This window comes from Grampus griseus, assembly GCF_964374135.1.
Source record: "Grampus griseus genome assembly, chromosome: 2".
NCBI classification, from domain to species: Eukaryota; Metazoa; Chordata; class Mammalia; order Artiodactyla; family Delphinidae; genus Grampus; species Grampus griseus.
Window position 1 is genome coordinate 172,308 of NC_139018.1, and position 287,705 is coordinate 460,012.

Genomic DNA, 287,705 nt, shown 5'->3' on the forward strand with positions numbered 1-287,705 from the left:
GTGTCCTGTCCACTGCGGGCATTGCCTCTAGACCCTATCAGCTAAAAGACCTGGAAATATATCTGTGTGCTCTACCCCACGTATACACACACACGTCTGCAACTATCTCTGTATCTCACCTTCTGACCTGTGTGAAGGTAAAAGTGAGATCATTTTTACATCTCCGATCCTAGTGCAACATCACTTGGGGAAATCCAGACTTTCCCCCTTGCTTCTCTGTTACTTTCCATCCAACAGTGAGAAGCCTGGCTCCACCGATGCCATCCTGCTACTAATTGTTCAATTCCACATGCACAGTAGTAACAGAATTCTTAGCCTGACTCCTGATGGAAATACCGTTATCCACCAGACTCTAGTGCTTATGTGCAGTGGCTTAGAACTTAGCCATCAGACTCCACTCATTTCCAAAGTCCCTTAGGTCAAAACCTATTTTTCCACCTTCTTCAGAAATGCTAATTCATAGATTCACTATGATATTAGGTATCATCTATACAGTGTGCATCGTTCCATCCTTGAGTCTCTGACTTATAAGTGAAATTAATATTTATATTCAATAAGGTTCTCTCTTTCTGCTATTACTTTATATATTGTGACAAGTTCATAGTGCAATGTCTCCACCACTGCAATTTCATAGAGAAGAATTTCACCATCCTTAAATATTGCCCATGTTTCACATATCAAACATCTTCTCCCCAATTCCTGCTAAATGCTCATCTTTTTGATTTATATATAGACTTGCCTTTTCCCAAATGTGAAATAGGTGAAATTGAACGTTTTCAGACCGATTTTTTAATTATCAATATGCATTTAGGATTCCCTCATTTCTTTTCGTGGTATAATAGTTTAATATTTAAACTGTTGAATACAATTCCACAGCATGAATGCATCACTCATTGTTTATGTACTAATTTATGGAAGAACATATTTGTGGCTTCCATTTTTTCTCAGTTGTAAAAGAAGAGACCACCGTAATTCATGGGCAGTCTGTGATGGAGATATAACTTTCAAGTCAGTTATGTAAATATTATGAGCATGACGTCTGGTGTCTTACGTTAAGCTCTGTCTAGGTGTCTACGTGACTGCACTGAGGAAGGCTCTGATGCAGAGACCACTCAGCTGACCCAGCCATCGTGCTGCAAGGATGTCAGAGCCCAGGCAATGTCCACACGAGGTGGACCCAAGGCCCAGCCCTCAGACCCGGCTGAGCCCCCAGCCAAAGGTCAGGGTCACCCTCCCTTACACGTGAGTGTGCATCAGAGGAGCAGGTCCTGCAGGTGAACTTGAGCCTCTCACAGCGATCCTGCATGGGGCAGGGTGGGCTTCTCCTCCAGGCCCTCCCTAAGCAGAGACGGTGAACAAAATAAAGAGCTGCTGTCAGTGTAAACTGTCAGGGGTTGTGGCAGGGTTTTGTCCATCATTCAGCACCTGGAACATAATTATTCATTCTCCCGTGTGATCCTATTCCATATGTGGTAAGTATATGGCACAGTGGGACTGGATGAGGGGACAAAGGCCACACTGTGAGCAGAGATGCTATGAAACAGTGCAGATCCAAGTCCAGGGCCAAGGTCCTCCCCAGGATGCAGGAGGACCTAAGAGCTCAGGCAGGAATCCTGGGCTGTCCCAGGTAGGAAGACATACCTGTGTGGATAGAGGTAACACCATCTGACTCACAGTTTAGCAGGACCACGCTGACACTGGCGAGGTAGTTAGGAGACGTTGGGACACTATTACACCCTAACCACACTTGACCTCAAAGCATCCATTTCTAGTTTAATCTTGTAGTAGTTTTTATTCCATTCAGCAGCCTATGGCAGGATTAACAATCTTAGTCTTTGTGATTCTGTGAGCACTTGTCTCTCTCCAAGCTTTAAATTTGTTGCTGTCTTCGTTCTATAATTATCTGATAAATTGGTGAGATTTTGATAATGTGCAACTTGCCCCATTTTGAGGCTGTTTTAAGAACATTAAATAAGAAGCATTTTCTCAGCTTCTCATCTCTCTGCGTCTCCAAGACGAGTATCAGCTTTATTGTAACACCCAGAAGCTGGAAAGAGTTCCAATATCACACATCACCTTAATAAATAAGCCAATCATGCTATGATCATTCTTTAAATGCAACCTGTTATTAAAACCAGGATTCTTGGTACACACGAAAACATGAGAGTATTCACAAATATTTGTGCTGAGTAAAATAAGCCATAACAATAAAAATATATATATTTTTCTGTTTTGAACTTATGTTCACAATTTTATAAATTCTAGAAAATGAAAAGTAACCTGCAGTAGCAAGGGAAGATCAACAGTGATGTGGGGACAGGATGGAAGATAAGAAGTGAGAGGAAGGCGGAAACCCAGAAACTACTGAAAATAATGAGAGGAACTGATTTGTTCTCTCCTGATAATGCTGACGGCTCCGTCAGTATTCATCACAGTGTTCATTCTGAGTGTGTGCGCTTTGTTACATGTCAAGAACCTCATTAAAGTAATTACAAATGAAGAAATGCATGACTTGGGAGGGAAGGAGTGAAGGGAAGATACTGAAACATAAGAAACTCCTGAAAATACTTCTCATCAACCCTAACCTCCTCCATATATTTTAGGTAAACACGAGAATAGAGCAAAGTCATCATGACCTCATTACAGGAGGGGGATCTGCAAACCTCACCCGGAAACTCCAACTCTGTCCTGTAGTAGCTTCCAGAGAGCAGCCTGGCCCAGAGCTCAGGTGCAGATGCTGGATCTCACGCTCACCTCATGTTTCTCCTTGGACACTACACACACCCTCCATTCCTCTGGGTGTAGTTTACACCTCTAACATGAGGGTAACAATGACAGCTACATCACGGGATGTGAGTGCATATGTAAGATGACATATGGGTCCTAAGTGTTTACTCTGGAACAATCACACAATGAAAGTTATATTTCCCAAATGCTATCAACACCACAAAATCCAAGACTCTCACACCTGCTCTGAGACCCTGCCCTTTCTGAGGACATTCAACGACATAGCCTCTTATATACTAGAAGGTCATGCAAATAGGGTCCTTCCTCTGCTGATATAAAGCAGCCCCAGCCCTGACCCTGCAGCTCTGGGAGAGGAGCTCCAGCCCGGGATTCCCACGTGCTCCCACTCAAGGCTCAGGACAGAACACTCACCATGGACTTTGGGCTGAGCTGGGTTGTCCTTGTGGCTATTTTACAGGTAATTTATGGAGAGCAAGAGACACTGAGGATTTGAGTGGATGTGAGTGAGGGAATCAGTGGATGGGTGACAGTCTCCTGACCAGGATGTCTCTGTGTTTGCAGGTGTGCAGTGTGAGGTGCAGCTGGTGGAGTCTGGGGGGGGCTTGGTGCAGCCTGGGGGGTCTCTGCGACTGTCCTCTGCAGCCTCTGGATTCACCTTCAGTAGCTATAGCATGAGCTGGGTCCGCCAGGCTCCAGGGAAGGGGCTGGAGTGGATCTCAGGTATTAGTAGTGGTGGTAGCACATACTGTGCAGACTCTGTGAAGGGCCGATTCACCATCTCCAGAGACAACTCCAAGAACACGCTGTATCTGCAAATGAACAGCCTGAGATCTGAGGACACGGCCGTGTATTACTGTGCAAAAGATACACAGTGAGGGGAAGTCAGTGTGAGCCCAGACACAAACCTCCTTGCAGGGAGACAGGAGCGGGGATGCAGGGGGAACTCAGGACATACAACTGCTGTGTGGTTCAGCCCCAGGAGCAGCTGCAGATGGTAGTTAAGGGCTGCTTTCCTCTAAGGGTCTGGGGTTTCCTCTCCATATAGCAGTTTTCCCTGGGGAACCTCTCTGTACTCATCCATGGTTCTTCAGTTACACATTCAGTCTCTCAATTAGAAAGACTTTTCGAAATAGGGGAAACAATGTCATATATGAAAGGCAGAGACTCAAATTTCTATGTTCAGGTTTTCCCTTGTCTAAATAATGTCTAAATTGATCGGTTTCTAAATGATTCCGGCAGATGTATAAAGAGTTGAACATATTCTTCCCTCCTCATTGTGGTATCTCAGCCCTGCCCTACTGTAGACCAGCTGTCCCTGCCAGGATGCCGGCTGTTGACTTGCTGCTAACCTCTTGCATGAGAAGCATAAGTGCGCTGAGCAGCCCCGGATCCTCAGGGGGTCGCTGGGAAAGATGCCAGTTAGAGGGACGTGGGTGGGGGTGTTTCTACATGTGCGCCTTGCTTCCAGGCCCAATAGAATCCCTATACGCTTAGATCATACCTGCATCCTCTTCTACTGCGCAGTTTATTTTATGTGAAATATTCACCGTCACAGCTATTACCGATAGACACATATGTAGTTAGTAGGGAAAGTTTATAGTCAGGTGGATAATAACATGAATTTTCACAAGCTGCTGAAAACAGATCTATTCTCCTTTCTTCTCCACAGCATCTTACGTGAGCACTAAAATGCAGGAAAGTCCCACAGCTTCTCCTTCCAGGAAGAGTCCTGCAGCCTCACTATGCAGGCCCACCTCCGTCCAGGAACCCCTGCAGGAGCGAACATAACCAGGGTGGAGACGCCCAGGCCTCGACAGGAGGCCTCGCTGTGTCCTGATGTGTGCTCTCCAGCACATCACCTGCCAAGTCCAGGCTGCACTTTAGCTTCACATCTGTAAGATGCAGGTAAACCGACACCTACATCACATGTTTGGTGTGCATATGTAGAAACAAAATAATAAAAGAGGCCCTGAGTGTTGGGGTCCAGGGTAGGGCACCCCTAAATATGCCTCCAAGTGACGTAAGACTCCAAGTGACGTAAGACGTAAGACCCACTACAGTGACACTCTGAATTTCCTCCAAGTCGTCCTGAAACGAGAAATAAACCTCCCATGTGAAAGGTGCTCTCCGCCATTTAAGTGTGGAAGTGAAACGGTCCTTCACCTCGTGCTCTCCACCTGCCTTTTTTCTGTAGAAACAGTTTAGCCAAAGAATAAGTTTAATCTGAGAAGTGAGCAAATGCAGAAAGAAAGGAAAACTCTCCAATAACACTAAATAATAATAGTTTGGTCATTCAGCAAATCAAGGACCTTTAGTTCCTCCTCAAGGGCTATTGATAATATTCTTGTCCATGTCCCCTGAGCCGTCTTATAGATACTGAAACTCCCACCAGGAGGAAGAAGTTAACTCCATAATGACCAGACTGTAGCCATGACATAAGCTGCCACAATTGCAAGAACTGGCCTCAAGAAATGGGAACAAACCGACCCTGGACCTGAAGATTAACTCTACTTAAAACAATCAAGAGGAGGCTGATCAGACCACCACATGACCAACTGCAAGACGACTGTCACAGCTGACTGCCGTTTCTGCCTGTAGCCCCTCCTTCCGCCTATAAAAGTGCTTTCCCACAGATGCTCAGTGCAGGGTGGCCTTTGGAGAGAATTCTGTCCCCCACCCCCGGGTGCAGGCAGCCAAAATAAAGCAAACTTTCCTTTCACCAACTTTGCCTCTTTATTGGCTTTTCAGGACCCAGCAGCCGGACCCTGCTTTCCTTTGCAGAGGGACACTCTTATCACCAGGAATGGGGAATTCAGGCCTGGAAGCGTCTATGAACAAACCTTGTTCCTTTTTTTTTTTTTGCGGTACACAGGCCTCTCACTGCTGTGGCCTCTCCCGCTGCGGAGCACAGGCTCCGGACGCGCAGGCTCAGCGGCCATGGCTCACGGGCCCAGCCTCTCCGCGGCATGTGGGATCTTCCCAGACTGGGGCACGGACCCGTGACCCCTGCATCGGCAGGCGGACTCTCAACCACTGCGCCACCAGGGAAGCCCAGAGCTCTGCTTTGTTAAGGGGCCCCAGGGTGACTTCTTATTTTGGCAGGACCTGTTCTGAGGAGTGGCTGGAATCTTTGCATTATTGTCATCTTGTCTAGAAGACTGCTGTGTTCTAGAGAGAACAAACTAAACAAGTTGGTTAAAAGAAGGCAGGGGTCAAAGATCAGTAAAGGAATTATTGTAACCAGGGGCCCAAGGAGGAGTAAGAACCAGGTTATGTTTCATAGCAGTTTTTGATGGTGGTCCAGGTGCTGTCAGCGCTTGGGTTACCCTGTCCAAAGTTAGAATGACCATATCGTAACAATAAAGTTTACCCGTGACGGATCTGAGTTTATGAATGATCGTAACTCGAAACATTCAATGGATTTAGCAACGGTTGGAAACACAATCAATACCTTGAATTTTTATTAATAATTTTAATTTATTTTGCCCATAGAAGAGTTTGACAATTACAATTTCAGTAACACATTTCCATAATTTTGACTTATGCCTCTTAAAAATTAGGTACCACGTTGTTTCATAACAAATGTTTCATCTACATCCCTCACATTTGAAACTGGATTCCAAGTGGATCTAGAAGACGTAATGTGAGGACAGCGAATGTCTCTACAGTCAGTAACATCTAAGGCAACAAACCTAACATCACACGAGGACGCCGCTGATTTCCAAGTATAGTTCCTGCTTCTTCATTGCTCAGTGATTCCAGCAAAGGTACAAAATGACCTAAACCATCTGGTCTCAATGTTCCTGAAGTCCACACCTCATTCTGAGCTTATACCCTCAAGATTTTATGAGGGAAAACACAGAGACCATCAGAAGGACCTGTCCACGTGGCCCCCATGAACCCACCACCATCAGCCCTTCTCCCTCCCATCACGATGGTCAGGCCCTTTTGCTGTGACCATCACTGGTAACCAGCAGAGCAATATGACTTAAGTCTCCCCACTTCATTTCCCATCACCCACTGGGAATCTCTAATGGATATTCCCTCCAGAATTACCATATGATCTCGTCTCCAGACATAATTCCTTCCAATTAGCTCCACAAAGGAAAAATAACTTTTTTTTAGTCCGGGTGCCCTAACACGTTTTTCCTACGGTTCAATAGACCCTAACAACACATCCTCACCCACTGAAAAATAAAGACACCTGTTATATATCCTTCTATGTTAACATGAATTTGGATGGATCTCCTCTAATCCACCAGCTCAAGAAGGGCAGGTCAGATGCTGGGGCATCTGTACAATGCAGGCCCTTCTTCCACCTGTTGAATAATGGGCCCACCTGGTTCTAGGTTTTAGATGCCATCCCTTCCGCTCCCCTATCCCACAGCGTATCAGCTCAATTTTCAGGTCCTGGCAACATGGTCCAGACTTGTCCTGTGATTCTTGCCCATATTACGTTTGTTGGTTCTCCTATTATTGACATTCAAGCAGGCAGATTCTTTAGAATTTAATTTACTCTACAAACATTATTGGAAAAGCTAGAAGAAGTATAGTACTCTGTTCATGAAATTGTATGGAGTAAATATCTTCTCACAGACAGCAGGCTCGACATCAGTCAGTGTACAGGTGAAATCCCCGGGCTGTGGGAGACTGACCTGCCCCAGAGCCACAGGTGTGACCTCGCAGGGCAGGAGTGGAGCCAGAGCTACATGTACAGGGTGTCAGTCAGAGATGGGGACTCACATTGTTCTTTCTGGTTCCCAGGAGAAATAACATCACTGATGACACTGAGGTCAACATTCAGCACCCCTGGCAACCCCACTATAAATTTCAGACATACCATTACCATCGTGACATGCTGTTACTATCGTGATCCGCAGTTTACATCCTTGCACACTGAAATGCAGATGGTGAGGCCACATCCTCAGTACCCACAGCGAGATGTCATGGAGCTGTGCTCTGCTCTCCAGCACCACTTACTGATGTGACCTCAGACACAGTCCCAGGACTCACTGACCCAGGGACTCGGGAGAGCTGCTCTCAGGTGGACTTTTCAAGGGAACCTGCTTCCTGAGGTGGGAACTTTCCTCTGACTCTGACACCCTCATACTCTGCAAGCCATTCACTGTGAAGGTTTACTTCCAAGAATCATGCATGTTCTCTCACCCAGTGCAGTGGGAACTGTGTTCCCTGAGCTCCAATGTCACTGGCTGTGACAGAGTTACAAATGAACACTTCTACAAGGAGTGAGTCTGTGCACTGTGACCGGGTCACCTGCCCAGCATGTTGGAGTCCTGAGGAGCTTCCAGGAGCTGTCTGTTCTTAGACCTTGCTAGCCCTGGGGATTCCCCAACGTCCACCCGCAAGGAAGGAGCCCTGAAGCTAACAGTGTTCCTCCAGACAAACAGTTGTGCACAGGAGACAGACAGCTCAGGCTACAGGCCATGTCAGCAGTGCTGGGATCCACGACCATCTCAGCAAGAATGACTACCTTGTCCACAAAATACACTGTGTGTATGGTTGTTAAGAGTAAATCAACCTCCAGAGCAAGTCTTGATAATATTTAAACTGTTTCAGGTGAAGAAGTGTTCACCCAAATTAAGGGAAACACAAAATCCGTTGTGAATTATGATAAACATCAAATTTTACCTCACTCTGTCTGAATTCAATGTCATTATTACATGTATGGTTTCTCTCAAATACCTGCGCATCCAGCTAATAAACAGGAGGTAATGCAGAAAGGAAAAAACAAGAGTCTGTGTCTGACATCTTGGAGGACCCAGAATGTGTGATGGGTATTTATGTGAAATATATACCTCCACGGGATTAAAGTCTATTCCCCAAACCTGCCGTTAATCCTTGAGCACAGCTGACTTCCTGACTAGCCCTTCAGCATCATTTCATTCCTGGACACAGAGTCCCCCAGGCATAGGGAGGGGACCCCAGGTGGGGCTGAGTTCTCTGAGGGCACAGTCAGCACCCTCCTCAGGTGGAGCCCCAGAGACTGGGACCTCCCTTCACTACTTTCTGCTTTTTATAGACTGGTCCCTCCCGTATGCAAACATCCCCTTATGTCACAAGGTAAAAACAAAGTACCAGTTCACTTAAATTCGGGTTTCTCCTCATGCTTGAAGAGAATTTCTGGGCTTCATGAATCCCATCTGCAAGAAGATGAATCCACTGTGGTTCTTCCTCTTTCTGGTGTCAGCTCCCAGAGGTGAGTTTCTCAGGGACTCAGACGTGAACACATGGGGAAGCTGATTCTGAGCCCATGAGTCACCGTGTTTGTATCTGTCCACAGGTGCCCTGTCCCAGGTGCAGCTGCAGGAGTCGGGACCCAGCCTGGTGAAGCCCTCACAGACCCTCTCCCTCACCTGCACTGTCTCTGGATTCTCACTAACCAGCAGTGATGTATCCTGGGTCCGACAGGCTCCAGGAAAGGGGCTGGAGTGGGTTGGGGGGATGGGTTATAGTGGAAGTGCATATTATAACCCAACTCTTAAGTCCCGGCTCAGCATCACCAGGGACACCTCCAAGAGCCAAGTCTACTTATCGCTTAGCAGCCTGACAACTGAGGACACAGCCGTGTATTACTGTGCGAGAGACACAGTGAGGGGAAGTCAGTGTGAGCCCAGACACAAACCTCCCTGCACGGAGGTCCGTTACCACGAGGGGGCGCACAGGACCCACCAAGTACAGGGCTGAGGCCTGTGGCAGGTGCAGAGAGGGGCTGGGAGGGAATTCTTGTTAGAACCTGTACTTTCCCCTTCCAGCCCAGGACCTCTACCAGAGACCCTGTTCTGTATCCTAATGTTTGTTTGTTGTGGATTATGAAGTGTCTAGAAAATTTTGTGTGCATGTACATATTTGCTTAATTTTTATTTTTATTATAGTTGTGTATATATATATTCATATGCACAGACACATTTAATACTCAAGAATTAAGGTTGTTTTTCATTTCTTTATTTACCTTTTTCTCAAAGGAGCTCAGAACAACCCTGCGGCTCACCATAATTTTCAATTTCAGCCTGAAGTTTGTGAAACGTGTAAATATCCTGAGAGTGCACATGAGACTTTTAAACAGTATTAATTGTTGTTTTGCTTTTGTAGATGTGGAAGGAGAGACACACCGTCCTACTTTCAGGCGACCTGCACAAGCATTCTGAATTCTGCAGCAGGCAGTGTTATAGACTGTAACGCCAGAGTGCTCCAATACTGCACGTGCAATTATCCTCGTTATTCACAGATTCCATAACTGCAAATTCACCTACTTCTAGCTTTTATGAGCACCACAAAATAAATACTGTCATTTTGTGGTCATTCACGGACATTAAGAATGTGGCCAGTTGTTTGAATCACACAACACACATGCATGCACACACACACACACACACACACACACATTCCCAGCTGAGATCAGTCAAGGTGATGCTCTCTTTTCTTGTTTCAACTCCCATCCTGTAATTGACCACTTTCTGGGGTCAAATTAGTGCCATGCTTTTCACATTTCTGTGATTCTTGGCGATTCTTTAAACTAGTCCTAGGCATAGGGCTGAGGAACAGTCTAGTGTCTCTACGCACAAATGGCTGTGAGTGGACTTAGGGAAAATGTACATGAGACATCAGCTTCATTCAGGCATGCGTTATATGGCCATGGGTGGTGAAATGATACTCATGTCTCCAATATGCAGCTCACCCAAAACCTGAAGACAAAACTCGCTGCTGCATATGGGATGCAGCCTTGGAAACTTGCCTTAATTCCAAATACAGCCTGGCAAGTGGGGGCTTATGGTCAAAAAGCCAGTGGGGTGGAGTGCACTCGAAATTATGAACAGAAGAAATAGAAGCCAAGGGGATTCTGGTTACATAGACTCAAAAGGATTCTTGCTAAAGGGAGACCAGGGTGGTCAGATACCATGTGGGTGATAGGAGGTTTGATGGCTTTGATCAAATACTGCGGGGGATCAGAGTTCAAGGGTAGGGGATTCTCATTATTCTCACTTAGCAGGGCTGCTGACAAAACCTGGCCATACACATATAAACACAGAAGCCCACAGGGCAAGACTACTTGAGAAGAGAATTGCAAGGAGCGTGTTGGCTAAGGGGTGGTCAGGGGTCTTTGTCACACTTAAGAAGAGGAATAATGAACAGACAAGTAAACCAGGGATGCACACAGACACACAGAGAAAAGACCATCTGAGGACTCAGTGAGAAGATGTCCATCTGCAAGCAAAGGAGAAAGGCCTGAGAAGGACCCAAACCTGCTGACACCGTGACCTTAGACTTCTTGCCTCCAGGCCTGAGAGGAATCCATTGCTGTTGTTTAATCCACCCAGTCTGTTATTCTGTAATGGCCACACTAGCCAACGAGTACACCTATAATATAGACGCAGATAGACATATATGGAAATGTAAGTATCGTATTGGAAAAGAAACATCACCCATTCTTCAGAGGTGACATGAAGCGGTGTCCACCCTGGATCTCAGCCAGCATCCTCCTCCACAGCCCTAGAGAAGGACCAGCCAGGACCATCTTTATATGGAATCATGCTTCCACCGGCACATCACACCCAGGCTCAAGGGGAAAGCACAGCACCTGTGCTACTCAGAGTCAGGGTTCTCATCTTCACTGACATAACTCTCTTAGAGTCAGAGCATTAATCAAAATGAACATGAAAATCTTCTGGTCATTTCTCCTCTTGCGGGCATCCCTCAGCTGTGAGCATCTCCTGGGTCTGAGGAAGGTGGAGTTATGGGATGACATCTGTGAAGTGGGTGTCTCCTTGATTCTCCTTCGCAGGCGTACTGTCCCAGGTGCTGCTGTAGGAATCGGGCCCAGGGCTATTGAAGATCCTCTCCCTTACCCACTCAGTCTCTGGATTCTCCATCACAAACGTTGCTGACTGCTGGGACTGGATCCCTCAGCCCCCAGAGAAAGGGCTGTGGTGACTGGGGTATTTTGGTTTGGGGAATAGCACAGCACACAGGCTGTCTCTCCAGAAATGACTCTCCACCTCAGAGACAGCTCACAAATTCTGTGTTTCCTGCAGCTCAGCTCTGTGATGACCTAGGACACAGCCCTGTGTTACTGTCCCAGGAGGCCCAGTGAGAAGTCAGGGTTAGTCCAGACAGGACCCTCCCTGCAGGGGCCGCTCCAACCACCAGTGGGCGATCAGGGTCATGAGGAAACAAGAGGACCCATTTCAGGGCAGGTGCAGAGGATGTCACGGAGGGATTTTCTCTCAGAAGCTGTGGTTCTCCACTGGACCATTGCCGCCCTTGAAAGCCTCATCCACAATGATTCCAGGGAACTTTCTTGTCTCTAATCTTGAGACTTTTTCATGGAGTCAGGCTTGTCTGTCTTTCCTCATCTATCTTAGGAAGAGCCACACAGAAATATTTCTCCAAGAGACCTTTATTTGAAGGTTAGGTCACTACTTTCTGTTAATAGTTGTCAAGTTTTTAATCGTTTAATGACATAAATAATTTTTACTGTTGAACTTTAAATCTGCTTTCCGCCATCAGATGGATTTCCAATTCCTCTCATCCTGACAATCTCTCCAGTCCTGTCTGATGCAATGCCTTTCACTTGAATAGAATGAGTCATGTTGATATTCGGAAATTGACGTCCATACAGCACTGCAGGCATTCTCTGCTCGGGGGACCTTTGGAAACGTCGGGACACAGGCTGGGCTGTAACATGTGGGCTGTGTTGCCTGCACCTTGTCATCTAGTGTGGAGATTGATAATAGAAATTTAGATAAAATAGAGAGATAGATAAAAGGGAACAGAAACAGGTATATAATCATCGTATGGAAAATAACCATAAAAACTGACTACATAACCCTTTTTTAGGGAGTGGTAAAGGCTCGAAGCTGTAAGATGATACAAGCACCCGTTTGAAGTTATTTGAATAAACATAAATATTCAGACAAATTTGGTAAATACTTTTCCAGCGCACTCCTCAATCCCATGGTGAGTGTCTGGTTTTCTCTCTGAGAAATTGACAAATATATTCCAATTGGCGGACACTGGCATCCTTCCAGCAAGCGGATGAGGGCCTTTCGCTCTACATCATCCCCAATCTTTGAATTGCTTATTAGTTTGCCTTTAACTGTTGTAATAAGTGAGTAGCAGTATCTTGTCATGGTGTTATTTTATGTTTCCTTAATGAAGAATCTTGTTCAAACCTTTTATCTCTTCTTGCGGAAGTATCTTCAGATCACTGGCACAGTGTTCATTATTTTCACTTTTTGTTACTGTTGTTGAGCTGTGAATTTGCTGTATATTCATGATACAAGTCCTTTATAAATATGATATTAGAGAGCACATTCTCCAAGTCTGTGCCTAATTCCCTTCTCAGTGAAGTTTTTGTTACTGTTACTGTTGTTGGTTTCAGGACAGAAATTTTAATGGATACAGAAAAAATACAAATTGATTTTACGAATGATGTTTGGGATATTATACCTAAAAATTCATCATGAAACTCAAGGACACTCTTTTGTTTTTACCACATCCCTATGCCAGGCCTCGTTCTGGGATGGAGGGTTAAGTGCACCTTCTTGAAGGGAGGATGACCATGATGAGGTTCCTGAAGTTATTCCTTACGGGAGATTTATCCTACCTTCCCCATTAGATATATTTATTCAATCTCTTTATATAAGTGTGAATCAAGATACTTGTTTCAGAACTTCTGTTAAGGTTATATACTAAGGCATTTTCTTTGCTTCTGTAATTGTTACAGCTTGTCAGCCATGAGGAGCTCTTTCAGATTGTCTCCTGTATCCTCTTTACGGCACCCATACATTGGTGTGAACACTTCCTTACTTTCTGGTGCCACAAGAATCTGCAGGATAAGCCTGTGTATTCTCTTCTGTGGCCCTGGAATTAGCCAGGCCTCACATGAGTCGTGGATCCTTTTCTGGAGAATAGCATTAGCAACCAGAAGGGTGGGTATTAGGACACTAATGCTGGTGTCCTGTCCACTGGCGGCATTGCCTCTAGACCCATAAGCTAATTAATAGACCTCGGAAATATATCTGTGTGCTCTACCCCACGTATACACACACACGTCTGCAACTATCTCTGTATCTCACCTTCTGACCTGTGTGAAGGTAAAAGTGAGATCATTCTTACATCTCCGATCCTACTGCAACATCACTTGGGGAAATCCAGCCTTTCCCCCTTGCTTCTCTGTTACTTTCCACCCAACAGTGAGATGCCTGGCTCCACCGATGCCATCCAGCTACTAATTGTTCAATTCCACATGCACAGTAGTAACAGAATTCTTAGCCGGATTCCTGATGAAAATACCGTTATCCACCGGGTTCTAGTGCTTACGTGCAGTGCTTACAATTTAGCCATCAGACTCCACACATTGCCAAGTGACCTGGGTCAAAACCTATTTTTCCACCTTCTTCAGACATGTTAATTGTTCATGTTGATTGTTTACATGTTAATGTTACATGTTGCATGTTAATGCAAATGTTTACATGTTAATTGTTAATGTTAATTGTTAACATGTTAATTAACGTGTTATATGTTCATTCAAAAATTCACTAAAATATTAGGTATCATCTATACAGTGTGCATCGTTCCATCCTTGAGTCTCTGACTTATAGATGAAATTTATATTTATATTCAATAAGGTTCACTCTTTCTCCTATTACTATATATATTTTGACAAGTTCATAGTGCAATGTTTCCACCACCGCAATTTCATAGATAAGAATTTCACTATCCTTTAATATTGCCCATGTTTCACATATCAAACATCTTCTCCCCAATTCCTGCTAAATGCTCATCTGCTTGCTTTATATATAGATTGAAGTTTTCCCAAATGTGAAATAGGTGAAATTGAAAGTTTTCAGACCGAATTTTTAAATACCAATATGCATTTAGGATTCTCTCATGTCCTTTCATGGTATAATAGTTTAATATTTAAATTGCTGAAAACAATTCCACAGCATGGATACATCACACATTGTTTATGTACTAATTTATGGAAGAACGTATTTGTTGCTTGCATTTTTTCTCAGTTGTAAACGAAGAGACCACAATAATTCATGGGCAGTCGATGATGGAGCTCTAAGTTTCAAGTCAGTTATGTAAATATTACGAGCATGACTTCTGGGGTCTTACATTAAGCTCTGTCTAGGTGTGTGAGTGACTGCACGGAGAATGGGCTCTGATGCAGAGACCACTCAGCTGACCCAGGCATCGTGCTGAAAGGATGTCAGAGCTCAGCAATGTCCACACGAGGTGGACCCAAGGCCCAGCCCTCAGACCCGGCTGAGCCCCCAGCCTACAGTCAGGATCACCCTCCCTTACACGTGAGTGTGCATCACAGGAGCAGGTCCTGTATCTGAACTTGAGCCTCTCACAGCGACCCTGCATGGGGCAGGATGGGCTTCTCCTCCAGGACCTCCCTAAGCAGAGACGGTGAACAAAGTAAAGAGCTGCTGTCAGTGTAAACTGTCAGGGGTTGTGGCAGGGTTTTGTGCATGAGTCAGCACCTGGAACATTCTTATGCATTTCCGCCTGCGATCCTATTGCATATGTGGTAAGTATATGGCACAGTGGGACTGGATGAGGGGACAAAGGTCACACTGTAGGCGGAGATGCTATGAAATAGTGCAGATCCAAGTCCAGGGCCAAGGCCCTCCTTCCCAGGATGCAGGAGGACCTAAGAGCTCAGGCAGGAATCCTGGGCTGTCCCAGGTAGGAAGACACACCTGTGCGGATAGAGAGGTAACACCATCTGACTCACACTTTAGCAGGACCACGCTGACACTGGCGAGGTAGTTACTTAGGAGACGTTGGGACACTATTACACCCTAACCACACTGGACCTCAAGGCATCCATTTCTAGTTTAATCTTGTAGTAGTTTTTATTCCATTCAGCAGCCTATGGCAGCATTAACAATCTTAGTCTTTGTTATTCTGTGAGCACTTGTCTCTCTCCAAGATTTAAATTTGCTGCTGTCTTCGTTCTATAATTATCTGATAAATTGGTGAGATTTTGATAATGTGCAACTTGCCCCATTTTGAGGCTGTTTTAAGAACATTAAATAAGAAGCATTTTCTCAGCTTCTCATCTCTCTGCGTCTCCAAGACGAGTATCAGCTTTATCGTAACACCCAGAAACTGGAAAGGGTTCCAATATCACACATCAGCTTAATAAATAAGCCAATCGTGCTATGATCATTCTTGAAATGCAACCTGTTATTAAAACCAGGATTCTTGATGCACACAAAAACATGAGAGTATTCACAAATAATTGAACAGAGTAAAATAAGCCATAACAATAAAAATATATATATATTTTTTGTTTTGAACATATATTATGTTCCCACTTTTATAAATTCTAGAAAATGAAAAGTAACCTGCAGTAAAAAGGGAAGATCAACGGTGATGAGGGGACAGGATGGAAGATAACAAGGGACAGGAAGGCGGAAACCCAGAAACTACTGAAAATAATGAGAGGAACTGATTTGTTCTCTCCTGATAATGCTTATGCCTCCGTCAGTATTCATCACAGTGTTCATTCTGAGTGTGTGCGCTTTGTTACATGTCAAGAACGTCATTAAAGTAATTACAAATAAAGGAATGCATGACTTGGGAGGGAAGGAGTGAAGGGAAGATAATGAAACATAAGAGACTCTTGAAAATACTTCTCATCAACGCTGACCCCCTCCATATATTTTAGGTAAACACGAGAAGAGAGCAAAGTCATCATGACCTCATTACAGGAGGGGGATCTGCAAACCTCACCCGGAAACTCCAACTCTGTCCTCTAGTAGGTTCCAGGGAGCAGCCTGGCCCAGAGCTCAGGAGCAGATGCTGCATCTAACGGTCACCCCATGTTTCTCCTTGGACACTACACACACCCTCCATTCCTCTGGGTGTAGTTTACACCTCTAACGTGAGGGTAACAATGACAGCTACATCATGGGATGTGAGTGCACATGTGAGATCACATATGGGTCCTAAGGGTTTACTGTGGAACAATCACACAATGAAAGTTATATTTCCCAGTTGCTATCAACACCACAAAATCCAAGACTCTCACACCTCCTCTGAGACCCTGCCCTTTCTGAGGACATTCAACGACGTAGCCTCTTATATACTAGAAGGTCATGCAAATAGGGTCCTTCCTCTGCTGATATAAAGCAGCCTCAGCCCTGAATCTGCAGCTCTGGGAGAGGAGCTCCAGCCCTGGATTCCCACGTGCTCCCATTCGGGGTTCAGGACAGAACACTCACCATGGACTTTGGGCTGAGCTGGGTTGTCCTTGTGGCTATTTTACAAGGTAATTTATGGAGAGCAAGAGACACTGAGGATGTGAGTGGATGTGAGTGAGGGAATCAGTGGATGGGTGACAGTCTCCTGACCAGGATGTCTCTGTGTTTGCAGGTGTCCAGTGTGAGGTGCAGCTGGTGGAGTCTGGGGGAGGCTTGGTGCAGCCTGGGGGGTCTCTGCGACTCTCCTGTGCATCCTCTGGATTCACCTTCAGTAGCTATGGCATGAGCTGGGTCTGCCAGGCTCCAGGGAAGGGGCTGGAGTGGATCTCAGCTATTAGTAGTAGTGGTGGTTACACAAACTATGCAGACTCTGTGAAGGGCCGATTCACCATCTCCAGAGACAACTCCAAGAACACGCTGTATCTGCAAATGAACAGCCTGAGATCTGAGGACACTGCCGTGTATTACTGTGTGAAAGATACACAGTGAGGGGAAGTCAGTGTGAGCCCAGACACAAACCTCTTTGCAGGGAGACAGGAGGGGGGATGCAGGGGGAACTCAGGACATACAACTGCTGTGTGGTTCAGCCCCTGGAGCAGGTGCAGATGGTAGTTAAGGGCTGCTTTCCTCTAAGGGTCTGGGGTTTCCTCTCCATATAGCAGTTTTCCCTGGGGAACCTCTCTGTACTCATCCATGGTTCTTCAGTTACACATTTAGTCTCTCAATTAGAAAGACTTTTCGAAATAGGGGAAACAATGTCATATATGAAAGGCAGAGACTTAAATTTATATGTTCAGGTTTTCCCTTGTCTAACTCTTGTCTAAATAGACCCGTTTCAATACTATCCCAGCGGATGTGTAAAGAGTTGAACATACTCTTCCTTCCTCATTATGGTATCTCAGCCCTGCCCTACTGTAGACCAGCTGTCCCTGCCAGGATGCTGCCTGTTGACTTGCTGCTAACCTCTTGCATGAGAAGCATAAGTGCGCTGAGCAGCCCCGGATCCTCAGGGGGTCGCTGGGAAAGATGCCAGTTAGAGGGACGTGGGTGGGGGTGTTTCTACATGTGCTCCTTGCTTCCAGTCCCAATAGAATCCCTGTACGCTTAGATCATACCTGCATCCTGTTCTACTGCGCAGTTTATTTTATGTGAAATATTCACCGTCACAGCTATTACCAATAGACACATATGTAGTTGGTAGCGAAAGTTTACAATCAGGTGGATAATAACATGAATTTTCAGAAGCTGCTGAAAACAGATCTATTCTCCTTTCTTCACCACAGCATCTTACGTGAGCACTAAAATGCAGGAAAGTCCCACAAGTTCTCCTTCCAGGAAGAGTCCTGCAGCCTCACTATGCAGGCCCACCTCCGTCCAGGAACCCCTGCAGGAGCGAACATAACCAGGGTGGAGACGCCCAGGCCTCGACAGGAGGCCTCGCTGTGTCCTGATGTGTGCTCTCCAGCACATCACCTGCCAAGTCCAGGCTGCACTTTAGCTTCACATCTGTAAGATGCAGGTAAACCGACACCTACATCACATGCTTGGTGTGCATATGTAGAAACAAAATAATAAAAGAGGCCCTGAGTGTTGGGGTCCAGGGTAGGCCACCCCTAAATATGCCTCCAAGTGACGTAAGACAGAGCCTACTACAGGGACACTCTGAATTTCCTCCAAGTCACCCTGAAACGAGAAATAAACCTCCCATGTGAAAGGTGCTCTCCCCCATTTAGGTGTGGAAGTGAAACGGTCCTTCACCTCATGCTCTCCACCTGACTTTCCTCTGTAGAAAAAATTTAGCCAAAGAATAAGTTTAATCTGAGAAGTGAGCAAATGCAGAAAGAAAAGAAAACTCTCCAATAAGACTAAATAGTAATAGTTTTGTCATTCAGCAAATAAAGGACTTTTAGTTCCTCCTCAAGGGCTATAGATAATATTCTTGTCCATGTCTCATGAGCCGTCTTATAGATACTGAAATTCCCACCAGGAGGAAGAAGTTAACTCCATGATGACGAGACTGTAGCCATGACATAAGCTGCCACAATTCCAAGAACTGGCCTCAAAGAAACGGGAACAAACCGACCCTGGACCTGAAGATTAACTCTCCCTAAAACAATCAAGAGGAGGCTGATCAGACCACCACATGACCAACTGCAAGATGACCGTCACAGCTGACTCTGCCGTTTCTGCCCGTAGCCCCTCCTTCCGCCTATAAATGCCCTTTCCCACAGATGCTCAGTGCGGGGTGACCTCTGGAGAGAAGTCTGTCCCACACCCCCGGGTGCAGGCAGCCAAAATAAAGCAAACTTTCCTTTCACCAACTTTGCCTCTTTATTGGCTTTTCAGGACCGAGCAGCCGGACCCTGCTTTCCTTTGCAGAGGGACACTCTTATCACCAGGCGTGGGGAATTCAGGCCCCGAAGCTTCTATGAACAAACCTTGTTCTTTTTTTAATGCACTAGTCACCCCCAAACCCTGCTTAGGTTCTTCACTAATTGAGCACCAAATGCACACATTGCCTCCTTCTACCAATTCCTCACAAATATTGCATCTTTGTCTAAACATATAAAAGCTGCCTGCTTTGGTCACTTCTGGGTCCATTTCTATGGCACGTCCATGCCTATGGTTAAAATGATTTTCTTTTCTCCTGTTAATCTGTCTTTGCTAGTTTTATTATCAGTCCAGCCTCAGGAACTCTAGACAGTGCAGAGGAGGAGATTTCCCTCCTGACAAATCCAAGTTGTCTTCTGTTCAGCCTCACGCTGTACAACCTCTTAGGAACCTCAGTCCTCACGGCCACTGTCACTCTGCTGACGTCACCTTGCCAGGTGTGTTCTTCTGGAATCTCTACTTTGCATTTCCATCTCACCATTCGATATTTCTGCAAATCGGTATGAGATTTCAGTGTCCATTGTATGGATATACACAGTTTATTAGTCATTCTCTATGAAAGGACATGTCGCTTTGTCCAAATTTCGGCAGATATCAATAAAGCTAACTAAGCATCGTGTGCAGGGTTTTCTCTGGACCAAAGTCTTACTGTCTTTCACATACGTACAAAGGAGCACTACTGCTGAAACATAGATAAGAGTATGTTTAGTATTGCAGGAAGCATGCAAAATGTCTCCCAAGGTGCACCCCGTTCTGCATCCCCACCAGCTGTGAATGGACCCCCTGCTGCTTCACATCCTGCAGGTGTTTAAGGTTCTCAGAGTCCTGATCTGATCCACTCTGGTAAGTTTTCAGGGATATGTCCTTGTTCAGAATGCCACTTCCCTGTGACATATGTTCTCCCACAGCCTTATTTGCGAACTCTTTGTCTTTTTGGTCAGGTGTCTGTTAAGGATTTTAGCCCATTTTTTAATCCTTTTGTTTCTTTCTTATGGTTGAGTTTAAGACTTCTTGGTACATATTAGATAACATTCAGATATACTAGATATGTCTTCTGCAAATATTTTCGGCCAATCTCTAGCTTACCTCTGGGTAAATTTCAAATGTATTTTTTTTTTTGCTTCTCAATTATTAGTTGTTATGTTTCTATTACAATGAAAAGTGAAGTTAAACTTTCACTTCCTAAGCCATGGGAACTTCATGTGGGAACATGTCACAGTACACTCAATGCCTCATTCAGATACCACAAGGAGGGAATGAGAAAACAGAGGAGGGACTTCGTCAGAGATGCTCTTCTGGTAAAGAGAAATGTACCAATGTACCCTCCTTCCTGTGTTGCTGCTGAGAACTGTGCTGCGTGTCCACAGAGACACAGATCCTTGATGAGAGAGTGAGATTTCATCAGTAAGGTTGACCGTGTCCTAACAATAAATTTTACCCGTGATGGATCTGAGTTTATGAATGATTATAACTTGAATGATTCAATGGATTTAGCAATGGTTGAAAACAAAATCAATACCTTGAATTATTATTATTAATTTTAATTTATTTTGCCCCAGAGAAGAGTTTGACAATTACAATTTCAGTAACACACTTCCATAATTTTTACTTATGCCTCTTGAAATTTAGATACCACGTTGTTTCATAATAATTGTTTCATCTACATCCCTCACATTTGAAACTTGATTCCAAGTGTACCTAGAAGATGAAATATGAGTATCGGGAATCTGTCTACATTCAGTAACATCTAAGGCAACAAATCTAATATGACACCAGGACGCCGCTGATTTCCAAGTATAGCACCTGCTTCTTCTTTCTCAGTGATTCCAAAAAAGATACAAAATGACCTAAACCATTCGGTCTCAATGTTCCTGAAGCCCACACCTCATTCTGAGCTTATACTCTCAAGATTTTATAAGGAAAACACAGAGACCATCAGAAGGACCTATCCACGTGGCCCCCATGAACCCACCACCATCAGACCTTCTCTCTCCTATCACGAAGGTCAGGCCCTCTTACTGTAACCATCACGGGTAACCAGCAAAGCAATATGACTTAAGTCTCCCCACTTCTTTTTCCCATCACCCACTGGGCATCTCTAATGGATATTCCCTCCAGCATTATCATATGATCTGGTCTCCAGACTGAATGGACCCCAATTATCTCCACAAAGGAAAAATTACTTTTTTTAGTTCCGGTGAACTAAAACATTTTTCCTAGGGTTAAATAGACCCTAACAACACATCCCACCCACTGAAACATAAAGACACCTGCTATATATCCTTCTATGTTAACATGAATTTGGATGAATTTCCTCTAATCCACCAGCTCAAGAAGGGCAGGTCAGATGCTGGGGCATCTGTACAAATGCAGGCCCTTCTTCCACCTGCTGAATAATGGGCCCACCTGGTTCTGGTTTTAGATGCCATCCCTTCCACTCCCCTATCCCACAGTGTATCAGCTCAATTTTCAGGTCCTGACAACAGGGTCCAGACTTGTCCTCTGATTCTTGCCCATATCACTGTGGTTGGCTCTCCTACTATCAACATTCAAGCAGGCAGATTCTTTAGTATTTAATTTACTCTGCAAATATTATTGGAAAAGCTAGAAGAAGTATAGTACTGTGTTCATGAAAGAGTATGGAGTAAATATCTTCTCACACACAGCAGGCTCGACGCCAGTCAGTGCACAGATGAAATCACTGGGCTGAGGGAGAGCTGACCTGCCCCAGACCCACAGGTGTGACCTCTCAGGGCAGGAGTGGATCCAGGGCTACATGTACAGGGTGTCAGTCAGAGATGGGGACTCACATTGGTCTTTCTGGTTCCCAGGAGAGATAACATCACTGATGACACTGAGGTCAACATTCAACACCTCTGGCAACCCCACTATAAATTTCAGACATACCATTACCATCGTGATCCCCAGTTTACATCCTTGCAGACTGAAATGCAGATGGTGAGGCCACATCCTCAGTGCCCACAGCGAGATGCGATGGAGCTGTGCTCTGCTCTCCAGCACCACTTACTGATGTGACCTCAGGCACAGTCCCAGGACTCACTGACCCAGGGACTCGGGAGAGCTGCTCTCAGGTGGATTTTTCAATGGAACCTGCTTCCTGAGGTGGGGGCTTTCCTCTGACCATGACAGCCTCATACTCTGCAAGCCATTCACTGTGAAGGTTTACTTCCAAGAATCATGCATGTTCTCTCACCCAGTGCAGTGGGAACTGTGTTCCGTGAGCTCCAATGTCACTGGCTGTGACAGAGTTACAAATGAACACTTCTAGAAGGAGTGAGTCTGTGCACTGTGACCAGATCACCTGCCCAGCATGTTGGAGTCCTGAGGAGCTTCCAGAAGCTGTCTGTTCTAGACCTTGCTAGCCCTGGGGATTCCTCAACGTCCACATGCAAGGAAGGAGCCCTGAAGCTCGCGGTGTTCCTGCAGACACTCAGTTGTGCACAGGAAACAGGCAGCTCGGCTACTGGCCATGTCAGCAGTGCTGGTATCCATGACCATCTCAGCAAGAATGACTACCTTGTCCACAAAATACACGGTGTGTTTAGTTGTTAAGAGTAAATCCACCTCCAGAGCAACTCTTGATAATATTTAAACTGTTTCAGGTGAAGAAATGTTCACCCAAGTTAAGGGAAACACGAAATCCGTTGTGAATTATGATAAACATTAAATTTTACCTGACTTTGTCTGAATTCAATGTCATTATTACATGTATGGTTTGTCTCAAATACTTGCGTATCCAGCTAATAAACAGGAGGTAATGCAGAAAGGAAAAAACAAGAGTCTGTGTCTGACATCTTGGAGGACCCTGAATGTGTGATGGGTATTTATGTGAAATATATACCTCCACGGGATTAAAGTCTATTCCCCAAACCTGCCGTTAATCCTTGAGCACAGCTGACTTCCTGACTAGCCCTTCAGCCTCATTTCATTCCTGGACACGGAGACCCCCAGGCATAGGGAAGGGACCCCAGGTGAGGGTTGAGTTCTCTGAAGGCACAGTTAGCACCCTGCTAACAGGGGGAGCCCCATATACACAGACGTTCCTTCACTACTTTTGGCTTTTTATAAAAAGGTCCCTCCTATATGCAAATATCCCCTTAGACCACAAGGTAAAAACAAAGTACCTGTTCACTTAAATTCGGGTTTCTCCTCATGCTTGAAGAGATTTTCTGGGCTTCATGAATCTCATCTGCAAGAAGATGAATCCACTGTGGTTCTTCCTCTTCCTGGTGTCAGCTCCCAGAGGTGAGTTTCTCAGGGATTCAGACGTGAACACATGGGGAAGCTGCATCTGAGCCCATGAGTCACCGTGGTTCTCTCTGTCCACAGGTGCCCTGTCCCAGGTGCAGCTGCAGGAGTCGGGACCCAGCCTGGTGAAGCCCTCACAGACCCTCTCCCTCACCTGCACTGTCTCTGGATTCTCATTAAGCAGCTATGCTGTAGCCTGGGTCCGACAGCCTCCAGGAAAGGGGCTGGAGTGGGTTGGGGGGATAAATACTGGTGGAAGCGCATATTATAACCCAACTCTCAAGTCCCGGCTCAGCATCACCACGGACACCTCCAAGAGCCAAGTCTACTTATCGCTGAGCAGCCTGACAACTGAGGACACAGCCGTGTATTACTGTGCGAAAGACACAGTGAGGGGAAGTCAGTGTGAGCCCAGACACAAACCTCCCTGCACGGAGACCCGTTACCACCAGGGGTCGCACAGGACCCACCAAGTACAGGGCTGAGACCTGTGGCAGGTGCAGATAGGGGCTGGGAGGGAATTCTTGTTAGAACCTGTGCTTTCCACTTCCTGCTCAGGACCTCTACCAGACACCCTCTTCTGTATCCTACTAGTTCATTGTTGTGGATTATGTTGTGTCTAGAAAATTTTGTGTGCATGTACATATTTGCTTAATTTTATTTTTATTATAGTTATAGATATATAAATATATCTATATCTATACATACACACACACATATAGTATACAGGAATTAAGGTTGGTTTTCATGTCTTTAGTTTTCTTTTTCACAAAGGAGCTCAATGCAACCCTGAGCCTCACCGTAACGTTCAGTGTGAGAGTGATGTTTGTGAAACTGGTAAATATCCCGAGAAGGCACATGAGACTTTTAAACATTATTAATTTTTGTCCTCTTTTTGTACATGTGGAAGGAAGAGACACACCATCCTCCTTTCAGTCAAGCTGCACAAGCAGGTTGAGTTCTGCAACATGCAGTGTTACAGACTCTAGTGCCAGAGCGCCCCAACTCTGCACATGCAATGATCCTCGTTATTCACAGATTACATATTTTCAAATTCAGCTACTTGCTAGCTTATTAGCACCCAAAAATTAATGCTGTCATTTTGTGATCTTTCACGGACATTTACAATGTGGCCGGTTCTTTGAATCACCCAACACACACACACACACACACACACACACATTCCCAGCTGAGGTCAGTCAAGGTGATGCTCTCTTTTTTTTTTTTTTTAACATCTTTATTGGCTATAATTGCTTTACAATGGTGTGTTAGTTTCTGCCCCACAACAAAGCGAATCAGTCATACATAAACATGTGTTCCCATATGTCCTCCCTCTTGCGTCTCCTTCCCTCCCACCCTCCCCATCCCACCCCTCCAGGCTGTCACAAAGCACCGAGCCAATATCCCCGTGCCATGCGGCTGCTTCCCACTAGCTATCTAACCTACTACGTTTGTTAGTGTGTATATGCCCATGACTCCCTCCTGCCCCGTCACAGCTCACCCCCCTCATAACCTCAAGTCCGTTCTCTAGGAGGTCTGCGTCTCTATTCCTGCATTACCCCTAGGCTCTTCATGACATTTTTTTTTCTTAAATTCCATATATATGTGTTAGCATACAGTATTTGTCTTTTTCTTTCTGACTTACTTCACTCTGTATGACAGACTAGAGGTCTATCCACCTCATTACAAATAGCTCAATTTCGTTTCTTTTTATGGCTGAGTAATATTCCATTGTATATATGTGCCACATCTACTTTATCCATTCATCCGATGATGCTCTCTTTTCTTGTTTCAATTCCCATCCTGTAATTGACCACTTTCTGGGCTCAAATTAGTGCCATGCTTTTCACATTTCTGTGATTCTTGGCGATTGTTTAAAGTAGTCCCAGGCATAGGGCTGAGGAAAGTCTAGTGTCCCTACGCACAAATGGCTGTGAGTGGACTTAGGGAAAATATACATGAGACATCAGCTTCATTCAGGCATGCGTTATATGGCCATGGGCGGTGAAATGATACTCATGTCTCCAATATGCAGCTCACCCAAAACCTGAAGACAAAACTCGCTGCTGCATATGGGATGCAGCCTTGGAAACTTGCCTTAATTCCAAATAGAGCCTGGCAAGTGGGGGCTTATGGCCAAGAAGACGGTGGGGTGGAGTGGACTGGAAATTATTAAGAGAAGAAATACAAGCTAAGGGGATTCTGGTTACATAGACTCAAAAGGATTCTTGCTAAAGGGAGTCAAGGGTGGTCAGATACTGTGTGGGTGATAGGGGGTTTGATGGCTTTGATCAAATACTGAGGGTGATCAGAGTTCAAGGGAAGGGGATTCTCATTATTCTCACTTAGCAGGGCTCTTGACAAAACCTGGCCATGCACATATAAACACAGAAGCCCACAGGTCAAGAGTAGTTGAGAAGAGAATTGCAAGGATCCTGTTGGCTAAGGGGTGGTCAGGGGTCTTTGTCACACTTAAGAAGAGGAATAATGAACATACAAGTAAAGCACGGATGCACACAGACACACAGAGAAAAGACCATCTGAGGACTAAGTGAGAAGACGTCCATCTGCAAGCAAAGGAGAAAGGCCTGAGAAGGACCCAAACCTGCTGACACCGTGACCTTAGACTTCTTGCCTCCAGGTCTGAGAGGAATCCATTGCTGTTGTTTAATCCACCCAGTCTGTTATTCTGTAATGGCCACACTAGCCAACGAGTACACCTATAATATAGATGCAGATAGACATATATGGAAATGTAAGTATCGTATTGGAAAAGAAACATCACCCATTCTTCAGAGGTGACATGAAGCGGTGTCCACCCTGGATCTCAGCCAGCACCCTCCTCCACAGCCCTAGAGAAGGACCAGCCGGGATCATCTTTATATGGAATCATGCTTCCCACCTGCACATCACACCCAGGCTCAAGGGGGAAGCACAGCACCTGTGCTACTCAGAGTCAGGGTTCTCATCTTCACTGACATAACTCTCTTAGAGTCAGAGCATTCATCAAAATGAACATGGAAATCTTCTGGTCATTCCTCCTCTTGCGGGCATCCCTCAGCTGTGAGCATCTCCTGGGTCTGAGGAAGGTGGAGTTATGGGGTGACATCTGTGAAGTGGGTGTCTCCTTGATTCTTCTTCGCAGGCGTACTGTCCCAGGTGCTGCTGCAGGAATCGGGCCCAGGACTATTGAAGATCCTCTCCTTAACCGCTCAGTCTCTGGATTCTCCATCACAAACGTTGCTGACTGCTGGGACTGGATCCCTCAGCCCCCAGAGAAAGGGCTGGGGTGACTGGGGTGCTTTGGTTTGGGGAATAGCACAGCACACAGGCTGTCTCTCCAGAAATGACTCTCCACCTCAGAGACAGCTCACAAATTCTGTGTTTCCTGCAGCTCAGCTCTGTGATGACCTAGGACACAGCCCTGTGTTACTGTCCCAGGAGGCCCAGTGAGAAGTCAGGGTTAGTCCAGACAGGACCCTCCCTGCAGGGGCCGCTCCAACCACCAGTGGGCGATCAGGGTCATGAGGAAACAAGAGGACCCATTTCAGGGCAGGTGCAGAGGATGTCACGGAGGGATTTTCTCTCAGAAGCTGTGGTTTCTCCACTGGACCATTGCCGCCCTTGAAAGCCTCATCCACAATGATTCCAGGGAAATTTCTCGTCTCTAATCTTGAGACTTTTTCATGGAGTCAGGCTTGTCTGTCTTTCCCCATCTATCTTAGGAAGAGACACACAGAAATATTTCTCCAAGAGACCTTTATTTGAAGGTTAGGTCACTACTTTCTGTTAATAGTTGTCAAGTGTTTAATCGTTTAATGACATAAATAATTTTTACTGTTGAACTTTAAATCTGCTTTCCGTCATCAGATGGATTTCCAATTCCTCTCATCCTGACAATCTCTCCAGTCCTGTCTGATGCAATGCCTTTCACTTGAATAGAATGAGTCATGTTGATATTTGGAAATTGACGTCCATACAGCACTGCAGTCATTCTCTGCTCGGGGGACCTTTGGAAATGTCGGGACACAGGCTGGGCTGTAACATGTGGGCTGTGTTGCCTGCACCTTGTTATCTAGTGTGGAGATTGATAATAGAAATTTAGATAAAATAGAGAGATAGATAAAAGGGAACAGAAACAGGTATATGATCATCGTATGGAAAATAACCATAAAAACTGACTACATAACCCATATTTAGGGAGTGGTAAAGGCTCGAAGGTGTAAAGATGATACAAGCACCCGTATGAAGTTATTTGAATAAACATAAATATTCAAACAACTTTGGTAAATACTTTTCCAGCGCACTCCTCAATCCCATGGTGAGTGTCTGGTTTTCTCTCTGAGAAATTGACAAATATATTCCAATTGGCGGCCACTGGCATCCTTCCAGCAAGCGGATGAGGGGCCTTTCGCTCTACATCATCCCCAATCTTTGAATTGCTTATTATTTTGCCTTTAACTGTTGTAATAAGTGAGTAGCAGTATCTCATCATGGTGTTATTTTATGTTTCCTTAATGAAGAATCTTGTTAAAACCTTTATCTCTTCTTTGCGGAAGTATCTTCAGATCACTGGCACAGGGTTCATTATTTTCACTTTTTGTTACTATTGTTGAGCTGTGAATTTGCTGTATATTCATGATACAAGTCCTTTATAAATATGATATTAGAAAGCACATTCTCCAAGTCTGTGCCTAATTCCCTTCTCAGTGAAGTTATTGTTACTGTTGCTGTTGTTGGTTTCAGGACAGAAATTTTAATGGATACAGGAAAACTACAAATTTATTTTACGAATGATGTTTGGGATATTATACCTAAAAATTCATCATGAAACTCAAGGACACTGTTTAATTTCTATCACATCTCTACGCCAGGCCTCGTTCTGGGATGGAGGGTTAAGTGCACCTTCTTGAAGGGAGCATGACCATGATGAGGTTCCTGAAGTTATTCCTTACGGGAGATTTATCCTACCTTCCCCATTAGATATATTTATTCCATCTCTTTATATAAGTATGAATCAAGATATTTGTTTCATATCTTGTATTAAGGTTATATACTAAGGCATTTTCTTTGCTTCTGTAATTGTTACAGCTTGTCACCCATGAGGAGCTCTTTCAGATTGTCTCCTGTATCCCCTTTATGGGCACCCATCCATTGGTGTGAACACTTCCTTACTTTCTGGTGCCACAAGAATCTGCAGGATAAGCATGTGTATTCTCTTCTGTGGCCCTGGAATTAGCCAGGCCTCACATGAGTCGTGGATCCTTTTCTGGACAATACCATTAACAACCAGAAGAGTTGGTATTAGGACACTAATGCTGATGTCCTGTCCACTGGGGGCATTGCCTCTAGACCCTATCAGCTAAAAGACCTTGGAAATATATCTGTGTGCTCTACCCCACGTATACACACACACGTCTGCAACTAGCTCTGTATCTCACCTTTTGACCTGTGTTAAGGTAAAAGTGAGATCATTCTTACATCTCTGATCCTAGTGCAACATCACTTGGGGAAATCCAGCCTTTCCCCCTTGCTTGTCTGTTACTTTCCATCCAACAGTGAGAAGCCTGGCTCCACCGATGCCATCCAGCTACTAATTGTTCAATTCCACATGCACAGCAGTAACTGAATGCTTAGCCTGATTCCTGATGGAAATACCGGTTATCCACCAGGTTCTAGTGCTTACGTGCAGTGGCTTAGAACTTAGCCTTCACACTCCACTCATTTCCAAAGTCACTTAGGTCAAAACCTATTTTCCCACATTCTACAGGCATGCTAATTCATAGATTCACTATGATATTAGGTATCATGTATACAGTGTGCATCGTTCCATCCTTGAGTCGCTGACTTATAAGTGACATTTACATTTATATTCAATAAGGTTCACACTTTATTCTATTACTATATATATTTTCACAAGTTCATAGTGCAATGTTTCCACCACTGCAATTTCATAGAGAAGAATTTCACTATCCTTAAATATTGCCCATGTTTCACATATCAAACAGCTTCTCCCCAATTCCTGCTAAATGCTCATCTGTTTGATTTATATATAGACTTGCCTTTTCTCAAATGTGAGATACGTGAAATTGAACGTTTTCAGACCGATTTTTTAATTAGCAGTATGCATTTAGGATTCCCTCATGTCCTTTCATGGTATAATAGTTTAATATTTAAATTGCTGAATACAATTCCACAGCATGGATACATCACTCATTGTTTATGTACTAATTTATGGAAGAACGTATTTGTGGCTTCCATATTTTCTCAGTTGTGAAAGAAGAGACCACAAAAATTCATGGGCAGTCGATGATGGAGCTCTAAGTTTCAAGTCAGTTATGTAAATATTACGAGCATGACTTCTGGGGTCTTGCATTAGGCTCTGTCTAGGTGTGTGAGTGACTGCACGGAGAATGGGCTCTGATGCAGAGACCACTCAGCTGACCCAGGCATCGTGCTGAAAGGATATCAGAGCCCAAGCAATGTCCACACGAGGTGGACACAAGGCCCAGCCCTCAGACCCGGCTGAGCCCCCAGCCTACAGTCAGGGTCACCCTCCCTTACACGTGAGTGTGCATCAAAGGAGCAGGTCCTGTAGCTGAACTTGAGCCTCTCACAGCGACCCTGCATGGGGCACGGTGGGCTTCTCCTCCAGGCCCGCCCTAAGCAGAGACGGTGAACAAAATAAAGACCTGCTGTCAGTAGAAACTGTCAGGGGTTGTGGCAGGGTTTTGTGCGTCAGTCAGCATCTGGAACGTTCTTATGCATTTCCGCCTGCGATCCTATTGCATATGTGGTAAGTATATGGCACAGTGGGAGTGGATGAGGGGACAAAGGTCACACTGTGAACGGAGATGCTATGAAACAGTGCAGATCCAAGTCCAGGGCCAAGGTCCTCCCCAGGATGCAGGAGGACCTAAGAGCTCAGGCAGGAATCCTGGGCTGTCCCAGGTAGGAAGACACACATGTGTCGGTATAGACGTAACACCATCTGACTCACACTTTAGCAGGACCACGCTGACACTGGCAAGGTAGTTACCTAGGAGACGTTGGGGCACTATTACACCCTAACCACTCTCGACCTCAAGGCATCCATTTCTAGTTTAATCTTGTAGTAGTTTTTGTTCCATTCAGCAGCCTATGGCAGCATTAACAATCTTCGTCTTTGTTATTCTGTGAGCATTTGTCTATCCAAGATTTAAATTTGTTGCTGTCTTAGTTCTATAATTATCTGATATATTGGTGAGATTTTGATAATGTGCAACTTGCCCCATTTTGAGGCTGTTTTAAGAACATTAAATAAGAAGCATTTTCTCAGCTTTTCATCTCTCTGCGTCTCCAAGACGAGTATCAGCTTTATTGTAACACCCAGAAGCTGGAAAGAGTTCCAATATCACACATCAGCTTAATAAATAAGCCAATCGTGCTATGATCATTCTTTAAATGCAACCTGTTATTAAAACCAGGATTCTTGATGCACACGAAAACATGAGAGTATTCACAAATATTTGTGCTGACTAAAATAAGCCATAACAATAAATATATATGTATATATATTTTGTTTTGAACTTATGTTATATTCACAGTTTTATAAATTCTAGAAAATAAAAAGTAACCTGCAGTAGCAAGGGAAGATCAACAGTGATGTGGGGACAGGATGGAAGATAACAAGGGACAGGAAGGCAGAAACCCAGAAACTACTGAAAATAATGAGAGGAATTGATTTGTTCTCTCCTGATAATGCTTATGCCTCCGTCAGTATTCATCAGAGTGTTCATTCTGAGTGTGTGCGCTTTGTTACATGTCAAGAACCTCATTAAAGTAATTACAAATGAAGAAATGCATGACTTGGGAGGGAAAGAGTGAAGGGAAGATACTGAAACATAAGAGACTCTTGAAAATACTTCTCATCAACGCTGACCCCCTCCATATATTTTAGGTAAACACGAGAAGAGAGCAAAGTCATCATGACTTCATTACAGGAGGGGGATCTGCAAACCTCACCCGGAAACTCCAACTCTATCCTCTAGTAGATTCCAGGGAGCAGCCTGGCCCAGAGCTCAGGAGCAGATGCTGGATCTAACGGTCACCCCATGTTTCTCCTTGGACACTACACACACCCTCCATTCCTCTGGGTGTAGTTTACACCTCTAATATGAGGGTAACAATGACAGCTACATCACGGGATATGAGTGCATATGTAAGATGATATATGGGTCTTAAGGGTTTAATCCGGAACAATCACACAATGAAAGTTGTATTTCCCAGTTGCTATCAACACCACAAAATCCAAGACTCTCACACCTGCTCTGAGACCCTGCCCTTTCTGAGGACATTCAACGACGTAGCCTCTTATATACTAGAAGGTCATGCAAATAGGGTCCTTCCTCTGCTGATATAAAGCAGCCCCAGCCCTGACCCTGCAGCTCTGGGAGAGGAGCTCCAGCCCGGGATTCCCACGTGCTCCCATTCGGGGTTCAGGACAGAACACTCACCATGGACTTTGGGCTGAGCTGGGTTGTCCTTGTGGCTATTTTACAAGGTAATTTATGGAGAGCAAGAGACACTGAGGATGTGAGTGGATATGAGTGAGGGAATCAGTGGATGGGTGACAGTCTCCTGACCAGGATGTCTCTGTGTTTGCAGGTGTCCAGTGCGAGGTGCAGCTGGTGGAGTCTGGGGGAGGCTTGGTGCAGCCTGGGGGGTCTCTGCGACTTTCCTGTGCAGCCTCTGGATTCACCTTCAGTAGCTATGGCATGAGCTGGGTCTGCCAGGCTCCAGGGAAGGGGCTGGAGTAGATCTCAGTTATTAGTTGGAGTGGTGGTAGCACAAACTATGCAGACTCTGTGAAGGGCCGATTCACCATCTCCAGAGACAACTCCAAGAACACGCTGTATCTGCAAATGAACAGCCTGAGATCTGAGGACACGGCCGTGTATTACTGTGCGAAAGGTACACAGTGAGGGGAAGTCAGTGTGAGCCCAGACACAAACCTCCTTGCAGGGAGACAGGAGGGGGGATGCAGGGGGCACTCAGGACATACAACTGGGTGTTTCAGCCCCAGGAGCAGGTGCAGATGTTAGTTAAGGGCTGCTTTCCTCTAAGGGTCTGGGGTTTCCTCTCCATATAGCAGTTTTCCCTGGGGAACCTCTCTGTACTCATCCATGGTTGTTTACTTACACATTCAGTCTCTCAGTTAGAAAGACTTTTCGAAATAGGGGAAACAATGTCATATATGAAAGGCAGAGACTTAAATTTATATGTTCAGGTTTTCCCTTGTCTAACTCTTGTCTAAATTGACCCGTTTCAAAACTATCCCAGCGGATGTATAAACAGTTAAACATATTCTTCCTTCCTCATTGTGGTATCTCAGCCCTGCCCTACTGTAGACAGCTGTCCCTGCCAGGATGCTGCCTGTTGACTTGCTGCTAACCTCTTGCATGAGAAGCATAAGTGCGCTGAGCAGCCCCGGATCCTCAGGGGGTCGCTGGGAAAGATGCCAGTTAGAGGGACGTGGGTGGGGGTGTTTCTACATGTGCGCCTTGCTATATAGAATCCCTATATGCTTATATAAGACCTGCATCCTCTTCTAGTGAGCAGTTTATTTTATGTCAAATATTCATCATCAAAGCTATTACCAATAGACATATATGTAGTTGGTAGGAAAGCTTATAGTCAGGTGGATAATAACATGAATTTTCAGAAGCTGCTGAAAACAAATCTATTCTCCTTTCTTCACCACAGCATCTTACGTGAGCACTAAAATGCAGGAAAGTCCCACAAGTTCTCCTTCCAGGAAGAGTCCTGCAGACTTACAGGCAGGCCCACCTCTGTCCAGGAACCTTTGCAGGGGAGGCCAGGTCCAGGGTGGAGAAACCCAGGCCTCGACAGGAGGTCTCACTTTGTCCTGATGTGTGCTCTCCAGCACATCACGTGCCAATTCCAGGCTGCAGTTTATCTTCACACCTGTAGGATTCAAGTAAATCGTTACCTACATCACATGCTTGGTGTGCATATGTAGAAACAAAATAATAAAAGAGGCCCTGAGTGTTGGGGTCCAGGGTAGGCCACCCCTAAATATGCCTCCAAGTGACTTAAGACAGAGCCCACTACAGGGACACTCTGAATTTCCTCCAAGTCACCCTGAAACGAGAAATAAACCTCCCATGTGAAAGGTGCTCTCCCCCATTTAGGTGTGGAAGTGAAACGGTCCTTCACCTCGTGCTCTCCACCTGACTTTTTTCTGTAGAAACAATTTAGCCCAAGAATAAGTTTAGTCTGAGAAGTGAGCAAATGCAGAAAGAAAGGAAAACTCTCCAATAAGACTAAATAATAATAGTTTTGTCATTCAGCAAATAAAGGACCTTTAGTTCCTCCTCAAGGGCTATAGATAATATTCTTGTCCATGTCCCATGAGCCATCTTATAGATACTGAAACTCCCACCAGGAGGAAGAAGTTAACTCCATGATGACGAGACTGTAGCCATGACATAAGCTGCCACAATTGCAAGAACTGGCCTCAAGAAATGGGAACAAACCGACCCTGGACCTGAAGATTAACTCTACTTAAAACAATCAAGAGGAGGCTGATCAGACCACCACATGACCAACTGCAAGATGACTGTCACAGCTGACTCTGCCGTTTCTGCCCGTAGCCCCTCCTTCCGCCTATAAAAGCCCTTTCTCACAGATGCTCAGTGCGCGGTGACTTTTGGAGAGAAGTCAGTCCCCTACCCCCGGGTGCAGGCAGCCAAAATAAAGCAAACTTTCCTTTTTACCAACTTTAACTCTTTTTTGGCCTTTCAGCACCGAGGGGCGGACCCTGCTTCCCTTTGCAGAGGGACACTCTTATCACCAGAGATGCGGAATTCAGGCCTGGAATCTTCTATGAATAACCTTGCCTCTATGAACAACCTTGCTCCTTCTTTAATGACTACGCCAGCCCAAACCCTGCTTAGTTTCTTCACTAATTGAGAACCAAAAGCACACATTTCCTCCTTCTACCAATTCCTCACAAATATTGCATCTAAACATATAAAGTGCTGCATGCTTTGGTCACTTCTGGGTCCATTTCTATGGCCCATCTATGCCCATGGTTAAATTTTTTCTTTTCTCCTGTTAATCTGTCTTTGTCAATATTTTATCAGCCCAGCCTCAGGAACTCAGGAGGGGCAGAGGAGGAGATTTCCCTCCTGACATGTCCAAGTTGTCTTCTCTTCAGCCTCACGCTGTATAACTTCTTAGGATCCTCAGTCCTCACGGCCACTGTCACTCTGCTGACATCATCTTGCCAGGTGTGTTTTTCTGGCATCTCTTTTCTGCATTTCCATCTCACCATTCGATATTTCTTCCAAATCGGTGTGACATTTCAGTGTCCATTGTCTGGATGTATACAGTTTATTAGTCATTCCCTATGAAAGGACCTCTTGGTCTTTTCCAAATTGTGGCAAATATGAATAATGCTAAGTGAGCATCGTGTGCAGGGTTTTCTCTGGACTAAAGTCTTACTGTCTTTCACATACATACAAAGGAGCACTATTGCTGAAACATAGATAACAGTATGTTTAGTTTTGCGAGAAGCCCCCAAAATGTCTCCCAAGGTGCACCCTGCTCTGCATCCCCACCAGCTGTGAATGGACCCCCTGCTGCTTCACATCCTGCAGGTGTTTAAGGTTCTCAGAGTCCTGATCTGATCCACTCTTGTAAGTTTTCAGGGATGTGTCCTTGTTCTCATTGGCACTTCCCTGTGACATATGTTCTCCCACAGCCTTATTTGCGAACTCTTTGTCTTTTTGGTCAGGTGTCTGTTAAGGATTTTAGCCCACTTTTTAATCCTTTTGTTTCTTTCTTATTGTTGAGTATAAGGCTTCCTGGTACATATTAGATAACAATCAGATATACTAGATATGCCTTTTGCAAATATTTTCTTCCAATCTCTAGTTTACCTCTGGGTAAATTTCAAATGTGTTTTTTATGCTTCTCAATTTTTAGTTGTTCTGTTTCTATTACAATGAAAAGTGAAGTTAAACTTTCACTTCCTAAGCCATGGGAACTTCATGTGGGAACATGCCACAGTACACTCAACGCCTCATTCAGATACCACAAGGAGGGAATGAGAAAACAGAGTAGGGACTTCTTCAGAGATGCTCTTCTGGAAAAACAGAAATGTACCAACGTACCCTCCTTCCTGTGTTGCTGGTGAGAACTGTGCTGCGTGTCCACAGAGACACAGATCCTTGATGAGAGAGTGAGATTTCATCAGTTAAAATGACCGTTTGCTAACAATAAATTTTACCTGTGATGGATCTCAGTTTATGAATGACTGTAACTTGAATGATTCAATGGATTTAGCAATGGTTGAAACAAAATCAATACCTTGAATTATTATTATTAATTTCAATTTATGTTGCCCCAGAGAAGAGTTAGACAATTACAATTTCAGTAACACATTTCCAAAATTTTTACTTATATCTCTTAATACTTAGACAACATGTTGTTTCATAATGAATGTTTCATCTACATCCCTCACATTTGAAACTGGATTCCAAGTGGACCTAGAAAATGAAATGTGAGAACAGCGAATGTCCCCACATTCAGTAACGTCTAAGGCAACAAATCAAACATCACACGAGGACGCTGCTGATTTCCAACTATAGTTCCCGCTTCTTCTTTGCCCAATGATTCCAGGAAAGCTACTAAATGACCTAAACCCTCTGGTCCCAATGTTGCTGAAGCTCACACCTCATTCTGAGCTTATCCCCTCAAGAGTTTATAAGGTAAAACACAGAGACCATCAGAAGGACCTGTCCACAAGGTCCCCAAGAAGCCACCACCATCAGCCCTTCTCCCTCCCATCACGATGGTCAGGCCCTCTTGATGTGACCATCACTGGTAACCTGCAGAGCAAGATGACTGAAATCTCTCCACTTCATTTCCCATCACCCACTGGGCATCTCTAATAGATATTCCCTCAAGCATTATCATATGATCCAGTCTCCAGACACAATTTCCTCCACAAAGGAAAAATAACTTTTTTTAGTGCTAGGGAACTAACACATTTTTCCTAGGGTAAAAGGGACCCTAACAACACATCCCCATCCACTGAAACATAAAGACACCTGTTATATATCCTTCTATGTTAACACGAATTTGGATGGATCTCCTCTAATCCACCAGCTCAAGAAGGGCAGCTCAGATGCTGGGGCATCTGTACAAATGCAGGCCCTTCTTCCACCTGCTGAATAATGGGCCCACCTGGTTCGAGGTTTTAGATGCCATCCCTTCCGCTCCCCTATACCACAGCGTATCCGCTCAATTTTCAGGTCCTGACAACAGGGTCCAGACTTGTCCACTGATTCTTGCCCATATCACTGTGATTGGCTCTCCTATTATCGACATTCAAGCAGGCAGATTCTTTAGTATTTAATTTACTCTGCAAATATTATTGGAAAACCTAGAAGAAGTATAGTACTCTGTTCATGAAATAGTATGGAGTAAATAACTTCTCACAGACGGCAGGCTCGACATCAGTCAGTGTACAGGTGAAATCACTGGGCTGAGGAAGAGCTGACCTGCCCCAGACCCACAGGTGTGACCTCTCAGGGCAGTAGTGGAGCCAGGGCTACATGTACCGGGTGTCAGTCAGAGATGGGGACTCACATTGGTCTTCCTGGTTCCCAGGAGAGATAACATCACTGATGACACTGAGGTCAACATCCAGCACCCCTGGCAACCCCACTATAAATTTCAGACATACCATTACCATCGTGATCCCGAATTTACATCCTTGCAGACTGAAATGCAGATGGTGAGGCCACATCCTCAGTGCCCACAGTGAGATGGGATGGAGCTGTGTTCTGCTCTCCAGCACCATTTACTTATATGACCTCAGGCACAGTCCCAGGACTCAGTGACCCAGGGTCTCGGGAAAGCTCTCAGGTGGATTTTCCAAAAGAACCTGCTTCCTGAAGTGGGGGCTTTCCTCTGACCACGACACCCACATACTCTGCAAGCCATTCACTGTGAAGGTTTACTTCCAAGAATCATGCATGTTCTCTCACCCAGTGCAGTGGGAACTGTGTTCCTTGAGTTCCAATGTCACTGGCTGTGACAGGCAGAGTAAAAATGAACACTTCTAGAAGGAGTGAGTCTGTGCACTGTGACCAGGTCACCTGCCCAGCATGTTGGAGTCCTGAGGAGCTTCCAGGAGCTGTCTGTTCTTAGACCTTGCTAGCCCTGGGGATTCCCCAACGTCCACATGCAAGGAAGGAGCCCTGAAGCTAACAGTGTTCCTGCAGACACTCAGTTGTGCACAGGAAACAGACAGCTCAGGCTACAGGCCATGTCAGCAGTGCTGGGATCCATGACCATCTCAGCAAGAATGACTACCTTGTCCACAAAATACACTGTGTGTATAGTTGTTAAGAGTAAATCCACCTCCAGAGCAACTCTTGATAATATTTAAACTGTTTCAGGTGAAGAAATGTTCACCCAAATTAAGGGAAACACGAAATCCGTTGTGAATTATGATAAACATTAAATTTTACCTGACTCTGTCTGAATTCAATGTCATTATTACATGTATGGTTTCTCTCAAATACTTGCCCATCCAGCTAATAAACAGGAGGTAATGCAGAAAAGGAAAAACAAGAGTCTGTGTCTGACATCTTGGAGGACCCTGAATGTGTGATGGGTATTTATGTGAAATATATACATCCACGGGTTTAAAGTCTATTCCCCAAATCTGCCGTTAATCCTTTAGCACAACTGATTTCCTCACTAGCCCTTCAGCATCATTTCATTCCTGGACACAGAGTCCCCCAGGCATAGGGAGGGGACCCCAGGTGGGGGCTGAGTTCTCTGAGGGCACAGTCAGCACCCTCCTCAGGTGGAGCCCCAGAGACTGGGATCTCCCTTCACTACTTTCTGCTTTTTATAAAAAGGTCCCTCCCTTATGCAAATATCCCCTTAGCCCACAAGGTAAAAACAAAGTACCTGTTCACTTAAATTCAGGTTTCTCTTCATGCTTGAAGAGAATTTCTGGGCTTCAGGAATCTCATCTGCAAGAAGATGAATCCACTGTGGCTCTTCCTCTTCCTGGTGTCAGCTCCCAGAGGTGAGTTTCTCAGGGATTCAGATGTGAACAGATGGGGAAGCTGCATCTGAGCCCATGAGTCACCGTGGTTCTCTCTGTCCACAGGTGTCCTGTCGCAGGTGCAGCTGCAGGAGTCGGGACCCAGCCTGGTGAAGCCCTCACAGACCCTCTCCCTCACCTGCACTGTCTCTGGATTCTCATTAACCAATTATGATGTACACTTGGTCCGCCAGGCTCCAGGAAAGGGGCTGGAGTGGATTTGTGTGACCTGGGATGGTGGAAGCATAGGCTATAACCCAACTCTTAAGTCCCGGCTCAGCATCACCAGGGACACCTCCAAGAGTCAAGTCTACTTATCGCTGAGCAGCCTGACAACTGAGGACACAGCCGTGTATTACTGTGGGAGAGACACAGTGAGGGGAAGTCAGTGTGAACCCAGACACAACCCTCCCTGCACGGAGGCACGTAACCACCAGGGGACGCACAGGACCCAACAAGTACAGGGCTGAGGCCTGCGGCAGGTGCGGATAGGGGCTGGGAGGGAATTCTTGTTAGAACCTGTGCTTTCCTCTTCCTGCCCAGGACCTCTACTAGAGACCCTGTTCTGTATCCTAATGTTTCATTGTTGTGGATTATGAAGTGTCTAGAAAATTTTGTGTGCATGTACATATTTGCTTAATTTTTATTTTTATTATAGTTGTGTATATATATATATATATATATATATATTCATTTGCACAGACACACTTAATACTCAAGAATTAAGGCTGTTTTTCATTTCTTCATTTACCTTTTTCTCAAAGGAGCTCAGAACAACCCTGCTGATTTCCATAATTTTCAATTTGAGCCTAAAGTTCGTGAAACTTGTAAATATCCTGAGAGTGCACATGAGATTTTTAAACAGTATTAATTGTTGTTTTGCTTTTGTAGATGTGGAAGGAGAGACACACCGTCCTGCTTTCGGGCAACCTGCACAAGCATTCTGAAGTCTGCAGCAGGCAGTGTTATAGACTCTAACGCCAGAGTGCTCCAATACTGCACATGCAATTATCCTCGTTACTCACAGATTCCATAACGGCAAGTTCACCTACTTCTAGCTTTTATGAGCACCACAAAATAAATACTGTCATTTTGTGGTCATTTATGGACATTTACAATGCAGCTGCTTGTTTGAATCACGCAACACACATGTGCGCGCGCGCGCGCGCGCACACACACACACACACACACACACACACACATTCCCAGCTGAGGTCAGTCAAGGTGTTGCTCTCTTTTATTGTTTCAACTCCCGTCATGCAGTTGAGCACTTTCTGGGGTCAAATTAGTGCCATGCTTTTCACATTTCTGTGATTCTTGGCGATTGTTTAAAGTAGTCCCAGGCATAGGGCTGAGGAACAGTCTAGTATCCCTACGCACAAATGGCTGTGAGTGACTTAGGGAAAATGTACATGAGATATCAGCTTCATTCAGTCATGAATTATATGGCCATGGGTGGTGAAAATGATACTCATGTATCCAATATAAAGTTCATCCAAAACCTGAAGACAAAACTCGCTGCTGCATATGGGATGCAGCCTTGGAAACTTCGCTTAATACAGCCTGGCAAGTGGGGGCTTATGGCCAAGAAGACGGTGGGGTGGAGTGGACTGGAAGTTATTAAGAGAAGAAATACAAGCTAAGGGGATTCTTGTTACATAGACTCAAAAGGATTCTTGCTAAAGGGAGACCAGGGTGATCAGATACCGTGTGGGTGATAGGAGGTTTGATGGCTTGGATCAAATACTGCGGGTGATCAGAGCTCAAGGGCAAGGGATTCTCATTATTCTCACTTAGCAGGGCTCTTGACAAAACCTGGCCATGCACATATAAACACAGAAACCCACAGGGCAAGACTACTTGAGAAGAGAACTACAAGGATCCTGTTGGCAAAGAGGTGGTCAGGGGTCTTTGTCACACTTAAGAAGAGGAATAAAGAACATACAAGTAAACCAGGGATGCACACAGACACACAGAGAAAAGACCATCCGAGGACTCAGTGAGAAGACATCCATCTGCAAGCAAAGGAGAAAGGCCTGAGAAGGACCCAAACCTGCTGACACTGTGACCTTAGACTTCTAACTTCCAGGCCTGAGAGGAATCCATTGCTGTTGTTTAATCCACCCAGTTATTCTGTAATGGTCACACTAGCCAACGAGTACACCTATAATATAGACGCAGATAGACATATATGGAAATGTTAAGTACCGCATTGGAAAAGAAACATCACCCATTCTTCAGAGGTGACATGAAGCTGTGTCCACCCTGGATCTCAGCCAGCACCCTCCTCCAGAACGCTAGAGAAGGACCAGCCGAGATCATCTTTATATGGAATCATGCTTCCCACCTGCACATCACACCCAGGCTCAAGGGGAAAGCACAGCACCTGTGCTACTCAGAGTCAGGGCTCTCATCGTCACCGACATAACTCTCTGAAAGTCAAAGCATTAATCAAAATGAACATGAAAATCTTCCTTCTCTTACTTGCATCCCTCAGCTGTGAGCATCTCCTGGGTCTGAGGAAGGTGGAGTTACAGGGTGACATCTGTGAAGTGGGTGTCTCATTGTTTCTACTTCCCCAGGTGTCTTGTCCCAGGTGCTGGTGCAAGAATCGGGCCCAGGACTATTGAAGACCCTCTCCCTTACCAGCTCAGTCTCTGGATTCTCCATCACAAACAGTGCTGACTGCTGGGAATGGATCCCTCAGCCCACAGGGAATGGGCTGGGGTGACTGGGGTGCTTTGCGTCTCGGAATAGCACAGCACACAGGCTGTCTCTCCAGAAATGACTCTCCACCTCCAGAGACACCTCACAAATTCAGTTTTCCCTGCAGCTCAGCTCCGTGATGACCTAGGACACAGCCCTGCGTTACTGTCCCAGGAGTTTCAGTGAGAAGTCAGGGTGAGTCTAGACACGACTCTCCCTGCAGGGGCCTCTCCAACCACCAGGGGGCGCGCAGGGTCATCAGGAAACAAGAGGACCCAATTCAGGGCAGATGCAGATGTCATGGAGTGATTTTCTCTTAAAGCTGTGGTTTCTTCCCTGGTTCACTGCCGCCCTTGCAGTCTCCATCCGTAATAATTCCAGGGAGAGACTTCCCTGGTGGCCCAGTGGGTGGTAAGACTCTGAGCTCCCAATGCAGGGGGCCCGTGTTCAATCCCTGGTAGGGTAAATAAATCGCACATGTATGTCACAACTAAGAGTTCGCATGCCACAACTAAGAACAATGATTCCAGGGAAATTTCTTGTCCCTAAACTTGAGACTTTTTACATGGAGTCAGGCTTGTCTGTCTTTCCCCATCTATCTTTGGACGAGCCACACAGAAATATTTCTTCATGAGACCTTTATTTGAAGATTAGGTCACTACTTTGTGTTATTAGTTGTCAAGATTTTAATCGTTTAATGACAAATAATTTTTACTGTTGAACTTTACATCTCTTTTCCACCACCAGATGGATTTCCAATTCCTCTCATCCTGAAAATCTCTCCAGTCCTGTCTGATGCAATGCCTTTCACTTGAATAGAATGAGTCATGTTGATATTCGGAAATTGATGTCCATACAGCACTGCAGTCATTTTCTCCTCAGAGGACATTTTGAAATGTCGGGACACAGGCTGGGCTGTAACATGTGGGCTGTGTTGCCTGCACCTTGTTATCTAGTGTGGAGATTGATAATAGAAATTTAGATAAAATACAGAGATAGATAAAAGGGAACAGAAACTGGTATATCCTCATCGTCTGGAAAATAACCATAAAAACTGACTACATAACCCATTTTTAGGGAGTGGTAAAGGCTGGAAGGTGTAAAGATGATACAAGCACCCGTATGAAGTTATTTGAACAAACATAAATATTCAAACAAATTTGGTAAATACTTTTCCAGCGCACTCCTCAATCCCATGGTGAGTGTCTGGTTTTCTCTCTGAGAAATTGACAAATATATTCCGATTGGCGGCCACTGGCATCCTTCCAGCAGGCGGATGAGGGGCCTTTCGCTCTACATCATCCCCAGTATTTGAATTGCTTATTATTTTGCCTTTAACTGTTGTAATAAGTGAGTAGCAGTATCTCGTCATGGTGTTATTTTATGTTTCCTTAATGAAGAATATTGTTCAAGCCTTTTATCTCTTCTTTGCGGAAGTATCTTCAGATCACTGGCACAGGGTTCATTATTTTCACTCTTTGTTACTGTTGTTGAGCTGTGAATTTGCTGTCTATTCATAATACAAGTCCTTTATAAATATGATATTAGAAAGCACATTCTCCAAGTCTGTGCCTAATTCCCTTCTCAGTGGAGTTATTGTTACTGTTGCTGTTGTAGGTTTCAGGACAGAAACTTTAATGGATACAGAAAAATTACAAATTGATTTTACGAATGATGTTTGGGATATTATACCTAAAAATTCATCATGAAACTCAAGGACACTCTTTTGTTTTTACCACATCCCTACACCAGGCCTCGTTCTGGGATGGAGGGTTAAGTGCACCTTCTTGAAGGGAGCATGACCATGATGAGGTTCCTGAAGTTATTCCTTACGGGAGATTTATCCTACCTTCCCCATTAGATATATTTATTCCATCTCTTTATATAAGTATGAATCAAGATATTTGTTTCATATCTTGTATTAAGGTTATATACTAAGGCATTTTCTTTGCTTCTGTAATTGTTACAGCTTGTCACCCATGAGGAGCTCTTTCAGATTGTCTCCTGTATCCCCTTTATGGGCACCCATCCATTTGTGTGAACACTTCCTTAGTTTCTGGTGCCACAAGAATCTGCAGGATAAGCATGTGTATTCTCTTCTGTGGCCCTGGAATTAGCCAGGCCTCACATGAGTCGTGGATCCTTTTCTGGAGAGTAGCATTAACAACCAGAAGAGTTGGTATTAGGACACTAATGCTGGTGTCCTGTCCACTGGGGGCATTGCCTCTAGACCCTATCAGCTAAAAGACCTTGGAAATATATCTGTGTGCTCTACCCCACGTATACACACACACGTCTGCAACTATCTCTGTATCTCACCTTCTGACCTGTGTGAGGGTAAAAGTGAGATCATTTTTACATCTCTGATCCTAGTGCAACATCACTTGGGGAAATCCAGACTTTCCCCCTTGCTTCTCTGTTACTTTCCATCCAACAGTGAGAAGCCTGGCTCCACCGATGCCATCCAGCTACTAATTGTTCAATTCCACATGCACAGTAGTAACAGAATTCTTAGCCGGATTCCTGATGGAAATACCGTTATCCACCAGACTCTAGTGCTTATGTGCAGTGGCTTAGAACTTAGCCATCAGACTCCACTCATTTCCAAAGTCACTTAGGTCAAAACCTATTTTTCCACCTTCTTCAGAAATGCTAATTCATAGATTCACTATGATATTAGATATCATCTATACAGTGTGCATCGTTCCATCCTTGAGTCTCTGACTTATAAGTGAAATTAATATTTATATTCAGTAAGGTTCTCTCTTTCTGCTATTACTTTATATATTTTGACAAGTTCATAGTGCAATGTTTCCACCACTGCAATTTCATAGAGAAGAATTTCACTATCCTTAAATATTGCCCATGTTTCACATGTGAAACATCTTCTCACCAATTCCTGCTAAATGCTCATCTGCTTGCTTTATATATAGACTGAAGTTTTCCCAAATGTGAAATAGGTGAAATTGAAAGTTTTCAGACCGAATTTTTAAATACCAATATGCATTTAGGATTCCCTCATGTCCTTTCATGGTATAATAGTTTAATATTTAAATTGCTGAAAACAATTCCACAGCATGGATACATCACGCATTGTTTATGTACTAATTTGTGGAAGAACATATTTGTGGCTTCCATTTTTTCTCAGTTGTAAATGAAGAGACCACAATAATTCATGGGAAGTCTATGATAGAGATATAAGTTTCAAGTCAGTTATGTAAATTTTACGAGCATGACTTCTGGGGTCTTACATTAAGCTCTGTCTAGGTGTGTGAGTGACTGCACGGAGAATGGGCTCTGATGCAGAGACCACTCAGCTGACCCAGGCATCGTGCTGAAAGGATGTCAGAGCCCAAGCAATGTCCACACGAGGTGGACACAAGGCCCAGCCCTCAGACCCGGCTGAGCCCCCAGCCTACAGTCAGGGTCACCCTCCATTACACGTGAGTGTGCATCACAGGAACAGGTCCTGTCGCTGAACTTGAACCTCTCACAGTGACCCTGCATCGGGCAGGGTGGGCTTCTCCTCCAGGCCCTCCCTAAGCAGAGACAGTGAACAAAATAAAGAGCTGCTGTCAGTGTAAACTGTCAGGGGTTGTGGCAGGGTTTTGTGCGTCAGTCAGCACCTGGAACATTCTTATTCATTTCCGTCTGCGATCCTATTCCATATGTGGTAAGTATATGGCACAGTGGGACTGGATGAGGGGACAAAGGTCACACTGTGAGCGGAGATGCTATGAAACAGTGCAGATCCAAGTCCAGGGCCAAGGCCCTCCTCTCAAGGTTGCAGGAGGATCTAACAGTTCAGGCAGGAATCCTGAGCTGTCCCAGGTAGGAAGACACACCTGTGTGGATAGAGAGGTAACACCATCTGACTCACACTTTAGCAGGACCACGCTGACACTGGCGAGGTAGTTACTTAGGAGACCTTGGGACACTATTACACCCTAACCACACTCGACCTCAAGGCAAACATTTCTAGTTTAATCTTGTAGTAGTTTTTATTCCATTCAGCAGCCTATGGCAGGATTAACAATCTTAGTCTTTGTTATTCTGTGAGCACTTGTCTCTCTCCAAGATTTAAATTTGCTGCTGTCTTCGTTCTATAATTATCTGATATATTGGTGAGATTTTGATAATGTGCAACTTGCCCCATTTTGAGGCTGTTTTAAGAACATTAAATAAGAAGCATTTTCTCAGCTTCTCATCTCTCTGCGTCTCCAAGACGAGTATCAGCTTTATTGTAACACCCAGAAGCTGGAAAGAGTTCCAATATCACACATCAGCTTAATAAATAAGCCAATCGTGCTATGATCATTCTTTAAATACAACCTGTTATTAAAACCAGGATTCTTGATGCACACGAAAACATGAGAGTATTCACAAATATTTGTGCTGACTAAAATAAGCCATAACAATAAATATATATATATATATATATTTTGTTTTAACATATGTTATGTTCCGATTTTTATGAATTCTAGAAAATGAAAAGTAACCTGAAGTAATAAGGGAAGATCAACGGTGATGTGGGGACAGGATGGAAGATAACAAGGGACAGGAAGGAGGAAACGCAGAAACTACTGAAAATAATGAGAGGAATTGATTTGTTCTCTCCTGATAATGCTTATGCCTCCGTCAGTATTCATCACAGTGTTCATTCTGAGTGTGTGCGCTTTGTTACATGTCAAGAACCTCATTAAAGTAATTACAAATGAAGAAATGCATGACATGGGAGGGAAGGAGTGAAGGGAAGATACTGAAACATAAGAGACTCTTGAAAATACTTCTCATCAACCCTGAACCTCTCCATATGTTTTAGGTAAACACGAGAAGAGAGCAAAGTCATCATGACCTCATTACAGGAGGGGGATCTGCAAACCTCACCCGGAAACTCCAACTCTGTCCTCTAGTAGGTTCCAGGGAGCAGCCTGGCCCAGAGCTCAGGAGCAGATGCTGGATCTAACGGTCACCCCATGTTTCTCCTTGGACACTCACTACACACACCCTCCATTCCTCTGGGTGTAGTTTACACCTCTAACATGAGGGTAACAATGACAGTTATATCACGGGATGTGAGTGCATATGTAAGATGACATATGGGTCCTAAGGGTTTACTCTGGAACAATCACACAATGAAAGTTATATTTCCCAGTTGCTATCAACACCACAAAATCCAAGACTCTCACACCTGCTCTGAGACCCTGCCCTTTCTGAGGACATACAACGACATAGCCTCTTATATACTAGAAGGTCATGCAAATAGGGTCCTTCCTCTGCTGATATAAAGCAGCCCCAGCCCTGACCCTGCAGCTCTGGGAGAGGAGCTCCAGCCCGGGATATCCACGTGCTCCATTCGGGGTTCAGGACAGAACACTCACCATGGACTTTGGGCTGAGCTGGGTTGTCCTTGTGGCTATTTTACAAGGTAATTTATGGAGAGCAAGAGACACTGAGGATGTGAGTGGATGTGAGTGAGGGAATCAGTGAATGTGTGACAGTCTCCTGACCAGGATGTCTCTGTGTTTGCAGGTGTCCAGTGTGAGGTGCAGCTGGTGGAGTCTGGGGGAGGCTTGGTGCAGCCTGGGGGGTCTCTGCGACTTTCCTGCGCAGCCTCTGGATTCACCTTCAGTAGCTATGCCATGAGCTGGGTCCGCCAGCCTCCAGGGAAGGGGCTGGAGTGGATCTCAAGTATTAGTAGTAGTGGTGGTAACACGTACTATGCAGACTCTGTGAAGGGCCGATTCACCATCTCCAGAGACAACTCCAAGAACACGCTGTATCTGCAAATGAACAGCCTGAGATCTGAGGACACGGCCGTGTATTACTGTGCGAAAGATACACAGTGAGGGGAAGTCAGTGTGAGCCCAGACACAAACCTCCTTGCAGGGAGACAGGAGGGGTGATGCAGCGGGAACTCAGGACATACAACTGGGTGTTTCAGCCCCAGGAGCAGGTGCAGATGGTAGTTAAGGGCTGCTTTCCTCTAAGGGTCTGGGGTTTCCTCTCCATAGAGCAGTTTTCCCTGGGGAACCTCTCTGTACTCATCCATGGTTCTTCAGTTACACATTCAGTCTCTCAATTAGAAAAACTTTTTGAAATAGGAGAATAAGTGACATATATGAAAGGCAGAGACTCAAAGTTATATATTCAGGTTTTCCCTTGTCTAACTCTTGTCTAAATTGACCCGTTTCAAAATGATTCCAGCTGATGTGTAAAGAGTTGAACATATTCTTCCTTCCTCATTGTGGTATCTCAGCCCTGCCCTACTGTAGACCAGCTGTCCCTGCCAGGATGCTGGCTGTTGACTTGCTGCTAACCTCTTGCATGAGAAGCATAAATGCGCTGAGCAGCCCCGGATCCTCAGGGGGTCGCTGGGAAAGATGCCAGTTAGAGGGACGTGGGTGGGGGTGTTTCTACATGTGCGCCTTGCTATATAGAATCCCTATATGCTTATATAAGACCTGCATCCTCTTCTACTGCGCAGTTCATTTTATGTCAAATATTCATCATCAAAGCTATTACCGATAGACACATATGTAGTTAGTAGGGAAAGTTTATAGTCAGGTGGATAATAACATGAATTTTCAGAAGCTGCTGAAAACAAGTCTATTCTCCTTTCTTCTCCACAGCATCTTACGTGAGCACTAAAATGCAGAAAAGTCCCACAGCTTCTCGTTCCACGAAGAGTCCTGCAGACCTACAGGCAGGCCCACGTCTGTCCAGGAACCTTTGCAGGGGAGGCCAGGTCCAGGGTGGAGAAGCCCAGGCCTCGACAGGAGGTCTCACTGTGTCCTGATGTGTGCTCTCCAGCACATCACGTGCCAATTCCAGGCTGCAGTTTAGCTTCACATCTGTAGGATTCAAGTAAATCGTTACCTACATCACATGCTTGGTGTGCATATGTAGAAACAAAATAATAAAAGAGGCCCTAAGTGTTGGCGCCCAGGGTAGGTCACCCGAAAATATGCCTCAAAGTGACTTAAGACAGAGGCAGTGCAGAGGGACATGCTGACCTTCCTCCCTGTCACCCTGAAGCCAGAAATAAACCTCCCATGTGAAAGGTGCTCTCCCCACATCTAGGCGTGGAAATGATATCGTCCTTCATCTCACGCTTTCCACCTGTCATTTTTCTGTGGAAAAATATTTAGCCAAAGGATAAGTTTAATCAGAGAAGCGAGCAAATGCAGAAAGAAGGGAAAACTGTCCAACAAGACTAAATAATTATAGTTTGCTCATTAAGCAAATCAAGGACCTTTAGTTCCTCCTCAAGGGCTATAGATAATATTCTTGTCCATGTCTCATGAGCCGTCTTATAGATACTGAAACTCCCACCAGGAGGAAGAAGTTAACTCCATAATGACCAGACTGTAGCCATGACATAAGCTGCCACAATTGCAAGAACTGGCCTCAAAGAAATGGGAACAAACCGACCCTAGACCTGAAGAGTAACTCTACTTAAAACAATCAAGAGGAGGCTGATCAGACCACCACATAACCAACTGCAAGATGACTGTCACAGCTGACTCTGCCGTTTCTGCCCGTAGCCCCTCCTTCCGCCTATAAAAGCCCTTTCCCACAGATGCTCAGTGCGGGGTGGCCTTTGGAGAGAAGTCAGTCCCCCACCCCCGGGTGCAGGCAGCCAAAATAAAGCAAACTTTCCTTTCACCAACTTTGCCTCTTTATTGGCTTTTCAGGACCCAGCAGCCGGACCCTGCTTTCCTTTGCAGAGGGACACTCTTATCACCAGGAATGGGGAATTCAGGCCTGGAAGCGTCTATGAACAAACCTTGTTCCTTTTTTTTTTTTTTTTTTTTTTGCGGTACACAGGCCTCTCACTGCTGTGGCCTCTCCCGCTGCGGAGCACAGGCTCCGGACGCGCAGGCTCAGCGGCCATGGCTCACGGGCCCAGCCTCTCCGCGGCATGTGGGATCTTCCCAGACTGGGGCACGGACCCGTGACCCCTGCATCGGCAGGCGGACTCTCAACCACTGCGCCACCAGGGAAGCCCAGAGCTCTGCTTTGTTAAGGGGCCCCAGGGTGACTTCTTATTTTGGCAGGACCTGTTCTGAGGAGTGGCTGGAATCTTTGCATTATTGTCATCTTGTCTAGAAGACTGCTGTGTTCTAGAGAGAACAAACTAAACAAGTTGGTTAAAAGAAGGCAGGGGTCAAAGATCAGTAAAAGAATTTTTGTAACCAGGGGCCCAAGGAGGAGTAAGAACCAGGTTATGTTTCAGAACATTTTTGATGGTGGTCCAGGTGCTGTCAGCGCTTGGGTTACCCTGTCCAAAGTTAGAATGACCATATCGTAACAATAAATTTTACCCGTGACGGATCTGAGTTTATGAATGATCCTAACTCGAAACATTCAATGGATTTAGCAACGGTTGAAAACACAATCAATACCTTGAATTTTTATTATTGATTTTAATTTATTTTGCCCCAGAGAAGAGTTTGACAATTACAATTTCAGTAACACATTTCCATAATTTTGACTTATGCCTCTTAAAAATTAGGTACCACGTTGTTTCATAATAAATGTTTCATCTACATCCCTCACATTTGAAACTGGATTCCAAGTGGATCTAGAAGACGTAATGTGAGGACAGCGAATGTCTCTACAGTCAGTAACATCTAAGGCAACAAACCTAACATCACACGAGGACGCCGCTGATTTCCAAGTATAGTTCCTGCTTCTTCATTGCTCAGTGATTCCAGCAAAGGTACAAAATGACCTAAACCTCTGGTCTCAATGTTCCTGAAGCCCACACCTCATTCTGAGCTTATACCCTCAAGATTTTATAAGGGAAAACACAGAGACCATCAGAAGGACCTGTCCACATGGCCCCCATGAACCCACCACCATCAGCCCTTCTCCCTCCCATCACGATGGTCAGGCCCTTTTGCTGTGACCATCACTGGTAACCAGCAGAGCAATATGACTTAAGTCTCCCCACTTCATTTCCCATCACCCACTGGGAATCTCTAATGGATATTCCCTCCAGAATTACCATATGATCTCGTCTCCAGACATAATTCCTTCCAATTAGCTCCACAAAGGAAAAATAACTTTTTTTTAGTCCGGGTGCCCTAACACATTTTTCCTAGGGTTAAATAGACCCTAACAACACATCCCCACCCACTGAAACATAAAGACACCTGTTATATATCCTTCTATGTTAACCTGAATTTGGCTGTATCTCCTCTAATCCACCATCTCAAGAAGGGCAGGTCAGATGCTGGGGCATCTGTACAAATGCAGGCCCTTCTTCCACCTGCTGAATAATGGGCCCACCTGGTTCTAGGTTTTAGATGCCATCCCTTCCATTATCCTATCCCACAGCATATCAGCTCAATTTTCAGGTCCTGACAACAGGGTCCAGACTTGTCCTTGATTCTTGCCCATATCACTGTGGTTGGCTCTCCTATTATTAACATTCAAGGAGGCAGATTCTTTAGAATTTAATTTACTCTGCAAATATTATTGCAAAAGCTAGAAGAAGTATAGTACTGTGTTCATGAAATTGTATGGAGTAAATATCTTCTCATAGACAGCAGGCTCGACATCAGTCAGTGTACAGGTGAAATCACTGGGCTGTGGGAGAGCTGACCTGCCCCAGACCCACAGGTGTGACCTCTCAGGGCAGGAGTGGAGCCAGAGCTACATGTACAGGGTGTCAGTCAGAGATGGGGACTCACATTGGTCTTTCTGGTTCCCAGGAGAAGTAACATCACTGATGACACTCATGTCAACATTCAACACCTCTGGCAAACCCACTATAAATTTCAGACATACCATTACCATCATGATCCCCAGTTTACATCCTTGCAGACCGAAATACAGATGGTGAGGCCACATCCTCAGTGCCCACAGTGAGATGGGATGGAGCTGTGCTCTGCTCTCCAGCACCATTTACTTATATGACCTCAGGCACAGTCACAGGACTCACTGACCTAGGGACTCGGGAGAGCTGCTCTCAGGTGGAATTTTCAAGGGAACCTGCTTCCTGAGGTGGGGACTTTCCTCTGACCATGACAGCCTCATACTCTGCAAGCCATTCACTGTGAAGGTTTACTTCCAAGAATCATGCATGTTCTCTCACCCAGTGCAGTGGGAACTGTGTTCCCTGAGCTCCAATGTCACTGGCTGTGACAGGGAGAGTAAAAATGAACACTTCTAGAAGTAGCGAGCCTGTGCACTGTGACCAGGTCACCTGCCCAGCATGTTGGAGTCCTGAGGAGCTTCCAGGAGCTGTCTGTTCTTAGACCTTGCTAGCCCTGGGGATTCCCCAACCTCCACCCGCAGGGAAGGAGCCCTGAAGCTCGCAGTGTTCCTGCAGACACTCAGTTGTGCACAGGAAACAGGCAGGTCAGGCTTCAGACCATGTCAGTAGTGCTGGGATCCATGACCATCTCAGCAAGAATGACTACCTTGTCCACAAAATACACGGTGTGTTTAGTTGTTAAGAGTAAATCAACCTCCAGAGCAACTCTTGATAACATTTAAACTGTTTCAGGTGAGGAAATGTTCACCCAAGTTAAGGGACACACGAAATCCGTTGTGAATTATGATAAACATTCAATTTTACCTGACTCTGTCTGAATTCAATGTCATTATTACATGTATGGTTTGTCTCAAGTACTTGCGCATCCAGGATATAAACTTGAGGTAATGCAGAAAGGAAAAAACAAGAGTCTGTGTCTGACATCTTGGAGGACCCTGAATGTGTGATGGGTATTTATGTGAAATATATACATCCATGGGATTAAAGTCTACTCCCCAAATCTGCCGTTAATCCTTGAGCACAGCTGATTTCCTGACTATCCCTTCAGGATCATTTCATTCCTGGACACAGAGTCCCCAGGCATAGGGAGGGGACCCCAGGTGGGGGCTGAGTTCTCTGAGGGCACAGTCAGCACCCTCCTCAGGTGGAGTCCCAGAGACTGGGACCTCCCTTCACTACTTTCTGCTTTTTATAAAAAGGTCCCTCCCTTATGCAAATATCCCCTTAGACCACAAGGTAAAAACAAAGTACCTGTTCACTTAAATTTGGGTTTCTCCTCATGCTTGAAGAGAATTTCTGGGCTTCATGAATCCCATCTGCAAGAAGATGAATCCACTGTGGTTCTTCCTCTTCCTGGTGTCAGCTCTCAGAGGTGAGTGTCTCAGGGATTCAGACGTGAACACTTGGGGAAGCTGCATCTGAGCCCATGAGTCACCGTGGTTCTCTCTGTCCACAGGTGTCCTGTGCCAGGTGCAGCTGCAGGAGTCGGGACCCAGCCTGGTGAAGCCCTCACAGACCCTCTCCCTCACCTGCACTGTCTCTGGATTCTCATTAAGCAGCTATGCTGTATCCTGGGTCCGGCAGGCTCCAGGAAAGGGGCTGGAGTGGGTTGGGGTGATATATGGTGGTGGTGGAAGCGCATATTATAACCCAACTCTTAAGTCCCGGCTCAGCATCACCACGGACACCTCCAAGAGCCAAGTCTACTTATCGCTGAGCAGCCTGACAACTGAGGACACAGCCGTGTATTACTGTGCGAAAGACACAGTGAGGGGAAGTCAGTGTGAGCCCAGACACAAACCTCCCTGCACGGATGCCCGTTACCACCAGGGGTCGCACAGGACCCAACAAGTACAGGGCTGTGACCTGCAGTAGGTGCATATATGGGCTGGGAGGGAATTCGTGTTAGAACCTGTGCTTTCCTCTTCCTGCCCAGGAGCTCCACCAGAGACCCTGTTCTGTATCCTAATGTTTCATTGTTGTGGATTATGAAGTGTCTAGAAAGTTTTGTGTGCATGTACATATTTGCTTAATTTTTATTTTTATTATAGTTGTGTATATATATATATTCATTTGCACAGACACATTTAATACTCAAGAATTAAGGTTGTTTTTCATTTCTTTATTTACCTTTTTCTCAAAGGTGCTCAGAACAACCCTGTGGCTCACCATAATTTTCAATTTCAGCCTGAAGTTCGTGAAACTTGTAAATATCCTGAGAGTGCACATGAGACTTTTAAACAGTATTAATTGTTGTTTTGCTTTTGTAGATGTGGAAGGAGAGACACACCGTCCTGCTTTCAGGCAACCTGCACAAGCATTCTGAATTCTGCAGCAGGCAGTGTTATAGACTCTAACGCCAGAGTGCTCCAATACTGCACATGCAATTATCCTCGTTATTCACAGATTCCAAATCTGCAAATTCACCTACTTCTGGCTTTTATGAGCACCACAAAATAAATACTGTCAATTTTGTGGTCATTCACGGACATTAAGAATGTGGCCGGTTGTTTGACTCAGGCAACACACATGCGCACACACACACACACACACACACATTTTCCCAGCTGAGGTCAGTCATGGTGATGCTCTCTTTTATTGTTTCAACTCCCGTCATGTAATTGAGCACTTTCAGGGGTCAAATTAGTGCCATGCTTTTCACATTTCTGTGATTCTTGGCGATTGTTTAAAGTAGTCCCAGGCATAGGGCTGAGGAACAGTCTAGTGTCCCTACGCACAAATGGCTGTGAGTGGACTTAGGGAAAATATACATGAGACATCAGCTTCATTCAGGCATGATTACATGGCCATGGGCTGTGGGATTGATATTCATGTATCCAATATAAATCTCATGCCGAACATGTAGACAAAACTCACTGCTGCATATGGGATGCAGCTTTGGAAACTTGGCCTTATTCCAAATACAGCATTTCAAGTGGGGGCTTATGGCCAAGAAAAGGGTGAGGTGGAGTGGACTGGAAATTATTAAGAGAAGAAATACAGGCTAAGGGAGACCTTAAGCTGTATTTACATAGACTCAAAAGGATTTTTGCCAAAGGCTGACCAGGGTGGTCAGATACCATGTGGGTGATAGGAGGTTTGATGGCTTTGGTCAAATACTGCGCGTGATCAGAGTTCAAGGGTAGGAGATTCTCATTATTCTCACTTAGCACGGCTCTTGACAAAACCTGGCCATGCACATATAAACACAGAAGCCCACAGGTCAAGACTAGTTGAGAAGAGAATTGCAAGGATCCTGTTGCCTAAGGGGTGGTCAGGGGTCTTTGTCACACTTAAGAAGAGGAATAATGAACACACAAGTAAACCAGGGATGCACACAGACACACAGAGAAAAGACCATCTGAGGACTCAGTGAGAAGAGGTCCACCTGCAAGCAAAGGAGAAAGGCCTGAGAAGGACCCAAACCTGCTGACACCGTGACCTTAGACTTCTTGCCTCCAGGCCTGAGAGGAATCCATTGCTGTTGTTTAAGCTGCACAAACTGTTTTTCTGTAATGACCACATTAGCGGATTATACACAACTGATATAGATGTAGATAGACATACATGGAAATGTAAGTATCGTATTGGAAAAGAAACATCACTCATCCTCCAGGGATGACTTAATGATCATCCTCAAAAAGACGTGTAAGTGTCCAGTTTAACATTCTTTAGAATTCATAATAGAGTGCGGAATGATTTCTGGATAAATTAATGTCAGAAGTATTTCTTCATGAGACTTTTATTTGAAATTTAGGTCACTACCTACTCTTATTAGTTGTCAAGTTTTTAATTGTTTAAAGACATAAGTGATTCTTCTGTTGAACTTCAAATCTACTTCCAGCTTCAGATGGATTTCCAAGTTCTTTCAGCGAGAAAAATCTCCCCAGTCCTGTTTGATGCAATACCTTTCACTGCAATAGTATGAGTATTGTTTATATTTGGAATTTGTTGTCCATATAACACTGGAGTCATTTTCTTCCCTAGAGGACATTTGGAAATATCTGGACACGGGTTGGACTGTAACATTTGGGCTGTGCTCTCAGTACCTAGTTATCTAGTGGGTAGAGTCCATCCGTGCTGACACACATCCTACAATGCACACAACATTATGAGCCACATGCAAGTCCCCAGTAAAAATGGAGAGAATAACTCTTTTATCAAGGGAAAAGTGAGGTCGAAAGGGCCATAGAGAACTGAGTCCATGGTTTCTCTTTGGCTGAGTTCTTGCCAGAAAATTAGAGGTAAACTTTCTTCTTCTTGTTGGATTCTGAGATCGTCAAAGGGCATGAGAACCTCCCTTCTGTTAACCCAATTTTATTTGAGTTTTCTCTTCATTATTACTATTATTGTTGTCATTGTTTTTATTTTACTTTTTCCACTTTTTTTACAACTATCTTCTAATTTTAATCGGAGTTAAAGGTTGGACTAGACAATAACATTTGGAACCAATTAAATATAATTTTACCATTTTCTCTCCATGACTTGTTATAATTATCCCACCATGAGGTAATGAATGTTATTGCAGAGAAAAGCTTATTTTTTACTTTCTAAATTTTATTGTTTTAATTAGTTATTTTTATTGAAGAATATTTGATTTATAATGGGTTAGTTTCAGGTGTACAGCAAACTGATTCAGTTATATATATATATATATATATATATATATAACAAAATATTATTACAAAATATTGTTACTTATTGCAAAATATTGAGAATGGTACCCTGTGATATATAGTAGGTCCTTGTTGATTATCTATTTTATACATAGTAGTGTGTTTATGTTAATCCCAAATTCCTAATTTATCCCTCCCTCTCACCTTTCCCCTTTGGTAGCCATGAATTTTATTTTGAAGTCTCTGAGTCTGTGTCTGTTTTATAAATAAGTTCATTTATATCATTTTTTTAGAATCCATATATAAGTGATTTCACATGTTATTTGTCTTTCTCCATCTGACTTGCTAAACCTAGTATAATAATCTCTAAGTCTATCCACGTTGCTGTAAATGGCATTATTTCATTCTTTTTTTTATGTCTGAGTAATATTCCATTGTAGGCATGCACCATATCTTCTTTATCCATTCATCTGTCAATGGACATTTAGGTTGCTTCCATGTCCTGGATATTGTAAATACTGCTGCAGTAAAAATTGGGGTGCATGTATCTTTTCGAATTATATTTTACTCTGTGTATATTCACAGAAGTGGGATTGCTGGATCATATGGTAGCTCTATTTTTACTTCTTTAAGGAACGTATATACTGTCCACCACAGTGGCTGTAGCTATTTACATTCCCACCGACAGTGTAGGAGGGTTCCTTTTCTACACACCACCTGCAGCATTTATTATTTGTAGCCGTTTTGATGATAGCTATTCTAACTGGTCTGACGTGATGCCTCATTGTAGTTTTGATTTGCATTTCTCTAATAATTAACGATGCTGAGCATTATTTCATGTACATTTTGGCCATCTGTATATCTTCTTTAGAGAAATGTCTATTAAGTTTTCTGCCCATTTTTTGATTGTATTGTTTGTTTTTCTGATATTGAGCCTTATGATCTGTTTGTATACTTTGGAGATTAATCCCTTGGTTGTTGCATTGTTTGCAAATATTTTCTTCCATTCAGTAGATTTTCTTTTTTTTTCTTTCAATTTCCTTTGCTGTGCAAAAGCTTTTAACTTTAATTAGGTCCCAATTGTTTATTTTTGGTTTTATTGCCATTACTCTAGGAGACAAATGCAAAAAGATATGGCAGTTATGTCAAAGGATGTCTGCCAACGTTTTCTTCTGTTTCATAGTATGCATTTATACAATGGATACTATAAAACTCTTAGTTAGTATCCATTTATATATATTTATAGTACACATTTAGATATTTAATCCCTTTTGAGTTTGTTTTTGTGTATCGTGTTAGAGAATGTTCTAATTTCTTTCTTTTACATGAAGCTGCCAATTTCACATCACCACTTATTGAAGAGACTGTCTTTTCTCCATTGTATATTCTTGCTTCCTTTGTCATTGATTAATTGACCATATGTGTGTGGGTTTATCTCTGGACTTTTTATCCTGTTTCATTGAACTATATTTCTGTTGTTGTGCCAGTACCACACTCTTTTGATGACTGTAGTTCTGTAGTATAATCTAAAGCTAGGGAGCCTGATCCCTCTAGCTCCAATTATCTTTCTCAATATTTCTTTGGCTATTTATTTGGGGTCTTTTGTGGTCCCATAGAAAATTTTTTTTAATTTCTTCTAGTTCTTTGATAAATGTTAGTGGTAATCTGATTGGGATTGCATTTAATCTGTAGAATATGTTGCATAGTATCCTCATTTGACAATATTGATTATTCCAATCAAAGAACATAGTATATCTTTCCATCTGTTTGTGTCATTTTTTATTTCTTTCAGCACCATCTTATAAATTTCAGAGTACAGACCTTTTCCCTCCTTAGGTAGGTTTATTCCTAGGTGTTTTTTTTTTCATGCCATAGTAAATGGAATTGTTTCCTTAATTTCACTTTCTGATCTTTGTTTTTAATGGGTAGAAATGCAACAGATTTCTGTGTATTAATTCAGTATCCTGCAACTTTACCAAATTCATTGAGAGTTCTAGTAGTTTTCTGGTAGCACCTTTAGGATTTTCTATGTATAGTATCCTGTCATCTGAAAACAGTGACAGTTTTACTTCTTTTCCAATTTGGATTTTTTTAAATTTCTTTTTCTTCTCTGATTGCCATGGCTAGGACCTCCAAAACTATGTTGAATAAGAGTGGTGAGAGTGGTCATTCTTGTCTTTTTCCTGATCTTAGTGGAAATGCTTTCAGTTTTTCACCATTGAGAATGATGTTTGCTGTGGGTTTGTCATATATGGCCTTTATTATGTTGAGGTAAATTGCCCATTTTCTGGAGTGTTTTTATCATAAATGGGTGTTGACATATACATGGAATCTAAAAAAAAAATGGTCATGAAGAACCTAGGGGCAAGATGGGAATAAAGACACAGACCTACCGGAGAATGACTTGAGGATACGGGGAGGGGGAAGGGTAAGGTAGGACAAAGTGAGAGGGTGGCATGGACATATATACACTACCAAATGTAAAATAGATAGCTAGTGGGAAGCAGCCATGTAGCACGGGGAGATCAGCTCGGTGCTTTGTGACCACCTAGAGGGGTGAGATAGGGAGGGTGGGAGGGAGGGAGACACAACAGGGAAGAGATATGGGGACATATGTATATGTATAACTGATTCACTTTGTTATAAAGCAGAAACTAACACACCATTGTAAAGCAATTATATTCCAATAAATGTGTTTAATAAATAAATAAATAAAATATGTGTTGAATTTTGTCAAAAGCTTTCTCTGCATTGATTGAGATGATCATATGGTTTTTATTCCTTAATTTGTTAATATGGTGCATCACATTGATTGATTTGCGTATATTGAAGAATACTTGCATTCCTGTGACAAACCCCACTTGATCATGGTGTATGATTCTTTTAATGTGTTGATGGATTCTGTTTGCTAGTATTCTGTTGAGGATTTTTGCATCTATGTTCATCAGTGATATTCGTCTGTAATTTTCTTTTTTTGTGATATTTTTGTATGGTTTTGGTATCAGGGTGATGGTGGCCTCGCAGAACCAATTTGGAAGTGTTCCTCCCTCTGCTATATTTTGGAAGAGTTTGAGAAGGATAGGTGTTAGCTCTTCTCAAAATGTTTGATAGAGTTTACCTGTGCAGCCATCGTGTCCTGGAATTTTGTTTGTTGGAAGATTTTTAATTACAGTTTCATTACTTGTGTTAGGTCTGTTTATATTTTCTAATTTTTCAGGTCAGTCTTGGAAAATTGTTTGTTTCTGTGCTGTCTGTTGTGATTTCTCCTGTCTCATTTCTAATTTTATTGATTTGTGTCCTCTCCCTTTTTTTCTTGATGAGTCTGGCTAAATATTTATCAATTTTGTTTATCTCCTCAAAGAACCAACTTTTAGTTTCACTGATCTATGCTATTGTTTTCTTCATCTGTATTGCACATATTTCTGCTCTGATATTTATTATTTCTTTCCTTCTACTTATTTTGGTTTTCTTTGTTCTTTTTTCTTTAATTGCATTAAGTGCAAAGTTAGGTTGTTTACTTGAGATTTCTCTTGTTTCTTGAGGTAAGATTGTATTGTTATAAACTGATGAAAGAAATCAAAGACGACACAAACAGATGGAGAGATATACCATGTTCTTGGACTGGAAGAATCAATATTGTCAAAATGACTATACTACCCCAAGCAATCTACAGATTTAATGTAATCTCTATTAAATTACTGAGAGCATTTTTCAAAAATTAGAACAAAACATTTTACAATTGGTATGGAAACACAAAAGACTCTGAATAGCCAAAGCAATCTTTAGAAACAAAAATGGAGCCAGAAGAATTAGCTTCCTGACTTCAGACTATACTACAAAGCTACAATCATCAAAACAGTATGGTACTGAGCACAAAAACAGAAATATAGATAAATGGAACAGGATAGAAAGTCCAGAGATAAACCCTCACACCTATGGACACCTAATCTATGACAAAGTAGACAAGAATATACAGTGCAGAAAAGACAGTCTCTTCAATAAGTGGTGTTGGGAAAACTGGACAGCTACAGGCAAAAGAATGAAAGTGGAACACTCCCTAACACTATATACAATAATAAAATCAAAATGGATCAAAGACCTAAATGTCAGGCCAGATACTATCAAACTCTTAGAGGAAAACATAGGCAGAACACACTTTGACATAAATCACAGCAAGATATTTTTTGATCCACATCCTAGAGTGATGAAAATTAAACAAAAATAAGCAAATGGGACCTCTTTAAACTTAAAAGATTTTGCAGAACAAAGGAAACCATGAAAGAAACGAAAAGACAACCCAAAGAATGGGTTGAGAAAATATTTGCAAATGAAGCACCTGACAAGGAATTCATCTCCAAAATATTCAAACAGCTTGTGCACCTCAATATCCAAAAAAAAAAAAAAATGCAAACGACTTAAATAAATAATGGGTGGAAGATCTACGTAAATATTTATCTAAAAAAGACATACCAATGACCAAAAGTCCCATGAAAAAAAATGCTCAACATCACTAATTATTAGAGAAATGCAGATCAAATCTACAATGAGGTATCACCTCACAAAGGTCAGAATGGCTGTCTTCGCAAATCTACAAACAATAAAGCCTGGAGAGGGTGTGGAGAAAAGGGAACCCTCCTACACTCTTGGTGGGAATGTAAATTGATACAGTGACTAAGGAGAACAGGATGGAGGTTCCTTAAAGAACGAAAAATAGAATTACCATATGACCCAACAATCCCAGTCCTGGGCACATACTGAGAGAAAACCATAACTCAGAAAGATACATGCTCCCCAATATTCATTGCAGCACTGTTTACAATAGCCAGGACATGGAAGCCACCTAAATGTCCATCAACAGAAGAATGGATAAAGAAGATGCGGTACATATATACAATGGAATATTGCTCAGCCATATAAAGGAACAAAATAATGCCATTTGCAGCAACATGGGTGGACATAGAGATTGTCATACTAAGTGAAGTAAGTCAGACAGAGAAAGCCAAGTATCACATGAAATCACTTATACGTGGAATCTAAAAAACTACAAAACAAAACAAAACAGGGTACATATGAATTTATTTACAAAACCAAAGTAGAATCATGGAAGTAGAAACAAATTTATGGTTACCAGGGATTAAGTGGGGGAGGGATAAATTGTGAGATTGGGACTGACATATACACACTACTATATATAAAATAGATAACTAATATGAACCTGATGTATAGCACAGGGAACTCTACTCAATAGTCTGTAATGGCCTATATGGGAAAAGAATCAAAAAAAAAAGAAAGAAAGAAAAGAGTGTATGTATATATATGTATAACTGATTTACTTGGTTGTACAATTGAAACTAATATAACATTGTAAATCAACTATATTCCAATAAAAATTAAACAAAAAATAGTGTAATCACTAATTCCAATTAGCAGCTATTCAAAAGTGAAATAAAAAACTAAGTTGCCATTATGGCTATATAACCATCTGAGTCCTTAGAAAAATATAATGATAAATATATGTAAGTACATAATAATAGTAATAATAACAATAAAGTCATAAGAGATTTTGAGCTCTTAGTCAAACATTTTGGGTGGAAACGGTCCACTCTCTAAGGTCATCAGCGGGTTCTGAAGGTCTTACATCAGCAGTTTTCTAGCAAAGATCAGAGCTTCTATAACATCCCTGAGAATCTTCAGTTTGAGGGGCTCACCTGGGGAGCCTTCCAATTGTGTGGAATTATGAATTGATTCCTTAGTTACTGTGATCAGTTCAGTGTTTTTTTCCCAAAAAATACACATGCTGAAACCCAATGCCCAACATGATGGTATTGGGAGAAGTGCCCTTGGGGAAGGGCTTAGATCGGGAGGGTGGAGACCTTCTGAGTGGGACCAGTGCCTTGTAAAGAGGACAGGGAAGCCCCCTGTCCCATGGCACCAGGTGAGGCATCAGGGAACAGTCAGCCATCTAGGTAGCAGTTTCTCTCCAGGAATCATGTCTTCCAGACCCTGATCTTGGACTTCTCAGACTACAGAAATATGAGAAATAAATGTCTATGGTTATAACCCACCCAGTCTATGGTACTTTGTTTGTGGTGCCAAATGGACTAAGACAGCTGTGAAACAAATACCCAAATGTCCACACTCAGGAGGTTCACAGCTGTGTTTGTTGTTAAAAGTACCTGATATGGTCCCTCAATGAGGTTCAAGGGCAATTTTTCTCTGATGTCTCTTTCAATAGATAAAATTAACTGGTTGAATATCCTAGAAGGCTATTGATTAGATGTAGTGAGCAGGCAGCCTTTGTCTTGGTGCCAGGAGTGGATGTTATACATGAATCCTTTCCATTATCTTGTGTGTCTGACTGCAATAGGGCAGGGATGGTACTGCAGGGACGTGTCTCGAAATGCGTGGTCCTTCCAGTTACCACCTCACAGGGCGAAAATTGATTTTTCTTTGAGGTAGTTGATAATGACGTCACTAGTGCTGAGGGGGGGACCTTTGGCCAAGGTTTGGAAATTTTGGATAATTTTAATTTAGGGAGCTACTTTTTCAACCTTTCCAGAAGACTGTGGATGGTGATGACTGTGTAGTACTGAGTCATAGTGACACCTTACAGGGTTGTTTTATAAAGATTCCTGTAAGGTGAGCACCTCAGTCACTCGGTATGAATGTTGCTACACCACAAGTGGAACACAAATTCAAGAATCATTCTATGAACTCTAAGGGCTGTAGCCTTCTGGCAAGGAATTACTTCAAGAAAGCCAGAAATTAGACATAAAATAAATAAAATATATTCAAATTCCAGACTCTGGAGGCTGAGTTAAATCCATCTCAGTGTGTTCAAAGGGCCCTAGAGGATTGTCTCTGTGTGTCTCCTTTACAGTTCCACAGGATTTCGTTGTTGGCTGCTTACACAGAACTGAGAAATTACCTTAGTTGTATTTTTTATGATTTTTGTGGGGGTTTTTTGTTTATTTGTTTGTTTTTAGTTTCCACATGTGTTGATTTAAGATAGTCACCAGTTTGTCTGTACTGAATTCACACTCCTTCAGATGGGGCATGTACCCACCACCTCTGACTCAAGAGGGGACTGGAACCCACTGTCATCTGATTGAAACAGCTAACCTGGTGTCCGGACTCTCTGGAGATCGGGTTCTATTGTCCCATCTCAGAAAGAATTCAGCCAGCGGCAAAGCTATAGGCAAAGTCTGAGTTAATTAGCATAGGATGCTTGTGAGAGACACAAGTGGGCAGCCAAGCCCAGAGAACAAAGAGGGCCACATTTTTTTTTTGTGTGTGGTACGCGGGCCACTCACTGTTGTGGCCTCTCCCATTGGGGAGCACAGGCTCCAGACGCGCAGGTTCAGCGGCCATGGCTCACAGGCCCAGCCGCTCCATGGCATGTGGGATCTTCCCGGACCGGGGCACGAACCCTTGTCCTCTGCATCGGCAGGCGGACTCTCAACCACTGCGCCACCAGGGAAGCCCGAGGGCCACATTTTTATAATCAATGAAAAAGTGGGAGGGGTGAAGAAAACCTTCTTTGTCATTGTTGGGTAGACATCAAGTCTTACATCACCAATTCCTCCTTTAACCCTGTATGGTTTAACCCGGAAGGTCATGACACTATTTAAATCATATGTATATTAGCAGAAGGGCGGCAACATATACTAAAATATGGTAATTCATCTCAGGTTTCTGTATAATGTCCCCTCTCACTTATATTTCTGTCCTGGCTACATGCAGACATGCTACTCTTCAAGGATTATTAACTCCCTGCCTTCATGTAACAAGATTCCAACCACACGTCTATTGTGCTTTAACTATCAGGATTTGTGGCTTGAGTGTGTCTGGCACTTGGATGCGCCTGGTCTTCCTTCTAGGTAGAGCAGATTGTTGCTTGGTTACTGGATTCTTTTCTTGAGTGGTCATTAGCTTACAGACGTCTCCCAAACTCCTATAATTCCCTTTCTGTCTTTAATCCCCTCGTGAGATTTCTAAACTAATTGTTCAAGTACCCTACTCTATGCCTATCAGTACCATGTAGAGAAGATTAACAGAGAAGTTTAACTTATATTTATTTGAAAATATCCGATGTCACAAAATGTGAGATTGCAGATTACCTGAATGAAGTTGCTAACTCGAATTTTTCTATTATTTTTTACATAAAATCAATTTCTTATTTAAGACTGTATATCTTATGACTTTCTTGGATGCCTCCAGAATTTTTTTTTTTTTTTTTTTTTTTTTTTTTTTTGCCACACTGCATGGCTTGTGGGATCTTAGTTCCCCAACCAGGAATCAAACCCGGGCCCTCGGCAGTGAGAGCGCAGGGTCCTAACCACTGAACCACCAGGGAATTCCCAGAGATTTATTTTTCAGGGTCTAGAAAAGTGAGAACAAGATTAAGGCCACTCTTGGGTAAATGATCTGCTACAGGATTATCTACAGCTTTCATAGTATCTAATTTTGCACTGCCTTCCCCTTTATATGCCAAGTCTCTAGGGTGTAGGCCTGTCTAAAAGTTCCTTACCCTGTTGTTCATCTGATGATGTTTCCAGCAGATGTGAGACGACACCCTGCTTTGTTTTCAAAACAATCCAATACCTTGCGCTACTCCCCAAACCTATGTGTTTATTCTCTGGTCTTCGCCAATTGACAAGCTCTAGTAACTGCAGTAACTTCTATCATTTGGGTGGACTTTACATCAGATAGAGGAATATCTTCTAAAGCAAAGACTTTGCTAGTAATACTAATTCCTGGTTAATAATCTCAGTTTTAATTTTGAGGTGTGGTCCATGAAAACATTACACCAGGTCAAGGTTATCAGTGAGAGAGCCTAACACATCTAAGGAATGTACAGAATTTTCCCTGCTGAAGATGAAACCATTGTGAGCACCATCTTGGTGGTCAGCCATGTCTCATGACTGTCTAATGCAACAAACGCTGACTTTGAGCTCAGTGGAACTTAGTGATTTTCAAATCACTTTTTATCTTAATGGCTTTAGATAATTATGTGAGGCTATTTCAGCAGATAGTGTAGGAAGACAGATTGAACTGAGTAAACAATGAGGAAAATCACAAACGAATGAAACAAGAGCCCAGATGTGAGTGTTTCCAGGCTTGGGAGATTCAGCAGTTCATGTACCCAGAGAGGGGGTTTGAACAATCTTCCACATGGAACACGCACATGTCAGCTTCACCCCCAGTTGACCCACACCCCGTATGGAGGTGGTGACAGCATTCCCAAGGCCACATGCAGACATGGAAAGGGACTGGGGGTAGGGGGATGACTCCTCCCCTAAATTAGCTTCTCGGGAACCAGGGGTGCCCCATGAGACACTCTCTCCTGCCTTCTGAGTAGAACTTTGTCACCAGGGACATGACCCAGCTCACCTATTGTACTTTTTGAATTCCAGCCTTTGGGGGAGAGGTTTGGAATCTGAGACTTTTATGTAAGAGTCTTGCTGTGACCTTCATCCCTGTCTTCCTATGTTCAGTTATGTCTGTCCAAGATCCTCTCACACTTAGTGACATTAGATTCCTCCTTTTACTAACAGGTCAAAGATGACCTCTGCTGGTACTTCTGGTTTCTGCATCAACAGGTAACACGTTTGGAAATGGTCATTTCCGTCCTTAAAGCAAGAAAATTCTGAATAAACTGAATACGAATAATCTCCCTGAACCTAACAGAGTCCTGACATTGCAGGGGAAACCCCCACCCCAAAACTAGAGAGGTGGGCATGTCCAGAATCCAGGTGAGATCTGCCCACCTGGAAGAGAAGCTGCTGGGGGAACACCTATTGTTGAATAATTATGCAAGTCTGCAGGACCAGGGTGGACCAGTGTGAGGATGAGAATTTCTGGGGTCCACACTCCATAATTTGTGGGATTTAACCCCAGAAACATCCAAGTGCTCACAGTAAGGGTCCATATTTATCCCTTCATGACATCTGATAGAGGGAAGCAAAGACTAACAACCGAGAAATACTGAAACATACCCAGAACTTCCATCAGGCAGACCCTCCAGAGGAAGAACTATTCCACAAGCTTCTCCTAGGAGGTGAGTAGGAATTCTTGTCCTCTCCAGACCCAGGGAGGGGGCACAGCTATCAGGTTAAGAGATTAAAAAGGAATAGACAGGGGACACTGCAGCCTGGGAGGGAGTAGGGGCAGGGGATGAGCCACAACACTGGAGACCCTTATGGAGGTCGCAGCCCAGACCCAGTTCCACTGAACCACAAGTATTAAGCCTTAACAATGTAGAAAGCCCCCTTCTCACACATGACCCCCACCTCAGTGTCCTGGCAGTGGATTAACACCGAAAGATTCACGATGTGCAGACTGTCTCTGGGGAGGGGAACTAGTGATGCACCGAGACCACATCCAGGACATCAGAGCACTGGGGCTTCGGTACCTGCAGCTGGAGACCAGGCTCAGAGCACCTCACTCCTGGACCTCAGATTCCATTGTCTCTTGTGCCCTGATGGTCATGGCCAAAACGTCTGTCCTGCTCTTGGGTATTTGATATGTTCAGGAATACCTATGAAGACTTCACCAGAGACTCAGAACCAGAAAGGGAAGCAGGTTTGTCACAGGGACTTGGTGGAGTGGACGTGGTTGACTAAGTAGTGGGCCTGTCTCCCCATCAGATGCCAGGTTCTGAGGTCCTCGGGGCAGGTGGTCAGGAGGGGAGGTGACCAGCAGGATGCAGCCCAAGGATGGAGGTACCTGTGGCCGTCCTGGTGAAGAGGTGCCCTGCCAGGGTACAACTCACACAGCCGACCTAGCTCACCTGCCCAGCGCTGCCTCCTCATGCAGGTGACCCCACAGGTGAGCATCACCTGAGCCGGGTGACAGGGGCTCTGCCTTCTCCTCCTTCGACCTCTCAGGGGTCTCCCCTCCACAGGTGCTGTCACTAGGGGACCCACAGCTGCACTGCTTTGAGTTGTCCAGGGGGTGATTGCACTGGTTTCTGACAATGTGGGGCAAAGCCTGGTCCCTTCTTATGGGGCCCCTGCAGGGTTCCAGGTGCTGCAGAAACAGGCAAGCCCAATGTGTGTGCACCTTTCTTTGTCTACTTGCATTTGTTCTGTTTGTCAAGTCAAGTCACACACCTAGGCTTAGTGCCAGTGGGAGGGGCACAGCCCCTGTGCTAGATTCAGGGAAGAAAGACAAATTTGGGATCATTGCTGCCAACATCAGGCTGTGTGTGTGTGTGTGTGTGTGTGTGTGTGTGTGTGTGTGTTATGGGAATAGTAGAGGGTGAGTGGGCATTGAGCCACATGATTTCTATGCTCAGCTATTCTCTGACATAATATTAGACCATAGGAGCCTCCAGGAGATGAGAGGCCCCCAAAGTCCTTGAGAGTGTCTGGACTCACTATAAGTGTCAACTGCATCAGTGCATCCACAGATCCAGGGAAGCGGCTCCCTGGTGTTTTCATAAAATGCTTGTTTGGGGTCTCCCTACGGAGTATGTGGATTTATTGAGGCTATTTCTAGAGATGATTAAAAATAATATGTTGTCTCTAAAAGAATATTCTGAAGGCAGAAAACAGCCATTTAATACTGGACTAGAGACGCTGGAAGGTAACTGCCCTGTGAGCCCAGGCAGGATCCTCCCCTGCAGGGTATGCGCTGGGCTGCAGGGGGCGCTCAGGACCACCCAGCACAGGGTTGCAGCCCAGGCGCGGGCGCAGAGGGGACGGGGGAGGGGTTTGCTCTCAGAGGCTGAGTCTCCTCTTTTCAATTAAAACAATAATTAGGCTCACACCCGGCTTGAGATGGCGGCGGCGGCGGCGGCGGCGGGGGACTCCGACTCCTGGGACGCGGCCACGTTCTCCGTGGAAGACCCGGTGCGGAAGGTGGGGGGCGGCGGCACCGCCGGCGGGGACCACTCGGAAGGCGAGGACGAGGACGAGGACGTCAAGTTAGAAGAACCTGGAGAACCTAGAGTGCTAACACCAGAGCAATTAGCAGATAAACTGCGGCTAAAGAAATTACAGGAAGAGTCAGACCTCGAAGTAGCGAAAGAAACTTTTGGTGTTAATAATACAGTTTATGGAATAGATGCTATGAACCCATCTTCAAGAGATGCCTTCACAGAGTTTGGAACGTTACTAAAAGATAAAATTGCACAATATGAAAAATCACTATATTATGCCAGTTTTTTGGAAGCCTTAGTTTGAGATGTGTGTATTTCATTGGAAATTGATGACTTGAAAAAGATTACCAATTCATTGACTGTACTTTGCAGGGGAAAACAGAAGCAAGAAAAGCAAAGCCAAAAAGCAGAAGAAAGGCGTGGTGCCCAGAGGGGGATTAAAGGCTACCATGAAAGACGGTCTGGCAGATCATGGTGGTTATGATGGAGGTTATGTACAAGACTATGAAGACTTCATGTGACATTTTATCTTCTCCTGGTGTCTTCTTTCACTTGCCCACAATCCCTTCAACATGTAGCACAACTTCCTTTCCTTTCAGTTCTGCCAAATGCTACAATCAGAAGTGCGGTATCTTTTGTGCTGGTTATTTAAGCCCTTGACACTTAGGTGCTAACGTGCAAATGAGGGAACTTGGAACTTGCTGCCAAGGGGTTAAAATTGGGAACCTCCATTGCTACTAAATCATAGTTTAAAAACACAGACCTAATAATGTTGTTGCTGCTATCTGATTCCATAGCAGCAGTCACTAAATTGGAAACAAAAGTTGCAACATGACAAAAAATTGTGTAGTATTTACCAGCACCATTCAGTAATACAGCCTTAACCATACCTCCTTGAACTACTTCATAACTTGTCAAGAAAAGCAGTCTGCTGCAAGGGCATGGGGTGTGCACCTAGTATTAAAATTGCTTTGTCTTAAAATTGAGCGTGAGAATATTAAAAATACATTGTGAAGAAGACTGCTTATCTCAGAGTGAAGATACTGCGGCTGAAAAGCACGAGTTTGATACTTAAAAATTAAATGACCAAAACCCTCCAACCTTGAAGCTGAAGAAGATAAACCTCTCCATTATTGCATTACCAAGTTGTGGAATCTCTTGGACGCATAGACTGTCTAGTTTCTATTTATCAGACTGTTCTACTGATGGAGTGCTTCAGATGGGGGAGGGAAGCTCCTCACCTGCTTTGTTTGCCTGATTTCAGTGTCTGAGAAACAAATCTCCTTTGTTCTCCAAGGCTGCAGTGGATAAGCTTTAATAGGGTTTTGGCATTTCCTTTCCTTTATAAAACGTGTTCAGCAAACTGCGCCACGTAACTACAGTTTGGTAAATTGTTATGTTAACAATTATGACATCCGCAATGTTTTTTTGTTTTGTTTTGTTTTTAACATAATTGGTTTACAATGGTGTGTTAGTTTCTGCTTTATAACAAAGTGAATCAGTTATACATATACATATGTTCCCATATCTCTTCCCTCTTGCGTCTCCCTCCCTCCCACCCTCCCTATTGGTATGCGGGCCTCTCACTGTCGTGGCCTCTCCCGTTGCGGAGCACAGGCTCCGGACGCACAGGCTCAGCGGCCATGGCTCACGGGCCCAGCCGCTCCGCGGCATGTGGGATCTTCCCGGCCCGGGACACGAAGCCGTGTCCCCTGCATCGGCAGGTGGACTCTCAACCACCGCGCCACCAGGGAAGCCCTGCAGTGTTTTATAAAGCAACTAGTTTAATAAAATCACTATTGTGAGGACTTAAGTTTTGTGTTACCTCCTAAGAGATATTTTTGGAGAGTATAGAACAAAGCTTTTGGGACTAGAGTTCTCTGTATATTTATAAAGCTTAATCAGTGCTTGATGAGTAGACGCAGTTTTAAAACAAAAATGATTTGCGAGGCCCTTAATAGTGTCTCCCGAGAGCAACGACGGTACGGGGCTGCCTTCCTCTTCTTGTTTATTTGGGGAAATTGCTTGGTTGTGTAGGTACTAAGGCCTAATTAAGTACCTAGAAGAACTATTTATTTGGAGTAATTGAGCTTATAACTCAGGTTGTGGCTGTAAGCAGAGATTGGGTGATCTTCTCTGTTATATATTTTCTTTTAAGCAATTTAACCAAATCTGTGGCTGGAGTCTTATTTTGAAACTGCCACAGAATAAAAAGTAGGGACAGAGCAAAAAATGTTTTAAATTTCTCTTACACAGGAAGTAGGAGCCTCAGTCAAATCTCTGTAGACCGCTAAGTGGAAGACAGGACCATCTAAATGATTTGAGGAATTAACCGAAAGCAGTGACTACACAGCAATAATTACAGCCAATAAAGATTGTTTTAAGGCAGACAAGGGCTAAGATTTCCTTAGCAGTAATAATGACATACACTGAATTTAAAATCTATTTTATTATACAGGTCAGTTTCTAATAAATGGAAATGTATCATCTGTTCCTTAGCTATGTAAATAATATTAAACTCCTTTGAAACTGGGGGAAGAAAACAATAATTAGTAGGACAAGGACTGCTGAAGTGTTTAATATTGGATCCTATTGAAAACACTTACCTAACTCAATAAGACAATGAGAAGCAGGGCTTCAAGATATGTATGTATGTATGTGTGTGTATGTTTGTTTGCCTGTTTACCCAGTGGTTGCAGATTTTGGGGACACACTGATTCCAGAAATAGGATATTCAGACATGAAAGCCCAGAACAGGTTCAGGCGTCTGTGCCATTCAAAGGCTGGTTCACAATGAGGACCTTGTCCTAAGTGGGCGGGTCCCTCAGTGGGAGGAGCTCTGCCTGTACAGTGTTTACGAACATGGCAGGAGATGCATGTCCTCAAACGAGGGTGAGGATGTGGACTCTCAGCCTCCCACTAAGCATGGTTTAGGGGTCATCAGTCTGCTTCTTGTAAGATGGTCCATGTATTAAATACAAAATTTTCAACTTCATGAATATGCAAATGAGCTGGTGTGTCCTAGGTTAAATATGGATGTTCCGAGCCCTGAGAACATCACCTAACAACCACACCCCTTCCTCCACAAGAACCCCAAGAACACAGCCCTCACCATGGACTGGGGCTGGAGAGTCCTCTTCCTGGTCACAGTGGCTACAGGTAAGGGGCTCCCTGGTCTCTGGGTTGAGGAGGGATCTAGGATCAGTGAAGGGACGTTCCGTCTACTTCTGTCTCTTGTCCACAGCTGTCCACTCCCAGGTCCAGCTGGTGCAGTCTGGGGCTGAGCTGAGGACCTGGGGTATCAGGGAAGGTCTCCTGCAAGGTTTCTGGATATGCCTTCACAAGCTACGCTATGATCTGGGTGCCACATGCCCCTCAACAAGGGCTTGAGTGGATGGACAAATCTCCCCTAACGATGGTGACACAGGCTATGCACTATAGTTGAAGGGCAGAGAAGCCTTGACTGTGGACACTTCCACCAGCACAGCCGACATGGAGCTGAGCAGTCTGAGATCTGAGGACACAGCCATGTCTTACTATGCAAACATACAATGTGATAACCTGTATCCTGAGTGTTTCAGAAGCCTGAGGGACAGGGCAGCTGTGCTGGGACTGAGGAAACACAGGGATGATTGGATTAAAGCCTTCCAGAGAAAACGGGGTTAGAAACATGTGTTTACTGGTATAGGAGGAATGTTCCATACAATAAACACCCTGTAAGCAAAATTTAGGGACTACAGAGAAGCTCTAGTGAATAACGCAGGTATGAGCCTTCCCAGGAGGCTGTTGTGTGGACCTGAGTCTTTAAGTGACTTGGGGACCTAGCTGAGAGCAAACTGCTCCACCCCATGGGCAGTCCAGGTTTATCTTCATGGAGAAGCGCTAACACGTGTTGCAGGTGCTTTAGCCACATTACACCCCCAGCCATGAGCGAGCGCTCCTGTGGCCCAGGTCCTCACCAGAGCCTGGTGCGTCCATGTTCTGCGTTCCAGCCTCTCAGCGTGCAGTGGTACCTCACAGTTGTTGCAGCTTGCGGTCCCTGATGACACGTGACATGGCGCACCTTTCCAAGTGCTTATTTGCCATCTGTCCATCTTTCTTGGTGAGTTCAGAAATTCGGTCCACTTTTAATTGGCTTGCTTACTTTCTTCGGTTCAGTTATGAGTGTTCGTGTGCATTCACAGCACAAGTTCTTACCAAATATGCTATTTGAAAATATATTTTTCCAGTCTGTGGCTTGCCATTAGATTCCCTTAACAGGGGCTTTCAGAGAACAAATGTTTTTCATTGCGATGCTTTCTAATGTATCAATTCTTTCCCATGGATCGTGCTTTCGGTCTTATGTCTAAAAACTTGTTGACAAATTTAAGGACACCCAGAAGTTCTCCTAAGTTTCTGAGTGCAGGCCACCCTCAACGGGCAGGGTCGACGCTCCTTAACCTTGAAATGGAAGAACGGGGAACATGGAATTATGTGGGATTCTTCTCTGGGGGAGATTGGTCTCTTCTCCTCCACATGCTTTATTCCTTCAATCATTTATTGATATCTGTATGGACTCTTGGATACTTATTCTGCACTTTGAATTAAAACTAAACAGAAGGGAGAGACCTTCAAGACGGCGGAGGAGTAAGACACGGAGATCACCTTCCTCCCCACAGATACACCAGAAATACATCTACACGTGGAACAACTCCTACAGAACACCTACTGAACGCTGGCAGAAGACCTCCCAAAAGGCAAGAAACTTCCCACGTACCTGGTTAGGGCAAAAGGAAAAAGAAAAAACAGAGACAAAAGAATAGGGACGGGCCCTGCACCAGTGGGAGGGAGCCGTGAAGGAGGAAAGGTTTCCACACACTAGAAGCCCCTTCGCGGGTGGAGACTGCGGGTGGCGGAGCGGGGAAGCTTGGGAGCCGCGGAGGAGAGCGCAGCAACAGGGGTGCGGAGGGCAAAGCGGAGAGATTCCCGCCCAGAGGATCTGCGCCGACCGGCACTCACCAGCCCGAGAGGCTTCTCTGCTCACCTGCCGGGGCAGGCGGGGCTGGGAGCTGAGGCTCGGGCTTCGGTTGGAGCGCAGGGAGAGGACTGGGGTTGGCGGCGTGAACACAGCCTGAAGGGGTTAGTGCGACACGGCTAGCCGGGAGGGAGTCCGGGAAAATGTCTGGACCTGCCGAAGAGGCAAGTGACTTTTTCTTCTCTCTTTGTTTCGTGGTGCGCGAGGAGATGGGATTAAGAGCGCTGCTTAAAGGAGCTCCAGAGACAGGCGCGAGCCGCGGCTAACAGCGCGGACCCCAGAGACGGGCATGAGACGCTAAGGCTGCTGCTGCCGCCACCAAGAAGTCTGTGTGAGACCACAGGTCACTCTCCACACCCCCCTTCTGGGAGCCTGTGCAGCCCGCCGCTGCCAGGGTTCTGGGATCCAGGGACAACTTCCCCGGGAGAATGCACAGTGCGCCTCAGGCTGGTGCAACGTCACGCCGGCCTCTGCCGCCGCAGGCCTGCCCCTCACTCCGTGCTCCTCCCTCCCCCCGGCCTGAGTGAGCCGGAGCCCCCAAATCAGCGGCTCCTTTAACCCCGTCCTGTCTGAGCAAAGAACAGACGCCCTCAGGTGACCTACATGCAGAGGCGGGGCCAAATCCAAAGCTGAGCCCCGGGAGCTGTGCGCACAAAGAAGAGAAAGGGAAATCTCTCCCAGCAGCCTCAGAAGCAGCGGATTAAAGCTCCACAATCAACTTGATGTACCTGCATCTGTGGAATACATGAATAGACAACGAATCATCCCGAATTGAGGAGGTGGATTTTGGGAGCAACTGTACACATGGGGTTTGCTTTCTGCATCTAATTCCCTTCGGTTTTATGTTTATCTTAGTTTACTATTTAGAGTTTATTATCATTGGTAGATTTGTTTATTGATTTGGTTGATCTCTTCCTTTTTATATATAGATAGATAGATAGATTTTTTTTCCTTTTTCTCTTTTTGTGAGTCTGTATCTGAATGCTTCTTTGTGTGACTTTATCTGTATAGCTTTGCTTTTACCATTTTCCCAGGGTTCTGTCTGTCCATTTTTGCTTGTTTGTTTTTTGGGCGTATTTTTTGTATAGTTTTTAGCGCTTGTTATCATTGGTGTATTTGTTTTTTGGCTTGGTTGCTCTCTTCTTTCTTTCTTTCTTTTATTATTACTTTTTAATTTTTTAAATAATTTTTCTTATTTTTTATTTTAATAACTTTATTCTATTCTATTTCATTTTTTTCTTTCTTTCTTTCTTTCTTTCTCCCTGTTCTTCTGAGCTGTGTGCCTGACAGGGTCTTGGTGCTCCAGCCTAGTGTCAGGCCTGTGCCTCTGAGGTGGGAGAGCCGAGTTCAGGACATTGGTCCACCAGAGACCTTCCGGCTCCACATAATATCAAATGGAGAAACCTCTCCCAGGGATCTCCATCTCAACGCTAAGACCCAGCTCCACTCAATGACCAGCAAGCTGCAGTGCTGGATGCCCCATGTGAAACAACTAGCAAGACAGGAACACAACCGCACCCATTAGCAGAGAGCCTGCCTAAAATTATAATAAGGTCACAGACACCCCAAAACACACCACTGGATGTGGTCCTGCCCACCAGAAAGACAAGATTCAGCCTCATCCACCACAACACAGGCACTAGTCCCCTCCACCAGGAAGCCTACACAGTTCACTGAAACAACCTTAGCCACTGGGGCAGACACAAAAAACAATGGAAACTACAAACTTGTAGCCTGCAAAAAGGAGACCCCAAACACAGTAAGTTAAGCAAACTGAGAAGACAGAGAAACACACATTAGATGAAGGAGCAAGGCAAAACCCCACCAGACCTAACAAATGAAGAGGTAATAGGCAGTCTACCTGAAAAAGAATTCAGAGTGATGATAGTAAAGATGATTCAAAATCTTGGAAATAGAATGGAGAAAATACAAGAAAAGTTTAATAAGGACCTAGAAGAACTAAAGAGCAAACAAACAATGATGAACAAAACAATAAATGAAATTGAAAATTCTCTAGAAGGAATCAGTAGCAGAATAATTGAGACAGAAGAACGGATAAGTGAGCTGGAAGCCAAAATAGTGGAAATAACTACTGCAGAGCAGAATAAAGAAAAAAGAATGAAAAGAATTGAGGACAGTCTCAGAGACCTCTGGGAAAACATTAAACACACCAACATTCGAATTATAGGGGTCCCAGAAGAAGAGAAAAAGAAAGAGACTGAGAAAATATTTGAAGAGATTATAGTTGAAAACTTCCCTAATATGGGAAAGGAAAGAATCAAACAAGACCAGGAAGTGCAGAGTGTCCCACACAGGATAAATCCAAGGAGAAACATGCCAAGACATATTAAATAAACTATCAAAAATTAAATACAAAGAAAAAATATTAAAAGCAGCAAGGGAAAAACAACAAATAACATACATGAGAATCCCCATAAGGTTAATAACTGATCTTTCAGCAGAAACTCTGCAAGCCAGAAGGGAGTGGCAGGACATATTTAAAGTGATGAAAAGGAAAAACCTACAACCAAGATTACTCTACCCAGCAAGGATCTCATTCAGATTTGATGGAGAAATTAAAACCTTTACAGACAAGCAAAAGCTAAGAGAACTCAGCACCACCAAACCAGCATTACAAAAAATGGTAAAGGCAATCCTCTACACAGGAAACACAAGAGAAAGAAAAGACCTAAAACAACAAACCCAAAACAATGAAGAAAATGGTAATAGGAACATATGTATTGATAACTACCTTAAATGTAAATGGATCAAATGCTCCAACCAAAAGACACAGACTGGCTGAATGGATACAAAAACAAGACCCGTATATATCCTGTCTACAAGAAACCCACTTCAGACCTAGGGACACATACAGACTGAAAGTGAGGGGATGGAGGAAGATATTCCATGCAAATGGAAATCAAAAAAGAAAGCTGGAGTAGCAATTCTCATATCAGACAAACAGACTTTAAATTAAAGACTATTACAAGAGACAAAGAAGAACATAACATAATCATCAAGGGATCGGTCCAAAAGAAGATATAACAATTGTAAATATTTATGCCCCCAACAGAGGAGCACCTCAATACTTAAGTGCTAACAGCCGTAAAAGGGGAAATCAACAGTAACACAATCATAGTAGGGGACTTTAACACCCCACTTTCACCAATGGACAGGTCATCTAAAATGAAAATAAATAAGGAAACACAAACTTTAAATATACATTAAACAATTTGGACTTAATTGATATTTATACGACATTCCATCCAGAAACAACAGAATACACATTTTTCTCAAGTGCTCATGGAACATTCTCCAGGATAGATCATATCTTGGGTCACAAATCAAGCCTTGGTAAATTTAACAAAATTGAAATCCTATCAAGTATCTTTTCCAACAAGAACACTATGAGACTAGATATCAATTACAGGAAAAAACATCTGTAAAAAATACAGATACATGGAGGCTAAACAATACACTACTAAATAAGCAAGAGATCACTGAGGAAATCAAAGAGGAAATCAAAAAATACGTAGGAACAAATGACAATGAAAACATGACAACCCAAAACCTATGGGATGCAGCAAAAGCAGTTCTAAGAGTGAAGTTTAGAGCAATACAATCTTACCTCAAGAAACATCTCAAATAAACAACCTAACCTTACACCTAAAGCAATTAGAGATAGAAGAACAAAAAAAAACCCTAAGTTAGCAGAAGGAAAGAGATCATAAAGATCAGAGGAGAAATAAATGAAAAAGAAATGAAGGAAACAATAGCAAAGATCAGTAAAACTAAAAGCTGGTTCTTTGAGAAGATAAACAAAATTGATAAACCATTAGCCAGACTCAACAAGAAAAAAAGCGAGAAGACTCAAATCAATAGAATTAGAATTGAAAAAAGAGAAGTAACAACTGACACTGCAGAAATACAAAGGATCATGACTGATTACTACAAGCAACTATATGTCAATAAAATGTAAAACCTGGAAGAAATGGACAAATTATTAGAAAAGCAAAACCTTCCGAGACTGAACCAGGAAGAAATAAAAAATATAAACAGACAAATCACAAGCATTGAAATTGAGACCGTGATTAAAAATCTTCCAACAAACAACAGCCCAGGACCAGATGGCTTCATAGGCGAATTCTATCAAATGTTTAGAGAAGAGCTAACATCAATCCTTTTCAAACTCTTCCAAAATATAGCAGAGGGAGGAACACTCCCAAACTCATTCTACGAGGCCACCATCACCCTTATACCAAAACCAGACAAGGATGTCACAAAGAAAGAAAACTACAGGCCAACACCACTGATAAACATAGATGCAAAAATCCTCAACAAAATACTAGCAAACAGAATCCAACAGCACATTGAAAAGATCATACACCATGATCAAGTGGAGTTTATCCCAGGAATGCAAGGATTCTTTAATATATGCAAATCAATCAATGTGAAACAACATATTAACAAATTGAAGGAGAAAAACCATATGATCATCTCAATAGATGCAGAAAAACTTTTGACAAAGTTCAACACCCATTTATGATAAAACCCTCCAGAATGTAGGCATGGGGGAACTTACCTCAACATAATAAAGGCCATATATGACACACCCACAGCCAACATCATCCTCAATGGTGAAACACTGAAACCATTTCCTCTAAGATCAAGAACAAGACAAGGTTGTCCACTCTCACCACTATTATTCAACATAGTTTTGGAAGTTTTAGCCTCAGCAATCAGAGAAGAAAAAGAAATAAAAGGAACCCCAATTGGAAAAGAAGAACTAAAGCTGTCACTGTTTGCAGATGACATGATACTATACATAGAGAATCCTAAAGATGCTACCAGAAAACTACTAGAGCTAATCAATGAATTTGGTAAAGTAACAGGGTACAAAATTAATGCACAGAAATCTCTTGCATTTCTATACACTAATGATGAAAAATCTGAAAGAGAAATTAAGGAAACACTCCCACTTACCATTGCAACAAAAAGAATAAAATATCTAGGAATAAACATACCTAAGGAGACAAAAGACTTGTATGCAGAAAACTATAAGACACTGATGAAAGAAATTAAAGATGATACAAACAGATGGAGAATCATGAATCAAATGAATTGGAAGAATCAACATTGTGAAAATGACTCTACTACCCAAAGCAATCTACAGATTCAATGCAATCCCTATCAAATTACCAATGGCATTTTTCACAGAACTAGAACAAAAAATTTCACAATTTGTATGAAAACACAAAAGACCCTGAATAGCCAAACAATCTTGAGAAAGAAAAACGGAGCTGGAGGAATCAGGCTCCCAGACTTCAGACTATACTACAAAGCTACAGTAATCAAGACAGTATGGTATTGGCACAAAAGCAGAAATATAGATCAATGGCACAGGATAGAAAGCCCAGAGATAAACCCCCGCACCTATAGTCACCTTATCTTTGATAAAGGAGGCAAAATATACAATGGAGAAAAGACAGCCTCTTCAATAAGTGGTGCTGGGAAAACTAGACAGCTACATGTAAAAGAATGAAATTAGAACACTCCCTAACACCATACACAAAAATAAGCTCAAAATGAATTAGAGATCTAAATGTAAGGCCGGACACTGTAAAATCTTAGAGGAAAACATAGGCAGAACACTCTATGGCATAAATCACAGCAAGATCCTTTTTGACCCACCTCCTACAGAAATGGAAATAAAAACAAAAATAAACAAATGGGACCTAATGAAACTTAAAAAAGTATTTGCACAGCAAAGGAAACCATAAACAAGACCAAAAAACAACCCTCAGAATGGGAGAAAATATTTGCAAATGAAGCAACTGACGAAGGATTAATCTCCAAAATTTACAGGCAGCTCATGCAGCTCAATATCAAAAAAAACAAGCAACCCAACCCAAAAATGGGCAGAAGACCTAAATAGACATTTCTCCAAGGAAGATATACAGATTGCCAACAGACACATGAAAGGATGCTCAACATCACTAATCATTAGAGAAATGCAAATCAAAACTACAATGAGGTATCACCTCACAACAGTCAGAATGGCCATCATCAAATCATCTACAAACAGCAAATGCTGGAGAGGGTGTGGAGAAAAGGGAACCCTCCTGCACTGTTGGTGAGAATGTAAATTGATACAGCCACTATGGAGAACAGTATGGACGTTCCTTAAAAAACTAAAAATATAACTACCATAGACCCAGCAATCCCACTACTGGGCATATACCCTGAAAAAACTGTAATTCAAAAAGAGTCATGTACCACAATGTCATTGCAGCTCTATTTAAAATAGCCAGGACATGGAAGCAACCTATGTGTCCATCGACAGATGAATGGATAAAGAAGAAGTTGCACATATATACTTGGAATATTACTCAGCCATAAAAAGAAACGAAATTGAGTTATTTGTAGTAAGATGGATGGACCTAGAGTCTGTCATACAGAGTGAAGTAAGTCAGAAAGAGAAAGACAAACACCGTATGCTAACACATATATATGGAATCTAAAAAAAAGTTCTGAAGCACCTAGGGGCAGGACAAGAATAAAGATGCAGATGTAGAGAATGGACTTGTGGACACGGGAAGGGGGAAGGGTAAGCTGGGACGAAGTGAGAGAGTACCATTGACATATATACACTACCAAATGTAAAATAGATAGCTAGTGGGAAGCAGCTGCATAGCACAGGGAGATCATCTCGGTGCTTTGTGACCACCTAGAGGGGTGGGATAGAGAGGGTGGGAGGGAGATTCAAGATGGAGGGGATATGGGGATATATGAATACTTATAGCTTATTCACTTTGTTATACAGCAGAAACTAACACACCATTGTAAAGCAATTATACTCCAATAAAGATGTTAAAAAAATAAAATTAAATTAAGAACTTGAGTAGTGTTAAAAAAAATTAAACACGACATTTTAATTTTGTTCCAATTGTTCCAGTCTTAGCCTGAAGCTGGCTAAACTTTGGGGTTGGCTCCTGTATCCTTTTGAAATTCCTCTGTGGTTTTGTGTTTTGGAAGATTCTTTAGGTTGTGGAACTGTGTACAAAAGATGCCCTAGCCTTGTCTTGCATGCTCCTTCTCCAAGCCCTGGAATTAGCCTTTTCTCTAATGAATTCTGTTTTCTTTGGTCATGGAATGTTATCAGAAACCAGGAGTTTGGTGATAGATGTGCTCAACCTACTGGGCTATCATTACTTCTATGATGGCTTAGCTGACAGAGCACGGAAATGCGGGTGTCCCGCCCCAGGTACACACAGGTGTCTACCAGTATTTCTGAACCGAGTCTTCTCTACCTATATGCAACTAAACTTGAGAACACAGCGGTGTGTCCAGCCCTAACCCAAAGCCTCACGGACCTCTCTAGCCTTCCTCCCTGTCGTCTGGAACCTCTGGCCCAACAGCGAGAAGCCCGTACCAGGTGCCTCCCGGTACCTAGTGGTTGGGTCCCAGGATGCACATGCGGTGGTTCCGAGCAGTCAGCGCGTGTCCACGTGGACACACTGAGGTCAGCATGGCAGCCCCAACAGACGCTCATCTACCTTGCAAACTCCATGCGTTTGGAAAGTTACCTAGGATGCCACCGCCAGTACACTGTATCAAAATGTGTAATGTCAGTAGACAGGTTTTACAGTCTGTATTCCATCCTGAGATTCAGGATCTCCTAAATGATTTTTTAAATGGATGCGTTAAGGTTCACTCTTTATGCCATAAAGCTCTATGGCTTCTGACAAAGGCATCGTGTCGTGGGCCCACCGTTGCATATCATACAGAATAGTTTCACCACCCTTAAAAATCACCTGTGCTTCACCTGTTCAACACCCTTCCCCCAATTCCTGGATCCACTGACAGCATTATCTTAATTATAGTTTTGCCCTTTCCAGAGTGGCTTATAAATGAAGTCATACAGTATGTGGCCCTTTAAAACTGGATTCTTTCACTTGGCCATATGCATTTAAGGTTCATTCACACCATCCAGGGACACTCCAGAAAGGAAATGAAGAAAGTATTCCATTTAAAGTTGCATCTAAAAGAATTAAATGCCTAGGAATAAATTTAACGAAGGAGAGGAGAGACACATACACTGAAAACTACAAAACACAAAACATGAAAGGAAATTAAAGACACCCTAAATAAATGTAAAGACATCTGTGTTCACAGATAGAAAACTTTTTCATATTGTAGGGTGACAAGACTCCCCACAATAGTCATCCATATCTTCAGTGAGGGGTCGGAAGCCACTGCTTAAAGGGGGCAGGGCTTGCTTTCGGGGTGATGGGAGGGTTTGGGAACTAGAGAGAAGAGCACAGCATTGTGACACTAAATGCTATTCAGCTGCTCGGTGTAAAATGGTTAATTTCATGGTATGTGAAGTTCCCATCCATTAAAAAAAAAAAAAAAGATTCATGGATGACTCTTCAGGTTCGACAGCTCATTCTTCCAGCACTCGAGAGTGTCCCCGTGCGTGTGTGGACCACAGAGAGCCCATTCATCCCCTGTGAAGGGACAGCTTCCTGCTTCCAGCTTCAGCCGTTATGAATGAAGCTACTGCAAGCATTTGTGTGCAGCTCTGTGTGGACGTGGATTTCCAGTTCAGTCAGGTAGATACCTAGAAGCATGATTGCCGTTCGTAGTGTAGAACTACGTTAGCTTTATATGAAAATGTCACACTGCCTTCCGAGGTGACTGTATCAACCTTCATTCCACCAGCCATGACGAGCTTTTCCATTGTCCTCCATACTGGTCAACAGTGGGCGTTGCGGGACTGGCGGATTTTAGCCATTCTAATAAGCCAGCAGCAGCGGGACTGGGGGTGGGCGGAGCTATCGAGGAGGGTCTGGATTTTCTCTGGTCCTGATGCTCTCAGACATGTTGACTCCAGGCCTGTGGGGACGGACCCTCACTCTCCTGAAAGGCCACTGCACCGTGACCCTTCACGGAAGGGGAGTGGGCCCACATAGAGCACAGGTTACAAGCACGGGGTTCCAGACCCTCCCGCTGAAGTCCAGCTCTTTCATGCATACGCCAGAGTGGACCGAGAGGCCCTTCCCGCCACAAAGGCCCCCTATCATGGTCCCAGGACACTCTCTGTCACCTCAATAGCAGCCCAGGGGGGGACAGAAGGATTACGAAGTCCCCTCTGCCTGAGGCACCTGCACGGAGCAGCCGCCCGAACTTTGGCAACTTGGGCACGGGGCTGGTGCAGCATGCAGTGTCCGTGGAGGCTGCACTGTCCTCATGTGCTGTGCTGCTGAAGCCGAAGGGGCTGGCTGGGGGTGGGGGGCACGAGACACAGCTCCCACATGTCCTCATGTGTGCTGTGCTGCTGAAGCCAAAGGAGCTGGCTGGGGGTGGGGGGCCCCACAGACCCTCACCCTCCTCTGCTCCAGCTCTGCCAGTGTCCAGAGAAAGGTTGGAGGTCAGGGGGCAGTGGGGCAGCATGGCCCACCCTGGCTTGCAGATTTGAACCTGTTAAAGAAAAAATGATTTGTGACACTTGTTGAAGATGGTAAGACAGACCTTATTCCAGAGAGAACATCACGACAGGTGGAGGGGCCACGCAATAGGGGTCCTGAGTGGGACCAGCTCCACATACAGCTTGGGCAGGTGGATACTGACAGCCAAGAAGCTGGTGGGGGTTGGTGGGTGGAAAGTTACGAAGAGGAAGCATCAGGGTAGTGGGCTCTGGCTAAACCGACCTCACAGGATTCCTGCTGAAGGTGAGACAGGGTGCTTGAACATGACCTGGGGGTGTCAGGGGCTGATGAACCTGGTCAGGTATGAAGGTGATCAGATACTGATGTATCTGATTGAGGGCAATTCTGATTGAGCTGACTCAGCAAGATTCCTGCCAAAATTGTACCATGTGGAAAGGAAGTGCAGAACAAGAATGCCGAAAGGAAGTCCAGTCCAGAATGTGGAAAGGAAGTCCAGAACCAGGCCCAGTTGAAAAAGAGCTCAGGGGACCCTGCGTGGAGTTTGGTGGAGGAGACAGTCTTTGTCAGCTCTCAGCTCTATGGCCAGTGGTTTCTGGCCCTGTGTCCCTTGGTGACAATCCCAGGGAGGGAGGGAGAGCCCAGAGGGCACAATCCCTGCCCAGGCAGCTGGCACCCCGTCTGAGAGGTCCCCTGAGAAATAGCCCCTGTCCCCCGAGTGGCCGCTCAGAGTCAGGCTGGGCGTGCCCCCCACATAGGTCACTTTGGATGATCTTGAGGCGAAGGTGATGGAGAATCAGCAGAGGCGGGGACAGCTCTTGACCCCCCCAACTGTCTAAACACAGAGCATCCCATCCCATGTTTGCAAATGATATTCAGTTATAAAGGAAATGCAGGTTTGTAAAGCCACCTCCGTACCAAGCGGAGAGCTTCTCAGGAGACAGCACCCGTTGCCCGGCAGCCTCTGCCCCAGAGACAAGGCTTCGGCACATCCCCCGCCTCACCTCCCCAGAACCACTCCCCACCCAGAAGGCTTTTCCTCTAGCAGAGGGTGAGACCTCAGCCTCCGTGTCCTGGCTGCCTCTGCAAGGCTCATTTCTGTGTGAAACTCCCACACGTGGGTTGTGAATGGCCATTCACCCTCTAACCCCTCTTTGCACAGAGAGAAGGGGCATGTTCTAGGGCTTGTGCAAGTCTCTGTGCAGACTTTTCTTTAAAAAAAAAACTTTTTATTTTATATTGGAGTACAGTTGATTAACAATGTTGTGTTAGTTGGTGGGAACATAAATTGTTGTAGCCACTATGGAGAACAGTATGAAGATTCCTTAAGAAACTAAAAATAGAGCTACCATAGGACGCAGAAATCCCACTCCTGGGCATATACCTGGAGAAAAACGTGGTCCGAAAGGACATATTCACCTCAATGTTCATTGCAGTGCTGTTTGCAATGGCCAAGACATAGAAGCAACCTCAATGTCCATCGAGAGAAGAATGTGCAGACTTTTCAAGGGCTGCATGGAAACCCGAGGTCCCGGGGCACTGAAATCATTTAATTTCTGCTGAGCCAGAAACCTTGTCTCCGATATAAAGAGGAAAATCCAGAGACTGCTCTTGCATGGTCAGGACAATCTCCCAGTGATATTATAGATGCTCTCACGCAAGTCTTTCCAAATAGCTTGCAGGGGAAGAAGAGGGAATAGGGCTTACAACTTGAGTCTCTGCAGAAACAGAGGTGTGACACTTGGATTAAGTCCAAGCCTATCCTCTTCTCTCAATAACCAGAGAGCCTCCCAAGCCCTCCAAAAGTACGCAGGTACTGTGAAAGCCAGAACATCGAAAAAACAATTGTCCTGCGTTCCGTCCTCATATGAGAATGCAAACTTGAAAATCAGTCTCCCTAGACACCAGCTCCTTCAGAGGGTCCATTTCTGCTCCTGAGGGACAATTTCCCACCAGTTGACAGGGGCAGCTGGTCCTCAGTTGCACCCCAGAACCCACCATCAAACTTGAAATAGAGGATTGGGAACTGGACGTCTTGACTGAGGGACCACGCCATGCGATCAGAGGACTTGTCTCTACCTGACACCTCTGGCTCCGATCCGGCTGTCGGGGTCTCTCGACCTGCAGATCTCAGCCACCCGGTACCGATCGGCCTTCTGAACACCCATCCCTACTTTGTAGCCCAGCAATCCTTGTAGGTAGACCTGTGCCGTGTAAATCAAATGCCGTCACACGGAAGGAGAAGAAAGCCCTCGTTCTTACTGTCCTTGAAGGAGACGCCCGCCTGGTCTCCGGCCTCACGGGCAGGCGGTGCCGGCGGCTGCGGAGCGCGGAGCCCAGCACACGCTGCCTGCACCGGGCCAGCCCCTCTCTGTGCAGAGCCAGGACGCGAACCCTGGCGACGCTTTCACAGCCGTGTTCTCGTCTTGACTTCCTCACCCGGTAACACCCCCGCCTGCCACCAAACACACAGGGGGACTGAGCCAGACGGAATCACATCGTAAGGGCCCTGTACTCTCCTGCCGCGCCTCCCATCTCGAGACCCCCTCCAGGCGCCGTCCGCACCTCAGTTCCTGCTGCCGCAGCGAGCGGGCTTCCGGGAACAGCCCTGCGCGCTCGCCTTCGCTCCCGCGGCCCCGACGCGCAAGCTGCCTTCGCACTGGCGTTGGGAGCAAGGCGGTCCCCACGGACTGGTCCACCTCCGGGTACCGGGGGCCCTGTCAATAGCGTACAGACCCTCGAAGCCGACTTAGACTCTGCAGCTTCCCCCAGGGTTCCACTCTCAGTCGGCGTGTGGCTGACAAGTTCCCCGGAACCAGACTGGGCAGGGTGGTCCTGGAGACCACCTCCTTCTCCTGGGTCTCCAGCTAAAGGAGGCCATGAGCCCCTGGATCCGCCCTTCAGCGGGTGAGAACAGCTGGTACCTAGTAGGACACGGGGTGTCTCCGGGCACTCAAAGGCTCGCCCCAAGGCCTTGAGTCAATTTCGTCCTTCCCTGTCCCCACGAGAAAGCAGCCTTGTCGAGCTCTAGGGCTGGCTGGCTACTGCACCCGGGCCCCCTTCCTCTGCTGCTGTTGCCGATCTCCGGTACGCCCCACCCGAGACGCCCCCTCGGAGTCTGTTTCCTGGCCCTCGAGGCTCTAACCCGCTCTGAAGCCTGAACCCCGGCAGGGTCCACACCCCAGCTCTCAGCTTACGCTTAAGGCTTGCCTTTCTGCATTGCCATGAAAATGAGGGCGTGGCCGCAGGTGTCCTGGGACAACCTCCGCCTCTCGGTATGTCCTGCGTCTCCCTCCCCACGTCCGTTAGGCCCGTGGCATCCGGCGCACCCTCTGCTAGCACCTCCACGACCACTGCCGTGAGCGGCCAGGCCTGGACCCACCCCCGAGGCCGCCCCGCTCCCCTCTGTGCCCCCCACGCTGTGCCCGCTCCTGGGCAACGCCTCCCACGCCCACCTCTGCTCTCGGGGCGAGTGACCCAGGAGCAAGCCCCCCTGGCCCACGCCTCCATCCTCTTAGGTCCCCTTCACCCTCTTGATCCGCGACTCCCGTCCCTACTGGGGAGAGAGACCCAGCCCCTTCCACAGGGCTCCTTGCAGCCACAGAAAGGGTCTCTCGGACACGCCTCCGTCAACCCCGACTTCTCTTTTGCAACCGCTAATGTAAACAACATTTGGGGGAAACATAATAGCCGGTTACGCAGGCCACAGGTCCCCACATGCACGTTCTCAGCACGCTCTCTGCCCCAGACCCTGAGCTCCCAGCCCTGGGGCTCACGCATTGGCAGAGGGAAGGCGACCACTGTTTACAGTCGCTGCAGACGTGCCTTTGGAGTCTGCCCTGCTGTGGGCCCATCCGGAAACCCCACGGGGCCCTGGCCTCTGCTGGTTCTCCTATCGCCCATGGGCGTGTGATGGCTGCCCTGTTACAGGCTGTTCAGCTCCTGCTAATGTTACTACAGTTCCCTCTCCAGCACATACTCGGGAGGCTGACACTGAGTCTCTAGGGGCCCAAGGAGCCGACAGGGCTGCTAAACACACAGCCAAGAATGGACCCCCATCCTTTCCCACCCAGTTCCAGAACCTGCCCGTATCCCTGACGGAGAGCACTGGTGAGCAGGCAGCTTCCCCACACGCTGAAAAGACAAGGGCGTACGTTCAGAAGGGTGGAAACAATGATCAGACGCATTACACCTGAGCCGAGGGGCTTCCTGTGGCTCCCTGTCTTCTGACGTTGTGTCTGGCACTTATCCTGAGCGCGGGGGACCCGTGCAAATGGGGAAGACAAAGAAGCTGTAAGACAGGGGGCTCTGCCTGGCACCCACAAATGATCACTGTCCACAAACCCCGGGCCACACTCTTTGCCAACACGTGGTGTGTGAATCTGAGCACATCACTGCAGGAAGCCAGCCTGCGTCAGGGAGCCCTCCTGGGCCCGCCCTGGCCCTGCGGCACTCCAGCTGGATCTCATAGACTTGGCTCCAGCTTTATCCAAGACTCCCACCTTTGGGGGACGCTCTGATGCTGAGGGCCTGGACCGCGTGCCATCCAACTAACATGCGATGCCACGACGTGGTAAAGAAATGCACAACTGAGATTATTCCTTGCCGGGTTGGATCAGACCCAGGAATCACCCTACAGCAGAGATAAACCACTTGCTTCCATAAACTCTGGGGTACTCATTGGAACGTCCTACGCTACCACCCTCCATCATCAGGGTGACTGCAGCATTGCCATCTAGACCTAAAAGGGACTCAAGGAAACATCTGTCAAGAAAGTGGACTTGGGTCTTCCCTGGTGGCGCAGTGGTTGAGAGTCCGCCTGCCGATGCAGGGGACGTGGGTTCGTGCCCTGGTCTGGGAAGATCCCACATGCCGCGGAGCGGCTGGGCCCGTGAGCCATGGCCGCTGAGCCTGCGCGTCTGGAGCCTGTGCTCCGCGACGGGAGAGGCCACGGCAGTGAGAGGCCCGCGTACTGCAAATAAATAAATAAATAAATATAAACAAGAAAGTGGACTTACATGGCCAGAATCACTGCCCTTGGCCCTTAAAAAAGTAAGGCTCCAAAGACGAAACATGCATTAACCCCCTTTGACATCGTTTTTCCAAAGGATTCTCTAAACCTTCACTCCTGGGTTCAGTGAACTTTATGGGACTTAGGGGAACAAGCTGACGCTGTGAGTAGCCACACGCAACGACTAACTCGTGTTGTCCTGAAGCAAATGCTCTGCCAGGCATTTCTCCATCAAAGATGGATTTCTTCGGGATCAGCAGACAATTGCAGTTTGGGGTCTGCAACCCCAGGGAGACAGGTTCAAGTCCGCAGGCGGCAAGGAAGGGCGAACTCTTTCGTGGAGGGGAAAGGAAGTCAGGAGGCCGGTAGTAAACGGGCTCACCCCTCAGCCCTGGTAACCAGCACGCTACTCTCTGCTTCTGCAGGTTGGATGTTTTCTGATCCCAGGTACGAGCGAGGTCTGCAGGATATGTCCTTCTCTGTCTGACCTATTTCACAAAGTATAATGCCCTCGGGGTCCATCCATGCTGTCACAAACGGTAGTACTTCCTTTTCACCGATGGAGAAGCTTCCATTGTGTGTGTCGACGTATTTTAATTCATCTTTATTCACTCATCGACAGAGACAAATTGTTTCGGTGCCTTGGCTATTGAGAGCACTGTTGCGATGACTGTGGGCTGCTGACACCTCTTGTAGATGCTGGCTTCATCATCTTCACACATATACCCAGGAGCGGGCTTGCTAGATACTGAGAGGCTTTTAAGTTTACTTTTGGGAGGAGTCGCCCTATTGCTTGCAGCCCACTAGCATCTGCCACCTCTCCTTGTTTTGCTGACAGCCATGCTAACAGGTGAGGTTCCCCCGATGCTGACTGATGTTGAGCACTTATTCATGTCCTGTTGGCCAACTGCATGTCTTCTTTGGAAAGGTGTCTATTTGAGTCCTCTGCCTGCCTCTTTTGGAATAGCATCCCTTGTTTGCTTGTTTTGCTTTTGAGGAGTATGTCTTCTCTATTATATTTTGCATAGTAACCTCTTGTCAGACATATTTTTTGCAAATACTTTTCCCCATTCTGTAGGTTGCCTTTTTGTTTTGTTGATTCTTCCTTTTGCTGTGCAGAAGCTTTCTATTTTGAGGTAGTCCCACTTGTTGGTATTTGCTTTTGTGGCTTACGCTTTTGGTGTCATGTCCGATGGCTTCACTGGTGAATTCCAGCAACATTTGAAGAGAATGAACGCCAAACCTCCTCAGACTCTTCCAAAAAATTGGAAAGGAGAAAACAGTCCCAAACTCATTTTATAAGCTGAGGGTACTCCAAGGAAACTGCTGATCAGTAGCCCCGATGAACACAGATGCAACAATTAACAAAACACCAGCAAACTGAATTCCACAGTACGTTAAAGATATTATACACCGTGACCAAATGGGATTGATTCCTGAGATGAAGAGATAGTTCAGCGTGTGGAAATCAACGAATGTAATACACCACATGAATAAAACTAAAGTCGAAAATCGCATGACCGTTTCAATAGATGCAGAGAAAATGTTTGACAAAAGTTAACATTCCTTCACTATAAGAACACTCACCAAATTGGGTAGAGAAGGAAAATACCTCAACAAAGTAAGGGGCATACAAGACACAACCACAGCTAAGATCATACTCAATACTGAAAGGTTGAAAGCTTTTCCTCTAAGATCAGCTTCAAGACAGGGGTACCCACTCTCACCACCCCTATTCAACAGAGTATTGGGATTCAGTATCCCACAATCAGGCAACCAGACAAGAAAAAGAAATAAAAGGCATCCAGATTGGAAAGGAAGAAGTGAAGCTGTTTCTGTTTGCTGACGGCACGAGCTTGCATGTAGAAAGTCCTAAAGACTCCAGCAAAGAAATACTGGAATGAATAAACGACATAATTAAAGCTTCGGGGCAAAAAAATAATCTACATACAAAAATTGGTTGCGTTTCTGTACACTCACAATGAACTTCCTAAGAAAGAATGAAAGAAAATCATTACTTTTACAATAATATCAAAAACAATAAAACGCTTAGAAATAAACTTAATCAAGAAGTAAAACATCTAGATGCTGAAAACTATAAAACATTGAGGAGAGAACCTGAAGAAGACGCAAAAAAGTGGAGAGACACCCCACATTCATAAGTGTGAAGAGTCGGTACTCTTGTAACATCCTTACTACATAAAGCCATCTATGGATTCAATGTCATCCCTGTCCAAATTCCAGTGGGATTTTCAACAATGTCCAAAAAATTCCTAGCATTTGTACAGACCACAACGCCCCCCAAATAGCCAAAACAATCTTGAGAAGGAACAAAATGCGAGGCATCACAGTTCTCAATTTCAAACTTACTACAAAGCTCAACTAATCAGAACAGTATGGTACTGCTATAAAAACAGACACAGACCAATGGAACAGAATGGAGAGCTCAGAAATACACCCACATATATATGGTCAGTGAATACTGGACAAGAACGTCAAGAATACTCAGTGTGGAAAGAATATTCCCTTGAACGAATGGTGTTGGGAAAACTGATATCCACTTCTCAGAGAATTAAATTAAATTAAATTAAACCCCTCTCTTACTCCATTCACGACAGTTAATTAAGGACTTAGGCATAGACTGGAAACACTCTCCTAGAAACACACAGGAGGAAAGTTCCTGGTTATCTTGGTGTAGGTTTTTTGGACACTGTTGGCCACAGACCGCAGGACCTGGAGAGTCGTCCGTCCGGACCCAGCGGAGGCTCTGTCATCCACACTCCGAGCCTGAACACACCGTGAACCCTGCCCTGGACTCCAGACACCTCTGCCCACTGTCCTGCTCCATCCCTGGCCAGAGCCAGCTCTAACCATCTGCCCGCACTACCATCTTCACATCACAGCCTCCATTCTTCCATGGAGACCTGGCTCGGTGGGCAGCTGGTGGGCGACCTTGTGCTGGGTCCTTCGCTGCCTGTGCCCAGCCTGTGGAATAATTAATCACCATAGCAATCACGGCTCCATGGGGATTCATGGTGAGGACCCAACAAAGTGACCCACAGGCACTGGGCGTGGTGTCCAGCCTGCACCGAGCACTCAGCCACGCAAGCCGTTCTTTTTAAATTACTGCCACCACATTCCTCCACCCTGAGCATCCTTTGTCTGTTGCACCTGACATAACCCAAAGCTTCGGAAGCTGTGCACCCACCCCCAAGAGGGTCCATGCCTGTGGAGCCAAAGCCCAGCCTTGGGATTCACCCCAGCAGTCGCGCCCCTCTAGCAGGACACAGGAGGACACAGCACACATCTTCAAGCTGGGGTCGACCTGCTCCTCTGGTCTTGCTTCACTGCGGTCCACAAGGCGGTGCTTCACCAGGCAGCCAGCAGCCAGCAGCCTGTCCATCCACCTGTGTCTACAGTGCTGTCCCTGAGACTCCGCCCCCGCTCCTGGGCTCTCCCGCCCCTTCCCCACCCACCCCCACCCAGCCCCCGCGCCCACTCCCACCCGGCAGGCTCTGCTCCTGGTGCCCTGGACACAGTGTGTGCTGGGAGGACCAAGCAGGCACAGAGCACAGTTGCTAGCACAGCACACTGACAGCGTCAATGACGTCTCCCGGAGCGTTCCTTTTCTAGCAATAAAACTTAACAAAAGCGACTCAGGAAGAAGTGGAAATCGTAATTAGAGCGCTAACCCTCAGGAAAGCATTCAGATTATCGGGTGTGTGACTACCTGCACAGGCCACTCCAGGCCCAGGTGGCTTTGGGGTGAGCTTTCAGACTTTCACAAAACTGGCCTCAGCCACGTGTATGAACCCTGCTCCAACGCCCCCAAAAGGAGGAACACGGGCTGGTTTACAGACCGGCCAATAGCCAGAGGTCATAAACGCAATTCTAGGAAGCTGAATTCTGTCCGGTTCATTGAACAGACTCAGACCAGACGTTAGGAACCACGTCTAGCTCATTCCAGCATTCAGGCAAATGATGGCCTGCAATCTTCCCAACGGAAAGTCCCCATCAGACAGAAGCCCTGCGGGCCCACGTGGACGCCATGGGGGTCGCCCCTCTCCTCTCCACACTTGAGGTGACCCTGAAAAGTTGATGAGATAAATTTTGTATTTTAGACAGGGCAGGAAAACTTAAGCATGGTGTGTTCCCGACCCGTACTAGGCCCTCCACGAATGTGTGCATCTGCGTCACACCGTAGCCAGAGCTCCTCAAGGGTGGGCCTGCCTGCCCCCCTGTAGAGATTGATTTTTCCTTTCTTCTGACGCTGGCAGTGCAACTTCGTAAAGAATAGCGTTCCTTCCCAGCTCTGTAGGGTCACGGTGACCCGCTGCCCACTTTGTACGTGCTTCCCTGGGCTGTGCCTCCTTGGGGACCTTTATGTAAACTGCCGCATGTCATTCTGACGTACGATCTTTGTCTCGAACATGTGCGTGACTGTGCCTTCCACTCCGAGCGAGCAGGGCCGTCCTCAGAGCGTCTGAGGATCTGCTTCCCCAGTGGGAATCCTCAGTTGGCTTGAATGAAGTTCGCTTTTTGCTTTTTAACTTGATAGTTCCTTGAATTTTCATTGACAAAGTCCAGAGAACAACTCGGAGCCCCCCAGCTCTGAGCCCCACGGCCCATCGGGAGACACCCGGGCTCTGCTCCCCGAGGCCCCCCAGCTCTGAGCTCCACGGCCCATCGGGAGACACCCGGGCTCTGCTCCCCGAGGCCCCCCAGCTCTGAGCTCCACGGCCCATCCGGGAGACACCCAGGCTCTGCTCCCCGAGGCCCCCCAGCCAGCTGGGCAGAGGGGGCGGCTCACACCCTAGAGACGGCAGGTGGGACAATGACCCTGTGTCCATGCCTTGAGGACAGCTGGTGACACAGAACTCCCAGGGAGAGCCCGGAGCAGCTGTGGCCGTGGCAGCAAAGTCAGGTTCAGTCAGGCCCGGTTCAGGCCGGAGGCTCCCGGCGGGCCACCTTCTCCCGACGCCACCCACTGCGGGCGTGAGTGCCGAGCCCCGACCTCACAGCATCACCTCCGAACCCCAGGAGAAAGCTGGCGACACCGTGCACCCAAGAGGAGGTTCTTTCCAAAGGGTCAGCCTGCCGGGCTGGGTTCCTGGTCAGTCCCTGACCTGCAGCCCCACACGATGCACGGGCGTCCCGAGTGCCTGCGGGCAGCAAACACAGGAGCCCACGTGGATGCTGGGCCGCGTCCAGCACACCCAGGGCCTGGCTCCCCCGCCCCCGCCCCAGACGTGAGGCCCCCGCCCCCTTGCAGCCTCACAGCACACCGACTCCCAGGTCTCACCGCAGGCAGAGAGCCCTAACTCACCGCTGGCCCATCTCCTCGCGGCTCCCAGGGGCCCGCAGTGGGCAGCAGCTGCACTTCGCCCTCTGACTCCTTGACTCGCCCACCAGCGGCCACGCTGCTTTCCCGCCTGGAGCTCCCCAGCTGCCCCACGAAAATGAGAGGCAGAAGAGCGGGCGCCCAGCTCCTCGATCCTGCTGGCTGCTCGGTAAGCACAGCCGCTGGGAGGACCCGGCTCCTAACCAGGTGTGTCCCCCCCCGCCCCAAGAATGCAGGGGCGGCCCAGCACCAGTGGCAGAGAGCCTGGTGTTGAGATGCCTCTGTCATGCTTCCGCTGCACTGCATACCCACAGGGGTTGTCTGTCAGTGGTCCTGGCCGTGACCTTCCCCCAGAAGCGCTGGAGGCTCAGCCTTGCCAGTCCTCAGCTGCCCAACGCCCCTCAGCTGCAGAGAGACACGGAGCCCTCTGTGAGGGCGGAGTCCTGACCCATCCCTGCATCCTTGCCGGCTGGCGGGCACAGCGGCCTCATCGCATCTGCACGGCCACCCTTCCTGGTCCCTCACCAGAGCCCCTGGAGCCCCACCCCTGCTCTCCTGTGACACACTGGTCACCTCTGCTCACAGTGGGTGGACCCAGCTCTCCCCTGCTGTCAAGAGTGACTGAATAAAGGCCGTTTCCACCACTTTCACGTTAAAGGCCCATGGACAGCAGCTGCATGAACGGCTGGCCGGGACAGTGAACGCGGAGCCCATGCTGTTGAGACCCCTCACAGGCCGGCCCTCAGGCCGAGCCCAGCCTGCCGCGGCTCAAAGGCTGCAGGCCAGGCCCTGACTCACCTGGACGTCCGGCCTCCTGGGGGGGCAGGTGCCCTCGTCAGGGGCCGTGAGGAACCCCAAGGAGGAAGAGCACCTCTCACTCGGAGCTGGGGGACAGCACTGCGGAAAGCTGATCTCCAGAGACACCCCAACCGACCGCGGAAACACCCACGTCACACCCGGGGAGGGCCCCCCGCGGCAGGTGCTGAGAGGCGGAGGGGGGACCACTCCACGCGCCCACAGACGACAGACAGCCTCTCACATCCAGTCAGCTGTCCCCGGGCCCCAGTCGACCGACAGATGTCACAGGTTTGACCCCAAACCATCGGCAGCTTCCAGCAGATGCAAGACAAGGGCAAGGGGAGGCCAGACCCTCACTGGTCACACCGGGGACAGAGAAGCTCTCTGAGGGGGGCCCAGAGAGCAGGACAGACACAACCAGAGCACCCTTGAGCCAGGCAGACTGGCGGCCACATGGACCACGGTGGCCAGCAGGGTCGCCTGGGCTGGAGAGGGGGTGCCATGCAGGTTTGGGTCAGACCCCGCCCCCTGCTCACCCCCCAAACCCACCGGAAACGCAGGGTCCCCTCCTCAGAGCCGGCCCGAGCCAGCAAGGGCAGCCCCGGACACACGGCCGCGGGGGGAGGATTCTGAGGGGCGCGTGTCACCGTGATGGTACTGTAGTAGCGGTGACTGCTACACCCGCAGTGACACGGCCCTTGTCCGAAAGCCCCACCTGCACTCGCTCACAGGAAGTGGAGCTTGGCGCTGCGCCCCAGCGCCTGACCGGGAAGTCTCACCCATGGGGTCCGAAGGCAGAGGTGAAGGACACCGAGCAAGATGGAGGGGGTGGGGTGCGAGGGAGGGGGCTCAGCCTCGCTTCGTGCGGGAGTGCATGCGCAGACCCGGCCCAAGAGCACGGCAGGGGCACGGGAGGGGCACGGCAGGGGCATGGGAGGGGCACAGGAAGGGCACAGCAGGGGCACAGGAGGGGCACGGCAGGGGCACGGGAGGGCTGCCGTGAGGACAAAACACCTGCACGCTCTCCCTCCTCGGCGGTTACCACCTGCAGACACTGCCTGCATAAGGGGGGTTTAAACTGATGCAAATGTATTCTTAAAACTCAACGCCTAACGGTGCTAGAAATAGCACCAAGTCCGGGACCTGCGGCTTCTGCCTCCTTCGGGGCCGGGGCCTGGGGCTCAGCCCACTACCAGGGGACACGGGAAGGGCCTGGGGCTCGGCCCACCTGCTGAGGCCTCTGAGCAGAGGCACCGCTGAGGCCCCTTATGTGGGGTCACCAAGGTCCAGATGAGGCAGCAGTTGCAGAGAGCACCCCCGGGGCCTGAGACTTAGGATGCCAGCAGGGCAGGGGTGCCAGTAAAGGGCCAGCCCTCCAGCCCCGGCCCCGGCCCCAGGCCCGGGCACCCCCAGCAGGTGGTGCTGGCACCCTCTCGATGCCCCGTGGTACTGAGGTGGGACCAGGTACAGAGCAGCGTCCACATTCCAGAGGGGACACCGCAGAACTCGCCAGAGCTTTCAGGCCTGGTGGCGATCAGTCACCCCTAGTCACCCCGGAATGGATGCCCAGAGGCCACTGACTCGGCCGTGCTCCAAGGCCTGGAGCTGTGAGGACTCAGAAGGGATGCGTGGACTCAGGGAAGGAGGACCCTGGGCCACCGCAGTGAATGTCTTCCCCCAGGAGCTCTGGACGCCCCGGTGGTCAGGGCAGGGGGAAGTGGGGCCCGAGAGGAGAGGCCACTGGGCACCCCTACACACCTGCTCTAGGTCCTGCTGCAACCAAAAGGCCTGAAGCTGCTCAGAGTTGCATCTGGGGACAGGCAGGCACACCTCGGACCCGGAGCCCCAGGGTTGGCGTCAGCAGGAACGACCCCTGTTTTGCTCCTGGCCTTCCTGGCAGAGAGTGGAGGGGGAGGCACCTGCTGGCCCCAGGGTTACCAAGGGCCCCAAGGTGACCCATACACTGTGTGCAGACAATTTGTCAACCCAGGAGACCGTCACAATGGGTTTGGCTTCCAAACCAGACGCTGACACCAGCTCACTCAGCAGTGCCCTGCCTCAGAGCCTCAGGAAAGAGCTGGGCGTGGTCACTGACCACCGACGGGAGAGGCCTCCCACGTGCTCCCAGCAGGACACGTGCAGCGGCAAGACCGTCCCACAGCTTTCCGGGCCCCTGCTTCCACCTGACAGCCCCCCCGCCCCGGCCCCCGGCAGCAGGGATTGGGAGAGGGTCTGTGGCACTGTGGTATGGTTACTGCTCGGGGTATGGCTGTTATACCCACAGCATCACAGCACCCATCAGAAACCCCACCGGGGAGCCCGAGCCATGGCCCTGTCCCCAGGATTTTGAATGGGGCCACATCACCATGGGTACCACGGCGACCACAGGGAAACAGCCTGTAACACAAACCCACTGGGGCGGAAGCACAGGGAAGGCCCCCAGCACCGCGCCCCCCTCACGCCACAGGCAGACTAGTCACCATCCCCTGGCTCCCATCCAAGCCCATCAGACCATGAAGCCACCCAGGTCTCAGCCAGACACGCTCCAAGGACTGCGACCCCGCTGGCCCTCCCAACACCAAGAAGGTCTCAAGGCCACTGTCCTGGCATCCGGCCAACAGCTTGGGAGCTTCCTCCCTGAGTCACCTGGGGGCCACAGCTGGAGACACAAAGACCCCACTCTGCAAGGACCCTGTGAGCCCCCAAGTCTGGGCAGGCGTGTCACAAGGGAGGGGCTGGCCTGGTGGGCTGGCACTGCCCCTGCCACTCGGAGACTGGGCCTCCTGGCCACACCACCTATGCCCACAGCACTGTGCGCCAACCTGCCCCACACCCCACTGCAGCCCACATCCGCACCACCTGCACCCCACTGCAGCCCACTCTCCACATGTTGCTCTGAGCAGGCTTGGCGCCCTGCCCTGTGGATACAGGAATATGGGCAGGGTCTCTCCCCTTCGGGGGCAGCTGATTGAATTTGGTTTTGGAGCCATTTCTTCCAGGAGAGTGGACCCACCTGCCCATGTCCCTGGGACTGGCCCGGCTAAACTGTCTACCCAGAGCCCAGCAGTGCTCCTGGCCTAGCACCTCCCCCTGCGGCCCACCCAGGACCCTCGCTGCACACGGGCACACAAGAAGCCCTCCAGAGGGGTCACCTCCCAGACACCCTCCCCCGCCCATGCTCAGCCAGATTCAGGTGCAGACCGCGAGCCTGTGTGAGACACCTGCAGGAGTGGGGCCAGCCCCCCGCGAGCCTGTGTGAGACACCTGAGGAGAGGGACCAGCCCCCCGCGAGCCTGTGTGAGACACCTGAGGAGAGGGACCAGCCCCCCACGAACCTGTGTGAGACACCTGCAGGAGTGGGGCCAGCCCCCCGCGAGCCTGCGTGAGACACCTGAGGAGAGGGGCCAGCCCCCCACGAGCCTGTGTGAGACACCTGAGGAGAGGGGCCAGCCCCCTGCGAGCCTGTATGAGACACCTAAGGAGAGGGACCAGCCCCCCGCGAGCCTGTGTGAGACACCTGCAGGAGAGGGGCCAGTCCCCCGTGAGCCTGTGTGAGACACCTGAGGAGAGGGGCCAGCCCCCTGCGAGCCTGTGTGAGACACCTGAGGAGAGGGGCCAACCCCCCGCGAACCTGTGTGAGACACCTAAGGAGAGGGGCCAGCCCCCCGCGAGCCTGTGTGAGACACCTAAGGAGAGGGGCCAGCCCCCAGGGCAGCCCCTCAGCCCAGTGCACCTGGACCCCTAAAAGGACTTGGGGTGCCCCCACTCCCGTGCGCCCACTCCACAGAGGCTTGCTTCTGCCCACGCCTTCAGTGGGGGGCACTGCGTCCTTCCTGGGGAGACGGTGCAGACCACCCCCCGACCACGCTTGCAGGGGGTGCGGGTGGGAGGATGTGCTGGGCACCAGTGGAGACAGCCTGCCAGACACCTGCATCCGGGGCCTCCAGCAGGGAAGGGCCTGTGACCACAAGCAGGGCTTTTTGCCGAGGTCCCTGCTACTGTGATACTATGACAGATACCACAGCGACAGACGGGGCAGCAAAAACCCGCTGGTCAGGACAGCCGGGCCTCAAGGCCCAAGGGTCACAGCCCAGGCCTTCAGTGTCCAGCGCCACTCCTGGCTGGCTTGGCCCACGGCCCTGTGTCCAGGCATGGCAGCCGGAGGCTTCAAAGGGCTCTAGGCGACTACACTGACCCACAGAGCCACAAGTCCAGAGCCCAGCCAGCTGGCAGAAGCCCCCTGACTATCAACACCCGCACCCAAAGGAACCAGGAAGGACAGAGCTCACACTGGGCAAACCATCAGGTCAAGTTCCCAGTAGGCAGGACCCCTAGATACCCTCCTGACTCTGCTGGGAGCTCAGAGAAACTGACAGGAGTGGACGCTGGAGCTGGGCCTGTACTCAGTTGCCTAGGAGCTCGCTGGTGAGCACAGTGGGTAGGGTTCAGGGCAGGTGGGAGCACCTTCCAGCCTGCTGCTGGTCCCGAGTCAGGTGGGTCCGCTTCCTGGCCTGGCCCAAGGGGGGTCCAGGGGCCTCTCCCTGGGAGCGGGGCTGTACAGGCTGCTAGTGTAGCCGAGTGTCTCCTAAGATCACGGCCAGGAGGTGCGCTGCACCGGAAGCCCGCCCAGAGCGAGCAGCCTCTGGGGAGAGCCCCTCGGAGGAGCCGGCCCACCTGCGTTTCCCTCTGAGCCCACAGCACGGCTGCCCGCCTGACCCCACAGGCCCTGCCAGGGCGCTTAAGCTGGGCTGGCCTCCCCCCCCCCAGGTTCCTGGTGCAGGGCGCTGTCCAGGGCCGCCCCTGCTCTGGGCCTCTGCTGCACTTCCTGCGGTCCCCCGGCCCATCCGCTGCAGGCTCTACGTCCAGGCTTCCTCAGTACGGCACCTCCGGCCTGCCCTTCTGGGCAGACTTTCCTGGAAGGGCGGCTGCAGGGACTTTTGTCACCGTGGGGGTGTGTCTCCGTGTCCCCTACGTGACTTACAGACGTGGCAGCGAAGCTGGAGCCCAGACCCTCCAGAAGGGCAGCCCGAGTCAGGCCATGTCACAGGCCCAGGCTGCTGGCCCTCAGGTGGCAGCAGGGGCACTAGGGACTGTCCCTCCCCCGGTGCCTATCTAGAGCCACGACTTTCCCCTACTGCCCAGCCCTGGGGCCTCCCTCTGCCCAGGCTGGGGGTACCCTGCTCCCCTGCCCACTGCCCCACCTCTGCTCCTCCGAACCAGACAGCTCCCCCCGACAGGACATGCTTCCCAAACCTCCCCGTAAAGGCAGGCGCGGTCCCGGGGGACAGCCCAGCCTCTCATGTGGCAAACACAGGGTCCCTCAGGGGTTGCCCGCCCCACCCAATGCCCCTCAGACCCTGCACGCAGGGCATCAGGACGCCACCTAGATGGCCACCCAAGCCCTGAGCCCAGCCGTGAGCCCCTCCAGCCCACCCCAGGCTCCCACAGGCAGAACGGGTCAGCCAGCGAGGAAGGAGGCTGGCAGCCCGGGCAGGCAGGTGGGGGCCAGGGCCCTGGCGGGACAGGGTGGGCTGTTGTGTGCGCCCCGCCCCAGGGCCGGGACCCAGCCTCCCCTTCCGCCCGTCTGCCTGCCCCTCCTCCCCTCCAGATGCACCAGGGCGCCCTCCGTGGGGAGGGGAAGTCATGGAGGGTCTGGGAGGAGGGTCTCTCGTGGTGAGACTGCAGCCTGGGCACCACTGCTGCTGGCTGCACAGCCAGACCAGCCGGCGCCTCGGGGAGCTGAGGCCCAGTGGGGACCGTGCAGGACCCTACCCGCTGACCCCAGGGCACCGTCCTGCCGCCAAGGCCCAGCTCCCCTCACCCAGCACCTGGCAGGGCGGGTGTGGGCGGAGTGGAGTGGCTGGGGCGGCTGGGGTGGGGAGGGGAGTTCAGCTGCAGATGCTACCCCGACCCAGGAGCAGGCTTGGGGGTGGGGGAGCGCAGAACTCTCTCACGGCGGGAGCGAGCCCCACGTCAGCCCTCTGACCCCTGCCCTCAGGAGTCCTCCCTCTGCCGGCGTGGTGACCGGCCAGCCGAGCGGCAGAACCCTGGCTTCAGGTCGGACCCCACGCCCCAAGGAGGCCCGGAGCCCGAAGGCTGCCAGCCCGGGGCTCGGGCAGCCGCTCAGGTCCGGGACGGCCACGCCTCGCGCCTGAAGGGGTGGCGTTCCGTGGCCGCAGGTGGGCAGGGGACAGGGGCATCTGCCTCAGAGTCCACCCCCCGTGGGCTCGTCCCGACGTGGACCAGGCTGAAAGCACCCAGGGGCTCCACGGGACACCACCCTGCAGCATACAAGACCAGCGGGGCGCTGAGCGCCCTGCAGCCAGGGGGTTTCTGCACCTGTCTGTGCCACGGTGGTACGGTAGTGGCTGGGACCACGGCGACACGCTCAGGGACAGAAACCCCCGCCCCCAAGTGGCCCGTTAGCAAGGAGCCTACCCTCTGGATGTGGGGCACAGCCCTGCCCTCCCGGCCAGCAGACACCCGCACACCCTCACCCTGCATTCGCAAGGGGCAGCAGCAGCCTGAGGAAGGGTCCTGGGCCCAGAGGCGGGCTGCCTGAGAGGAGACGCAGCGGGTCTCCCAGCAGCTTCCCGCCACAGGGCCCCTGGCAGAATGGAATCTGCGCGGGCCTGATGCAGGGGGCCCTCTGGCTGGAGCTCACACTGCCTCGGGCCCGCAGGGGGAGTCCGCAGGCTCAGAGGCCCAGGCCCTCGGCCCCGCCCTGACAGGAGACCCCCCCAGCCCAGCCCAGCAGCGCACCCTTCATGGCAGAGGCCTCGAGGCCCAGAGTGCAGCCGGGGATATGCTGAGCAGCCCTGGGTCACGCTGGAGCTGATGGGAACGACACCGTGAGAGAAGCTGTGGCCAAACCGGCCCCCAGGCCTCCGGGGACCCAGACCCAGGCCAGAGGGCAGAGGGCAGAGTGCAGCCGGCCAGGCGCTGTCCTCGGACCCTGGGGCGACTGCAGCACATGCCCCCCAGTGCCCCGTTTCGTGGTGAGGTCGGGGAGCTGGGCTAGTCCATGGGGTCCTGGACCTGTCCCCGCCCTCCCTCCCACCGTGGCTCCGGAGCCCCTGGCCAGAGCTGCCGAGGGTCACATCCTGCCACCACTGACCCCTCACAGACACCCCAGGAGACCCAGAGCCGGACTGGCCCCGTGCGTCCACCAGGACCACAGCCCTCCCACGTTCTGCCTGCTGCCCGGGGTCAGCAAGGGTGCCGGCTCACGGGGAGCAGACTTGGAGGACACAACCATGGGCTGGAGGCCAGCCAGCACTCAGGCCCCGTTTCAGAAAGTGGCCCCAGGAAGACCACCCCAGAAAGGGACCGCCCCGCCCTCCACGCACCCACAGCCGAGCCTCCGGGCTTCCCCTGGGTGGGGACCTTCCTCCAGGCGACGCCCTCCACAGAAGCCCCACGACACGGCCCCTCCCAGGTCCTCACGGGCCTCTGTCCCAGCCCTGGGGACTCAGCCATGCCAGGCAGCCGGGGTACCCCAGCCCACAGCAGGACCCCCAGAAGCCTGAGCCCACCGTGGGTCAGGGCAGGGTGGACCCTACATTCACAGGTGTGCCCACCTACCTGCGCCCCCCATCACCCCCGAGCCTGTCTCCAGGAGGGTCTGGAGCCCCCCTCATGGTGGGGCTCAGGGCAGCACTCACCGAGCTCCCCTCCTGGGTGAAGGCCGCGAGCCGGGCCCCAACGGCCAGCACTGGTCACCGGTGGGAAGGCAACCTGAGGACAGCCAAGCCCCAGGCAGACTGTTCCCTGTGCGGCAGCCCACGCCCACCTGGCTGCCCGGCATGCAGGAAGCAGATAAACTCCGGGCCAGCTCAGGTGTCCGACCACAGAGCCCTTTCCTGCCCCCCGCTTCCTGCCCTGCCCCACCCGCGATACACACAGACCTGGGAGGTTCTCAGATAGTTTCAACATAGGGCTGGGATTGCCCTGAGCAGATTGCCCTGTTTTCCTTCATTCTTCGCTCTTCCATTTATTCGTCATCCCAGGGTGCCTGAGCGGGGCCTGGGGTGTGGCTGCAGGCAGGCACAGGCCACGCTGCAGTCTGCGCATTGGTGCAGCACAAGGCCATGAGCGGAGGCGCAGGGATGGCTTGGAGTGTGGGTCTCCCTGCCTGATCTGGTCTGGGGTCAGTCAGGGTGACTTCCTGGGGGAGGCGGCACTCTTAGCTACAGTTGGAGAGAAGGAGTATCTAGGACTTGGTGACAGGACAGAGGGATGCACAAGGACACGCCAGAGCTCTGCCTGCACAGATGGGCCCTGGGGAGGACGAGGAAACTCAGCTGGCCGCGCCAGAGGTTCACAGCTCCAAGACCCTACACTCAGCCAGAAAGAGTCCCCAGCAGGGCAGGGGCTCCTCAGACCAGAGCAAGCCCGTGCTCCTGACCCTGGGCGGTGGGAAGGGCCCGAGGGAGGACTGGGACCGCAGGGGGGACGCCTAAGCTTCCCCACACCCGCTCCAGGTCCCTAAGATCCGCACCGGAAAGATTGAATGCACCAGGATCACCCAGAATCTCCTCGAAATGCAAAAACAGATGCAGCATTCGGGCGGGGGCAGCCCGGGCGACCCTGAGCCGCTGGTCCACAGTGAAGGGGACTCCAGAGAGTCCTGGACGCACGTGGACAAGGACACACTGCTTGGACAGCGAGCATGCCGGGAAGGTGGCTGTGGAGGGCACCATTCCCCACCCGCCCCAGCCAGCCACCGGGAGGTCCCCGCCACCCCCCAGAAGACGCGGCCCCCACCCAGACTTCACACCCCACAGCAAAGCCCCGAAATCTCCCTCCCTGGCCACACAACCATTCGCCTGGAACCGCACGCCGACCTCCCAGAAGTCCAGACAGTGACCCCCACCCGGAGGAGCCAGGGCACACGGCTGCCCCTTCCCTCCTGTCCGAGAGCCCCACCCTCCCTGGAAGCCACGGCCTCAGAGCAACACTCACAGTCACTCTCACACTCACATGCACGTGCACACACACACACACAGACCCGCACACACGCTCACACGCGCATGCCAGTCGCCCGCCCCCTCCCTGGGCCCTGGAGGGTTGCTGCTCTGCTCTCCTCCCCGTCACCCACATGTACGCCCTCAGGTCCTTGCCCCGTCTCGCCAGTGCTGTCCTCCTCTCCCTCTTGCCTGCCCCAGGCCAACCTCTGGACCCCTCAGCACCCACCGCTCTGTTCCCAGAATCGCTGTTTGCATCATCCGACCCTCGCCCGCCCACTCCCCTCTCTCCAGCTCCTTCCCTACAGCACCCGTGACCCTCAGCCATTCACCTTTACCCTCGCCACCCCTCACGTCCTCACTTTTCTTTCCCTGAACCGCCTCCACTGCCACTCCCCTCCCTACCCCGGTCCTGGGGTCTCCCTGCCCAGAAAGGCCAACGCTACTCTCCCCACCGCCCCAGCTCAGCGTGGTCCACACCAGGGGTCCTCACCCCACCCACAGATCCTGCTCTGTCTGTCTCTGGGGCAGACTATCCTAGTGCCCACCCGATACCCGTCCTCCCCTCACCCTTCCCAATGCAGACCAGACTCCTTGGCAGCTAAGGGCAGCCACATGACCCTCGTCTTGATAGTGAGCTGCAACTGGGGTCCAAGGGTAGGGCTTCCAGAGTGTGGTTTGCTCTCTGCCCATCCTGGGATGCAGATGCAGCGTCTGGAGATGAGCAGCCCCTTTGCACACCAATGAAAGACAGCAGACCTAAAATATAGACACAACCTTGGTCCGTGATAGTGTTTTGAGATTCCTCTGTTGTCACACAGGAGGAATAAGCTCTATCTGGGTCTGCCAGAGTAGCAGGGCTTCTGCTTTGCCCACCCCGACTGAACCCCACTGAAGAGCTTCCCAGCCACCATCCCCACAGGAATTATACTTTACGTCCCATCAACCCTCCCCAGTCCCAGGCGGCCGTGCCTGTTTGCCCGGCTGAGGCCCTCTTCTAGTTGACCAGAATAATAGAAAAGGGTTCCCCACCCCTACCACCTCAGCCACAATGTGCTTGCGCGTGTGCAGGGCCCCAGGGAGGTCGCCCTTGCAGGCAGCCAACAAGGTCACAGCCACACCAGGCAAAAGATAACGTGATTCTGTGAGAGTACAGTAAGTCTCCTACATACGAACCTTCAAGCTGCGAACTTTCAAAGGCGGGAATGTGCGTTCTCATGTCCCATCACGTAAGTTAGCTCACGAGACTGGCATACGATGTCACGTGCGTGCATCCTCTAGAAGTGGTTGTGCTTTTGTGTACTTTACTGTATAGCACTGTATACAGTACAGTAGTACAGTATCCTTATTTCAAGCCCAGGATGTCTGGGAGCAAGCGTAAAGGCAGCATATAGCCAATTGTGTTAGTTGGGTACCTAGGCTAACTCTGTTGGACTTACAAACAAATTGGACTTACGAATGTGCTCTCGGAACGAAACTCGTTCGTATGTAGGGGACTTCCTGTCCTTGCAGATGCACACACCTGTTATCACCGTAACACAGAAACAAGGGTGGGCATCTATTTGAACTTATAGATTATGTGGTATTTGTTTCCTTTTTGTTAAATGAATGTTATTATTTAATCAAAACACTAGGACTAGTGCCAATTAGTGGTACTAGCAGGACTAATTAAACAAATGGTATGTATAAAAACATAACAGTATTTTGTCACGTCTCTTCCGACCTCTGAGGTACCAGTTTATCGTAACGGTTTTGTTTAACTCTCTAGAGCTTCATTTACATTTTGCAAGCTATATTAGTGTATGTTCTTAAGACACCTAAACGCAAGACTTTTTCAAAGCAGAAAGTAAATACGATAGGGTTAATTAGACAGATATTATGTACATTTAATAAAAATAACAAAGATGTGTTTCTGTCCCATGCTGACAATTTCACCCTCTCTGTTTCCTTTTCCCACAACATTTCTGTGCTGCCAGCCCCAGGGGACCCGCTTCTCTCTCTGCAGCACTAAGACTGCAGGTGGGCAGCCATCAGTCTCACGATGACTTGACCCTCCGCTGGTACACAGCTCAGTTGCCCCGATGCCCAGGGCATCCAGTGTGCTGACGACGTCTAGCCTCCTGGCCAAAGCGTCTGAGTGCGCAGCCCTCAGGTCCCGACTGGCTGGCATGGCAGGTCCTTGGAGCTGCAGAAACGGTTTCCAGCTCTTTGTGTCCAAGGCTAGCATTGGTGCCAACTGCCCATCGGCCAGGTCCTTTGCATTATAAACGCTTCGTGTTGGCTCCCTCCGTCTGCATGCCCATCGGGCATCTTCCCTAATTAGACCCCTAGAGCTTCTCAGAACAAATAGGTCTAAAGCACAGAGGTCCCTTGAACCTCTGAAATCCAAGTTGGATCCCAAATAAGTCATGGTTTTGGTAAAAGATTCTGGGACGTTCAAGTACATGAGCTGCAGACAAGTGACCCCTCCTGCTGCCTGCTAGGTCCCGGCCTCCATGGCATCTGCTCTCTGACCCCATCCCCCGTGGCAGGTGCCCTCTGTCCCCTCTACTCCCTCTCTCGTCCCCGATGCTGACCAGGCCATGCCTAGGACAGCACGTGCCCTCTTTCCTCTCTGCAGGCATCCCTGGTCCTCTGACTCTAATGCCATTTACAGACTGATGAGTCCCAAAGAGAGAGCTCCAGCCCCGAACCTGGTGGACTGGACACCACACACCTACCCACTGTGCTCCCGGGCAGCCGGGGCAGAGCTCGCCATTCCCACTGCCGGCCGCCTTCTGAGGACCCGCACGGCTGTCTGCAAACAGACTGCCTGTCCACCCCACACCACCCAGCTCTTCATGACAGCACAAAGGGCCTTCCAAGTCACTCACCTGGCCGCCGGCCTCGGGTCCCTGCAGCGCCTCCTTTCTCAGAGAAAACCCCACACACCCTCCTAAGGCCCATCACGTGTCCTGCCCACACTGGCCACAGTGCTCTCACCTCTCCCAGAAAAGATCCTCCCGGGAGTGTGACACTGGACACTGGTCACACCACCTGCCAATTGCAGGGAGAGGCAGCCAGGAACCCAGAACCAGTATTCTGAGATGCAGCTCAAAACAATGTTTCAGAAATTGCTGAAAATCCCCAGAAAAAAAAACAACCAGAGCAATCCTAAACAAATGGATTTTATTGGAGTTACTTGACTTCAAAATAAGCCAAGCAAACACCTACACAGGATCAGACCACGCGTAAGAGGGGAACATTCTGGCACCACTTCTTTAAAAAAATGTATCAATGCCTAGAAAACCCTGTTGGAGAGAAAATATAATCCAAGACCCTTACGCCCAAAAAACTAGCAGCTAGCATTCAAATATACTTTCCACAGGCATGAACTTGGGAGATTGTCCCCTTCCCAACTGAATAAACTATATATATGTTCAGTTACAATAAAATATAATTTTATCTTCAGTAGTCTATATTGTACATATCGAATATATATGAATACGTGTATATATACACATACATTCAATATTCAGTAAGTATAATGTAGACTATTTAAAATTAAAATTATTTATTTTAATAAAGACAAACATTATCCAACCAAGACAAAAATGGAAAGACTCTGACACAAAAGAAATAACCATTTCAAGTACAACTTAAGAGCCAGCACTGTGGTGTAAGGAAGGGAGAGGGCCGCTCGCGGCCTGGGCACACGAACCTGCCATCTCCACACACGGCAGCCGGGTCTGGGTGACCAGGCGCATTATAGCCTCTAGAGCAAGTGCTCGCAACAGCACGGAAGGAGCAAAGCCAGCGGGAAAGCGGAAGAGAGGCCCAGGTGTGGGGAGAGCTCTCGACAGTGGTGCAGACAGAGCCCGGGGGCCACGGCCATCCCCAGGACCACTGCATCCGAGCCTGAAGGAGCAGCAGGGTGTCCTGGGCTGGGCTACCCAGAGTCCCCCACTCCTTGCCAGGGAGTGAGGCCAGAATGTGGGACCGGCCTGGCCTTGAGATCCACACCCCAGCCACAAGCAGCCTGTGCTCGGCATGGCACCTCCGGCTGCCGAGCAGGCCAGAGAAGGTGAGGAGGTGGGCTGAGTCACAGAAACCCCTGGGGGGCTCGAGACCTCCTCCAGGCCCACCTCCCCACACAGCAGTTTCCCCTTTCGTTCTCAGAATTTGTGCAAAAGCAAAATGTAGAATTTTTTAATGGAAACTTGCATTTTTTATGAAATTAGGAAAGCTGATATAACCCACAGAATCCAAAACGTATATTAAGGAGCAGATATCACCTGACACTGTCAGAATGGCTATCATCAAAAAGGACCACAGGTAACAAGTGTTGGCGAGGGTGTGGAGAAAAGGGAGCCCTCACACACCGTCGGTGGGAATGTAAACTGGTGCAGCTGCTGTAGAAAACAGTATGGACGTTCCTCGAAAAACTAAAAATAGAACTACCAAATGACCCAGCAACTCCATTTCTGGGTATTCATACAAAGAAAACAAAACTAACTTGAAAAGAGATCTGCACCCCAGTGTTCACAGCAGCACTATTCACAATAGCCAAGACATGGAAACAACCTAAATGTCCATCGACAGATGAATGGATAAAGAAGACGTGGTACGTATATATACAGTGAAATATTACTCAGCCATAAAAAAAACCTTATCTTTTGTGACAACATGGATGGACCTAGAGGGTTTTATGTGAAGTGAAATAAGTCAGAGAGAAAGACAAATACCACATGATCTCACTTATATGTGGAATCTAAAAAACACAAAACAAATGAACAAACATAATAAAATGAGAGAGACTCAGATACAGAGATCAAAAAGGTGGTTGCCAGAGGGAAGGGGAGTGCGGAGGAGGCCAAACAGGTGAAGGGGAGTTAGAGGTACAGACCTCCCGTTACACAATAAGTAAGTCAGCACAAGGAATATGGGCAGTAGTACTGTAATAAATAAATGGGCCCAAAGCAGCTGGCATCAGGCAGAGGCCACACAGGAGGAAGTACAGTGCTTCCCAGGAGTCGCCTTTCTGGGTGGATCTTCTCCAGCTCCCGTGTCCCACCCAGTATGTGGATGGAGCCAAGCGAGTGGGTTCCTTGGAAGGCCAAGCAGAGAGAGGCTTCATAGCCGCAGCCAAGCAAGGAGACAGGAGGCAATGTGTTCAGCTTTGTCTCCGATCGCTTGTGAGACGTGGGGAGGGGGAGGGAAGGCGCTCGAAACAACCGGTGGAAAGTAAAGGTCAGTTTCACGGGTTCTCTGCACAGGTGTGGCCGCACTGCACGCTCTCTGTGGGTCCAGGTGCAATCTGGGGGTTACGTGAGCAGCCATGTGTCACGCGTGGTGGGTTTTCGGCCTGCGATGTCCAAAGTTCACCATCAGTCATCCTAGCCCCTCAGGATGCTCCGTCCGAGGGGCTGTCAGCAGATTTCCAGATCTGCGGTTTGCTTTCCCCCATGTTCTGCAAACCAAGCTTGAAGGTCTCCCTTAATCACTTGGTTTCTACCTAAGGGCCTTGAGTGTTTAAAGCACAGGGCGTGGTTTTGAAACTGAGTCCCCCTAAAACCGATTAAGCTCTCTATCCAAAATATCGTTCCCTTTCTTGTCCAACACCTGCTCCCCTTAAGATTGATGAGTATCCAGAAAAAGTGGGATTAAAACCAAGCAGGACCCTGTGGGGCACTCCTGGATCCAAAACCCTCTGCGCCCCCATTTCTGGTTTGTAGGGAAAAGGCTTCAGACTCCTATGCCTTCCCTGAGCCCAAAAAGGCAGATTCAGTTACTAACCAGGGAAGTAAGAGAATGCAGGAACAAAGGAGGAACAGTCAGGAAACAACAGGGTCCTGGCTCCTCCTCCGGGGACACACAGAACGATATACCCTTGAGCTCTTCTGCAGGAACTAAGGCCCCCACCCAGGTGGAGGATGCTAACTCCACGCTGAGCACAGACTCCAGAACACCAGCCTGTTCCCTCACCACCAACGAATCAGAAGAAAGCCACACACCCTGCAGCCCTCCCCTAAATTTTGCCTATAAAAATGCTTCCCCGAGAACCACTGGGGACTTCGGGCTTTCTGAGCACGAGCCATCTCGTCTCTGTGCACGGCCCTGCAATAAACCTTTCTCTGCTCCAAACTCCAGTGTTTCAGTTTGCTTGGTCTCGCTGTGCGTTGGGCACACGAACTTGGGTTCGACGACAGTTTCAGGGCTAGTATTACCTTACTTCAGGATGGAGAGAATTGGAAAGAATTAATTTAGGCAGCATTCAAAACGACCAAATCATCCATAAGAGAGAAGACTGGCTGGTCCTGGATTTCTCAGCAGCCACATTCAGCACCATTGAGCCGTGAACAGCGCCTGAAGGATACTCAGGGGAGGGGGCGTCTAGGAGTTCATATATGCTGGTCTGTCCTCCAAGCATAAAGACCCCTGAAGATGTGGACACAACCCACAACACATCCAGCAGCAGATGAATGATACGGAAGCGGTGGCATGTGTGTGCAATGGAATACTATTCAGCTGCAAGAAAGAAGGACGTCCTGCCATTCGTGACAACATGGATGGACCTTGCAGGCATTATGCTGAGTGAGACGAGTCAGACAGAGAACGACAAATACTGTATGATCTCACCAATACGTGGCATTTTAAAAACCAAATTTGTAAAAACAGAGAGTAGAAAGGTGGTTGCCAGGGACTGGGGGGTGGGGGAAATGGGGAGATGTTATTTAAGGTACAAACTTGCAACCAGTAGGTGAGTAAATCCAGGAGATCTAATACCCAGCGTAGAGATTATAGGCAACAATGATGTGTTATAGTTTTGAGGGTTGCTAAGAGACTGGATCTTAATTGTTCCCACCACAAAAAATAGCAATGAAAATTGTGGAGGAAAAATTAATTAGTCAATCTGAGAAAGAAGTGGAAATTTTTATTCGAGCCAAATTCAAGGATTATAACCCAGGAAGAGCATCTCAGAAAGCTCTGAGAACTGTTCTGCCCATTAGAAGTCAAGGCACAGTTCTATAATTTGTTGAGACAGAAGGCTGTACGTCAGATGACGTATTATTGACAGTTTACATAATCCAGATCTAAGCGGCATCCTGGTGAGTCATGTGACCCCTTACAAGATCAAGAAGGAATGTGACCATTGGAGGAGTTGTCTTGTCGACGCTAGGAGAAAGTTCCTCTTCACGGTTGAGCAGGTATTCCTGCTGATGGGGGAGGGGGAGGTCTGGTCGACGCCTAACGCAGACACGCAACGCACGGTGCGGGAAGCGAGGAGGCCAAAGGGCAGAGAAGCGTTTTTATGTTCACATTTTTCTTGTCTCGCCATAAAATCTGAATTTTATTGCACATAATTATGTGAGGTGATAGAGGTGTTAGCTAAGACTACGGTGGCCTCATTTTGCACACATGTAAATGTCTTGAATCCACACGTGTGGCCCTTAAACTTCCCACAGTGCTGCAAGTCAGTTACATCTCAGTAGGTTTCCATGACCCCTGCATGGTGCAGCCACCAGTGGAAAAACTTCGGCCACCAAAGATGCCCAGAGAAGCTGGGGCCAAAGGACCTGCAGTGGGTACCCAGTGCAGTTTAACTCTGAAGTAGAGCAAAAAGGAAACGGTATAACGCTCTGACAAGGCAGAAGGTTCACAACTGTCAAGAACTGGGAGAAGGGAAAGGAACGTGGGCGTTAGAGGTCTTGTTAATTGTTGCCTCACTGCTAAGAGCCAGGCCTCAAACATCAGTAAAGCGAAACCATGGGCTAGCAGCCAAGCACGTGAGGCGGTGTAAACACGCACTGAGAACATGGCCTCGCGGATTGGACCCACATGGTGGGAGGGATGGGGAAAAGGGACGAAGAGGAGCCCACCCACTCACATGTCACATTTGTTGGGCACAGACCCGTGCGTGCCATCTGAGGAAGCAGCGCAGAGGACACCGGGGAGGTGGCCGCTGCACACACAGCAGCAAAGAAAGACAACCTGAAGCGCACAGCTGCTTTGGAAAATTTACAAAGAGAAAGCATGGGGACTTCCCTGGAGGTCCAGTGGTAGAGAAGCCACCTTACAGTGCAGGGGATGAGGGTTCAATCCCTGGTCAGGGAACTAGGTTCCCACAAGCCGCCGGGCAACGGGGCCCATGTGCCACAACTACTGAGCTTGTGCGCCTCAACTACAGCCCACGCGCCACAACTAGAGAAGAGAAAACCCGCAAGCCACAACTAGAGAGAAGCCCGCACACCGCAACAAAAGATCCCACATGCCTCAACAAAGATCCTGGGTGCCACAACTAAGACCCAATGCAGCCAGAAATACATAAAACAAATAAATAATAAATAAATCTTTAAAAAATACAAATAGAAAGCATGGCATAAAATGGTAAAACAGGATTGACACCAAACATACCCTTCTGTCTTATCAGTACATGTGAGTGGTCCTAACACGCCTATGAAAAGGAAGAGACATTCAAACTGGACCATCAAACAAAACCCAACTCTGATAGCACATGAGCATGCCACAAAAAATGAGAAAAGTTGGAAGACTTGAGTAAATGAATGCCAGGAAACTTCGGCTGTTTTCTCTGTGATAAAATGGAACGCTCCATGTCCTGGGCAGGTGACACTCCTTGGATCACCTCCTGCCTCTCAGGAGAGGAAGTCTGTCAGAAGCACCCCCGCTTTTGTACCAGGTCTTTCGCTTCCACTTTTAATTCCACAAGATTCTGGAAAGCAGGACACTGTTATCTGTCTTTTTTAAAATATATAGTTGATTTATAACGTTGTGTTAATTTCTGCTGAACAGCGAAGTGATTCAGTTATACATAGATATACATTCTTTTTCACATTCTTTTCCAGTATGGTTTATCACAGGATACTGAATATAGTTCCCTGTGCTCTACAGTAGGACCTTGTTGTTTATCCATTCTATTATACTGGCTTGCATCTGCAAATCCCAAAATCCCACTCCATCCCTCCCCCACCTGCCCTCCCCCTTGGCAACCACAAGTCCTTCTCTATGTCTGTGAGTCTGTTTCTGTTTTGTAGATTAGTTGATTTGTGTCATATTTTAGATTCCACATATAAGTAATATTGTATGGTATTTGTCTTTCTCTTTCTGACTTATTTCACTTAGTATGATAATCTCTTAGTCCATCCATGTAGCTGCAAAGGCATTATTTCATTCTTTTTGATGACTGAGTAATATTCCAGAGTATACGTGTACTACATCTTCTTTATCCATTCATCTGTCGATGGACATTTAGGTTGCTTCCATGTCTTGGTTACTGTGAATAGTGCTGCTATGAACATAGGGGTGCATGTACCTTTTGGACTATAGTTTTGTCTTGATATATTACCAGGAGTGGGATTGCTGGATAATATGGTAACTCTATTTTAGGTTTTTTGAGGAACATCTATACTGTTTTCCATAGTGGCTGCACCAACTTACATTCCCACCAACAGTGTAGGAGGATCCCCTTTTCTCCACACCCTCTCCAGCATTTGCTATTTGTAGACTTTTTAATGATGGCCATTCAGACTGGTGTGAGGTAGGATCTCATTGTAGTTTTGATTTGCATTTCCCTAATAATTACCGATGTTGAGCATCTTTTCATGCACCTGTTGGCCATCTGTATACCTTCTTTGGAGAAATGTCTGTTTAGGCCTTCTGCCCATATTTTGATTCTGTTCTTTGTTTTTTTGGTTGTTGAATTGTATGGGCTGTTTCTATATTTTGGAAATTAAGCCCTTCTCAATCATATCATTTGCAAATATTTTCTCCCAGTCTGTATGTTGTCTTTTCGTTTTGTTTACGGTTTCCTTTGCTGTGCAAAAGCTTGTAAGTTTTATTAGGTCCCATTTGTTTATTTTTGCTTTTATTTCTCTTATCTTGGGAGACTGACCTAAGAAAACATTTGTACAATTTATGTCAGAGAATGTTTTGCCTGTGTTCTCTTCTAGGAGTTTTATGGTGTCATGTCTTATGTTTAAGTCTTTAAATCACTTTAAGTTTATCTTTGTGTATGGTGTAAGGGTGTATTCTAATTTCATTGATTTACATGCAGCTGTCCAGCTTTCACAGCACCACTTGCTGAAGAGACTGTCTTTTTTCCAATTATATATTCTTGCCTCCTTTGTCAAAGACTAATTGACCATAGGTGTGTGAGTTTATTTCTGGGCTCTTTATCCTGTTCCTTTGATCCATATGTTTATTTTTGTGCCAATACCATGCTGTTTTGATTACTGTAGCTTTGTAATATTGTCTGAAGTCTGGAAGGGCTATGCCTCCTGCTTTGTTCTTTTTCCTCAGGACTGATTTGGCAATTCTGAGTCTTTTATGCTTCCATATAAATTTTACGATTATTGGTTCTAGTTCTGTGAAAAATGTCATGGGTAATTTGATAGGGATCCCATTAAATCTGTAGATTGCTTTTGTTAATATGGCCATTTGAACAATATTAATTCTTCCAATACAAGAGCGTGTGATTACTTTCCATTTCTTTGACTCATCTTAATTTCCTTTATTAATGTTTTATAGTTCTCAGCATATAAGTCTTTCACCTCCTTGGTCGGATTTATTCCTAAGTATTTTATTTTTTTGGATGTGATTTTTAAAGGTATTGGTTTTTTTTACATTCCCTTTCTAATATTTCATTGTTAGCATAAAGAAATGCAGGCAACTTCTATATGTTAATCTTGTATCCTGCTACTTTGCTGATTTCGTTATGAGTTCTAGTAGTTTTTGTGTGGAGTCTGTAGGGTTTTCTATATATAATATTATGTCATCTGCATATAATGACAATTTTTCCTCTTCCCTTCCAAATTTGGATACATTTTATTAATTTTTCTTATTTGATTGCTGTAGCTAGGACTTCCAATACTATGTTGAAGAGAAGTGGTGAGAGTGGGCACCCTTGTCTCATTCCATATTTTAGTGGGAAGGCTTTTAGCTTTTCACCGTTGAGTATTATATTGGCTGTGGTTTTGTCATAGATAGCTTTTATTACGTTGAGATGTGTTCCCTCTATACCCACTTCTGTAAAATTGTTTGTCATGAATGGATGTTGAATTTTATCAAATGCTTTTTCTGCGTCTATTGAGATGATCATGTGGTTTTGTCATTTCTTTTGTTGATGTGGTGTATTACATTAATTGATTTGTGTGTGTTGAGCCATCCTTGTGAACTTGGGATGAATCCCACTTGGTTGTGGTGTATGCTCTTTTTTATGTGTTGCTGGATTTGGTTTGCTAATATTTTGTTAAGAATTTTTGCATCCTTATTCATCAAAGATATTGGCCTCTAATTGTCTTTTTATGTAGTGTCTTCATCTGGTTTTGGTATCAATGACTTTGGGAGTGTTCCCTCCTATTCAATTTTTTGAAAGAGATTGAGAAGAATTGGTATAATTTCTTCTTTGTGTGTTTGGTAAAATTCACCTGTGAAGCCATCTGGTCCTGGACTTTTGTTTGTAGGGAGTTTTTTTTTTTTTAATTAGCAATTCTATTTCAAATCTAGTAATTGGTGTGTTCAAATTATCTATTTCTTCTTGATTCAGTTTTGGTAGGTCATATGTTTCTAGAAAATTGTCCATTTTTTCTACGTTGTCCAATTTCTTGGCATATAATTTTTCATAGTATTCTCTTCTGGTTTTTTGTATTTCTGCAGTATCAGTAGTGATTTCTCCTCTTTCATTCCTTTTTTTTAACATCTTTATTGGAGTATAATTTCCTTACATTTTTATGTTAGTTTCTGCTGTATAACAAATTGAATCAGCTATACATACACATATATCCCCTCCTTCTTGCATCTCCCTCCCACCCTCCCTATCCCACCCCTCTAGGTGGTCACAAAGCACCGAGCTGATCCCCCTGTGCTATGTGGCTACTTCCCACTAGCTATCTATTTTACATTTGGTAGTCTATATATGTCACTGCCACTCTCTCACTTTGCCTCAGCTTACCCTTCCCACTACCCATGTCCTCAAGTCCATTCCCTACACCTGCGTCTTTATTCCTGTCCTTCCCCTGGGTTCTTGAGAAACTTTTTTTTTAGATTCCATACATATGTGTTAGCAGACGATATTTGTTTTTCTCTTTCAGATTTACTTCACTCCGTATGACAGACTCTAGGTCCATCCACACCACTTCAAATAACTCAATTTCATTTATTTTTATGGCTGAGAAATATTCCACTGTATATATGTGCCACATCTTCTTTATCCATTCATCTGTCAATGGACACATAGTTTGCTTCCATGTCCTGGGTATTGTAAGTAGGGCTGCAATGAACATTGTGGTACATGACTCTATTTGAATTATGGTTTTCTCAGGATATATGCCCAGTAGTGGGATTGCTGTGTCATATGGTAGTTCTATTTTTAGTTTTCAAAGGAACATCCATACTGTTCTCCATAGTGGCTGTATCAATTTACATTCCCACCAACAGTGCAAGAGGGTACTTTTTTCTCCACACCCTCTCCAGCATTTATTGTTTCTAGATTTTTTGATGATGGCCATTCTGACCAGAGTGAGGTGATACCTCATTGTAGTTTTGATTTGTATTTCTCTAATGATAGTGATATTGAGTATTCTTTCATGTGTTTGTTGGCAATCTGTATATCTTCTTTGGAGAAATGTCTATTCAGGTCTTCTGCCCATTTATGGATTGGGTTGAGTTTTTTTTTTATATTGAGCTGCATGAGCTGCTTGTAAATTTTGGAGATTAATCCTGTGTCAGTTGCTTCATTTGCAAATATTTTCTCCCACTCTGAGGGTTGCCTTTTTGTGTTGTTTATGGTTTCCTTTACTGTGCAAAATCTTTTAAGTTTCATTAGGTCCCATTTGTTTATTTTTGTTTTTATTTCCATTTCTCTAGGAGGTGGGTCAAAAAGGATCTTGCTGTGATTTATGTCATAAAGTGTTCTGCTTATGTTTTCCTCTAAGAGTTTTATAGTGTCCGGCCTTACGTTTAGGTATTTAATCCATTTTAAGTGTATTTTTGAATATGGTGTTAGGGAGGGTTCTAATTTCATTCTTTCACATGTAGCTGTCCAGTTTTCCCAGCACCACTTATTGAGGCTGTCTTTTCTCAATTGTATATTCTTGCCTCCTTTATCAAAGATAAGATGACCATAGGTGTGTGGGTTTATCTCTGGGTTTTCTATAGTGTTCCATTGATCTGTATTTCTGTTTTTGTGCCGGTACCATACTGTCTTGATTACTGTAGCTTTGTAGTATAGTCTGAGGTCAGGGAGCCTGATTCCTCCAGCTCCGTTTTTCTTTCTCAAGATTGCTTTGGCTATTCGGGGTCTTTTGTGTTTCCATACAAATTGTGAAAGTTTTTGTTCTAGTTCTGTGAAAAATGCCAGTGGTAGTTTGATAGGGATTGCATTGAATCTGTAGATTGCTTTGGATAGTATAGTCATTTTCACAATGTTGATTCTGCCAATCCGAGAACATGGTATATCTCTCCATCTGTTTCTACCATCTTTCATTTCTTTCATCAGTGCCTTATAGTTTTCTGCATACAGGTATTTTGTCTCCTTAGGTATGTTTATTCCTAGGTATTTTATTCTTTTTGTTGCAATGGTAAACGGGAGTGTTTCCTTAATTTCTCTTTCAGGTTTTTCATCATTAGTGTATAGGAATGCAAGAGATTTCTGTGCATTAATTTTGTATCCTGCTACTTTGCCAAATTCATTGATTAGTTCTAGTAGTTTTCTGGTAGCATCTTTAGGATTCTCTATATATAGCATCATGACATCTGCAAACAGTGACAATTTTACTTCTTCTTTTCTGATTCGGATTCCTTTTATTTCTTTTTCGTCTCTGATTGCTGTGGTTAAAACTTCCAAAACTGGGCTTCCCTGGTGGTGCAGTGGTTGAGGGTCCGCCTGCTGATGCAGGGGACACAGGTTTGTGCCCCGGTCCGGGAAGATCCCACATGCCACAGAGCAGCTGGGCCCATTAGCCATGGCCGCTGAGCCTGTGCGTCCGGAGCCTGTGCTCCACAGCAGGAGAGGCCACAACAGTGAGAGGCCCGCATTCAGCAAAAAAAAAAAAAAAAAAAAAAACTTCCAAAACTATGTTGAATAATAGTGGTGAGAGTGGACAACCTTGTCTTCTTCCTGATCTTAGAGGAAATGGTTTCAGCTTTTCACCGTTGTGAACGATGTTGGCTGTGGGTTTGTCGTATATGGTTTGTTTGTTCTTCTTTTTCTAATTCTCTTAGGTGGTAAGTTAGGTTGTTTATTTGAGGCTTTACTTGTTTATTGAAGAAGGTCTGTATTGCTCTAAACTTCTCTTTAAGAACTGCTTTTGCTGCATCCCATAGATTTTGTATGCCTCTGCTTTCATTGCATTTGTCTCAAGGTATCTTTCAATTTCCTCTTTGATTTCATTGTTGACCCACTGGTTTTTTAGTAACTTGTTGTTTTGTTTCCACATAATCATTTTTTTTCTCATTTCTTTTCCTGTCATTGATTTCTAGTTTCATGCTGCTGTGGTCAGAGAAGATGCATGAAATAATTTCTATACTCTTAAATTTGTTGAGCCTTGTTTTGTGCCCTAGTATATGATCAATCCTAAAGAATGTTCCACGTGCGCTTGAAAAGAATGTTTATTCTGGTTTTTCTGGATGTAATGTCCTGATAATATTAATTAAGTCTAACAGTTTTATTGTATCATTTTGGATCTCTGTTGCTTTATTGATTCTCTGTCTAGAAGATCTGTCCATTGATGTGAGTAGGGTGTTAAATTCTCCTACTATTATTCTGTTCCCATTGATTTCTCCCTTTATGTCTGTTAGCATTTGTTTTATGTATTTAGGTGCTCTTATATTAGGTGCATATATGTTGATGAGTGTAATATCCTCTTCTTGTATTGATCCTTTTATCATTATATAGTGTCCTTCTTTATCTTTCTTTATGGCCTATGTTTTAAAGTCGATTTTGTCTGATATGAGTATTGCAATCCCCACTTTCTTGTCATTTCCTTTTGCATGAAATATCATTTTCCATCCTTCTCTTTCAATCTATGTGTGTCCTTTGCCCTAAAGTGGGTCTCTGGTAGACAGCATATTGTTGGATTTTGGTTTTGTAATCCAATCTGCCACTCTATGTATTTTGATTGGAGCAGTTAATCCATCGACATTTAAGGTTATTTTTGATAGATATGTATTTATGGCCATTTTAAACTTCATTTTCCAGTTGATTCTATATTTCTTCTTTGTTCCTTTTTTTTCTTTTTGTCTTCCCTTTTGTGGTTTAATGATTTCCCTTTATATTATGCTTGTGTTCTCTTCTTTTTGGTTTTTGTGAACCTACTGTATGGTTTTGACTTGTGGTTGCCCTGTTTTTTAAATATGTTAACCCCTTCTTATATCTACTTTCTTTAGACTGATATTTATGTAGGCTCAAACAACTTCTTTTAAAAAAAATCTGCATTTTCTTACTCTCCTCCTCCATATTTTATGGTTTTTGTTTTGTTTTGTTTTGTTTTGTTGCGGTACGCGGGCCTCTCACTGTTGTGGCCTCTCCCATTGCAGAGCACAGTCTCCAGACGCGCAGGTTCAGCAGCCATGGCTCACGGGCCCAGCCGCTCCACGGCATGTGGGATCTTCCTGGACCAGGGCATGAACCCATGTCCCCTGCATCAGCAGGCAGACTCTCAACCACTGCGCCACCAGGGAAGCCCCATATTTTATGATTTTGATGTCCTCTTTTACATTTTCATACTTATCATTTTGCTGTTCATTGTGGTTATCATTGCTTTCACAAAAATTTTTTGATTTTTTAATCTGTATACTTGCTTAAATAATTTGCTTTCCAATTGTGATTTTTCTCTTTCCTATAGCTTCTTACTTCTTTTCTATTTAGAGAAGGTCTTTCAATATTTCTTTTAGGATAGGATTAGTATTGCTGTATTCTTTTAGTTTTTCCTTGTCTGGGAAATACTTTACCTCTCTTTCTATTCTAAATAATCTTGCTGGGTAGAGTATCTTAGGTTGCAGGTTTTTCCCTTTCAGAACTTTGAATATAACTTGCCACTCCCTTCTGGCCTGCAGTGTTTCTGTAGAGAAATCAGCTGATAGCCTCATGGGGGTTCCCTCATAATTAACTCTTTGTTCTTCTCTTACTGCCTTAGAATCATCTCTGTATCTTTAACTTTTGTCATTTTAATTATATCTTGGTGTAGGTCTGTTTGTTTTCATCTTGTTTGGAACCCTCTGTGCATCCTGTATCTGGAAGTCTGTTTCCTTCTTTAGGTTTGGGAAGTTTTCAACCATAATTTCTTCAAATACAACTTCAATCCCCTTTTCTCTTTCTTCTCCTTCTGTAATCCCTATTATGTGTAGATTGGCCTGCTTACATTATCCCATATGTCTCTTATATTGCTTTCATTATTTTCATTTGGCTTTCTGTCTGCTGATTTGGTTGGGTAATTTCCACTATTCTGTCCTCCAGGTCACTTATTCTTTCTTCTGCATTATTCATTCTGCTCTTCCTTGCTTTGAGCTCAACTTTCATCTCAGCAAATGAATTTTCTAATTTTTCTTGGCTTCACCTTTTAGTTTCTAGTTCCTTTTTACAGTAATCTGCATTTCTGTCAATAGCCTTTCTTAATTCCTTCAGTATTTTCATTGCTGACTTTTTGAACTTGGTGTCTGTTAGACTGAAGAAGTCTGTTTCATTGTTTGTTCCTCCAAGGGAATTCTCTTGGTCTTTTACCTGAGAGTGGTTCCTCTGCTTCATTTGCCTTATATTTCTCTTACTCTGTGAGTTTAGGAGAAACAATTATCTACTGTAGTCTTGGAGGGCTATATATGTGGAGGCGTCTCTGTGTAGCTTGTGTGGGCTTAATATTTTTTGGTACAAGGGCTGTTTTTAGTGTGGATACCTGCCACCTCTTTCCTCAGTGAGTGTTGGCTATTTTCTCCTTGATAGGAAGAGTGACTGGTGTTGTGGTGACCAAAGCCTGCACTGGATGTTGAGCAGGGCTTCCTGTTTTTGCTCTGTGGTTGTCCCAGCCCTGTTGGGGGAAGGGCCTGCTCCCTAGTTGTTGGAGTAGAAGCCCCAAGATCTGTTTCTGAGCTGCAGTCTAAGGTAGGAGGTATTGGAGTGTGCCCACTGCGAGAGGAGCCGCTGAGTATTTCTCCACTGGAGCTGTCCACCAGTAGTGTGCTCTGTGGTGTCACCTGTCACCTGTTGTGATGGCTCACAAAGTACACTGTTGCTGGCACTGCCCTTGGCCCCACCTCAACTGTGGGGATGCCAGCAATCAGCCCTGGGGTCGCTTAGGCATTGTTTTCATAAGGTCACCAGCACAGATCCACTGAAGTCAGGTCCCAGGACCACAGTGGTCATGCACCTGGACCCACTGTGAGTGTTATGGAGGCAGCTCAGACCCAGACCCGGCCCAGCCCCCGTGTGCATGTGCCCACAAAGCCCACAGCTGCTAAGGCCAGACCCACCCCAGCCGTGGGAACACCTGTTGTCTGCCTACAGGCACCGAGTTTACAAAGCTGGTGGTGGTGGTAAAGTCACAGCTCACACAGCCACGGGAAGAGGTTTCAGCCCTGCTTCCTACATCGTGCAGCCCCTGGGGTTCACCTCTGTGAGGGGGCAACCTGTTGGCACACACTCCTGGAGCCCACTGAGGTGGCGTCCTGTCTAGTGCATGGAGAAAGAGGCTGCTATGGAATATCCCGCCCCACTCTTCCCTTCACGTCCCACTTAACAATGGTACTTAGCTTCTATGGCAGACCCAGTCTTCTTCCGCATACACCCTGGTTGCAGCCGTACCACACTCCAGCCCCCTCAGGCTGTCTCCACACAGCCAACACCAGTCCTCTCCCCGGGTCTGACCTCCGAAGCCTAACCTTCAGCATCCAGCCCCTGCCTATACCAACAGAAGTACGTCTCAGACTGGGACACTCAGAGCAATGGCAAGTTCTGTCGGTACAGGTCTCCCTCTGTTCTGCCTGCCACAAACCAGTTGCTGCACTCTCCTCCAAACCTCTGAAGCACCCCCCACTACCTGCCAGCTGATCTCACTGGTGAGGGGTCTTCCCAGGGTGTGGGAACCTTTCCTCTTTCACAGCTCCTTCCCAGGGGTGCAGGTCACATCCCGCTTCCTCTTTTTTTCTCTTCTTTTATTCTACCCGGTTATGTGGAGGTCTTTCTTGTCCGTTCATGTGTCTGAGGTCTTCTTCCAGTGCTCAGTAAAGTGTTCTGTGAGAATTGTTCCATATGTAGGTGGTTTTGATGTATCTGTAGGAGGAGGTGGGCTCCACATTCTTCTACTCCACCATCTTGATTCCCTCTTTGTTATCCGTCTTTTTATAGACGAGGGAACTCAAGTCTCAGGGCATTTATGTGAGTTTTCCAGGGGAAGGCTGTAGTAAATGTGGACCCGGAGTTGACTGTGACTCTGCAGACACAGAAGTCCTGATCCTTCCTGCTGCAAGAGGAGTGGGTCGGGTCCACGCACTGCAGGGGCTGCAGGGAATTTGTGTGGCTCAGAGCAGATGCAGCACCACCAGCAGGAAAGCAACTCACCATATGTGGGCTAACTGCAGTGAGTCAGTGATGGAGGGGGCGGCGCATTTGGATATGAAGGCCAGCACATCATCAGGTCTTCAGAGGGGGCTCTTCCTGTTCTGGAATCTGAGGGAGCCATGTTTCCTGGTTCTGTTCATCCCTAGACCTCATCCACAGAAAAGCCACTTTCTCCAGCACAGTGTGGGTGCCAGAACCAACGGTCATTGGGAGCCTTCCAAGAATTCCAAGGGCGATGTGCTCTTCTCCCTTCCTTTCACCTTCAGCTGGAAATTTACGATGGCAGGGGTCTGTGGGAACAATGTGGAAGGAGTTCATGGCAGGAAAGAACCTCAAACTCCAAGTCAAGAAAGCCCTAAGGAGAAAAGCTGGCAAACTGCCGCAAACATGCATAAGGCTTGGCAGTGCCAACAAATGCATGCAAGCAAATGCACACAGCGATGACGGGCCATTTGTCGGGCACCCCTCCCTGTCCCGTATGGTGAGGGGGATTGCCTGACACCCTTGGCCCCACCTAAGGCTATGGATGCCCCCTCTGGGGACTGTTGGCCAAGCACTGACCTTGACCTGATGTACTGTAACCTTAGGGCAAAGGAGGGGTGAAGGGGGTGTCATGATCCCTGAGACTTTGTTGAAGATCCAGGTCACTGTACTGAAGGGACAGGCATGTCCCTCTGTCAAAGGCATGCTGCCATCAGGATCTGAACCCCAGGAGCTCCTGCGCCCATCACTGAAAACCCACTGACGTTGCTCACCCCCTTTCCTGTGGCAGCTCCCAGGGGCAACCAGCCTGTGCCAGGCAGAAAGAAGAGGCTAAAATGAAGTGCTCGTAGAGCAGCTCAACCTCCCCAGATCTCCCAGAGGAGGGTGTTCCCGGGTGCAGGGACTGCACAGTCAGGGGAGGCTGTGGACGCAGCATCGTTCTTGACATGGAGGTGTGGGAGCAGCCGGGGCTTCTCTTCTTGCATAAAAGGCCAGGCTGCAATGAGAGTGCATTTGTTCCTGCCCTTCCTTCCTGCCGCAGGTGCTGTGGGAGCCCTTCATGCTTCTAACCATGGCAGCAACTCTGCAGTCATGAGGGAACGGCCAAGACATCCTCAGAGACACAGCCCGCCACCCCCGTGTCCTCAGCACTGAGCAAGTTCCCACCCCAGCTCCTCGTTCTGTGGGGAGGCCAGCCAGCTTTGGTTGTCCTGTTGAAGATCAGGCCTGCTGTCCCCTGTAGCTGGAGGTGTCCTTCCCGTAGAGTGTGGTGACACTCCCAGTCAGTGTCCTCCTCCCAGGACCGTGGGGGAACTTAGGAGACTTCTCAAAACTTTAACCACCCCCCCACTGCCTCTTCTGGGTTGTAGGGGTGGAGGGGGGAACAGGCCAGCAGGCACTAGAATCTTTTGTTCATTTTTTGACTACTGCCTTTTGAAATTTATAGCATGTGTTGGTGTCCCCCCACACTTACTAAAAAATTTTTGTAAGTTGTTACCTTTGTCTCTGGTTTTTACCCTTTTTTGCTCATGTCCTTGGGTATTAAAAGAGGTAATTCCTGTTTCTTTTCCTTTTTTTTAAGATGTTTCTTTTATGTGGACAATGTTTAAAGTCTTTATTGAATTTGTTATAATGTTGCTTCTGTTTTATGTTTGTTCTTTTGGCCGTGAGGCATGTGGGAATCTTAGCTCCCCAACCAGGGATCAAACACGCACCCCCTTCACATTGGAAGGTGAAGTCTTAACCACTGGACCGCCAGGGAAATCCGCCTGTTTCTTTTCCCTTTGGTAACGTCTTGCAACTCTTGATTTGTTGACTGAAGCAACCACGTGCGTTGTATGCCTTCTGAACTGATCAATGAAGCACCAAGCACTTTTTCCTCTTGTGTTTTTGCCCATAAGGACCTTCCTTCTGGAGCAAAATGTCCAGAGACCAGTTTCCCAAGGGTGGAGGCCGTCAGAAGCCGAATCTCAGATACAAAGCACTCCCAGCACAAACGTGAGGAAGGTCCTCCTCACTTGCCAAAGTGCACCCGCATTCTGGCCATCTGGTCTACCACAGTGCCAGCTCTAGGAAAACAGGACCCTGGAGTGGGATTAGCTCACCAAGGCTGCAGGGCCATGGAGAGCCCTGGGCCCAGCCGCAGCCCCCGCCCTTAAGCAAGACCTCCGATCACCCAAGCACATGTCATCTCTGACTTCTCCATCTCCTGGACACTGTGATCCAGAAGTTCAAGGAGCACAGGGAATGTTGTTCCCACCTGCCTCCCGTCACGGACATCAAGGCCAAGAGCCATCTGTAGCTCACTGGCTATTTACTGAGGTAATTGCATGGATGTGTCCTGACTCTAATGAGGCAGCTGAGTGACCAGGGCACCCTGGCCTCAGGGGTCCAGTCCTCAGCTTGACTGCAACTCCTGCTCAGGACAGCCCAGCTGTCCTGGGAGATGCCAGCCCGGTTGTCCTGGGAGATACCTTCCCAGCCACCTGCTCCAGAGTAGGGTGGGGGCACCTTATGGGACACAGCTGCGGGCAGAAGCTGGGAGACTGACTCAGCATGGCCAATGGGCCCAGTTCTGGCCACCCCATTACAGAGACCCAGACGCCTCACCTGGCACTCGCTGGGGCACACACCTGTAACACACATGTCCTTTCTCTGGCACATGCTTGAAGTGGGTGGGGGCAGGAGCAGCATCCCGGGACTTGGCCATGGGATGCTATAGCAGGAGCCCAGCCTGGGCATGAGCACAGCCAGCCATGTGGCCTGCAGGCTCCAGACCCACCACTGCTGCCCTGACCCAAGTTCTGCACACCATTGCCAGGAAGGGGGGCCGGGGCAGCCTTTCTCTGAAGGGCTCAAAAAGCTCTGCCGAAGCCAGATCCTGCCACACCTGGGGGCCAAGGGGACATGCCAGCCCCCAAGGGCAGAGCTGCACTCTCCACAGGGTACACGATATTGCAGACTGGCTGATCCTCTGCTGTGCTGAAGAGACAGGGCCCGGGCTGGGTGGGGCCTGAGACACGGGGCTGGAGGAGAGGGGCTGGCAGGGCACGGTGGGCACCTCCCCTCCCCCAGGCAAAAAACCAGATGCCTGGAAGGCCAGAGCAGACATTTCCTGGAGGGCCGGGCACAGTCCCACCCCCCATTTCCTTAAAGGGAGATCAGAGGCCCTGGAGCACAGGGAGAGACTCTCAAAAAGGCTCCCCATCCTTCAGCCTCTTTGCTGAGCACACAGGCCACCTTTAAATCAGGCTACATCCAACCACCTGCCATTCTCCTCCAGGCACAAGGCCCAGCCTCTGGGTCTTGGGGTCAGCTGGACTCGCACACACACACACACACACACACACACACACACACACACACACACATACACACACACAGACTTCCCCACATGCTATCCACTGACACCTCCCACAGCAAGCCTCCAGGGCATCATCACCCCCTCCCAGTCCCCAGCCATGTCTGTGCCCTTCTGTCCACCCCTGGCAGTGGTCCATGGGCGAGCATGCCTACCACACTTACACCTGGCCTCTGTGAGCATCTCCCCTCCGTGAGGGCCCACACTTGGCACACCTGTGGGTCCTGGCACCCCAGCCCCAGGTTCAACGCTGCTGAGTGCAGGCCTCCTTTTCCCCTCCCCTGGGACCCCCCAGGGTTCACGCAGCTCTGGGAGGGGGAATCCACTCCTTTAGACCATCATGCCCCTCCCCTCGCACCCTCCCTCCAGCCAGGGCCATCAAAAGAGCTGAGACCCTCCCCGAGGACCAGCAGCCAGGGGACATGGCAGGGATCCGACCGTGTGGGCACACAGTGGTCCAGCATCAGCACAGCCCCAGCCCCCCTGGAGCCCCGTTACCACAGAGGGCAGCGAAAGTCCTCACAGTGCTAACAAGGGGGCTGCTGCCAGCGCCACAGCTGCGACCAGAGAGACCCTGACAGACCCCCCAGGGCACGCCGGCAGGAGCCAGCCACCTTGCGGTCAGCAACGGCCCAGGACCCCGCCCACTGCCATGGCAGGGCTTTCTCCACCTGAGAACCTAGGTCCAGTGCAGGTGGGCGCGAGACAGCCTTGAATATGCTCTCATTTCTAAAAGAAAAAGGAAACCACGCAGGCAGCCTTCAACACTTGCAGGATTATTAGCAGAGCGGCAAATAATCTGTAACCAGCCCAGGAATGAGTGTGGGGACTGGTGGGCAGGGGTCTCCCGTGGGCCCTGTGGCTGACCTGCCCCAGCTCCACCTCGCCCGCTGCCCGCCCTTGGGGCTCTGGCCGAGCCAGGAACCACAGTGCTAGCTGGGGCCACGGTGACTGACAACTTTACAAAACCCCTGGGCAGAGAGGCCCCAGGGCAGCTGGGTCCTCGCCCTGAGGGCTCACAGTTGGGTGCACAAGGGGGGCGGGTAGGGAGCCCGAAGAAGGAGTGTCACATGTGCCACCTGGGAAGGTGAAGGGACTTTCCAGGAGGGCACGAGATGGGACGCATTCCAGTCAAGGGACTGGGTCTCTGAGGCCTGGGGAAGGGGTACCGGGTTGAGGGGAGCCCAGCTGGGAATTGAGGAGGTCTGGGCGGCCCTGAGCCTCCGAGCAGCAGGCTGCACAGAAGGCCAAAGGGAAAACGTGACCTCGTGGGAGCAAAGCAAGTCAGGGGTCTGGAGGATGTCCAGTCCCAGACCACGGGGTTCTGGCGGGAGGGTGCTTGCAGGGGCAGGGGCTGGGCGGTCTCTTCAAGCAGGGAGCAGACCTTCCAGCTCCTGGGGGCTCCCTGGGGAGCCTGGGTGCAGGTCTCTGGGCCCCCCAGCACAGGGCCAGCTCACTGTGCCTATATGCTAACTTTGACCTCTGGGGCCAGGGGACCCTGGTCACCGTCTCCTCGGGTGAGGGTCCCCCACGGCTGCTCCGCCTGAGCCGTGGGCCAGGTCCCTGGGGTCTGTGGCTGCACCACCACTGCCTGTGGTCCCATTCGGGACCAGGCCTGGGAGCTGACAGAGCCCCTGGAGGTGAGCCAGCTGAGAGCTGGGCCGAGAGGCCCTGGGACAGGGGCGGCTGGGAGGGAGGAGCCCTGAGCAGAGCTTCCCCAGGGCCGGGGCCTGTGTGCGTCAGGGCGACCAGAACCGCTTCAGCGCTTGGGGCCAGGGCACCCAGGCCACCATCTCCTCGGGTGAGATGGCTCTCTGCTTCCTCTGTCCTGGTCCAGGGGAAAACCTCCAGAGAGTCCTTGACCCGTGTGGGACGCTCGGGGGTCCCCGGGGGGAGGCTGCTCCTGAGGCCATCTGCCTCCCCGTCCTGCGGAAATGGGACCTCTGCTGGTGGAACAGTCTGGACGGAGCGAGTTCTGCGCCCGGGGCCGCAGAGACCTGGGGGTAGGGCTTCGGGTGGGACCAGGAGGCTGCCAGGGGCTTGGGTTTTTGTACACCTCCCAACGGGGCCCATGGCATTGTGACCACTGGATACCTGGGGCCAGGGGCTCCTGGTCACCGTCTCCTCAGGTGAGTCCTCACCAGCCCTCCTGCCTCACTTTCTCTGAGACTTTTTTGCTGCATTTGGGGGGAAAACGAGGCTGTTTGGGTCTCAGGTCTAGAGGGCCTGGGGGGCTCGGAAAGAGGGCTGAGGGGGCCCAGGCTCACCCCAGCAGGGAGCAGAGGTTCCAGACGCCCTCTCTGGATGGGCTCTGCAGCCAGAGCTTTCCCTGGGGGTCTCAGCCACCCGGGGGCTCTGGGCTCCCAAGGTCCCCAGCCCTGCCAGCCACAGTAGGTGCTGTGCGAGGTGGCCCGGCGGTCTTGGCCGGCCACCAGTTATTGCTCGGGGTCCCGGCATAGTTGTCACAGTGTGACAACTGGTATGACCCCTGGGGCCAGGGGCTCCTGGTCACCGTCTCCTCAGGTGAGTCCTCAGCCCCTCCACACTTCCACCGCACTTGGGGAGACCCGTGGTGTCAGGGTCTCAATGTCAGAGGCGCGGGGCACTTTGGAGGACCGGAAAGGGAGCCAGGGGGAGGGTCCCCATAAAAGGGGCCCAGAGATGGACCTCCCTGCCCCAAGGACGCCGCAGTGCAGGGACAGCCAAGGCAGCTCCTTTGGCTGGTCTGGCCATTTGATTCGAGCACCACCGCGTCACCAGGGGCTTCCGTCAGCTTTCTGGGGCAGGCGGCTGGCTGTTTGATGTTGATTGGACTTCTGAGTTTGAGTTAAGGATTCGTGATTCGTGGTCAGGCAGCCTAGGCGGGCAGTGGTCTGGCTTCTGGGCGCCAGGCTGGGATGTGGGGTCTCCGGGTCAGCCTGGAGGGGGCAGGGCCATCAGAGGGTTCCGGGGCCCTCCGGATAAGTGACTCGGGCCGTCGGCTCCCCGGGCGCCATGGGGCCGTGCCGGGCCCCCGAGGTTTTTGTGAGGTGAAGCTGGAGATCCCACCACAGTGATTACTACGGTATAGACGCCTGGGGCCAAGGGAGCTCTGTCACCGTCTCCTCAGGTAAGAATGGCCCCTCCAGGGCCTTTATTTTCTGCTCCTGTCTCTGGGGTTTCTGGGCATCGCCGTCTGGTCCTCAGGACGTGTCTGTGTCCGCCGGGGGACTGGGCAGACTGGCCAGGAGGGGACCAGGACCAGGCGCCCTAGGGATTTCAGAGCCTCTGGATTTTCTGATGTCTTTCAAAAATCGGAATACTGCCGGCATTCAAGAGGCGGCTGCAGGCGGGAAGGGCCACCTGTGGGGGAGTCCCAGGACCCCCTCGGCGGCAGGACAGTTTGGTCTATGGCAAGAGATAATTTGGCTGCTACAATCATAGAGTCAGTTGAGGACTGTGCCTTGATGATTGTGTTTCTAGAACCACAGGAATGCCACATGTGGAAGGCATAGTGAAATATCCTCTTCAGATATGAGGTGTGCTCTGCGCTAGATTGTAATTCAAATTCTTTATTGGTTAGGATTAGAATTGTCTGGGTGAGGATGGACGTGTAGTGTCCCGATCTTGGTGAGAGCGGGGTGCCCCAGCCCCCCGAAAGGAAGAGCCTCGGGAGGTTACAGGTACCGGGCATGTGGGGAAACTTGCTAAGAGAAAGATACATGTTCATCGTAAGAGGCACGCTTACGAAATACTAAAAGGCAGGATATGCTTCAAGGGGGTCCTGATGATCAGGAAAATTGTGACTTTAGAATGTGAGAGACTGTTAATGTATTTTAAATTTTATCATTCAATTAACAACTGTGAATCCTGTCTTTGGGGAGTTGATAGGGGTGCAAGTTTGGCCGAGGAGTAGTAACTCGGTACTGTCGGCCCCCTGCCCTGTTTCAAGGCTGAGTTTTGGCAACAATAAATTCGGCTTATTTTTTTAATTAATTGGTGGTGCTGAGTTAGTCAAGATGGCCGCGTGTGGGGCTGGCCCCCTGCAGCAGGTGGCAGGAAGCAGATGAGCCGAGAGTCTATTTCAGGAAGCAAGAAAACACAGTTGGTACATTTTTAGCTCATGGCCACCAAGGTGTGGTTTGGTGAGGGTGTTGCGCGGCCCACAGAACTGAAAATGTTCCACTGAACGCAACAACACCTGGAAAATTTGCATTTCTAAATTAAGGCAAAGATGTTGACAGAAACTAGAAGGTTCCCCTTTTCACTATTTGAATCTATTTCAGTTTTAGCTTATCAACTGCTCGTTTATGTTCCTTTTCAAAGTAAATATTTAAGAAAGTAAATAGTCTTAGGTGCATTTTATCAATGCATTCATATAATGTTCTAATGGGGTATTCCTTCAAGGTAATTAATCCCAAACCATCCTCCGATGCCCTGAAGCACTGTTTTCACTATGAGTGTGCCCACAGTCTTTAGCCGGTCGATTTTCTCTTCGTGACTAAGAAACACTCTGGTATTCTGATACGGTTGCCCTCCTTTCAGTATTTTTCAAGACCACTTTGCAGGTATCCAGCTCAGGACAGATTTTAGGTGAAATGTGTGCATTCGTCATGAAGTATTTCAGTTAACCATGTTGGTTGGTGGATTGAGGAGACGCAGGCGGGTGTGAGTCCGGAAGGACTCAGGACGCTTTGGAAGGGCCGTCTCTGTTCTGAGTCATCGGCCCAGCCAGCATCTTAGTGGAAGGAGCTCCCGTGGAGGGTCCGAGAGCGGGTGCCTCCAGGCCCGCCGTGGCTGGGGGTCTCCTGGGACCACCCGGAGCAGGGGATGGCAGTCCTGGCTTCTGCCACCGGCCAGTGGGCTAGTGGTGAATCAGCCGTTTTTAAGGGATTTGGAGGAATTCTTCCAGGCCAAAGACCCCCCGGGACTTGCCCGTGACCGGGAGCCTGGAAAGGTAAGAGGAAGGCTGCCAGCGCTGCCGGATGTGCTGCTCCGGGAAATCTGTATGAAACGGTTTTGTTTTCGCTCGAAGGGGAATCAGTCTTTGACTACTGCCTGTGTGGGCCCGGGTGCTTCACACACCAGGGCACCCCTTACCGTGTCCTCGCTTAAGCGGGAAAGGCGGCTCTGGGTTTTAGATCGTTGCTGTGCACTGGAAAGCAGCCTCCGCAGAGCTTTGGGATAAAGAGCACAGCTGTGCGCGGCAATTCACAAAAAATGCGTTTCCCGTCATTGTTAATGAGGATTTTTCCTGGAGGGGATTTTGTCAAGTCGGACTCATTTGAGACTCGGGAGTGAGAGGAACTGGGGCCACGGGCACGTGCCCGGGAAGGCCAAGGCGCCGAGGGAAGCGTCCCCGAGGCTCTCCTCTCCCCGGAGAAGCCACGCTGCCCATTCCAGAGAGGCTGGGACCGTCCTTCTGATGAGGGCAAATGCGCCTAGGCTCTTGCAAGATGCTTTAGGGAGTGTAAAGTCGCCAGCAAGCATTATCCCAGGGAGCCGAGGAAGGTGGTGGCTGACACTGCCGGGAGCCAAAGCCGGCCGGGCCCGGGGCAGGCACGGAGGAATCGGGTGCCCAGTGGGAAGGGGAGGGCAGGGACTCCGGGGAGAGGAGAGAGCAAGGGGCACAAAGGGACCTGACCCCGGGCCCAGCCCAGCTGTGCGGGATTCCTGGACCGGGTGCCTTAGCCGAGGCAAGTGGGTCTGGTGCTTTCTGGCTAGAACCACTGGGCTTTCAGGGCTGTGCAGGGCTACCCTGGGCTGCCCATAGCAGGCCTGAGCTGAGCTGGACAAAACCGGACTGAACCGGGCTTTCTGAGCTGAGCTGGATTGGACTGAGCTGAGCCGGGCTTAGTGGGGCTGAGTGGGGCTGAACTGGGCTGAGCTGAGCTGGGCTGGGCTGCGCTGAGGTGGTCTGAACTGGACTGAACTGGGCTGAGATGGGCTGAGCTGGGCTAAGCTGGGCTAAGCCGGGCTGAGCTGAGGTGGATTGGACTGAGCTGAGCCTGGTTTAACGGGTGTGAGTGGGGCTGAGCTGGGCCGAGCTGAGCTGGGCTGGGCTGAGCTGAGCTGGGCTGTGCTGGGCTAAGCTGGGCTGAGCTGAGTTGGGCTGGGCTGAGCTGGGCTGAGCTGGGCTGTGCTGAGCTGGGCTGAGCCGGGCTGAGCCGGGCTGAGCCGAGCTGGGCTGAGCTGGGCTGAGCTGGTCTGGGCTGGGCTGAGCTGGGGTGAGCTGGTCTGGGCTGAGCTGAGCTGGGTTGAGCTGGGCTGAGCTGGGCTGAGCTGAGCTGAGCTGGGCTGAGCTGGGCTGAGCTGAGCTGGGCTGGGCTGTGCTGAGCTGGGCTGAGCTGGGCTGTGCTGAGCTGAGCTGAGCTGGGCTGAGCTGGGCTGAGCTGAGCTGGGCTGGGCTGAGCTGAGCTGGGCTGGGCTGAGCTGGGCTGTGCTGAGCTGGGCTGAGCTGGGCTGAGCTGGGCTGGGCTGGGCTGGGCTGAGCTGGGCTGAGCTGAGCTGAGCTGGGCTGAGCTGAGCTGGGCTGAGCTGGGCTGGGCTGAGCTGGGCTGAGCTGGGCTGAGCTGGGCTGAGCTGGGCTGAGCTGGCCTGGGCTGAGCTGAGCTGGGCTGAGCTGAGCTGGACTGAGCTGGACTGTGCTGAGCTGGGCTGAGCGGGGCTGGGCTGGGCTGGGCTGGGCTGGGCTGAGCTGGGCTGAGCTGTGCTGGGCTGGGCTGGGCTGAGCTAAGCTGGGCTGAGCTGGGCTGGGCTGTGCTGAGCTGGACTGAGCTGGGCTGGGCTGAGCTGAGCTGGGCTGTGCTGAGCTGAGCTGGGCTGGGCTGGGCTGGGCTGGGCTGAGCTGGGCTGAGCTGAGCTGGACTGAGCTGGGCTGAGCTGAGCTGAGCTGGACTGAGCTGGGCTGGGCTGAGCTGGACTGAGCTGGGCTGGGCTGAGCTGGGCTGAGCTGGGCTGGGCTGAGCTGAGCTGAGCTGAGCTGGGCTGGGCTGAGCTGAGCTGAGCTGAGCTGGGCTGGGCTGTGCTGAGCTGGGCTGAGCTGGGCTGAGTTGAGCTGGGCTGAGCTGGGCTGTGCTGAGCTGGGCTGAGCTGGGCTGAGCTGGGCTGGGCTGAGCTGGGCTGAGCTGGGCTGAGCTGGGCTGGGCTGAGCTGGGCTGAGCTGGGCTGGGCTGGGCTGGGCTGAGCTGAGCTGAGCTGGGCTGGGCTGAGCTGGGCTGAGCTGGACTGAGTTGAGCTGGGCTGAGCTGGGCTGTGCTAAGCTGGGCTGAGCTGGGCTGAGCTGGGCTGTGCTGAGCTGTGCTGAGCTGGGCTGAGCTGGGCTGGGCTGAGCTGGGCTGAGCTGGGCTGGGCTGAGCTGGGCTGAGCTGAGCTGGGCTGTGCTGAGCTGTGCTGAGCTGGCCTAAGCTGGGCTGAGCTGAGCTGAGCTGAGCTGAGCTGGGGTGAGCTGGGCTGAGCTGGGCTGAGCTTGGCTGGGCTGAGCTGAGCTGAGCTGGGCTGAGCTGGGCTGAGCTCGTCTGGGCTGAGCTGAGCTGGGCTGGGCTGAGCTGGGCTGAGCTGGGCTGAGCTGGGCTAAGCTGGATGGGCTGAGATGGGCTGAGCCGGGCTGAGCTGGGCCGATCGGGGCTTAGCTGGATGGGCTGAGCCGAGCTGATCCAGGCTGAACTGGATGAGCTGAGCTGGGCTGAAATGGGTTGAGCTGGGTTGATTTGCACTGAACTGGGTTGAACGGGGCTGAGCTGGGCTGAGCTGGGCTGAGATGGGCTGAGCCGGGCTGAGCTGAGCTGAGCTGGATGGGCTGAGCTGGGCTGAACTGGGTTGAGCTGGGTTGAACTGCACTGAACTGGGCTGAGCGGGGCTGGGCTAACCAAGGGGGACTGAGATGGGTCCCGCAGAAGTGAACTGGCTGGGCTGGCTCGACTTGGACGAGCTGCTTTGGGAGGGTTTAACCTCAGCTGAGCCCTGGGAGTCATGCTGGGCCGTCCTGGCTGCTCTGGGCCGACCTCAGTGACCTGCTTGTGCTGAGGACCGGTGGAGTTGAGTCTGCATCATCCTCACCGATGACCTTCAGACCCTCCCTCCGACCCCAGACCCCCAGCCTGGGCCCAGTGTGGCTGAGCCAGGGGCAGTGAGGCCGCGCCGGCTCCACTGTCCCAGAGGGAAGGCGGGTCGCCCGAACACCCGACCTACCGGCAGGGCACGAGAGACACTTCTCACGCCCCCTTTCTCTTTTGTCCTCCTCTCGGGTCCTCAGGGAGCCCGTCTGCCCCGATTCTCTTCCCCCTGGTCTCCTGCGTGAACTCCCAGTCTGATGAGAACCCGGTGGCCCTGGGCTGCCTGGCCCGGGACTTCTTGCCCAGCTCCATCAGCTTCTCCTGGAGCTACAGTAACAGCACCAGCATCAGCAGCCTGAACATCCACAGCTTCCCGGCCGTCCTGCAGGAGGGCAAGTACGCGGCCTCCTCCCAGGTGCTCCTGCCTTTCTCAAGCATCCCCCAGGGCTCCGAAGAGCACCTGCGGTGCAGCGTCAAGCACCCCAACGGCGACCGGTCCCTGTCAGTTGTCCTAGGTGAGCCGGGCTCCTCTCGCGGCCGGGGGCGGGGTCAGACCAGGCGCAGCTGACGCCTTGTCCTTCTCTGCAGGGCCCATAAGTAAACAGCCACCCAACGTGGTCGTCTTCATGCCCCCCCGAGACGCTTTCTCCGGCAACCCCCAGCGCACGTCCAGGCTCATCTGCCAGGCCACAGACTTCAGACCCAAGCAGATCTCCTTTTCCTGGTTTCGTGACGGAAAGCGGGTGGTGTCTGGCATCAGCGAAGGCCCAGTGGAGACTGTACAGTCCTCGCCCGTGACCTTCAGGACCTACAGCATGCTGACCATCACGGAGAGCGAGTGGCTCAGCCAGAGCGTGTTCACCTGTGAGGTGGACCACAGCGAGGGGACCTTCCAGAAGAACGTGTCCTCTGTGTGCGGCTCCCGTGAGTGCAGCCCCCGGGCTGGGTGGGGACCCTCACACAGGTCTGCATACACCGCTCCCGACGTGCCAGCAGCGTCCTGAGCCTTGGCTTCTCAGAGCGGCCCAGGGCAGGGAGGGGCTGTGTGCGGGGCAGCTGAGGGGACCCTGGGCTCACGAGGGACGCAGCCAGCTCGGCGCCTGCTCTTTGGGCCGCACTGTTCCTCCGCCTGATTTCACTCCAACCAACTCTCTTCCCACCTCCAGCCCTGCCCTCCCACATCAGGATCTTCACCATCCCCCCGTCCTTCGCTGGCATCTTCCTCACCAAGTCAGCCAAGCTTTCCTGCCTGGTCACAGACCTGACCACCTATGACAGCCTGAGCATCTCCTGGACCCGCCAGAATGGCGAGGCCCTGCAGACCCACACCAACGTCTCCGAGAGCCACGCCAATGGCACATTCAGCGCCGTGGGTGAGGCCTCTGTCTGCGTAGAGGAATGGGAGTCTGGAGAAAGGTTCACGTGCACGGTGACCCACACAGACCTGCCCTCGCCACTGAAGCGCGACATCTCCAGGCCCACAGGTGAGCCTGCACTGGCCTCCTTCCCTCCGCCCCGGGCTCTCCCACGGCTTCTGGGGTCTGAGGACAACGAGGCGGGACCAGGAGAACCCCTGCGCTCCCCGTCGTCCAGGACGGATCCCTCTCGCCCACGACCCGATCTCACCACCGTGTCTCCCCCACAGAGGTCGCCAAGCACATGCCGTCCGTGTACGTGCTGCCACCAACACGGGAACAGCTGAGCCTGCGGGAGTCCGCCTCCGTCACCTGCCTGGTGAAGGGCTTCTCGCCCGCGGACGTGTTCGTGCAGTGGCTGCAGAAGGGGCAGCCCATGTCCTCCGACAAGTACGTGACCAGTGCCCCGGCGCCCGAGCCCCAGGCCCCTGGCACCTACTTCGTGTACAGCATCCTGACGGTGAGCGAAGAGGACTGGAACAGCGGGGAGACCTACACCTGCGTCGTGGGCCACGAGGCCCTGCCCCACATGGTGACCGAGAGGACCGTGGACAAGTCCACCGGTAAACCCACCCTGTACAACGTGTCACTGGTCATGTCCGACACGGCCAGCACCTGCTACTGACCACCCGGCCACCCGCTCAGGCCGGGGCCAGAGCCCCTGGGTGACCGTCGCTGTGTGTGTGCATGCGTGCGTGCAAACTAACCATGTCAGTGGGTGAGATGTTGCATTTTATAAAAATTAGAAATAAAAAGATCCGTTCAAAAGACGCTGGTTGTGAGTGAGCGGTGCTCTCCCCGCAGGGGCCATGGCTGTGCTGCCCCCCCCCCAGCAGACCGCCCTCCCCCACCGCCCTCGCCCCCGCCTCTGCACGGGCCTCCGACCCAGCCCTGGAAGCCCTGGTGCCCCTTGCAGAATGCTCACAGCAAGCCAAGCCTATACTCACTGCTCCTCTAGCTGCTTCTACAGCTACACCGGGGGCACACGGGTGTGCAACACGTGCATGCGCATGCACACACACAGCCACATACATACACGCAGAGACACACATGCATGTGGGCACGCACACAGAGAGACACGTGTGTGCGTGGACACACAGGCACGGACACACAGGCAGGCACACACATGGACAGAGACATGGATGCACGTGACACAGACACATATGTGATGGACACGGCACACACACAAAGACATGGACACATGCACACGTGGACACACAGAGACCTACACAGATACACAGGTACACACACACACGCACGCACAGTCACAGCACACATAGGCACGTGCACATGGGCTCACACACAGACACACCTGCATGCTCGTGGACAAGTCGTGGGCACGCAGACACATGCTGAGACATGCACACACAGACATATGGACACACACACACCGATGTGCTTGTGCACACACACGAACCACGGCACACGCACAGGCTTGCACACACGGACACAGATGCCAACCCTCGCACAGCCATCACCACACGGTGCCTCTTGGCAGACGCGCCCGCCCCCGCCGGCGGTGTTCCTCTGCACCACTCTGGCTGCCGGGCGTCGCGCCCAAGCTCTGCTTGTCCTTCTGTCTCAGCTTGGGGGTGTGTCCACGGGCCGGCCCATCCTGGACTCCTGCCATGGCCACCGTCCCCAGCCCCAGGGTAGCGGGCTCCAAGGCCCACCATGGCCCGGCCAGCTGCAGTTCCTCAGGATGGCGCGGGCCCATGCCCCGGAGGGGTGCCTCTCCCGCTCCCGGTCCAGGCCCTTGTGAGGGCGGCAGCGCCCCCATCCCCTCCCCCTGTGAAGAGGCAGCGGGAGGCTGTCCCAGGAGGGGCCTCCTTGGAGTAGGAAGCTGCAGGGGCCCTGTCTGCAAACACTGGCCTGGAAATGGTGGGCACAGAGCCGGGTGGGCAGGGAGGGGAGCGGGGGCCGAGCAGGTCTCCTGGGTCCAGCTCACCACCGCCCCTCCAGGCTGCCTCCCGACCCTCCTGGGCTCCTGGCCCTTTAGGGGCCTGAGCCCCAGAGGACCCCAAGGTCTCTCAGTGCGGGGGCTGCAGACCCCACAGAATGTCCTCCGCCTGTCGTCCTAATGTCTCCCTCCCTGGGGGCTCAGGGTCTGTCTGGCCCCTTGGTCCCCCAGCCTTGAGTGCTGGTGGGGCAGACAAGCCAGCCAGCGCCCCACACGGCCTCTCCCGTGTGCCATTGGCCCCAAGAAGGAGAGGGAGGGAGGCTGGAAGGACGGGCCTCTCAGCACAGACAGCTGCCTGCCCCCGGGGCTGATCCTCACTGGCCGCGGGGCCCACCCCAAACCGCAGGGGACAGGACGCCCACCCCCTGCCTCTCAGCCCCAAGTGGCCCTACGACATCCAGGGGAGTCCAGGACACCGGGGGCCACTCCACCGGCCCTGGCACAGGCCGCACCCCGTGCGTACTGTGCTGCTCGGTCATGCTCTCTGCCACCCCAGGTCTCCTGGGACAAGGTGCTTGGGGTCGCCTCTCTGCTCAGCTTGGGCCACGCCCTGCGCCTGCCCGGCCTGGATCGGGTGGTCAGTGGCCTGCCGTGCCTGCCCGAGACCCCGCCTGGCAAGCCCAGGAGCTCCCAGCCCCACAGCAGGGCTGGCGCGGGAGAGCACGTGCCCTCCCGCCCGCCCGCCTGCTTCTGCCATGCCCCCAGCGCTCCCGGTGGCCGCACGGCCGAGGGGCAGCCAGGGTGGGCCCTGCGGGCGTTGCGGCCGAGCTGACCCACTGTGCCATGTCTCCTGCAGAGGGCGAAGTGAGCGCCGAGGAAGAAGGCTTCGAGAACCTCAACACCATGGCCTCCACCTTCATCGTCCTCTTCCTCCTGGGCCTCTTCTACAGCACCACGGTCACCCTGTTCAAGGTGGGCTGCCTGGCCGTGAGGAGCGGGTGGCACACGACCCCCTGGGACCCCCACCCCCACTCACGTGGTCTCTGTCGCCTGCAGGTGAAGTGACGGCCAGCCAAGGACATGGGGGACCAGAGACGGAACGAGAGGGGAGCCGCCTTGGGGCCAGGGGGTCTGCGTGGCTTGTCCACTTGTACTGAAATCTTCCCCGTGTCCCTCTCCAGCTTCGAGCTCTAAGCAACCGGCTTCTTCCGACGTGGCCAAATGCCGTGGCCAAGCATGGAGCCCGCAGCTGTGGGCTGTGCCCGGCCCTGCTTTGCAATGTCTCGCTTGTGGCCTTGAAATAAATACGTACATTTTACCTTGTGACGCTGCTTCCTCGTGAAGGGTTTTCCTCAAGCCATACTCCTGTGTGCTGTGTATCTCGAGAGCTGACCCCAATTCCAAAGGGCTCTTTGGAAAGGGCCGTGCGTCTCCTCCCAGGCCCATAGGGGACATGCCGGGCTGGGTCTCAGGGCTGTTCCAGAGGAAGAAAGACAGCTGAGCTGGAGAGGACCCCCGGCCTGGTCTCCCAGCGCAGCCTGAGCTGGGGCCCCTGTGTGCGTCAGCGGGGACGCCGCTACGAGCCCCGCGTGAGGCCTTGTCACTCTGTCTCTGTTCCTAGCAAGCCCAGCCACAGGAGGGCTTGTCCGACCTTGGGAGTGCCTGGTGTGTGCGGGTGGGACTCAGGAGGGGCGCCCGGCGCGTGTGCAGCCACCGTGTGCTCTGCAGGAGCGCGGGCCCTCACCCACTGCCCAGCAGACAGTGATGGAGCTCGGAAGCGGGCGCAGAGGTCTCGGGTGAAACGGCCGGGAGAGACACAGAGGAAAGGCCCAGAAAGGGGGACAGCTGGCAGGAGGTAGGGGAGCCAGGGATTAGTGCTCGGAGAAGGGAGCTGAGCCAGGCGATGCAGAGAAGTCCGGGCCAGCTGTGGCAGCAGGCGGTGGGACAGGAGAGGAGGCACAGGGACCAGAGGAGGTGGCCCAGGTGAGGGCGGTCTGGGAGCCATCTCCCCTGGGAGGCAATTTCAGGGTGCTGGGGGCCCACAGGGGTGGCAGGGGCTTGAAGAGGCGACTGCCTAAGAGAGCTGGCAGTGGACACGGGTCCCCAGAGAAACCCTTCCCCTGGCAGTGGGCTCCCGGTGCATATTTCTGATTAAACGGTGCCCTTTGCAGCCCACCCTGTCAGGCTGTGGGACATTCAATGAGGGGTCCCACAGAGCACAGCCACCCCCAGTGAGGATGGGGGGGTTCTCATGCAGGCCACGGGGCTGACAGCTCAGGACAGCACCTGTAGGAGTGTCTGAGGGCTGTCACAACAAAGAACCACAGGCCAGGCTTAAACAACACAAGTTCATTCTCTCACAGCCTAGAGGCTGGAAGCAAGATCAAGGTGCCGGCAGGGCTGGTCCTTCCGAGGCTGTGAGAGGATCCGTTCAGTGCTCCTGGGGTTGCCAGCTCCTACTTCCTATTTGAACTATTTGAATCTATTTCAGTTTTAGCTTATCAACTGCTCGTTTATATTCCTTTTCAAAGTAAATATTTAAGAAAGTAAATAGTCTTAGGTGCATTTTATCAATGCATTCGTATAATGTTCTAATGGGGTATTCCTTCAAGGTAATTAATCCCAAACCATCCTTCGATGCCCTGAAGCACTGTTTTCACTATGAGTGTGCCCACGGTCTTTAGCCGGTCGATTTTCTCTTCGTGGCCAAGAAACACTCTGGTATTCTGATACGGTTGCCCTCCTTTCAGTATTTTTCAAGACCACTTTGCAGGTATCCAGCTCAGGACAGATTTTAGGTGAAATGTGTGCATTCGTCATGAAGTATTTCAGTTAACCATGTTGGTTGGTGGATTGAGGAGACGCAGGCGGGTGTGAGTCCGGAAGGACTCAGGACGCTTCGGAAGGGCCGTCTCTGTTCTGAGTCATCGGCCCAGCCAGCATCTTAGTGGAAGGAGCTCCCGTGGAGGGTCCAAGAGCGGGTGCCTCCAGGCCCGCCGTGGCTGGGGGTCTCCTGGGACCGCCCGGAGCAGGGGATGGCAGTCCTGGCTTCTGCCACCGGCCAGTGGGCTAGTGGTGAATCAGCCGTTTTTAAGGGATTTGGAGGAATTCTTCCAGGCCAAAGACCCCCCGGGACTTGCCCGTGACCGGGAGCCTGGAAAGGTAAGAGGAAGGCTGCCAGTGCTGCCAGATTTGCTGCTCCGGGAAATCTGTATGAAACGGTTTTGTTTTCGCTCGAAGGGGAATCAGTCTTTGACTACTGCCTGTGTGGGCCCGGGTGCTTCACACACCAGGGCACCCCTTACCGTGTCCTCGCTTAAGCGGGAAAGGCGGCTCTGGGTTTTAGATCGTTGCTGTGCACTGGAAAGCAGCCTCCGCAGAGCTTTGGGATAAAGAGCACAGCTGTGCGCGGCAATTCACAAAAAATGCGTTTCCCGTCATTGTTAATGAGGATTTTTCCTGGAGGGGATTTTGTCAAGTCGGACTCATTTGAGACTCGGGAATGAGAGGAACTGGGGCCACGGGCACGTGCCCGGGAAGGCCAAGGCGCCGAGGGAAGCGTCCCCGAGGCTCTCCTCTCCCCGGAGAAGCCACGCTGCCCATTCCAGAGAGGCTGGGACCGTCCTTCCGATGAGGGCAAATGCGCCTAGGCTCTTGCAAGATGCTTTAGGGAGTGTAAAGTCGCCAGCAAGCATTATCCCAGGGAGCCGAGGAAGGTGGTGGCTGACACTGCCGGGAGCCGAAGCCGGCCGGGCCCGGGGCAGGCACGGAGGAATCGGGTGCCCAGTGGGAAGGGGAGGGCAGGGACTCCGGGGAGAGGAGAGAGCAAGGGGCACAAAGGGACCTGACCCCGGGCCCAGCCCAGCTGTGCGGGATTCCTGGACCGGGTGCCTTAGCCGAGGCAAGTGGGTCTGGTGCTTTCTGGCTAGAACCACTGGGCTTTCAGGGCTGTGCAGGGCTACCCTGGGCTGCCCATAGCAGGCCTGAGCTGAGCTGGACAAAACCGGACTGAACCGGGCTTTCTGAGCTGAGCTGGATTGGACTGAGCTGAGCTGGGCTTAGTGGGGCTGAGTGGGGCTGAACTGGGCTGAGCTGAGCTGGGCTGGGCTGCGCTGAGGTGGTGTGAACTGGACTGAACTGGGCTGAGCTGGTCTGAGCTGGGCTGAGCTGAGGTGGATTGGACTGAGCTGAGCCTGGTTTAACGGGTGTGAGTGGGGCTGAGCTGGGCCGAGCTGAGCTGGGCTGGGCTGAGCTGAGCTGGGCTGAGCTGAGCTGGGCTGGGCTGAGCTGAGCTGGGCTGTGCTGGGCTAAGCTGGGCTGGGCTGAGCTGGGCTGGGCTGGGCTGAGCTGGGCTGGGCTGAGCTGAGCTGGGCTGGGCTGAGCTGGGCTGAGCTGAGCTGAGCTGGGCTGAGCTGAGCTGGGCTGAGCTGGGCTGGGCTGAGCTGGGCTGAGCTGGGCTGAGCTGGGCTGAGCTGGCCTGGGCTGAGCTGAGCTGGGCTGAGCTGAGCTGGACTGAGCTGGACTGTGCTGAGCTGGGCTGAGCGGGGCTGGGCTGGGCTGGGCTGGGCTGGGCTGGGCTGGGCTGAGCTGGGCTGAGCTGGGCTGGGCTGAGCTGGGCTGAGCTGGGCTGAGCTGAGCTGAGCTGGGCTGAGCTGAGCTGGGCTGGGCTGAGCTGGGCTGAACTGGGCTGAGCTGGGCTGAGCTGAGCTGAACTGGGTTGAGCTGGGTTGATTTGCATTGAACTGGGCTGAGCAGAGCTGAACTGGGCTGAGCGGGGCTGGGCTAACCAAGGGGGACTGAGATGGGTCCCGCAGAAGTGGACTGGCTGGGCTGGCTCGACTTGGACGAGCTGCTTTGGGAGGGTTTAACCTCAGCTGAGCCCTGGGAGTCACGCTGGGCCGTCCTGGCTGCTCTGGGCCGACCTCAGTGACCTGCTTGTGCTGAGGGCCGGTGGAGCTGAGTCTGCATCATCCTCACCGATGACCTTCAGACCCTCCCTCCGACCCCAGACCCCCAGCCTGGGCCCAGTGTGGCTGAGCCAGGGGCAGTGAGGCCGCGCCGGCTCCACTGTCCCAGAGGGAAGGCGGGTCGCCCGAACACCCGACCTACCAGCAGGGCACGAGAGACACTTCTCACGCCCCCTTTCTCTTTTGTCCTCCTCTCGGGTCCCCAGGGAGCCCGTCTGCCCCGACTCTCTTCCCTCTGGTCTCCTGCGTGAACTCCCTGTCTGATGAGAACCCGGTGGCCCTGGGCTGCCTGGCCCGGGACTTCTTGCCCAGCTACATCAGCTTCTCCTGGAGCTACAGTAACAGCACCAGCATCAGCAGCCTGAACATCCACAGCTTCCCGGCCGTCCTGCAGGAGGGCAAGTACGCGGCCTCCTCCCAGGTGCTCCTGCCTTTCTCAAGCATCCCCCAGGGCTCCGAAGAGCACCTGCTGTGCAGAGTCAAGCACCCCAATGGCGACCGGTCCCTGTCAGTGCCTCTCCCAGGTGAGCCGGGCTTCTCCCGCGGCCGGGGGCGGGGTCAGGCCAGGCGCGTCCCCACTACATCACCCTGCTCGCCCCCCACCCCCTGTCCTTCCTGTTCACCTTGCGGCCCCTCCCCCCAGTACACACTGCACTCTGACCCTCACCTGCTCACTGCTTCCCTGATTTCAGCATCGAAGCAGACTCCAAACCACTTGGTGTCCTCTGTGATGTCCCAGTCAGAGGACTTCACCCTAACCACTCCAAGGATCACAGGTCAGCAGCCCCCGCCCACGCACACCCCCACCTGCCTGCCCGGCCCCCAGCTGCCTCCCTCTGGCAGCCCTCCATGACTTCTCCCATGAGTCCTTAAGTCACAGCCTGAGCCAGGAAGTCAGGGCACTGACCTGAGGGGTACCTACTGCAGAGACCACCTCAGGTCCCCGTGTGGCCATCAGCCCCTCATGAATGTGGTCAGGTCACAACGTGAGGGGTACTGTGAGAGGGAGAGCCCACAGGCCAGCTCCAGGCTCACCTGGCCCAGCAGACCCGCTGACCGTGAGCTCGCCGTGGAGCCTCACACGGGCACACGTTCCCAAGGCAGCCAGGAGTATGGAACTGAGCCCCGAGACCCTCACAGAAGCAGGGTGCCACCCACAGGGCCGGGGAGCCGTGGCAGCCGGCGAAAGCCGACTTCACCCCCAGTTCCACCCGGCTCCAGGCTCTCTGAGTGCTGGGGGCCTGGCTGGGGCCCAGGGTCACACCTCACCCTGTCTGCCACCCTGGGAAGCGTGTCCTCGCTCTGAGAAGGGCAGAAACCACTGGAGGTGTGCTGGTCACACAGAGAATGGCAGCCCCCTCTCCGGCCCTCTGGAGTGCTAGTGCAGCTCCAAGCAGAGGACAGCGGCCGCGACCCGAGGTGGCATCTCCGTGGGGGCCCTGCCCAGCTCATTGGTCAAGACGCTCACACCCCAGGGCAGAATCTGCTCCCGCCGTGCGTGTCCCCCAGGCTCGGGGTGGCCTGGTCGGGCACACAGGGCGTGGGGAATCAGGAGATAGTTCAGTCCTCCAGATGAGAAGGTCACCGCGGCAGGGCTGTGCACACCCACAACCCTCCCAGCGTGTGTCAGCACTCAGCCCCAGCCGTGATTCCTGCAGCCGGACCATCCACCCGGCAGCCTTGGCGGGTAGAGGGCGGAGCTTCAAGAGGACAGGCTGGGCCCTCCTGTTCTGGGGCCGGACTGCCCTCCCGTGGAAGATGACCCACCTGGGGCCTAAGGTGTGCTGACCGCACGAGCCAAGCCCTCCGAAAAGGGAGGGCCCCCTGACCCAGACGCTGCCCGGCTCTCGCACGGCCCACAGGCCAGATGCGGCCCAAAGCCTGATCTCTACAGCCTAGGACTGGCCTTTCCAGTTCTAGAGGGATGGACCAGGAGGAGGAGGGCAAGAGGACAGACAGAAACCCCGTGCAGCTGCAAAGCCTAAAGATATTTGCTCTCTGGCCCTTGACAGAAAAGTTGGCTGACCCCTGGGCTGTCGCAATTTATGGCCCAATAACTTACTGGTCACCATCACCCTAAACTGTTGAGGTGGCTGTCTTGGGGACGGTCCTTGAGCACTGAGCACAGGTACTCGTGACCAGCAGCAGACAGCCAGGGTCCCGCCAGAGCCTGGAGGTGTACTCGGGGAGGGCTGATGGAGACGACCCCCAGAGGGCGGGAAGGGGGCCGGCAGTGCGGGCAGGCCACAGCGCCAGCCGTCTGTGGAGCTGGGAGGAGACCCTGACTCACCCCGTTCCCCCACAGTGCTGTCCACCAGTCGCACCCAGACAGAAGCCCGGATGCCAGAAAATCCAAAGGACCCCTGCAGAGGTCAGTCCTTGGGGCAACCAAGTGTGGGGGTGGGGAGAAGGGTGGAGAACTTTCAGCGGCCGAGAGAGCCTGCCTGCAAGCGAGACCCCAGCCCGGCTGTGGGCAACGGGAGGTCACCGGCCCACTGCCCTTCTGAAAGCAGCAAGGGCCGGTGGCTCTGGGGAGAGGGCAGGCCTGGGGCTGGGCGGTGACTAAAGACACCAGGAGCTGCTGGCCACCCCTCGACCCCGCTCCCATCCACTGCGCCAGGGACCACCACGCACCCTCGCCAACCTGTCCCTGTCCCCTGCAGAGTGCCGGAACCACACCCAGCCCCCCAGGGTCTACCTGCTGCGCCCTCCCCTGCAGGGCCTGTGGCTCCAGGCTCAGGCCACCTTCACCTGCCTGGCGGTGGGAGGCGACCTGCAGGCAGCCCGCTTGTCCTGGGAGGTGGATGGGAAGCCCCACAGCGGGCACACGGAGGAGGAGCCCAAAGAGCACACCAACGGGTCCTGGAGCCAGAGCAGCCACCTGCCCCTGTCCAGGGCCTTGTGGGCCAATGGGACGTCCGTCACCTGCACGCTGAGTGGCCCTGGCCTGCAGTCCCTGGTGACTCTGGCAGCACAGAGAGAACACGGTGAGGGCGGCTCCCAGGCCGGGGAGACAGGGCAGCCGCGGGCCCCCTGCGTCCCACACCGCAGCCGGCAGCACCCCTGGCCACCTCCTTCCACCAGGGGACCCCGGGGGGTGGGACCCAGCGTCCCCTGGCCGCCTGGCTTCTCCCGATGCCCCCGGCCCAAAGCGTGACCGGGCTTCTCGCTACAGAGGCCTTGGCGCCCAGCAAGCCTGCCGTCCGCGTCCTGACGGCGCCCAGTCCACTGCCCGCTGCCGAGGCAGCCACCTGGCTGCTGTGCGAGGTGTCCAACTTCTCACCGCTGGGCATCCTCCTCGCCTGGCTGGAGGGGCAGCGCGAGGTGGACCCTTCTTGGTCCGCCACGGCGCGCCCCGCAGCCCAGCCTGGGAACTCCTCGTTCCGCACCTGGAGCGTCCTGCGCGTCCCCGCCTTCCCGGGCCGTGCGGCTGCCACCTACACCTGTGTGGTCAGGCACGAGGCCTCCCGGACGCTGCTCAGCGCCAGCTGGAACCTGGACACTGGTGGTGAGTCACGCGGGCTGGGGGCTTCCATCCAAGCCGGTGGCAGACGCTGGGCCGGGGGCGGAGGGGCAGCCCCGGAGGAGCCGGGCAGCGGGGACCAGGCTGCTGCGCGTCTGGAGTGCACGCCTCCCTGCCCTGGGGGCTCTGGGTGCCCTGGAAGCTGCCCCATCAGGCCCGGCCCCGTGTCCACACACCATGTGCTGGCCCAGGAAGGGTGGGAGGTGGGCCCCCCACCCCAGTCCCCGAGGAGCAGCCATCTCCCTCCAAGGTGCACCCACCTCTGGGTGCAGAGCAGGGCCTCCCCTGGGCTGGGTGTGAGGGTGATCACCCCAGACAGCGGCCCCCCGGGGGCGTCCAAGCCTCCCCAGCCCCCAAGACCTCCGCCCATCCGGGAGCACGGTCAGCACCTGGGAAGCCAGATATGCCCGGAAGCGGGGGCTGGGTTAGGGCACCCAAGGGAGTCAGACCGGCACACACCCACGGCAGGCCCTGACCACACGCCACTCAGAGGGGAAGAGTGCACAGACAGCGCCAGAGAAGAGGGACAGTGGTGGGCACCCTGGGCCGGGCAGGAGCTGTAGCAGGGGCCCAGGCCCCAGGCCACCCGACAGGAGCCAGGCAGAGGAAGGTGTTGGCAGCTGGGGGGCCCGAGTCGGCAAGGCGAGGGGGACAGGAAGGCTCCTGCTCTAGTGGAGGAGACGCCCGGACAGCAGCCCTCACACAGACGGGCCTGGCAGCAGCGGCCTCCTGGTGGGCAGTGCCCCCGCTGGCCCTGCAGGGTCCCCCGGAGAGCGGCTGCACCCCCGGCCCACCTACCTGTGCCCCAGCAGGTGTCCTCCTGAAGTGCCCGCCTGGGGCACAGCCCGATTCACAGCACTGCCCCTCCCCATCCAGGCGCCGTCTGTGCTGGGCCACCTGTCACGGCTCACGCCCCTCCGGCCTGTCTGTTCCTGGGTCACTGAAATGGCCTCCTGCCCCTGCCCCTCTCTCTTCCCCTGGGCAGACGGGCCCCCAGGCACAGCGCAGGCTCTCCGTGGTCTCATGTCCCAGGAGACCCTGGACCGAGCACCTTCAGAGCCTTGACCCACACCTCCCACAGGGGCCAGAAATATGTCCACCCGCCAGGGCCACACACTCTGGAGACAGGGTGGGCGGCAGAGGCGACAGGAGGCCTGGCCAGTCCGCAGGGCCCCCTGGGAGTGAGGGGAAGAAAGGCCTCGTCCAGGAGGCCGCGGCCCGCACCATCTCACCCCGGGTCTGAGCCGGCAGGCAGCTGGGCCTTCCCTGCCCCGACCCCTCCTCCCGACCAGTGGAGGGCAGCCAGGACGGCTCCCTGCTTAAGGCAGCCTCGGCCGCCCTCTCCTCAGCCCCTGCACAGCCTGGATTGCAGCCTCTCTCTTCGCTGGGCCAGCTGCATGCCCCCCAAGTCGTGGCTTGCTGCCTCGACGGGTCCTGCTGCTTTCCTCCAAGGACCCAGTGTCCCCCCGGTCCTCCATCCGTAGGCCCGCCATCCCCCGCCGCTCTAGGGTCAGCCCACCACCATCCGCCTCTTCCCAAAGGAGGGGAGACTTGCAGCGTGCTCAGCCTAGGCCAGCACCTGTGGTCCTCGTTATTGTTACAAAACAGCAGCTGGAACGCTGCCTCCCATGGGGCGCCTCGCCTCTCCCTCCTGGCCTGCTCTGCGGCCCCAGCACTCCTCAGCCATGCGTCCCATCCCCCAAAGTGAAGCCAAGGGACCTCGGCCCTCCGCCACCCTCGCAGCCAGGCAGCCCCCCAACTCCTGAATACCTCGAGTCCTCACGCCTCTCTCTGTTGACCCCACCCCAGACCTCCGCGCTCCCTGCCGGTCTCGCTGCCAGCGTCGCCCCCTCCACAGCCCATCCTTCACTCAGCAGCCGAGGTGATCTTTAAACATCCATCGAGGTTCTGCTTCCACTTAGGATGCAGAAGCTAGTGAGATGGTCACTCGCGCGGTGACGGGACAACATCGAGTAAGCAGCAGAAATCAGATTTATGTAAAGCCTCTGCAGAGCTGAGGACTCAGCGTCCAGCTGACCGAGATCCCTGGGCCAGAGGAGCTGCTGGCCACTGAGAGGCCTGGGCAGCCGTGAGAGGGGAGGGCCGCGAGGGAAGCTGCCAAGGCGCAGCGGCCGTGGGCTGGCCTGGGAGTGGGGGCACAGGTGGGCCCAGACAAACCTGCCCCACCCGCCGCTTCCCCCACCCAGGGCTTCTGCTGAGCGAGCAGTGTCTGGGAGCAGAGCGAGGCAAGAGATCTCCAGCCTTGGACGAGGCTTAGACCCCAAAGCCCCACTGGAGGGGCCGACCCCACCCAAACATTCAGACCCAGGAGCCAGCGATCCTGCTACCCAGCCCAGCTCAACTCCTGGTGAAAACAATGAGCCCCTCACCCTCCCCGCCCAACAGAGGAGGTGTGTGCCCACTTCATGGAAAATACACATGGATAATCTACCTCAGGCTCCCTGTCTGTCTGTGCACAACGTCCACATGCAATCAAAATCTCCTAGCATGCACATAAGCGAAAACCTTCACGCATCATCAAGATTTAAACTAGCAAACAGAATCAGACCCACAGGTGACACAGATGTGGGGACTGGAAGCAATGCCAGTCACGTCGCCCCTCGGCTCAAGCTCTTTTCATGGCTTCTTTTGCCCTAAGGAAAACTTCCAGATCCTGTCCCTGTCAGGACAGGACAGAAACCCTGTCCCAGGGTTTCTCAGACTGTGCCCAATGGGCTGCCCGCTGACACATTCCTGCCCCGCTCCAGAGGGGTGAATGGGCATGACCTCTCTCACCTGCAATTCTTCCCAACGCTGCTTCCCCCACCCTAAATCTTTCCCACCTTCTCATCCCGCCAACTTCTGCTTATCATTCACACGAGCTCTCTTGTGTAACTGAGAAGACATCCCTGACGCCAGGGCTGGGTCATGGGGCATCTGGTACACCTGGTCTTTAACTGGATGGAGCAGGTCCATGGGAACCTGTCGTCATGTTTACCCATCTCACTGACCCCCGGCCTGCTCACCCCTGCGTTCCATGTGTGTAGAACAGGCTCCTTCAAGTTTTCTGTGGCAAAGGGCTGCTGCCTTTTAAATTTTTTCCAATGAATCATGGACCAATACCTTTGCAGAATACAATATGAACTAATTACTAGAAATCTGAGACAAACAGAAACCAAGATGTGCTGATTTTTTATTATTAGATTCAACAGACTGCTATAAAAATTTCCAATGCACACAATTTCCATACCTATTTCCTGTGCCCTGTGACCAGTGGTTCCCGGCCAGTACCACGTACAGACCCCACTTCCAGTAACTCTGGTCAAGCACGAGGAAGACCCTCAATAAACATTCATGGAATGAACGACTAGGGAAGTCCGGGGCATGAGATGGGTCCCAGGACCCAGTACTTCCTACCTGCCCCCGGGGTCTCCCTCCGGACTTTGGGGCGCTTTCCGCACAAGTGTGTTAACCTGGGCTCGGACGCTAGCAAGTTCCTCTCATCCTGCCTTGCACCCCAACCACTCCAACTCCAGCAGGAATGACTTTTTGATATTCAAACTTGGCCTTCACATGCCCTTGCTTAAAGCCCTTTGTTCTCAGGATAAAGTCACCAGCAGGGCCCGGTCCCAGCCCCACTCTGGCCTCCTCTCCCGCCGCTTGGCCCCAGGTCCCCGCTGCAGGCACACGGAGCTCCCGTCCACTTTTCCGCGTCAGGCTCTCTTGAGACAGGGCACTCGTCATGCTGTTCCTCCTGCTTGGACGCTGTTCCCAGCTCTCTCTGCCTGGCTGGCACCATCTTATCTTTCACCCCGTCACAGAGCTGCCACTTCTGAGGGAGGCTCTCACGGTCCAGCCTGGCCGGGCCGGGCCCCCTGTGTCCACATCGGTGTCAGTGCCCCCCACTCGCTGTGCCCAGTCACGCTGGCATGAACTGAGCTGTGAGTCAGTTTGGTTCCAGACCGTCAGCCCCACCAGGCACAGTGACCCGGCGGGCCCTGCGGAGCGCCAGCGGCCAGCGCGGCCCGGCAGGGAGCAGGCCGTTTGCGTGTGCGCGTTGGGGGCCCACCGTGTGCCGGCGCAGGCGTGGTCTCAGCGGCACTGGCGTTTCCCCAGGTCTGGCCACCCTGCCCCCGCGGAGCCAGGACGAGAGTGGTGACGACTACTCAGAGCTGGAGGACACGGGCCGCCTGTGGCTCACCTTCGTGGCCCTCTTCCTTGTCACTCTGCTCTACGGCGGCTTCGTCACCTTCATCAAGGTAGGGTGGCCCAGGCAGCCGGCGCCCCGTGAGCAGGGAGCCCGGCAGGGCGGCTCCCCTCCCTCCACCCACAGCCCTAGCATAGGACAGGCATTTGGACCTGCGCTCGTGGGGGTCAGAGAGGTGGGGTCCCTGACTCAGCTGGGCGGGGGGGCCCTGACCTGGGGGCCTGCACCCTGTCCTCTGGGACCCCGCCGCCTTCCTGACCCTGGGGCTCTTGCTGCAGGTGAAGTAGTCCCAGAGAGCTGGTGCCGGCACTGCAGCGGGGGAAGCTTGGCCTCCACGCCGCCCACTGCTGCCAGAGGGCAGGACTCCACCCTGTGCACAGAGGCCTCCAGCCCCACCCCTGACCCCCACTCACTCTCCTCTGCCCACGGCAGAGCCCAGCCCCCGACACAGAGAGGAGGGCATCATGATACAGGGAGGTGGGTGGCTCCCCCAGCTGGCCCTGAGCCAGCGGTCCTGACTGTGGCCCCCTTACCTTCCCGCCCACCGTCCAGCCCCATAAACAGCTTTGGCTCACGTCACCTGCCTCCTGTTTCTGTGTCCCAGCCTTTCGGGTATCCCCAGGTCAGAGAACCCAGAAGGCTGAGGGCAAACATCCGAGGACGGGGGCCGGCAGGGTCAGGGCATGCATCGGGGAGCTGCCGCGACAAGGAAGCTGGGAGAGCTCCCTGCACCAAAGGCCCTGCTGCCCACACCAGACATGTGCCCGTCCACACAGGCAGGCACACGTGCACACATGCATGTGCACATGCATGCACTCCTCACACACATGAGCATGTGTGCGCCTACACATGCAGTGCACACGTGGGTCCGCACCCTGCAAGCACAAGCACACGCACGTGTGCAAACACATGCAAAAGCAAGGGCATATGCACGTGGGCACACGTGTGCGGGTCTGCAGCCACGCACACACACGGATTCACACTCACACAGGCACACGTGTGCTCATGCAGTGCACACACGCACACGCACAGGAGACAGCACTGAGTGGTGGTGGCGGGAGCAGCTGGGCGCACAGAGCCGCCCTCACCATCTGCACGGCTCGGGCAGCCCCCGAGCCCTCCATGCATCCACCCCTCCGTCGGACGCGGCGACAGCACCCCTCACGCAGGGCGGGCTGGGGAGTAGACAAAGTGCTGCCCCACAGGGCTTGGAGAAGACGCTGGTCCTGCCCAGCACCTGGTCACTCCCCGCCACTGCCCAGAGTCCCCGTGGCAGGCGAGGGGGTGGACCTGGCCCCGATCAGCCCAGGCTTTCTCGCCCCACCAGGAGGGGCGGCCAGCGTGGCGGACACCTGCCCGGCTGCCAGCCTCGGGCATGTTCTCCCTGCTTCCCCACCCGCGGACCAGGGCGGGGGTGAGGGGTTGGTGCCGAGGCCGTGCCCTCCCTGGCCGGTCTGCGTGTCGGGCGTCATGCTCTCGCCCCCCTCGCTGGCTCCTGGACACCACGCTGCCGGCTTCCCCTTGTCACTGGTTGTGCCCTGCAGCCCCCAACCCAGCCTGTGGTCCAACAGCATTTGTCCACAGCTGGCATTCCTCTCTTGTCCCCAAATGTGGACCTCATTCCACATGTTGGCGCTGGAAGTCAACAACACGTCTCACCCTCAACACACCTGCCACCAAACATCTGGCTGGTGGGCTGGACACGGTCCTGAAGATGTCCTGATCCCTGAAGCCTGTGAGTGGAGACTGTGCAGATGACTACGCCCAGGACCCTGAGATGCGCGAGGGTCCTAGCCTCTCGGCCCAGCGTCATCACCAGGTCCTCACGAGGGGGAGGCACGGGGGACCTGGCACAGAGAGGAAGGGCCTGTGACACAGAGGCAGGGTCGGCTACCCTGCCGGCTTCGAAGACGGAGGACAGGGCCACGGGCCAAGGGATGCCGCTCGGGCGGCTGGAAAAGGCCAGGAGCAGGCCCTCCCCGCGCAGCCCTGCCCTCACTTGCTCGAGGCCCAGTGAGACTGTTTCAGACGTCTGGCCTGCAGACCGTGAGCAGACACGTGTTTGTGGTAATTTGCTGCAGCCGCAGGAACTAAGACACCGACAGTCCCTCCAGACCAGCCCATCCCCAGCATCCTCCCCGTCCCAGCCAAGGGTGCCCCGCCCTGCCAGTGGCTTGGGTGCAAACTCTGGGAATTGACTCCCTTCTTTCTCTGCAGCCTGCCCCAGTCGAGCAGCAGACCTGTGCTCTGCCTGCCACACCCATCCAGGAAGCCTCATTTCCCACACTGGCCGGCCCGCCGCCTTGGCCAGGGCAGTCGCCATGCCTGCAGGCTCCTTGGTGGCATTCTCTGCACCCCCTTGCCTTCTGCAGCCTTCTCAGCCCGGCAGCGAGGGCAGCCCTGTCTCGAGATCTTGGATGAGGCCTCAGCTGGTCCACAGCCCGAAAGGGCCTCACATTTGATCAGAAATTCACCTGCAGGTCCTGGGGTCCTCGTGGTGGCCCCGCCCTGCCCCAGCCTCCCGTCCCTCCACCCCACCTGCTCCCTCCTCCGGGCAGGGCCTCCCCACTGGCTGTCCCCTCGAAGAGACCTCTTCCCAGGCTCTGGAGGGTCCCTCCTTCACCCCCTTCAAGTCTTTGCATGAAGCCCACCCCATCTGCCCTAATGAGAACAGCACCACACCCATCCCCCTTCCCTGCCGAGGTCTCTTCTTTGGCCCTTCTGGCACGTTCTACGGCTCACGTACTCATGACACTAGCTGGCTGTTTCTTTGTCCTCACCCAGAAAGTTTACCCCAGAGCACAGGGTTTTCCCTTGCTCCCGGAACAAAGCCCGCGTGCAGGAGGTGCCGACAGACATTCACTGAGGGGATGGAGACCGGGGCTGCCCCTGGCACAGAGCAAGTCCCAAGGTCACAGGTGGACCGGATGGAGCGGCCCCAAAGTAACTTCCCTTCTGAGATCGACCCCTCGCCCCCTCTCTCCCACCTCAGTAAATGAACACCTGCCAAAAAGACACCTCAGGGTCATCTCCAGACGACTCCTGCTCACCCGCTCCCTGGCCCGCAGCCAGGGCGGTCTTTCAAAACTCGCATCTGTCCCGGCAGCCCCAGCCCAAACCCAGTGATGGGCTCCTGTCACATCAAGAATGAAATCAAAACTTCCACGCCTCACCCGGCTGACCCAGACCGGCCAAGCCACCCTGCCCCACGCCCGTGTCCCACTTTCACAGCACCTCCCCACCTCTGGGGCCCCTGGTGCTGCCTTATCTCCAGCCTGGACAGCCCGGATGGTACAGCCCCGGCGTGCACAGCAGCTAAGCAATGTGTGAAGGAAGGGAGGGGCAGTCTGGCTGGGGGGGTGAGAGGCCTCAGAGCCACCAAGGAGGGCACGCACGTGGGCCCCCAGCCGACATCTCCACGGAAGGCCCCTGTGTGGCCACAGCATCTCCCGGCTGCCCCCAGGACCGCGCTCCAGGCTCCCCGCCCTGCCCTGGGGTTTGCGCCGTGGGACCCACCCGCAGGCCCTGGGAGGCCAGAAGGGCTGTCAGCACCAAAGCCTACAGCCGCGATCCCCTGAGCATGGTGGGTGCTGGTCTGGGCCAGGGGGTCTGCACTTGAGCTTCCTTCTGTCCAGGAAACACTTCCACGAAAAGCCCCAAAATAAGGCATGAAGTGCGCTGTCACCCACAAACGTCCCTGCACCCCGCCTAGCGGCCGAGCTCCCCTGACCGCAGCAGCCCTCAGCCCTCGGCGCCTGCCAGGTGGACTCCGCACACTTTCACCCAGTTCTTCAACAGAAAGACCCAGCGAGCCGCCTGTCCGCAGACTTCCCCTTTTTATCTTAAATAACCATCAGTCCACCTCTGTCACTCCAGAGGCCTCTCTGCAGGAGGCATGTGACAGCCCTGGGGCCCCGGGCTCGGCCATTTCCCCCGACAAGGCTGTGTTTGTGGCCTTCCTGGCACCGCAGCCCCGGCCGCCGCTCAGCCCTGTGACATGCAGCCGAGGGCCGTATTCCCCCCTTGCTCTGCAGCTCACCCGAGTCCCCGCAGCCCCACCTGCCTGGACACCCTCCTCCCAGGGCAGAAACATCTGTTTCCAGCTGTGGTAACAAACAGCACACATCCGCCCTCCCATACTTAAATCAAGGCCTGACAATCCTGGCCCCGTGGTGTGGGATTCACTTCCCAGCCCCTGCCTGGGGCCCAACTGCCCGCCCCTCCCTTGGTGCTTGGGGAAAAGGGTCTCCGCCATTCCTGCTCCCCAAGGCTTGGGAATGAAGCCTCCCCAGACCTGGGCAGAAACCAGGCTGTGCTCTCCAGCCACGGCCCATGTCTGTTCCTGGCCCACAGCAGGCCCTTGTTTGTTGAGTTTATTCTAGAAGACATATGACCAGGACAAGACCTCAAAAGAGTTGGGAGATGGAAAGAGCAAAGAGACAGGACACCTGCTCTCACCGTCAGGACAAAAGCAAAGTCAGGACCAGCATTTGATGCAAATCAAAACTCAGACCAGAGGAAATTATGGGAAATTATTTTTGCTCTGCCAGGGTGAATAGGCGTTTTCTCAGAATGACACCACAGCCAGGAACTTTAAAAATAATATTGATAGATTTGCCTACAGAAAGAAAAAATTTTAATCTATGAGGATAAAATCACAATAAACTAAATACTATGGGAGAGAGAGCGGCTGAAGTATATAACATGCAAAAGAGTCTGCATCAGTCAGGGTTCTTCAGAGAATAAATATACGAGATAGAGAGATAAATGTACATGCGTATACTGATATACAGATAGCGGGGAAGAGAGAGTCTAAGGAATTGGGTCCTGTGATTGTCAAGATTTGGAGAGTCCAAAACCTGTAGGGTGGGCCAGCAGCCCAGAGACCCAGGGAAGAGTTGATGCCACAGTTTGAGTCCAGAGGCAAATCCCCTCTCCCTCAGGGAACCTCGAGCTTTTCCTCTTAAGGCCTTCACCTGATTAGATGAGGCCCACCCACGTAGGACAATCTGCTTTATGCAACATCTACTGATTTAAATGTTAATCCCATTTTCAAATACCTTCACCGTTTGGACTAGTGTTTGGCCAAATATCTGGGTCCTGTGGCCGAGTCAAGTTAATCCATAAAATTAATATTCACAGAGTCCAACTAAATGAACGTTGAAAAAAACGTGAATGGGACAAACTTCAAGGAAAAGTTTTCAGCAGAAGGTGAGGAAGGGGAGATCATTTCCAGCGAGTTGTAAACAACAAATAACCAATAAAACACGGGAAATTGTCAAAAGTCACAGGTAATCAAAGAAAAGCGACTATCAACAGCAGACCATCCGTCAGGTGGCAACTATTCAAGCCGACCCACTGCGTGCCACACAGGTGTTAAGGTGGAGACACACACGTGTGACTGCACATGGCACCACTGTCCTGATGGGGGAGAACGATATAATTAGAAACTGATCAACGCCCTACGAAGGGCAAGGTAGCCAGGCAAGGACGGGCACCTCAGTGCCTGGCGTGGTCTGAGAGGATGCACGGTCTGCATGGGGTTGGGGAGGTGCATCCTCGCAGAAGGAGCAGAAGGTAAAAAGTTCCAGGGGCAGAAATGGCTTGGCAAGTTCAAGGAGCAGTGGGAAGGCCAGCGGGGCTGCATGAGCAGATGGAAGTCTGGGGAGAAGGAGGTCAGGAGACAGAGCAGGGCTGACCTCAGGGGCCATGCCAGCCCTGTTTGAGCTCCGGGCTTTATTCTGGGTCGATGGGAAGCCCCAGGAGGCATCTGGCGGGGGGGGGGGGGCGGTGCTTTTCAATCTTGCACTGGACAGCAGGCTGTGCAGGAGGGAGGGTGGAAGCCAAGAGGTCCTGAAGGGAGGGGGTGTGCACCGAGAGAAGCACTCAGATCACACACGTGTCTAGAGAAGGCTGAGGGCCTGTGGAGATAGAGTGGCCCCAGGGCCTCCTGCATCACAGCATCGATGCAGCCAGGACTTAGGGGCTTGGGAAGCACTCAGAGGCGGAGGACCCAACTGGGGACCAGCACGTGGCAGGGTCGGCGCCCAGGACTGGCGGGGACACCACGAGGGGTGCCGTGTGGAGGGAGAGCTGCACTGCATCCCTGCTCCTGAAGGGTCTGGGCAGAGGCTGAGGGGATCCAGGTGGCCTCCCAAGAGCAGTCTCAATGGCGAGGTGGCAGGGACCTGGCTAGACTGGGCTCCAGACCTAAGAGCAGGGACCACCAGCGCGGTCCAGCCAGCCCCACTCTCCCCGAACACATAGCCGACCTGTAAAGCTCAACACCTGTTGGGCCACAGGTTAAACTGCAAAATATTAAAGGCACAGTGTCAAGTTCTCTGACAGCACTGCAAATGAGAAAGACATCCAGGACAAAAGGATAATTGAACTCCACATGTCTCGTGGGTCAAATCAGAAGAGAAATCCATGGCCTTAAATGTCTGGAAAGGAGAAAGCACTGAATTAATAAAGAATCCAAGTTTTAAAGTTGGGAAAAGAGCAGCAAAGTAAACACAAAGAAAGAAGGAAGTAGATAATAAACATATAAACAAAAAAACAATGAAATATAAGAAGTGAAGCAACAAAGAGGGACAACAAATCCAAAATTGTTTCTTAAAAGGGACAGACCTCTGAGGAAACTAGACAAGAATAAAAGAGAGATGGCAAAAAACAAAAATAAAAATATATGTAATAGGGCTTCCCTGGTGGCGCAGTGGTTGAGGGTCCGTCTGCCGATGCAGGGGACACAGGTTCGTGCCCCAGTCCGGGAAGATCCCACATGCCGCGGAGCGGCTGGACCCGTGAGCCATGACTGCTGAGCCTGCGTGTCCGGAGCCTGTGCTCCACAACGTGAGAGGCCACAACAGTGAGAGGCCCACGTAACGCAAAAAAAAAAAAAATTGTAATAAAAAGAGGGACTGGGACTTGCTGGTGGTGCATGGTTAAGAATATGCCTGCCAATGCAGGGGACACATGTTCAAGCCATGGAAGATCCCACATGCTGTGGGGCAACTAAGCCCATGTACCACAACTACTGAGCCTGTACTCTAGAGCCCGTGAGCAACAACTACTGAGCCCATAACTACTGGAGCCCACGTGCCCTAGAGCCCACGTGTAGCAACTACTAAGCCCGTGTGCTGCAACTACTGAAGCCCACGCACCTAGAGCCCATGCTCCGCAACAAGAGAAGCCACGGCAACAAGAAGCCCATGCACTGCAACGATGAGTAACCACTGCTCACCGCAACTAGAGAAAGCCTGCGTGCAGCAATGAAAACCCAACACAGCCAAAAATAAATTTAATTTTTTAAAATATATTAAAAAAGAGGGATTAAAATTAGTTATTGATAAAAAGTAGTAAGAGGATATAATAAATAAATGTATTGCACTAATTTTTAGATAAAATTTTAAAATACTAGAAAAGTATCTTATCAAAAATGACTCAACAGAAAAGCTCAATAGTACTATATTAATTAAATAAGTTGAAGTAGTTTAAAATCTTTTCAAATAAAAATACCAGGGCCATGTTTCATCAAATTTTAAAAAATCATTCAAATTTTATAGAAACTCGCAAAAAGTGAAAAAGCGGGAATAATGCCCAATTCATTCTACAAGTCAATGTAACCTTAATCCAGAGCCAGACAAGGATAGCATGGGAAAGAAAGTTGCGGGACGGTCTCATTCATGAAACAGATACAAATATTCCAAAGAAAATATTAGCAAATAATTTTGCTCCTTATAAAAAACAGATAATTCACCATGACCCAGTCAGGTTTATCTCAAAAAGACAAGGATAGTTTAACATTACAAAATCTATCATTGTCATTCAAAGCACTAACATATTAAAGGAGAGAAAATTTAAGATCATCTCAAAAGTACAGAAAAAAAAAGTTGAAAGAATTTAACACTCTTTTATGATATAAAACTTTTGGCAAATTAAAAATGCAATGGAATTCTTTGGCCTGACAAGGTTTATCTACCAAAAACCTTTAAATATTTTTTCTTAAAGAGAATTTGTTGGAAGCAACATTGTACTAGAGGTCTTGGTGGATTCAGCAAGACCAAAAATATGTTAAAGCATGATAACTTTCTAAGTAGAAAAAAATGCAGAATATACAAAACTAATAACTATTAAAAATAACAGGAGAGCTTCAAGATGGCGGAAGAGTAAGACGCGGAGATCACCTTCCTCCCCACAGATAACACCAGAAATACATCTACACATGGAACAACTCCTACAGAACACCTACTGAATGCTGGCAGAAGACCTCAGACCTCCCAAAAGGCAAGAAACTCTCCACGTACCTGGGTAGGACAAAAGAAAAAAGAATAAACAGAAACAAAAGAATAGGGACGGGCCCTGCACCAGCGGGAGGGAGCCGTGAAGGAGGAAAGGTTTCCACACACTAGGAAGCCCCTTCGCGGGCGGAGACTGCGGGTGGCGGAGGGGGAGAGCTTCGAAGCCGCGGAGGAGAGCACAGCCACAGGGGTGCGGAGGGCAAAGCGGAGAGATTCCCGCACAGGATCGGTGCCGACCGGCACTCACCAGCCCGAGAGGCTTGTCTGCTCACCTGCTGGGGCGGGCGGGGCTGGGAGCGGAGGCTCGGGCTTTGGTCGGAGCGCAGGGAGAGGACGGGGGTTGGCGGCATGAGCACAGCCTGCAGGGGGTTAGTGCACCACGGCTGGCCGGGAGGGAGTCTGGGGAGAAGTCTGGACCTGCCGAAGAGGCAAGTGACTTTTTCTTCTCTCTTTGTTTCCTGGTGCGCGAGGAGAGGGGATTAAGAGCGCTGCTTAAAGGAGCTCCAGAGACGGGCGCAAGCCGCGCCTAACAGCGAGGACCCCAGAGACAAGCATGAGACACTAAGGCTGCTGCTGCCGCCACCAAGAAGCCTGTGTGTGAGAACAGGTCACTATCCACACCCCCCTTCCGGGGAGCCTGTGCAGCCCGCTGCTGCCAGGGTCCTGGGATCCAGGGACAACTTCCCCAGGAGAATGCACGGCGCGCCTCAGGCTGGTGCAACGTCACGGCGGCCTCTGCCGCCGCAGGCCAGCCCCGCATGTGCACCCCTCCCTCCCCCCGGCCTGAGTGAGCCAGAGCCCCCAAATCAGCGGCTCCTTTAACCCCGTCCTGTTTGAGCGAAGAACAGACGCCCTCCGGCGACCTACACGCAGAGGCAGGGCCACATCCAAAACTGAACCCTGGGAGCTGTGCAAAGAAGAGAAAGGGAAATTTCTCCCAGCAGCCTCAGAAGCAGCGGATTAAAGCTCCACAATCAACTTGATGTACCTGCATCTGTGGAATACATGAATAGACAACGGATCATCCCAAATTGAGGAGGTGGATTTTGGGAGCAACAATATATATTTTTTTCCCTTTTCCTCTTTTTGTGAGTGTGCATGTGTATGCTTCTGTCTGTGATTTTGTCTGTATAGCTTTGCTTTCACCATTTGCCCTAGGGTTCTGTCTGTCCGTTTTTTGTTTTTATTTAAAGAATTTTTTTCTTAAGAATTATTTTTTATTTTACTAACTTCATTTTATTTTATTTTATCTTCTTCTTTCTTTCTTTTTTCCTCCCTTTCATTCTGAGCCGTGTGGAGGAGAGGCTCTTGGTGCTCCAACCAGGAGTCAGTGCTGTGCCTCTGAGGTGGGAGAGCCAACTTCAGGACACTAGTCCACAAGAGACCTCCCAGCTCCACGTAATATCAAACGGTGAAAATCTCCCAGAGATCTCCATCTCAACACCAGCACCCAGCTTCACTCAACGACCAGCAAGCTACAGTGCTGGACACCCTATGCCAAACAACCAGCAAGACAGGAACACAACCCTACCCATTAGCATAGAGGCTGCCTAAAATCGTAACAAGTCCACAGACACCCCAAAACACACCACCAGACGTGGACCTGCCCACCAGAAAGACAAGATCCAGCCTCATCCACCAGAACACAGGCACTAGTCCCCTCCACCAGGAAGCTTACACAACCCACTGAACCAACCTTAGCCACTGGAGATAGACACCAAAAACAACGGGAACTACGAACCTGCACCCTGCAAAAAGGAGACCCCAAACACAGTAATTTAACCAAAATGAGAAGACAAAGAAACACACATCAGATGAAGGAGCGAGATAAAAACCCACCAGACCTAACAAATGAAGAGGAAATAGGCAGTCTACCTGAAAAAGAATTCAGAATAATGATAGTAAAGATGATCCAAAATCTTGGAAATAGAATAGAGAAAATGCAAGAAACATTTAACAAGGACCTAGAAGAACTAAAGAGCAAATAAACAGTGATGAACGACACAATAAATGAAATTTAAAATTCTCTAGAAGGGAACAATGGCAGAATAACTGCAGCAGAAGAACCGATAAGTGACCTGGAAGATAAAATAGTGGAAATAACTACTGCAGAGCAGTATAAAGGAAAAAGATTGAAAAGAATTGAGGACAGTCTCAGAGACCTCTGGGACAACATTAAATGCAACAACGTTCGAATTATAGGGGTCCCAGAAGAAGAAAAGAAAGAGAAAGGGACTGAGAAAATATTTGAAGAGATTATAGTTGAAAACTTCCCTAATATGGGAAAGGAAATAGTCAGTCAAGTCCAGGAAGCACAGAGAGAGTCCCATACAGGATAAATCCAAGGAGAAATATGCCAAGACACATATTAATCAAACTATCAAAAATTAAAGACAAAGAACAAATATTAAAAGCAACAAGGGAAAAACAACAAATAACACATAAGGGAATCCCCATACGGTTAACAACTGATCTTTCAGCAGAAACTCTGCAAGCCAGAAGGGAGTGGCAGGACATATTTAAAGTGATGAAGGAGGAAAACCTACAACCAAGATTACTCTACCCAGCAAGTATCTCATTCAGATTTGATGGAGAAATTAAAACCTTTACAGACAAGCAAAAGCTAAGAGAATTCAGCACCACCAAAGCAGCTTTACAAAAAATGCTAAAGGAACTTCTCTAGGCAGGAAACACAAGAGAAGGAAAAGACCTAAAATGATAAACCCAAAACAATTAAGAAAATGGTAATAGGAACATACATATCGATAATTACCTTAAAGGTAAATGTTTTAAATGCTTCAACCAAAAGACATAGATTGGCTGAATGGATACAAAAACAAAACCTGTATATATGCTGTCTACAAGAGACCCACTTCAGACCTAGGGACACATACAGACTGAAAGTGAGGGAATGGAAAAAGATATTCCATGCAAATGGAAATCGAAAGAAAGCTGGAGTAGCAATTCTCATATCAGACAAGGTAGACTTTAAAACAAAGACTATTAGAAGAGACAAAGAAGGACACTGCATAATGACCAAGGGATCGATCCAAGAAGAAGATATAACAATTGTAAATATTTATGCACCCAACATAGGAGCACCTCAATACATAGGCAAATGCTAACAGCCATAAAAGGGGATATCGACAGTAACACATTCATAGTAGGGGACTTTAACACCCCGCTTTCACCAATGGACACATCATGCAAAATGAAAATAAATAAGGAAACACAAGCTTTCAGTGATACGTTAAATGAGATGGACTTAATTGATATTTATAGGACATTCCATCCCAAAACAACAGAATACACATTTTTCTCAAGTGCTCATGGAACATTCTCCAGGATAGATCATATCTTGGGTCACAAATCAAGCCTCGGTAAATTTAAGAAAATTGAAATCATATCAAGTATCTTTTCTGACCACAACGCTATGAGACTAGATATCAATTACAGGAAAAATCTGTAAGAAATACAAACACATGGAGGCTAAACAACACACTACTTAATAACCAAGAGATCACTGAAGAAATCAAAGAGGAAATCAAAAAATACCTAAAAACAAATGACAATTAAAACAGGATGACCCAAAACCAATGGGATGCAGCAAAAGCAGTTCTAAGAGGGAAGCTCTAGCAATACAATCCTACCTTAAGAAACAAGAAATATCTCAAATAAACAACCTAACCTTACAGCTAAAGCAATTAGAGAAAGAAGAACAAAAAAACCCCAAAGTTAGCAGAAGGAAAGAAATCATAAAGATCAGATCAGAAATAAATGAAAAAGAAATGAAGGAAACAATAGCAAAGATCAGTAAAACTAAAAGCTGGTTCTTGGAGAAGATAAACAAAGTTGATAAACCATTAGCCAGACTTATCAAGAAAAAAGGGAGAAGACTCAAATCAATAGAATTAGAAATGAAAAAGGAGAAGTAACAACTGACACTGCAGAAATACAAAGGATCATGAGAGATTACTACAAGCAACTCTATGCCAATAAAATGGACAACCTGGAATAAATGGACAAATTCTTAGAAATGCACAACCTGCCGAGGCTGAACCAGGAAGAAATAGAAAATATGAGCAGACTAATCACAAGCACTGAAATTGAAACTGTGATTAAAAATCTTCGAACAAACAAAAGCCCAGGACCAGATGGCTTCACAGGTTAATTCTATCAAATATTTAGAGAAGAGCTAACACCTATCCTTCTCAAACTCTTCCAAAATATAGCAGAGGGAGGAACACTCCCTAACTCATTCTACGAGGCCACCATCACTCTGATACCAAAACCAGAAAAAGATGTCACAAAGAAAGAAAACTACAGGCCAACACCACTGATAAACATAGATGCAAAAATCCTCAACAAAATACTAGCAAACAGAATCCAACAGCACATTAAAAGGATCATACACTATGATCAAGTGGGGTTTATCCCAGGAATGCAAGGATTCTTCAATATAGGCAAATCAATCAACATGATACACCATATTGACAAATTGAAGGAGAAAACCCATATGATCATCTCAATAGATGCAGAGAAAACTTTCGACAAAATTCAACACCAATTCATAATAAAAACCCTCCAGAAAGTAGGCATAGAGGGAACTTTCCTCAACATAATACAGGCCATATATGACACACCCACAGCCAACATCATCCTCAATGGTGAAAAACTGATACCATTTCCACTAAGATCAGGAGCAGGACAAGGTTTCCCACTCTCACCACTATTATTCAACATAGTTTTGGAAGTTTTAGCCAGAGCAATCAGAGAAGAAAAAGAAATACAAGGAATCCAAATCGGAAAAGAAGTAAAGCTGTCACTGTTTGCAGATGACATGATACTATTCATAGAGAATCCTAAAGATGCTACCAGAAAACTACAAGAGCTAATCAATGAATTTGGTAAAGTAACAGGGTACAAAATTAATGCACAGAAATCTCTTGCATTTCTATACAGTAATGATGAAAAATCTGAAACTGAAATTAAGAAAACACTCTCATTTACCATTGCAACAAAAAGAACAAAATATCTAGGAATAAACCTACCTAAGGAGACAAAAGACCTGTATGCAGAAAATTATAAGACACTGATGAAAGAAATTAAAGATGATACAAACAGATGGAGAGATATACCATGTTCTTCGATTGGAAGAATCAACATTGTGAAAATGACTCTACTATCCAAAGCAATCTACAGATTCAATGCAATCCCTGTCAAACTACCACTGGCATTTTTCACAGCACTAGAACAAAAAATTTCACAATTTGTATGGAAACACAGAAGACCCCGAATAGCCAAAGCAATCTTGAGAAAGAAAAACGGAGTTGGAGGAATCAGGCTCCCTGACTTCAGACTATACTACAAAGCTACATTAATCAAGACAGTATAGTACTGGCACAGAAACAGAAATATAGATGAATGGAACAGGATAGAAATCCCAGAGATAAACCCATGCACATATGGTCACCTTATCTTTGATAAAGGAGGCAAGAATATATAGTGGAGAAAAGACAGCCTCTTCAATAAATGGTGCTGGGAAAACTGGACAGCTACATGTAAAAGAATGAAATTAGAACACTCCCTAACACCATACACAAAAATAAACTCAAAGTGGATTAAAGACCTAAATGTAAGGCCGGACACCATGAAATTCTTAGAGGAAAACATAGGCAGAACACTCTATGGCATAAATCACAGCAAGATCCTTTTTGACCCACCTCCTAGAGAAATGGAAATAAAAACAAAAATAAACAAATGGGACCTAATGAAACTTAAAAGCTTTTGCACAGCAAAGGAACCCAAAAACAAGGTGAAAAGACAACCTTCAGAATGGGAGAAAATATTTGCAAATGAAGCAACTGACAAAGGATTAATCTCTAAAATATACAAGCAGCTCATGCAGCTCAATATAAAAAAAAACTCAACCCAATCCAAAAATGGGCAGAAGACCTAAATAGACATTTCTCCTAAGAAGATATACAGATTGCTGACAAACACGTGAAAATATGCTCAGCATCACTAATCATTAGAGAAATGTAAATCAAAACTACAATGAGGTATCACCTCACACCAGTCAGAATGACCATCCTCTAAAAATCTGCAAACAATAAATGCTGGAGAGGGTGTGGAGAAAAGGGAACCTTCTTGCACTGTTGGTTGGAATGTAAATTGGTACAGCCACTATGGAGAACAGTTTGGAGGTTCCTTAAAAAACTTAAAATAGAACTACCATATGACCCAGCAATCGCACTACTGGGCATATACCCTGAGAAAACCATAATTCCAAAAGAGTCATGTACCACAATGTTCATGGCAGCACTATTTACAATAGCCAGGACATGGAAGCAACCTAAGTGTCCATTGACAGATGAGTGGATAAAGAAGATGTGGCACATATATACAATGGAATATTACTCAGCCATAAAAAGAAATAAAATTGAGTTATCTGTAGTGAGGTGGATAGACCTAGAGACTGTCATACAGAGTGAAGTAAATCAGAAAGAGAAAAACAAATACTGTATGCTAACACATATATATGGAATCTTAAAAAAAAAAATTCTGAAGAACCTAGGGGCAGGACAGGAATAGAGACACAGATGTAGAGAATGGACTTAAGGACACGGAGAGGGGGAAGGCTACACTGGGATGAAATGAGAGAATGGCATGGACTTATATATACTACCAAATGTAAAAGAGATAGCTAATGGGAAGCAGCTGCATGGCACAGGGAGATCAGCTGGGTGCTCTGTGACCACCTAGAGGGGTGGGATAGGGAGGGGTGAGAGGGAGACCAAGAGGGTGGAGATATTGGGATATATGTATATGTATAGCTGATTCACTTTGTTATAAAGCAGAAACTAACACACCATTGTAAAACAATTATACTCCAATAAAGTTGTTTTAAAATATCCCAATTACATTTTTTTCAGAAAATTTTTTTAAACCCATCCTAAAATCTATACGGAATCTCAAAGGACCCCCAAATGATGAGAATGATCATGAAAAATAAGGACAAAGTTTTAGGACTCACACTTCCTAATTTCAAAACTTACTACAAAGCTACAGTAATCAAACCAGTTTGGTACTGGCATAAAGACAGACACAGCCCAATGGACTAAAATATGGTCCAGAAATATACCCTCACATATATGACCTAATGATTGTTGACAAGGGTGCCAAGAGCATACAATTGGGAAAAGGCAATCTTTTCAACAAATGGTACTGGGAAACTGGATATTCACATGCAAGAGAATGAAGTTGGACCTTGTCTAATACTGTGTACAAAAACTAACTGAAAATGGATCAGACTTAAATGTAGGACTTTAAACTATAAAACTCTTAGAGGAAAACATAGGGCAAAAGCTTCACAACATTAAAATTGACAGTGATTTCTTGGATATGACACCAAAAGTATAGGTAACAGGGCTTCCCTGGTGGCTCAGTCATTGAGAGTCCGCCTGCCGATGCAGGGGACACAGGTTCGTGCCCCGGTCCAGGAGGATCCCACATGCCACGGAGCAGCTGGGCCCGTGAGCCATGGCCACTGAGCCTGCGCGTCCGGAGCCTGTGCTCTGCAACAAGAGAGACCACAGCAGTGGGAGGCCCGCGTACCAAAAAAAAAAAAAAAAAGTATAGGCAACAAAAGTAAAGAAGAGACAAATTAGACTTCATGAAAATTTTTGAATTTCATGCATCAAAAGACACTATCCCCATATGTATACATATAGCTGATTCACTTTTTTATAAAGCAGAAACTAACACAAAATTGTAAAGCAATTATACTCCAATAAAGATGTTAAAATAAAAAAAGACACTATCCACAGAATAAAAAGGCAGCCCAGGGCTTCCCTGGTGGCGCAGTAGTTGAGAGTCCACCTGCTGATGCAGGGGACAAGGGTTCGTGCCCCGGTCCGGGAAGATCCCACATGCCGCGGAGCGGCTTGGCCCGTGCGCCATGGCCGCTGAGCCTGAGCGTCTGGAGCCTGTGCTCCACAATGGGAGAGGCCACAACAGTGAGAGGCCCGCACACCGTAAAAAAAAAAAAAAAAAAAAAAAAAAAGGCAGCCCATAGAATAGGAGAAAACATTTGCAAATTCCTGATAAGGAATTAATACCCAGAATATACAGAGAACTCCTAAAATTCAACAACAAAGAAATAACTAACCTGATGCAAAAATGGGCAAAGGACTTGAATTAACATTTCTCCAAAGGAAATATATAAATGGCCAACAAGCACATGGAAAGGTGCTCAGTATCACAAATCATTAGAGAAATGCAAATCCAAACAACAATGTGATACCACCTCACACACACACACATAGCTATTAGAACAGCTATGATTTTTTAAAAAACAGAAAATAACAAATGTTGGCAAGGATATGGAGAAACTGGAACCCTTGTGCACTGTTGGTGAGAATGTAAAATGGCATAGCTGCTGTGCAAAACAGCTTGGAAGTTCCTCAAAAAATTTAAAAAAGAACTACATATGATCCAGCAATTTCACTTCTGGGTATATACCCAAAAGAATTGAAAGCAGGGTCTTGAAGAGATACTTTTATACCCATGTTCACAGCAACATTATTCACAATAGCTAAAATGTGGAAGCAACTTAAATGTCCATGGATGAATGAATGGATAAGCAAAATGTGGTATATACATACAATAGAATATTATCCCCCTTAAAAAGGAAAGAAATTGTGACATACATTACAACTTGGATGAACCTTGATGACATTATGCTAAGTGAAATATTAGTCACAAAAAGATAAATACTGTATGATTCCACTTATATTTAGGTACTTAGAGTTGTCTAATTCACAGAAAGAGAAAGTGGAACAGTGGTTACCAGGTGGGAGGTGGGGGGAGAATAGGGGATTATTGTTTAATGGGGATAGAATTTTGGTTTTACAAGATGAAAATAGTGATGGGGATGGATGATGGGGATGGTTGCACAATATTATGAATGAATTTAACATCATTGTACACGTTGAACTGTACATAGGTTTTAACAGGGTAAATTTTGCTATGCGTATTTTATGACAGTTTGTTTTTTTTAAAATTTTAAGTAGAGGAAAGCAAGAGAAAACTAACCCATAAAGAAACTGAAACCCTTCAGGAAAATCTGGAGCCTGTGTCTCTCTCACACCTGTGACCCTCAGGATGGAGCTGCACTTCTGCCTGGCCCAGGACTCAGACAACCTGAAGGGTATCTGCGGGGCTGCAGAAGCAGCTTCTCCACACTAACAAAGTGAGTGTGCAGGTCAGTGACAAGACGCATGGGCCTTGGCTGCACTGGGGCTCTGCACCAGCCTTCCAGGACTGCTGCTTCATGCTTGCTTTCCAAAAACTGTAAACTTTTTAAGACCAACCCTAATCTAGGGGGACACACAGGGAAGGGAAGTCTAAGAAATCCAGTTAGATCTTAGAAACTTGACACAGACCAAAACCACCACAAACCACTCCTTGTCAACCACTTTGGACCACTTTTAGTTTCCAAATTAGAAAAAGAAAAAGCAATATTATCTTCCACCTAATCCAGTGAAATTATCTCGCATTCGACTTAAAACTTGCCTCCAGAAAGAGGAGATGAAGTCCAACATATCAGTTTAAATATCTTTGGGGGATGTTCATTTCTCTTCTTGATGAATAACACTCAACTTTGGGTATCCTGCATCTTATACACTGTGATACAGTAAATCACCACTAACACATCTTATGTCAGATGGTAGGGGAGTGGGAGGGTGGAAAAAAGAAAAGAATTGGTTAAGGGAGGAGGAGATGGAGATGGTGGGGTAGGAGGACCCTAAGCTCCCCTCCCACCACGAGCACATCAAAGTCACATGTACGTGTAGAGCAGTTCTCACTGAAGACTCACTGGAGGCTGGCGGGATGTATAACCAAGGCTGCAAGGAAGGTCCACACGGAGTCAGGTAGGAAAGGAAGAGGAGCGACGGGGTCGGGAACCACTCCTTAGAGGGACACAGAAGAGGCGGAGGCTTGTACAGTCTTGGAGACCCTCCCTGGGGAGTGAGCACTTCAAGCCACATGTTGGGCTCCCCAGCCCTGGGGTCCACCACCAGGAATATGAGTCCCCTTAGCTGGTTTGAAAACCAGTGGGACTAAGAGGAGGGCTGTAAGAAGCCTAGACTCTGCTCATGCAGAGCACGCACACACCTGCTTACTCCTGGGAACAAGGTGGAGGGAGGAGACTGGAAACATCCAGGGCTCTGGCCAGTTTCCAGCGACAGCCCCACTGCAGGCCCCGCCCGCACTGGGCACATGCTCCAGCCTCTCTTGCTTTGGCGCAGCTCCCCACTAGGGCAAAGGCTGCTGTTGCCAAGGAGGGCGTGAGGTTGGGGGGACAGGGCCGGCTCCGCATCTGAACGGGCTGAGAACGGCCACTGCTCGCACTTGTGGAGGTGGTGGACTGGGAGCTGTGTCGGGTCTGCTGGGGTGCAAGGGCTGTCCCAGCGCACACCCTGGCCCACAACGGGCACCCACTCTGGCCCCTCTTGTTCCAGCTCTGCTCTCCTCGAGGTGAAGTTGCCATTGCTGGGAGGGGGGAGAGTGCGCCCTTAGAGGGACCAGAACCAGATCAGACCCGACCCTCAGGGCTTCTGCCCCAGCAACTTGAGACCTGACCCTTCCCCAGTAGGGGGTTGATGACCCCTGAATAAAGGAGAAGCTCTGGCTCACACTTGGCTTGGGCTCCAGCCCCTCCATCTCCAGCCTCACCACCTACCAAGGTGGTAGCTGCCAGCACACCCTGGGGGCAGATATGACCGGTGCTCACATCAGAGCCAGCTCTCCCACCAAAGGCTCTGGGCACACACAGACCGCATAGGGACACTCCCACACAAGGACACCCCTTCCAGACCAGGATAGGTGACTGCTTCACCTAATCTCATAGATACAGAGAAAGTTAAGCAAAATTAAAAGACAGAGTAACTGGTCTCAATTGAAAGAGCAAGAGAAAACCCCTAAAAAAACAGCTAATGAAACAAATAAACAATGTACCAAAGAATTCAAAGCATTAGTCATAAGAATGTTAACTGAACTTGGGAGAATCAACTATACTTTAACTTAAATATATTTATATTAATATATTTATATATAGATACAAATTTCACATCAGAATAAGGAACCATCTTAGAATTCCGCCTACCCTACTCAGGATCAATCTGTTCTTCTCATGGTCCATGCATGCATGACTCCAAGAACTTGGGCCGTCAGGTTACAAAAATGGACATGGTTTACGCCCTAAGACACATGAGGTCATGGGACGATGGTCCAGAATGCTTTCTTAATCTGAAACTACCTCACATAAGGCTACTTTGCTGTGCACGATGCTGCATTTTCCACATCAGACGATGGCTGTGCCATGTTTGTACCCAAGGCCTTCGAGGCTGCTGTCCGTGGTGCTGACTTGTTCCGGCCGTCTGTTTACGCCACTGTCCATGGTTCTGCTTTTGCTTTTCTGCACAGCATAATGATATTTTTTAAAAAACAGACTTTGTTCTTTTAGAATAGTTTTAGGTTAACAGATAAATTGAGCAGGAAATACAGAGTTCCCTATACTCCAGTGCACCCCACATACACCCACAGTCTCACCTATTATTAATATGTTGAATCAGTGTGCTCTATTTGTTATAAATGATGAACCAATATTAATATATTAATATATTATTATTAACTGAAGTCTATAGTTAACATTATGGTGTTACAGTAGTTACTTTATGTGTACAACTCTATGAGTTTTGACAAATGCACAATGTCATTTGCATCCAGAGGCCCCCAGACTACTGTCCATGGAACTGCCTTGGTCAGATATGCTGTTTAAGCTGCAGACCATGTAGCCACAAATTCAGCATCATACAGTATAATTTTACTGCCCTGATGATCCCCTGTACTTCACCTATTCATTCCTCACCCCTCCCCTGCAAGTGCCTGGCTACCAATGATCTTTCTTCTGTCTGTATAGAGGTGCCTTTCTGAAAATCATACAGTTAGAATCACACAGCATGTAGCCTTCTCCAATTGGCTTCTTTTACTTAGCAATATGCATTTAAGATTCCTCCATGTGTTTTTGTGGCTTGATAGCGTATTTATTTTTTATTAACTTCTTTTTTAACAGCTTTATGGAGGTATAATTGATATATAAAATACCTGCATGTATTTAATGTATACATGAGTTTGGACACATGCATACACCTATGAAACCATCACTACAATCAAGGTAACAGACATATCCATTACCTCTAAAAGTTTCCTTGTGCCTTTGGGTTTATTGTTTTGGAGGGGTGTGTGTGTGTGTGTGTGTGTGTGTGTAGAACACTTAACATGAGATCTTCTCTCTAAAAAATGTTGAGGTGCACAGTGCAGTGTTGTTACCTCAGGTACTATATCGTATAGCAGATCCTAGAACTTAACTCATTTTGCATTTCTGAAACTTTATACCCATTGAACAGCAAAGGAATCAAAAACTATCACCACAAAAAAAAATCAATGAAACACAGGGACTTCCCTGGCAGTCCAGTGGTTAAGACTCCCTGCTTCCAGTGCAGGGGGCGCAGGTTCAATCCCTGGTCAGGGAACTAAGATCCTGCATGCAGTGTGATGCAGCCCAAAAAAAAAAAAAAATCAATGAAACACAAAGTAAGGGAACAAGAAAGAAAAAGAGGAACAAAATAACTACAAGACAGAGAGAAAACTATTAACAAAATGGTGATAGTAGGCATTTTCCTACCAATAGTTACTTTAAAAGTAAATGGTTAAATTATCCAGTCAAAAGCTTTAGGGTGGCTGAATGGAGGAAAAACAAGACCCAGCTATGTGCTGTCCACAAGAGACTCACTTTAGATTTAAACACACACATGGGCTGAAAGTGAAGGGATGGAAAACAGTGTTCCGTGAAAATGGTAAACAAAAGAAGGCTGGGACGGGCACATTTAGACAAAACAGACTCTAAAGTCAAAAACAGTCACAGACTAAGAAGGACATTATACAATGATGAAAGGATCCATTCAACAGAAACAGATAGCTCATTTCTCTTTATTGCAAAATACTATCCCATTGTCTGGATGTACCACACTATTAATCCAACTCACCTACTGAGGGACATCTTGGTTGCTTCCAAGTTTGGGCAATTATGAGCACAGCATCTATAAACATTTATCAACTATAAACATCTGTGTGCAGGTTTTGAGGAGGACATAAGTTTTCAGCCATTTGGATGAATATCTAGCAGTGCAGTTGTCGGTTTGTATGGTAAGATTATGTGTAGATTTTTAAGAAACTGCCAAACTGGCCTCCAAACTGGCTGCGCCATGCTGCGCTCCACCAAGAGTGGGTGAGCGTTCCCGCGGCTCCACCTCCTCTCCAGCGTTTGGAACTGTCAGGATGTTTGTTCCTTGTTTCCAGATTTCCACCATTTTAAAGCTGTGTAGTGGTATGTCACTGCTGTTTAAATTCGCAGTCTCTAATGACATGTGATATGGAGCATCTTGTCATGTACTTATCTGTGTCTGTAAGTCTCCTGCGGTGAGAGGTCTGCTCAGATCTTTTGCTCATGTTTAAATTGGGTTGTTTGTTTCCTCACTGTTGGATTTTAACAGTGCTCTGCACATTTTGGACTCAGCTACGTGTTTTGCATGTTTCTAGACATCTGTGGCTTGTGTTTTCATTCTCTTGACAGTGTCTTTCACAGGCAGACACTTTTCATTTTAAGTAAGTTCAGCTAATGAATTTTTCTTTTTCATGAAGTGTGCTTTTGGTGTTGTATCTAAAATCTCATTGCCATCACCATGATCACCTAGATTTTCTGCTATTTTCTAGAAGTTCCATAGTTTTACGTTTTATATTTTGGTCAATGAGTTAATTTTATGACTGCTGTTAAGTTTACACTTAGGTTCATTTTGTGCATGTGGACATCCAGATGTTTCAGCACCATCTGTTGAAAAGACTACCCCTTCTCCATCAAATTACCTTTGCTCCAGTCCAGCACTTGGAGGTGGACCGGGGTGGGGAGAGGTCACCCCTTACCTGAGCTCCTTAGGTGATTCTAGAATGTTCTGTCGCTGAGGGGGACGTGCAATCAGATGGCCTAAGCTATGCGAAGAAAAATTATTTCTAACAGAATTCTGCACCCAAACTGATAATAAAATGTAAGGGTAGAATAAAGACATTCTCAGACATGTGGGATCTCAAAAACCTTTCCCTCCAGACATCCTCTCTCAGCAAGCCAAAGCAGACGGCCCTCAGATCTGAGCTCTCCACGTCAGCTCCCCTGGGTCTCCAGCCTGAGGGCCGCCCTGCACATTGTGGATTACCATCGTGTGAGCCACGGCCTTATAGTAAATCTCCTTCTAGATACAGATGAGACAGAGACAGAGACAGACACAGGTACAGACATAGGTGCATCCTATTGATTCTGTTTCCCTGGAGACTAATATGTCCTGAGACACAATGGAGTTTTCTTCCAACCCAAAGGAACCAACTGACTCCAGAGAGGATGGGAGGGCAGGTCCAATGCACTTAGCAGCAGTCCTGAAGAGGGGGTCAAAGTTGCACTGGAAAGCCAGATGGAGAGCCCAGCACCAATGCCTGATTAAGTCTAAAGGCCATGTTTCCATACGTACAATGTGAGAATGCTAAGTTCTAAGCATTGGGTCCGTTCTGTTCCCTGGCGGCATTTTTCTTTCTAAATGGTGCGTAAAGTAATAGAGCACCGTGCAAGGCACTGCATCTTGGATATGAAGGACGATGGGTGTCACAAACCTGCTGAAAAGTGGGGCGGGCACTTGTAATCTGCAGTGGGTGCCCACCAGGCACACGAGCTTCTCGAGAAGGTGGCCTCCATGTGGTCCTGCTATGGGCAGCCGGAGCCCTTCTCCACCTTTAGAGACAAAATGTAGAGACTCCCCCTCGGAAAGAATTCTTTCTCTAGGATTCTTTCTCTAGGAAAGAATACTGTGTTACCGGGGCTCTTGCACTTGGCTCGGCTGTGAAGGTGAGTCCCGCCGTCGGGAGGAATGTGGCAACCTTCCACGCTTGAGGCAGAGGAAGGGGACCAATCAACGCCCCACGCCCACGCCCAGACACAAAGGTCACAGCCAAGGGGCTGCGTTCTCCTCCTGGTCACCGCTGGTCCTGCACCGCGACACGTGTCACAGTCTTCACGGCAGCTGCGCCGTCTTGGGGAAGGGCTCACACATCGCGGAGCCACTGTCCTAACAACAGTGACACGCCTGACAAATTCCAGCTCAGTTAGCTGGGCGGGAGCCTCCACCAGGCGATGGCGAGTGCTCTGAAGTCACCAGACAACAAACCTCAGCGTGCAGAGCCGTCTGTGAGCCCCCAGGGAGGGGTTAACCCACATTCTCTCCCGGAACCTCCCCCGGCCACTGCTCCTTCAGTCCTCGGGAGCCCCTCCCACGCCCACACCTTCCTTCCCAGTGAGCTGCGGGCCCCCTCTGCACCAGGAGAGAGCCCCCACCCCCAGGGAGCCGGGGGAGCAAGACCCAGGCAGCAGCATCTGGCCAACCTTTGGCCCATTCCACCTGCAGCTGCTGCCGCTGGGCGCGCAAGAACACAAGCGCCGAGTCTCCTTCTGTAAATGCGCAACCGCCCTGCTCGCGCCTGCACGTCTACGGGTCCCACCGCGGACTCAGCAGCCTCGCTGCTCCAGGACAGAGCCCACCCACCGTGCGGCTGCCATCGCCCACCAAGCAGCCTGCTTGCGTGTCCTGGCGGGTCTCAGCCCAGGGTGGACTCTGCCGCGGGGGCCGCTGCCCCATCGTGGGAGGCGGGGTGCAGCGGGGGTCGGGGAACCAGGCCTAACTCTGCCTCGGCCGCATCCACGTGACGGGCGGAGGGGCCGGCCCAACGGGGTGCTAACAGCACCCTGGTCGTCAGACTCTACAGGGATGGGGCGGGGACGGGGTTTTCTGATTCTCAAGACTCTGGGTGCGGCCCAGCGGGAGCCCCAGGAGCCGGCGCCCACCCACGCTTAGTGGATTGAGAGCAGTCGAGAAGGACGCAGTGGGGGGAGTGCTTGCTGACACGGGTGTGGGCCGAACGTGGGGAGCCCCAGATGTGCCCCTCTGAGGTAAGAATTATTCTGAGCCATGGGCAAGTTAAAAAGCAAACAAGAAAAACCCTCGCCTCCCACCTTCCACCGGGAGGGGCAGGGCGATTCCTCAGGGCGCAGCAGGCCCTTATCAGCCCGTCACCACTGGAGGGTGTTCAGGTTAAGCCCGACTCATGCCTCCCCACACCCGCATCTGCCTTCCCACGTACCCGGGCCCAGGAGCTCAAAGTCCCCTTCCTCTGTCTTGTCACCTGTCTGGAACAGCGCCAACCTTCCTGCCGGGACTTACCCTGAGCTCCGTGTGCACGCGCGCGCGTTCTTAAATTTCTGGCCGCTCCCTCTGGGTGACCTGTCAGGTCACGATGGTCCAATGCCTATTAGAAGGAAAGAGAAAGTACTTTAGGAAGCCAGTCAGCCATGGAAAGGTCAAGGAAGTGACCCAAGAGAAAGAAGAAAACGCAGCTCTTCATGATGCCTTGTGGAGGTGTTTGGAAAGTTTACTAACAGAGGCCCCTTCACTCCTGAGGGGCAATCCCTGCTGGGACAACATTTCATCAGCCAGCCTGCCCCTGATATCAGGCAAAACCCCAAAAGTCACAGTTAGGCCCACAAACCCCTATGCACCAGCTCGCAGAGGTGGTCTTGCGGGTATTTAATAATCAAGATCAACCGGAGGGGGGAGAAGGAACTCAGCATGAGTAGAGGCATGTCAGAGCTCAAGCTCAGCTGATAGCCCAGCTGTCAGCCACGTTTTGCAAACTCGGGAGAACCCAAAGGACACAAGAAAGTTCAACCATCAGTCCAGAAGTAAGACCAGAAAAGGGGAATGCTTCAAATGCAAGCCGACTGGCCATTGGGCCCATGAATGCCAGAAGGAGCCCCTCAGGCCATGCCCAGTCTGCAAGCAGACGGGTCAGCAGAGTGGGACTGCCCTCGGTCCCGAAGGGGAAGGGGGGTTCCTGCTCCTGGGACGGCCATGCTGGACGACGGAGTCAGCCCGGGGATTCTGGCAGCCCCCCCAACGAGATGTCCATCTCCATCAAGGGGCCCCGGGCGTCCTTGACGTGGCAGGTAGCAAGATCGACTTTTTAGTCCATACGGGAGCCTCTTACTCTGTCCTGATTTCTCACACTGGCCTCTTTCCTCTAAAAGCTGCACTGTAACTGGTGTCGACGGAAAGCCCCTCACCCGTTACTTCACTGGGCCTCTCGTTTGCCGGCTTCAACAGCCTTTGAGCTCGCATGCCTTTCTGCTTGTCCCCGAAAGCCCCAGCCCACTGCCGGGGAGAGAGCTTCTGGGATCCCTTGGGGCCATATTATGAGTAGGAGACCCTGAGCAACCCCTTATTTTGACCCTAACTGAGGCTAATGAGAAGAGGGAGCTAGATCCTATCCCTAAGCACATCTCTGCAGATACGGTGACCCCTGAGAAGGCCATCAACGTGCTAGCTGCTGCCCAAGGGGGAATGTGCGCCATGTTAAAGGAACAACGCTGGTTTTGGGTAAACCAAACAGGTCAAGTCCAAAAAGGTACTCAGGGCTTCTTATCTGAGGCCTCTCACTCAGGGAGCAGGCAGCCCAGGGGTGGCTCTCACCTGGCCCTTGTTCTCTCGGTTCCTTCCACTCATAGGACCTTGAACCTCTATCTTTCCTCTTCTCCTCTTTGGCCCATGTCTGTTTATCCTCTTAGAAAGATTTGTCTCCTCTAGATTATGGCAATTCCATGTGAAGATGATGGGATGCAGGGATTCCAGCCGCTCCCTGAAACAGATCCTGTCAGGGTGGCAGCGGAACTCAGCCTGGGGCCCAGTAACAAGGCAGGCAAGAGTTCTGTGGCCCCAGTTAGGCAGGGTCCATGAGCCCAATACCAGCCTGAAGAAGCTACGGAAGAGGGGCCATCGCCCTGTATCCTGCCAATAAAGGCTTCTTGGGCCCACACATCTCAGGGGCGATGTGAGGTAGGAGATGGACGGGCCCAGCACAGGAATCAGTTCAACCTCTGTCTCCTAACTTTTCCTAGTAAAATTCATTAAAGAATCCCTTGCCACCTGAGCACACCTTGGGGAGGTGCCTGTGGTCCCTGGGGAGCAGGAGGTTCCCCACCCCGAGGACGTGGACAAGGGGCCAGAGGGAAGGGGGCAGAGGGCAGCTCTGGGCCCCAAGGTCCCAAGTGTCCAGCCAGGCTCTGCCTCAAGAGTCCTTCAATTCCCACTGAGACCCCGGTTCAGGCTCCACCACGCCTGCGCCACTGGCCTCCAGCCCAGACTCACCGCCCCTCCGCACATGAAGGTAAAGGCAACAGTCCCCATCCCCGTGGGCAAACTCTGAGGGGCTCATTCAGTGGTCAGTGCAGGAGGCCGCAGGAACACAGCTGCACAAGCACCAGGGTGGAGGCCGGCATCAGCCTCCTGGGGCCCCAGTCACCACCCAGCCGTCCACCCACTGAGCTCACGCAGACAGGCCAGTCCTCAGGCCCCATCCCGCCAGCCTGCCCGGATGTCCCGATGAATAAGCGATAGCTGTCTGGGGCTGGCCGCCACCGTCCTCGAGAAGAAAGCTGGGAGCCGCGCAGGCAGGAGCCACAGGCACCAGGGAGAGGGCCGGCTGGCCAAGCACAGTGGTGGGCATGGGCTGAGCCTCCTCCTGAGGGTAAAGAGCTGGAGAAGCCCACCCACAAGGGGCTCTGAAGTCCCATGGAAACGGGGCAGAGCACATGTGACACAGGGCAGGACTCCTTCATATACGAAGAGCACTCGGCAACCAATGACAAGAAAGAAATGTGAGCAGTGGGTCCTGCACTGTAAGGAAAAACCGAGTGGCCAATAACAGGAAGAAAAGGTTTCAATTATTAGGAAAGGTAAAATAAGGAGGAAACTAGGGGCAGTGAGTGACCTTCTTGGCCTCTGAGGGCCTGTGAGCAGTTAAGACCATTCTTCAGGGCCCGGTGGCCTCCTTCCCAGCATACGAGTACCCAGACTCTGTTGACAGGAGAGTCCACTTGCGGCAAAGGCCCTTCTGAGAGCCGCCATCTGCGCTGGGAGACCAGGCGTCCCAAGGACTCCGACACGGACCATGCAACCTGCTGGGGTCGGGCATAGAAAACCCAGGATTGGGCAACTCTGAGGCTTGTCCAGAGAGCCTGAGTGTTTGGTTCCAATAGAACATGAGAGGGGCAGTAGAGCACTTCACACAAGGTCAAGGGCGCAGCCCTGCTCTGCTCTGCCCCCTCACACCGACACTCCCTGGGGATCTGCTCCGGAGGCGGGCAGGATGTCCTGGGGATCTGTGCTGGGGGAGGTGGCTGTGGTGCCCATCAGAGTTCAGAGGCCCAGAGGGCTCAGGCGAGGGGCCTATTACCCAGGGTGCTGTGGGCCGAGCAGACATATTCCCTCAGGAGGGTGGAGCCGTGATGGCCGGGGTTCCCACTCTGTCCCCTGGGTCCCTGGGCCCCACTCACCACACCACAAACACCAAAATAATGCATCTCTGTGGCATCTGGACTTCCCCAGGCCCTCTGAGACAGAAAACACCAAAAGAAAAGGGAACTTCAGGAAGCAAGCCATGCCGCTGGGTTTCAGTCCTGTTCTTAGTATTTGCAGGGTTGTGGACAAGGAGTTCACACTTCCAGGAACTGGTTACCAGTCCTAGGAAGCAGGGCTGCAGACACAGAGCACAGCCCTGAAGAGCCACATGTGCCTGGGGCCAGAGCAGGGAGGGGGTGTGGAGCCCTGGGCTGCAGGGGAGCGAGGCCAGCAACCCAAGCCTTGGTGAGTGGGGTCTGAGAGGACCAGGGCAGGCAGTGGAATGGAGCCACGGAGGGAAGACTGGCCTCGGGGACCCACAGAGCGGCGGGAGCAGCCCAGCGGGCACGGGGAAGGCGGGCTGCCCAGGGCTCACGTGCTGCCCAGGGCAGGGACTAGGGAGCCCAGGCAGGGGCGTGTCCACACCAACAGGGCTGGAAACACAGGGGCGGCAGAGCTCGGTGGGGCTGCTTGGCCTTCGAGGACCGTGATGGGCTGGGGGACGGGAACCTCAGGGCTTCGCTCAGCCAGATGTGCTGCAGGCACAGGGCTGGGCTGGGGCTGAAGACAAGGCCAGGATGGACAGGTGGCTCTGAGCGAGGACAGAGGGAGGACGCTGGCTAGCACAGGGGAAGGAAAGCCCCCCCCATGGCGGGGGGCTGAGGGTCCGGTCCAGGACAGTGGGGCCGGCTTGAGTCTCAGGGCAGTGGCAGGCAGGGTGGCGGTGGGCTCTGGGCTGGGGCCGGGGCCCAGGACAGCAGGAGCGCCGGGAGCACAGCAGGCAGGGCTGGCCTGGGCTCCTGTGTGCCCCGAGCTGGCCGCACAGGGGAGGGGCTGAGCACGCAGCTGCACAGGCTACAAAGGGGCAGGGGAAGCCAGGGCCTGAGGGCCGGGAGCAGGGGCTGGGGGCCGGGAGCGGGGAGGCAGAGGGCAGGTGACCCGGCAACTGGAGGGAGAAACGACCAGAGCAGGATGCCGGGGTGGTGGGAAAAAGAGGGTGAAGCTCGGAAGGCCAGGAGCTCCTCTGGGAGGGGCCCACGGTGCGACAGGGGCTCTGCCAGGGAGAGGGGTTGAACACAGGGTGGGCACCTAGCGACTCCAGAGAACAGAGCTCAGCCCTGGGAACGAAAGGAGGCAGGAGGGAAGCTGCACTAGGGTGAGGGCTTGGGGATGGGCCAGAGGGGCAGGGGTGCTGAGGGCCAGAGCTCCAGGGACAAGTGGCAGGGAGGCAGCAGGTGAGCAGGGGGCTGGGAAGGCAGGGGGCTGCCTGGGAGCTTTGGGCGAGCAGGTAGAGCTAGTGTAGGTGAACCTGGGGCAGGGAGGGCAGGGGGCTGCCCGGGAGCTTTGGGGGAGCAGGTAGAGCTAGTGTAGGTGACCTGGGGCTGGGAGGGCAGGGGGCTGCCTGGGAGCTTTGGGGGAGCAGGTAGAGCTAGTGTAGGTGACCTGGGGCTGGGAGGGCAGGGGGCTGCCCGGGAGCTTTGGGGGAGCAGGTAGAGCTAGTGTAGGTGAACCTGGGGCAGGGAGGGCAGGGGGCTGCCCGGGAGCTTTGGGGGAGCAGGTAGAGCTAGTGTAGGTGACCTGGGGCTGGGGGGGCAGGGGGCTGCCCGGGAGCTTTGAGGGAGCAGGTAGAGCTAGTGTAGGTGAACCTGGGGCTGGGGGGGCAGGGGGCTGCCTGGGAGCTTTGGGGGAGCAGGTAGAGCTAGTGTAGGTGACCTGGGGCTGGGAGGGCAGGGGGCTGCCCGGTAGCTTTGGGGGAGCAGGTAGAGCTAGTGTAGGGGAGCCTGGGGCTGGAGGGCAGGGGGCTGCCCGGGAGCTTTGGGGGAGCAGGTAGAGCTAGTGTAGGGGAGCCTGGGGCTGGAGGGCAGGGCGCCAGGGGCTGCCTCAGGGCTTCTGGGGAGCAGGTAGAGCTAATGTAGCTGAGCCTTGGGCTGGGAGTGCAGGGACCTTCCTGGGAGCTTTTGGGGAGCAAGTAGAGCTTCTGCAGGTGAGTACGGGGCTGGGAAGGTAGGGGGCTTCCTAGTAGCATTGGGGGAGCAGGTAGAGCTAGTGTAGGTGAGCCTGGGGCTGGGAGGGCAGGGGGCTGCCCTGGAGCTTTGGCGGAACAGGTAGAGCTTCTGCAGGTGAGCATGGGGCTGGGAGAGCAGGGGGCTGCCTGGGAGCTTTGGGGGAGCAGGTAGAGCTAGTGTAGGTGAGCCTGGGGCTGCGGGGGTAGGGGGCTGCCCGAGAGCTTTGGGGGAGCAGGTAGAGCTAGTGTAGGTGACCTGGGGCTGGGGGGGCAGGGGGCTGCCTGGGAGCTTTGGGGGAGCAGGTAGAGCTAGTGTAGGTGACCTGGGGCTGGGGGGGCAGGGGGCTGCCCGGGAGCTTTTGGGGAGCAGGTAGAGCTAGTGTAGGTGACCTGGGGCTGGGAGGGCAGGGGGCTGCCTGGGAGCTTTGGGGGAGCAGGTAGAGCTAGTGTAGGTGAACCTGGAGCAGGGAGGGCAGGGGGCTGCCCGGGAGCTTTGGGGGAGCAGGTAGAGCTAGTGTAGGTGAGCCTGGGGCTGGGGGGGTAGGGGGCTGCCCGAGAGCTTTGGGGGAGCAGGTAGAGCTAGTGTAGGTGAACCTGGGGCTGGGAGGGCAGGGGGCTGCCCGGGAGCTTTGGGGGAGCAGGTAGAGCTAGTGTAGGTGACCTGGGGCTGGGGGGGCAGGGGGCTGCCTGGGAGCTTTGGGGGAGCAGGTAGAGCTAGTGTAGGTGAACCTGGGGCAGGGAGGGCAGGGGGCTGCCTGGGAGCTTTGGGGGAGCAGGTAGAGCTAGTGTAGGTGACCTGGGGCTGGGAGGGCAGGGGGCTGCCTGGGAGCTTTGGGGGAGCAGGTAGAGCTAGTGTAGGTGAACCTGGGGCAGGGAGGGCAAGGGGCTTCCCGGGAGCTTTGGGGGAGCAGGTAGAGCTAGTGTAGGTGAGCCTGGGGCTGGGGGGGTAGGAGGCTGCCCGAGAGCTTTGGGGGAGCAGGTAGAGCTAGTGTAGGTGAACCTGGGGCTGGGAGGGCAGGGGGCTGCCTGGGAGCTTTGGGGGAGCAGGTAGAGCTAGTGTAGGTGAACCTGGGGCAGGGAGGGCAGGGGGCTGCCCGGGAGCTTTGGGGGAGCCGGTAGAGCTAGTGTAGGTGACCTGGGGCTGGGGGGGCAGGGGGCTGCCTGGGAGCTTTGGGGGAGCAGGTAGAGCTAGTGTAGGTGAACCTGGGGCAGGGAGGGCAGGGGGCTGCCCGGGAGCTTTGGGGGAGCAGGTAGAGCTAGTGTAGGTGACCTGGGGCTGGGAGGGCAGGGGGCTGCCCGGGAGCTTTGGGGGAGCAGGTAGAGCTAGTGTAGGTGACCTGGGGCTGGGAGGGCAGGGGGCTGCCCGGTAGCTTTGGGGGAGCAGGTAGAGCTAGTGTAGGGGAGCCTGGGGCTGGAGGGCAGGGCGCCAGGGGCTGCCTCAGGGCTTCTGGGGAGCAGGTAGAGCTAGTGTAGCTGAGCCTTGGGCTGGGAGTGCAGGGGCCTTCCTGGGAGCTTTTGGGGAGCAGGTAGAGCTTCTGCAGGTGAGTACGGGGCTGGGAAGGTAGGGGGCTTCCTAGTAGCATTGGGGGAGCAGGTAGAGCTAGTGTAGGTGAGCCTGGGGCTGGGAGGGCAGGGGGCTGCCCTGGAGCTTTGGCGGAACAGGTAGAGCTGCAGGTGAGCATGGGGCTGGGAGAGCAGGGGGCTGCCTGGGAGCTTTGGGGGAGCAGGTAGAGCTAGTGTAGGTGAGCCTGGGGCTGCGGGGGTAGGGGGCTGCCCGAGAGCTTTGGGGGAGCAGGTAGAGCTAGTGTAGGTGAACCTGGGGCTGGGAGGGCAGGGGGCTGCCCGGGAGCTTTGGGGGAGCAGGTAGAGCTAGTGTAGGTGACCTGGGGCTGGGAGTGTAGGGGGCTTCCCAGGAGCCTTGGTGGAGCAGGTAGAGCTAATGCAGTTGAGCCTGGGTCTGGGAGGGCAGGGGGCTGCCCATGAGTTTTGGGTGAGCAGGGAGAGCTTCTGCAGGTGAGCCCGGATCCGGGATGGCAGGGGGCTGCCTGGGAGCTTTGGGGAACCAGGTAGAGCTAGTGTAGCTGAGCCTGGGACTGGGTGGGCAGGGGGCTGCCCGGGAGCTTTGGGGAACCAGGTAGAGCTAGTGTAGGTGACCTGGGGCTGGGAGGGCAGGGGGCTGCCCGGGAGCTTTGGGGGAGCAGGTAGAGCTTGTGCAGGTGAGCCTGGGCCTGGGAGGGCAGTGGGCTGCCCGAGAGCATGAGGGAGCAGGTAGAGTTTCTGCAGCTGAGCATGGTGGGTGGAAGGGTAAGGGGCTGCCCCAGGAGCTTTGGGGTAGCAGGTATGCCTTGTGCAGGTGAACAGGAGCCTGGGAGGGGATGGGACTGCCCTGGGAGCTTAGGGGAGCAGGGAGAGCTTGTGCAGGTGAGCAGGGGTTTGGGAGGACAGGGACCTGCCCAGGACCTCAACAGACCAGGTACTGGGGTGAGCAGGTGAGTAGGCAAGTGTCATAGGGTGCAGGGACCGTTGGTGCTGTGGGCCCAGCGCTCCAGGGACGGTAGGCAGTCCGACGCCAGCTGAGCAGATGACATGAGGGTACAGCATCCCTGAGCTGAGCCCAGAGACCTGAGCCTAGGGGACTGGCAGGGCAGGACGCAGGGCAGCTGGCAGTGGGGGCAGAGCAGGGAGTCCTACAGGAGAGCGGGCTGGGGGCCCCCCTGGGGTGTGCGGAGGGCCCAGGGCAGGAGAGAAGGGACACAAGGGCAGGGACGACTCAGGCCTGAGACGGTGAACCGGAGCTCAGATGGGCAGAGGCTAGACACTCGATGGACAGGAAGCCCGGGCTCAGCTGAGGGGCCAGGATGAGGGGTGGAGGCAGGTGAGGGAGCATCTAGATGAGGGGAACCTGAGTGCCCTGAAAAAGGAGAGCAGCCTTTCCGCTGGAGCTCAGGGGGCTGGTAAGGCCGGGCGCAGGGGGCTACCCCAAGTACTCAGGGGAGCAGGCGGGGTTGTGCAGGGCAGCAGGGGGCTGCGAGGGCAGGGGCTGCCCACGAGCCCTGGGGTCAGGGGACGAGGGCCTGAGCTAAAGGTGCTTTGGTCTGGTGGGAGGGGCCAGGCGGACGGCAAGGCCGGGTGGAGAGAGGACCATGGGAGGGAAGGTCTCTGGGGCTGAAGGGGCACGGGCGACCCTGAGGGGACCCAATGGGCCGCAGTTCTTGTACCCAGGGTCCCAACCCTGTTCCAGGAGACTGTAGGAGCTGGGACAGGAGGGGTGAATGTGCAGAAGTGAGGTGGGGTTGACAGGGCAGTGGACCTGGCAGAGGGGAAACGAGGGGCTCTTTAGGGGCTCAGACGGGTCTGCATACCTGGGCTGCGCAGAGCAGGGTCAGAGGGGACAGGTCCAGCCGGGGAATGGGGCTTGGGATGCCAGCACCCTGCAGGAGGAGAAGGCCAGGGGCAGTGCAAGGCTCCCGGGGATGCCAATGGGCAGAGTGATCCAGAACACACAGGCCCTGGGTGGCAAAGAGCAGGCCAGGACAAGGGGACAGGAGCAGAGCAGGGCAGTGGGCTCAGGGAGCAGTAGCCACTGGTCAGGGCTCAGACCGAGGGCCTGATCAGGCCAGACACCCACAGGAGGGTAGGGACCCCGGGGATCTGTTAGACCCTGGGCTCAGTGGTCACCCAGCACTGGCCCCCAGCTGTGTCTGGGGCCCACAGCTGCAGACGCAGGGACCTGGTGTGGGAGACAGCCATGCTGGGCCACTGGTCTTCAGACACGCTGGAAGCACAAGGTCACTGGGCTCAGCAATGGCCCAGGCCTGCACGCCTGATGCCCTGCCTGGACCCTCGCAGGGGTGAGGCCCTGGCAGTCACACGGCCTCCTCCCTCACAGTCTCCGTCAAGGCCCCGGAAGTCTACACTCTGGATTCCAGCTGTGGGAGCACAACCGGCTCCACAGTGGTCGTGGGCTGCCTGGTCTCGCGCTACATCCCTGAGCCAGTGACCGTGACCTGGAACTCGGGCATCCTACCCAGCAGCGTGCACACCTTCCCATCCGTCCGAGGGTCCTCGGGGCTGTACTCTCTCAGCAGCACTGTGACCGTGCCTGCCAGCACCCCGTCCGGCAAGACCTTCACCTGCAACGTAGCCCACCCGGCCAGCAGCACCAAGGTGGACAAGCACATCGGTGAGAGGACGGGCCGCAGGGAGGGTGTCCACTACAAGACAGGCCCGGGGTCAGCCCTCCCACCTGAACGGACCGCACACCAGGGATGGTGAATCCCGCCCAGGGTGTCAAGGAGGCCTGTCTCTCTCCCTCACCTGAAGGCCTCCCAGGCTCAGGGAGGGGGTCCTCTGGGCATTTCCACCAGGTCCAGGGTGGGCACAGGCTGGACGCCTCCCCCAGCCCCTGGGGCCACAGAGTGGGCACAGGTCTCACCTGCCAAAACCTGCCCCTGCCCTAAGCCCAGCCCCAGGCCGTCCCCAACCCCGGTAACCTCCAGTCTGTTCTCTGCAGAGTTCAAGGTCCCCAAAGATACCACATGCCCCAAGTGTCCCGAATGCCACAAGTGTCCCGAATGCCAAAAGTGTCCCAAATGTCCACGTAAGTCAGCCGGCCTCATCCTACGCACCTCGGGGGTGGACCTCGCCCAGGCGTGGCCTTGGGGCTTGGGGGAAGGGGATGGATGGGTGCCCAAGAGGAGGTCTACCCAGGGGCTGACTCCCTACCGTGTCTCCCCAACCAGCCCCTGAGCTCCCAGGAGGACCGTCCGTCTTCATCTTCCCCCCGAAACCCAGGGACACCCTCACAATATCCCAAACTCCCGAGGTCACCTGCGTTGTGGTTGACGTGGGCCACGAGGACCCCGATGTCCAGTTCTCCTGGTATGTGGACGATGTAGAGGTGCGCACGGCCAAGACGAAGCCAAGGGAGGAGCAGTTCAACAGCACCTACCGTGTGGTCAGTGCCCTGCCCATCCAGCACCAGGACTGGCTGAAGGGAAAGGAGTTCAAGTGCAAGGTCAACAACAAAGGCCTCCCGGCCCCCATCGTGAGGACCATCTCCAAGGCCAAAGGTGGGTCAGGTGGACGGGCGCAGGAGGGTCCCTGGGGGCCAAGAGCAGTGACCATCGTGCTAACAGCCATACCTCTCCCCACAGGGCAGCCCCGGGAGCCGCAGGTGTACGTACTGGGCCCAGCGCAGGAAGAGCTGGCCAAGAGCTCGGTCAGCGTCAGCATAACCTGCATGGTCACCGCCTTCTACCCGAGTGACATCGACGTGGAGTGGCAGAGAAACGGGCAGCCGGAGCCAGAGGGCAACTATGGCACGACCCCACCCCAGCTGGAGGCCGACGGGTCCTTCTTCCTGTACAGCAAGCTCAGGGCGGACAAGAAGAGCTGGCAGCGGGGAGACACCTACACGTGTGTAGTGTTGCACGAGGCTCTACACAATCACAACACGCAGAAGTCCATCACCCAGTCTTCGGGTAAATGAGCCCCACGGCGTTGTTGCCCCAGCGAGCCCTCCCTCCCCTTGGGCTCTCAGGGTCCAGCGAGGACGCCTGAGCCCCAGCCCTGTGTACATGCCTCCCGGGCGCCATGAAATAAAGCGCCCAGCGCCGCCCTGGGACCCGCAATGCTGTCATGGTTCTTTCTGAGCAGAGCCCTGGGGCACGCGGGCCTGCGTGGGGCAGGGGGGGCCCGGCTCTGGGTCACAGTTTGTCACCACCAGTGCGGGAGAGCTGACCCCCTCAGGGCCGGACCCAAGTGTGCGGGCCTGCGCAGGCCGCTTGGGGGCTGCCCGAGGCCGGGGAGGGCCCCTCCCGGAGGGGACAGCTGCTCCGGCCGCCCTCCACCCCGCAGCTGCTGGGGCTGGAGTGTGTGCCCGGAATGGGAGAAGCCCACCAGGGACCCTCAGGAGAATGAGTGCCCACTTCTTCCCGCCCCTGTTCCAGTCCAAGCTGTGGGACACTGGCCGTCCTCGTCCCCACATTCCTGTCCCCGGCTCCAGTGTCCGCGTGCTGGCTCTCTGCCCTCACGGGGGCCACACACAGCCCGGGGTGGGGGGACGGCCCTGCTGCACTGTCAGGCACGGGAGATCAGGACCCCCCCTCAGGCCAGGTGGCTCTGCCCTGCTTGTCCCTGCCAGGGCCAGGCCTGTGCACTCGTGGGGACACTCATCCCTGTGCCCACAAGGGGCAGAGGCAAGCAGCCCTGAGTGCCCAGGGAGGGACCCTCCATACGCACCCGTGGACACTGAGCCCAGAGCCATTGAAAACAAGCCCCCCACTGAGCCACACCAGCCGGCGCACCACCGCCTTCATCCACATGCACTCACCTGCCCGCGTACACACGTGTGCAGTGCACCCACCACAACACCCACATGCGTGCACACACGCGGGCCTTGCACACGGGCCCTCCCACAGGGCAGCCGCACAGACGCACACCCGACCACAGAGCTGGGTCTCATGAGCCCTCACCGTAGACCCCAGGCTGGTCCCCACCCTCCAACGCCCACGGGACAGAGACCAGCACTGTGCTGCCCCTTCCCTGGGCCAGGGCCCACAGCCCACACGCTCTGCTGACACTCCCGCCCTCCGGGTCTGGCCCCCAGCGGGAGAGGCGGCCGGGGCCTGAGCCACTGTCCTGCGGGGGGTCCGGGCACCCTCCCCGCAAGCGCCCCAGCTCAGCGCACAGCACAGGGGAGGGAGCAGGACCCACTGGCCAGGCCGAGACGGGGGCCCAGGCTGGAGGAATGGGGGGCTGGGGCCGGTGCTCAGCGGCTGTCCTCAGGTGCCTCTGGCCCGGCCCACCGGGGCATCCCGCCACCACCGCGCCGCACTGGGAGCCGCGCTGCGAGGCCCCATGAGCCCAGCCCTGCCCCCGGGGGCAGGCACAGCACTGACCCCACCCTCCCTGTGCAGAGCTGCTGCTAGAGGAGGAGACCTGTGCTGATGCCCAAGACGGGGAGCTGGACGGGCTGTGGACGACCATCTCCATCTTCATCACCCTCTTCCTGCTCAGCGTGTGCTACAGCGCCACCGTGACGCTCTTCAAGGTGGGCGGGCCGGCCCCGCAGCGCCCTCGCTGTCCCCACTGTGTCTCCTCCTGGCCCCCGGCCCCTCACTGTCCCTCAAGTCCCCTCACTGTCCCCTCACAGACCCTCACTGTCCTTCACTGCCCCTCACTGTCCCCTCACTGCCCCTCACTGTCCCTCACGGTCCCTCACTGTCCCCTCACAGTCCCTCACTGTCCCTCACTGTCCCTCATGGGCCCTCACTGTCCGTCATGGGCCCTCACTGCCCCTCACTGTCCCTCACTGTCCCTCAAGGGCCCTCACTGTCCCTCACTGTCCGTCACGGGCCCTCACTGTCCGTCACGGGCCCTCACTGTCCCTCACTGTCCCCTCACAGTCCCCTCACAGACCCTTCACCTTCCCTGACTGTCCCTCACTGTCCTTCACTGTCCCTCATGGCCCCTCACTGTCCCTCACTATCCCTCACTGTCCCCTCACTGTCCTTCACTGTCCCTCACTGTCCCCTCACAGTCCCTCGCTGTCCCTCACTGTCTCCTCACAGTCCCTCACTGTCCTTCACTGCCCCCACGGGCCCTCACTGTCCCTAACTGTTCTTCACTGTCCCCTCACTGTCCCTCACTGTCCCTAACGGGCCCTCACTCTCCCTCACGGGCCCTCACTCTCCCTCACTGTCCCTCAAGTCCCCTCACTGTCCCTTCACAGACCCTTCACCTTCCCTGACTGTCTCTCACTGTCCCTCACTGTCCCTCATGGCCCCTCACTGTCCCTCACTATCCCTCACTGTCCCCTCACTGTCCTTCACTGTCCCTCACGGTCCCTCATGGTCCCTCACTGTCCCCTCACAGTCCCTCACTGTCCTTCACTGTCCCTCACTGTCCCCTCACTGCCCCTCACTGTCCCTCACGGTCCCTCACTGTCCCCTCACAGTCCCTCACTGTCCCTCACTGTCCCTCATGGGCCCTCACTGTCCGTCATGGGCCCTCACTGCCCCTCACTGCCCCTCACTGTCCCTCAAGGGCCCTCACTGTCCCTCACTGTCCGTCACGGGCCCTCACTGTCCCTCACTGTCCCCTCACAGTCCCTCACAGTCCCTCACTGTCCCTCACTGTCCCTCACGGGCCCTCACTGTCACTCGCTGTCCCTCACTGTCCCTCACTGTCCCCTCATAGTCCCTCACGGTGTCTCACTGCCCCTCACTGTCCCTCACTGTCCCTCACTGTCCCACACTGTCCCTCACTGTCCCTCAAGTCCCCTCACTGTCCCCTCACAGACCCTTCACCTTCCCTGACTGTCCCTCACTGTCCCTCACTGTCCGTCATGGCCCCTCACTGTCCCTCACTATCCCTCACTGTCCCCTCACTGTCCTTCACTGTCCCTCACGGTCCCTCACGATCCCTCACTGTCCTTCACTATCCCTCACTGTCCCTCACTGTCCCCTCACAGACCCTCACTGTCCTTCACTATCCCTCACTGTCCCCTCACGGTCCCTCACTGTCCCTCACAGTCCCTCACTGTCCCTCACTGTCCCTCATGGTCCCTCACTGTCCCTCACTGTCCCTCAAGGGCCCTCACTGTCCCTCACTGTCCCTCAAGGGCCCTCACTGTCCCTCACTGTCCCCTCACAGTCCCTCACAGTCCCTCACTGTCCCTCACTGTCCCTCACGGGCCCTCACTGTCACTCACTGTCTCTCACTGTCCCCTCATAGTCCCTCACTGTCCCTCACTGTCCCCTCACAGTCCCTCACGGTCCCTCACTGCCCCTCACGGGCCCTCACTGTCCCTCACTGTCCCTCACTGTCCCACACTGTCCCCTCACAGTCCCTCACTGTCCCTCACACTCCCCTCACAGTCCCTCACTGTCCTTCACTGCCCCTCACGGGCCCTCACTGTCCTTCACGGTCCTTCACGGTCCCTCACTGTCCTGCACTGTCCCTCACTGTCCCTCACTGTCCCCTCACAGTCCCTCACTGTCCCTCACTGTCCCTAATGGGCCCTCACTGTCCCCTCACTGTCCCTCACTGTCCCTCACAGTCCCTCACTGTCCTTCACTGCCCCTCACTGTCCCTCACTGTCCCCTCACAGTCCCTCACACTCCCTCACTGTCCCTCACTGTCCCTCACGGGCCCTCACTGTCACTCGCTGTCCCTCACTGTCCCTCACTGTCCCCTCATAGTCCCTCACGGTGTCTCACTGCCCCTCACTGTCCCTCACTGTCCCTCACTGTCCCACACTGTCCCTCACTGTCCCTCAAGTCCCCTCACTGTCCCCTCACAGACCCTTCACCTTCCCTGACTGTCCCTCACTGTCCCTCACTGTCCCTAATGGGCCCTCACTGTCCCCTCACTGTCCCGCACTGTCCCGCACTGTCCCTCACTGTCCCCTCACTGTCCCTCACTGTTCTCCACTGTCCCCTCACTGTCCCTCACTGTCCCTAACAGGCCCTCACTCTCCCTCACGGGCCCTCACTCTCCCTCACTGTCCCTCACTGTCCCCTCACTGTCCATCACTGTCCATCACTGTCCCCTACTGTCCCTCACTGTCCCTCCCTGTCCCTCACTCTCCCACACTGTCCCCATCATGGCCTCCTGTCCCCCCGGAACTCCTCGCTGTCCGTCGGCCCGGGGAATGGGGACAGGCCCTAGGGGGCGGCCTGGGTGGTTTCCAGCCTGCGCTCACTCCCGCTGCCCCTCAGGTGAAGTGGATCTTCTCGTCGGTGGTGGAGCTGAAGCGGACGATTGTCCCCGACTACAGGAACATGATCGGACAGGGTGCCTAGCGCTCACTACGGGCTGCGTCCTGGGCCGCCCCTGACCTATAGGACCACGTCTATCCCCCTGTGCCGCTCAGCCTGCGCCAGGCCTCTCCTCCGCCCGCTGACCTCGCCAGCCTCTGAGCTCACGAGCACCCTCACCTGCACCCCCGGCCTCTGGCCTCGTGGCCACCACAACCTGCCCCCCACCCCACTCACAGACCCGAGGGGACCGCAGGTGATGCCCAACCTGAGCTGATGTCCCCGCAGGACACCTCCGGGACCCCAGGGACCACCGGGAACGCCCGGGTCGGCGTGGGGGTCCCCCTCGAACAGGAGGAGGAGGCCGGCATCTGGGCCTCTGCACAGGGCCTGACCCCTGCGTCTTGTCCCGGCCGAGCTCCAGACGCAGGGTCCCCGGGAGGAGGGCCTGTGCCAGATGCTGGAGGGGAGCCGCCCGCCTCTCCCAGCAGGAGAGCTTCTGCAGGTGCCGCTAACGGTCCCTCAGGTCACCTCCACCGAGGACGCTGCTCAGAGCAAGGCCTGGACCCGAGGCCGCTGCAGGAGCCCCAGCGCGGGAGGCGGTGAGGTCCAGCCAGACCGGCCTCCCGGGGAGCACGCTGTTGACCTGGTGCCCCGCGGGCTGAGCTGGAAAAGAGGGCAGAAGGCGCGGCCAGCCCATCCTGCAGCCAAAGGCCTGAGGCACGTACAGCAGGAGCTCCGCCTGCACCGGGGTGGGGGTGAGAGACGCGACCCGCGTAGGGCCAGCCTCGGACCCCGGGCCCCCGCCTCAGGGCCCAGTACCAGCTCTCCGGTCTCTGCGGAAAAGCGCAGTCAGCATGCGCGTGTGGTGGAGCTGCTCCCGGACTGGAGAGAAGGGCCCCGTGATCGCAGCTCGGGAGGCTTTTCTCCTTCTGAACGTGGGGCCCGTCGATGCTCTTCGCTGTGTCTTCATTTTGTTACGACAATAAAGCGTTCTTTACAGTCGCCTAGCTCGCTGAGAAGTCTCCCTGGGTTGACACGCCGCCTACCCTCGGGAAATCCACAGCCAGTCTCCCTCATGCCACCACCCAAGCCTGGGGTTCCCACCTGGCCTGTGGGTGCAGGGGCGAGCCAGGGGCCTGGGGGAGCCATGGGGAAGCCGCACGTGTTGGGTGTGTCTGCACAGGCGGCTGTAACAGACACCACAGGGGGCCTTTGACCACAGACGTCACTGTCTGACACCCTGGAGGCTGGAATCCCAGATCCTGGAGGTGCAGGGCTGGCTTCTCCCGAGGCCTGGCTCCGTGCCGCGTAGACGCCGTCTTCTCCGTGTCCTCACGTGGTCGTCCCTCTGTGCGTGTCTCTGTCCTAATGTCCTCCTCTTTTAAGGACGCCGGGCAGACTGGATTAGGACCCACCCTAGAGACCCCAGTTTACATCACCACATCTTTACAGACCCCATCTCCAAATACAGTTACATTCTGAGGTCCTGGGAGTCCGGGCTTCAAAGCTGGAATTTGGGGACACAATTCAGCCCAAAACAGCCGAGCTGGGTGCGAGAAAGGAGGACCGGGGGGACGCCAGGACCCCAGGCCAGGAGGGGCAGCGGTGGGGAGGGGCTGCCAAAGGGGAGCAGAGCCAGACCCGGCTCACCGCTCAGGACAGACGGCAGTGAGAAGGACCGCAGGAGGGGAGGGGGTCGGGTGGCACTGAGCTCAGCTGGCTGCACAGAGGTGACCAGTGTGTCACAGGAGAAGCAGGAGTGGGGCTCCAGGGGCTCTGGTGAGGGACCAGGAAGGGTGGCCGTGCAGAGGCGATGAGGCCGCTGTGCCCGCCGGCCGGCAAGGATGCAGGGATGGGTCAGGACTCCGCCCTCACGAAGACCAGGGACCCATCCCTCCTGGTGATTCCACCTCAGAGGAGACACACCCCTCCCAGAGGGCAGAGTCGGGATCCACAGCTATCAGCCCTTCTCAGTAAAACCTCCAAATCAGTGGGCCGGGGTCTGGGTCGGGTGCTGGCCGTGCTGGGCGCCCTCAGGCCGGCGTTTCAGGGGGCTGGCTCATCCCGGGGACGCGGCCTTGGGCTGCCGGAAGCCACGCTTGTGTTTGTTGCAGCCTTTCAGGGCGAGGGGACTAGCAGGACAGCCCCCCAGACCGGCAGCCGGAGTCTGCTCAGCAGGGACGCTGCACCCCAAGGCCGTCCGATGTGCCGGTGCAGCTTCCTGTGGGGGCACAGAGACAGACAGAGGCAGAGACAGAGAGAATGGTATGCAGGGAAGGGACTGCATCGCTCAGCGGTCCCTGCACCAAACGGGGAGGCCGGGAGGGGCGGCAAACAGGATGGCCGAGGGGTGCACAGCAGTGTCCGGGAGAACACCTGGCCCTCGGGGACCCTGCCAGCACGCTGGGCACGCCGGCACAGGACCCCCTCTGCCTGCTGGGCTCCATGGGGGCTCCCGGTGACGGACCTGGGGGTCAGCCCACACCCTGCGTTTCCCTCCCCCGAAACATGTGACCGAGAAGCTGAAGTTGCCTGAGGGCAGCACCGCCTGCCCAGCCCTGGGCCCTGCCCCTCGCTTCCATCCCCCAGACCAACGAGCAGCCGCTAGCCGGCCCGCCCCGCACGAACGCCAGGGTGGTCACACGAGGGCTGGCCCCACGGCCTCCTAGCTGAACCCCGTCCCTGGCACGGCTGCCTCTGGGCCCCTGGAGAACTGCCCCACACTGGGCCCCAGGGCTCCCACCCTCCCCCCCAGCAGTGCCACACCACACGGCATCCCTCACCTCTCCACGCCCCCCGAGCACCCCGAAGACAGTGGCCGACGCCTGCCCTTGAGCCCCTCGGGCTGCCCCTGTGTGCGCTTGAGATCAGCCTCCTGCTGCGTCCTGACCCCCTAGCGCCCCCCAGACCATGAGCTCCGCACACACCTGTCAGTGCCTCACCTCACCACCACACACCTCCATCTGTGTCTTACACACACACACGGGCGCCCAGAGGTTCCAGCCTAGCCCCAAGGTCGAAGGCAACAGGGGGCCCGCCTATCACAGCCCCACACCACCCCACTTTGGGGCAAGTCCCAGAAGAGCATCTGTTCCCTTCACAGAGAGACCTGGGCTGGGCGTGGGTGCTGACCACCCCAGGCTTCTCCCAGGCCCCTGGGCTCGGGCCCACACCGGTTCTGACTGAACAACCCCTGAAACACAGCGACGGCCTTGAGCCCATGGCCCAGCCCACGCTGGAGCCCAGAGCCAGATCTAGGACTCAGAGTCCCCACCAGCCCGATCCAGCGTCTGAGTCCAGCCCAGCCGAGCCAAGGGCTCACTCCCCAGGCTCAGTCCCGCCCTCAGTGCCCCCAGGGCCAAGTGCGCTGCCCCCCATGCCCTGCTCCTGTCCCCTGCCCACCCTCCCTGCTGTCCACCCCCAGGCCCCGTTCGTGCAGAATGAGGATGCAGAGAAGACCTTCTGGGGAAGGTCCAGGGGAGTTTCCAGGGCTGCAGGCAGGGCCCTAGGCTGTGAGGCAGGGTCCCACAGCAGAAGGCGCTTCCCAAGGGGTCCGCAGTGTGACCACAGCAGCCCTGCAGCACCCACCCACATCCCCTGTGCCCTCGTCCTGACGTAGGAGATAGATGGGCTCCAGGCTGAGCAGCTGCAACCACTCTCCTGCTGACACTTCGAGATGATTGGCCAGAGACCACCTGGAACACCGTCCGCATGTAAGAAACCTAAGCCACCCCTACGGCACATGACTCACTGCAAGTTCCCCGTGTGCTCTTCCACTCTGACCTTCCTCCTAGTAAACACTGTCTCTATTTCACAATCTTGGTCTCTTTCCTAAATTCTTTCTTCAAAGAAGCAAGACAGAAGTCCATCTTCCACCTGATCCACTGCCAGAATCAGGTCGGCCCCTCCTCTTTACTTTTCCTTTTAAAGTTCCTTAAAGTAAAGAATCCCTTGCCACCTGAGCATACCTTGGGGAGGTGCCTGTGGTCCCTGGGGAGCAGGAGGTTCCCCACTCCAGAGGATGTGGACAAGGGGCCAGAAGGAAGGGAGCAGAGGGCAGCTCTGGGCCCCGAGGACCCAAGTGTCCAGCCAGGCTCCGCCTCAAGAGTCCTTCAATGCCCACTGAGACCCCGGTTCAGGCTCCACCACACCTGCGCCACTGGCCTCCAGCCCAGACTCACCGCCCCTCCCCACACGAAGGTAAAGGCAACAGTCCCACTCCCCGTGGGCAAACCCTGAGGGGCTCATTCAGTGGTCAGTGCAGGAGGCCGCAGGAACACAGCTGCACAAGCACCAGGGTGGAGGCCGGCATCAGCCTCCTGGGGCCCCAGTCACCACCCAGCCGTCCACCCACTGAGCTCACGCAGACAGGCCAGTCCTCAGGCCCCATCCCGCCAGCCTGCCCGGACATCCCGATGAATAAGCGATAGCTGTCTGGGGCTGGCCGCCACCGTCCTCAAGAAGAAAGCTGGGAGCCGCGCAGGCAGGAGCCACAGGCACCAGGGAGAGGGCCGGCTGGCCAAGCACAGTGGTGGGCATGGGCTGAGCCTCCTCCTGAGGGTAAAGAGCTGGAGAAGCCCACCCACAAGGGGCTCTGAAGTCCCATGGAAACGGGGCAGAGCACATGTGACACAGGGCAGGACTCCTTCATATACAAAGAGGACTCAGCAACCAGTGACAAGAAAGAAATGTGAGCAGTGGGTCCTGCACTGTAAGGAAAAACCGAGTGGCCAATAACAGGAAGAAAAGGTTTCAATTATTAGGAAAGGTAAAATAAGGAGGAAACTAGGGGCAGTGAGTGACCTTCTTGGCCTCTGAGGGCCTGTGAGCAGTTAAGACCATTCTTCAGGGCCCGGTGGCCTCCTTCCCAGCATACGAGTGCCCAGACTCTGTTGACAGGAGAGTCCACTTGCGGCAAAGGCCCTTCTGAGAGCCGCCATCTGCGCTGGGAGACCAGGCGTCCCAAGGACTCCGACACGGACCATGCAGCCTGCTGGGGTCGGGCATAGAAAACCCAGGATTGGGCAACTCTGAGGCTTGTCCAGAGAGCCCAAGTGTTTGGTTCCAATAGAACATGACAGGGGCAGTAGAGCACTTCACACAAGGTCAAGGGCGCAGCCCTGCTCTGCTCTGCCCCCTCACACCGACACTCCCTGGGGATCTGCTCCGGAGGCGGGCAGGATGCCCTGGCGATCTGGGCTGGGAGGGAGGGGAGATGCACTGTAATGTAAGCTGGATGCGGAGAGGTGCACTGGGGATCTGTGCTGGGGCAGGGGAGGGGGGATGCACGGGATAAATCCCAAGGGGGCCTCATGAACATTCTCATTCACAAGACACTAAGGCCAGGGCTGTGGTGGGATACTCAATTTACACCTGTACCTGGCCAACCATATATAAAGATGGAACTCTGACCCAAGAATGAAGCCAACAGCCCAGGACACCCAGCCACCATCACAGGATCCAGCCCAGAAGCAGCCTGCTCCCTCCATGCTAACCTAAACCTAACCCTCCACACTAGACCTGCAGGAAGTCAGACCTCCATCTCTAGTGACAGCCCAGGAAGCCCTACAACCGCCCTGTGACATCCCCCACAATGGCCTGGCTTGATCAGTAACCCACGGCGCCCATGGTCTTTGTTCTCGTTTCTGACTGAGGACCAACCAGAGAAAACCGGACGTGTCCCAGCCATCGCAGGGGTGCCTGCGTCTTGTTGGCCGTCCAGCTTCCCCAGCCACGCAGCCCCCATCAGGACACCAGAGGCACTCTTTTTCCTATAAAGAAGCCTTCTATACACAGAAAATATTTTAACATGCTAACACACACATGATATAATAAGTATGTTATAGGCCCTTACATGGGCATAGTGTTATATGTATATAGTAACAATTAAGCCACATACGCATAAGAAAGCCTCAAAGCCACCCACTCTCCTGCTGCCCGAGTCGCGGCCCAGCCAGCTGGGCACGGCTCCCTGGCTGCAACAGCTCAGATAAACAGCCTCTGCTTTTCCCGTTAAAACGTTTCCAGTGTTTTAGGAGACACAAGGTCTAAGGCCTGACAATAGCTCAGGGTCACAGTGACAGCCCCAAATGCATCCCGAGACCTGGACACAACAGAGACAAAGGTGAAGCTGGCGTTCGGGCCTGGGCAGGGAGGTGATCGCCCATGGAAATGAGCAGAGAAGGGGTTGGCAGGACAGCCACGAGGCCAGAGCAGCACCATGGCAGGTAGCGCCGTGCTTGACAGCTGTGCTCGACCACAGTGCTCTACCACGCAGACGTGGATGCTGACAGAGGGTCTCGCCCTCCTCTTCCTCACAGGACCGGTCACACAGCCAGGCCTGCAGGCACCCTGAAGGGCACCCAAACCACAACACGAGGAGTGTCGGGGCATTTCTTTTTTTTTTTTTTTTGAAATATAGCTGATTTACAATGCTGTGTTCGTTTCAGTTGTACAGCAAAGTGATTCAATTATACATATACATGTATCTATTCCAGATTCTTTTCCCTTATAGGTTATTATCTATTCTATATAGAGTAGTGTGTATATGTGAATCCCAAACTCCTAATTTATCCCTCCCCTCCCCTCTCCCCTTTGGTATCCATACGTTTGTTTTCTATGTCTGTGAAGTCTATAACTGTTTTGTATGTAAGTTCATTTGTATCATTTCTTTTAGATTCCACATATGAGTGATACCATATGATATTTGTCTTTCTCTGTCTGACTAACTTCACTTAGTATGGTAACCTGTAGGTCCATCCATGTTGCTGCAAATGGCATTATTTCATTCTTTATTAGAGCTGAGTAATATTCCTTTGTATATATGTACCACATCTTCTTTATCCATTCATCTGTCGATCGGCATTTAGGTTGCTTCCGTGTCCTGGCTATTGTAAACAGTGTTGCAATGAAAACTGTGGTGCGGGTATCTTTTTGAGTTATGGTTTTCCTGGACATATCCCCAGGAGTGGGATTGCTGGATCATATGGTAGCTCTATTTTTAGGTTTTTCCATACTGTTCTCCATAGTGGCTGTATCAATTTTCATTCCCACCAACAGTGTAGGAGGGTTCCCTTTTCTCCACACCCTCTCTAGCATTATTGTTTGTATAGTTTTTGATGATGGCCGTTCTGACCGGTGAGAGGTGGTGCCTCATTGTGCTTTGATTTTGCGTTTCTCTAATAATTAGTGATGTTGAGCATCCTTTCATGTGCCGTCTGGCCGTCTGTACGTCTTCTTTGGATAAATGTCTATTTAGATGCTCTGCTCATTTTTCTATTGGGTTGTTTCTTTGTTCTTTATATTGAGCCATATGAGCTGTATATACATCTTGGAGATTAATTTCTTATTGGCTGCATGGTTTGCAAATATTTGCTCCCCATCTGTAGGTTATCTTTTTGTTTTGTTTATGATTTTCCATTGCTGTGCAAAAGCTTTTCAGTTTAATTAGGTCCCATTTGTTTATTTTTGTTTTTATTTCCATTACTCTAGGAGGTGGGTCAAAAAAATCTTGCTGTGATTTATGTCAAAGAGTGTTCTGCCTATGTTTTCCCCTAGGAGTTTTCTAGTACCCAGCTTCACACTTACGTCTTTAATCCATTTTGAGTTTATTTTTGTCCGTGGTGTTAGAGAATTTTCTAATTTCATTTTTTTACATGTAGCTGTCCAGTTTCCCAGTACCACTTATTGAAGAGACTGTCTTTTCTCCACTGTATATTCTTGCCTCCTTTGTCATAGATTAATTGACCGTAGGTGTGTGGGTTTATTTCTGGGCTGTCTATCCTGTTCCATTGAGCTATATTTCTGGTTTTGTGCCAGTACCATACTGTTTTGATGACTGTAGCTTTGTAGTATAGTCTGAAGTCAGAGAGCCCGATTGCTCCAGCTCCATTTTTCTTTCTTAAGATTGCTTTGGCTATTCAGGGTCTTTTCTGTCTCCATACAATTTTTTAAATTTTTGGTTCTAGTTCTATGAAAGATGCCATTGGTAATTTGATAGGGATTGCATTGAATCTGTAGATTACCTTGGGTAGAACAGTCATTTTTACAATGTTGATTTTTCCAATCCAAGAACATGGTATATCTCTCCATCTGTTTGTGTCATCTTTGATTTCTTTCATCAGTGTCTTATAGTTTTCGGAGTACAGGTCTTTTGTCTCCTTAGGTAGGTTTATTCCTAGGTATTTTATTCTTTTTGGTATGATAGTAAATGGGAGTGTTTCTTTAATTTCTCTTTCTGATCTTTCATTGTTAGTGTATAGAAATGCAACAGATTTCTGTGTATTAATTTTGTATCCAGCAACATTACCGAATTCATTGGTGAGCTCTAGTAGCTTTCTGGTACTGTCTTGAGGATTTTCTATGCATAGTATCATGTCATCCGCAAATAGTGACAGTTTTACTTCTTCTTTTCCAATTTGGATTCCTTTTATTTCTTTTTCTTCTCTGATTGCTGTGGCTATGACTTCCAAAACTATGTTGAATAAAAGTGGTGAGAGTGGACATCCATGTCTTGTTCCTGATCTTAGAGGAAATGCTTTCAGCTTTTCACCATTGAGAATGATGTTAGCTGTGGGTTTGTCACATGTGGACTTTATCATGTTGAGGGACATTTCTTTGAAACTCTGAGTGAGTGTTCCCGTCCAAGGTCTGAGCAACCTCTTGGGGCAGAAGATCATGAGCTTCCTTGGGCCCCCTGAGCCTCAGCGACCATCTCACCTGATAGCACTTTGCCTGCTCTTGTTACAATTTTATACACGTTTGGTTTCCTGGGTGACATCAATTCCCGCCTGAAAGGCCTCCAGGGGCTTGTGTTTTCTGGATTCAACCTGGACTTGCCCAGCAATAAGTAAAAAGTCCTTCTGGAAGCAGAACTTCAACGGTGGAACGGGCACCGTGTCTCTGCCCTGCAAGTAGCAACCATCACGATCCCGGGACAGTGGGCGTGAGATCCGGGCACATGGAGGCCACACCAGCACCTGGAGAGAAAAGGTGTGGGTGTGTCCTCCGCAACAACAGAAGGAAGTGCCAAATAGAGAGGTGAGCAGGGGTGGGCCCAGGAGACTCAGTTGCAACAGGTCGGGTCAAGTCAGGATTGAGCCAGGTCATGGGCAGGTTTTTTCCAGACTCTTCATTAATGCAGAGTTAAGCAGAGCTTACATAGATCCATGTGTTTTGTGGGCAACACCAGGGAGTCGTGAGTGCAGCTTGCAGAGCCAGTGACTGACTGTCCAGATGGTGACACCGATCCTGTTCCACATCTAATGGCTTCTCCTACAATGTTTACTCCCTCTGGTGTTGTCAGACTTCCTGTTTTAGCCTTTGGGCTGAAATCCATCTCAGCAAGAAGATGCACATGCTTATCGGAGAGGGTCCTAGGACTGGTCAGATGTGGGAAAATAAGCGAGATAATTGGCCAGAGGAGAACAAAGACCTGAAAGCACTGTCCAGTGTAAGTGATTTAAATCACTTTTTACGGCTCTCCTCCTCATTAGGGAGGACGCCCACACCCTTCCTCTCCAGGTGTGTATTTCTGCCTTGCTTCTGTCTTAATAAATAAACTACTTCTCTATGAGCTCTCCCTCATGTTGTGCTGTGTCTCTGACAATAAACTTTGTACCTCTTTTCATAGTTTTTCCTCCTTGAAACACTCTTGCTTTCAGAGGGTGCAAGAACCAGGGCAACTTTGTTTCTAGCCTCTAGCCCTGCTGGACTAGCAGCTAGGATTCCTGGTTTTCATCCAGGATACCCAGGTACAATTCCTGGGCAGGGAACTAAGATCCTGCCTCAGGACCACTCACTGGTATCTCTCCAAAACCCGGAAGTTCAAGGTAAACTGCGGGTCTCGTCCAAACTGCTGGCTGGAGACTCCTGACTTTCACTGTCTCTCCCATGCTTCTCTGATTTTCTTTCCCACCTTACTTGCACAGCAAGGTTTCTTTTTTACCTAATACTTTAACACCCGCTTCAGGAAGAACTCACTGCACCCTCGCCGCAGGCAAGCCCACTGTTGTCAGTGTCAGATAAAATCCTCAAGTCCTGACCCCCACGGCACTTTCCAGAGTGGCCACCTGCAGTTCCTCCAGGAGTTCCCCCTTCACTCCAGGCCTTGGAAGCCCATACACCGCGATGCTCAGCCTATTAGTCTGGCCACAGTGCTCAGTCCAAGCCGCAGTGCTCAGACAAGCAGGCCGCAGTGCTCAGTCTCAAGGATAGACAACAGATCCCCACCCACCACCACCAGAAACATCACGGCAACTGCTCTACACTGGTCCAAATGTCCTCTCCAGGTAATAAAGGAGGACACCTTGTGCAAGGTACCAGGGATGACCAGAGACATCTTGTTAGAAATCAGTGGGGGAAGGAGCAGAGTCAAGATGGAGGTGGGGGAATACGCAGAGTTAGCATCTCCCCACAACAAGGGCTCCTGCCAGCAGCTTCTGGGGGACTGTGACCCCCAAGGAGACGGGAGGAACCCCAGAGTGAACCAGTAGGATGGACGTAGGGGGACCGGGGTGGGAGGAGAAGTGGAGGCCAGACAGGCTCTGTGCCCCTGAGGTGGGGGAGATCAGGAGAGGCAGGCGGGAGGGGCTCTCCGGGAAGAGGAAGACGGGAGAGGAGCGGAGGGCGATCGCCTGGCACACTCGGCCGGGGAGCCTGCTGAGCTCCCAGGTGAGCTCCCCTGCCCTCCACAGCCCCTTCCAGGCCGCGTGGGTCCTGGGGGCATAGGAGGGAGGCCGGGGGATCAGGAGAGGCAGGCGGGAGGGGCCCTCCAGGAGGAGCAGGACAGGAGAGGAGGGCGATTGCCCCGCCCACTCGGGCCCAGGAAGCCTGCTGGGCTCCCAGGCGAGGTCCCTGCCCTCTGAGACCAGGGGTGGGGAGCACACCTGGGCCCCTTCTGTTCCTTGAGCCTAAGCCCCACCTCCCACAGCCCCCAGGGCGTTTTCCAGCCCTGTGGGTCCTGAGCATTGGCCCCGCCCACTGCCCAAACATCACCCTTGCTTAGGCCCCGCCCTCCACAGCCAAGGTCTCCCCCACCTTCTTTTTTTCCCCTCCTCCTCTTGTTTACTATTGTGGTACTGTTGTACATTCCAGTTGTTGATTCATCTATATTTTTATTGTTATATTCTTCCCAACGTATCTGTTAGTTTCCTAGCCTAATTTTATTTTTTACTTTGTTATTGTTTTTGTTGTTGTTGTTGTTGTTGTTTCATTTTTTGCTGCCCCAGGTGGCTTGCGGGATCTTGGTACACAAGGCTGGGGTCAGGCCAAAGCTCCTGCAGAGGGAGCCCCGTGTCAGAACCACTGGACTAACAGAGAACCTCAGACCCCAGGGAACATTCATCGGAGTGAGGTCTCACGGAGTTCCTCATCTCAGCACCAAGACCCAGCTCTATCCAATAGCCTACGAACTCCAGTGTTGGAAGCCTCAGGCCAAACAACCAGTAAGAAAGGAGCACAATCCCACTCATTAAAAAAAAAAGAGAGAGACGGCAAAAGGATATGTCACAGATGAAGGAGCAAGGTGACAACCTACAAGACCAAATAAACGAAGAGGAGATAGGCAGTCTACCTGAAAAAGAATTCGGAGTAATGATAGTAAAGATGATCCAGAATCTCAGAAATAGAATGGAGGCACAGACTGAGAAAATACAAGAAATGTTTACCAAAGATCTAGAAGAACTAAAGAACAAGCAGAGATGAGCAACACAATAACTGAAATGAAAAATACACTAGAAGGAATCAATAACAGAATAACTGAGGCAGAAGAACGAATAAGTGAGCTGGAAGACAAAATGGTGGAAAGAACTGCCAAGGAGCAGAATAAAGAAAATAGAATGAAAAGAATTGAAGACAGTCTCAGAGACCTCTGGGACAACACTAAACACACCAACATTCAAATCATAGGGGTCCCAGAAGAAGAAGAGAAAAAGAAAGGGTCTGAGAAAATATTTGAAGAGATTATAGTTGAAAAGTTCCCTAACTTGGGAAAGGAAATAGTCACCCAAGTCCAGGAAGCACAGAGAGTCCCATACAGGATAAACCCTAGGAAAACACACCAAGACACATATTAAGCAAACAAACAAAAATTAAATTCAAGGAAAAAATATTAAGGGAAAAACAAAAAATAATATACAAAGGAATCCCCATAAGGTTATCAACTGATTTTTCAGTGGAAACTCTGCAGGCCGGAAAAGACTAGCAGGATATACTTAAAGTGATGAAAGAGAAAAACCTGCAACCAAGATTACTCTACCCAGCAAGGATCTCATTCAGATTCAATGGAGAAGTCAAAAGCTTTTCAGATAAGCAAAAGTTAAGAGAATTCAGCACCACCAACCAGCTTTACAACAAATGCTAAAGAAACTTCTCTAAGCGGGAAACACAAGAGAAGAAAAAGACGCACAAAAACAAACCCAAGGGCTTCCCTGGTGGTGCAGTGGTTGAGAGTCCACCTGCCGATGCAGGGGACACGGTTCGTGCCCCGGTCTGGGGGGATACCACATGTCGCAGAGCAGCTGCACCCGTGAGCCATGGCCGCTGGGCCTGCGCGTCCAGAGCCTGTGCTCTGCAACGGGAGAGGCCTGCGTACCGCAAAAAAAAAAAAAAAAAAAAAAAAACACACAATTAAGAAAATGGTAATAGGAACATACATATTGATAATAACCTTGAATGTAAATGGATTAAATGCCCCAACCAAAAGCCACAGACTGGCTGAATGGATACAAAAACAAGACCCTTATATATGCTGTCTACAAGAGACCCACTTCAGACCTAGGGACACACACAGACTGGAAGTGAAGGGATGGAAAAAAATTCCATGCAAATGCAAATCAAAAGAAAGCTGGAGCAGCATACTCATATCAGATAAAATAGACTTTAAAATAAAGACTGTTAAAAGAGATAAGGAGGGACACTACATAATGATCAAAGGATCAATCCAAGAGGAAGAAATAACGATTATAAGTGTTTATGCACCCAATATAGGAGCACCTCAATACATAAAGCAAATAATAACAACCATGAAAGGAGAAATCGACAGTAACACAATAATAGTAGGGGACTTTAACACCCCACTTACACCAACAGACAGATTATCCAAACAGAAAATAAATAAGAAAACACAAGCTTTAACTGACACAATAGACCAGATCAATCTGTTTCATATTTATAGAACATTCCACCCAAAAGTGGCAGAATACACTTTCTTCTCAAGTGCACACGGAACATTCTCCAGGATAGATCACATCTTGGGTCACAAATCAAGACTCATAACATTTAAGAAAATTGAAATTGTATCAAGCATCTTTTCTGACCACAACACTATGAGATGGGAAATCAATTACAAGAAAAAAACTGTAAAAAAAAAACCCATAAATACATGGAAGCTAAACAGTGCACTACTAAATAACGAAGAGATTGCTGAAGAACTCAAAGAAGAAAGTTTTAAAATACATAGAAACAAATGACAATGAAAAGAAGATGACCCAAAACCTATGGGACGCAGCAAAAGCAGTTCTAAGAGGGAGGTTTATAGCAATACAATCTCACCTCAAGAAACAAGAAAAATCTCAAATAAACAATCTAACCCTGCACTTAAAACAACTAGAGAAAGAAGAACAAAGAAAACCCAAAGTCAGTAGAAGGAAAGAAATCATAAAGATCAGAGCAGAAATGAAGAAGACAATAGCAAAGATCAATAAAACTAAAAGCTGGTTCTTTGAGAAGATAAACAAAATTGATAAACCCTTAGCCAGACTCATCAAGAAAAAAAGGGAGAGGATGCAAATCAATAAAATTAGAAATGAAAAAGGAGAAATCACAACTGACACTGCAGAAGTACAAAGGATTATAAGAGACTACTACAAACAACTATATGCCAATAAAATGGACCACCTCGAAGAAATGGACAAATTCTTGGAAAGTTACAATTTTCCAAGACTGAGCCAGAAAGAATTAGAAAATATAAACAGACCTATCACAAGTAATGAAATTGAAACTGTAATTAAAAATCTTCCAACAGCAACAAAAAAAATCTTCCAACAAAAAAAAGTCCAGGACCAGATAGCTTCACAGGCAAATTCTATCAACATTTAGAGAAGAGCTAACAGCCATCCTTCTCAAACTCTTCCAAAAAATTGCAGAGGGAGAAACACTCCCAAATTCATTCTATGAGGCCACCATCACCCTGATACCAAAACCAGAGAAGGATGTCACAAAGAAAGAAAACTACAGGCCAATATCACTGATGAACATAGATGCAAAAATCCTCGACAAAATACTAGCAAACAGAATCCAACAGCACATTAAAAGGATCATACACCATGATCAAGTGGGGTTTATTCCAGGAATGCAAGGATTCTTCAATGTACGCAAATCGATCAATGTGATACACCATATTAACAAATTAAGGAATAAAAACCACAAGATCATCTCATTAGATGCAAAAAAAGCTTTTGACAAAATTCAACACCAATTTATGATAAAAACTCTCAAGAAAATGTTCATAGAGGGAACCGACCTCAACATAATAAAGGCCATATATGACAAACCCACAGCAAACACCAATCTCAATGGTGAAAACCTGAAAGCATTTCCTCTAAGATCAGGAAAAAGACAAGGATGTCCACTCTCACCACTCTTATCCAACATAGTTTTAGAAGTCCTAGCCACAGCAATCAGAGAAGAAAAAGAAATAAAAGGAATACAAATTGGAAAAAAAGAAGTAAAACTGTCACTATTTGCAGATGACATGATACTATACATAGAGAATCCTAAAGATGCCACCAGAAAACTACTAGAACTAATCAATGAATTTGTTAAAGTAGCAGGAAACAAAATTAATGCACAGAAATCTCTGGCATTCCTATACACCAACAATGAGAAGTCAGAAAGAGAAATTAAGGAAACACTCCCATTTACCATTGCAACAAAAAGAATAAAATACCTAGGAATAAGCCTGCCTAAGAGACGAAAGACTTGTACTTGGAAAACTATAAAACACTGATGAAAGAAATCAAAGATGACATAAACAGATGGAGAAATATACCACATTCTTGGATTGGAACAATCAACATTGTGAAAATGACTGTACTACTCAAAGCAATCTACAAATTCAATGCAATCCATATCAAACTACCAATGGCGTTCTTCACAGAATTAGAACAAAAAATTTTACAGTTTTTATGGAAACACAAAAGACCCCGAATAGCCAAAGCAACCTTGAGAAGGAAAACCGGAGTTGGAGGAATCAAGCTCCCCAACTTCAAACTATACCACAAAGCTACAGTAATCAAGACAAGTATGGTGCTGACACAAAAACAGAAATATAGATCAATGGCACAGGACAGAATGTCCAGAGATAAACCCATGCACATATGGGCACCTAATTTACGACAAAGGAGGCAAGCATATACAGTGGAGAAAAGGCAGCCTCTTCACTAAGTGGGGCTGGAAAACTGGACAGGTACATGCAAAAGAATGAAATTAGAACACTCCCTAATACCGTACACAAACATAAACTCAAAATGGATTAAAGACCTAAATGTAAGACCAGACACTATAAAACTCTTAGAGGAAAACATAGGAAAAACACCCTTTGACATAAATCACAGCAAGATCTTTTTTGACCCACCTCCTAGAGTAATGGAAATAAAAACAAAAATAAACACATGGGACCTAATGAAGCTTAAAAGCTTTTGCACAGCAAAGGAAACCATAAACAAGACAAGACAACACTCAGAATGGGAAAAAATATTTGCAAATGAAATAAAAAAGGATTAATCTCCAAAATATACAAACAGCTCATGGAGCTCAATATCAAAAAATCAAACAATCCAGTTAAAAAATGGGCAGAAGACCTAAATAGACATTTCACCAAGGAAGACATACAGATGGCCAAAAGGCACATGAAAAGATGCTCAACATCACTAATTATTCGAGAAACGCAAATCAAAACTACAATGAGGTGTCACCTGATGCCAATCAGACTGGCCATTATCAAAAAAATCTAGAAACAATAAATGCTGCAGAGGGTGTGGAGAAAAGGGAACCCTCCTGCACTGTTGGTGGGAATGTACATTGATACAACCACTGTGGAAAACAGTATGGAGGTTCCTTAAAAAACTAAAAATAGAACTGCCATATGACCCAGCAATCCCACTACTGGGCATATACCCTGAGAAACCCATAATTCAAAAGAGTCATGTACCACAATGTTCATCACAGCACTATTTACAATAGCCAGGACACAGGACAACCTAAACGTCCATCGACAGCTGAATGGATAAAGAAGAAGTTGCACATGTATACAATGGAATATTACTCAGCCATAAAAAGAAACGAAATTGAGGTATTTGTAGCAAGGTGGATGGACCTAGAGTCTGTCATACAGAGTGAAGTAAGTCAGAAAGAGAAAAGCAAACACCATATACTAACACATATATAGAGAATCTAAAAAACAAAATGGTACTGATGGACACAGTTTCAGGGCATGAGTAAAGAGGTAGATGTAGAGAATGGACTTGATGACATGGGGTGGGAGGGCGGAGCTGGGGCGAAGTGAGAGTAGCATCGACATGTATACACTACCGAGTGTAAAACAGTTAGCTGGTGGGAAGCAGAAGCATAGCACACGGCGATCAACTCGTTGCTCTGCGATGACCTAGAGGGGTGGGATAGGGAGGGTGGGAGGGAGGCTTAAGAGGGAGGGGATATGGGGACGTGTGTATGCATATGGCTGATTCACTTTGTTGTGCGACAGAAACTAACACAGTGTTGTGAAGTAATTATACTCCAGTAAAGGTCTATTTAAAAAAAAAAAAACAGAACAGAAATCAGTGGGGGAGTAGAGGACACTTCACATCCCATTAGCGCTGAGGTCAAAGGAAATCCAGACACTCTGAGTCCCCTTCCGGCGCCTCCTACTAATGTTTCCAGGATGCTGGACTTCATTTCTAGGAGCACTGTTCTCGGTTGCAGGCTATTCAACATGGGAGGATCCCCTTTCTAAGCCAGATGGGCTGAGAAAGGGGAAGCTTAGGTTTTGCTGTAACACTGCCTGGCCTTTATATAAGTTGGGGGTTGGGAAAATGGCCTAAAATGTGTCTCTTACAGTTAGATCTTTTTGCCACAGGATGGCAAAATGTACTGAGGTTCCCTATGTTCAGGCCTTTATGGCCCTTTATCATAACCCTGCTCAATGTGGCTCCTATAATCGAACGCCTGAGAAATCAAAAAAAAAAAACAACTCTCCTGACATTCTAAACGATCCTCTTTTAACCACCACCACCCTGCACCCAGCTCTCAGGGGGGAAACCAAGCTTCTCCCACTCATGCAAATTCCCTCCAGATTCTTCGGTCAAACTAAGACCCCCACCTCCCCAGAGGGACAACCCCTGATGGGACAGTGTATCAGCCAGCCTGCCCCTGTTATTAGGGCCAATCTGAGCAATATTTGGTCTATATTTTAGCTATGAAACTATGATTACAGAAAAAGAAAGACGATTTTTTTGACAGGATGGACACAATATTCTTTAGACTCTGGAGAAAGTTGGTTAAGGTAAAACTCATTTGAAATTACAAAACTGGTTCTTTTTGCATGTGCAGTTAGAGAAAGCTAGCTTGTTAAAACACTTTTTTTCGGAATTCTGACCCTGAGAGAACAAAAATATGCCTAGGGGAAAACTTGAAATTAACTCTTATGCTGTCCTTGAAATATAGACGTAGCCCACTTTGCCTGAGACTTCGGCCTTGGATTAATTAGTAGAACTTCAAGCCAAGAAAAAGAAAGAGAGAGACAAAGAGGCATTTAAACCTCAAGTGGAAACTATGAGATCTCTGTCTGGATGTATTTATGCCTCAGTTACGCGTCTTTGTCTTTGGACAATATCGCGGAGGTTAATTTGTAAATGAGCTCTATTTACTTGGCTTTTTTTTTTTTTTTTTTTTTTTTTTGCGGTACACGGGCCCTCACTGCTGTGGCCTCTCCCGTCGCGGAGCACAGGCTCAGTGGCCATGGCTCACAGGCCCAGCCACTCCGCGACATGTGGTATCTTCCCGGACCGGGGCACAAACCCGTGTCCCCTACATCGGCAGGCGGACTCCCAACCACTGCGCCACCAGGGAAGCCCTACTTGGCTTTTTAAAAGTAAGCACTTACAAATCAAGCAATTCTAAATAGAAGAGGTACTAAGCTAAATAAATTTCAGGTTCACATGACCTGGGAAATATTCAGTGTTGAATCTCTTACAACGTTTGTACACTTTGGAAATAATTATGTTTCGGTTTTTCCAGATTTTTGGCAACTTGAAACTTTAGAGCTTTGCTAAATCAGGTCAAATGAGAAGAACTCATTAAAGGTCTAAATCATTTTTAAGATAAAATACTGGAATATTGATTGCTGAACAAATCTAAATTTACCTTTTGTCTTCTTACAAGAGGGGAACTAAAGATGTTTCGCTTTATTAGACACATGCCTTGTACCACACTGAGAAAAGAAATTGTGAAAGTGCATGTTTTTAGAGGTTATGGAATACGTTCTTAAGGTCGCTAATCAGAAAATGCCAACATGACAAACAGTTCACAATTGCTTTCGTCTTGGTTTTCACTAGAGATTAAGGTTTTTAGGGGTTAAAAATTATAATACATCATTAAAGCTACTAAAAGGATAAGGGAGGGACTTCCCTGGTGGCATGGCGGATGAGACTCTGCGCTCCCAATGCAAGGGGCCTGGGTTCGATCCCTGGTCAGGGAGCTAGATCCCACATGTATGTCACAACTAAGAGTTCAAATGCCACAACTAAGGAGCCTGCCTGCTGCAACCAAGACCCCACACAACCAAATAAACAAATAAATAAATATTCAAAAAAAAAGGATAAGGGAAACATTTCAGTGTGTGAAGCAAGTAGAATATATGTTGTCAGTGATAGAAGATATGAAGACTGGAATTTGGTTCTCTCTCTGTTAAGAGAACAAAGTTTCCTTGGAAAGCTGCCCTTGGTGACAGATTGTATGAATTTATTTGACTTTAAGTGATTTATATTTGCTTTTAAAATCTTTTGTCACTTTGGTTGAGTAAATAAGAATTATTTCACAATGACCTATGATTCTATTTGACTAAGTGTTTTAAAACTTTTTGATATTTTTAACAAACTTCCCAAGAGTCAAATTCTAATTAAAGTTCTTCTGACCTCCAGCTAACTTTGAGGTGCTTCAGAGGGCCCCTGGAGCATCTCCAAAAATATATATTGAACTAACTGGGATTATTTGACAGATTCAATTACAGGAGAAACATTGTCAAATAAAAGGTAATAATAACAGAATCTGTAAAGATTATGGCACGTGCAGACAAAGTTCATTCCACTTCTACAAAAAGATTAACCCCTCATTGTCAGACTTCTGCCATCCTGATGTCCTTGTAGCATGGCAGTGGTCTACTCCAAAATCAGAGAAATTGAAATGGGTCAACAGTAAGTGTAAGTTAAACAGTCAGGGCTATGGGGAATCCAAGATGGCTGGCTGCTTGGCTTTTCCCGGCTCCCTGGCAAGCCTCATTTTTTATTTGATGGGTTAAAGCCTTCGCTGGCTGCAAGGCTGATGCCCTCACAATGAAAAAGGAAATGGTTAGAAAATGTGTTTTCCACTGGGGGTACACTTTCTATAATCTCCGGTGATCAAGGCACCCACTTCACTGGACAAATCATACAAGCCTTAACCAAAAACCTTACAAATTTCTTAAAATTATCACTGTCACTATCACCCTCAACCATCAGGCAAGGTCAATAAAACTAATGGAAAAACTGGACTCAAACAAAACCAAAACTAATTACATGGGATCCAACGAACTGCTAACTAGGATTATAATTTTTATGACTTTTCTCTGACATCTTACTGGCTTCTAATCTTTGTTTTTCAGATAGAGAGAAACCCTTCTCCTCAAGCTACTTATGGTTTACAGCAATTAGGTGATTTACACCTGTGGGGAAAATGAAAACGTTTTTCTTTTCTCTCTGCCTTGTCCCTCCAGAAATTGCAGACACTTGGTTATGAGCAGACTTGTCAGGTAAATTAAAGAAAGACTGTCTCCTGACGTGTACAGGAATCTCCAAATATTTGGGGGACCTCTAGAAGAGAGACATCCACCAGGCAAAATGTGACGGCAGGACATTGGCATGGCTTCCTTGGCCTTGAGGGGCCTTTTGTGAATTTAGTCTGGACTCCTTCTGAGGAATTACACCAGAGTCAGTATGGAGGAGCCTATGTGGTCAATGGGCCAGACTTATTTTAAAAACAAATTAGTCTTGAGTTGGCTGTGTTTAGTGGAGATGAGGGTACTTTAGGGGGGGAAGAAAAAGAGGATTATGTTTCACTAAATATTAAATTCTAGATTTGTTAACTAAGGTGTTTACTAAAACCCGCTTCCCAGATGGTCCCTTGATATTATGTTATATTGCTACAAGATTTAATTAAATTATTAAGAGGACACTCTAAGTTTGTTTCTGAAGCTTAACTTCTGTAATCAGTCTTTGGATAAAGATCTCCACTATCTACAAACAGGAGATTAACACCAGGCTATGGTCATTTAAGTTTAAAGGAACCAGCCTAGTAATACTAGAAAAAACAGACTAAGTGAGGCAACCTGGGGATATACTGGGCTGCACCTAATGAGAGTTCTTGACCTACCTTCTTACTTATGACCTTACTAATAAGTACTGCTAGCTATTTTATTTTTATTGCCTGTTTTACAAAATCATTCTTTCTTACATTACCAAATGTGTGACTGAGCCTCTGATAAGATGATAATATAGAGTCCCATATGAGGTCAATGATTGTAATGGTGTAACTCTAGGTATGAGAAGAAACACAAAGAGGGAAGAGTTTCCTGGACCACAAGAGACTAGGGAGACAGGTGGTCCAGAGACTTTGGGCTACTGTTAATAAGGCCTACTCCAGTGACAGCACATTGAGTGGCCTGTCAAATAAATCTTTGCCAGAACTGGGAATGAGCATTCCTAGCGCTGTAGGACGAAATGGTCATGAAATGCCCCCCAAACCTTGGTCAGATTCATGACCATGAAGGGACCCTGCCAGCTGGAGACTGGCGCTTGTTGCCTGCCTCTGCCAGGATTAAATCATGAGCCATTACGGCTGCCAACCGTCAACAGCCCCTGCATGTAGTTCAAGGTGGAGCTCAGGAAAGAGGCACTCTGTGCTCTGGGAGAAACTGACGGAACAGGCCTTCAGATAGATGTTCCCAGGTAAGGATTTTTAAGAACCAAAATTCTTGCATCTTCTCATACTAGAAAAACACTAAAGTCATTAATGGTGACAACTGTTTGGGCTGTTAAGGAAAAAACTACAATTAAAGGTCGAGATGGAAGAACTGTGGTTCAGACATCCAAGGTAATACTAGGTGACACTATGGGTGTGATTTCAGACAGTCCGTGTATTGCTGAGAACTTAAGTTTTATGAGCTGTGTCAGATGTGAGGCCATCAGCTATTCTCAAGACAACACCAGCTGGCAGCTGGTAACTGCAACCTTACGTCTGCAAGGTCTCCTCTCGTACCTGCTACATTTTAGACAATGAAATTGCTTTAGATCAGATGGTAACAAGATGAAAAAACATGTATGATGACAAATTATGTGTTAATACCACACTAAGCTTTAAAACCCACTTAGATAAAACCAGATAAGTGGCCACCTGGCTACAAGTATCTTCGAAATGCCAGGTCCAGACTGGTTTTCAGACTTATTCTCCTGAAAAGAAAGGAGATTGATTTTGTCTATTAACATTCAGGTGGCCCAACTACTTCTAACTGGGTCTGTTACACCTACATCAATCACAATGGGCTAATAAAAAAGACGTTGTGGCCAAAAGACCAAAACAGAAGCAGTATTGTAAGAAATTCAATACAGACTTTAAAAATAGTCCACATCAGAAAAAAAAAACTTTTAAAAAAACGTATATAACCATGCCAAATGCTCCATTCCTTTGGACAGGGGAACCCAAGCGCTGACAGTACCTGGACCACCAGCAAAAACTGCTATGAAGCATAACCTGGTTCTTACTCCTCCTTGGGCCCCTGGTTACAATAATTCCTTTACTGATCGTTGACCCCTGCCTTCTTTTAACCAACTTGTTTTGTTTGTTCTCTCTAGAACACAGCAGTCTTCTAGACAAGATGACAATAATGCAAAGATTCCAGCCACTCCTCAGAACAGGTCCTGCCAAGATAAGAAGTCACCCTCGGGCCCCTTAACAAAACGGAGCTCTGGGCTTCCCTGCAAAAAAAAAGAAAAAGAATGGAGCAAGAGCTCCATGACCCCCAACTAGGTAGCATCTGGGAGCCCCATGCCAGCCTGAAGAAGCTGCAGAAGACAGACGTTCACCCTTCATCTTCCCAATAAAATATCACGTGGTTCACGTCTCTCAGGGGAGATTTGGGGTAAGAGACAGATGGGCCCCTGGGCTGAGCCACTGGAGCGTGCCAACAGAGGAAGCTGGAGCTCTGTTTTCCCTGACACTCCAAGGACAAAGTCAGTGGCAGGAGCTGAGCCCTGCTGGAGTAAAGAGATAAGACGACCACGTCTATCGCTCCTGAGGTCAGGGAAAGCTCCCCGACTGCACATGCGCAGGAAGCCTCCTCGGGGGTCAAAAAGGGAGGGCGTGCCAGCCCATAATGTGTTGTCAAACTTCCCGCTAGCCTTTGCGTTGGAATCTTTTTTTTTTTTTTTTTGCGGTACGCGGGCCTCTCACTGCTGTGGCGAGGTAATGGTCCAGAGGAAGACAGAGATCCAGGAGAGCCGCGCTGTACAGACGAGCCGAGCACCCCTTCACTTCTCATCAGGGAGGACACCCACACCCTCTCTCTCCAGGTGAGTATTTCTGCCTCCTCCTGTCTTCAATAAGCTACTTCTCTAGCCCACATGTTGTGCTGTGCTTCTAATAAGAAACTTTATACCTGCTTTGTAGTTTTTGCCTCCGTGAAACATTCTTGCTTTCAAACAGGGCAAGAGCCAGGGCAACTTACCTTCTAGCCTCCGGCCCCTGGTGGTCTAGCAGCTAGGATTCCTGGCTTTCATCCAGGATACCCGGGTTCGATTCCTGGGCAGGGAACTAAGTTCCCGCCTCAGGACCGCTCACTGCTGTCTCTCCGAGAACAAGACCTCCACCCATGGCACTTCCGGGTTGGGGGCTACAGTGTCTCTCGGGATCCCCAATCCCAGACTAATGCTGAAGGTACAGGACAGCCCAGGGGGCGCCCTCAGGGTATGAGGGTCAGTGTCCCCCAAAGATGGGACGACCAGTCTCAGCCCACACACAGCAGTGGACAGGCTGCACGCTCTCTCTCACCTAGAGGGCCATTTTCGGGCCCCAGTGACCATCGTGAACTCTGTCCCCCGGGGAACAGCTGTGGCCGGAATAACAACTGCCCGCTGACCGTGCACGTTACACTGGCCTTTGGTCAGATATCAAGGCCACGGATGGAGCCACGGAGAGGAGGAGGGAAGAGGTGGAAGACAGAGGTCTGGAGGGGAGGTCACCACGGCAGGTAGGCAGGACGAGGCAGGGGCTGGGCTGCAGGCTGCGCCCAACCACACACTCTCCAGGGTCAGGAGAGGTGCCCACCAGGGTAGGGACACCCAGAGGGCTCAAGCGAGGGCTGCGGTGGGCAAACCAAGCACAATCCCTGCAGAAGGTGGAAAGCCACGACAGCTGGGGTGCGCACCCTGTCCCCTGGGTCCACCACACCCCACACACCCACAAGAGACACCCCGGCTGCATCTGGACTCCCCCAGGCCCTCTGAGACAGAAACCACCCAGAAGAAAAGGGAACTTCAGGAAGCAAGTCGTGCCACACGGTTTCAATCCACTTCTTAATATTTGCAGGGTTGTGGGCAAGGAGTTCACACTTCCAGGAACTGGTTACCAGTCCTAGGAAGCAGGGCTGCAGACACAGAGCACAGCCCTGAAGAGCCACATGTGCCTGGGGCCAGAGCAGGGAGGGGGCGTGGAGCCCTGGGCTGCAGGGGAGCGAGGCCAGCAACCCAAGCCTTGGTGAGTGGGGTCTGAGAGGACCAGGGCAGGCAGTGGAATGGAGCCACGGAGGGAAGACTGGCCTTGGGGACCCACAGAGCGGCGGGAGCAGCCCAGCGGGCACGGGGAAGGCGGGCTGCCCAGGGCTCACGTGCTGCCCAGGGCAGGGACTAGGGAGCCCAGGCAGGGGCGTGTCCACACCAACAGGGCTGGAAACACAGGGGCGGCAGAGCTCGGTGGGGCTGCTTGGCCTTCGAGGACCGTGATGGGCTGGGGGACGGGAGCCTCAGGGCTTCGCTCAGCCAGATGTGCTGCAGGCACAGGGCTGGGCTGGGGCTGAGGACGAGGCCAGGATGGACAGGTGGGTCTGAGCGAGGACAGAGGGAGGACGCTGGCTAGCACAGGGGAAGGAAAGCCCCCCCACATGGCGGGGGGCTGAGGGTCCGGTCCAGGACAGTGGGGCCGGCTTGAGTCTCAGGGCAGTGGCAGGCAGGGTGGCGGTGGGCTCTGGGCTGGGGCCGGGGCCCAGGACAGCAGGAGCGCCGGGAGCACAGCAGGCAGGGCTGGCCTGGGCTCCTGTGTGCCCCGAGCTGGCCGCACAGGGGAGGGGCTGAGCACGCAGCTGCACAGGCTACAAAGGGGCAGGGGAAGCCAGGGCCTGAGGGCCGGGAGCAGGGGCTGGGGGCCGGGAGCGGGGAGGCAGAGGGCAGGTGACCCGGCAACTGGAGGGAGAAACGACCAGAGCAGGATGCCGGGGTGGTGGGAGAAAGAGGGTGAAGCTCGGAAGGCCAGGAGCTCCTCTGGGAGGGGCCCACGGTGCGACAGGGGCTCTGCCAGGGGAGAGGGGTCGGAGACAGTGTGGGCACCCAGCGACTCCAGGGAACAGAGCTCAGCCCTGGGAACGAAAGGAGGCAGGAGGGAAGCTGCACTAGGGTGAGGGCTCGGGGATGGGCCAGAGGGGCAGGGGTGCTGAGGGCCAGAGCTCCAGGGACAAGTGGCAGGGAGGCAGCAGGTGAGCAGGGGGCTGGGAAGGCAGGGGGCTGCCTGGGAGCTTTGGGCGAGCAGGTAGAGCTAGTGTAGGTGAACCTGGGGCAGGGAGGGCAGGGGGCTGCCCGGGAGCTTTGGGGGAGCAGGTAGAGCTTGTGCAGGTGAGCAGGGGGCTGGGAGGGCAGGGGGCTGCCTGGGAGCTTTGGGGAACCAGGTAGAGCTAGTGTAGGTGACCTGGGGCAGGGAGGACAGGGGGCTGCCCGGGAGTTTTGGGGGAGCAGGTAGAGCTTGTGCAGGTGAGCCTGGGGCTGGGAGGGCAGGGGGCTGCCTGGGAGCTTTGGGGGAGCAGGTAGAGCTTGTGCAGGTGAGCCTGGGGCTGGGAGGGCTGGGGGCTCCCTGGGAACGTTGGGGGAGCAGGTAGAGCTAATGCAGGTGAGCCTGGGTCTGGGAGGGCAGGGGGCTGCCTGGGAGCTTTGGGGGAGCAGGTAGAGCTTGTGCAGGTGAGCCTGGGGCTGGGAGGGCAGGGGGCCGCCTTGGAACTTTGGGGGAGCAGGTAGAGCTAGTGTAGGTGAACCTGGGACTGGGAGGACAGGGGGCTGCCCGGGAGCTTTGGGGGAGCAGGTAGAGCTTGTGCAGGTGAGCAGGGGGCTGGGAGGGCAGGGGGCCACCTGGGAACTTTTGGGGAGCAGGTGGAGCTTGTGCAGGTGAGCCTGGGCCTTGGAGCACAGGGGGCTGCCTGGGAGCTTTGGGGAACCAGGTAGAGCTAGTGTAGGTGAGCCTGGGGCTGGAGGGCAGGGCACCAGGGGCTGCCTCCGGGGTTCTGGGGAGCAGGTAGAGCTTGTGCAGGTGAACACGGGTCTGGGAGTGTAGGGGGCTTCCCAGGAGCCTTGGCGGAGCAGGTAACGCTAATGCAGGTGAGCCTGGGTCTGGGAGGGCAGTGGGCTGCCCGAGAGCATGAGGGAGCAGGTAGAGTTTCTGCAGCTGAGCATGGTGGGTGGAAGGGTAAGGGGCTGCCCCAGGAGCTTTGGGGTAGCAGGTACGCCTTGTGCAGGTGAACAGGAGCCTGGGAGGGGATGGGACTGCCCTGGGAGCTTTGGGGAGCAGGTAGAGCTTGGGCAGGTGAGCAGAGGGCTGTGATGGCAGGGTGCTGCCTGGGAGCTTAGAGGGAGCAGGTGGCACTGTGCAGGTGAGCACAGAGTTGGGAGTGTGGGGGGCTGTCCCAGGACTTTTGGGGGAGCAGCAGAGCTTGTGCAGGTGAGCAGGGGTTTGGGAGGACAGGGACCTGCCCAGGACCTCAGCAGACCAGGTACTGGGGTGAGCAGGTGAGTAGGCAAGTGTCATAGGGTGCAGGGACCGTTGGTGCTGTGGGCCCAGCGCTCCAGGGACGGTAGGCAGTCCGACGCCAGCTGAGCAGATGACATGAGGGTACAGCATCCCTGAGCTGAGCCCAGAGACCTGAGCCTAGGGGACTGGCAGGGCAGGACGCAGGGCAGCTGGCAGTGGGGGCAGAGCAGGGAGTCCTACAGGAGAGCGGGCTGGGGGCCCCCCTGGGGTGTGCGGAGGGCCCAGGGCAGGAGAGAAGGGACACAAGGGCAGGGACGACTCAGGCCTGAGACGGTGAACCGGAGCTCAGATGGGCAGAGGCTAGACACTCGATGGACAGGAAGCCCGGGCTCAGCTGAGGGGCCAGGATGAGGGGTGGAGGCAGGTGAGGGAGCATCTAGATGAGGGGAACCTGAGTGCCCTGAGAAAGGAGAGCAGCCTTTCCGCTGGAGCTCAGGGGGCTGGTAAGGCCGGACGCAGGGGGCTACCCCAAGAACTCAGGGGAGCAGGCGGGGTTGTGCAGGGCAGCAGGGGGCTGCGAGGGCAGGGGCTGCCCACGAGCCCTGGGGTCAGGGGACGAGGGCCTGAGCTAAAGGTGCTTTGGTCTGGTGGGAGGGGCCAGGCGGACGGCAAGGCCGGGTGGAGAGAGGACCATGGGAGGGAAGGTCTCTGAGGCTGAAGGGGCAGGGGCATGACTGCGGGGACCTGATGGGCTGCAATTCATGGGCCCAAGGTCCCCAGTTTTCCAGGCGCCTGTCGGGGCTTGAGACAGGAGGGTACGACGTGCCAAAGCGAGGTGGGGTTGACAGGGCAGTGGATCTGGCTGAGGGCATAGGAAGGGCCCTTTCAGGGCTCCAAAGGGGCTGCAGGTCTGGGCTGATCAGACCAGGTGCAGATGGGACAGGTCCAGCCAGGGAATGCTGCTTGGGGTGCTAGCACCCTGCAGGAGAAAATGGCGAGGGGCAGTGCAAGGCTCCCGGGGATGCCAATGGGCAGAGTGATCCAGAACACACAGGCCCTGGGTGGCAAAGAGCAGGCCAGGACAAGGGGACAGGAGCAGAGCAGGGCAGTGGGCTCAGGGAGCAGTAGCCACTGGTCAGGGCTCAGACCGAGGGCCTGATCAGGCCAGACACCCACAGGAGGACTGGGGCCCCTGTGACTTTAATCCAGGTGGTCACCCAGCCCTGACTGGGCTGCTGAGTCCAGGACCCACAGCTGCGAAGGCAGAGAACCGCAGTGGCAGAGACCATGCCAGGCCGCATCTCTTCAGACTCTCTGGAAGCACATAGTCTCTGGGCTCAACGGTGCCCCAGGCCTGGACACCTGATGCCCTGCCTGGACCCTCGCAGGGGTGAGGCCCTGGCAGTCACACGGCCTCCTCTCTCACAGCTTCCGCCACGGCCCCGGAAGTCTACGCTCTGTCTCCCAGCTGTGGGGACACACCTAGTGCCACAGTGGTCGTGGGCTGCCTGGTCTCGCGCTACATCCCTGAGCCAGTGACCGTGACCTGGAACTCGGGCATCCTACCCAGCAGCGTGCACACCTTCCCATCCGTCCGAGGGTCCTCGGGGCTGTACTCTCTCAGCAGCACTGTGACCGTGCCTGCCAGCACCTCGTCCGGCAAGACCTTCACCTGCAACGTAGACCACCCGGCCAGCAGCACCAAGGTGGACAAGCGCATCGGTGAGAGGACAGGCCGCAGGGAGGGTGTCCACTACGAGACAGGCCCGGGGTCAGCCCTCCCACCTGAACGGACCACACACCAGGGATGGTGAATCCCGCCCAGGGTGTCACGGGAGGCCTGTCTCTCTCCCTCACCTGAAGGCCTCCCAGGCTCAGGGAGGGGGTCCTCTGGGCGTTTCCACCAGGTCCAGGGTGGGCACAGGCTGGACGCCTCCCCCAGCCCCTGGGGCCACAGAGTGGGCACAGGTCTCACCTGCCAAAACCTGCCCCTGCCCTAAGCCCAGCCCCAGGCCGTCCCCAACCCCGGTAACCTCCAGTCTGTTCTCTGCAGAAATCAACGGCCCAAACCCCTGTTCCAGGTGTCCCAAATGTCCACGTAAGTCAGCCGGCCTCACCCTCCACCCCTTGGAGGTGGACCTTGACCAGCCGTGGCACTGGGGGGGAGGGATGGATGGGTGCCCAAGAGGAGGTCCACCCAGGGGCTGACCCCCCACCATGTCTCCCCGACCAGCCTGTGAGCTCCGAGAAGGACCGTCCGTCTTCATCTTCCCCCCGAAACCCAGGGACATCCTCACAATGTCCCGAAAACCGGAAGTCTCCTGCATGGTGGTGGATGTGAGCAAGGAGGACACCGATGTCCAGTTCTCCTGGTATGTGGACGATGTAGAGGTGCACACGGCCAAGACGAAGCCAAGGGAGGAGCAGTTCAACAGCACCTACCGTGTGGTCAGCGCCCTGCCCATCCAGCACCAGGACTGGCTGAAGGGAAAGGAGTTCAAGTGCAAGGTCAACAACAAAGGCCTCCCGGCCCCCATCGTGAGGACCATCTCCAAGGCCAAAGGTGGGTCAGGTGGACGGGCGCAGGAGGGTCCCTGGGGGCCAAGAGCAGTGACCATCGTGCTAACAGCCATACCTCTCCCCACAGGGCAGCCCCGGGAGCCGCAGGTGTACGTACTGGGCCCAGCACAGGAAGAGCTGGCCAAGAACTCGGTCAGCGTCAGCATAACCTGCATGGTCACCGACTTCTACCCGAGCGACATCGACGTGGAGTGGCAGAGAAACGGGCAGCCAGAGCCACAGGGCAACTATGGCACGACCCCACCCCAGCTGGAGGCCGACGGGTCCTTCTTCCTGTACAGCAAGCTCAGGGCGGACAAGAAGAGCTGGCAGCGGGGAGACACCTACACGTGTGTAGTGTTGCACGAGGCTCTACGCAATCACAACACGCAGAAGTCCATCACCCAGTCTTCGGGTAAATGAGCCCCACGGCGTTGTTGCCCCAGCGAGCCCTCCCTCCCCTTGGGCTCTCAGGGTCCAGCGAGGACGCCTGAGCCCCAGCCCTGTGTACATGCCTCCCGGGCGCCATGAAATAAAGCGCCCAGCGCCGCCCTGGGACCTGCAATGCTGTCATGGTTCTTTCCGAGCAGAGCCCTGTGGCACGCGGGCCTGCGTGGGGCAGGGGGGGCCCGGCTCTGGGTCACAGTTTGTCACCACCAGTGCGGGAGAGCTGACCCCCTCAGGGCCGGACCCAAGTGTGCGGGCCTGCGCAGGCCGCTTGGGGGCTGCCCGAGGCCGGGGAGGGCCCCTCCCGGAGGGGACAGCTGCTCCGGCCGCCCTCCACCCCGCAGCTGCTGGGGCTGGAGTGTGTGCCCGGAATGGGAGAAGCCCACCAGAGACCCTCAGGAGAATGAGTGCCCACTTCTTCCCGCCCCTGTTCCAGCCCAAGCTGTGGGACACTGGCCGTCCTCGTCCCCACATTCCTGTCCCCGGCTCCAGTGTCCGCGTGCTGGCTCTCTGCCCTCACGGGGGCCACACACAGCCCGGGGTGGGGGGACGGCCCTGCTGCACTGTCAGGCACGGGAGATCAGGACCCCCGCCCCTCAGGCCAGGTGGCTCTGCCCTGCTTGTCCCTGCCAGGGCCAGGCCTGTGCACTCGTGGGGACACTCATCCCTGTGCCCACAAGGGGCAGAGGCAAGCAGCCCTGAGTGCCCAGGGAGGGACCCTCCATACGCACCCGTGGACACTGAGCCCAGAGCCATTGAAAACAAGCCCCCCACTGAGCCACACCAGCCGGCGCACCACCGCCTTCATCCACATGCACTCACCTGCCCGCGTACACACGTGTGCAGTGCACCCACCACAACACCCACATGCGTGCACACACGCGGGCCTTGCACACGGGCCCTCCCACAGGGCAGCCGCACAGACGCACACCCGACCACAGAGCTGGGTCTCATGAGCCCTCACCGTAGACCCCAGGCTGGTCCCCACCCTCCAACGCCCACGGGACAGAGACCAGCACTGTGCTGCCCCTTCCCTGGGCCAGGGCCCACAGCCCACACGCTCTGCTGACACTCCCGCCCTCCGGGTCTGGCCCCCAGCGGGAGAGGCGGCCGGGGCCTGAGCCACTGTCCTGCGGGGGGTCCGGGCACCCTCCCCGCAAGCGCCCCAGCTCAGCGCACAGCACAGGGGAGGGAGCAGGACCCACTGGCCAGGCCGAGACGGGGGCCCAGGCTGGAGGAATGGGGGGCTGGGGCCGGTGCTCAGCGGCTGTCCTCAGGTGCCTCTGGCCCGGCCCACCGGGGCATCCCGCCACCACCGCGCCGCACTGGGAGCCGCGCTGCGAGGCCCCATGAGCCCAGCCCTGCCCCCGGGGGCAGGCACAGCACTGACCCCACCCTCCCTGTGCAGAGCTGCTGCTAGAGGAGACCTGTGCTGATGCCCAAGACGGGGAGCTGGACGGGCTGTGGACGACCATCTCCATCTTCATCACCCTCTTCCTGCTCAGCGTGTGCTACAGCGCCACCGTGACGCTCTTCAAGGTGGGCGGGCCGGCCCCGCGGCGCCCTCGCTGTCCCCACTGTGTCTCCTCCTGGCCCCCGGCCCCTCACTGTCCCTCAAGTCCCCTCACTGTCCCCTCACAGACCCTCACTGTCCTTCACTGCCCCTCACTGTCCCCTCACTGCCCCTCACTGTCCCTCACGGCCCCTCACTGTCCCCTCACAGTCCCTCACTGTCCCTCACTGTCCCTCATGGGCCCTCACTGTCCGTCATGGGCCCTCACTGCCCCTCACTGTCCCTCACTGTCCCTCAAGGGCCCTCACTGTCCCTCACTCTCCGTCACGGGCCCTCACTGTCCGTCACGGGCCCTCACTGTCCCTCACTGTCCCCTCACAGTCCCCTCACAGACCCTTCACCTTCCCTGACTGTCCCTCACTGTCCTTCACTGTCCCTCATGGCCCCTCACTGTCCCTCACTATCCCTCACTGTCCCCTCACTGTCCTTCACTGTCCCTCACTGTCCCCTCACAGTCCCTCGCTGTCCCTCACTGTCTCCTCACAGTCCCTCACTGTCCTTCACTGCCCCCACGGGCCCTCACTGTCCCTAACTGTTCTTCACTGTCCCCTCACTGTCCCTCACTGTCCCTAACGGGCCCTCACTCTCCCTCACGGGCCCTCACTCTCCCTCACTGTCCCTCAAGTCCCCTCACTGTCCCCTCACAGACCCTCACTGTCCTTCACTGCCCCTCACTGTCCCCTCACTGCCCCTCACTGTCCCTCACGGCCCCTCACTGTCCCTCACTATCCCTCACTGTCCCCTCACTGTCCTTCACTGTCCCTCACGGTCCCTAACGGTCCCTCACTGTCCCCTCACAGTCCCTCGCTGTCCCTCACTGTCTCCTCACAGTCCCTCACTGTCCTTCACTGCCCCTCACTGTCCCTCACTGTCCCTCACTGTTCTTCACTGTCCCCTCACTGCCCCTCACTGTCCCTAACGGGCCCTCACTCTCCCTCACTCTCCCTCACGGGCCCTCACTCTCCCTCACTGTCCCTCACTGTCCATCACTGTCCCCTACTGTCCCTCACTGTCCCTCACTCTCCCACACTGTCCCCATCATGGCCTCCTGTCCCCCCGGAACTCCTCGCTGTCCGTCGGCCCGGGGAATGGGGACAGGCCCTAGGGGGCGGCCTGGGTGGTTTCCAGCCTGCGCTCACTCCCGCTGCCCCTCAGGTGAAGTGGATCTTCTCGTCGGTGGTGGAGCTGAAGCAGACGATTGTCCCCGACTACAGGAACATGATCGGACAGGGTGCCTAGCGCTCACTACGGGCTGCGTCCTGGGCCGCCCCTGACCTATAGGACCACGTCTATCCCCCTGTGCCGCTCAGCCTGCGCCAGGCCTCTCCTCCGCCCGCTGACCTCGCCAGCCTCTGAGCTCACGAGCACCCTCACCTGCACCCCCGGCCTCTGGCCTCGTGGCCACCACAACCTGCCCCCCACCCCACTCACAGACCCGAGGGGACCGCAGGTGATGCCCAGCCTGAGCTGATGTCCCCGCAGGACACCTCCGGGACCCCAGGGACCACCGGGAACGCCCGGGTCGGCGTGGGGGTCCCCCTCGAACAGGAGGAGGAGGCCGGCATCTGGGCCTCTGCACAGGGCCTGGCCCCTGCATCTTGTCCCGGCCGAGCTCCAGACGCAGGGTCCCCGGGAGGAGGGCCTGTGCCAGATGCTGGAGGGGAGCCGCCCGCCTCTCCCAGCAGGAGAGCTTCTGCAGGTGCCGCTAACGGTCCCTCAGGTCACCTCCACCGAGGACGCTGCTCAGAGCAAGGCCTGGGCCCGAGGCCGCTGCAGGAGCCCCAGCGCGGGAGGCGGTGAGGTCCAGCCAGACCGGCCTCCCGGGGAGCACGCTGTTGACCTGGTGCCCCGCAGGCTGAGCTGGAGGGGCTCCCGGAAAAGAGGGCAGAAGGCGCGGCGAGCCCATCCTGCAGCCAAAGGCCTGAGGCACGTACAGCAGGAGCTCCGCCTGCACCGGGGTGGGGGTGAGAGACGCGACCCGCGTAGGGCCAGCCTCGGACCCCGGGCCCCCGCCTCAGGGCCCAGTACCAGCTCTCCGGTCTCTGCGGAAAAGCGCAGTCAGCATGCGCGTGTGGTGGAGCTGCTCCCGGACTGGAGAGAAGGGCCCCGTGATCGCAGCTCGGGAGGCTTTTCTCCTTCTGAACGTGGGGCCCGTCGATGCTCTTCGCTGTGTCTTCATTTTGTTACGACAATAAAGCGTTCTTTACAGTCGCCTAGCTCGCTGAGAAGTCTCCCTGGGTTGACACGCCGCCTACCCTCGGGAAATCCACAGCCAGTCTCCCCCATGCCACCACCCAAGCCTGGGGTTCCCACCTGGCCTGTGGGTGCAGGGGCGAGCCAGGGGCCTGGGGGAGCCATGGGGAAGCCGCACGTGTTGGGTGTGTCTGCACAGGCGGCTGTAACAGACACCACAGGGGGCCTTTGACCACAGACGTCACTGTCTGACACCCTGGAGGCTGGAATCCCAGATCCTGGAGGTGCAGGGCTGGCTTCTCCCGAGGCCTGGCTCCGTGCCGCGTAGACGCCGTCTTCTCCGTGTCCTCACGTGGTCGTCCCTCTGTGCGTGTCTCTGTCCTAATGTCCTCCTCTTTTAAGGACGCCGGGCAGACTGGATTAGGACCCACCCTAGAGACCCCAGTTTACATCACCACATCTTTACAGACCCCATCTCCAAATACAGTTACATTCTGAGGTCCTGGGAGTCCGGGCTTCAAAGCTGGAATTTGGGGACACAATTCAGCCCAAAACAGCCGAGCTGGGTGCGAGAAAGGAGGACCGGGGGGACGCCAGGACCCCAGGCCAGGAGGGGCAGCGGTGGGGAGGGGCTGCCAAAGAGGAGCAGAGCCAGACCCGGCTCACCGCTCAGGACAGACGGCAGTGAGAAGGACCGCAGGAGGGGAGGGGGTCGGGTGGCACTGAGCTCAGCTGGCTGCACAGAGGTGACCAGTGTGTCACAGGAGAAGCAGGAGTGGGGCTCCAGGGGCTCTGGTGAGGGACCAGGAAGGGTGGCCGTGCAGAGGCGATGAGGCCGCTGTGCCCGCCGGCCGGCAAGGATGCAGGGATGGGTCAGGACTCCGCCCTCACGGAGACCAGGGGCCCATCCCTCCTGGTGATTCCACCTCAGAGGAGACACACCCCTCCCAGAGGGCAGAGTCGGGATCCACAGCTGTCAGCCCTTCTCAGTAAAACCTCCAAAACAGTGGGCCGGGGTCTGGGTCGGGTGCTGGCCGTGCTGGGCTCCCTCAGGCCGGCGTTTCAGGGGGGCTGGCTCATCCCGGGGACGCGGCCTTGGGCTGCCGGAAGCCACGCTTGTGTTTGTTGCAGCCTTTCAGGGCGAGGGGACTAGCAGGACAGCCCCCCAGACCGGCAGCCGGAGTCTGCTCAGCAGGGACGCTGCACCCCAAGGCCGTCCGATGTGCCGGTGCAGCTTCCTGTGGGGGGACAGAGACAGACAGAGGCAGAGACAGAGAGAATGGTATGCAGGGAAGGGACTGCATCGCTCAGCGGTCCCTGCACCAAACGGGGAGGCCGGGAGGGGCGGCAAACAGGATGGCCGAGGGGTGCACAGCAGTGTCCGGGAGAACACCTGGCCCTCGGGGACCCTGCCAGCACGCTGGGCACGCCGGCACAGGACCCCCTCTGCCTGCTGGGCTCCATGGGGGCTCCCGGTGACGGACCTGGGGGTCAGCCCACACCCTGCGTTTCCCTCCCCCGAAACATGTGACCGAGAAGCTGAAGTTGCCTGAGGGCAGCACCGCCTGCCCAGCCCTGGGCCCTGCCCCTCGCTTCCATCCCCCAGACCAACGAGCAGCCGCTAGCCGGCCCGCCCCGCACGAACGCCAGGGTGGTCACACGAGGGCTGGCCCCACGGCCTCCTAGCTGAACCCCGTCCCTGGCACGGCTGCCTCTGGGCCCCTGGAGAACTGCCCCACACTGGGCCCCAGGGCTCCCACCCTCCCCCCCAGCAGTGCCACACCACACGGCATCCCTCACCTCTCCACGCCCCCCGAGCACCCCGAAGACAGTGGCCGACGCCTGCCCTTGAGCCCCTCGGGCTGCCCCTGTGTGCGCTTGAGATCAGCCTCCCGCTGCGTCCTGACCCCCTAGCGCCCCCCAGACCATGAGCTCCGCACACACCTGTCAGTGCCTCACCTCACCACCACACACTTCCATCTGTGTCTTACACACACACACACACGCCTGCACCCCTGGGCCACCACCCGGTCCCAGACGCCTCCCTCACCAAGGGAGACATTGTCAGTCTGAACTCTGAATCCCGTTGTGACATCTGTGGTGTGATGTCCATGGTGTGGTGTCTGTGGGGTCCAAGACAGAATGGTTGGTATGAGTGGAGGAGGGGAAGAGAAGGCGATGCAATGGACTGAATATCTCCCCCAAAATTCATACACTGAAGCCCTAAGCCTCTAATATGATGCCATTAGGAGTGGGCTTTGGGGAGTTGATGAGGTCATCAGGGTGATCCCTTGTGAGTGGGATTAGTGTCCCTGTAGGGACCCTATAGAGCTTCAGTCCTTCTCTATGGTAGGACACAGCAGGGAGACGCCATCTGTGAACCAGGAAGCGGCCCTCACCAGACACCGAATCTGCCGGCTCCGTGGCCTTGGACTTCAAGCCCCCAGAGCAGTGAGGACAAGTGTCTGCCCTCCATACGTGTGTGGTGCCTCGTTGGAGCAGCCGGACGAACTGAGACAGGAAACCCCTGGCCAGGTGCCCCCCACCCCAGGACCCAGGTGGGCTGGCAGAGCAGCGGCAGGGCTGGTGAGATGCGGGAAGTACCCGCCACCGTGGGGCGTAGGCACGTGAGACCCCTGGCACGCGCGTGCTGCTGAAGCCCGCACGTGTTCTCAGCTTGCATGGGGCGGGCCTGGGGACGGGCCTGGGGACGGGCCAGGCCAGGGCTGGGGGTCGTGTGGAACTCTGCTGGGCTCTGTCCCAGTCCACGGGCTCCTGGCACTGCTGCTGCCACGTCACCAGGCCCGCCCAGAGTCACAGGGACAGTCAGCCGGTGGGGGAGGGCATGGGGAGAGCAGCCTGGCCTCCCCAAAGAGGCTCTTACGGGCACCCCCAGACGTGGCTGAGTCGCAGCACGAGGGAGGGACCAGCCTGGGCACCCGTCTCGCTGTCATCCCTGTGGATCCGTCAGGCTGCTCTCCAGGCTGGGATCACCATTGCAAAGTCACAGCCAGGGCCTGCCCGGCCCCGGCCCCACCCGGCACGGATGTGGGCAGGGGCTGGGGCCGGGGCTGGGGGCCATAGGTGGAGGAGTTGGTCACAGCATCAGCCTGACTTGGGGCTGGGTGACAACCCCCCACTGCCACCCCTAGGGTCTTTTCAAATGCAGGCTGCAGAGGGCCAGGCCCGGGGAGAGGCCAGTGGGGGCTGTAGAGCTTGCCCACAGCCAGGTGTGGGGAGAGCGAGACCAGGCAAGGGGCCGGCAGCGTGAGTGATACAGACAGACCCAGGAGGGCACAGTGCACAGGACGAGGTGGCGTACCAGCTGTCAGGCAGCTGGCTCTGGGCTCCCCAAGTGTGTCTTCATCCTGGGGGTACGTCGATGACTCTCCCCACCACTCACGGCCCACCCTCTGTGCTTCTGTCCACTGTGCAGACCACCACTGCTCCGTCCCTCTGCCCTGACGTTGGCAAGTTCCAGAAGGCACCTGCTCCTTTGTCCTGGATCCTGGAACAGAGAAGCCCATACAAACTGCAGCCAACGCGGCAGCGAGAGAGAAATAGACCCTGACGTCGCAGCCTGTTCACCTGGGGGCTGTGGTCACAGTGCACCCGAGTGAAATCTGGCTGATACAGCCACCCTCAAATGCCACTGAGTGAAGTAAACTCAACAACAAGCACAAATGTAATAACCACATGTGATGTGCACACGGTGTCCTGACTTTTACAGGGTTTTCAGAGACTATTAGTCAGGGTTCTCAAGAGAAACAGAACCAATAGAACATAGATGACAGATAGATATAGATAGATAGATGATAGATAGATGATGGATAGATAGATAGATAGATAGATGATAGATAATACATACAGACATATGATATAGCTATATATGTACATATGTACATCTATAGATAGAGCTAAAATTCAGCTAAAGATAGACATGGATATAGAGGACATACATATATCGACATATAGAGACAACAAGATTTCTTTCAAGGAACTGGCTCTCATGTTTGTGCGGGGCTGCCTGGCACTTCTGGAATCTGTGGGGCAGCCCAGCGCGCTGGAAGCTCAGGCGGGAGTAGGTGCTGCTGTCTTGAGGCAGAATTCCTTCCTCTCCAGGAAGTCTCAGTTTTGTTAAGTCCTTCCCTGGTTGGATGAGGCCCGCCCGCATCATGCAGGGTCATCTCATTTACTTGGAGCCCACTGGCTGTCGATGTTAACCACATCTACAAAATACCTTCACAGCAACGCCCGGACTAATGTCCGAACACACGGCCCAGCTGAGTGGGTCTATGACTCTGACCCTCGCAGAGACCTCCTCTCCTTTCGTACTCACAATGCCCCAAGAGGCGGGGGTCACTGTCACAATCTTACCATTGAAGCCCCTGTCTGAGAGGACACCCTGCCTCTGGGGAGGATGCCAGGGCTTCATCTATGTCTTCTGATGTTCTTTCCACTGCCCACACTACCTCTTAGAGAGACTCGACAACACCCTCCTCATCTGATTCCTGCCCTCGGGGACAGGCTGTCTGACGACATCCCTCCAGCCTGGAGATGTTTGGAGAGACAGAAGCCCTGGAAGTCCTGTGAAGGGGCATCCATTGATCTACCAGACAACTACTCACCCGATGGCAACTCTGTCATCATCGCTGGACACTGAGCACCCCGTGATGAATAACACAGATGTGGCCTCTGGCCTCAAGGACAGTAGGGAGCAGGGCAAAAGCAGGTCTCCAGTAAGTCATCCCACAAACGATGATGTACGGACCATCATGATAAGTGCTATGAATGGAAAGCTGGAGCACGAGGCCCTACAACAGAAGCAACAGCCCAGTCTCGGGGCCAGGGTGAACTCCCCGGGGGGAGCACCCTGAAGCGGATCCCTGGAGGAGTGGCGTGGTTGCCTCGGGCCTGCTTGTCAACACCTGGTCTCCTGCCCTCCTGGCCACAGAACTTCTGGACCCAGGATACGTGGGACCAGGTGGGAGCAGATGTCAGTGACATGATAGGTTTCAAAACATGGTCTGATGATGACGCTCACACAGATACATAAAGAACATATCTCACAATTTTATTTAACTCAATTAATGGTTTACACCCACTTCAAAGTAGAATTCAAAGTACTACATGTATATAGTTGAATCAAGGATACTGAAGTGAGTTTATACATGGGAGGCGGAGAAGAATCAATCGTCGTTCCAAAAAAAGAGAATTTGCATTGCCATCAATTATCCATGGCTTACAGAGTTGTGAAGTAGCTCAAAGATAATGCAAATCATAGAACCCGTAGAATCAGATAACCCTGAAGGGTGTGTAAGACAATGCCTTGCTCTCCACCGAAGACATAAGAAGTAACCCTTTGGTCCATTTCCAAGTCTTTCACAATTTCTCCTATTAACATATACAACTCACAGAAACAGATCCAGAATATATAGCAAACTCCTGCAAATCAATCAGAAAAATCAAACAATTCGGTAGAGAAGTGGTAAAGAGAATTGAACAGATGTTTCACAAAAGATGTCCAAAGAGCCCTCAAACATTTGAAAGGAACCAGACTGGTTACGAGGGAAATGAAAATGAAAAACCACATCAGAGAAAGTAGTTCTGACTCCACCACAGGTGAGGCAGCTTGGGCCAGACTAATCCCTTGCAAATAGCAATTATAAGCCCTGGGGGGTGGGGGGGAGCTGTTTTAAAAGAGGAGTTGAAGGCACTGGGGAATGACCGAAAGCAAGCAGACACTGGAGAAAATGATCCCCTTGAAAGATTTCTCTGAGGATGTACCCCTACCAGGCACCAGGTGCAGCTAGAATATGAACAAGAATAGCAGTCACACTGGCTCGAGGGGTCAGATCATGGGATGCAGGGCTACATTGCAAGGGCAGCTGGAAATTAAGGGGAGATGTCCATAAAAGGAGGGAGCCACAGAAGGGGAACCCCCAAATTCTGTATGTACACTCTGCTCAAATCCTTGACTGTCCCCTTACCTGTGCATGTGTAGGGGAAACTCCAGAGGGCCGGGGAAAAACCACAAGCAGGAGGTTGAAAGAACTGAGGAGACGTTAGCTACTGCCAACCACAGAAATAATACCATGGCAGACAGATTTTGGAATCCAGTCAAGCAGACTGCCTCCTGACAAAAAAATCAATACTTCTCTGAGGAAGAGTACAAAATCCATAGTCTGGATCATACTTCATCCACCACACCCAGCGCACATTCAAAAATTACTAAATGTGCAAAGAAATAAGAAAATGTGACCCATGGTCAAAATACAAAATAGTCAATGGAGAATGATCCAAGGATGACCCAGACACAGACCCAATTATGACAAGGACTTTAAAGCAGCTATTATAAATATGTTCAGAGATCTTAAAGGAAAATATGCTCATAATGAGTGACTAGATAACCTCTACAGAAAATTTTAAACTATCTACAAGAACCAAATAAAAATTCTAGAACTAGAAAGTACAATTCTGAGTTTTTTAAGTCACTTGATGAGCTTAACAGCAGATTGGAGAAGGCATAAGAAAGGTCGGAAAACTACATTTCAATATAGAGACATTCTATATTTATTATAGATATTCTAATGTATTATGTGTGTAAAATATATTTATATATAATATATAGATTATATATAATATCTATATATTTTATATATCAATAAAATGTTCTTTTAATCCAATCCAAAGAACAGAAAGAAAAATATTGAAAAAAAAGAAAAGAGACTCAATGTCCTATGAGACACTATGAAACATTTGAAAATACGTAAAATTTTGGAGTCCCAGAAAGGGACAAGAGATAGAATAGGGCAGGAAAAGTCTTTGAAGAGATAAAAAGCAAAATTTCCCAATGTGATGAAAATATCAATTTACAGATTTAAGAAGCTCAGCCAGTTCCTAACCATAAATACAACATGATGTGCCATGCTGAGACACACTGTGCAAACTGATGAAGACCAAAGGTGAAGGAGGTGTCTTGATAGCAGCCAGAGAAAGAACACGGACATACAGGGAACAAACTACATCTGGCTTCTCATCGGGAAAAATGGTGACCAGGAAGCAATAGAAGGGGGGAGTTTCAACCCAGAATTCTACATCCAGAGAAAATGTCGCTCCAAAATGAATATGTAATAGACATTTTTAGATACACAAAAAACGAGGGAGTGCATTTCCAAGAGACCTGCAGTAAAGGAAAAGCTAACAGAGAATCTTTGTGCTGAAAGGAAATGACACCAAATGGAAACTCTGATTTACAGGATGGAAAGGCGAGCATCAGAGATGGCAAATATGCAAGTGCAAAAACTATCTTTTTTCTCTTAGTTTCTTAAAAAGATAATCGATTGTTTAAAGTAAAAATCATTAACAGTGTGTTGTGGGGTTTATAATAGGTACAGATGCAACATATATGACAGTAGCACAAAAGATGAGTTAATAAATGAAACTCTACTTTCTCAAGGCTCTAATGACTTATGTGAGGTAGTCAAATATTGAATCTAAGTTCATTGTGATGACTTCAGGATGCACATTATATTCACTGAATCCATATGCAAAGAGGCTTATCTAAAAAGTCGACAGAGGGGCTTCCCTGGTGGCGCAGTGGTTGAGAATCTGCCTGCCAATGAAGGGGACACAGGTTCGAGACCTGGTCTGGGAAGATCCCACATGCCACGGGGCAATTGGGCCCGTGAGCCACAACTACTGAGCCTGCTCGTCTGGAGACTGTGCTCCACACCAAGACAGGCCACGACAGTGAGAGGCCCACGCACCGCGATGAAGAGTGGCCCCTGCTCGCCACAACTAGAGAAAGCCCTCACACAGAAACGAAGACCCAGCACAGCCAAAAATAAATAAATAAAAATAAATAAATTTATAAAAAGTTGACAGAGAAATTTTTTTTAAAAAGGAAATCCTAGGGCTTCCCAGTGGTTGAGAGTCCGTCTGCTGATGCAGGGGACACAGGTTTGTGCCCTGGTCCGGGAAGATCCCACATGCCATGGAGCAGCTGGGCCCGTGAGCCACGGCCACTGAGCCTGCGCGTCCGGAGCCTGTGCTCCGCGACGGGAGAAGCCACAACAGTGACAGGCCCACGTACCGCAAAAAAAAACGAAAGAAAAGAAAAAGGAAATCCTAGATCACACGTTGTTTCAGTTGTCATGCCTCTTTCGTTTCCTTTATTTTTTTTATACATTTATTTATTTACTTATATTTGGCTGCGTTGGGTCTTCGTTGCTACGCATGGGCCTTCTCTTCATTGCTACGTGTGGGCTTTCTCGAGAAGGGTCTACTCTTCATTGTGGTGCACGGGTGTCTCATTGCGGTGGCTTCTCTTGTTGCGGAGCACAGGCTCTAGGTGAGCAGACTTCAGTAGTTATGGTGCATGGACCCTAGAGTGCAGTCTCAGTAGCTGTGGCACATGGGCTTAGTTGCACTGTGGCATGAGGGATCGTCCCAGACCAGGGATTGAACCCACGTCCCCTGCATTGACAGGCCGATTCTTAACCACTGAGCCACCAGGGAAGTCGCCAGAGAAGTTAGAATGGAATAAGTACTTAAAGTACTTACTAAGTACTAAGTATTAACTAATAAGTACTAAGAAGTACTTATTAACCCAAAAGAATGTAGGAAAGAAGGAATAAAGCTACAGTGAACACACTTGATAGCCAAACTTTAAGAGGTGTTCCCATAAGATTAGGGACACAGCAAGGACGCCTGTCACTTCTGTCACACTATTTTGCAGTGCTTTACAGATATGTGCTTAACTATTTGTGGATTGTGAAATCAAATCAGACAGTTACAGCCAGCTCTTTTTAATAAACAAAGAAAAAAAGTCTATGCATTGTACATAACAAGGGTAAATATTTTCATGAAAATTTTGTTTCAGTTACATAAATAAATATACATAATATATGTTACATATAAATAATGTGTGTATGTGAATTAGATTATAATATAAGACACCTTTTTTACAAGGATTGTGGTCAAAACAGTTTGGAAAATGTTTATTTAATAGATTATTGGGGGTCCTGGCCAATGCTACGTGACAAGAAAAAGAAACAGGGCTGTTAAGATTGAAAGGAAAGATGTGAAGGAGGTATTATTTGTAGATGATGTGATCATTTCCAAGGAAAAGCCAACACAATCAGCAGACAAACTGTTAGAACTAACAAGAAAATTGGGGCAATTTCCATGCAAGACCAACTTACCGAAAGCAGCTGTGTTCCTCTATGTCAGCAAAAACCTACTAGAAAATGTAACAGAAAGCCGGGCACAAGTCACAGCAATGGGAGGAATAACCTGGGAAAGAACGCCCAAGACCTCTGAGAAAAAAATTGAACTCTATTCAAGGACATAAAAGAAATCTGAATGGCTGGAGAGATACACTGGTCAAGGAAGGAATGACATGTTAGATTAAAGTGTCATCTATCTCCCAGACTAAGAAATACAGTGTACTCCCAACCAAAATTCCAGCTGGGTTGGTTTTGTTCGTTTCTTTGTTTGTTTGTGAGATCCATTTACAGCTTAGCCCATTTTGAAAAATAAAAGCACAGGATGAGGGGTTTCAGGGGGACTGTCCCCCTGAATGTTAACACATACACAAAACCATCACTGAAAATGACGGTACTCATGCACAGACTACCAGACCCAAGGAATAGGAGAGCACTCAGAAACAGCCTGGTCGTTCCTAGGAACTTGGACTGCAATGAGTGTGGTGCCTTCAGGCAGCGGGAAAGCTTCTGAGATGGGTGGGAAACTGGCTTCTTCTGTGGAGAACTTCAACCTGGGTTTCTACTCCACACCATATGCACAGTGAGTGGTGATGGAGCCTGCTGGGATCAAACACTTACATCTGAAAGGCTAACTTTAAATATAGCTGAAAGGAAATGGACCAGCAAGGCTGGCGGAGCACAGGAACAGCAACAGCCTGGTGGGATGTATGTCCACCCAGAACTTCAGAATGTGACCTTGTCTGAATATAGGGTCTCTGAAAATGTAATTAGGTTAAGGACCTTGGGATTAGATCACACTAGATTTCAGAAGCATTGTAAGTCCAGTGACTTATAACAGGAGAAGATGACACACAGGGCAGATGGCCATGTGAAGATGGAGGAAGGATTGGAGTGATGTCAATAGCCAGCAGGGGCTGGAAGAGGCAGGAAGGACCCTGCCCTGGAGCCTTCAGGGCAGCTTGGCACTGCCAACACCTTGTTTTTGGATTTCTTGCCTTCCAGAATGTGAGAGTCCATTTCTGTGGTTTTAAGCCACTAAGTTTGTGGGCCTTTGTGACTGCAGCCGCAGGAAGCTCACATGGCAGCCTCCAAACGTGCAGGCTGCAGGGTAAAGAGCTGATGAACCTGCCACGTGGAAATGAAGAATTTCTGTTAAAGGAGGACTCAACAAGCAGCATTAGCAACCAGGGCATTGACCAGGAGAAGTTTATCCCAAGGTTAAAACTAGCAAGGGGCAAGCCCCTAGAGATGACTGCCTTGCAAATTCCCAGGAAATCACCAAGAAAATCTTCAGAAAGCAGGATGAGATCAGAGACAGACGTCCAAATGTCTCCCAAGTCTCTGAAGAGATACTCCAGCTCATTAGTAATGGGAGCATTTAAATTAGGAGACAACGCACTGCACACTTCAGAGAGTGTAATGACAGCATCCTTGCTGGAAAGGCAGGCACGGAGCTGGAGAAGCGGGGTCTCCCTGGGGTGGAGGACGTCTGGAGGCCTGGGTGGTGGTGGGCCAGCCCCAAGAGGGAGCGGGCAGCAGTGGAGCCAGGCCTGGCCTGGGGGAAGGAAGCCGGGGAGGGGGCATTGAAGCATCTTTGGGCCCATGTTGGGGCCACAACCAAGGGCAACAAGGGGGTCAGCTGGTCTCACTGCCCAGGAGAACTCTGGGGCCTGGCCCCCACCATGGGTGCCGAGGGCAGTGAGCCCCTGGTTGAGTCTGAGGGATCTGGAGGCTAGCGCTGCTGCCCATTTGGTGTCCTGGTCAGGAAATGTCAAAGAAACCATCTGCAGCTTGGCCTTCCCTCCAAGCAATCCACTGGCCGGAGCCAGCATTGGCACCCGGCTACCCCACAGGCCCTTACACGGAGGCCCAGCCTCAGAGGGACCTCACACTGCCTTGGCTGAAGGCCCACCTATCCCAGGCTGTCTGGCCAGGTCCCATCTAACTTCCTGCAGCTGAGCAGGCGCAGGAGCGAGTCTCCTCCAGCACCGAGGGACACACCACCCTACCCTCCCTGCCCCTGCGCCGGCAGCCCAGTGGCTCCTGGGGTGCTGGGGTAGAGCTGGGGGAGGGGCCGGCTGGGCACGAGGCCTCAGCCTTGAACGCCCACAGCTGGGCAGGAAGCGCAGGGGTGCCGGGCCAAGCCCCCAGCCCCACACACTCACACCGTACAGGCCGCAGGGCCAGGCACCACCTGGCAGAAGGCTCCCCGGTGGGGCTCTGCCTGCCTTGTGGTTTCTCTCAGAACCTTGAGTCCTTCCAGGGAACTCGGCGTTCCCCCTGCACCTGCCATGCAGCATCTGTCCCTGGGGCCAAGGGTGGGGCGGGACAGACCAGGACAATCTGTCCTGGGGGCCTCGGGGCCCTGGCTCTGCACACGGGGCCCCTCCCCAGCCATCCAGCAGCCCCTCTTGGGTCTTCCAAGAGGCCCGGACACTCCTCTGAGTGTGCAGGCCTGACAGCTCATCTCTGCACAGCCTCCCTGCATGCAGACCAGCGGCCCTGGGTGTCCTGGGCCCAGGGGACGTGGTCCTGCTGTCTCCCTCTCCACAAAGACTGCATGTCACCTCCCAGGAGTCCATGCTGATGAGCTAGCTTGCAAGTTCTCGTGGCCTCCCCTGTGTGTGCATCGGGGCCTTTGGGGGGTTCCAGAGACACACCGGCCTGCAGGACACGTCCACAGCATGGAGGCAAGGCCAAGACTCAGCACATTATCTGGCTCAGCACATGTCAGTGGAGCGTCGATGGTAGACTGGCTGCCCCGACAGACCAGAGTCGAATGCCGTGGGCACCTCTACGAAGGCCGCTCTGTGGTCCCCACACCTTGATGGACAGCAGCAGCACAGGGTGGCATGGTACCCCCCAGGGTCCGGTGGCTGCAGAGGTCTCGCCGAGCCACTGGCCAAGCTCACAGCCATGTCCCACCTCCCGACAGGCCCCTGCCAGCCCTTGCCGGCCACGCAGCCCAGTCGCAGCCCCGATGGGAGCCCAGCTGCAGGACAGCGATCGGGAGGCTGGCTCGCAGACAGCGGGTGAGACTGTCGGCCAGCAGGGTGCCCAGGAAGCCACCAGAGGACCAGCACCTGCCTACACCCAGCTGGACCCACAGCCTCTCACACTCGTACCCAGGGCCGCCCCACCAGGCCGGCCCCCAGACCGCTGCTCAGAAAGCCCCGCACTCCGCCGCAGGCACCTAGGCCACGCGGGCCTCAACTTCTCAAGCACAAAACGGCCAGGACCGTCCCTCGTGGGCTGCCTCGGGGGCAGTGGTGGTGGTGCCTGGTGCCCTCTCCCTTCCCGGGCCATCGTAGTGACCACAGTGTGTGCCGGCTGCTCACCAAGTCAGCCCGTGGCATCGAGGGAGAGGTCACGAGCCGGGTGGCAGAGGCCGGGAAGAGGCCACAGAGAGGAGCCTCACCTGAGACCGGCCGTCACTGGGTCGACTTCCCGAGAACAGAGAGAGAGAAGGGAACTTCCAGGGCTGTCGAGGCCCCTGGGGGTTCCCACCCCATTTTTAGCTGAGAGCACTGAGGCAGAGCTCGCCCCCCTGCCCCGCCCTGCCCCAGGCTCTATCGTCTGGGCATAAAAATAACAGCAATGCTTCCTAACGATTCACCTCATCTGGGAGCCTACCCTGGGAGCCTGCAGACGGCCACCACTGGCCAGATGGGCCACACCAGCCACGGGCACCTGACAGAAGACCCCAGCCCCTCAGGCACCCCGCTGCTGGAGCTGCCCAGACCACTGCTGGGAGAAGACACCTGGACTGCCCACCCAGCGGGGACCAAGCTTCTGAGTCACTGCTTGCCTTGCAGCTGTCCCTTCCCTGCATGGGGACACAGGGAAGTAAGAGAACGCTCGAAGCCGACCTGGAGAAGACCAAGGAGCCGAGAATCTCAGACAGGTCAGGGCCAGGGCAAGAATCACACACAGGGCATGGACCTCAGGCTGAGCGTGGGTCTGCCTACAACCAGTAAAAACGGTGATGGCCAGCCCAGGGTCGGGGGAAGCAGCGGGTCTCAGTCCCTAGGCCGGCCAACATGGCAGGCAGGCCTGGGCCCACATCGTCTGGCCTGAGCTGGGCTGGCCTGAGCCAGCCTGACTAGGGTAGGCCAGGCAGGGCTGGGCTGGGCCAAGTTTGGCTTGAGTGGATGGAGTTATGTGGAGGCAGATGAGCTATCCCAGCCTCAGCTGGGCCACACTGGCCAGAAGGGCTGTCCCCAGCCATGTGGGACCGTGCACTGAGCTAAAGTGAGCTGGGCTGTCGTGGGCCAGGCTGCTGCGGATAGACAGGGAGGGAGCAGGCTGCCCCAGCTGAGCAGAGCTCAGGACTCAGCCTTCCTAGCCTGGCTCAGCTGGGCTGTCCTCAGGTGAACTAGGCAGGCCTGGACTCTGCTGGACTGAGCTGGGCTGTCAGAAGAAACTGGGCTTAGCTGAGTGGGGCCCGACTTGCGTACTTGGGTGGGATGAAAGGGGCAATCTGGGCTCACCTGGGCTGAATGCACTGGGCTGGGCTCTTCTCTGCTGAGCTTGCCTACCCCAGAGGGGTGGGGCAGAGCTAAGGTTGGCTGAGCTGAGCTGGTCTGACCTAGGCTGAGATGGGCTGAGCTGGGTTAAACTGGGTTGAACTGGGCTGAGCTGGTCTGAACTGAGATTAACTGGGATGAGCAGGGATGAACTGGGTTGAACTGGGCTTGGTTGAGCTGGGCTGAACTGGGTGGAACTGGGCTGAGCTGAGCTGAACTGGGCTGAGCTGGGCTGAACTGGGCTGAACTGAGCTGAACTGGGCTGAACTGGGTTAGGCATGGCTGGGCTGAGCCGGGTTGAGCTGGGCTGGGCTGGGCTGAGCTGGGCTGGGCTGAACTGGGCTAAGGTGGGTTGAACTGGACTGAGCTGAGCTGAACTATGCTGAGCTGGGGTGAACTGGGCTGAGCTGAGCTGAACTGGGTGGAGTTGGGCTGAGCTGGGCTGAACTGGGTTAGGCATGGCTGGGCTGAGCTGGGCTGGGCTGAGCTGAGCTGGGCTGGGCTGAGCTGGGCTGAGCTGGGCTGGGCTGGGCTGGGCTGGGCTGAGCTGGGCTGAGCTGGGCTGGGCTGAGCTGGACTGAGCTGGGCTGAGCTGGGCTGTGCTGAGCTGGGCTGACCTGGGTTAGGCATGGCTGGGCTGAGCTGGGCTGAGCTGGGCTGGGCTGAGCTGGGCTGAGCTGGGCTGGGCTGGGCTGGGCTGAGCTGAGCTGGGCTGGGCTGAACTGGGTTAGGCATGGCTGGGCTGAGCTGGGCTGAGCTGAGCTGGGCTGAGCTGGGCTGAGCTGGGCTGGGCTGAGCTGGGCTGAGCTGGGCTGAGCTGGGCTGGGCTGAGCTGGGCTGAGATGGGCTGAGCTGGGCTGAGCTGGGCTGAGCTTGGCTGGGCTGAGCTGGGCTGAGCTGAGGTGAGCTGGGCTGAGCTGGGCTGAGCTGGGCTGAGCTGGGATGGGCTGGGCTGAGCTGGGCTGGGCTGCGCTGAGCTGGGCTGAGCTGGGCGGGGCTGAGCTGAGCTGGGCTGGGCTGAACTGGGTTAGGCATGGCTGGGCTGAGCTGGGCTGAGCTGGGCTGGGCTGAGCTGAGCTGGGCTGGACTGAGCTGAGTAGGGCTACATTGGGCTGAGCTGGGCTGGACTGGGCTGGGCTGAGCTGGATTAACTGGGTGGAGTGGGATGTGGGGTCATCCTGTCCACCTTTGCTCAGTCAGCTAAACTGAACTAAAATGAACCACGTGGACGCAGCTCAGATGAGCTGTTTTGCTTGAGATGGGACGTCAGGGGCTGAAGCAGGCCAGGCTGGATCAAGACAGGCTGCTCTGGGCTGAGCTGGGGTGAACTGGGATGAACTGGGCTGAGCTGGCTTGAAATGTGCAGGACCCGTTAGGGGTGCTGGGCTGTACGCGCGAGCTGCTTTGTCTCAGCTGGTCTCAGCTGTCCTGACACACGGTCATCTGGGCTGTGCTCAGCTGGGCTAGCCGGCAGAATAGAGGAAGGTGGAAGAGCCGAGCTGGGATGCAGGGCTGGGATGGGCTGGGGGCTGGAGCTCCAAGGCCAGGGGACGTGCAGACCGGCCTGGCAGCCAGAGGAGCCTGAGAAGGGCTGAGGAGGGGGACTGAGGAGGGCTCTGAGGGGCCTCTGTCCTCTCTCCATGGGGCCTGGAATTGGGCTCCCCTGGGGGGTCAGCAGGGCAGGTAGAGCACCAGCGGGCCTGGGCTGGTCAGCCGAAGGATGGGGTGAAGGGGCAGCCATGGCAAAGCAGCTCAGGGACCTGAAGGCTGACCCACGGCTGCAGGCAGCAGGGGTCCAGTGGGTGGCAGGTGGACCCGCCCACAGCAGGCCCACAGGGACTTTGGAGTGGGGCAGAGACACAAGGCGATTCCTGGGAAGTGGGGTCCTGTGGGTCCAGGCCCTTATGAGGTCTTTGGTTTGGAGCAGAAGGGCAAGCTCGATGGTTCCTGGGGGTCTCCCTGATCCCCGATGGGGGTCTGAGTTAGGGTCAGGAGTGGGAAAGCAGCTTGGTGATCCTGGGGGTCTCTGTGTCCCAGGCCTGTGTTCCCAGGGCTATGGGTGGGGCAGAGGGGACAGACTGGTGGCTACTGAGGTTCTCAGGGTCCCTGATCTCCAATGGGAGTCTATGAGTGGGGGCAGAAGAGTAGCCTGGTAACTCCTGGGCCTGGGGGGTTTCTCCCTGGGTCCCCGGGTGCCAACAGAGGGCTATGGGCTCTGAACCTCCACCTCAGGGAGTGGGTTAGCGCCTCCACTCAGGAGCCCCGTGTCCACCCACTTGGGGCTGAGGGCAGGAGTCCTGGCCAAGGGCAGTGACAGCCACTGCTCCTGCAGGGGCACAAGGATTCACTGGAGGGCGTCCCTAGTAGAATCAGGAGATGAGGAAAAGACCCAGGAGGAGCCATCTGTCCCCCAAAGCTGGAACACAGTCCCGGTGTTCCCTGCACTGGACCTCCCCACCTCCACCCCACAGCCCACCCTCCAAAGCCTGCAGTTAGCCTGGCACATACAGGTGACAGTCCCGAGGCCAGCATTGACCACTGTTCTGTCCCCACAGCCTCCATCCACGGCCCAACTGTCTACCCCTTGCGTTCCTGTTGCAAAAGTGCTACCAATGCCACCTCTGTGACGCTGGGCTGCCTGGCCACGGGCTACTTCCCGGGCCCAGTGACCATGACCTGGGACACAGCATCCCTGAACAGGAGCACGCTGACCTTCCCTGCCATCCAAAACTTGAACTCCAGCCTCTACACCACCAGCAGCCAGGTGACACTCTCGGGCGAGTGGTCCAAGCAGAAGCTCACCTGCAGCGTGGCCCACGTTGCGTCCAACACCACCACCACCAAGGCCGTCACTGGTGAGCCAGGCCTGGGCAGCCCGCGAGACAGCCAGAGGGGGAGGGGAGGCTGGGCGGGAGGGACAGGGAGGAAGGGCTGGGGGCTCAGAGAGGCCAGCCCCACTCCTGCTGCCTCTGCCGCCAGGGTGCACCAAGAGCTTCACCGACCCCACCGTGAAGCTCTTTTACTCCTCCTGCGACCCCCGTGGCGACACCCATACCACCATCCAGCTCCTGTGCCTCATCTCCGGCTACACCCCAGGCAAAATCAAGGTCACCTGGTTGGTGGACGGGCGTGAGGCCACAGACGTGTTCCCACACACCGGCCCCGAAAAGGTGGAGGGCAAACTGGCCTCCACCTACAGCGAGCTCAACATCACGCAGGGCCAGTGGGTGTCCCAACTCACCTACACCTGCCGGGTCACCTATTATGGCTTCAACTATGACAACCACGCCCGCAGGTGCACAGGTATGGCCCTCGCCCACGCCAACACCCAGCCGCTGGGGATTCAGAGAGGAGGGCAGACTCAGCCTCACTCAGCCCCTTCCCACACACAGCCGAGTCCGAGCCCCGTGGCGTGAGCGCCTACCTGAGCCCACCCACGCCCCTCGACCTGTACATCAACAAGTCACCCAAGATCACCTGCCTGGTGGTGGACCTGGCCAGCAAAAAGGACGTTGTACTGACCTGGTCCAGGGAGAACAAAGATCTAGTGCCTTCAGACTCGCTCGTCTTCAAGGATGAGTTCAACGGGACGGTCACCGTCACGTCCACCCTGCTGGTGGACGTCAGTGACTGGCTCAAGGGCGACACCTACTACTGCAAAGTGACCCACCCACACCTGCCCAAGGAGATCCTGCGCTCCATCTCCAAGGGCCCTGGTGAGCCGCAGGCTGAGGGGAGGTGGGCGGCCCCCCAGGTGGAGCCTGGCTGACCGCACGCCTGTCTGCAGGCAGGCGCATGGTCCCCGAGGTCTACGTGTTCCCGCCACCCAAGGAGGAGCTCAAGACCAAGGGCGAGGTCACCCTCACCTGCCTGATCCAGAACTTCTTCCCTGCGGACATCTCCGTGCAGTGGCTGCAGAACGACGTCCTGATGCAGGCGGACCAGCACACCGTCACGAGGCCCCGCAGGGTCCGCAGCCCCGCCCCCGACTTCTCTGCCTACTTCATTTACAGCCACCTGGCGGTCAGGCGGGCCGACTGGGAGCAGAAGAGCAGGTTCACCTGCCGGGTGGCGCACGAGGCGCTGCCCGGCTCAAGGACGCTCGAGAGATCGACGTCCATCAACCGTGGTAAATGATGCCTGACCTCCCCCCCCTCATCCCAGGGCTCCATCCTGCTGGGGCAGGGGAGGGGGCCAGCCAGACCTCCCGTCCATTGTCAATAAACACCCCAGTGCCTGCTCAGAGCCCTGGGCGTGCCCATCCTTGGGGAGCTGTGGGGGAGGGAGCGGTGTCTTGGCACAGAGGAAAGGGAGGCACGGGGTGGGGGCCAGGGCTGAGGCGCGTCTCCATCCAGCATCGCCGTCTGTGTCAGAGGGCCTCCCCGCCACCCCACTGTGGACTCTACCCAGTCAAAGGAGCTCTAAGAGCCCGAGAGTAGTCCTAGGGGAGGGACCACAGAGACCCCAGCCTCTCCTGGAGCTCCCGGAGGCCTCAGCCTCCACCCCCAGCCTCCTGCCAGCCCCTCTGGACACAGACAAGCCCCCAGGCTCCCAAGTCCAGCTGCACACACAGGCCCTCCAGGTAGAGAAATGGGCCGAGTCAGACCCCCACACTGGCACCAACACGCAGGTCCCTCCACTGTCACCTCCTGGGCACAGATGGGCCAACCCTGCACAGGGGCCCGTGCGGAGCCCACTCCTCTGACCCCTGCCTTCTGACCCCCAGCCTACCTGCGTGGCCACACGCAGGGTCGGGCCAGGGTCGGCGCCCAGGGTCCCCATCTTGCCGCTCAGGCTCACTCCACCCTGAATCGGTCCAGGGAAGCACCCAGCCCTCGCACGCACCCTCACACTGTCATGCCCACTGGTGCCAGGGCTCCGCACGCACCCAAGTCACACGGCACTGCCAACCGCTGGTAGCATCTCACACACATTCACAGGTGGCCTCCTGAGGCCCGCCCTAGCTCCCAGGCCACTCCCAAACCCTTCGCCGTCATACCGGGGCCCCTGGACCCACCCATCGCCCCACATGGCTTCCTCGTGCAGCCAAGCCCTCCCCGTCAGCTGCACCCCACAGATGGACAGTTGGACACGCAGACACACACTGACGCACGTGGACACACACACGGACACAGACACATGAGGACAGAGACATGAACACACACAGATACACATGCTGATACAATGAACAGACACACATGGACAGACACACTGACACACATGGACACAGATATACACGAACACATATGGACACAGACACTGATACACATGGACAGACACATGGACACACAGACATGAACACACAGACACACACAGACACATGGACACACGCATGGATACCCACAGACATATGGACACAGGCGCAAAGAGACACATGCGCGTGGACACACACAGACACACGCATGGACACATACTGATACACATGGACAGACACTCTGACACACACAGACATGGATATACACAGACACGTATGGACACAGACACACGGGGACACAGACATGAACCCGCACACATGAATACACATACACATACTGACACACGTGGACACACACGTGGACACACACGGACAGACACACTCATGGACAGCACACAGGCACCCACCACATCCACACAGAAAGCAGCACATGCACAGCCCACACCCTGAACACGAACCCAGAGCAGAGGCCGTGCTGGGGAAGGAAGGGGGCCAGCCCCAGGACAGGAGGAGCAAGGGGCCAGGGGCAGCTCTGGGCTCCTGCACACTGGGCAAGATCCGTGCAGCCGGGCCCAGCCCTCGGGGCACCCACTGCAATGATCTGATGACCCTAGGGGCCCTCCCGGGTCCAGACCCCCTCCTGAGGGCTCCAGGCAGGGAGGCCAGCCTCTGCTCTTCAAGGGCCCCTCTGGTTGGCGAGAATGGAGCCGAGCAGGAACGGGGCCCAGGGGGCCAGACTGGGCGGCCACAGGCCATGCAGTGGGTGGACGTGGGTGCTCCCCAGGCCGGGGGCCCCCGCCTGCCACGGGGCAGGGAGCGGGGTGGGGCAGAGCTGGAGCTGAGGTGAGGGGCCCGCGGGGCTGAGAGGGGCGACCAGCCGTCAGGAGAAAAGCCGGAGAAACGGTGGCGGAGAAACGGTGGCAGAGATAACACCAGCCACCCGAGAGTGGAGGGACAGCAGAGGGCAGGGGAGCAGCGCCGCCCCACACAGCCGCCGGCCAGCTCGGGGGCTTCCAACCCCCCACCCTCCAGGTCCGGCTGGTGGCTCTGGGCAGTCGCAGAGGGGCCAGACGGAGGGACTGCCCAGGACCAGGGCGCCAGGCCCAGTCCCCTCAACTCCCTAAGGCTGGCCAGGCCTGTCCCCCGTCGGACCCCGAGGCCAGGGGGCTGACCGGCTGGCACCCGCAGAGCTGGCCCTGGAGGACCTGTGCACAGAGGAGGCCGAGAGTGACGAGCTGGAGGGGACGCAGACCGGCCTCCTAACCTTCGTGGCGCTCTTCCTGCTTAGCGTGAGCTATGGCGCTGCCGTCACCCTCTGCAAGGTGGGCACGGACGCCCCGTTCCAGGGCGGGACGCCCCGTTCCAGGGCGGGGCGCCCAACAGAGGGAGAGCCTCGGCTGGGCACAGAGTCCCTCACGCACGCCGTCCTCCAGGTGAAGTGGGTCCTGGCTGCTGTCCTGCAGAAGCAGCCGCAGGCTTCCGGCGACTACAGGAACGCCGCACAGCCCTGCCTTTTCCCTCGTGTGAGCGTCCCCGAGGCTGCCAGCTCGACCCTGGGCCAGAGGAAGGAGCAGACCAGCCCCCAAGGGGCCAGAGCCAGGGGCCCAGCGTCCAGCACACGGGCGCCGAGAGGCCCCAGCTCAGCCCCAAGGTCGAAGGCAACAGGGGGCCCGCCTTACACAGCCCCACACCACCCCACTTTGGGGCAAGTCCCAGAAGAGCATCTGTTCCCTCCACAGAGAGACCTGGGCTGGGCGTGGGTGCTGACCACCTCAGGCTTCTCCCAGGCCCCTGGGCTCGGGCCCACACCGGTTCTGACTGAACAACCCCTGAAACACAGCGACGGCCTTGAGCCCATGGCCCAGCCCACGCTGGAGCCCAGAGCCAGACCTAGGACTCAGAGTCCCCACCAGCCCGATCCAGCGTCTGAGTCCAGCCCAGCCGAGCCAAGGGCTCACTCCCCAGGCTCAGTCCCGCCCTCAGTGCCCCCAGGGCCAAGTGCGCTGCCCCCCATGCCCTGCTCCTGTCCCCTGCCCACCCTCCCTGCTGTCCACCCCCAGGCCCCGTTCGTGCAGAATGAGGATGCAGAGAAGACCTTCTGGGGAAGGTCCAGGGGAGTTTCCAGGGCTGCAGGCAGGGCCCTAGGCTGTGAGGCAGGGTCCCACAGCAGAAGGCGCTTCCCAAGGGGTCCGCAGTGTGGCCAAATCAGCCCTGCAGCACCCACCCACATCCCCCATGCCCTCGTTCGACCTCTCTCCTAACTTTTCCTAGTAAAGTTCAATAAAGAATCCCATGCCAGGGGCTTCCCTGGTGGCGCAGTCGTTGAGAGTCCGCCTGCCAATGCGGGGGATACAGGTTCGTGCCCCGGTCCGGGAGGATCCCACACGCCGCGGAGCGACTGGGCCCGTGAGCCATGGCCACTGGGCCTGCTCGTCCAGAGTCTGTGCTCCACAGCGGGAGAGGATGCAGCAGAGAGAGGCCCACGTACCGCAAAAGAAAAAAAAATCCCATGCCAGGGCTTCCCTGGTGGCACAGTGGTTAAGAGTCCGCCTGCCAAGGCACGGGACACGGGTTCATGCCCCGGTCCAGGAAGATCCCACATGCCGCGGAGCGGCTGGACCCGTGAGCCATGGCCGCTGAGCCTGCGCGTCCAGAGCCTGTGCCCCACAACAGGAGAGGCCAGAACAGTGAGAGGACCGCGTACCGCAAAAAAAAAAAAAGAATCCCTTGCCACCTGAGCACACCTTGGGGAAGTGCCTGTGGTCCCTGGGGAGCAGGAGGTGCCCCCCGCCGAGGACGTGGACAAGGGGCCAGAGGGAAGGGGGCAGAGGCCCGCTCTGGGCCCCGAGGACCCAAGTGTCCAGCCAGGCTCCGCCTCAAGAGTCCTTCAATGCCCACTGAGACCCTGGTTCAGGCTCCACCACGCCTGCACCACTGGCCTCCAACCCAGACTCACCGCCCCTCCCCACACGAAGGTAAAGGCAACAGTCCCACTCCCCGTGGGCAAACCCTGAGGGGCTCATTCAGTGGTCAGTGCAGGAGGCCGCAGGAGCACAGCGGCACAAGCACCAGGGTGGAGGCCGGCATCAGCCTCCTGGGGCCCCAGTCACCACCCAGCCGTCCACCCACTGAGCTCACGCAGACAGGCCAGTCCTCAGGCCCCATCCCGCCAGCCTGCCCAGACGTCCTGATGAACAAGCGATAGCTGTCTGGGGCTGGTCGCCACCGTCCTCGAGAAGAAAGCTGGGAGCCGCGCAGGCAGGAGCCACAGGCACCAGGGAGAGGGCCGGCTGGCCAAGCACAGTGGTGGGCATGGGCTGAGCCTCCTCCTGAGGGTAAAGAGCTGGAGAAGCCCACCCACAAGGGGCTCTGAAGTCCCATGGAAACGGGGCAGAGCACATGAGCACATGTGACACAGGGCAGGACTCCTTCATATACAAAGAGCACTCGGCAACCAATGACAAGAAAGAAATGTGAGCAGTGGGTCCTGCACTGTAAGGAAAAACCGGGTGGCCAGTAACAGGAAGAAAAGGTTTCAATTATTAGGAAAGGTAAAATAAGGAGGAAACTAGGGGCAGTGAGTGACCCTCTTGGCCTCTTTGAGGACCTGTGAGCAGTTAAGACCATTCTTCAGGGCCCGGTGGCCTCCTTCCCAGCATACAAGTGCCCAGACTCTGTTGACAGGAGAGTCCACTTGTGGCGAAGGCCCTTCAGAGAGCTTCCATCTGCACTGGGAGACCAGGCATCCTGCGGACTCCGACACGGACCGTGCAGCCTGTGGAGGTCGGGCATAGAAAACCCAGAACTGGGCAATTCTGAGGCTTGTCCAGAGAGCCCAAGTGTTTGGTTCAAATAGAACATGAGAGGAGCAGTAGAGCACTTCACACAAGGTCAAGGGCACAGCCCTGCTCTGCTCTGCCCCCTCACACTGACACTCACACACTCATACCGCACAGACTCGCACACAGTTTCCAGAAACCAGGCCCCAAGACCGGCCCCCACCTGCATGGCTCTCTCAAGCCGAGGTCCAGGGGCCTTCCTCCCATCTCCTGAGCTGGGAGCCCCCGGGGGCAGAGCTGAGTGTCCCCTTTCTCTGACTTGCACCCCGGATCATGAGACCACCCATGGAATCCAGAGCGAGGGCAACAAGGGCTCAGCCCACGCGGGCCCCTGAAAGCTGGGCGTCGTCACACACGGACGACGCGCATCTTCCGCAAGTCGGGAAGAAAGGTGGTGAAGCAGGAGACAGACGGGCCCCTGGGCGGAGCCGCTGGAGCCGCCAGCAGGGGAAGCGGGAGCTGTTTTCCCTGACACGCCAAGGACACGCCAGCGGCAGGAGCTGAGCCCTGCTGGAGCAAAGACATAAGACGACCACGTCTACCGCTCCTGAGGTCAGGGAAAGCTCCCCGACTGCACATGCGCAGGCAGCCTCCTCGGGGTCAAAAAGGGAGGGCGTGCCAGCCCATAATGTGTTGTCAAACTTCCCGCTAGCCTTTGCGTTGGAATCTTTTTGTTTTTTTTTGCGGTACGCGGGCCTCTCACTGCTGTGGCCTCTCCCGTTGTGGGGCACAGGCTCCGGACGCGCAGGCTCAGCAGCCATGGCTCACGGGCCCAGCCGCTCCGCGGCATGTGGGATCTTCCCGGACCAGGGCACGAACCCGTGTCCCCTGCATCGGCAGGTGGACTCTCAACCACTGCGCCACCAGCAAAGCCCGCGTTGGAATCTTTCTTGTCAAAAAGATACAAACTTGTCAGGAGGGCCCTAGGGCAGGTCAGATGTGGGAAAAGAGGCGAGGTAATGGGCCAGAGGAAGACAGAGATCCAGGAGAGCCGCGCTGTACAGACGAGCCGAGCACCCCTTCACTTCTCATCAGGGAGGACGCCCACACCCTCTCTCTCCAGGTGAGTATTTCTGCCTCCTCCTGTCTTCAATAAGCTACTTCTCTAGCCCACATGTTGTGCTGTGCTTCTAATAAGAAACTTTATACCTGCTTTGTAGTTTTTGCCTCCGTGAAACATTCTTGCTTTCAAACAGGGCAAGAGCCAGGGCAACTTACCTTCTAGCCTCCGGCCCCTGGTGGTCTAGCAGCTAGGATTCCTGGCTTTCATCCAGGATACCCGGGTTCGATTCCTGGGCAGGGAACTAAGATCCCACTTCAGGATCGCTCACTTCTGTCTCTCTGAGAACAGGGGCTGGCACAGTGGGAGCACAGCCCAAGAGCAGGCCCGCAGAGAAAAGCAGGACGCATCCCAGCCAGCCAGCCGGGCTCCCAGCAGCCCTGCCGCATGCGCCCTCCCAGCAGCAGGGCCCCACCTTCTCGGGCTCCCCTCCGCCCCTCCTCCTCTTTCTTCTTCATCAACCCACCACAGAGGGCGGAATGGTGCCCCCAGGCCCAGAAGTTATGTCCACGTCCTAAGCCCTGGAACCCGTGAAGGTGATCCTGTTCGGACAAAGGGTCTTTGCATATGCGATTGAAGTTAAGGATCTTAAGATGAGATTGTCCAGGTGGCCCTAAATCCAGTGAGAAGCGTCCTTACAAGGGACAGAGGAGGAGAGATCAGACTCAGGGCAGGAGGTCATATGAGGGCAGAGGCAGAGATTGGGTGATGCCTGGGACACCTGGGGCCACCAGAGGCTGGGGGCAGGAAGGACCCTCCCCTGAAGCTGCTGACGGGAGCAGGGCCCTGGGACACCTGGATCTCGGCCGTCTGGCTACAGAGTGCGAGACTGAATTTCTGTTGGTTCAAGCCCCTCAGTGTGAGGTCCTTCGTCGCGGCCCCAGGACACTCACCACCAGCCAGTCGGCCTTGGCCAAGCCGAGGCCCCTCCTCCTTCCGAAGAAGCCCGGGGAGGACTCGCCCCATCCCGGCTCTTCCCTCCCAACTGGACCCGTGCTCAGCAAGCCACTGACTCCCAGAGGTGCTCATCGGTCTTAACAAGAGTGTCCACTCGGGCTCAGGCCCTTCCCCCAACCGCTGCGACCGTCAGGTCATGCAAGACCCCACATCCGTCCACCTCAAGTCCTAGCTCTTCTTTCTGCCCCACATTCCACACCCGTCTGTGCCCACAGCAGGGCATTGCTGTCTGCGTAGGGGACACCGGCCTCAGGAGAGAGCGGCCTCCGGCCCCACACCGCCCTCTGCTTCCTCCACTCCCGCCAGGCACTGCCCCAGCACTCACCCCGAGTCCCACGCCTCCAGCTCCCTCGGGGCGGCTCCAGGGGACACCGGGGCTTCAGACCCCAGGAAGGGGCAGGGCCCCGGGACCTCACGGGCTGGCAAGAGGAGGTATCCTCAGGGCCAATCAACCACGATGCAGGAGCCGCTGGTGCTCGTGAGAGCGGTGGGCGTGGGGTGGCCCGGAGTCCAGCAGCCCAGGAGGAAGTGCCCCTCGTGGCCGATGCTGTGAGTGTGCCAGGGTCTGTGATAAAACCCCAGAAGTCCCTTGACCGACCAGGTGTGTCTGCCCACCTGGTACCCTGCCCCAGGCCCCCCTACCTCCCTCCATCTCCCCCTCCCAGCCCACCTGCCCCAACTCCCTTCCTGGGCCCACCCCACCCCGAGGGAAATGCTGATCTCCCCCCTCCACCTGCCTGCAACCCTCCCCGCAATGGTGTCCTTCCCGGGAGGGGACCATAGGTGCCTGTGTGTAGCTCCAGAACCTTCTGGGTGTGAAGAGATGAATGAACATGTAAAAGCAGGTGCAGGCCCCACGGCCCCTCGTGTGCCCGGGCAGGGACCACCTCCTGAGGGGCACCAGGGAGGGCCGAGCAGCTGGGCAGCCGGCAGGGCCCGTGGGTGGGAGAACCCCGGGCAGGGAATTGGGTGGATGCAGGCGGGGGCAGGCCCTCAGCCACCCCGACCACAGGACTCCAGGCTCCACGCGGGGGGGCCCACACCCCTGTCCAGCTTCAGTCGAGGGCCCCACTGCTGCTGAGGCTGGTGGAGGAGGGGTGGCTCCCCCACCCTCACAGCCGCCCTGTGGCCTGAAGGTCTATGGGGCCTGCTCACTGCGGTCACTCTGGTGAGGCTGTCCCTTGGGGCTTCCGCCCTGCCGGCCTGTGAAGCGTCCCCTGCGGCCCTCACTTCACCCGCACCTCGGGGACTATTTCTCCCTCAGGAACCCTAAGCCCCTGACTCTGTCTACTTCGGCCTCTGCTTCTCTGCACCTCGGCCACCAGCCCAGCCCCGTGGGCGCCCCGTGGAGACACACGCCACCACGGCACCCACCTGCACACACAGGGCCTCAGGCCAGGGCCAGGCTCCTGGGGGTCCCACAGCCCAGGCCACACACACCTGGTACCACCACAGCCAGACCACAGACCAGACATGACGTGGAGGTACGCGGCCGCAACTGGCGGGACAGGAAGTGGGTGAGTGACCCCCAGCTGTGGGCCAGACACCGTCACGCAGCCCCTTCCCAGCATTGGCCTCGCCTCACAGCGCAAATGGCCCAGAGCGGGGCAGGGGTCGGCTAAGACCATACGGCCATCAGCGGACTGGACGAGGCCTCGTTCTCCCTCCCCACTCCAGCGCCTCTGGGCAGGTGGGCACAGGGACCAGCAGGGCATGGCCACACGGCCAAAAGGCGTGGGCCTCTCCCAGCTGTGTTGGACCCGCCGGCAGCCTTGAGCAGGTGGGTCCCAGAAGCTGATCAGGCCTCATCTCCTCCACAGCCAGGCCATACTACAGACTCCTGGGGCGGGAGGATGGAGGAGAGGTACCAATACAGAGACAAGAAGGAGAAAGGCAGATGGCCATTGACCCAGAAGACACAGATCAGGGTACTGTACACATGGACTGGGCTGGGCTGGGCTGGGCTGAGCTGAGCTCGGCTGTGCTGAGCTGGGCTGGATAGAATGGGCTGAACTGGGCTGAGCTGCACTGAACTGGGCTGAGCTGGGTTGAACTGGGCTGAGCTGGGTTGAACTGGGCTGAACTGGGCTTAGCTGAGCTGGGCTGAGCTGGGCTGGGCTGAGCTGGGCTGAGCTGGGCTGAGCTGGGCTGGGCTGAGCTGGGATGGGCTGGGCTGAGCTGAGGTGAGCTGGGCTGAGCTGGGCTGAGCTGAGCTGGGCTGGGCTGAGCTGGGCTGGGCTGTGCTGAGCTGGGCTGAGCTGGGCTGAGCTGAGCTGAGCTGGGCTGAGCTGGGCTGGGTTGAACTGGGCTGAACTGGGCCGGGCTGGGCTGAGCTGAGCTGAACTGGGCTTAGCTGAGCTGAGCTGGGTTGAACTGGGATGAACTGGGCTGAGCTGGGCTGAACTGGCCTGAGCTGGGCTGAGCTGAGCTGGGCTGGGTTGAGCTGGGCTGAGCTGGGCTGAGCTGGGCTGAGCTGGGTTGAACTGAGCTGAGCTGGGCTGGGCTGGGCTGGGCTGGACTGAGCTGAGCAGGGCTGAGCTGAGCTGGGCTGAACTGGCCTGAGCTGGGCTGAGCTGGGCTGAGCTGGGCTGGGCTGAGCTGGGCTGAGCTGGGCTGGGCTGGGCTGAGCTGAGCTGAGCTGAGCTGGGCTGGACTGGGCTGGGCTGGGCTGGGCTGAGCTGGGCTGGGCTGGGCTGAGCTGAGCTGGGCTGGACTGGGCTGAGCTGGGCTGGGCTGAGGTGAGCTGGGCTGGGCTGGACTGGGCTGAGCTGGGCTGGGCTGAGGTGAGCTGGGCTGAGCTGGGCTGGACTGGGCTGAGCTGAGCTGAGCTGCGCTGCACTGGGCTGAGCTGGGCTGGGCTGGGCTGAGGTGAGCTGGGCTGAGCTGGGCTGAGCTGAGCTGAGCTGGGCTGGACTGGGCTGAGCTGGGCTGAGCTGAGCTGGGCTGGACTGGGCTGAGCTGGGCTGAGCTGAGCTGGGCTGGGCTGGGCTGAGCTGGGCTGGGCTGGGCTGAGCTGGGCTGGGCTGAGCTGGGCTGGGCTGTGCTGAGCTGGGCTGAGCTGGGCTGAGCTGGGCTGAACTGGGCTGGGCTGGGCTGAGCTGAGCTGGGCTGGGCTGGGCTGAGCTGAGCTGGACTGAGCTCAGCTGGGCTGGGCTGAGCTGGGCTGTGTTGAGCTGAGCTGGGCTGAACTGGGCTGGGCTGGGCTGAACTGGGCTGAGCTGGGCTGGGCTGAGCTGGGCTGGACTGGGCTGAGCTGGGCTGGGCTGAGGTGAGCTGGGCTGAGCTGGGCTGGGCTGAGCTGAGCTGGGATGGGCTGGGCTGAACTGGGCTGAGCTGAGCTGGGCTGGGCTGAGCTGGCCTGGACTGGGCTGAGCTGAGCTGGGCTGAGCTGGGCTGAGCTGGGCTGAGCTGAGCTGGGCTGAGCTGGACTGAGCTGGGCTGGGCTGAGCTGAGCTGGGCAGAACTGGCCTGAGCTGGACTGAACTGGGCTGGCCTGGGTTGGGCTGAGCTGGGCTGGGCTGAGCTGAGCTGAGCTGGGCTGCACTGGGCTGAGCTGAGCTGGGCTCTGCTGAGCTGGGCTGAGCTGAGCTGGGCTGAACTGGGCTGGGCTGGGCTGAGCTGGGCTGAGCTGGGCTGAGCTGGGCTGAGCTGAGCTGGGCTGGGCTGGGCTGAGGTGAGCTGGGCTGAGCTGGGCTGGGCTGAGCTGAGCTGGGCTGAGCTGAGCTGGGCTGGGCTGGGCTGAGCTGAGCTGGGCTGGGCTGGGCTGAGGTGAGCTGGGCTGAGCTGGGCTGGGCTGAGCTGAGCTGGGCTGAACTGGACTGGGCTGAGCTGGGCTGGGCTGAGCTGAGCTGGGCTGAACTGGGCTGGGCTGAGCTGGGATGGGCTGGGCTGAGCTGAGCTGGGCTGGGCTGAGCTGGGCTGGACTGGGCTGAGCTGAGCTGGACTGGGCTGAGCTGAGCTGGACTGGGCTGAGCTGAGCTGGGCTGAGCTGGGCTGGGCTGGGCTGAGCTGAGCTGGGCTGAGCTGGACTGAGCTGGGCTGGGCTGAGCTGAGCTGGGTTGAACTGGGCTGAGCTGGACTGAACTGGGCTGGCCTGGGCTGGGCTGAGCTGGGCTGGGCTGAGCTGAGCTGGGCTGAGCTGAGCTGGGCTGGGCTGAGCTGAGCTGGGCTGAGCTGAGCTGGGCTGGGCTGGGCTGAGCTGAGCTGGGCTGAGCTGGACTGAGCTGGGCTGGGCTGAGCTGAGCTGGGTTGAACTGGGCTGAGCTGGACTGAACTGGGCTGGCCTGGACTGAACTGGGCTGGCCCGGGCTGGGCTGTGCTGGGCTGAGCTGAGCTGGGCTGTGCTGAGCTGAGCTGAGCTGAGCTGGGCTGAACTGGGCTGTGCTGGGCTGAACTGGGCTGGGCTGGGCTGGGCTGAGCTGGGCTGGGCTGGGCTGAGCTGAGCTGGACTGAGCTGAGCTGGGCTGGGCTGAGCTGGGCTGGGCTGAGCTGAGCTGGGCTGGGCTGGGCTGAGCTGAGCTGGACTGAGCTGAGCTGGGCTGGGCTGAGCTGAGCTGGACTGAGCTGAGCTGGACTGGGCTGAGCTGGGCTGTGTTGAGCTGAGCTGGGCTGAACTGGGCTGGGCTGGGCTGAACTGGGCTGGGCTGGGCTGAGCTGAGCTGAGCTGAGCTGGGCTGGGCTGGGCTGAGCTGAGCTGGGCTGAACTGGGCTGGCTGGGCTGAACTGGGCTGGGCTGGGCTGAGCTGAGCTGAGCTGAGCTGGGCTGGGCTGGGCTGAGCTGAGCTGAGATGGGCTGAACTGGGCTGAACTGGGCTGGGCTGGGCTGAACTCGGCTGAGCTGGGCTGAGCTGGGCTGAGGTGAGCTGGGCTGGGCTGAACTGGGCTGGGCTGGGCTGAACTGGGCTGAGCTGGGCTGAGCTGGGCTGGGCTGGGCTGAGCTGAGCTGAGATGGGCTGAACTGGGCTGAACTGGGCTGGGCTGGGCTGAACTCGGCTGAGCTGGGCTGAGCTGGGCTGAGGTGAGCTGGGCTGGGCTGGGCTGAGCTGAGCTGGACTGAGCTGAGCTGGGCTGGGCTGAGCTGGGCTGTGTTGAGCTGAGCTGGGCTGAACTGGGCTGGCTGGGCTGAACTGGGCTGGGCTGGGCTGAGCTGAGCTGAGCTGAGCTGGGCTGGGCTGGGCTGAGCTGAGCTGGGCTGAACTGGGCTGAGCTGGGCTGAGCTGGGCTGGGCTGGGCTGAGCTGGGCTGGGCTGAACTGGGCTGGGCTGGGCTGAACTGGGCTGAGCTGGGCTGAGCTGGGCTGGGCTGGGCTGAGCTGAGCTGAGATGGGCTGAACTGGGCTGAACTGGGCTGGGCTGGGCTGAACTCGGCTGAGCTGGGCTGAGCTGGGCTGAGGTGAGCTGGGCTGGGCTGAACTGGGCTGGGCTGGGCTGAACTGGGCTGAACTGGGCTGAGCTGGGCTGGGCTGAGCTGGGCTGGACTGGGCTGAGCTGGGCTGGACTGGGTTGAAATGGCTTGAACTGAGTTGAGCTGGGCCGAGCTCAGTTGAACTAGGCTGAGCTTGGTTGAAATGAGCTGGGCTGGGCCGGGCTGGGCTGAACTGTGGTGGACTGGGTTAGTGCCTGAGGTGAACAGGGGACAGTGGGTTGAGCATGGTCACCCCCAGAGCCCTGGTTTCCAGCCAGAGAGCCCCCTCTGTTTCTCGGGGGCACACAGGGCCATGCAGCCTCAGGGTGCAAATGTGGTGCTCCCCTCTCCCCTCACCAGTTGACCGGAAGGGAACTGTGAAAGGTCAAGGGCAGACCGTGCCCTCTGTAGCCCAGCTGTCCAGGGGGCATCCCAGAAGGACTGATTTGGAACTGGGCCTCCAGCCTAAAGTTCCCCATAGTCCATGGGTGTCAACTGCTAGTTTAGGAGGATGGGGGCGGGGGCGGGGGTGCTTTGTGGGGGGAGATGCTTGGACTGGGACTTTTACCCAGGAAGTGGGAGGGGGGACATAGAATTCTCAGGCCCCCTCTCCTCCCCAGCTTGAGCCCCAGGACAGACAAACTGGCCCCCATGCAGACTCAGCTTCAAGCCCAGCCTTCTCTGTCTTTTCTCTGCCCTCTCTCTGGGCCCATTTCTCACGATACCCCACACCCTGGGGAAGGGCATGACCGTGCCCACTGCACAGAGGGCAGCTGAGGCTCCGACAGTACACACAGACTCAGCTGGTCAGTGGGAGAGCCGTGTGCAGCAGCCAGGCCTCACGTCTGAGGAGCGTGTGTGGTCCACATGCTCAGAGTCCCAAGGAGCGCGTTCAGAAATGGCTCAGCTGGACTCAGGTGGCCACTGCCGACCCCGGCTGCGCCGCGTGCAAGCTGCGTGACCTTGGGGTAGTCACTGACTCTCTGTGTGTTAAGGAAACGCAGGCGTCGTCCTGCCCTCATGGGGCCGTGTCAGGCGTCTGGTCAGCGTGAAGGCTGCCATCTCACAACACACCATGTGTTTCAGTGCCTGAAACCAGCCCCAGACTCTTCCCACTGAGCCTAAGGAGCGAAAACTCAGCCGGGCAGGTGGTCATTGCCTGCCTGGTCCAGGGCTTCTTCCCGTCAGCGCCACCGAAGGTGACCTGGAGCCAGAGCGGCGAGGGCGTGTCCATCAGGAACTTCCCCCCTGCTCAGGCCGGGGGCCTGTACACCATGAGCAGCCAGCTGACCTTGCCAGCCAACCAGTGCCCAGAGGGCAAGTCTGTGAAATGCCAAGTGCAGCACCTCTCCAAATCCATCCAGACCGTGGACGTGCCCTGCCCAGTTTCCTGCCCAGGTCCCTGCCAAGGTCAGAGGGCAGGCTGGGGCGGGTCCCCCATGGTGTCACCCTGACCCAGCTCCCTGACTGCATCCCTGTGGGCACTCCCCTCAGACGAGAGGTGGCTGAGGCCCGGCGGGTGGCCAAGAGGGGCCTGGGCTGGGGGTGGAGGCCAGGGAGGCGGACGGAGGGGCTCGCTGACCTGCTCTGGCTTCTCTCTCAATTCTAGCTGTGCAGTGTTCGTGCGGAAAGGCCAGCCTGTCCCTGCACCCACCGGCCCTTGAGGACTTGCTCCTGGGCTCCAATGCCAGCCTCACGTGTACGCTGAGTGGCCTGAGAGACCCCAAGGGCGCCACCTTCACCTGGAACCCGACAGGTGGGAAGAACGCCATCCAGGAGCCGCCCAAGCCTGACTCCTGCGGCTGCTTCAGTGTGTCCAGTGTCCTGCCGGGCTGCGCCGATCCCTGGAAGAACAGACAGTCCTTCTCCTGCACCGCCACCCACCCCGAGTCCAAGGGCTCGCTAACCGCCACCATCACGAAACCCTCAGGTGGGCCCTGACCCGCGAGTGGGCGGCTGGGCACTACACAGTGCGCGAGGTGCACTCCTGAGCCCACTCCACCCTCCAGCTCCCGCCCACCCCCCACACGGGTTGCCCAGGGGGCAGGGCGCACTCTGCTCCCTGCCCAGACCCCTGACCCTGCTCTCTGCCCTCCAGTGAACACATTCCGGCCAGAGGTCCACCTGCTGCCGCCGCCGTCGGAGGAGCTGGCCCTCAATGAGATGGTGACGCTGACGTGCCTGGTGCGAGGTTTCAGCCCCAAGGATGTGCTGGTGCGGTGGCTGCAGGGCAACCAGGAGCTGCCCCGCGAGAAGTACCTGACCTGGAGGTCCCTGCCTGAGCCCAACCAGAGTGTTCCCACCTTCGCCGTGACCAGCGTGCTGCGTGTGGATGCCGAGGCCTGGAAGCAGGGGGAGTCCTTCTCCTGCATGGTGGGCCATGAGGCCCTGCCCCTGGCCTTCACCCAGAAGACCATCGACCGCCTGGCGGGTAAACCCACCCACGTGAACGTGTCCGTGGTCATGTCGGAGGTGGACGGCGTCTGCTACTGAGCCGTGCCCCCGCCCCACCCGCCCCTTGAATAAACTCCATGCTCGCCTGAAGCAGCTCTGCGCTTCCCTCCGGCTGCCTATCTGTCCGTGCTCGGGGTCTGCACACGCCAGGAGGGGGCAGGACCCAGGAGGAAAGAGCAGCTGCTGCCCCGACTTTCTCTAGGCCTTGGTTTCCCCTCAGCCTGACGCCGGACGTGCCTTCATGGCTGTGCGCAAGTGTGAGCACAGGAGTGAGCGTCGAACTGGGGCTGAGATGTGCGAGATAGGCACAGCCTCCTGGGTCCTGAGAAGAGTGGCCCCACGATGGTTCCCAGGGGCAGGTGACTTGGTCACTTGTATTTCAGGAAACTGCCTCTAGGGGCAGCCGGGAGGCGTGAGCGAGGGAGAGGGGAGCCTGGCGGCCAGAGAACGGGCTGGTGCCATCACGCAGAGGGGGGCACAGGAGGAGTGGCGAGGGCAGAGGGCTGGATTCCAGGGGCCCTCTGTGGGCACAGCGCACAGAAGTGCAGGACGGCCCCACTGACCACACGGAAAGAGGGCCCCCCCACCTGGGTACAGCCTTCCCCACCCCACATCCCACTGCTCTGCACATGTACACAGGGGTGCACACACACATGCACACGTACTCTCATATGTGTTCGTGGTCATGCACGCGGGCACACGTACACACACACACACACACACACACACACACAGTCTGAGCCCTGCAGGTGCAGGAAGTTGACAGCCCAGAACCAGCTCCAGGAAGGCAAGAGGAGTCCTCACCCAAGCTCCCAGAGGGTTTTCCCCAGGCCCAGACCTGCTGCCTCAGGTCCCTCCAGGCCTCAGGCCTCCCTGTGTACCCAGCTGGGCACAGTTCAGGGATCGATTGGAGAGACCCCTCTCAGGCATCACCTGCTCCCCACTTGGTCTGCAAATTCAAGTCTCCCATGCATTCCTGAGCCCCAAACCATAGACGGGGTGGGGGGCTGGGGTGGAGAGGGGTTAGAGACAGCTATCACCCAGGGCCCCTAGACAGCTTCTGCTTGGAGCTCCTGGCAGGAGGGAAGGTCAGGGAGACCGAACCTAGAAGGACAGTCCCGTGACCACCATGGGACACCTGCACAAGGGCTCCCACAAGGGGGCAGCGGGGCCCCTGCTCTTGTTTAGACACCTTCTGGGCCTTCCCAGGGGACCTAGCCTTCTGGCTGCCTCTCTCTGCTTCCAGGGCCAAGGTGGGGTGGACACCCCTGCCCACCCTGGCCACTGCTCCCCTCTTAAGGGTCCAGTCACCAAAGGGCAATGGGGGGAGCAATGGATTAATTGGGGAAGTGCTGCCACAGAGAAGGTGGTCCAGCCACCAAGGGACCAGGACCTGCCCACAGGAGGAGCTTTCTAAAGAGAGGGGGAGGCGGAAGAGACAGTAGATGAGGGTGGAGCCAGCAGACGGACAGCACAGACAGGTGGATGGGTCACAGGACATATGATGGATGGAAAGATGGACAGACAGGTGGATGGGTGGGTGGATGGATGGATGGATGGATGATGGATGGATGGATGGACAAATGGGCAAACAGATGGACAGGTGGATGGATGGACGGATGGATGGACAGGTGGATGGATGGATGGATGGATGGATGGATGGATGGATGAACGGATGGTCGAAGAGACAGATAGATGGATGAACAGATGGACAGATGGAAGGACAGAGAAGTGGATGGATGGACCGAAGGACAGATGGGGGGTGGATGGATGAATGAATGGAAGGATGGGTGAGTGAACAGGTGGATGGATGAATGAGTAGATGGACGGATGGATAGATTGGTAGGTGATTGAATGGTTACATGGATGGATGGATGGATGGACGAATGATTGGATGTGTCAGCATATAACAAGCTGGTCCAAACCCCATTTAACATGGGAGGTCTATGCCCTGGGACCCTGAAGACAGCAAGGTTGCCTGTGTTGGTGGCTCTCACCTGGGCCTTTCTCATGCTCCTTGTAGCTTATCAGCCACTTCCTGGGACAGCAACAGAGCCCCTTGGTCTTGTCCATCTGGCCCTTGGCACAAGGAACCACAGACCCAGACCTATGTCTCGACCTGGAGCACCCTGAGGGTGGGCATGTCTGATCTTCTCTGGTCCCATCCAGGGCCCAGGCCAAGAAGGTCCAAGAGCAAGGGCTTGCTGAGTTCACAAGTAGGGCTGGGATCCAGGAGGCCTTGGGCTTGAGCTCTCCTTGCAGCAGCAGAGACGGTGCCCACCCTCCTGCCCTGCCATGTCCCTCTCTCTCTCTGAGGTGCCCTGAGACCCCCAGAGATAGGAGCCCTGAGGGTGCCTCAAGAGATGCAAAGTCCAGCCCCTTCCCTGGGCACCTGCTCTCTCACCTTCCAGGAGGCAGCCTCAGACCTGAGACAGGGCACCCGCACTGCCAGCGTCCCCACCCTGAGAGCTCCCGGCGGGGAGGGCACCGGCTCGACCCGCACTCACGCAGACCCGAGCCTCGCAGGCCTGCTGTGTCTTACAGATCACCGGGACCCGCTGCCCTGGCTGGTGCTGGACCTGCCGTGGGAGGGCCCCGAGGAGGACGGCCCGGAAGCCAGCCTGTGGCCCGCCACCATCACCCTGCTCGCCCTCTTCCTGTTAAGCCTCTTCTACAGCACGGCACTGACTGTGACTAGCGTCCGGGGCCCGCCTGGCAGCCGAGGGGGTGCCCAGTACTGACCAGGAGCCAGCCGGGCACAGGTGGGAGATGGACAGACGGGGGTGGATGGATGAAGGAAAAGGTCCAGCAGCTGGCTGAGGGGGGCAGGAGGGCCCGGCTCCAACACAGCTCCCCTGTCCCTCCTGATGAGGGTCTGGCCTACAGAGAGGCGGCCCCCCCACAGACCCTGAGGGCTTGGGCAGGCCTGGGGGCAGAGCACGGATGTGTCAGGGCATCAGATTCCCTGGGTGCGGCTGCCACGGGATTCCACCCAGTCTATGGGAGCCAGGCCATGGTGGGGAAGGACCACTGGCAAGGACGCTACCCACCTCTGGAGGCCCCCAGGCCTGACACCTCTCGTGTTTGCAGGGAGGAAACATGAGGAGCCTCCTGAGAGCCCAGCTGGATGCCAGAACTCAGAGCTGCTCAGAAGCCATGCGCGCACCCACAAAGGCCCTCCTGGTGCAATAAATGATCCCAAAGGCAGAAGTTCTCAAACTCTGAATGAGGGGAGGGGGAGGAGAGGGGCAGAGGCTCTGAAGACAAGGATGCCGGCCCCATAGCCCACGGCAGGGTCTCAGGGGTCTGGATGCGGGCCCCTTGCCTAGAACTCATCAGCTGGTCCTGTGGTCTTGCAGGCTTATGGCAAGTGCTGGGTTTCACAAAAGAGAAAGTGAAGCAAGTCCTCTCACAGTAACGACACCCAGAGCGCTGGGCCTGACCACTGGGCCCTGGTCCTGACCACTGGGCCCTGGGCCTGATCACGGGGCCCTGGTCCTGACCACTGGGCCCTGGGCCTGATCACTGGATCCTGGTCCTGACCACTGAGCCCTGGTCCTGATCACTGGGTCCTGGTCCTGATCACTGGGTCCTGGGCCTGACCACTGGGCCCTGGCCCTGCTCACTGGATCCTGGTCCTGACCACTGGGCCCTGGTCCTGATCACTGGGCCCTGGTCCTGATCACTGAGCCCTGGGCCTGACAACTGGGCCCTGGTCCTGATCACTGAGTCCTGGTCCTGATCACTGAGTCCTGGTCCTGATCACTGAGCCCTGGGCCTGACAACTGGGCCCTGGTCCTGATCACTGGGCCCTGGTCCTGATCACGGAGTCCTGGTCCTGATCACTGGGCCCTGGCCCTGCTCACTGGGCCCTGGTCCTGACCACTGGGCCCTGGTCCTGATCACTGAGTCCTGGTCCTGATCACTGGGCCCTGGTCCTGATCACTGGGCCCTGGTCCTGACCACTGGGCCCTGGGCCTGATCACGGGGCCCTGGTCCTGACCACGGGGCCCTGGTCCTGACTACGGGGCCCTGGTCCTGACCACGGGGCCCTGGTCCTGACCACTGGGTCCTGGTCCTGATCACTCAGTCCTGGTCCTGATCACCGAGTCCTGGTCCAAATCACCGGGTCCTGGTCCTGATCACTGTGCCCCGGTCCCAACCACTGAGCCATGGTCCCGATCACTGGGCCCTGGTCCTGATCACTGGGTCCTGGTCCTGATCACTGAGTCCTGGTCCTGACAACTGGTCCCTGGTCCTGATCACTGAGTCCTGGTTCTGATCACTGGGTCCTGGTCCTGATCACTGAGTCCTGGTCCTGATCACTGGGCCCTGGTCCTGATCACTGAGTCCTGGTCCTGATCACTGGGTCCTGGTTCTGATCACTGGGTCCTGGTCCTGATCACTGAGTCCTGGTCCTGATCACTGGGCCCTGGTCCTGATCACTGAGTCCTGGTCCTGATCACTGGGTCCTGGTCCTGATCACTGGGCCCTGGTCCTGATCACTGAGTCCTGGTCCTGATCACTGGGCCCTGGTCCTGATCACTGAGTCCTGGTCCTGATCACTGAGTCCTGGTCCTGATCACTGGGCCCTGGTTCTGATCACTGAGTCCTGGTCCTGATCACTGGGCCCTGGTTCTGATCACTGGATCCTGGTCCTGATCACTGAGTCCTGGTCCTGATCACTGGGCCCTGGTCCTGATCACTGAGTCGTGGTCCTGATCACTGGGTCCTGGTCCTGATCACTGGGCCCTGGTTCTGATCACTGGGCCCTGGTCCTGATCACTGAGTCCTGGTCCTGATCACTGGGTCCTGGTCCTGATCACTGGGCCCTGGTCCTGATCACTGAGTTCTGGTCCTGATCACTGGACCCTGGTCCTGATCACTGGGCCCTGGTCCTGATCACTGGGCCCTGGTCCTGATCACTGGGCCCTGGTACTAAAAACTGTGTCCTCTCCTCTCTCAGCCAGGCCCTCATATTCTGTGCATTCATCCTGGAGCCCTCATTCTTTGGCTTCATCACTTTATCTTAGATCCTGAGTCCTGTTCCCACCCCATTAGTCCTGAGTCCTGACCCTCCTAAGAAGTTACACACAGAGGAAGGAGAGCCTCCCAGGGGCCCCAAGACCCTCTTGGTCTGAGCACTGGATGGAGAATGAGGTGATGCCTCATCACCTGGCTTCCTCCCTTCCAGTACCCATAGCTGTTTGTAGAAGCCAGGCCAACTTCATGGCAAGAAAATTGGCCCAGGGCCCAGGCTGCATGAGCCAGACCCCAGTACATTGGGGTCACCAGTCACATGGTTACCAGAAGGGGAGGCCTTGGGTGCCGGAGTGTAGGCAGGATGGGGGACGCAATGGTGTTTGTGTTCTCTTGTTTTTCTCTTTCTTCTCAAGCCTCCTGCACCTCGTCACCTGCTGAAACACCCAAAATAGCCCTACGGGAGGCTGAGTCATTGCGAGCACAGGCTAGCCCAGGTGTCCCAGCCAGACTGCTGTTCTGAGAACCGTGTCCCAAAACAGAGACCTAGCCACTTGGCCCTGGGGCCTGGCAAGTGGCCAAGGCCCAGGAGAGCCCTTTGGGGGCAGTAAGTTCCCCGAGACCTGCAGAGGGCCCTAGCCCCCACGCCGTACCAGCCCACAGCAGCCTAGGTCAGCCAGGATCTTCCCAAGGTCAGCTGGGATCACCCTGAATAGCCAACGTCAGCCTAGGATCAGCCAGTGTAACTAGCATCAGTCCAGGGTCACCCAGGATCAGCCAGGGTCAACCAAGGTCAGGCTTTAGAGAGCCCAAGGTCAGCCAGGATTAGGCAAAGTTCAACCTGGCTCTGCCAGGATGAGCAGTGTCAACAGGGTCAGCTCAGAGTCAGCCAGGGTCAGGCCAGGGTCAGCCTAGGTTCTACCAGGGTCTGCACAGGTTATCCTGGCATCCACCCAGGTTGGGCCAGCAGGGCTCTTGCCAGCTACAGGACCCTTCAGGGTGCTGCTCCCATGTTGGCTGTGCCCGCGACAGAGCCAGGCCCAGGTGGGGAGCTGGCGTCATAGGGTCCAGCAATGACTTCGCATGGCCCTGACCCCATGCACCCTGTCCCTCCTCTTCCCCTATGCCAGGCCCCACAGCCGGGGGCAGGCTGCAGGCACTGCCCTGGGACCCCAGCAGCTTCCCCCTGGGCCACGGGCCAGGACAGGAACAGCCTACAGGTCTCACGGCTGGACCCACGTCCCACACACAGGGACACGGAGGGATTAGCAAGGGGAGACAGCACCAGGGTCAGCGACAGGGACAGGGTTGGGAGAGACAGGGACAGGGTTGGGAGAGACAGAGACAGGGAGAGATGGGGCAGGGAGAGACAAGGGGAGACATGAGACCTGGACACGGAGACACAGAGGTGCAGAGAGGACAGATCAAGGAGATAAAGTGATGCAGAGAGAAAGAAAGGGCCGTGAGCTGGGCACAGGCATCTGTGCAAGCCCCTCACACACTCACACCCTGCTCCCGACAGAGACACGTATACAGGAGAGCCCCTGACCACACAGGCCTCCTCACCCCACACTCACACTCACACTCACACCCACACACCTACACCCACACTCACACTCACACCCACACTCACAGTCACATCCACACTCACACTCGCACTCACACCCACACACCTACACACACTCACACCCACTCTCACACACTCACACCCACACTCCTACACTCACACCCACACACCTACACTCACACTCACACCCACACACACTCACACCCACACACTCACACCCACATTCACACACTCACACCCACACTCACACTCACACACCCACACTCCTCCCTCCAGGCCCTTGGGGCTCAGGGAGCCCCACTGAGGCGCTCTCAGGCCCGGCCACTTCCTTTGGGGCCGAGAACCTGCCCAGGTGTCTGCATCCACCGGCCCCACCGCTCACCCGCCATGTGCGCCCGTCCTGCCTCGGGGGTCCCATCTGGGAGGTGGGCACATGCCCTCCACTCGGGGAAGGCCCCCCCACACACGGTGCAGGAGCCCAGGGGCACAGGTCAGCTGGCAGCTGGGAGCGGCCGAGTGAGCCCTGGGTCAGAGCTGGGGGCCTGAGTGCAGGTGGGGGCAGAGCGGCTCGGGGACCCACCTGCGCCTCCGGGGTCTGACCCCCGAGGTCTCTGGGATCCCCTCGGCCCTCCGCCCTGTGTGCTGGCGCCGTGATTGCCAGGGCAGGCCTCCAGGCCTCGGCGAGAAACCCGCAGGCCTGTCTGGGCCCTGAGCACGGGGCTGGCAGAAGGGCCAGCGCCCAGGGGAGCCGGGAGGTGCTGGGACTCTGGGGCACTGGGACCCCAGCCCCAGGGCTCAGGCCTGGGGCTGGTGCAGGGTCCCCCTTGAGGGGCTGACAGCCAGGGGCTCTGGGCCGGCTGCCCTTGGAGCCGGTGCTCAGAAGCCAGCAGAGCACGGCAGCCAGCACAGCTCAGCCTGAGGACAACGGTGGTGCTGCGAGGCCAACAGGACGGGGGCTGGGGGCAACTTCCAGGTGGCGGGGGTGCCCTGGAGGGGCCTGTGCAGGGCCGGTGTCCGTGGGAGGCTCTGGCCGAGGCTCATCCTGCCCTGGCCCGGGAGCAGCCGGGCGGGATGGGGAATGAGGGCAGAGGAGCAGTGAGGTGGGGGCGACAGGGCCGGGTGGGGGGCTGGGGGGTGATGGTTTGCTCTGACTGAGCCCAGCTGCAGGGTGGCTGCTGCGTGGGGAACAGACCTGGGGTCTGAGTCGGGGCGGGGACACCAGGGTGAAGGCTGCGTGTCCAGGTGGGAGCCTCGGGGGCTCGGGGTGGGGGTCCAGATGAGGGTCCAGGTGGAGGCGGGAGCCCTGGGGTGAGGGGTGGCAGGGCTGGGAGGGAGTTTGTTGGCAGAGAGGAGCACTTCCACCCTGCTGACTAGAGGTATTTCAAACACACACGGCAGCCGGGAGAGCTGTCTCGGCAGGCCTCCCATTGCACGTGTGTCAACATCGCACACGTGCCTGTGTCCCTCCGCCCGCGCCCCGTGTCGCTCAGCACTTTCCAGGGTCCATCTGAAAACCCTTGCTGAGGAAGGCGAGGGGCCTGGGTCGCGGTGCGTTAGGCTTTTCCACCTGAACGCAGGCCCTGACACCCCACATCTCACCTGTAAACCTCAACCCGAGTCTCCAAGGCCCGGAGGCTCTGGCGGCTCCTAACTGCTCAGTGTCACCCCGGCCACTCAAAATCTCCCCGCTGAGTCCTGCATCCTTGGTGGTCCCACTCGGACCCTTGCCACTGCCCTGTGGCTCCGGGTGTCAGGGCCACTCCAGCTCCTCGGACCCTCGGGCCCTCTGGGGGACGCTCTGGAGCCACGGGTGTGGGCGTCAGGACCGTGACCGTCCCTGCCCAGCCCGGCCCCAGCCTCACCCACCAGAGCCGCAAACTCCAGAGGGTAGCCCTGTCCGCCACTGGCCTCAGGACTGTGTCTCATTAGGGATCACAGGTGGGGGCTCCCACCCCTTCTTTCCCTTCTTCATGGGTCAGCTGGAACCTTCCAAAAGGAGAAGCTCCCTCATCTACTGCCTGAAGATCGTGGAGCACAGATCACTGAGGAGTGGGTGCAGGTTCTCACGTCCTCCCCTTATGCACCAGCTCAAGACAGGGAGAAACGCAGACGGGGAGAAAGAGATGGACAGAGGGGGAGAGACAGAGACAGAGGGATAGGGGACACAGAGATGGAGAGATAGGGGACAAGAGACAGAAACAGAGAGAGAAAGAGACATAGAGACACAGAGAGACAGAGAGATAGACAGACAGAGACACAGGCGGAGAGGGACAGAGAGACACAGAAACATAGAGATAGAGAGAGAACAAGAGACAGGAGAGAAAGAGATAGAGATACAGAAAGACAGAGACACAGAGAGATAGAGAGACACAGAGAGAGAGACAGAGAGGGAGAGACAGAGATGAACAGAGGGGGAGAGAGACAGACATAAAGACATAGAGAGAGACAAAGAGACACAGAAACAGACACACAGAGAGAGGCAGTGGGAGAGAGAGACACACACACAGAGACAGAGAGACACAGAGACAGAAAGATACAGAGAGACAGAGAGAAAACAAGAGACAGAAACAGAGACAAAGAGATACACAGAGAGAGACAGAGACAGAGAGGTAGAGATAGACAGACAGACACAGAGAGACAGACAGAGAGAAATAAATAGACATAGGACATAAAAACAGAGAGAGACAGAGACAGAGAGACACACTGAGAGAAAGAGAGAGACAGAAACAAAGAGAAACACAGAGGAACAGAGAGAGAACCAGAGAGAGACAGAGACAGGGAGAGACCTGGGTGTCAGGAGAAGGGGACGGGGGCGAGTCTGAGAGCGGTGGACACAGAGGCTGCAGGGGAGACGCGTGTGGACAGTAGGATGAGGACGGGGCAGGGCAGGGTCACGGGAGGGGCAGGTCGATGGGGCTCGGCGGCTGTGGCCACCCTGGGGTCCCACGGGCTCTCGGGGGGGGCTGCCCGGCCAGGGGGGTGGCCAGCGTCTGGGCCACAGGGCCGCTCTCCTCTGCACGCTCCCGCCCCCAGTGCTGGGGCCTGAGGGTCGCCCCGTGGGGGACCGGGTCACAGAGGTGTAGGCAAGCTGAGAGCAATTGTATTTCACTCGATCGCCGTGCGCAGGGCGGCCACTGGCCCAGGTGGGCCCGGCGGCTCGGCCCCCCGATCCCCGAGGCCTAGGCCAACCCGCCACACCCGGGGAGCTGCAGGTGGGTGGTCGGCACAAGCTATTTCGGGAAACATCCTCAGAGGCTGAGAGACTTGTTTTTCGGTGTGGAGCAAACAGCCATTTGCATGTGCCCTCCGGGGCCAAGTTTGCCCCAAATGAGTAACCTGGGGAGAAACTGAGCAGGCCTCGCACCTGCCTGTGGGGAGCGAGGGGGTGGGGGGTGGGGAAGCAGGCCCAGGTCATGGCCTGGCCTCGGGGCCCAGAGACCCTGACGAGGCAGCCCCCAGGCCGCCAACAGCCCTGCCAGCACAGCGCTGAGTGCACAGGCTGGGCCCCCACGGAAGCCCCCAGCAGCCCCCCAGGCAGGTCCCTCCCCAGAGGAAAATGTGAGGCTCAGAGTCCTGCTCGGCCCCTTGTGCCCTTGGCCAGCTAGGACGCAGCACCCAGGGGCCCAGGATGGTGGGAGGAAGCACAGACCCCACCACTGGTGTTTGAAGGACAGCGACCAGGGCCCGTGCCTGGGTGGCCACGGTGTCACTGGCCCACTGGAGGGAGGTGCCTGTGGAGGCCTGGGTGCCTGCTGCCTTGGCAAGGGTGGCGGGAGCAAGGGGCCTCCTGGCCTTGGCGGCCTGGCTGGCATCTTGGGTGGTGGCCGAGGAGGCCGCGTGGCTGGGGGAGAAGCTGGAGGCCGCGCTCATGTGGGCACACGGGCCGCAGTGCAGGCTCCACAGGGGACCTCTGGCTCCAGGGACTGACTGGCTGCTCTGAAAACCAGTGAATAACTCAAGGGCGCCTTACGCTCTGCAACAGCCAGACAGCAGCTGAGGGCGCCGCTCCTTCCAGAGGGCTCCCAGCTCTGCAACAGCCAGACAGCAGCTGAGGGCGCCGCTCCTTCCAGAGGGTTCCCAGCTGACACATGACGGGTTGGAGAAGGGGGAGACCTCCTTGAGCTCTCAGTGAAATGAGGACCCCATCCCATGTCCCTGCCTCCGCCTGGACCTGGGTCTCTTCTCCATGCAGCCAGAGGGACAGGGTCCCAGCAGGTCACACCCTGCAGCTGGGCTCAGTCAGAGCAAACCATCACCCCCCAGCCCCCCACCCGGCCCTGTCGCCCCCACCTCACTGCTCCTCTGCCCTCATTCCCCATCCCGCCCGGCTGCTCCCGGGCCAGGGCAGGATGAGCCTCGGCCAGAGCCTCCCACGGACACCGGCCCTGCACAGGCCCCTCCAGGGCACCCCCGCCACCTGGAAGTTGCCCCCAGCCCCCGTCCTGTTGGCCTTGCAGCACCACCGTTGTCCTCAGGCTGAGCTGTGCTGGCTGCCGTGCTCTGCTGGCTTCTGAGCACCGGCTCCAAGGGCAGCCGGCCCAGAGCCCCTGGCTGTCAGCCCCTCAAGGGGGACCCTGCACCAGCCCCAGGCCTGAGCCCCGGGGCTGGGGTCCCAGTGCCCCAGAGTCCCAGCACCTCCCGGCTCCCCTGGGCGCTGGCCCTTCTGCCAGCCCCGTGCTCAGGGCCCAGACAGGCCTGCGGGTTTCTCGCCGAGGCCTGGAGGCCTGCCCTGGCAATCACGGCGCCAGCACACAGGGCGGAGGGCCGAGGGGATCCCAGAGACCTCGGGGGTCAGACCCCGGAGGCGCAGGTGGGTCCCCGAGCCGCTCTGCCCCCACCTGCACTCAGGCCCCCGGCTCTGACCCAGGGCTCACTCGGCCTCTCCCAGCTGCCAGCTGACCTGTGCCCCTGGGCTCCTGCACCGTGTGTGTGGGGGCCTTCCCCAAGCAGAGGGCACGTGCCCACCTCCCAGATGGGACCCCCGAGGCAGGACGGGCGCACATGGCGGGTGAGCGGTGGGGCCGGTGGATGCAGACACCTGGGCAGGTTCTCGGCCCCAAAGGAAGTGGCCGGGCCTGAGAGCGCCTCAGTGGGGCTCCCTGAGCCCCAAGGGCCTGGAGGGAGGAGTGTGGGTGTGTGAGTGTGAGTGTGGGTGTGAGTGTGTGTGGGTGTGAATGTGTGAGTGTGGGTGTGGGTGTGAGTGTGTGAGTGTGGGTGTGAATGTGTGGGTGTAGGTGTGTGGGTGTGAGTGTGTGGGTGTGAGTGTGTGAGTGTGGGTGTGAGTGTGTGAATGTGGGTGTGAGTGTGTGTGGGTGTGAATGTGTGAGTGTGGGTGTAGGTGTGTGGGTGTGAGTGTGTGGGTGTGTGGGTGTGAGTGTGGGTGTGAGTGTGTGAATGTGGGTGTGAGTGTGTGTGGGTGTGAATGTGTGAGTGTGGGTGTAGGTGTGTGGGTGTGAGTGTGTGGGTGTCTATATGTTCATCCTGTGTGTGTGAGTCTGTCCGTGTGCTCTGGGTGTGTGGGGAGAGGGGGAGGGAGAGCTTGGGTGTTGTGTGTATTTTGTTTGTGGGTGTGTAGTGGGTGTGGGTGTTGTGTTCAGTGTGTGTGTCTCTCAGTGTATTCACAGGCCACCTGCCCTGAGGCCCCCACTTCCCCCCAAGGCCGAGTCATGGGGCCCCCACCCAGTCCCAGCCAGGCCCTGACCCCGAGGGTCTCCTTGGCCCCCCAGTCGCCACCCCTCCCTCCTCGGGTGGGAGCCTCTGTTGGGGGCCGGGAGTCTGGGGGCTCTGCCCAGGCCAGCTTGGAGCTGGGCAATCCCACAAGCCCCAGCCTTCTGACACACATGTGCACAGACACACAGGCCCTAGCACAGGGCTGTGCGCCACACCTGCCCCAGGACACCCCAGCCGTTGTTCAGCACGGTGCTCACGTCGTAAATGCAAGCCTCCTCTGTGGCACAGGCCACACCCTGCCTGGCCCCCGACCCAGCCCTGTCACTGCCCCCAGGGGGCTGAGGGGCGCGCAGGGACCCGGAGGAGAGCCAGAGGTCTTGTCCTGGGGGTGACAATGAGCCAGGCCTGGAAGGTGAGGGGAGCTGGCCAGGAGCCTCCACTGCACACCTGTGCACCCCCACACCCATCTACACACGCCTTGCACACCCACACGCCTTGCACACCCACACCCATCTACACACGCCTTGCACACCCACACGCCTTGCACACCTACATACTACACAGACCTACACACACCTACACACGACACTTGCAGGTCATGCTCACGCCATGCGCCTTCACACACTTGCGTGCTCACCAACATGTTTACACTCACACGCACACAAGTGGATTGTGGGCCCTGAGGTTTGCACTTGGGGTCAGAGAAAGCTGGCCGAGCGGGCACCTTGGCCTCTCCAGCCTCCCTGGTCAGCACCAAGGTCAGAGGCATGAGGCCGTGGTGAGGGGACTGCACTGCCACCCGGAGCCCAGGTGAGGACCCCTGGGCAGTCAGTGCTGGGGCCACAGCAGGTGTGTGCGCACATGTGTGTTGGTGTGTGTGGGTGCACACGCGTGGGATGTGAGTGTGCAGCCGGGGCCTGTTGTCACTGAGCTTCACTTTCTATCTGTCCCCTTGGCCCAGGGAGACTGTGGTTCTGGAAGGTTCCCTCTGGCAGAGCCGTGGGCCACACCCAGGTGGGAATACCAGCCACAGAGGCTTCCCCACCAAGGCCTTGACCCATGCCTGGGCTCCACACACTGCCTGGGGTCCTGCCGGGACCCTCACTGCCCCGCTGGGGAGGCTGGATGTGGGCTCCCCTCCCCCAGCCCAGTCTGAGAAACAAGCCCCAAGGGTGCTGGCTGTGCCCCACCCCCGCCCCACACACAGCACAAACACACTTGCAAATGTTTCTAAAAACGGGCCAAGGACAGGCCACAGAGCAGGTGGGGCCCAGGGTGGAAAGCCCCACTGCCCTGAGACTGAAACAGCAGAGCCAGGGCCCCAGGGCATTTGCATTGTGGATGGCGGGGAGGGGGCCCAGCTGGGCCAGCTGGTGGGGAGGGTTCCTGACCATCCTCCCGCCACGTCCTGGGCACCCCTCCCCCCAGGTGGCCAAGCCTGTGCCATGGCCGGGCCAGAGTGACCAGGCACCCAGGCCGCTTCCCAGAGGCCTGCCTGGTGGAGGGGGCCCCATGGACAGGAGGGACCAGGCACAGCCCCACAGGCCCAGCACCTGGGGAAGTAGGCTTTGCAGGCCAGCCAGGGACGAAGCCCCTGGCCCAGGACCTGGTCCCACCCAGCCCACAGCTCTGGCCTCACGGCCCCTCATGGCCCATCCTGCCACCAAACCTTTGTCCCTGCTGTGCCCAGAACAGGGGCTGCCCACTCCACGGTCAACCTGCACACTCTGCCTCATGGAAGCCCCATGAGACCCCACACACAAGAGGCCTCTGGTCCCATCGTCCTGCAGACTGAGACCCCCGGAGGGCCAGCGAGCGTGTGGTGACCATGGCTAGGAGCACCTGGGGGTGCCCACATCTGCCAGGGCCCAGGCCTGTGCCTGCACCCACCTCCCCAGCCAGGCCCAGGCCCCCAGGGTGTGGCCTGAGTGACGGGGTCACCGGGCGGCCCCTCCTTACACACACAGTCTCCAACAAACATGGCCATGCAGACTCACACAGACACACAGACACACAAATGGACACACACAGGGACACAGAATGCACAGAGACACACAGTGACACACACAGAGACACAGGGACAAACAGAGACCCACAGAGACACAGAGGTACAGAGAGACACGTAGAGAGACAGACACAGGCAGGCACAGAGACACACAGAAACGTAAACACACTCAGAAACTCAAACTACAGGGTACACACAGAGGTGTTGACACAGAGATACACCCACAGACCCCATGGGCACAAACACACACAGGCACATGGGGCCTCTCAGGTAAACATGCGTTCACATGAACACACAGACACCCTGACACACAGACACACACACAAAGGCACCCTGCCAACCACTGGCACACTCTCAGAGGGTCACACTCAGAGTCACATAGACATATGCACTCACACAACCTCACACACACAGAGGTTTCAGAGAATCAAAGGGCTGGAAGAACAGGCTCAGCCCCTCGAGTCAGAAGGCCCACACAGGCCCACACAGGCCCACAGACTGACACAGGAACACGGACTCACACAGACTCACAACTTACACACAGGCACACACACACTCACACAGGAACATGGACACACAGGCTCACAAAAGCTCACAGAGAATTACACAGGCTCACAGGTTCACACAGAATCACAGACTCCCACAGACTCCCACAGACCTACAGAGACTCACAAGCTCACAGAGATTCACACAGGCAGAGACTCACACAGTCTCAAGGACTAACACAGACTCACACAAGTTCAGATGGGCTCACACAGACACACAGACTCACACAAACTCACACTGGCACAGGCTCACAGGCTCTCACAGGCTCACATAGTCTCACACAGGCACAAAGACTCACACAGCCTCAAACAGTCTCACAGAGACCCACACAGGCACAGGGACCCACACAGGATCAAGGACTAACAAGACTCACACAGGCTCACAGTCTGACACAGGCTCACATAGGCTCACAGACTCACACAGGCTCACACAGACACACAGTCTGACACAGGCTCACAGACTCACACAAGCTCACACAGACACACAGTCTGACACAGGCTCACACAGGCTCACACAGGCTCACACAGTCTCACACAGACTTACAGAGACTCGCAGACTCACAGAGATTCACACAGGCAGAGAGGCTCACACAGTGTCAAGGACTAACACAGACTCACACAAGCTCAAACACACACACAGATTCACACAGACTCATACAGGCACAAAGGTTCACACAGGCTCACACAGGCTCACATAGGCTCACAGACTCACACAAGCTCATACAAGCTCACAGGCTAACAACACAGCCTCAAACAGCTCACAGAGACCCACACAGGATCAAGGACTAAAAGATTCACACAAGCCCACACAGGCTCACACAGACGCACAGCCTGACACAGGCACAAAGCCTCACACAGTCTCACAGACTCACACTGTCTCACATAGGCTCACAGACTCACACAGGCACACACAGGCACACACAGGCTTACAGACTCACACAGGCACATACAGACTCGCACAGACTCATACAGACTCACAGAGACTCACATGCTCACACAGTCTCACAGAGATTCACAGGCGGACAGTCTCACACAGTCTCAAGGACTAACGCAGAGTCACACAAGCCCACACAGACTCACACAGGTTAACACAGGCTCACACAAGCTCACAGAGACTCACACAGGCGCACTGACCTACACAGGCTCACAGAGTCATAAAGGCTCACACAGGCACACACTCACACAAGCACACAGGCTCACACAGACTCACACAGGTACACAGACTGACACGAAGTCACACAGGCACAGACTCAAACAGCCTCACAGAATCGCACAGACTCACACAGGCACAGAGCCTCACACAGGCTCACAAGGCCACACAGGCACACAGGTGTGAAAAGTCTCACAGGTTCTCAAAGACACACTGATTCACGCAGATTCACACAGGCTCACAGGCTCACACAGGCTCGCACAGGCACACAGGCTCAGATGGACACAGTCAGTCATCATGGCCACAGGTGAGGGGGCTGGGAGGCCGTGTGAGCCCTGATCAGCCCGGAGACCCCAGGCCTGTCTCAGGCACTGCCCTTTGCGCCGGGGCTGCATTCAGGGAACTCAGGACCCGGGCTTGCACAGTGACGTCCATTCAGAAGGGGACACACCTCGTCGTGACTGAGCCCGGGGCTGGGGTCCCTGACACACGTGGTGTGCACACAGCCCACCCAGAGCCCCTCAGACACCCGGCATGTGCCACCAACACAGGAGACAGGCGTGCACACGCGTGTGGTCAGGACCAGGGTGTGGCGGTGGCTCAGGCGTGAGCACACACTCACTCTCTCACACACAAACAGGAAGCTGGCTGGCAGTCCCCTGGGGGGCCGCACCTTGCCTGTCGCGTCTGAGCACCCAGGGTTCGTGGTCCAGCTGACCTGGCCTTGTCCCCTTGGACCCTGAACCTTCGTCCACCCACCGCTAGGCCCTGCACCCCTCGGTGGCCCTGCACCGACCCTCGTACCATCTGCACCTTGGAGATTGTTCTAGAAACCACGGCTGCCCATGGCCCCAGCACTCTCGGGGTGAATCCTGGCCAGGCACTGCCCTCCTCCGTGGCCACCCTCCCTCCAGCTACCCTCAGCACCCTGGCTCCCACACCCACTGTGGAGGGCGTCTCAGGGCAGGGTCTGCGCGTGGAGCCGTGGCCCAGGCCGAGCCCAGCGGGTGCAGACGTGGTCACCACCCTCCTCACACAGAGCCCACGGTCCAGCCTGGACGCTCCTCCAGGAAGCCTGCTGGTCACCCAGTGCCCCTGCGTGCTGCCGCAGCTAGGGCAGTCCTGACCCCCCAGGGCCCCAGGACAGCGTGCCCCCCAGGTGGCTAGGCCCAGGCCGTGGCTGAGCTGGCCGCACTGGGACCCTGAGCCCCCGAGCCCCCATGCTCCGCGGGACTCAACAGGACCACGAGTCCTCACGGGAATGTGACGCCTACAAGGCTGGGGTGCCCTTGGGAGGAAGGGGCCTTCAGGGCGGGCACCCCTGCTGCCTGGGGTGGGAGCACGGGGGGCTGGCAGTGGCCCTAGGGCGTTTCTTGGTTTGGGGCAATCTTCTGTCCGAATACCACATTTCACAATAAAAATGTTTTTTTCTTTAAAAGAAAAGGAAGAGCAGAGGGGAGTGGGAGGGGCAGGCCGTGTGGGCACCCTTCAGCGAGTTTGGTGCCCAGAAAAGGGAAGGACAGGGGCTCTGGGGGCCAGGGAGGGACCACGGAGAGGGAGGGGCGGGAGAGCAAGCGGGAGGGTCTGGGGTGGGGAAGCCGAGGCCACCTCTTAGGAGGGTCCCCCGGGGGCAGTGGGTGACAGGCTCTCCCTCCTCCCAGGCTCCCCCATGCCCATGGCAGAAGGCCCCTCGGGGCTCCCCTCCCCTCCATTGCCCCAAGCCCCATGGATCCCGAGGCTGGGCATATCATGGCTGGAAAGGAGGTTTCAGTCATCGTGGGGGTGCTCACTTCCTGGGACCTCCCCCCGGCCCTCAGGCGCTGCCACTGCCCCCCAGAGAGTCTGGGGCGGGGGTCTGGTCGGGAGGGACCAGGGGATGCTGGAACCGCGGGGCACCCCCAAGGACTGGCTGGGGAGGGACCAGGTCCTGTAATTAAACTAGGGTCCCTCACCTGGCCTCACCCCAGACTCTCCTGCATGGTTTCGGACAATTATGTTACTTTGTGTTTTTCTCTCAGTGGTAAAAATGTTAATTTTTCTCTCAGTGGTAAAAATGTTAATATCGCTCTGATAAAGCTTGGAAACCACACCATATGCTGCAAACACACTGCCCACGTTGGTGACACAGTCTCACTGAAGTGAAGGGGACAAGGCCCGGGGGGCTCTGGAGGGTCCCGGCTGGGGAGGGGCGCTCAGGCACAGAGCAGCCCCCTCCATGTTCCGCGCGAGTCCCACGTCACCTTCTGGAACACGATGAGCCGCCCCCGCGGAGGTCTCGGGCACCGCCCCACCTCACTCCCAAATCCGGCGGGCTAGGGGGCTGGGGGGGGCAGCGGGGGAGGCGACGGGGCCCAGAGGCGTCCCGAAGGGGACGCGGGGAGCTGGGCGGGACCGGAGGGGGGTGCGCGTGGGGAGAGCAGGGGGGTCACGGGAGAGGGGTGTCTCGGAGAAGGGGCGCCGGCGGGCGGCAGGGCTGGGAGGCGCCGCGACCCCGAGCCTCTGCCACTGCAGGGCCTCTGCCCGCCGGCGGGGCCGCGACCTCGGGACCCTGCAGGGCCGGCCTCTCCATGGGCCCGCTTGCCTGCTTTTAGGATTAACGGGGAGCCCTGCTCCCGAAGCAGGTGTGCAAGTCTCCCCAGAAAGACGTTCACAAAGCCGGGCCCGGACAACGGCCCTCTGCAGGCTCCGCCGCCAGGGCTGCTTGGACCTGGGCTGCTGGCCGCCCACGCCGGCCCTCTGCGGAGCCCCTGGTCCTGCCGCCTGTGGACCAGGTCCGCGTGGGCCTGGGATGGGACCGCCTGCCGCCCCCTCCCCCCACCAGCCCTCTCCTCTGGCCAGGTCACCTTGCTTTAGAAAAGTGAGCATTTTAGGTTTCTTAAGTCCAGCATTTTAGTGGTTTTCACCAGCAAGCTCGTTCAGGGGGTCGCTGTGCCCTGCTGATGGAAACAGTCCCCACCGTGGCTTTTCCGTTTGGTGTTTCACTTCCTGGGCTTACAGGGCACCTTCCCTCAGCATTGGTGGTGGCCAGCCCGGAGGACGGGCAGCAAACGGGCAAAACCTAGACAAAGAGCGACTCTCCCCATCAAGCTGTAACCCATGGGGAGGCTGGGGTCTCTGAGGTGCATAGAACAGGGGTGCCTTGCGCAGGGCAGGGCTTGGGGTGGACGCACCTGCAGAGACACACAACACACACAGACCAAGGCCACAGCCCCACGTGTGTGCAGGTGCGAAAGCTTGAGAAATGGCTCCAGGAGGTCGCCCAGCGCATCCACCTCCAATATGGGTCCCTCACAGCCCCTCCCCACAAACCCAGCCCCGCCGCCACCATCCCGGAGACCCGAGCGGCCCCCCGCGGGCCCCGGCTCCCTCCCCTGGCAGGCAACAGGCGCCCCCTCCTGCCAGAACCCCCAGGACCCCCACCACAGAGATGCAAGAACAGGGGACCAGGAGGGGGCGCCCTCGTCCTGTCCCCCAAGCACCAGTCTCACTGTCCAGGGCCCAGCGTCCCCTGAGGTCTCCAAACGCTGCACTCGGCGGGGACACTCACCACAGGTGCAGCCGCCTCAGCCCCGATGACCCAGGACCAAGGGGTGACCTACTGCCAGTAAGCTCGGCCCGCTGGGGACAGGGTCCAGGCTGAACCTGGGGCTGGGGTCAGGGGACCTAGGGCAGGGCTCGGGTGAGCCTGGGGCTGGCCTCCGTGCAGGCGTCCCCTCTGGCCACTCCCGGCCTCAGGGCCCAGGGCGGCCCCGTGAGCTGGACATCCGGTCCCTGAACACGCTGAGCTCTGCTGCCCCTGTGTGGCCGCCAGCAGCATCGCATGCACTCGGCCAGCAGGAGGCTCTGCCCAGACCTGGGGCCCCTGGGCGGGCAGGGGCAGAGGGCAGGGGGCAGAGGGCATGGCCAGCAACACCTGGAGGAGGGTGTCGGGGTTCACCCTGGGGCCCAGAGAGCGTGTGCATCCTGGACCCCATCCTCGCCCCACGTCCTTGCGGCGCAGGTGAGCTTTGGGGTCCTTGGAACAACCATACAGGAAGGGTCACACCGGGCGCCAGGCACACCTGGGGGCCCTGCGCTGTGGGGAGCCGGGCCCTGTGCCTGGGCACCTGTGTGGCAGGTGTGGACACGGCAGGTGTGTCGAGGGCAAGGCCTGAGGATCCCACGCTGCTCCCTGCTCAGCTGGGGCTGCTGTATTATCACTGCAGGTTGTGAGGACACTTCCCACGTGCCCCACGGGTGACCTCCCAGGCCCCATTCTGCAGCCTGTCCCAAGGTCACGTGCAGCAGGTCCCAGGCAGGCGTTCACTCCCAGGTGTCCCCTAGGAGGACATCTGGACATACCGGCTGTGAGGCCCTGTCTCCTCCCAGACCAGGGTTGTCCCCACAGGGACCACAGAGCGAGGCTGGGCACCCCCTGGCAGCCTGCACCTCTGCAGTTCTGCCATTGCTGGGTCACCAGACCCCTCCCCACAACCTCGGGGCTCTGAGCGGTGGCTCTGTGGGCAACACGTGGGCAGCCTGGGACAGGGTCAGGGGTCCCCCTGGAGCTTCACCAGGGCTGGGGCTCAGGGTTGCACTTGGGGCCGGGCCAGGACTCGGTTCTGGGCCAAGTGAGCAGGTTCCTCAAACTGCTCAGAGACTCACCAGTTCTTCTGCCTGGGTGGCGGGAAGCTCCCACCCCCGCCCCAAGGCATTGCCCCAGCACCACTCCGGGGGTCGTTACCCAGACCCAGGCCCAGTGCCCATCTGCGACAGGGCAGGACCAAGCCTGGGCCTGGGTCTGGGACCTGGGTGGGGGGATTTCTGAATGGATGGCTGAGATGGCCAGAGAGAAGGGGGTGGGCGCGGAGGAGGGCACTGCCCCGTGGCCAGGGTTAGTGTAGGGGGTCTGCATGGATCAGGGAGAGGAGCCAGGCCAGGGCCCATCAGTCTGGGGAGTCAAGGCAGACAGACACCCCTGCAAGCCAGGCCCCCGGGGGTGAACTGGGAAACCCACACCCAGAGGGAGGCAACAAGGTAACAGTCGGTCCAGCTCCGCCAGGGCTCTGGTGAGGGAAAGGCCCCTCCCAGCTCCCCACAGCCCCAGGCTGGTAGGAGCCGGGACTCAAGGTCCAGGGACCCTAAATGTCCTGACAGCCATCGACATGGCTGGTCCTGCTGGGGGATCCGCCAGGGGCCTGGCAGATGCACACGTTGCTCCCACGGGGACTGGGGCACTGAGCCTTCAGCCTCAGAGAAGGCTCAAGATAGAGATCTGGGAACGGAAGCCCACTAACAGAGCAAATCATGATGAAGCAAAAACAAGAAGCCACCTCAAACGAGAATCGGCGAAACAAGGACCCACAGAGTGAGACCCCAGGAAGTGCAGTTATCAGAACCATCAGACTCAGAACACGCAGGGTGTGGGTTGAAGGGGCTTTTTTAAAATTGAAGAATGTATTCAAGTCTGACGAATTAAGATGAAAGTGTTCAAGAAACCAATAGATTTGAAAAGAGGTCCTAGAACTGAAAAAGGTGGCGTTTGACAGTGGAATCAAAACAGCTGGAGCGAGAATTTGTGATGGAGGAAAAGTTAGACACACGTAAGGCAGCACAGAGAGGCTGAGAGAGAGGACACGGACAGCAATGCCAAGTGCCCTGGACACACCACAGACTCATCTTCCAAAGAAGAAGTGGGCGCACGGAGAGGCAAGGGCCCAGAATCGTCCAAAAGAGCTGAGAGAGCGGGCCCAGCACGCTGGAGAACCCCAGCAGACCCCACACAGGGACACGTTCTCGTCCGCTCGGGCTGCTGTCGTCAGCACCACACACTGAGCACAGAAACCACAGGTTCTCCGTCCCTGTCCTGGAGGCCAGAGGTCCAAGAGCAAGGTGTCAGCACTCGGCCTCTCCTGAGGCCTCCCTCCGCAGCGTGTAGACGCCGTCTTCTCCCGTGTCCTCACGTGGGCACCCTCTGTGCGTGTCTGTGTCCTAATGTCGTCTTCTTATGAGGCCACCAGCCAGACTGGATCAGGGCCCACCCCAGTAACCCCACTTCTAAAGGCCCCGTCTCCGAGTGCAGTCACGTTCTGAGGTCCTGGAGGGGAGGGCTTCAACATCTGAACTGGGTGGGGGGACACAGTTCAGTGCATAACGTTACATAAAAGCAAAATGCAATTCCTGACACACTGAGGTGAACACTCAGTGGAAAAGAGACGATTTTAGAAGGAGGCAGCCAAGCACACCGGGCAGGGCAGGCTCAGCCATGGCTGCTGGTCAGGACTCAGTAGTTCGGATCACACCGGCAGATCCGCCTGAGCGGCTGCGGCACCTACACACCATCCAGGCCCCGCAGCGACCACACGGCGAGGCTCGGGTGCCCCCTGGTGGCCATCCTGCGCCATCGCACACGCCCCTGACCAGGCGGTTTCCCAGACCCGGGAGAGAGGTCACAGGGCAGCGCCTCCTGGCACCCCGCCTACCGTCTGGGTATTGCATTAGACCCCAAAGTGTAAAATAAATACCCGTGAGTCCACACTGATATAAGTACATAATGGATTCACTGATAGAAGTGAAAAATTGATGAAAAATAAAAATGGGGGAGAAGAGACAGCTCTCCCTGAAGAAGAACCCCAACAATTTACGGAGATGTTCCCCCCTCACGCGGGCGGAGGGTTCCGCCCCCTGGAGTGTGGGGTTCGTGGCCTCTCCAGGTTGGTTCCTGCTAGAACCAACTGTCTTTATAGATCCTGCAGAGCTGATTTGGGGGCAGGGAGCTGCCACTCACTGGCCTCTGCTTCTCGGCAGGACTGGAGCCCCTCGTGTTCTATATCTCAGGCTGTCCTGTAGGTACCTGTGCGTTCTCTTCACTACCACGCCCTGCATCGTGTGTGTGCATAACATTCCATACACCTTCGCGTGTTACGCCCATCATATGATTTCCCTAGAACACAGCCCCTTGTGGCCGTGCTGAGTCATTGCACGCCCCGCCGGACCCTGGCTCCAGAGACTTGGTCCTGCCAAGGCAGGGGGGCGTCTCGGGCAGACCAAGAGGCACAGGCTTGGACGTGAACACGTCTGTGGAGTGTGTGTGTGTAAGTGTGCGTGTGCTCACACACATACATGTCCTAGCTCCACCCACCGAGAGGCCCTAGGAACAATGATAAGGACATATGGGGGGGAGGGAGGGTCCCCATGTGCGGTCAAATGGCTCCGCGTGTGGAAACTAAAGAAGGAGAGTAGGAGCGAGGTGATGCTCCTGCAGAGTTTCTGTAGGACTGAAGTGATCTCAGTGTGGACCAACGTGCCCTGTCTTCCTCGGGTCCGTCCTTGCAGCTGGGATTTTCCACAAAAGCATCGAGACTTGGACGGAACCCTTTGCGGAGGGTTCAAGGCGGCCAGATGGCGGGGAGGGGATGTGGGGGTCATCGTGCCCCTTGCAGGGACCAGGCTGGCTGTGACTGCCGTCCACAGCGGAGAACAGCCAGAGGACGCTGTGCCGGCCTGGCCGTCCAGGGACAGTGGGAGAGGTCAGCAACGAGGGACAGGGAAAGTGGCCTGGGTCCCTGCCCTTCGTTCCATAACCAGTGAAACATCCACAACTAACAGACGTGCCTCTGCCCGACACACGGGGGCACGACAGAATGCCACACCCCTGCACGTCTAGGATGGTGGGCGGGAACACAGAGGGGAGGCCGACCCGGGGCAACAGGGGAGGCGGTGCCTGAATCGCGGCCTCGGCCCAGGGAACCGGGGCCGCAGGGGAGGCGGAGCACAAGTCTCTGCATCCCAGCTGCAGCGGCACCTGCGGCCACAGGTAACCGGGCAGCAACAGCAATGGGGCCTGCGACCCCGTCCCTGCAGCTCCCGCCTCACCGCAGCAGCAGAGCCTGTGAACCTCACAACACCAGACGCGGAAGAGGTGCCAGCTCTAACCGGACCCCCACCATCTCCCTCCCCCACGGCTGGGGGCCCGGGACTCAGCGGACCCCGGACACGAAGGCAAAGCTCATCTTCCCCGGGGAGCCAGGTGGTGACGCCAGCGACACTGGTAGCATCAGGGCACCAGCGACTCCGGAGGCACAAGAAGCAATGACGGGGGCTCGGGCGACACCCCCTGACAGAGGCGGCGGAGGGCGGAAGGTGAAGATTCCCAAGTATAGCCGGAGGAGCGCAGGTGGAGAAGCCGAAAGCCTGTGTGATGGCGCCACCTGCTGGAAGACAAAGGAAAGGCCTCTAATTTCGAACCTGTCACCACTTCAAAGGTGCCGGGGGAGGAATCCCCCACTCAGCGCCGGGGAGAAGCCAGGACCCTGTACCACAAAGAGAAGTGGCAGTTCTCCAGAAACCAAACTTAAAGTCACGCAGTATTGCGGGCTAAATGACAGCCAATGCACATAGTTGTCACGCACTCGACAAGCTGTAGGAAAATCAGAGGGGCACTCCAGTCAGCTCTGACGTGAATTTAATGAACAGAAGAAATACTTTACCAAAGAGATTGAAATTCTAAAAAAGAAACAAACAGAAATTCTGCAGCTTAAGAAGTCAATCAATGAGATGAAAAACGCATTAGAAAGCATTGGAAATAGAGCAGACCATGTGGAAGAGAGAATTAGTGAACTGAAAGGTAGAAATCTAGAAATGACACAAGTAGAAAAGGAAAGAGAATTAAAATATTAAAAATGAAGAAATTCCATGAGCTCTATCTGACTCAGATAGGAAGGGCAATGTTAGGGTGATGGGTGTTCCAGAGGGACAAGAGATAGTTTATTTAAAGAAATAATAGTTGGGAATTCCCTGCTGGTCCAGTGGTTAAGACTCAGTGCTTTCAGTGCCATGGGCCTGTGTTCAATCCCTGGTCAGGGAACTAAGATCTCGCAAGCCACGCCACATGGCCAAAAGAAAAAAAGAAAAGAAATAGAAAAAGAAAGAAAGAAATGATAGCTGAGAACTGCCCAAACCTGGGGAGGAACTGGATATGCAAGTCCATGAAGCTAAGAGAACACCGAATCACCTCAATGCGAAAAGACCTTCTCCAAGACACCTTGTATTAAAACTGTCAAAAGCCCATGACCAAGAACTTGAAAGGCAGCCAGGAAAAATAGATGGCCACCTACCAGGAACCCCCCTTAGGCTACCAGCAGATTTCTCAGCAGAAACCCTGCCAGCCAGGAGAGAGTGCAATGACATTCTCAAAAGACTGAAAGATAAAAACTGTCACCCAACTCTCCTCTACCCAGCAAAGTTACCATTCAGATATGAGGGAGAAATAAAGGCTTTCCCAGACAAACAGACCTGAGAGAGTCCTTCACCGCTAGACCTGCCTTACAAGAGGTGTTGGAAGGAGCTCTTCTACCAGAAACAAAAAGGCAAAAGCACACGAAACTGAATGAAGTGAAGAATAGACAGAATTGGAAATGCAGCGCTTTAGCAGAATAAGCTTGCTTTATTCATTCATTTATTCATTCAATTTCTGGCTGCATTGGATCTTCGTTGCTGTGCACGGGCTTTCTGTAGTTGTGGCGAGCGGGGACTTCTCTTGTTGCCAAGCACAGGCTCTAGGCACGCAGGCTTCAGTAGTTGTGGCTCGTGGGCTCTAGAGCTCAGGCTCAGTAGTTGCACATGGGCTTAGTTGCTCCGCGGCATGTGGGATTTCCCGGACCAGGGCTTGAATCCGTGTCCCCTGCATTGGCAGGTGGATTCTCAACCACTGTACCAGCAGGGAAGTCCCAGAATAGGCTTTTAAACATTTTATTATAACAAAGTGAATCAGCTATACGTATACATATATCCCAATAAAGATGTTAAAAACAATTAAGTAAACATTTTATTATAACATAAAGTTTAAAGGGAGGAAGCAAAAACATAACTATAGCCACTTCAACTTCGTAACAAACTCATAATATTTAAAAGGGGTAATTTGAGGCAACAAAAATACACGGGGAAGAGGATAGAACCTGTCTAGGCAAATGAAGATAGACGTTGTCAGCAGAAAGAGGACTATTTTATCTATGAGACGCTTTATACAAATTTATGGTGGCCACAAAACATATATCTAGAGCAGAGGCAAGAAACACAAAAAAGAAGAAAATGAGAAAAGTATCCTAGAAAAACCCAGACAAAAATGGCAGAGAGAAACACAAGGGAAGAAAGGAATGGAGGTATTGAGCAACTAGAAAACAAAAGATGAAATGGCAGCCCTGTGTTCTCATTTATCAATAATCACCCTAAATATAAATGGACTGACATCACCAATCAAAAGACAGAGAGAACCTGGATGGGTTAGAAACCCAGACCCAGTTCCATGCTGCCTCCAGGACACCCCGCTCAGCTCCACAGACACACAGAGGCTCAAAGAGAAGGGATGGAAGATGAAACCCCAAGAAAGTGGCAGCCAGAGGAAAGCGGGTAGAGCTACACTCATATCAGACAGAAGAGACCTCAAGCCAAAAGGGAACAAGGGACAACGATGGACTCTAATGATAAAGGGGAGAGTTGATCAAGAAGACATAAAGTTAATAATATATATGCCCCTAACATAGAAGCATCAATATACATAAGCAATTATTAACAGACCTAAAGGGAGGAATTGACAGCAACACAATAATAGTAGGGGACTTTCACACCCCACTTACATCCGTGGACAGATCTTCCAGACAGAAAGTCAACAAGGAGACTGCGGCTTTAATGAAACATTAGACCAGATGGATTTGATAGATTTGGACAGAACATTCCATCCAAATGCAGCAGAACACACATTCTTCTCAAGCACACATGGTATATTCTCAAGGATAGATCATGTGTTAGGACACAAAACAAGTCTCAATAAATTTAACAAGACTGAAATCCTATCAAGCATCTTTTCCAATCACACTAGTATGAAATTAGAAATACACTACAGGACTTCCCTAGTGACGCGGTGGTTAAGAATCCACCTGCCATGGACTTCCCTGGTGGCGCAGTGGTTGAGAGTCCACCTGCCGATGCCGGGGACGTGGGCTCGTGCCCCGGTCCGGGAAGATCCCACATGCCGCGGAGCGCCTGGGACCGTGAGCCATGGCCGCTGAGCCTGCATGTCCGGAGCCTGTGCTCCGCAACGGGAGAGGCCACAACAGTAAGAGGCCCGCATAAAAAAAAAAAAAAAAAAAAAAAAAAGACTAAGAATCCGCCTGCCAATGCAGGGGACACGGGTTCGAACCCTGGTCCGGGAAGATCCCACATGCCGCGGAGCAGCTAAGCCAGTGCGTCACAACTACTGAGCCTGCCCTCTAGAGCCCACGTGCCACAGCTACTGAGCCCACGCACTTAGAGCCCGTGCTCTGCAACAAGAGAAGCCACCGCAATGAGAAGCCCACGCATCACAACAAAGAGTAGCCCCTGCTCACTGCAACTAGAGAAAGGCCACACGCAGCAACAAAGACCCAACACAGCCAAAAATAAATAAATAATTTTTCTAAAAAAAAGAAAAGAAATACATTACAAGAAGAAAGCTGGAAAACTCACAAGTACGTGGAGACTGAAGAGCATGCTATGAGCACCCATTGGGTCAGTAAGCAGAGCAGTGGTTACCAGAGCGGGAGGGGCGGGGAGGGCAAAATGGGTAAAGGGCGCTAACTGTATGGTGATGGGTGGAAACTAAATTTTTGGTGGTGAGCACGCTGCAGGGTGTACAGAAGTAGAAATATGTTGTACATATGAAACATATAATATTATAAACTAATGTTACCTCAAGAAAAATAAATCTTAAACAAATAAAATAAAAAGGGACAGTTGGAGGCCTGAGCCTCCGAGTGAGAGGTCCAGCTCCCAACTGGAAAGACCATTCGGGGTGGGGGGGGCACTGAGACCCGGCCCAGGTTTGGGAGCAGCCCGGACACCAGCTACCACCTTCAAGTGACCCTTCAATGTCCCAAGGAGACAAGAATGCCAGCTGAGCGTGAACCCCTGACCACACCCCTGGAAGGACCAGCAGTGCTGGGCGGTCAGTCGGGCCCCGGCTGGGCTGTCTGTGACTCAGCCCGTGAGCCAGCACGCGTCCCAGACCTCAGCTAGAACCTCCACGGAGGTGGGAAGGATCCTCCTTTCCATGGATGCAAATCTAGCCTGTGTCATGTTAGCAGCCGTACCAGCACTAAAGGTATCACTCACTGCTGCTGTCCCAAAACCACCGGCAAAGTTTCACCTCAAATTGTTGGCCCTCGCGAGGGACAAACCCCCACCCGTGTGTGGAGATGCGAAAGCTTGAGAAATGGCTCCAGGAGGTCACCCAGCGCATCCACCTCCAATATGGGTCCCTCACAGCCCCTCCCCACAAACCCAGCCCCGCCGCCACCATCCCGGAGACCCGAGCGGCCCCCCGCGGGCCCCGGCTCCCTCCCCTGGCAGGCAACAGGCGCCCCCTCCTGCCAGAACCCCCAGGACCCCCACCACAGAGGTGCAAGAACAGGGGGCCAGGAGGGGGCGCCCTCGTCCTGTCCCCCAAGCACCAGTCTCACTGTCCAGGGCCCAGCGTCCCCTGAGGTCTCCAAACGCTGCACTCGGCGGGGACACTCACCACAGGTGCAGCCGCCTCAGCCCCGATGACCCAGGACCAAGGGGTGACCTACTGCCAGTAAGCTCGGCCCGCTGGGGACAGGGTCCAGGCTGAACCTGGGGCTGGGGTCAGGGGACCTAGGGCAGGGCTCGGGTGAGCCTGGGGCTGGCCTCCGTGCAGGCGTCCCCTCTGGCCACTCCCGGCCTCAGGGCCCAGGGCGGCCCCGTGAGCTGGACATCCGGTCCCTGAACACGCTGAGCTCTGCTGCCCCTGTGTGGCCGCCAGCAGCATCGCATGCACTCGGCCAGCAGGAGGCTCTGCCCAGACCTGGGGCCCCTGGGCGGGCAGGGGCAGAGGGCAGGGGGCAGAGGGCATGGCCAGCAACACCTGGAGGAGGGTGTCGGGGTTCACCCTGGGGCCCAGAGAGCGTGTGCATCCTGGACCCCATCCTCGCCCCACGTCCTTGCGGCGCAGGTGAGCTTTGGGGTCCTTGGAACAACCATACAGGAAGGGTCACACCGGGCGCCAGGCACACCTGGGGGCCCTGCGCTGTGGGGAGCCGGGCCCTGTGCCTGGGCACCTGTGTTGGCATGTGTGGACACGGCAGGTGTGTCAGCTGTCCTAACACATTAAACTTAAAACTGTGATCACCTGGATCAATCCCAAAGCTGGTCCCTCTTCAGACCCATCTCTCAGAAGCTGGGTTCAGTGAGCAGTTTGACGCCTCAACCTCATAGAGCTAATCCCACAATATCACTTTGAGACTGAAACGTGCCCTTACAGAGTTCCTCCATGCTGGACGCACGCGTTAGAATTCCTTGAAATCTTTTCGGTGCTAAGTGATGTTGTGATGCGTTCCTGCAGAGGCCAGCGGGCGTCCCTCCACCTGGACACACACCTTCTGGCGGGGCTCTCCGTGCGAGCGGGAGGGGCCGCCGGGCAGGGCTGGGGCTCGGGCTCCCCCTGGTGGCCATCCTGCGCCACTGCACGACCTGCCAGCCCCACCCCAGCCAGGTGGGCTCTGGGGCAGGTGAGCTTTGGGGGCATCCCACCTGCCAGGATAAACGTCCCTCCTCTCCCCACAGCCAATCCTGCTCATGATCAAGTCCTAGCATGACGTCACTTGCTGGGGAGGCCCTGACACAGCCCCACCCGCCCTGCTCTCCCCTGCACCCACGCTGCCATCCATAGGTGTGACACCCGTCTCCCCGCAGGTGCACAGCCTCTCCTCCTAGGAAGTGCAAGTCGGCCCATCCTCAGCGCCACAGACACAGGGACCCGCGATGCACCCGCGCGCGCAGCCGAGCCCTCACGCCCCGCGCTGCAGAGTGTCTCCTGCAGGCCACAGCCCAGTGCAGGTGTGCGACCCCTCGGGTGGGGAACCAGCAGTCTCCTGCAACAACCTGCAGTCGGCCTGCAAGGCATTCGTGAGCTTTCAGCACCGTGTGAGCACCGAGGCCCATCAACCCCCAGGAAGAACACGTTTCCTGGGGCAAACAGCCGTGACGTGGGTGGAAAGTCCCCGAGCTCCGCTGTGGGCAAACCATTCCCGAGGTCCTCCGTTTTCTGCCTCATTTCATAAAAAGTGAATAAAGAATCTTTTCCACATAAATTTTACAGTGAAGGCTTGATTCGCGGGCCAAGGTTCAACTGGATGAAACATCACCACTGTGTCTTCTGTCACTGAGTGTCCTTTCCCGGCCATGATGATTGTCAAGAACAACTTTCCCTAGTGAGATCCTGCAGAACCAAATTTCGGCAAGAGATCTGGTTTCTCCACCCAGGTTTAGCCAAAGCAAGTGTTATCACGTACACTTCTATGCTCCGTCCCTTCCACAGTGTATTTATTATTTCAGCTGCAATATTTCTTTTCAATTTAATGAAAGGTGGAGCTTTTTTTTGAGACTTCCAAGTGAAACATAAAGGATTGATCCTGTGCACTTACAAACGTACTCTCCCAAAATCCCATTAGAATAAGAATACGGACAAGGAAGGCAAACACCTACCCGGCTGCTTCCACGCGCCAGGCCCTCTCCTGGGTGGGTTACAGGGTCACCCGGTTTGATCCTCACAGGACCCCAGCTTACAGACCAGGAAACAGAAGTCAGGTGCCCAGGTCGCCCGGCTTGGAGCGCCACAGCCAAGATCTGAAACGGCGGAGACCCGGTGATCCAGTCAAAGCTGAAGTCTAAGTCAGCAGCAGGGGAAACACACAGCAGCCCACCTTCCACTGCAGCACCAGAAACACTCAGTACCTGGGGGCGGCAGGATGGGGGGCACGTCCAAGAGCAGAGGACCAGGGGACAGACAGCAGAGGATATCTGGCCCAGATGTGCAAGGTCAAGAAACCACTTTGAGTCACTTCTGAACTTGGGAAGCGACATCCACCTTCATCCTTTTGGCCAGAACTGTCACACGGCTAAGCGGGTGGGGCTTGGAGACGTCCATTTCCAGCCTGTTAGTACAGGAAGGCCAGGGACACGGGACCCGGCAGACTTAACTGCCACGAAGTGTCACTTAAATGGAGCAAGAAGACACATGTCCAGACACACGAGGGCTAAGAGAACTTCCGCTCCAAACCCGTTTCGGGTCCACTATGACAAAATTCAGCTGTGTGACCACAAGGAAAAGTCACTGGCATGGCTCACGTGAGCAGAGCCCATGGCGAGCAGAGTTCACACCGCCCTCCACCGACCAAGTCAGACATGTGGCGGGTGGGCGGGTGGGTGCAGGTGACCCCACGGCTCTCCAACCCGCCACCACGTGCACATTCCAGCAGGAGGAGAAGTGTGAAGAAGGGGCCTTCTTTCCAGCAGGGACGCTCGGCCGGCGTGGGGGTGTGGCCCCAGGATGGCTGGCAGCCCGGGGAGGAACCTCAGAACGTTCTTCCTCAGGAGGCCAGGTGGACCCGGTGGATAAAATTAATTAGCAACTCACAGTGAAAGAACACGGCATTTTGCATTTTAAAAGTAAACCCAGGGCTTCCCTGGTGGCGCAGTGGTTGGGAGTCCGCCTGCCGATGCAGGGGACACAGGTTCGTGCCCCGGTCCGGGAGGATCCCACATGCCGCAGAGCGGCTGGGCCCGTGAGCCATGGCCGCTGAGCCTGCACGTCCGGAGCCTGTGCTCCGCGACGGGAGAGGCCACGACAGTGAGAGGCCCGTGTACTGCAGAAAAAAAAAAAAAAAAGTAAACCCAAAGTCTAGACAACAAGTAGTCGAGGGGAGAGGGGTCCAAGGGGAATTAGAGGCTAACATCTTGATGCTCCACAGGGAAGGACGGAGACACTTACTGTAAACCTGTTAGAACAAGTTCAAGTTAAGTGCACAGAACATGCAATGGTGCTCAGTCTGTTTGTACGATGGAGTATCACACAGCCATAAAAAAGAGCAAAACAGTGCCATTTGCAGCAACATGGATGGACCTGGAGATGATCATACTGAGTGAAGTAAGTCAGACAGAGAAACAGAAATATCAAATGACAGCGCTTACATGTAGAATCTAATAAAAATGAACTTATTTACAAAACAGAAACAGACTCACAGACCTCAAAATCAAACTACGGTTACCAAAGGGGAAACGTGGGGGAAGTGATAAATTAGGAGACTGGGATGGACATATACACACTCCTCTGTATAAAATAGATAACTAATAAGGGCCTACTGTATAGCATGGGGAACTCTACTCAATATTCTGTAATAACCTAGATGGGAAAAGAATCTGAAAAAGAATGGAGATATATATATATATGAATCACCTTGCTGTACACCTGAAACTAACACAACATTGTAAATCAACTATACTCCAGTAACATATTTTTTAAAAAAGAAAGAAAAATTTCAAGTTAAGTGCACAGAACGTTCTATAGTGCAATGTCCATTAATAAGATGGAATATTACTCAGCCTTAAAAAGGATGGAAATCCTGACACAGGCCTCAACGTGGATGAACCTGGAGGGCATTGAATGAAACAAACCAGTCACAAAAGGACAAATCCCGTGTGATTCCACTCCTAAGAGTTCCCTAGAAGGGTCAAATTGACAGAAACAGAAAGGATGGTGGGAGCCCGGGGCTGGGGGAGGGGGTGGGAGGGACTGTTTAATGGGGACAGAGTTTCAGTTTTACAAGATGAGAACAGTTCTGGGGATGGAAGGTGTTGATGGTCTCACAACCATACGAGTGTACTTAATGCCACCAAGTTGTTCACCTAAAAAAGGTTAACAATGGTCAATTTTATGTTATGTATATTTTAGCACAATTTTAAAGTCAGTGAATAAAATGTATTACCCCTAAAAAACATTCAATGGTGAATCACAAAAGCATTTTTTTAAATTCTACTTGCCAAACCTGCAGAGGATAAAAAGTATGGTGGAAAATGTGACTGATCTAAAAGACCAGGGATGGAGAGGAGAGAGGGTTTAAAAAAAAAAAAAAGATGACAAACACATAAAATGAGACGGTAGAAAGAGGTCCAAATAGAACAGAATTCACAGTAAGTGGATATGGATTAAGCTCATCTTTTCAAGCAGAGATGTCCACACAGCACGTAAACAACAAAGTCCACTTTTGAAACAAAACTGTGCCGAGTGTCTTAGTCAGCTCGGGGTCACTATGACAAAGCAGCACAGACTGGGGGCTTCACACAGCAGACATTTACGTCTCCCAGTCCTGGAGGCTGCAAGTCCCAGATCAAGGTGCCAGCGCGGCCAGGTCCTGACGAGGACCCTCTTCCTGGCTTGCAGACGGCCGCTGTGTCCTCACGTGGTGGGGAGAGCCATGGTCCCTCCCTCTTATCAGGGCACTAATCCCATCATAGGACCCCACCCTCATGACCTCTTCTAACCTTAATCAACTCCCAACGGCCCCACCTCCAAATACAATCCCACTGGGGCAGGGCTTCAACAAGTGGATTTGGGCGGTTGTGTGTGGGGGGGGGGCACAGACATTCAGTCCACAGCAGAGGGTTTGAGAATAAAGGGTGGGAAAACATACACCATAAAAACACAAACCAAAGCAAAGCTGGTGGCACAATTCTATCAGGCAGAATGGAACTAAGTCAAAAAGGATGACTAGTGATAAAGAGAAACACGGTAACAAAGGAACCAGGAAAACCAAACCTGTTAGCATGAAAATGTGCACGGCAAAGGTGACAGAAGTGCAGGAAAGTGACACAATTGCCTGTGAGGTTCCAACAAACCATCTACGCCCAAAACCAATAGATGGTTCAGCCAGCAGAGTCAGTGGCAATGGCTTTCCCAAACCTGGCACCTCCCCTCGGTTCCCAGGACTTAGGAAGATGAGGGTGAGATGCAGGACTCCACACTTGGACACGTCGCAGGGGATTCAAGACTATCAAAGACCAACTCTACAAACTTGCAGAGAAAAAGCAAAGATCGCAGACAAAGAAGCAGGGATCAGGCTGATGTGAAAACGTGAACAGCCACGCTGGATGCAAAAGCACCAAGCGTGGGAGATGCTGCAGGGCTCACTCGACTCAGCCCTGTCGGAAAACCGTGTGGCATCACCTGGAGAAGGTTTACAGCCCCTTACCTGTGTCCCAG

At 52.9% G+C, this 287,705-nt stretch overlaps 1 protein-coding gene, 1 long non-coding RNA gene, 1 pseudogene and 3 gene segments (V, D, J or C); all 6 read left to right on the plus strand.

Annotated features, from left to right (window-relative positions):
• The first annotated feature begins 8,897 nt into the window (after positions 1 to 8,897).
• Positions 8,898 to 183,832, plus strand: LOC309817912 (putative V-set and immunoglobulin domain-containing-like protein IGHV4OR15-8). Of its 4 annotated transcripts, none has more exons than XM_082647156.1 (9): positions 46,818 to 46,918; positions 47,023 to 47,335; positions 127,285 to 127,352; positions 132,477 to 132,791; positions 132,865 to 133,200; positions 133,443 to 133,760; positions 133,922 to 134,254; positions 136,448 to 136,563; positions 136,648 to 136,863. In XM_082647156.1, the coding sequence occupies exons 1-9, from the start codon at positions 46,873 to 46,875 to the stop codon at positions 136,654 to 136,656; spliced, it is 1,854 nt and encodes a 617-aa protein (XP_082503282.1). In that variant the 5' UTR covers positions 46,818 to 46,872; the 3' UTR covers positions 136,657 to 136,863. The 4 variants fall into 4 exon arrangements, with proteins under 4 accessions (XP_082503284.1, XP_082503282.1, XP_082503283.1 ...); XM_082647157.1 differs by having other exon boundaries at positions 127,297 to 127,352; XM_082647155.1 differs by lacking the exons at positions 46,818 to 46,918; positions 47,023 to 47,335; positions 127,285 to 127,352 and adding exons at positions 52,570 to 52,649; positions 52,734 to 53,044; positions 126,712 to 126,766 and having other exon boundaries at positions 136,648 to 136,864.
• LOC309818580 (eukaryotic translation initiation factor 3 subunit J-like) lies at positions 67,677 to 68,298 on the plus strand (annotated as a pseudogene). Its single transcript has one exon. The product of its transcript is annotated as a eukaryotic translation initiation factor 3 subunit J-like (transcript).
• On the plus strand, positions 126,333 to 217,407 carry LOC309817915 (immunoglobulin heavy constant gamma 2-like). The segment is given in 5 exons: positions 126,333 to 126,372; positions 215,712 to 216,005; positions 216,337 to 216,381; positions 216,517 to 216,846; positions 216,931 to 217,407.
• Positions 144,027 to 148,596, plus strand: LOC309817927. Its single transcript, XR_014296285.1, has 3 exons — positions 144,027 to 144,066; positions 148,198 to 148,340; positions 148,567 to 148,596. It is a non-coding gene; the product is annotated as an uncharacterized lncRNA (long non-coding RNA).
• A 15,858-nt stretch (positions 217,408 to 233,265) lies between the features above and the next one.
• On the plus strand, positions 233,266 to 239,031 carry LOC309818515 (immunoglobulin heavy constant epsilon-like). The segment is given in 5 exons: positions 233,266 to 233,317; positions 237,367 to 237,666; positions 237,791 to 238,114; positions 238,204 to 238,527; positions 238,599 to 239,031.
• A 10,541-nt stretch (positions 239,032 to 249,572) lies between these two features.
• Positions 249,573 to 253,772, plus strand: LOC309817913 (immunoglobulin alpha-2 heavy chain-like). The segment is given in 4 exons: positions 249,573 to 249,629; positions 252,351 to 252,674; positions 252,874 to 253,194; positions 253,363 to 253,772.
• The last annotated feature ends 33,933 nt before the right edge of the window (positions 253,773 to 287,705 follow it).

Excerpts from the sequence above, each read along its gene's own strand:
- LOC309817912 (XM_082647155.1), top strand. The coding sequence starts at position 52,583 with ATGAATCCCATCTGCAAGAAGATGAATCCACTGTGGTTCTTCCTCTTC. Across the intron at positions 53,045-126,711 it reads ATTACTGTGCGAAAGACACA|TGTGACAACTGGTATGACCC; the intron begins GTGAGGGGAAGT and ends TAGTTGTCACAG. Across the intron at positions 132,792-132,864 it reads GTCCCTGTCAGTTGTCCTAG|GGCCCATAAGTAAACAGCCA; the intron begins GTGAGCCGGGCT and ends CCTTCTCTGCAG.